Source organism: Vipera ursinii (assembly GCF_947247035.1).
Source record: "Vipera ursinii genome assembly, chromosome: 3".
NCBI lineage: Eukaryota > Metazoa > Chordata > Lepidosauria > Squamata > Viperidae > Vipera > Vipera ursinii.
The window spans coordinates 161,468,584-161,756,941 of record NC_139516.1 but is presented as its reverse complement, the minus strand read 5'-3'; the positions used below and the strand labels follow the sequence as shown (position 1 = coordinate 161,756,941).

At 37.6% G+C, this 288,358-nt stretch overlaps 2 protein-coding genes across 2 annotated transcripts; one reads left to right on the top strand and one right to left on the bottom strand.

The window, feature by feature from the left end:
• The first annotated feature begins 39,056 nt into the window (after window positions 1–39,056).
• Window positions 39,057–51,787, top strand: NAPG (NSF attachment protein gamma). The gene is made up of 12 exons (XM_083357582.1): window positions 39,057–39,145; window positions 41,520–41,587; window positions 43,017–43,101; window positions 43,636–43,653; window positions 43,797–43,827; window positions 45,130–45,239; window positions 45,343–45,409; window positions 46,255–46,325; window positions 46,870–46,948; window positions 48,084–48,163; window positions 49,168–49,297; window positions 50,019–51,787. Exons 1-12 carry the CDS (start codon window positions 39,090–39,092, stop codon window positions 50,166–50,168), a joined length of 945 nt encoding a protein of 314 aa, XP_083213708.1. The 5' UTR covers window positions 39,057–39,089; the 3' UTR covers window positions 50,169–51,787.
• A 14,963-nt stretch (window positions 51,788–66,750) lies between these two features.
• Window positions 66,751–272,468, bottom strand: PIEZO2 (piezo type mechanosensitive ion channel component 2; the record flags this gene model as incomplete). The annotated part of the gene is made up of 54 exons (XM_083360729.1): window positions 66,751–67,712; window positions 70,076–70,256; window positions 72,034–72,113; window positions 73,380–73,505; window positions 74,524–74,696; window positions 75,540–75,632; window positions 75,778–75,966; window positions 80,863–81,010; window positions 81,850–82,008; window positions 82,358–82,572; window positions 82,680–82,827; window positions 84,638–84,770; window positions 88,414–88,663; window positions 89,425–89,607; window positions 96,015–96,273; window positions 96,950–97,345; window positions 98,440–98,610; window positions 99,918–100,072; window positions 100,516–100,682; window positions 101,351–101,413; window positions 102,731–102,830; window positions 106,315–106,418; window positions 110,122–110,193; window positions 111,013–111,143; window positions 111,799–111,888; window positions 112,250–112,409; window positions 113,707–113,803; window positions 114,764–115,007; window positions 116,480–116,645; window positions 118,041–118,142; window positions 118,422–118,626; window positions 119,187–119,387; window positions 120,496–120,612; window positions 121,778–121,954; window positions 122,610–122,770; window positions 125,636–125,871; window positions 126,199–126,231; window positions 135,652–135,825; window positions 137,715–137,863; window positions 138,250–138,542; window positions 139,063–139,186; window positions 141,151–141,387; window positions 143,802–143,968; window positions 144,535–144,673; window positions 150,087–150,125; window positions 150,998–151,123; window positions 152,270–152,438; window positions 160,239–160,452; window positions 161,447–161,654; window positions 170,926–171,088; window positions 187,864–187,906; window positions 200,879–201,004; window positions 229,303–229,398; window positions 272,405–272,468. The coding sequence occupies 54 exons, from the start codon at window positions 272,466–272,468 to the stop codon at window positions 67,460–67,462; spliced, it is 8,469 nt and encodes a 2,822-aa protein (XP_083216855.1). The 3' UTR covers window positions 66,751–67,459.
• Between the last annotated feature and the right edge of the window lie 15,890 nt (window positions 272,469–288,358).

Sequence of the window (288,358 nt, the reverse complement as noted above, 5' to 3'; positions counted from 1 at the left end):
CACATTTGTATCACAAATGCAATTTCCTATCTTCATTTGCTAATTTGACTTGAACTGGTTATCTCTTTATGTGCTTATATGCCTTCTTCCCCCCCCCCCAGTTTTCAGATTTAACATTTATCCACATTTTACCTAAACTACAGTAAATTCTGTAGGCACAACAAGTATAAAGATAACACCTGATGTAGCAGTTTTGCTCCAATGTCTTTTTTAAATAAATAGGTCTTTATTCTTCTGGTGATATTAAGCCATCATTTATTTGTGATTAGTTATATCTTGCCTGAAGCCATGCATTTCTTGTAAAAGCAATATAATAGAAGATTATTAATAACACCAGATAGCTATCTTGCTACACAGGCATTCTCAGCATGACACAAAATATCCAAGGATTTAAATGAAATACATGGCTAGTTTACATTTTCTAACCTATACTCTATAAGGAAAAAAACAAGGCAAAATTCTCTCAAAAGTTAGCAACATTTCCTTTGTAGAATGCACACGATCCATTTATTGGATGGGTGTGTTTCTACACAGAGGAAAGCATATATAAAAGGAAAAGGGTCACAAAACTACATACACTAGGGAAAATTGTACCAAAAGTATGCACAAAGCTCGTATGCATTCCCATGAGGAATTCTAAAGAAAAGCGCTTGCAAATGGTGCAGAAACATGATGGAACTTGCTGGTATTTGGAAAAGCAATCCAAGCAATTATAACAAGCAGAGTAGCCCAGTTTTACATCTGACTTCCTCACATATATCTAAAAGTCTCAATAGTGCCCACACCTGCTTATCCAGTTCCACATGTGCAACTACAAACTCTGCAAAGTTCAGATCCCTCAGTGCTGTGTGCACTACATAGGCTCCTTTGATGAAGGCGTGGAGAATGGCAAAAGGTATTCCCATTCTTTGTTGGGTTTAGTAGTTGAACATGAAGATTCCTATTCATTTATATATAATAAAAATGCTGCAGTGAAAGTATAGCTGCATAACATCCACAAGTTGCTTCTGTCTTATGCTCCTGCCAGCTTGGCTGTGAATTAGCCTAAGAAAATCCTATCAAGGCACTTTGACAACAGCTCACAAAACAGTTCAGACTACAAGCTACCATACCCTGTACTAGCCAGCTCCCCTGGTACTTTATCTTCCCAACTTTACATTCCAGTTCTTCTATGGATGACTGTTTGGGGTGTGTGTGTGTATCTTTGAGTATGTCTTGTCTCTTGGCAACTGCCAGGACAAGTCCCTACATTTTTATTGGCAAGATTCAGGAGTGATTTGCAGGGAGTCTTTGAGTGAAGAAAGGATAAACTGAAAATGGCAGCTGGTGGCTGAATCTGGACTGCTGAAATCTCACCTAAGAAAGGAAAGCTCTTGAGATTACCCATTTATACTCCAGACACCCAATTTTCTTTTATTTCTCTAGAGTAGATGGAAGAAACTTGTCACTAATAACAAACATAACATATTTTTATCGGTCACTTGCAAACTGCTGATACTCAAGGGACTCCACCAAGCTCATAGCTGTCAATGTAGTTTTTATGGACTCAGGTTTGAATGAATCTTACTTCTAAACACTTTGGATTTTACTTTTTTTCTGCTGCTTTTTAAAGATTAATAACCTTCAGAACCACAAGTTTGATTGTATTTACTAGTTGAGCTTTTCTTCAATCCTTTAAGAAATAAGTTTGAATTAGATGTTTAAGGCTTTCCTAAAAACATTTTTTTTGTAATGTACAGCAAAAGGGTGATTACAGTGCTGATTTTAGAAGTTTTAAGCAGATTAAAGTTCAGATAATTAGAATTAGAATTTTGAAATTAATTATAAGAATTATTCTCATGGGAAACTTTCTATGTTTATATCTGGAACTGATAAAATAATTTGAAGGCTGGTCACTAAAGGAACCAAAAGGAAATAAATACTAAATAGGTATGTTAAGAGAGATCTATGCCTATTAGGCTCAGAAAATAATTTTAATGTTATCTGCTATTAGAGAAAAGCTAGATGATATCATTAAAGAGGAACACCAGGAACACCAGGCTCAAGGTTGACTCAGCCTTCCATCCTTCCGAGGTAGGTAAAATGAGGACCCAGATTGTTGGGGACAATTAAGCTGACTTTGTAATAATGCCGCTGGGGTGTGTGTGAAAGCCCTAATAAGCAGGCATATACATAGAATGAAGGCTACTGCTAAGCTTGTAAGCCGCCCTGAGTCTTTGGAGAAGGGCGGGATATAAATGGAATTAAAATAAAAAATAAAAAATAAATAAAGTACCACTGAATAAAACTGAAACCAATTTGAATGTGGATTTAAGAATCTTATAAAAAGATTGAAAAAGAAAAAATAGTTAACACACAATAATACACAAAAATATAAAATATTGGATTTACAAATGAAACCAGCTGATGGTTTAACAAAGACACACAAATACAAACCAGAAGAGTGATGTAGATAATATCTTTATATTGAATTTACAAAAGAGACATTGAAATTGTCAGTGATATTATGAGAAGAGACAGTAATAATATGAACTATGATAATCTTTTTTGTACTGGAATTACAAAGGACAATGATTCTGTGAGAAGAGACAGAGCATGAAAAGAAAGCAGATATTAGGACATTGTCTAAATGAATTAAAGGTTGTTGGATGAAATAGGAAAGAATATAAAATTAGTTTATTTGATCAAGGTTAAAATAAGTGGATTTTTGTTGATTGGGACAGGATGATAATATTGTAAAAGTTTTGTTTATTTGAATACAGGAGATAAGAAGTTTATTTATATAGAAAAGAGATATCAATGAAAAAGAAAGGTTTTAAACTGGGTTTATTAAATAAAGTTTGTAATAGTTATTTTGTTATTTGTGATAATCCCTAATAAACTTTTGCTCATTAAAAAAAGAGATGAAATTCTTTAAAGATTGATTTATAAAGAATGGGGTGAGAAATGGGATGAAGAGATGGCAAATTTTATTTTAAGAGATGGTGATAACCTGTTAATGTTGATTATACTCTCTGGGGATAAAGGGGGAGGGATTTTGGCTTTTTTCTTCTTTTTCTGCATTTTTATTTTTTATTCTTTGTATATATTTTTATACTATATAGATTGTATTAATTTATCTGTACAACATCATCTTTAATAAAAATATTATTAAAATGATTTTGGGAGAGAGAGAGAGAGAGAGAACCAGGAAGACCCAGTTTGGTGTAGTGTTTAAGGTACCAGCCTAGAAACCAGGAGACAGTGAAGACTAGATAGATAGATAGATAGATAGATAGATAGATAGATAGATAGATAGATAGATAGATAGATAGATACTGCATAATACCAGGTCTTATATTAATTTTTGCTCCAAAAGATGCATTTAGGGCTTATTTTCCAGCTAGGTCTTATTTTCAGGAAAATATAGTACTAAATGTGTCTGTCTGGGCTGATGATCTTAACTGGGGCTTAATTTTGGGGTAGGGTTTATATTACAAGCATCCTGCAAAATCATGGTAGTGCTTATTTCCAGTAGAGTCTTATTTTCGGAGAAACAGGGTAGATGATAGGCATATTAAGTTAAGTTAGATGTAGATGTACAAATTTAAAGCATTAAAATGAACATATATGGAGGTATTAGAGAGGTTGTTCTAGAAAAAAGTAAAGATCAGCTAGTAAAAAAAATACAGTACTTTGAAAGTCAAGAAAGAAAATGAAACTTGAAGATACATTTGTGATGGACAGGGGTTAATACAAGGTGACATCATCTGTTCCTCACAAATGATTATTCTCCTGTACTGGTGATACACAATTTGGAAATATGGACAAATGGAGCCATTTAACATTTTTGAAATAACCTTGTTTTTATTTCTTCTATGTTAAAATAGCTTTTTTCTCCCTTATTTATTGCCCATTAAGTGAGTGATCCAGTAAATGAGAGTCCGTGTATAACTGAAAACAGTGAAATAATGGGGATTTTATTTTGACTTTTTTGTTTTATTGCATTTATGGTTTTCTGTCTTGAATTAAAAATATTAATTCATCTAATCATTTCAAAAGTGAATCACATGTCAGATAGAATTGTTTCTATAAATGTGGTCTACATATGTGTTCCTCTTGCTTTATCCGTTAAAAAATATGGTTTAAGAACTTCAGTCATTTGGTATAATGCTTTTAAAATGTTTGTACTATGTGAGTAAACAATTGCACATGTGAGTAAACAATTTACAAATATTCATACAGATGTTCCAAGTGTGTGGCTCCATATACCCTTTTCAACTTAGGTCTACTGATGTTGTGAGCAAAAACTCTATTGTTTGTTGATCTACCAATCTTTTAAACTCAATGGCTTAATTCTTCACATTGTTTTCATGCAAATTCTCTTGGCAAATATCTTTGTAAGCTATTCTTAAAAGTTTGCCCTATAAATATGTTTTAGTTGGTTTATTGGATTTATTTGCAAGGGAAAAAAAAGAATATTTCTCCATTCAAATTGTTTTTACACTGGAAAGTGCATCTTTCTTTGTTTTATCTAAATCTGAAAATAACCAAGTTCCTTTCCTGCTGGCCACAATCATCAACCAAGCTTTAACCAGTATCAGAGAGATTCTGGTAGTCTGCAACTACCGGCATGCCTTTGATAAGAAATGATGGACTGAAAAAATGGTGGACTAAAGAGAACCATGGCAGACTGAAGAACTGGCCCGTAGACCAGCTCTTTAATAATTCCTCTCAAGAGAAGAAGAGGACTTGAGATTGCCCACAAGTGCTCCAGACAGCTGCTCCTTGTGAGGAAACTACAAAACAGCATCTCCAATGGGTTTAGAGCTCTGGGAAAAGAGGAAAGACATCTTGCTCAAACAGCCGCGGTGCCTTTGAAAGGACATTAGGTTCTCATACTTTCTTTTCTAATCACTTTCAGAAATTGCTTTTTAACTGCCTTCCAACTATCAGGAAGGAAATCTGTCCATTACTATCAAATGTCCCTTAAAGCCAGAAGTACATTATTCATCAGGATGCAAATGGTAAGCCAACAATGCAAATTTCATCATTTACAGTAATTTACATATTTTGTGAAATGCCATTTTGCTAATATTTGTTCCAATATTTGCTAATATTGGCACAAATAACAAATGTAAAATAGTAATATATTTTTAAGTGCAGTTTGGTTGTAATGTATTATTTTGACAGAATGTCTAAATGGATATTTTGTCCACTGCACTCACGAGCCAATAAACCAAGGTTTCATTGTAGTTTTGTTTACATCTGGGAAGGTTAATAGTTTCCAAGTTCTCCTGAACTACTATGATAAGCTTTTCCTGGGCACAGTAATTCTTGGCACAGATGAACATCTTGTATATGTCTGAAAAGAAGTTTAATTAGTTTTCTTCTGATTCATCATGTTTTTCCCAGTAATGGGACATAAAAAACAGAGCAGCTGTCCAGTTCCTGGAATACACCTATCAATCATATTTTCCTGTTAATATGTGAACACTGAGTATATCACCCAACTGTTATGTGTTGCTGTTAGTGACAAGGGGCCTTGTCTTCCTGTAGAAGGTCATCAAATGTACTCAAATGTACCAATCAGATGGAAAAGTTCTGCATATGTATAATTGCTGATGCTGTAGTAGCTGCCTTTGAAGTCTAAGCACTAGTTTCCTTTCCTGGCAGCTATGATGGGCATCCTTACAAATTTGCTACATTCATCTCTCTCTCTCTCTCTCTCTCTCTCTCTCTCTCTCTCTCTCTCTCTCTCTCTCTCTCTCTCTCTGTGTGTGTGTGTGTGTGTGTGTGTGTGGTGTGTTATTGGGCATTAATCCACACACACACACACACACACACACACAAATACACACAGAGACACACACACCCCTTAGCATTTCCCTACAGACTGTACTAATCTAGCCTGTGGTTATAGATTGGAGACTCAATCAATGTGTGATAAAGGTCACTTATTTCTATCATTTTCTCCTCTCTTGCATACTTATTTCAGATTTTGGAAGTTGCACCCTCCCATCTGTGAGCTAAGAGAACTCAGCTATTGGGAAAAGTTTTTCTTTTGCTTATGTTGGGAGAACCTGGCTACTTTGTGATTGCCCTGCTAAGACACCAGCACTTCTGAGACAACTGTAGCAATAGCAATAGCTTTTAGACTTATGTACTGCTTCCTAGATCTTTACAGTCCTCACCAAGCGATTTACAGAGTCAGCACATTGTCCCCAACAATCTGGGTTCTCATTCTACCGACCTCAGAAGGATGGAAGGCTGAATCAACCTTGAGATGGTGAGGATCGAACTCCTGGCAATGGCAGAGTTAACCTGCAATACTGCATTCTAACCACTGTGCCACCATGGCTTCTACTTAGAAGGAGGAGGGAATTTTGTGAGCAGATTCCCTAAACTTTTCAGATGTACCCTATATTAACTTCCTGAGATTAGAGAGCATAGAAATCAAGTGAAACCTAGACAGAGAGAGCATTTATTTATTTATTTATTTATTAAACTTATATACCGCCCTTCTCCCGCAGTACCCAGGGCGGTTCACAAGGCAATTAAAACAACATCACAATACAAAAATTAATAACAATTAAAATAGATTAAATTATCCTTAATTAAAATCTAAAACCCCTATAACTCTGATTAAAAACCCAATAACAATAAGTTAAAAATTTTAAAAAAAAATCCTCAGTCCTGGCCGGAAAGCTCAAAGAGCCAGGTCTTCAGGTCCCAGCGGAACGAACAAAAATCAAACCTGTTGCCCTATAGGATCAGAAATATGATTGTACTCCCTAAAAGCTTACGTCATACCATCACAATAATCAGGTGTGTTATATTTTCCAGTAGACTTGGAAATGATTGGTCTCAGACTATAATTCCATATACTGTTGGCATCAGGGTAACAGAACATAATATAATCTCAAAAAAACCCTCCAAACCCTAAGCTCTCTATATAGCACAATTCCTATAATCTGTTTCTGTTCATGTATGTTTTCTGCAAGAAATCTACTTATCAAGCAGTGTCAAGTCTGTGAATTTTCTGCTGTAGGTTATAATTAAAGGTAATTACTAAAGGCTCAGCTGAGTTTGACAACTGCCTAGCATCTACATGAATTGTTATCAGGAACTTTGGAGTAAGGTGCCACTGGCACAAAGAACTGAACAGATCCTTGCTATCCAACTCCAAAAAGAAGTCCAAACTTAAATAATGCTACCATGCAGTCTGAGATACTATTGTTGCAAAGTGTTCAGAAGCTTTAACTGGTGCAAAAGGAACTGGTGCATGATCTAGGTCAGGGGTAGGCAACCCTGGCTCTTTTATGACTTGTGGACTTCAACTCCCAGAATTCCTGAGCCAGCATAGCTCAGTTTTAAAAGAGCCAACGTTGCCTACCCCTGATCTAGGTATTTAAGCCCATATTTTGTAAGCATAAATTTCAAGTAATGTTTTTAATCTTAATCTTAAACCTTAAGTGGCATAGATTCACTAACTTAAAGGCCCCTCTTTGGCACAAAGTGTTTTGAGTACTAACAATTCTTTTAAAAATGCCTGATTTTCCCCCCTCCCCCATCAACATGTGGGAGATGGGCTTCTCCTGCATTGCTCCCAAATGTGGGTTGCACTCCCTAAGGCAGGGGTAGGCAACCTCGGCTCTTTTATGACTCATGGACTTCAACTCCCAGCATAGCTGACTCAGGAATTCTGGGAGTTGAAGTCCATGAATCATAAAAGAGCCGAGGTTGCCTACCCCGCCCTAAGGTAAAGGTAAAGGTTCCCCCGCACATGTGTGCTAGTCGTTTCCGACTCTAGGGGCCAGTGCTCATCTCCGTTTCAAAGCCGAAGAGCCAGCGCTTGTCCGAGGACGTCTCCGTGGTCATGTGGCCGGCATGACTAGACTCCAAAGGCGCACAGAACGCTGTTACCTTCCCACCGTAGTGGTCCCTATTTTTCTACTTGCATTTTTATGTGCTTTCGAACTGCTAGGTTGGCAGAAGCTGGGACGAGTAACAGGCGCTCACTCTGCTACGTGGCACTCGGGATTTGACCCGCCAAACTTCCGACCTTCTGATCGACAAGCTCAGCGTCCTAACCCACTGAACCACCGCGTCCCTTACCCCTGCCCTAAGGGGATGCATTTAGTCCAAACTCTACTTTCAGGAAAGGAATTAAGACCTTCCTCTTCAGAAAGACTTTCCAATTGCCCAAATAATAATGTTAATTGTCTTCTTTCAGTTCTTTCTGGTTTGTATATTACTTATCTATTTTTTAATTGAAAAGAGAAAATGTCCTTCCAGCAGCACTCAACTTTTGTGATGACTTCACAAATATGCCAATGCAATTTTTCTGGCAGCAATACAGAAGTAATTTGCATTTGCTTTCTTCTGATTTTCCCCCCCACTTACCAGCCAGGTTGCATCTCTTGTATTCCCTGCTAATCCCCTACCAAAGTACTCAATGAGGCCCACCCTATTTAATTTTTGTGCCATGTACACATCCCAGTGCTGAGACTTTTTAAAATTAGCATCTTAACAAGTACAGTCAGGCAAGGGTAAGGAGGTTTGAATTCAGTAAAATCTGATGTGAGCCCAGTGTCGATATTTTCTTGGAAAAAATAAAGGACAAACTTGAAAAGAGGGCAAATCCGAAAAAGATTCATAATGGTAAAAACATTTTAATGGTTCATGTTTATAACTTTGTTTTACAAAGGAAAATTCAAGAGCAAAGCCAAGAAAAGCTGTTCCAAAATATATATTGTAATAAAAATAGCTAAAATCAAATAGTCTATGTAAATTTATTTTTAAAAGACAATTCAGTTTTTTCACATGAATGTGAAAGTGTCTGCATTAAGTGGTACCCTTTGTATGATAAAAGTTCAATGACCAAAAGGAAAGACAAAAGTAATTTTTTTAAAAAATCAGTCTAAAGGACACCTTTCTGAAATAAAGAGCTCTCCTTTGTAATAAATATGTTCACTGTACCAAAGATAATAATAATAATTAATAATAATAATAATAATAATAATAATAATAATAATAATAATAATAATAATAATAATAATAATAATAATTTTATTTGTATACCGCCCTTCTCCCGAAGGACTCAGGGCGGTGAACAGGGCAATACATGTTAAAAGACAAGAATACAAAAATTAAAAGAGATTAAACAAGATGCCCAAAAACTATAACAATAAGTTAAAATACATAAAAAGCAATAAAACTCAAACCCATCACCCATCAGGCCAGGCCCGCTTGTTCGAACAGGTAGGTCTTTAGATTGCACCGGAAGGAGCGAAGGTCGGGTGCCATCTGGAGCTCAACCGGAAGATGGCTCCATAAATCCGGCGCGTCCACAGAAAATGCCCTCCCCCTGGGGGCCACCAGTCGACATTCTTTGACCGGTGGCACCCTGAGGCGGCCCTCTCTGTGGGAGCGCACTGGGTGGAAGGAAGTTGATGCCGGCCGCAGGTGTTCCCTGAGGTATTCTGGACCCATGCCATGAAGGGCTTTGTAGGTCATTACCAGCACCTTGAATCTCACATGGAAGACAACTGGGAGCCAATGCAGCTCGCGGAGCAAGGGTGTAACATGGGAGTATCGGGAAACTTCCAACACAAATCTCGCGGCTGCATTCTGTACCAGTTGGAGCCTCCGAGTGGTCCTCAAGGGCAGCCCCATGTAGAGAGCATTGCAGTAGTCCAAATGAGAGGTCACGAGCGCATGAGTGACCATACGCAAGGCATCCCGGTCTAGATAGGGCCGCAACTGGCGCACCAGGCAAATGTGGGCAAAGGCCCCCCCTAGTCACATTTGCTATATGGTCTTCTAAAGAAAGCTGTGAATCTAGGAGGACTCCCAAGTTGCGAGCCCTATCTATGGGGGGTAATAACTCACCCCCCATAGAAAGAGATGGAATATTCTGAATATCCCGAGATGCCAGTACGCACAGCCACTCAGTCTTGTCAGGGTTGAGTCGAAGCCTGTTCCTCCCCATCCAGACCCGAACCGCCTCCAGGCAATGGGACATCATGTCGAGGGCATCACTGGGGTGGTTTGGGGTTGAAATGAAAAGCATACTGATGATACCCAACTCCAAAACCACGAATGATCTCACCCAGCGGCTTCATATAGATGTTGAACAGGAGAGGCGAGAGCACCGACCCCTGAGGAACTCTACAAGCGAGAGGCCTCGAGGTCGACCTCTGTCCCCCTGCCAACACTGACTGTGAACGTCCCAGGAGATAGGAGGAGAACCACTGAAGAACCGTGCCTCCCACTCCCAATCCCCTGAGACACCGCAGCAGGATACCATGGTCGATGGTATCGAAAGCCACTGAGAGGCCTAATAGGACTAGGACAGAGGAATATCCCCTGTCCCGAGCCCTCCAGAGATCATTCACCAGAGCGACCAATGCCGTCTCCGTGCTGTTTGGTACGGGTCTAGATAATCCGCTTCATCCAGAACCAGAGGGAGCTGATGCGCCACCACACCCTCAACAACCTTCGCAAGAAAGCGAAAGTTGGAGACCGGACGAAAGTTATTTAACACAGCTGGGTCCAAGGCAGGCTTCTTGAGGAGAGGTCTCACCACCGCCTCCTTCAAGACGGCGGGGAAACTACCCTCACTCAAAGATGCAGATATCACCGCCTGGAACCAGCCTCGTGTCCCCTCCCGGGCCGCATAAACCAGCCAGGAAGGGCACGGGTCCAATAAACACGTGGTGGAGCTCAGCCTCCCCATAATCCTGTCCACTTCCTCCGGAGTCACAGGATTGAACTCCTCCCAGATAATGCAAACTGAGAGATGAAATAAGGAATTCTTCCTCTTGCAAACTGTCTTTAATGGGATGTGATGGCCCACAACCCCTGCTGGATTCATGCCCAATAACACACACACCACACACACACGCACACACACACACACACACACACACACACACACACACACAGAGAGAGAGAGAGAGAGACCCCAGGGTGGAGATTACTGTAAGAACAAGTATTCTGCACAGAAGAAGAGACACAAGGGGGTTTCTCCCAAAGCTTGTGTGATCTCTCAATCCCTGCTTCTTTCTTTATAGGGGGTTTGATGTTGTTGTGCCAGTAACAAATATGAGTGATTTATGCTCCCCTTAGCAAATTTTATTATTAATCAGCATTTTTGACATTTGCCATACGTGCACTCTCTTTAAAAACCGCATTCAAATCCCATTTCCCTCCCATCATTTCCCTTTTCCCCCACTTCTTAGTGTTGTTGCCTTGTTTGTATTTGCCTTGTCCCATGATACAATGGGGTTACATCTAGGCAAGCATAATATAGTTTTAGAAACCCTCTTGTTCAGCACTTGAATAGTTATCTTAAAATCTGAGCAGAGTAAATTGTTTGGATGGATATAAGAAAGTTCTTTTGGCTTGGAGAGTACAGAAGAGAACAAATCCTCACAGATACACACTTCTGCCTTAAGCTTCATTTAAACATCTGTCATTCAGAGACAATTGCATAGCTGAGTTGCATTTATACTTCTGCAAATGTTAATGTTCTGGCTAAGGGGTGCTCAAACAACAATGTGCCTTGCCTTCTGCCAAACTCCCAACAGGAAGTCAGATCAACCAATCAGCATGCAAAATGTGCATCTCCACACAATGTACAGTTGAGATTTGGAAGTGAGTGCATAAGCTTGTCTGCAAACCTCTGCAACCTATGCTTATCAATCAATCCCTTTCCAGCATAGGTATGTGTCAACACCTATGTGCAGTTGTGGGCAAGCCTAAATCAAACTTTAGCCATTATGATTTGGCCAGGTTGTTGGGGATCCTGTGCTTTATGCTTCTGCCAGTTCCGCATAGACTGCTCTATCAGGAGCATAAATGCTTTCACTGCTTTCTCAGGTTTTTCTATGGCAAAAGAAAGTAGTATAGTAAGCCTAACCTGACAAAAAGTATTCTCAGTTTTTGGAGTCTTAAATGTGAGAGTTTGTGACTTGCAAGTTATTGCTGGCTTTAACAATGGTAATCATTTCATTCTTGAGACATAAATGAGAACTGGCAGAAAGGAAAACTCTGGCTGATCTTTTAATTTTTATAATTCCCAGATGGTTTTGCAATCTCATCTGTGGATGCATAATCACTCTCCTGGCTTACTTCAGTATTGTTTCATTGTTTACTCTGCTTTGTTTACACTGCTCAAAACCATTGCACTGAGCAGAACATCGACTCCTGTTGTGATGAAAGTTAAAAAGAGCAGGGTGGGTGGGGTGGGGGCTATAGTTTACTTGTTTGTAATGTCAAGATGATTCAGGATGAAAGATCATTTCAAACACTCGGGTTGACTGGGTGTTATTGCTTTTAATCGGAAGTCTTTCTAAAGTATAACTGGGAGAAGATAGAAGGCGGACAGAGCAAATTATCATAGTTCTTTATTTTTAAAGGATACTATATACTTTTTATCATTTAGTGAGCTACTTGAAATATTAGTAAAAGGGAATAGGATGCAAAATAATCCATACCTTTAACCAGTGCTTTTTTTGTAAAAGAAAAAGGTGCCAGAACTCACACATGTCATACAATCCACCTTGCCTACCCTACAAGGTTCCATCCAAAAAAGGTGCCGGAACTCCGTTCTGAGCGTTCTATGAGAAAAAAAGCCCTGCCTTTAACCACAGGTGAAAGGTTTACTCAAAAGAAGCTTTGCTTCATCTCTCCTATGTTTTTTTTCTTGCAAAATGGAATTAAAGTGTTCCATTCTGTGTTTTATTTCCTGCTCACTACATTATTAGGCTACATTATTAGGCTTTTATTTCCAGTTGGAAGAAGTCACTTTCAATGTCCACTGAAATTGGTAAAACTAAAATATGTTACAGTAGATCTTTTGCTAGCTTGAAATTGATTGATTGACTTTGCGTTTAGCTGGTAATATATAACTGCAAGAATTTATAAGCAGGATCATAATCAAGGCAAATATATTCAGTGCTAAATGGCAAGAAAAGATGATGTAGGTTGAGATTTATCTTTTATATATTTATTATATACCCCAGGTCTAGATTTTTGTCAGACATCAGGTCAGGAATGATGATAATTCTGTTTTCTTTCAGAAACCTGACTCTGCAATTGGGAACCAGCTAACAGTCATATGCAATATGTTACTTTATCACAGAGAAAAAAGAAATCATAATCACATATATGAAGAAACTGATTTGCAGCAGAATTCAGAAATCATGCTCTCATATGTCAGCTTGAGGGTTAAAATCTTAAGCCTTTTTTCCTATCTTTTTCCATTCCCTGATGGATTGTATCCATTCTTTTTCCAGCCTGGAAACATTTCAGGATTGGAATGCACCTGCTTCATATTTACAGGATAGCTCTCTCTGGTTTAAGCAGCCCTCCCAACTTTACCCATTGCTGTTCTGATCTGATGAAAATACAGCTTGATTCCTCTTTCTACTGCCTCCTTTTTCTTCTAAAACTTTCTCTGTGGTGGGGGCAGACATTTTTGATTGCGAGAACATAAAATACAGTATGCCTAGAAGGTGGGAACATGTAGCTTGACATTCCTAAAGAAATATAACATGACATAATTGTTACACACACGCACGTATATACATACATACATATATATATATGTGTGTGTGTGTGTATATATATATATATATATATATATATATATATATTAACACACACACACATATATACACATACATATATATACACATACATATATACATATATATACATACATATACATATATACATACACACACACACACACACACACACACACACACATGTGTGTGTATATATGAGATACCAAAAGTACATTCCTAATGACTTAGTATGAATAAATGTAAAATCTATAAATATTCTAGGCAGATTTTATCATCTGAGATAAAGCAAAGAATTATCTCTTTGCAGCTCTAAGAAAAATAAAAAAGTACTTTTAATTAATTGTCTAATTAACTCAACTTTGAAAAATATTGGCTACTTATGAAAAATGTGGGTTCCTTGTGAATAATTATGTCTTTAAAATTACTTTAATTTTTATTGCATTAAATTATCTAATTGCAGACATATGATTACAACAAAATTCAAGACAAGATTTTGACCAAATTTCTTTTTTCATTTTAAATGCTAAATTATTTTTCTGTGACTCTAATTTCAATACATTGTTTTGCTTTTTCCCAATATGGTTATTTACTAAAATAAATCTAGCAGTAATTAAATCTACCAACCTACCAATTTATCTATGAATCAATAAACTGAATTAAATTTGCCCATATTCTCTCTCTCTCTCTTGCAGAATGCATATTATTTCTATGGATTCCTAATAGAAGTTTAGTATATAGCTCAATCCTTACATGAAACTGGGTGTGATCCATGTGGTTACTTATAGGAAAGTGTGTTTAGGACTGCAGCCTTGTATAATGTAGTGCTTTTATGTACATAGATTAACACCATCTGTTGTTTGGAGATAAAAGGGAATTAATATTAAATCTTTTAAGCCTGTCATTCTTTAAAGTAGTAGTTCTTTCCCATAAACAAAATCCTGCTCTCAGAGGCCCATGTTAAGATCTGAAGAAAGATTTCAACAGCAAAATAGCCACTTCGAAAGTATGCCGTCATATTATAAGGTATTCATTCTAATTTAGTCCTCATTAGCAACATTGACAGACATTAGGGGCCCTAAGAGGATATTTGCAAATTGGCCCTGTGTTCTTTTTATTAGTGACTTAGATGAAGAAAAGAAAGTGTATAAAATGTTTCCTCACTAAAATGTTTCCAAATTTCTGTAAAAGTTGTTGAATTGTGTAAAACCTGCTAGAATGTCAGTTTCATCTGAGCAGCTTTGCATGGATTTTGATGTGTAAAATTATAGGAAGCTATCGGAAGATACCACTAATTCTGAAAGCCATTGCTACCTCTATAATGAAGCCTAATAGACAGCAGTGCAGTGTTCTTCATTTTTGCTTATCAAAGAAAAATGTTCTCTTGGTGTGCATGTATGTTTCATGAACATATTTTCCCTGCTTTGGCAAGCACTGACCTTCTAGAACTGGAAGAGTGGAAAATTGGAAGAGTGCTCAGAATTGGTACATTCAGACTCCCATAATAAACCTTTTGTGCTGTCTCTTCTCATTAATATTTAGATAAAACTGACTTTGCTCCATACAAATATTGCTTGCTGAGAATAAGCCTTTTGACATTGTCCTATGCTGGTTTTATCATATGATGTTACCAACATGTCTTCATATAAATTTGGCAATTCTGAAACTTAAGAACTATTAAGAAGTATTGCCATAAACAGCATCCACTAGAGATGTGTACTTTACTGTATTCTCCCATTGGAAGAGTTTTATCTTAATTCATTGAATGGGTTTTTATCATCTACACCAGTTTCACTTTTATTTACGTTTACTGAGCAGTCTTTTTTTCCCTGTACTCAGGAGGTTGGGATGGTGAAACAAACTTTGATTATGGCACAGGATTCTGAGCACCGCCAAGCCTGATAGTTTCTTTCAAGAAAGCGAAATTCTGCCCTCAAGTGGAACCTTTGAAAAAGGAGTTTGGTGAGCCTGGTGTCAATTTATTTTTCTTATTGCCGATCTCTTGAGATGCAGCATAGAAGGAACCAAGAAAATGCCATGTGCTGAGCAGTTGAAACAAAAGGAAGGAAAGTGATCACTTTCAATCCACAATCCAAGCAAATATTAATTTCAAATAATTATTTCTCTCTCCCTCTTTAAACCTGAATTTGATTTTTTCCCTCTGTTCTTCAAATATTTTTTTCAAGTGACTTTTAGTTTTTCCAATTTACCGTAGTTGCTTTTCTAATTTACTACTTTAATATTGCAGTATTTAATTGAATCTATATTTGATTAATCAAATTAACCAAATTCAACAGAATTTAAACTGAAGTGAAAAAAAGTTTGATTTTTTTTTCCTACCCCTTCTCAAATTGTCCTGTCTTATCTACACCTCCAAAACATTACTAATGGTATGTCCAAAATTAAGGTAATCTTCAGTGTTGGCTAAGATTCTTCAGTATAAACCTTAGCTTCCATTCTGGAACATGGGAATAACAGTAATGACATATATGACTGTTGTATCAAAACAATGTAGGATAAGCCTATTTATACCAAATGCTATAGTAAAGCTAGATATTGTATTTTATTTTAAAAAAATATTTTAGAAAGTTATAAGGTTGATCAACTCTACAACTCAGGGAGACATTGCTAAGCACATTGGTTTGTGCTTAAATTGTAAGCCGCCCTGAGTCTTCGGAAAAGGGCGGGATATAAATGGGATTAAAATAAAATAAATAAAAATAAAAATAAGGTAAAAAAAATAATCCAATACAATTAAAACAAACAATAGACCAAACATCCTAAGAAAATCAACCATTAAAAGATAAAAGATAAACACAAAAGACTTGCCATTTACTCTAACTCAAGGCCTGGGGTGGCAGGTGGGGGGGAATCAAGTTTTTAGAGCTATTTCGAATATGCCTGTGCAGGGGGGGCTGGATATAACTTGGAGGAGGGAGGGAAAACAGTTACAGAGAACAGATGCTGCAACAAAGAAGGCCAAATACACACAGAGACACACACACACAGACACAGACACAGACACAGACACACATCCTATATAATCTCCAAATGCTGAAATACAATTTTGACAGTGTTGCTTGGTCTGGGATTGAGATGTATTTCAATGTTTTGTAGCTATATATCCTTCACTATACACACTGATTAAGGGGCATTCTGTTCTGGAGGTTGGATTAGGGCTTGGGAGATACACGTCCATTTTGGCTGTGGAATGCACTAGCCCAGCTTATCCCAAAAGGTTGCTCTGAGAAAAATTGAAGAAAGGTGGTAGTATGAATGCTGTATTTAGCTCCTAGAAGAAAAACAACATATATCAAGTGAACAAACATTTCATTTCTATTCCTGGAATATAATATCATGGCATCTGACTTATTAGCCAGTGAAATTCCATGCCATGTGTTTGTCCAACCTTTATTCCTTCCTGTTTTTTTCCCCTAATTCTTTTCATGTCTGGTGATATATTGGATCTGATTTATCACAACAATTAACTTGCTAGTAGAAAACGGATTGCTATATGAACTTTTCTTATTTCTAAAAGTTCAGTTGGGATCTCTAATGTAGGTTCTAAATCAGATTTGATGCACCTGTTCAGTTGGATAATATAATATTGTGGTAGAAGCACATTCTTTTCTGAAGCTAACCAGAGCTAGCTTCATGCCCTGAAGCAAAAGGATCACTAGCTCTTATCTTTTTCATTCAGCCTGGTGTAGCTATAGATACTATTCCTGTTCCCTCTTACAAATCTAATCCTATTTTTAAACTTACAGAATTGTTTGCTTTTCCAATATCCTGTAGCAGGATATTAGCTTGATGTTATTGTCTTTTTGAGCCCTCAGAAACTTGCCAAGCAACCTGAAAAAGCTCAGAGTGAGCAGGAGAGACTCCCTCCTTTATTATTGCCTTAATCACACTTTCATTTTGCTATGGCAAAAGAGGATATTGATTTCATTATTAAAAATCTGGTGATTTTTAAAAATTTACTTTTAGAGAAGCAATCTGGTTTTGCAACTGTGTCAATAAAAAGGCATCAGTGCAAATGCTACTAATAATTGTAGTGGATATATGGCAATATGTTTTCCATCAAAATTGCAGCAAAAATTGTTTTGCATAGCTGTTATGTACATGTGTGACAAGAATTGTTTTTTCAACCTTAGGGATGTAACTTATTGCTCTTACTGTAGAAGCAAAGCATTTAAATACAGCAAACAAACTCATGTAGAACAATTCTAGGTTCCGTCATGGCATGATTAAAAGTTGTTCTATATTTTTTGATCTTACCATTTCAGGAACTTTTATTACCCAAACCAGCAACTTTTAACAAATACAAAAGTAAGGCAGTTCAGTTGATAAGGTTTGGTTCTGTCCTGTGCAGGAACTGCATAGGTAGAAAAGAGGAAAATTGTTCACATTATTTTTTGTATCTGAGCAAGGGATTCTCACGAATCCCAAAGCTCTGGCAAATTAAAAGAAATTAAGGGTATGTTTTATCGAGTCCTAGCAACATCAATTAATGAAATACATGATGATGGATTAATTGATGTGGAGGGTAGCAGGCTTATCTTCTGCATCCTAATCCAAACTAATTTTTATTAAAACAACTGCTTTTGTATTATTATGTTGTACACACAAACACACCCACACATTTAACCAACAGACATAAAGAATTGTCATCTTTATTCCAAAATTATATTTCTGGTCAAAAAAATTAGAACTTAAATAAATCTTATGGCATCGTTGCTTCCAACACATCTGTTTCTAAGTAGAGTTCAGCATTTTATTCAGGTACTGCAAATTCAAAGAAATGAAGACATTTTGCTTAATCTGTATGTGTTATACTCTCAGCTGCCAACTAGTTCAAAGAGTTTCATTTGTAAAGGAAAAAAATTGAGCACAACTACTTGGGTGAAATCTAAACCAAGCTCAGCCAAATAAGTGGTTTTAGAGATGCCAACACTACTTATTGTCAATTCCCTCTTTATCATCTGGGATTCTGGGATCATTAGCCAAGCCACCACTGATGTCATGATCTATGTAGGTTGGGAAGCAGATTCACAGGGGTTGCTTGGTATAGTGTTTAAAATAAATTGCTTCACACGGCAGTATTTTTTAAAGATATGAATATTTTAAAGGATACAAACTGAAGTATTTTTTATTTTTTATTTATTTTAATTTTTTTTTATTTTATATTTTTTATTTTATATTTTTTATTTATTTTATTTTAATTCCATTTATATCCCACCCTTCTCTGAAGACTCAGGGCGGCTTACAAACTTAGCAGTAGCCTTCATTCTATGTATATGCCTGCTTATTAGGGCTTTCACACACACCCCAAGCGGCATTATTACAAAGTCAGCTTAATTGCCCCCAACAATCTGGGTCCTCAGATTGAGATGATAAGTAAACAAGAGAGAAGATAGGAGAGTTACCTTGGCTCTACATCTGTGAATGATGTTCCAAGGATAATTTACTTTGGAAGGAATTCATTACAAATGTTTGATGTGTTGTAATATTTTACTTTGTTTGCAAATAAATACAATCTGAGCATAAGTTTATGCATAGCTGCAACACTATCAGATACCCAAATTCACTGTTGCCAGGTTACTTCCAGATCTCTAAAGCAGATTTTCTCAACCTTGGCAATTTGCAGATGTGTGGACTTCAGCTTTAAGAGCCAGCATGGAGAATTCTGGGAGTTGAAGACCACATAACTTCAAATTGCCAAGGTTGAGAAACACTGCTCTAGAGTATGGTAATTAGAATCCCAGAACCCCAAATTCAAATGTCTTTGAGCCAGTCCACACCAGGTCACAAAGCAATTATTTTTGAACCCTTTGGTTTACCCTGAAATTTTTACCTTTTTCCCCTGTCTTGTAATATGCAGAATTGTGATCATTCCTTAAAATAGATACTTGTCTTCCAAATGATATCGGCAAAGATATATTTAACAGGAGGGTACTGATGTGAAACTTAAGTAGATTATTTCTGGAGAGTACATAGAATTGGAATATCTGACCTCTTCCTAAAATTAGAAAGGATTGAGTGCCAGGCATGTATGTTCAAGGACATTCCACTTCACCTTTTCTATTAACCTTCTACTTTGTTACAAGATACCATTATTTGGGCCCTTTAATTTCCATTCAGTGTTGGGCATTATTTTCTGTTATTTTTCCCCTTATGCTTTTGGGGCCCATACAATCATTACCTGATAGTTAGGTAAAGGTAAAGGTAAAGGTTCCCCTGCACATGTGTGCTAGTCGTTTCCGACTCTAGGGGCCAGTGCTCATCTCCGTTTCAAAGCCGAAGAGCCAGCGCTTGTCTGAGGACATCTCCGTGGTCATGTGGCTGGCATGACTCCACGCCAAAGGCGCATGGAACGCTGTTACCTTCCCACCGTAGTGGTCCCTATTTTTCTACTTGCATTTTTATGTGCTTTCGAACTGCTAGGTTGGCAGAAGCTGGGACGAGTAACAGGCGCTCACTCTGTTATGCGGCACTCGGGATTTGACCCGCCAAACTGCCGACCTTCTGATTGACAAGCTCAGCGTCCTAACCCACTGAGCCACCACGTCCCTTACCTGATAGTTACGGTAAGACTATTGGAAAAAAGAAAGAGGAGGGAGAGAGAGAGAGAGAGAGAGAGAGAGAGAGAGAGAGAGAGAGAGAGAGAGAGAGAGAGAGAGAGAGATGCTATCTTCTCCTGTCCTGGAAAACACATGCACAATGTAACTGTAGCGGATAGAAAAACAAGTTGTCCAGACTTGAAGTACTAAAGAAAATGAGTTCTATGAGCTGCAATGTTCCTTGCCAAGTATATCTAGTCATTGCTTACCTCCCACGCCTTATGTTCTGATTACCTGATAGAAAACTGCCTTTTGCCTAAACTCCTTTTTCCTGGCATTTCTCCTGCAAGGAAACGCCTCCATTGCCAGATAATCAGACATTCCCAGACTTTATTTTAATCACAGAGCAGTCACAGCAGTGGAGATAAATATAAAATATAGCATGAACCATATAGACAAAACACTCTGCTATGATATCAGCAGCACAGGTAAAACTTATCCTTGTAAAAGTTATTTTTTTATTAGTTGCCCTATTGTACTTAGGTGTTTTTACACATTTTTACTATATAAAAATTGTGATCACCACCTAACATGTACCTATGGTCAGATACATTCAAAATATTACATAATGTCATAGCTTCTAGATAACTGTTATGTTCTTTATATCTAACGGGTTTTATAATAGAGGCTTTTAAAGGCAAGGATCAGATTTTTATTTATCCAATTTCTTACTAATATAGTAAAATAGCAGATATATGAATTACCTCTATGAGGACAAGAAAATAAAATCAAGAAGATGCAGGTACATTTTATAGCCATTGGTAGTGTCACACGATACTTTAAAAAGTAAACTATATGATTCCTTGATTACCAATCAGGTCTTATCTTTACCAATTTGTTACAAAAATAACTGAAGCGTGTATTAGCCCTACTTGTTACAGAATGGGCAGCTTCCCACTTGTACATTTTCCTCTCTCGAATTTTGCAAACCAGAGAGTTGTTCAGACTTAGAGCTGGAAATACAAACAAAGGTTGTGGGGCAAATATTAAACAAATAATTTTAAAAATGGCAAGTGATAAAGCACCAGGGTTGGATGGATTCCTAGTTGAATTGTATAAAACATTTATAGGTATTTGGGTGCCAAAGCTTTGTCAATTGTATGATAAGATATTTAATAAAGGGATGTTAATTAAATTAATTAGGCTTATATTACAATCATACCAAAATCAGATAAAATAATGTGCCAATTTCATTGATTAATGTTGATCTTTACAGTAATGCTAGCAAATAGACTACAGCAAGAATGATGAAGTGGGATTTGTAAAAAGTAGGCAAGCAACTGACATTAGGTTAGTTGTAGATTTAATCAACTTGAATAAAAATGAAGACCAATTGGTAACCTTATTGTTGGATTCTGAAAAAGCTTTTGAAAAAACATATACAGTAGGCAGCACATGTTTGCTGTATTACTTAGCTTTGGATTTCCTTTGAAATTCATAAAATGGATCAAGATATTATATGAATTGCTCAAATAAAGGTTAATGGTTTATTTTCTGCTATGTTCACATTATTTAGAGGACTCAGACAAGGGTGTCTACTTTATCTTTGCTTTTTGATATTTGTTTGGAACTCTTGGCTTGTGTTGTTAGACAACAGAGAGATTTACAATGTAGTACATCATTTAGTTGAACATAAACTGGTTTTATTTGCAGATGACATTCTTCTATTTATTTCTTAATCTTGCATTACTTTTCCAACATTGATGAAAATGAAATATGTCTTTAATAAAATAGTAGAATAGACTACTAAGTGATCCAAACTGGAGTCAATACCAATAGGTAAAAATCTAATTATCCATCCATTTAAAGAATATAAATTCTGCATTACTGTATTCTGTCATTAGAATGCAACAAATGTTTAGTAGCTATTATACTATGCTATTTTTTCTTACCTGCATTTTCCCCACTTATTTTTTAATAGCAATAGCAATAACACTTAGACTTATATACCACTTCACAGTGCTTTACAGCCCTCTCTAAGCAGTTTACAGAGTCAGCATATTGCCCCCAACACTTTGGGTCATTTTACCAACCTCAGAAGGATGGAAGGCTGAGTGAACCTTGAGCCGATCAGGATCAAACTCCTGGCTGTGAGCAAAGTAAACCTGCAATACTATATTCTAAGCACTGCACCACCACGGCTCTAAGCACTTGTTATTTAAGTATTTGTCTTTTGTTCCTTTTGCTTTTTTCTCCCTTTTCTGTTATTATTTTAAAAGCATTTAAAATGATATATATAAATGGAAATATAAATGATGCCAGAGGGCACTTGGTGGCATGACTACAATTCTGCCAACTCTCATTGAGAGGGCCAATCTGATTGAATCATGGCTTACCTTAACTTGTGCACCATCTGTTTAAAATAAAACTAGCCAGGCCCTTCTAAGACAAGGCTTTTCAACAGGTACCAACTGTGGTACATTGGCACCTAGCAGGTGGTATGCAACCATCCTAAAAAAATGGTAGCAGGGCAGGGGAATGAGCTGAACCAGTGGTAGCAGCGCACAAGCCTGAGCGAGAGATGGCTAGAGCTGCAGGGCTGTGAGGGCTCAGCGGAAGTGCCAGGATCAACGCCAGGCTCCAGCTGGAGCTTGGCGCTGATCCTGGCGCTTCTGCTGAGCCCAGAAGCACCGATCAGCTGGAATGTTGCAGCATCTTCAGGGTCTTGTGATTTACATTCAGATGCTTGGCAACTGATTCATATTTATGATGTCACAGTGTCCCAGGGTCATGTGAAGTGACCAAAACCTGCTGCAACCACCCAGCAGAGGGGGGGGAAAATAAAAACCAAACACCCCCCCACCCCACCCCCAACAGAAATGCTCACAACAATGAAAACCTTGAACAGGAGGAACAGTGCCACCAGGCGGGCAGGCAGGTGTCTTGCTCGGCTGTGGCTTGGGGGCACTTTTTTCAGTGCCATTGTAACTTCGAACAGTCACTAAGCGAACTGTTGTAAGTTGAGGACTACCTGTACTTCATCACTTTTTTTCCTTTTTCCTTTTTTTTTGGTCATCATGTTTTTGACACTTTGCTAGGCGACTAGTGGTACTTGGATGTTGCCATATCCTAAAAGTGGTTGTTGTTGTTGTTGTTAGCTGCGAAGTCATGTCTGACCCATTGCGACCCCATGGACAATGTTCCTCCAGGCCTTCCTGTCCTCTACCACCTTCTGGAGTCCATTTAAGCTCACACCTACTGCTTCAGTGACTCCATCCAGCCACCTCATTCTCTGTCGTCCCCTTCTTCTCTTGCCCTCAACCTTTCCCAGCATTAGATCCTTCTCCAGTGAGTCCTTCCTTCTCATTAGGTGGCCATTAGGTGGCCTAAAAGTGGTACAATGGGTGAAAAAGTTGAAAAGCCCTTTTCTAAGATAATTGCTTCTATTTCTCGGATGTTTCTTTATTTAACTGGTAAAACCAAGATTTGAAGTCTTACTACAGTAAATAGCAGAAATATCTATTTATTCCTAGAAAGTCCATTTCTGTAGGAGAGGGCAATGCTCATTTTGGATTTTTCTTCTTATTTATATTTTACTTTTCTCCATTTTCTCTATTTTCTTGTAAATGTTAACTTTTTCTAACCATCAATATCTTTATAGCAGACACATTATCTTGCTTTGACAGCATATTTATAAAATGGAATGTTTGAGATTTCTTTTGATCTTTGGTATATAGACACACCAAGCAACTGTAGTTTTAGGCACGATAAACTGAATCTCTCCAGCACCTTTTGACCAATAATAACCTGAGTGCAGCAATTATTAACACAGGTTTGATTGCCATGCATATAAAAGCACAGTATTTTAGAACCAACACTACTCATACACGGTAATTTTCTTTGAGTTTGTTCTTAGGAAAGTTCAGTATGGATGAGGAATACTAAAGCTTCTTTTCCAGAGTGTTAAGTGCTAAAGGATTATAGAGATTATTAAGCATGGAAACATTCCCTGCAGCCCATGTTCTCATCTAGAGTCAGTTGTATACAGTTTGATGGGAAAACATTTGAATTTATTCCAAATTTGGCTTTCCCCTTCTGCTGATTTCTCCTTAATACCCAGGAGAAAGGGCTTCAACTGAGACGTCTGCATATTTGTTAGTACTGCAAGCAGCTAATTTGGAAAAAAAAAAGGAAATCAAGGCAGGGATTAGGGATTCATGGATTCTGGTGAATTCTACTGTCATTTCTCATTAAAAGTACTTCAACTTTCCTTTTTCTTCCAGTTCCTACTTAAAATCACATGGTGGTGGTAGTGGAAATGATGAAAGCAACAAAAATAATGATAATGTAATATTTTAACAATCACTTTTTAAGAGATGGGATTTTAGAGCAGCATTATTATATTCAAACACAAATACAGGAAGTTCAAAATAAATCAGAATAAATTCAAAGTGATCAAATTAATAAAAGCAGAGATATAAGAAATGTAAAAGAGATGAATCTTAAATGATTCTTAAAAAATAGAAGTTTATCTTAAAAAATAAGTAGCATTTGTGTTAGAAATGGTGCATAGTCATGCACAAGAAATGTCAGGACAAGCTGAGTAGGTGTAGAGAAGTAGTAGATAGGATACCATAGAGAGAAATTGCCAAGTCAAAAGAAACATGGAAGGTGAAATTGTGAGACTCCTCATCAAATCACAAATAAGGCAAAATGTGCATAGATTTCTACAAAGTGTTTTTAATGTCAGCATTAAGTACAAAACAGGGAATCTTGTAATAGGAATTTATTAATCAGTTCTTTAAGATGACTTGAATATCTTCGATTGAACTGAATATCTTCACCATTGTTTTGCAGCTTAGCTGAGCTGCCATTTATAAAGTAAAGCTCTAACATGCCCCTCCTTTATCTCTTAGTTATCTATGTCAACATTCCTTCTGTTCCCAACTTTCTTACAGTCTCCTTACAGGAACTTCTCAAAAATAAGATATTGGAAGAACAATTACACGCCATTCCAGGGAAAAGGGGAAAAAAATGGCAGCCAGCTTAGAAAACCATTCTGGATACATACAGAGGTTTTTATTTAAGTTTAAGGTTACAATTTCAAGAAAATAAGGAAAAGATAATACAAATATGCATTTAAAGAATGCAGAAAATAAGGTAAGGATGAAAAAAGAACCAATATAAGTAATAAAATATGGGACTGATAACCAAGAAATCTGAAATCACCTACAAATCTAAAATATCAGGTGGCTAATTTATTCAAATACACCATTAACAACTTAAGAGTATTGTAAGGCATTTTATATATAGCTTCTAGTCAAAATACATCCTTATTGTATATTTGGGTAGCACAATCGAAATCAACAAAAGGAAAAAGAGAACCCATAAGTAATAAACACTACACGGAAAGAATACTATTAAGTAATGTGCAGATATCAAATTCAAGTACAAAGTCTATGTATAGTATTTCAGATATGTTTCTGAATAGCGCGCAAGCAACAGAAGCGGCCTGAAGCACCATGTGGCATCCTGCTGGGAGGCGCGGCAACGGCGCAATGTGCCACATGGCATGCAGCTGCATGGGAGGCCTGGCTGTGGTGGTTCTACCAGTAAGCTAAGTGGGTAGGAAGCGTGTGGGGCAGCTTCACCTCCCCTACTCCTGCCCTACCTTGATTTTTAGGGGTGTGCCTCACCCCCAAATTAGTTTTGGAGTAGGGCTTATATTAGGCCCACCCCAAAAATCAAGCTAGGGCTTACTATCGGGCTGGGTCTAACGTTCGGGGAAACATGGTAGTTGATTCCTCAGCTGGCCAGCAGATTAAATGAATGATCTGCAAGGATACTTCCAATCCTTCCATTCTGTGATTTTGTGACCTTTTGGGAGAACTTGCAGAGATTATTTAAGCTTCATATAAAGACGGCAGGGAGGAAGAGTTGAAGGAAAAAAACCTGCTTAAACATTATTGATGAGAAAGATACAGTTTGCATGATGCAAGATACATTGTTAGTGACCTTTTCTCTACCCTTCGTAGACCCAACAACCAGGCTAGGGAGGCACAGAATAAGTTCTATGTACAATTATTCTGTTGTAGAATAAAGAATAACAGAAGCAAGTGCTAAGAGTAGGATACATTTCCAGGATTGAAGCAAAACACTTTCCTCTCATAATTGATAGGTCTTTTACCACCCCTGTGTGTATTGTTGAAATGCCACACCAGAGGAGAGGCTTGGGTTCATAATAAAAAAAATTCAGAAAACTTTCACTCATCACAGAATTTTGGCACCTGGAGAAAACAATTAAGTCATATGTCAGGAGATATGAGTGGGGAAGGGACTAAAAGATAGTATCAGAAATATATCCCGTGTGTTGCTTTTCTTAAATATAACGGAACAAAGGCATTTTCATCTGAGTGTACAACTGAAAGACTGTGGCCTTTAATGTAAAGCATAAATATAAGCATTTTTGCTAACCACAAAATGAAAACCAAATGTATACTCTTTAGGGTTTAGGGGTTTTTTGGCCATGTGGGCTGATCTTTATATATAAATTGTTGCCCATGGCATATAATCAAGCATATACAATGCTGAGAAACTTTCATTAATACCAGAAGGAAATAAATTACCATACGGGGCATTTTCAGTGATGACACACATCTTTTTTCTGTTCTGCTTTCATGCTTTCATTCATAAAATCTGCAACTCTCTCAGTTTCTTTCCTTCCATTGATGAAACTGAGATTTATCAACACTAATTATTCTGAGTTGCTGAGTATATAGTAACTTGCAGGACTATAGGTTAAAGAAAAGAAAAACCACAAATCAACAAGAAAAATGCTATAAGACAAGTTCTCATTAACACGTGTTCATGAACAACCTGTGTAATGTTCTCCAATAATTCAGTTATAGGACATGTTTACATTATTATTATTATTGCATTATTTAATCATCAAATGCCTAAAGAAATTCTATTGCAACTATGCGTGCCTTCTTATATCCAAGAGCAACATCCGGACATTTTGTTTATATGTAAGGAATGTTCTTTTAGAACTTTTGTTTTGGAAAATTACTAAAACATGAAGACTATGAAGAGACAATTCTCTTTTTCACCAAGGGTTTCCTGTATGTTTTATGCATTTAATTATCCCTAGAGAACCCACAACTGAAATAAACAAAATTGGAACCTTGGAGACAGTAGTGAAAGAAAGCAGGGAAAAATAGTAGACTTTTTCAAATGTATTTTGTCTACTTCTGCATCGCATCAAAATGTTCATCATTATCTATATATTTTAAAAAAAAACAGGCTTCCTGATGCTTTCTAATTCTGTGGTTCATGCCCTGCAAATTATAGGGTATTCTGTTATGCAATCAGTCCTATGTAAAGCTCTACAGCATCCTCAACAGACTGCTATTCAGCCTGTTTAAACACCTTACCAAAGCAAAATCCATTACCTTTTGAGGCAGTATATTCCACTGGGAATAGTTCTGGCCTTTAGGAAATTGTTCCTGAGTTGAAATCTGCCCTCCTATAATATTTTACAGTATTTATTTTATTTATTTTAATCCCATTTATATCCCGCCCTTCTCCGAAGACTCAGGGCGGCTTACAATTTAAGCACAAACCAATGTGCTTAGCAATAGCCTTCATTCTATGTATATGCCTGCTTATTAGGGCTTTCGCCCCCCCCCAAAGCGGCATTATTACAATGTCAGCTTATTGCCCCCAACAATCTGGGTCCTCATTTTACCTACCTCGGAAGGATGGAAGGCTGAGTCAACCTTGAGCCTGGTGGGATGCGAACCTGCACTAATTGCAGGCAGCTGGTGTTACTTAAGGAGGCATTAGCCCACTGCTCCACCAAGGCTCCATATAAATGCATTGTTTCTTATTCTATCTCCCGGAACATCTTTGAATAATACTGACCCATCACAGACATACTTTATCATGAGAAAGACTGTTGCTTCAACTATTTTGATTTTTGTTGTCATAGCAATATTCTTATCCTTCATGATCTTGGTTAAGTTTACCATTGCCTTTCTCCCTAGAATTCATCACTTCTCCAATCTTTTGCCCATTCTTCACTATTCTTGAGCCTAAGAAGAATAAACTATCTACTATCTTATTTTTTTTTGCTGTCCTAGTGAGTGTAGTTGACCTTACCAGTTGACCTTTACTGTAAGGTCATCAAACATGCAAATTGACATTACTTTTCTCTTCCTAATATTTAATCAAGATTATCCATTTTTTTCTTTCACAATGAGCTTCCATAAGAATTTCTTACTTTAATAAAATGATGTAATTTGCATATCTCAGATTGTTAGCATTTGGGCTTCTTGATTGAAGGCAGCTGCTGTCATATTGTCATACTTTTTGGTCCTGCCATTAAACAGATACAGGTAGTCCCTTGACTTATGACTGGTTGCTTAATGATTGTTCAAAATTGTGATGGAGCCCCCTAAAAGGGACCTACGACCTGGTTTCAAAGTTCTGATCTTGGCCACAAACACACCTTTGCAGTCAAGTGACTGCATTTTGGGTGCTCAGCAACTGAACTGCATTTATGGCCATTTGGATTGTCCCAGTCATGTGATGTGGGGCATTTACTTCCAGTTTCCAGCAAAAACCAGCTCATAATGAACCAAGGATGGTGTTTGCTTGATGACCTTCACAAAAAATGGTGTAAAATTGGATCTGGTCATGTGGTATGACCATCACAATCTACAACTATAATTGCCACGCTTAATTACAATTATAACTCAAGAACTACCTATATGGGGCAATGTTTACCCTTGTCTATTCCCTTTCCTTTTCTGAACCAGTGTGTTTCTCCAAGGTTAGTTTTTATAACAGCTTCTAATTCTTCATAAACGTTTCTCAAAAGAATAATCAGGTGTTCGGTCATGCGCTTTAACTTTAATATATTCCACATTTTGGCATGATCTATGTAATTAAAGACCTTGCTATATTTAATAAAGTAAAATCCAATGTTTGTTTATTCTATTGCTCTCTGTATTGTCCATTTCATGTTAGATATTTGATCTTGTCTTCCTTTGCTTCTTATGAAACCTGTTCATTTGGCATGTGTGGATCTATTCTTTTTTGTAAGATATTAAATACTGCTTGTATGAGGAATCAGGGTAACAGTTCAGTAATTTACACATTCTCTTGCTTCCTTTTCATATTTGACAGCTGGTCTGTTTCTTACTCCATTCCTTTATTAAGTCTCATGCTCCAAATTTTATTGAATTACACAGATACCACACACACACACACACACACACACACACACACACACACTCTTATAACTTCTTCTGATTTAAAATGATCTATACTAGTGTAACCAAATTCACTGCTGAAATATCCAATTAATGTATTAATAGTTTTCTATTTTGACAATTTCAGGTTTTCTGTTGTTCATGTTTCTCACATTCTAATTAAACTTCCCTATAAAACAAGGGACTCTTCTTTAACACTGGCACAAACTAGCAGCAACAATAGCCAATATCAACACTTCCAGATTACTTCAGAAAATCCAAGTCTCCATGTTCCTTTAGATGTGATTCAGGATTCCTTCTGTTGGATGGGTTGGCTTCCCTTATGCCTGCATAGCCCCACTTGCTCTAATTCCTATGGTGGTTCATTCTTATGTCATCACTTCCCTTTTGAACTTTATCTGCAAAGGAGATCCTATCAGGAACTTCCATTACCATTTATGTTACTATCAGAGTTAATAAAATTTCAGATAAATTACATTTACAAGGAGTCTTTGCAAAACATAATGAAAGATGATATTTTCATATTCCCCTTAAAAAAAATAACTTAGCTTTCATCTTACCTTGTTACATTCTTAACAGCATATGCCATTTTGACTGCTTTATTAGTAATTGTTGGGTTGGGTTGGGTTGATCTAGTATAGACGTTGTTGGATTTCTTTTTACATCCAGCTCCAAATAACATTGGTATTAATAGCTGATATTTATTTATTTATTTATTTATTTATTTATTTGACTTGTATACCGCCCTATTCCCATAGGACTAAGGGTGGTTTACAGGGCAATTAAAACCATACAATACAAAAGTTAAAATAAATTTAAAACAATTAATTAAATTTAAGCCCAATAGTTAAAACTTTAAAACCCAATTAAAAACCCCTCAGTCTAGGCCAGACAGCTCAAAGAGCCAGGTTTTTAGGTCCTGGCGAAATGAATGGAGGTTGGGGGCAGTCCTAAGTTCCATAGGAAGTCGGTTCCAAAGGGCAGGCGCACCCACAGAGAAGGCCCTCTCTCTGGGAGTCAACCGCCGGCAATCCTTACCCTAAGAAGGCCCTACATGTGGGAGCACACAGGACGATGGGGAGTTAATGTCAGCAGCAGGTGTTCCCTCAGATAATCTGGACCCAAACCATTTAGGGCTTTATAGGACATCACCAGCACCTTGAATCTCACCCGGAGGGCAACTGGAAGCCAATGCAGCTCACGGAGAAGAGGTGTTACACGGGAGTATCGGGGAACTCCCATCACAACTCGTGCAGCTGCATTCTGCACCAGCTGAAGCCTCCGAGTGGTCCTCAAGGGCAGCCCCATGTAGAGAACATTGCAGTAGTCTAGCCAGGAGGTCACGAGCGCATGAGTGACTGTGCGTAGGGCATCTCGGTCCAGATAGGGCCGCAACTAGCACACCAGGCGAACCTGGGCAAAAGCCCCCCTGGCCACGGCCCCTATATGATCTTCAAAACTGAGCCGTGCATCCAGGAGGATGCCCAAGTTGCGAGCCCTGTCAACGGGGGGTAACATCTCACCCCCCAACATTAACGATGGAGCAAACTGGTTAACCCGAGATGCTGGTATGTACAGCCACTCAGTCTTGGCAGGATTGAGACAAAGCCTGTTTCTCCCCATCCAAACCTGGACTGCCTCCAGGCAACAGGACATCACGTCGAGGGCATCACTGGGTTGGATCGGGGTGGAAAGAAAAAGTTGGGTATCATCAGCATACTGATGATACCCCACCCTGAAACCATGAATGAGCTCACCCAGCGGCTTCATATAGTTGTTGAACAAGAGGAGAGAGAGGACCGACCCCTGAGGGACTCCACAAACGAGAGACTGTGGGGCGGACCTCTGCCCTCCCATCAACACCGACTGTGAACGGCCCAGGAGATAGGAGGAGAACCACCGTAAAACAGTGCCTCCCACTCCCAGCCCCCTGAGACGCCGCAGTAGGATACCATGGTCGATGGTATCAAAAGCCGCTGAGAGGTCTAATAGGACTAGGACAGAGGAACATCCCCTGTCCCGAGCCTGCCAGAGATCATTCACCAGCGCGACCAATGCCATCTCCGTGCTGTACCCGGGCCTGAAGCCCAATTGGTATGGGGCAAGATAATCAGTTTCCTCCAGGAACAGAGGAAGCTTATGCGCCACCACACTCTCAACAACCTTCGCCAAAAAGCGAAGGTTGGAGACTGGACGATAGTTGTTCAAAATCACCGGGTCCAGGACAGGCTTCTTGAGAAGGGGCCTCACCACCGCCTCCTTCAAGGCGGCGGGGAATACACCCTCCCTCAAAGAAGCAGATATTACTGCCTGGAACCAGCCTCGTGTCTCCTCCCGGGCCGCATAAACCAGCCAGGAGGGGCACAGGTCTAGTAAACAAGTGGTGGAGCTCAGTCTCCTCATGATCCTGTCTACGTCATCGGGGGTCACAGGATCGAACTCAGTCCAGATAACATGCTCAAGACCGCTCGATTCCTCCACGTCAGACTCTGCCCAGTCAGAGTCCAAACCGGCTCGGATCTGAGCGATTTTGTCTGCCAGATGATGACTAAACTCCTCAGCCCGCCCCTGTAAGGGCTCCTCCCTCATCTCCTGATTGGAGAGTGAGTCACCCTAAACAGGGCAGCCGGGCAATTATCTGCGGATGCGATGAGGGCAACGAAGTAATTAGACTTCGCCGTCCTCATTGCCGCGAGATAAGACCTTGTAAAGGTTCTTAGTTGCAATTGGTCCGATTCGGACCGGGTGGACCTCCAACCGCTCTTTAGACCCCATCTCCAACGCTTCATCTCCCGGAGCTCCACAGAAAACCATGGGGCCCAACGGGATCTGTGCCGGGTCAGGGGTCACAAGGGTACAACACGGTCGAGTGCCTTGGTGGCCGCCCTTTCCCAGGCATCCACCAAGGCATTGGACAGGCTGTGAGTGAGGGAGATAGGTAAAGACCCAAGCGCCATCTGGAACCGTTCCGGGTCCATTAGGCGCCTGGGGTGGAACCACCTGGTCGGCTCCGCAGCCCAGTGGTGGGGGGTGGCATAGCGGAAGACCAGCTGCAGGAGATAGTGATTGGACCATGACAGGGGGACAATAGTTGGCAAACCCCCTCCCAGATCATCCAACCACTGTCCAGATAAGAAAACCAGGTTGAGAGTGTGACCCCCCCATGAGTTGGACCCTGAATTACTTGGGTCAGGTCCATGGCCGTCATGGAAGCCATGAACTCCTGAGCTAACTCTGACGACCCTCCCAGGGAAGGCAGGTTGAAGTCACCCAGAACTATGAGCCTGGGAAACTGCACCGTCAACCCTGAGAGGGTGTTGAGCAGCCCGGGCAGGGCCATTGCCACACAGCTGGGCACCAGGTATGTTAGCAACAGGCCCAACTGAACCCAGGGGCCGCACCTCAGAAGGAGGGACTCACTCCCGCCTATCTGCACAACGGTGGTCTCCCGCGGACATAGGCTCTCCCGTATAACCACCACCACCCCACCGCCCCTACCCTGAGCCCATGGCCAGTGTAGCACACAGAAACCTAGAGGGCATAACTCAGTCAGAGGGACCCCTCCCTTCGAGCCCAACCAGGTTTCTGTAATGCATGCCAGATCCGCATGTTCCTCCTCGATCAAATCCCGGATGAGGGGAGCCTTGTTTACAACGGATCTGGCATTAAAATACACTAGCCTGAGCTCAGGGGCCTGATCCCCCTCACCCCCGGACAAAAGGGTGCCAACCGGAGGGTCACAGCACACCACCGCTCGAAGACAGCAGGGGCGCAATCCCAGATGTTGATATGGCCCTCCGAGCAGACACCTGCTGCCATTCCCAATCCTCATGGGGATTTGCAACCCCAGCCCAGTACTAAAGGAACCGGAAGCCCCAAACCCCGACCCCATCCTACCGGAGACCATCACAGGCCCAGACTGACATTCGGTTGATATACACCCCAATTCCCTCCCAACCCTACCCTTACCCCCCCTCCCCAACCCTTTAAAATAACCGGCTAAAAAACATACCAGGGACTTCTTAATACATTTCCACCAGAGGCCCCTGTCTAAGCCCAACCACCTCTCAGGGTCCCTACAATTGGGCCTGTCCTTAAGGGAAGCAAAGGACATAGTGGCAGGTCGTACCCAGGAGAGAGGAGCCCCCCTGAGAGCATACAAATCAGTGCTTGAGTAATGCAGACAGGTCATATTAAAATCCACACGGGTCATATTAAAATCCACACAGACAACGTTGCATTGTCTCTAGGGATTAGACTGTTTGGAGAAAGAAAAAAAAATCCTTTCTGATACAAATAGTTTATACAGGACAGTGTAATTCTGAGCAGAATTGATGGGCTTTTGCCTCAAACAACACAAAATCTTAATGAAAGGAAACAGACACAGTTGTTTTAAGCATTTCCAAAGGATTCTGCAAGAAAGAATGGAAGGTTCTGTATAAAAGCTACGTGTCATTGAGATGTTCTGATATTTCTTTATTTGCCTGCTGCATGCAAAGTAGGAAATTATGCCTATCGCCAAAGATCTTCCATATCACGGCAACAGCAATCCAAAAGTTTTAAATATCTTGGCAGCAAAACTCACCGTTCCTCCAAATGTACTTGATTTTCTTAAACAAGCTGCATAGAGTAGGAAAACCCCAAAAGCAAGCAGACAAGATTATTAAACTCTGTTTACACAGGGCTTTATTATTATTTATGTAATAATAATAGCCAACTTTAATAAGAACACTATAGTGTATTGACCAATAAGTAAGGTATCATTTAGTAATCCCTATTGCAGATGTTCCGACATTGCGAGCTACATTGGTTACCAGTTGTCTTCCGGGTGAGGTTCAAGGTTTTGGTTATGATCTTTAAGTCCTTACATGGCATGGGTCCGGGATACCTCGGGGACCACCTGCTGCCGGCGTCAACTCCCCTCCGCCCTGTGCGTGCCCACAGAGAGGGCCTCCTTAGGGTGCCTCCGGTCAGGGAATGTCGACTGGTGGCCCCCAGGGGGAGGGCCTTCTCTGTGGGCACTCCGGCGTTATGGAACCAACTTCCGGTTGAGCTCTGGATGGCATCGGACCTTTGCTCCTTCCAGCGCGGGCTGAAGACCCACTTATTTGAACTAGCTGGTCTGATGGGGTTAGGGCACAGGTCTGCAACCCGCGGCTCCGGAGCCACATGCGGCTCTTTCAGCCATCTCCTGTGGCTCCCAGTCCTCTGCCATGTGCAGCCTCCCCAAAAAAAAGTGGGACTAAAAGTGGGACTAAAAAAGTTCAACCAATCAATTCAAATATGCAGGGTAGGTGCATATCTCGCCTTGGCTCCACTCTTCAAACCCTGTTCTGCGCATGCGCGCATATACGCGCATGTGCGCACATTTTTTTGCGGCTCCCAGTTTTTCCTTTTGTGAGGGAACCGGTTCCGAGTGGCTCTTTCACTGTTTCAGGTTGCTGACCCCTGGGTTAGGGTTTTTTATTGGGTTTTTTACTGTTTTTATTGTTATTGTATTTTAATTGGGCATTGTTTAATTTCTTTTTAACTTTTGTATTGTTATTTATATATTCCCTGTTAACCGCCCTGAGTCCTTCGGGAGAAGGGCGGTATAGAAATTGAATAAATAATAATAATAATAATAATAATAATAATAATAATAATAATAATAATAATAATAATAATAATAATAATGACCCTTTAAGAATGTCTTTATGCCAGTGATCCCCAACCCCCAGTCTGTGGCCTGGTACTGGGCTGTGGCCTATTGAAAACTGCGCCATGCAAATGGTGGGTGAGTGTGCGAAACCATCTCCTCTTCCCCCACCACCACCACTGTTGCCAGTCCAGAGCTGGAATGGTTGGGGACCACTGCTGTAGGCTACTTTTTTTGCCAGAAATATAGACCAGAATATTTGATGCCACTTACAACTAAAGTCCTAAGAATAGTTCTGTTGGAACAGGCCACACACATAATATCCCCACATTTCCTCATTTTATCTAGCTTCTCTCAGAGGTGGGTTTTTGTTTTGTTTTTTGCAATTAGTTCAATGGCAAAGTTGTGTAGACAGCAAAGTGATGTGGTTGGTTCCAGAATATTTCTTTAGAGGAGGAAAAAAAGGACTTGCAGACATATGTTTTGAGACATACAAATTTTCTTCCATGCTGACTTCTTTATGAATAATATATTTTCATTTCTGGATTGTCTTTTTAATGAATTAATACAGTGGTTCAGAAGTGCTGGCTTTCTTTTCACAGTCTTCTTATGTCTTTTCTTACAACATTGGTCAAATTTTGTGGAACATCCTCCCATTTAATTTGTTATTTGAAAGGACAGACTAGGATGCTCAGGGCTAGATTTAGGAATAGATAATGAGTCAGAGAAATGCCCAGGATGCTAGTCTCAAAAGAATATTTATTATAATACATAACCTATTTAGTCAACTATTCAGTAAAGCACTAAACAAATAGCAAACTCAGTTTATTTTCATAGATAAAGCTGATAGGAACATGAAATCTTATCCCCATATTCCAAAAGTGGGCTCCCCCCCCAATATCTGTTAAAGCAACTAGACACTTGCTTGTGCTTTAAAGCATAATAACTCTAAACATACTATTCTTTTTGCACTTCAATTTACTGATGCCTTCTTCTGAAGCATCTGTAAGCAATTTTGTCAATTCATTGTTTGTAAATGTGTTGCACAACGGGATGAGCTCTCATTACTTGCCCAGCTTTTGCCAACCTTCAAAAGCATGCAAATGCTAGTAGATAAATAGGCACCACTTTGTGGAAAGCTAACAGGGATCAGTGTACCTCAGCAGCCACATGACCACAGAAGTGTTTTTGAACAATGCTGGCTCCCTCAGCTAAGAAACGGAGATGAACACCGCCCCCTAGAGTTGGATATGACTGGACAGGGAAAACCTTTAACTTTTAATTAGGGCATTTTACGACCTCTGGGTTTTCTGGTACCCAGGCTTCACAAAACAGAAATTAAGTTAATATTGCTGGGCTTTTATATATTTTACATATCGTAATAGATATAACTGGCATATCTATTTTTTGCGGACCCAAAGTTTGCAGAGAATGTCTGTTAGCAAAAAAAGAAAATTGTTGTGCAAAGTGCTTCCTGAGTTATCAAGAACCTGCAAAGGTAAAAGCGTACTGAGAATAGTAAGAGTCACACAGTAACCACACAGATACACTGAGTTGTGATAAACAGAAAAATACTTTACTATTAGGTGTAAAAACAAAAAACCACAATCCGAATAAACAGATCAGGTCATACAACAGATAAGCAACAGCAACAGTCCAGGGAGTATCCAAAATACAATGTCTTCTTACCGGTCTGAAGGTCAAGTACACAGTTCCTAAGGTTTAACACAGTAGTAAACCAAAAGCAAAAACAATGAGAGCAAAGAGAGAGAGAGAAGCCACGTTCCTAGCTCCCTCTTGTGGCCGTTGAAAAAACTTAACACACCCATTGGCCAATTAGCACCTTAAGGTTATAACATCATGGTTTATATATTTCCAACCCGACCAGGTAGGCTATAACCATATGCCTAACAATGTCAATAAATCTGTGCTCGTCCTTTCTGCCTACAAGCTGAACAATTGTTGGATTGCTAAATGCACTGTCCTTTGAGCTTTCCCAGATCATACATGCACAAGCCCACCCCACCCCCACCCCCCACAGTAGAACTGTCCTTGAAAAACATTGGGAAGTTTAACTGGTGCAGAATGTGATGGCACAAATAGTAAAAGGCGCTGGTTACTTGGTGCACATGATACCAATACTCTATGACCTGCAATGGCTTCCAATTTGCTTCTGGGTACAATTCAAGATGTTGGGAGCCACCATTAAAAGTCCCATTATGACATCCAGTAGCTCTGAGCTGGAGTACTTATGGGTCCTCTCTCCCCCATTTTTCTTCCCATCCTATCTATCATATTCTTGTTCTCCTGTGGAATTTGCCCAGAATAGAGGGAGATGTTGCTCAGAAGAAATAACAACCACAAGATGAATGTTATTGCATAAAAGTATTTTGACCCAGGTTCGTTACACAGAATATGGATTTAGAGGTCAAAGGAATGTACATATAAGCTGCATCCTATTTGAATCTTATCCAGTCAATTTTGCTTCTGTTTCTCTTTGGAGTATATTTTTCTATTTTAACTGAAATGTTCCAGTTAACAATAGATCATGCTCTTCGCATTTGCACAATAGTTTTGTTTGCACACAGATATCAAACCTATACTTGTTCAGCAGTGCGTTTCACTTTTTCAGTCTTTCAAAGATGTTCTTGTTGACCTTTCTAATATTAACTTTCCACAAAACTGTGTACAATTTATTTCTGTTCCTAAACTACAACTAGTGCTTAAAGACAAGAGGCAGTCACTCATTTCACTTGCTTGCTGTTCAGGTTTCATCCACAAACTGATTTTTTTATTGCCCTACCAAAGTCTTTTTCTTAAAATCGAAGTCTTCCCCCATGCCTTTGTTGAGTGCTGACAATTCCTTTGTAGGAATACTGTCTGGGTGAGATCTTGGTTTTATTGTTTCCAGATGTTTTCTATTTTTGCCTTATCGTTGTTAATTTGTTTTTAATATTGTATCCCACTCAAGAGTCTCTATGGAGCAGGGCAGCCTTACAAATGGATTAAATGAATTGTACCTCTTCACCTGTCAGGTGCTTCTGTGTGAGGAGTGGGGGATGTCAGCAGTGTGAAAAGGATGTGTATAATCAAGTGACCAAAGGCCCAGCCCTTAGGGCAGTTGCCCAGTCATGCTCATCATTTGACACCATTGACCCCTTTCTGTGGACGCTGTTGTACCCAAAAATGTTTTCTAGCTTTCTGCAACGTCACCCAGGGCTTCACCTGCTGCACTTTCATTTCATTTCTACTCGACTGGATACTCTGCCCACTGGAAGGAATATCCCCTCTCATCACTGATCTCTACCGTTCAGTCAGTTTTTAGAGCGGCTTTGGAAGATGGGGGATTCTGGGAGCTGAAGGACACACATCTGAAGGGCACTCGTGTTAGGTGGGGATGCAACATGCTGAAATACGCTTGGCTGGATTGTCTTGGCTTAATTCAGTAAACCATATTTCACTTCACCTTGGGTTTCCCTGCAAGCACATTTTCCGCCAGGCATGAAAAAGAGTTTCGGGTAGGACGGTTAAGTTCTTTCGAATCTTAAGCCTTCTGAATTCTAAGAATTTGAGGGTTATAGTTCTTTCAATGCAAAAATAATGTAGAGCCTTTCATCTGAGGACTGCATTACAATTTATTTATCAGCCACGAAATCGTTACGCTGTCCGTCCGTTGCCCTCTTCGTAGTCCAGGGCTCTTCAAACTTGGCCCTTTTATGACTTGTGGACTTCAACTCCCAGAATTCCTCAGCCAGCAAGCTGAGGAATTCTGGGAGTTGAAGTCCACAAGTCATAAAAGGGCCAGGTTTGAAGACCCCTGGACTAGTCCTCCTCAAGGGAATTCCGTTAAAAACGGCCGCTCCCAGGCATTCCCTCCGTTATACTAACTAAAACCGATCCAGCAGCTTAAGGAAAGAACTCTTCTCGCTGCGCAGGCGCATCTTGGAAGCCGGACTCCGCCTTTTGCATCGTTTGGACGAAGCGGCTTTCCTTATTCCGCTGACGTCGACTCTTTGAATCGCCGCGACTCCGGCTGGCTGATATGGCTGCTCAGAAGATCAACGAAGGCTTGGAGCACATCGCTAAAGCGGAGAAATAGTGAGCGGAGCTGCAGGAACGGGTGGGCGGGAGGCAGAGCGGAAAGGCGCCCCCTCTTCCCCACCCCCCTTGCGGCTGGGCAGGACGAGGAGAGGCTCTTCCGCCTCTCTTTGACCCCGCCCATTTCCAGAGGGGGGGGCTCCCAAAAAGGGTCCCGAGGCGGCTGGTTTGACAGGAAGCTTTGCTGGGACAAAATCTACAGCCTGGGAAGAGGAGGGGGAGGCTTAGCGTCACGAGATGGGTTGGTAGACCGGGTGGGTCCGCCTGTTAAAGATGCCCGAAGGAGTGGAGGGTTCATTTTCAGGCTCCGGCTGGGCAGGCTTGGTGTTTGTTTGGCTTTTCGTGTCCAGGTCCACTTTCCGTTTTAGAAAAGAAGCAAATGGCTTCGTATTTGGCACCTCTGATCCTATTTATATACAGGCTTAAGTCCTCGACTTAAGACCGCAGTCGAGCCCAACATTTACGTTGTTCAGTGAGAAGTGTGCAAAGTGAGTTTGGCCCCATTTTATGACTTTTCTTGCCACGAAGTGAATCACTGCCCTTGCTAAATTAATAAGACGGTTGTGAAGTGGAATCTGGCTTTTCCGTTGACTTTGCTTGTCAGAAGGTCATAAAAGGTGATCACATGAATTTGAATTTGAATTTTATTGAATTTATATACCGCCCTTTCCCGTAGGACTCAGGGCAGTTTACAGGATACTTAAAACAACGATAGGTAAAGGTAAAGGTTCCCCCGCACATGTGTGCTAGTCGTTTCCGACTCTAGGGGCCGGTGCTCATCTCCGTTTCAAAGCCGAAGCGCCAGCGCTTGTCCGAGGATGTCTCTGTGGTCATGTGGCCGGCATGACTAGGCGCCAAAGGCGCACGGAACGCTGTTACCTTCCCACCAGAGTGGTCCCTATTTTTCTACTTGCATTTTTACATGCTTTCGAACTGCTAGGGTGGCAGAAGCTGGGACGAGTAACAGACACTCACTCTGTTACGCAGCACTCGGGATCCGACCCGCCAAAGTGCCAACCTTCTGATCGACAAGCTCAGCGTCCTAACCCACTGAGCCACCGCGTCCCTATAAAACAACGATACAAAAATTAAAAACAATTTAAAAAGATTAAATTAAATCCCTGAAGAAATATAAAAACCCCAGTTAAAACACTCAGCCTGGGCCAGAAAGCTCGAAGAGCCAGGTCTTCAGGTCTTGGCGAAATGAACGAAGGTCGGGGGCACACAGCAAACGTCATAATTATGAACCAGTTGTCAAGCATCTGAACGTAAATCACATGACCACGGGGATGCTGCAATGATCATAAGGATGAAAAAATGGTCATGGGTTAATTTTTTTTAGTGCTGTTGTAACTTCACTGGAGAAGAGCCTAATGCTGGGAAAGATTGAGGGCAATAGAAGAATGGGACGACAGAGAATGAGGTGGCTGGATGGAGTGACTGAAGCAGTAGGCGTGAGCTTAAATGAACTCCAGAAGATGGTAGAGGACAGGAAGGCCTGGAGGAACGTTGTCCATAGGGTCGCGATGAGTCGGACACGACTTTGCAGCTAACAACAAACTTCAAATGGTCAAATGAAGTGTACGTTGAGGACTACCAGTAGTACAAAACCGTATAGGTTTTACATTTACATTTTACATTTACATTTACATTAAGCAGACTGCTCCGTGGTCCCACTGTTTTTCATGGGCTGATTGTCTCTTCAGTTTGCAGCTCTGTAATTGATTGACTTTGATTATGTTCTTTCCGATTGGTGTTGATTCTTAAGGAGTACATGAGTGGGTTTTAGCCATGGTGGTCTGTCCCTAGCCTGATGCTTCAGGTCTTCCAACTCATTGCCACTGAAATTGAATTCATCCACCTTGCTGCTTGCTGGTCATCCTCTTCTTTTTTCTTTCTCCTTTTGCAGCATCAGGGCCTTCCCCAGAGAGCTTGGTCTTTGCATAATGTGTCAAAAATCTTCTGTAATTGAGCACAGTATCATTTATGTCGTATTACAGCTGCCTATTTCTCCTTTTCTTCAAAGACATGTGCTGCCTGAAATAATAATATTAGTGCTTCATCTGGTCCTGGCCTTCCTTGGTTGAGATCCTTTAAATTATGACAGACAGGGATAGGGGTTGAAATGAGAAGCAGATGCTGTGCCACATCTGAGCACAGTGATAAAATATGGGCTCCGAAACACAGCGTGTGTAATTAGACTTGACTATTTTTTTTATAGCTTTGACCATCCGAAAGGTGAACCTGATATTGGGATCAGGTTTCTGCTATAATGAACTGAAATTAGTGGTATGAAAGATGGCATGAAAAGCTGACTCCTTCATCCCCTGCTTCATTGTGAACAATATTAATGGCTTCACATTTTGATTTTCAGCTTGAAAACTGGATTATTAAAATGGAAACCAGACTATGACAGTGCAGCTACAGAATATTCCAAGGCAGGTATGTCTTGTAAAATAAAGGGTTGGTTTTTAAATCTTAATTTCTTCTGCAGAATAATGGTTAATTCAGCTCTGGGAACAGGACTTGATGTCCAGAATAACTTCACATTTCAAAAGCAAATCTGACATTGAATTTAATTAAATTTGGAAATAATTTCCCAAATTATAAATCCCTCTGTAGGCTTGTACCACATCCAAAATTTGGGTTTCTCTTAACATGAAGTATCCATTGTCTTGGATATAAAACTGTAATTCCTAATCTCATTTTATGATTATAGTATACTGATGATTGATCTTGTGTGTGTGTGTGTGCAATCTTAACAATTATTTTTTCTTTTCTAAAAATGTTTAATAAAGGTAAAAATTAAATGTATTTCATAGTCATTGTGGTATATGCAATAACAATGGTTTTCCCAAACCCATTTTTATGAATATAATTTATTGCTGAACCCTAATTTAAATATTTATCATACTTATTCCACCCATAGGCTGTTGATAAAAAATAGTATGCTTTGGTTTAGTAACAAATTGCATTACTTTTATCCTGTATAGTTGGATTGCATTTATGAATAGTCCATGTATTTTTTTTAAATAGTTGCAGTGTGCTGCCCTTTGCGTTTTTACAAAACTTTACCTATGTTATTATCTAGTAACTAAAGATCTGCATGTTGTCTAGTCTCTCGCTTGCATCAGGTATATGTCCCGTTGTATTTTGGATAACCCATTTCTTTTTTTTAATCTGGAATTAATTCCTATTGTATTCATACTGGAATTATATTGAGAAGATCACATATACTTTGATTTTAAGCTTACAAGAAGTTTGTGAAAAGAGATAGGAGAAAACTGTTAGATTGGTTAGCTTCCCTAAGAACCTGTAGACCAGGAGTCACCAGCTCATTTGGAAGCCTGTAGGAACACTCAAAAAATGGCTTTTAATAATAGATGTAGCTATTAGAAATACATATTACTAAAAAGCTCCACAGGCCTTAATTGACTATTATATTTCTTAGAGTAAGTAAGTGAACTTTAACTTTATTTCTTTATTTACAGCACAGGGCTATAGGAATCTGTAAATTTCATTTTCTATGACTGATTAATTTTTTTATTTTATTTTAATCACATTTATATCCCGCCCTTCTCCGAAGACTCAGGGCGGCTTACACTCTAAGCACAAATCAATGTGCTTAGCAATAGATAGGGATAGAAGAATACTCTTCTAAATAAAGGTAATGCTTAAAGTTAAAGTTTTACTTTGAATACCTAAAAGTGCATTCAGTAGGGGCAGCAGCAGGACAAGCACTCATACAAGTCCCAACTTTGGCTAAAATGCTGGATAAAAACAGTTTTAAATCAATAAATTATGTCTTTTAAAAAATTGCTAATGTTATTTCCAAAAAGCAATAATGTTCTTTTTTATTATCTTTTTGCAGCTGTTGCTTTTAAAAATGCCAAACAATTTGAACAAGCAAAAGAAGCATATTTTAAAGAAGGTCTATGCCATGAAAATAATAAAGCGTATCTTTTCATCATTTCTGTTTCTGCCTTACGTAATTGAAAATCATGTTGGGTTTATATTAATGTATGTCTACTAGTGATAACAAATGTCCCCCTTTCCCCTGCAGTCTTTCTACTTCCAAATATGATTGGGAATGTTGAGAAGTCTTCAAGAGTAAATCGGAGGAACTTGGGATATTATGGAGAAAAGGGGAAAAAGAGAAAAATATGTTGCAGTGTGAAGTCCTTTTGCACAATTTTGGATATGATCAAACTTTGAAATCTCTGAGTTTAGGAAACCATAGTCATAGTATTGAAAACTAAAGTACTTAAGAAAAAAAAAAGTTGATTCTGAAGCAGGCATGAGGGCTTACTGATACATTTTATGTTTTATCAGGTTTCTTTTCATCAGACTTCTGTTGTAAAGAGAACATTTAATTAATGTATGATTATGAATTTTTGAAATTCCTAAACAGTTGGATTTATCCAGAAAGATTTTATATACATAGTACATGTGTACATATTTATCCTTGACTTGAAATAACATAAATCCAGCTTGTTCCATGCTGCAAAGTACGTATGAATATTTGTCAAATTTCATAATGTATGTGAAATACAATTTATATTGACAGTACATAAGTATATTGAAACTATCCTACACTAACATGAGATATTTACTTAATTTGCTCAGGTATACTTTTAATTTCTCTTTTCAGGGCTTATGAACAAGCAGGGATGATGTTAAAGGTATGACAGGTGTTTTTTTATGAAGACCTTTAGTTAAAACTAAATATTAGAATGACCTGTGCAATATTCAGGTTGCAGTTTATAAACCTGTTTGGGGATCCATGATTCATAGTTCTTACAAACTAATTGATAGACTTACAAACTTATTTTTTTAATTGAATTCTATTTAAATATGCATTTTCTTTGTAGAATTGTTAAATCACATTTTTCTGCGATGTATCCTGTGTTATCTGATTAGATATTTGGGGTCCTTCCTTCCTTCCTTCCTTCCTTCCTTCCTTCCTTCCTTCCTTCCTTCCTTCCTTCCTTCTATCTAGTTTTCTTAGAAAATGAATTCATAACTTTAACTTTGGCATACATTATAGATAATGTATTTTTGAAACAGTTGAAACAGTTTGAAACAGTTATTGTTGTAAAATGATGGGAATTTTCTAAGAACAGTTCATTGGTAGAGCAAAAGAACAGTTTTTTTGCTTTTCTCACTCACACATTTATGCATCACTTGATGTTTATGACATTTGGAAAGACTTCACACATCAATCACAGATAAAATTTTCTTAGGCTTTCAAAGTATTTTTCAACCAAACTGCCATTGTACTGTCTCAATCAATTGCCTCTGGGCAGTCCGATATAAAAGACACACTAACAAAATGTAATAATAGTATTTGTCTTCAAGAAATAAATGAAACAATGCATATATATGCACGCATGTGCGGGGGAACCTTTACCTTTACCGAGAGATAGAGAGATAGATAGATAGATAGATAGATAGATAGATAGATAGATAGATAGATAGATAGATAGATAGCACGCATGTGCGGGGGAACCTTTACCTATATATAGAGATATAGAGATATAGATATAGATAGATATAGACAGGGCTTTTTTTCTCATAGAACGCTGAGAACGGAGTTCCGGCATCTTTTTTGGATGGAACCTTGTAGGGTAGGCAAGGCAGGTTGTATAACATGTGTGAGTTCCGGCACCTTTTTCTTTTACAAAAAAAGCACTGGATATAGATATAGATATAAGATAGATATAGAGATAGAGATATAGATATATATGGATATATATGGATATATGTATATGTATGTTCTTTTCAGACATTGTATTTTGGGGATTTCTGATGCAGTATTTTTTTTAAATCAGTTGACTATTTCCCTCTATCAGAAAATGTTCACTGTGACTCAAGAGAGATTTAGCAAAATATGTGATGATTTAAAATAAATAACATTTTATTAGACTAAAAGCAACTTATTTTATACATCCTGAGAAATCTGGCTCTTTTTCTTTCATTTTCAGGAGATGCAAAAGCACCATGATGCAGTAGAACTGATTCAGAAAGCCAGTATGATGTACCTGGAGAATGGAACCCCTGACACAGCTGCCATTGCACTTGATCGGGCTGGAAAGTAAGTTTGAAATCTCAAGCTGTTAGTTTTTTATTTGGAAAAGAAGGCAGATTTCTCTAGTCCTTTGAGTAACTGAGTAACAATATTGAATCTTTTATTTTAGGGTCATAGAAAACATAAATCCAGACAAAGCCATACAGCTATATCAGCAAACAGCTTCAGTATTTGAAGTAAGTCCTCTGAAAGTACAAAATAAAGTACTTTTTAACTAAAGAATGGTGAAACATAAACTGGCTAGGTCAATGGGACCAAATCTGGCCATAAGCTGTCTTTCTGCACCTCATCAACAGATTTCTCAGTAGTTTTCTAAAAATGCAGTATCTCATGCAACTCAGAGCAGCCTAGAGTAGGCCGCAGAGTGCTGTCAACAGAAAGAAAATACCACCCGAAAGTAAGCGGGGTGTCACAGAGCCTGGGGAACACTGGGCCACTCCATTCCCCAAGGCTCACATGCCTTGAGTGGCAATGGTGGCAGTAGGAGTGAAAGGACTTGGCCTAAACTTCAGGTCCAGCTTCAGCGCTGCCACTGAGTACCACTGTTCAGGGTGCCCTAGATGTTTGGGGGTGGGGGACACACAGAATTGCTTCTTTTTCTGGGATGTGTGTGACATGCCAGTAGAGTCACTGTCTGAATTTTTGACCTGTTGAGTCAAAAAGGTTTGCCATCAGTGGTCTAGCTTCATGATTTCTCTATTCTGACAAATGATGATACGTCTGAGATATTTTTAAAAGAAAGCATTTTGAGAAATCGAAAAGTAATTTAGCTATGTAGGACAGGGAAGTGTGTAGTGCTGCATATTAACATGATGTAATCATAGGTTGTATTGCCTAGTTCATAAAATTGTATTTAATTAACAACCTGGTCAAGCTTTACCTAATTCAAGAGAAATGCATTTGGGGAATGGTATGTATTTCAATCTGAGTTAGCTCCAATAATTCAGAAAATTTGCATTAAAATCAGCCACTTAAACATTGCTTATGCCTATGCTTTTGCTTTTGTTTTTGTTTTATTCAGAATGAAGAGCGTTTAAGGCAAGCAGTTGAAATGTATGGAAAGGCTTCAAGGCTTTTAGTCAGAGGCCGTAGGTGTGCATCATAACAGTTCTGTTTTCAAATATCAAATATCATTCTAGCTTATTTGAAAAATTCATTGTGATAATACAGATATTAGTGGGTTATGACATTACAAGTATCAGTTGTTACGCTGTGCAACATAATTCATGTTTTAACTTTTTTTTAAAAAAAAATAGCTCAACCAATGAATCTGGCTTTGAGAAGAAAACCTTTTGCTTTTGGTCCTTAATAGGGATTACCATAACTACAAAAATAATTTTTCTTCCTTAAAAGCTTACTCTTTATGTAAACATAGAGGCACTCTTAATATATTTTAACACAATATATCATCCTTGTGCATAAAAGTAAGGCCTGAATATTTATTTCTGAAGGAGTTTGTATTGATAACTTGTAACTGTAGTTTTAATATGGGCTCAGTTTTAATATGCTCAGACAAGAAGGATATTCTTGTTTTTCCTCTTGAAATAGTACATTTATATTTGGGAAATTGGCTAATTTTGACCTTCTGATTCCTGCATATTTAAATAACCCTTTCTTGCTCATTTTTGTTTTGCAGACTAGATGAGGCTGCACTATCTCTTCAGAAAGAAAAGAGTATTTATAAAGATATTGAAAACTATCCAACGTGTTACAAAGTATACAGCTACACATTTCTTGTTTTTGCAAGGAAGGGGGGATTGTGCTTTATCTTTTGAATTATTTTAACTTGGGGGTTTCATGTCTAATTATACAGCATAATCTGGATTCTTTCCGTTGATTTTAAAAGAGTTGCATGGAGAGGCCTTTATAAAATCTATATATTTGTGTATTTACTGTAATTTGATCACGGGGATGAATTTTCTCCCACAGTGCTGAAAAGATATTAATGCTACTCTTAATATGATTTTGGCATTCTTCAGTCCTGATTAGGCTTCAGTTGCTAGGAGATATTTTGGTTTCATAGTTCTTGTGGAAATTGTGTTGTCTGAGCTTTTGACATTAGCTGTAATAATAAAAACAGAAAATCTGTGCAAATAATACAGTAATACAAACTGATCTACAAATATTTTGGTTACTATTAATATAAGTAAGGGCTTAGCTCACAATTCAATCTTTCCAGTTCTTTTGAGTCAGTAGCCTGAGGATAAAAAGCAATATTCTGCCTATTTTCCTGATAGTTTATTTAGCTTATGTCACTATGAAAACTACATGGGATCATTAATAACACATCGATTTACCAATCCCCATAAAACATGCATTTTTAAAACAGAATGAGAAGAAAACTGGATTTCTCATTGTGATTACATGAAAAGTTAATATTTAATAATTCTGATGTAATCTCAGTTGTGTGCCCTATGACAATAGTACTTTTAGTTGCATTCAATGAAAAATGTTCATTAAGTGCCTAAAATTCTACTGTGATTTCATTCACAAACCCTTTCTACAAACTGTTGTGATCAGTAAATACAAAACCACTAACCTTCATTTGGAATAGTTTTAACAAAGAACTGACAGAATGAGCTAGCAGTCAAAATGAATCACATTTTTACATTCTTCTGTAGTTTTCAAATCCCAGATTTATTTTTCTAAAGGGGTGATTATCCTTAACCCTATAATCCTCTCTACCAAGGCTGGTGTGATCCTTTAAAAGAATCTCTGTTCATAGAAGAAAACTGCCTTTGTTTTGCTACTACATTATATACCTTCCTTTCAATAGAAATTATTTTTTGGTGTAGTTTGGTTAAAGTGAGAAAAATACTGGTTTTCTTTATAAATACTCTTTTTTTTTAGAAAACTATTGCCCAGGTCTTAGTACATCTACATAGAAATGACTATGTTGCTGCAGAAAAATGTGTCAGGGAGAGTTATAGGTGAGTTGCTTGATTGCTTGATTTAGTTTTAATTTAAATTGTGTTTGAGAGGGCATCTATTTACACACTTGCCATTTTATCTCATTATTAAGGATTGAGAATTCAGGCTTTCCCAATATACATGTAGTCCTCAACTTACAACTGAGCCCAAAATTTATGTTGATAAGTGAAAAATTTGTTGAGTTTTGGCCCATTTTACAAATTTTCTTGCCACATTTGTTAAGTGAATCACTGCAGCTGTGTTAAATTAGTAACACAGTTAAATGAATCTGACTTCCCCATTGAGTTTGCTTTTCAGATGGTTGCAAAAGGTGATCACATGACCCTGGGACACTTCAACCGTCATAAATATGAGTCAGTTGTCAAGCGTCTGAATGTAAATCACATGACCCTGGGGATACTGCAATAGTCAGTCATAAGTGTGAAAAATGGTCATAACTCACTTTTTTCAGCGATGTTGTCACTTTGAATGGTCACTAAGGGCGGTATATAAATCCAATAAACATAAACATAAACAAACATAAACTAAGTGAACTATTGTAAATCGAGGACTACCTGTATTACCATTTAGGTATCTCTCTAATTTATTAACATTGTTTTCTGCCATAGAAATTAAACAATTTGGTTTTTTTAAATGTATTTCTTTGAAGTGCTTGGGAAGCCAGCTGGCAATTAAGCTATCTAGTTAGTGTGCAGTAATTACACCTCAACAGTATCATAACCAACAGTATTGTACTTGTTGCATGGAATAAATTAACCCAGTGATAAAATCCAGCAGAGAAAGTTAAGATTGGTACTCAATGTAATTGGCATTTTGTGCTTGAAGGCCTGCTGTGCACAGGGACAGTACAGGTAATGAAGTACACCTTAAAGAAGGCGTTCCACAGACCAAAAGGCATTCTGATCTTCACCCAAAATATTCATTTAAGAAAATCTGTGCTTATTTGTATATAAGTTTTCTCATTTTTTAAAAATAACCTCAAATAAATACCTAATTGCTTCAGCATACCAGGCTTCACAGAAAGCGAAGACTATGCAGCCCTGGAGCAGCTCCTGGAAGGGTATGATCAACAAGATCAGGACCAAGTATCAGATGTTTGCAATTCTCCACTCTTTAAGTATATGGACAATGATGTAAGTTGCTGCTTTTATTTACTGAACAGAGTACAAGTGGCTTTTTATTGAAAAATACCGATGATGTAAATCAGTTGGACCACTGATGAACAACGTGTGTTACTGATAAATTAGTATAATATATCCAGCATTTAAAAGTGAATATTTCTAAGTTACTGCGTTCTCTTTACACACTTTTGTGACATTATGATACCTAAATTAAAGTGCATCAGCACTTTGAATGGTACGGATCATGTGAAAACAGCATTAGAATAAACCATTTGTTTTCTTTTCTTCTGATGTCTTACTCTGGATTTAATAGTGTTTTGGGAGACATTTTCCTGTCTGAAAAAGAATGATTGCTGTAATTTATTTGTTGCGGAGATCAACCTTTCCTGAGCATATGTATAAGTATTTGATAGCTTTGCTTTCTTGGCTGCTTCATTTATGTTTTTAGTAATAAATATTTTGTTCTCATATAGCAATGAGATGCATATTAGCTTACAGTCTGTTTTCCTTAAGTTAGTTTATTTGTACAAGATGGTATTTGATAATTGGGTGTTTTACCGTTAGAGTAAATTGGGATTCTCCAGCCATTTTCTTAGGAAAAAATACTCTTCATAAGTCCTCGCTATATTAGATAGAGCTTAATACAACAAGGTTGTCTAGTGTTTTGATAAATAATTGTGATGTGCTTTTAAAATGCAGGCATCTTATTATTATTTTTTTTTACATTTGCCAGTATGCAAAGCTTGGCCTTTCGCTTGGTGTCCCAGGAGGAGGTGTAAAGAAGAAATCTCCAGTTACTCAACAAAATAAAGGAAGTGGACCAGCTATATCAGCTTCTCGTGGAAATGAGGAAGATGATGAATATGCAGGTGGATTGTGCTAATTCTAACTCTGTTCTCAAATACCATGTTAGCTGTTTGCCCAGTGAACAAATTCCAGGGGCAATTAAAATGGCATCATTGCAATCATGAAATTGGAAGGAAAATAATATTGGCTTTGGGATGTTTGTATACAAAGCATGACTATGCACCTTGAAGTATTTCTGGATTACAGTTAACCATAATTCTTTACAATGTGTTGGTTTTAATGCAGTACTTGAGTACAGTAAGTCCTTCAAAGAGGAGAGAGATTGGAAGGAAATATTTATATTGGATTTTTCTCTCTAAACATTTGTAAGCTGGGAATCTGTTTCATGGCTCATTGTCAACAGTCCTGCTAGTCATACTGTTTCTGTTTTTGAATAATACCATTAAATTATTTCAAAACACCTAAAATTGTGATAGATTTCCTTTTACTTCTTTGAATATATTTAATGACATGTTTGCCTATAATTTGAACAGGAATTCATAGGAGTTTCTTTGCCAGGAAAACACAGGTTATTACAGGCAGGAATTGTGATAACCATTGGGTTCTTTCTAAGTATAATTGTCATGGGTTAGAAAACTCAATGCTCCTAGTTCTTGAATCAGTAATGCGCAATGCACAAATAATGTACTTTAGGTACTTTGTAGATAAATCAAAAAAGAAATTTAGCTTAAAAAGTGTTCAATTTGAAATCGCAGACAACTAGAACCATTTAACATTTATATGCTTTATTTCTTGAATATTCTTTGGTATTGTAGAGCTCACATTTTCAGCCTTTATATTTCAGATTTTGCTGAAATAATTTGAATTTCCATAGACATTTGTACATTAGTTCCTGCTACCTTCCACTAAACTCAACAGTTCTTCTATTCAAGGGAATTTAGGCAAATACCAACTAGCTTGTGGATAGCTGTAATAACTGTTCAAAATAGTATATTATGTGACAAAGGAGAAATAACAGACAAATGCTCCTCTGTGTTTATTCAGAAAAGCTGTATGCTTTTGATTTCCTGAATCCAAGAATCAGAGAGTTTTTCTTAAAAAAATAGTGCATAAGAATGTTGAATTTAGAGCCAAATTAAAAACACTGTTACATTGAAACTTCAACATGGAATGGCTGTCAATGGAAATAAAATTTTAATTCTAGATTTAATTATGTTTTCAAGATTGGAATTTGTGACAGTGGATTTATTTAATACATTCAGTGTCTAGCTTTGAATATTTAACGTACTTTTCAATATTATAGCGAATAAAAAGTAATGGATTTGCGTTTTCCCTTGTCTAATGCAAATTATCTTTGCTTTCCAAATAATTAGTAAAAGTATACACACTTCTTTTAATTGGATCAAAAATGTAGCAGGGAGGACAGTTTTGGAAGTAATTGCTAGCTCTTAGTGAGCAACATTGCAACATTTGGTTTGCATGAGTATGCTAAAATATAATCCAAAAGTAACCATTCAGAGTGACTTGTTTGTATATCCAGATGCTTTATAAAATGACTTTTTGCTATGTGAACCTTGTACTTAATCGTGCCATTCTTATCTGTAAATGCAATAGAGTATGGAAAATGTCACAATTGCCCTGCTGCTCTAGCCTAAGAAACTCTGTAGTTCACCCGTACAAAATAAAAATGGTAAACTCTAACGGTTGATTTGTGAACTTTATTACAATAAGGATCATCATGTAGAAGCAATAAACTGTCAATCTTCAGAAAATGAGGACAGGGGTTCCTTAATTACATAACTACTTACTGGTATACCCAGGGCTTTTTTTCTCATAGAACGCTCAGAACGGAGTTCCGGCACCTTTTTTGGATGGAACCTTGTAGGGTAGGCAAGGCGGGTTGTATGACATGTGTGAGTTCCGGCACCTTTTTCTTTTACAAAAAAAGCACTGGGTATACCATTGCACTTTAATTGTACAGAGAGGTGCAACTCAGAATAATGGAAGACAATTTCAGGGTGATGATTACAGTAATTGTAGACCATTTGAAGTCGTCTCTGGTTTGTGACAGTGCCATATGTGGCAATGTTTAATAGCTAAAAAGGACAGTATCTTTGGCAGAAGAAAGTAGTGCGTCCCTCATTTGACATTTGTACCGCAATCCAGCAATTTTCCTTAGCTTTACCTTTTCAGTGAAATATATAACTATTGCCACTAGGTGGTGCTGTGACTACTGTTCAGCCCAATTTTAGCCACTAAAAAGTACTCTTGGTATTTTTGGAATTTTCATACCTTCAGGAGGTGGTATATGTGTTTGTATCTAACATAGCGAATAGATTGTGGTAAGACCGCCAACACATATCCAGCCGAGTGGCTTTCTGCTGGTCAACAGCAAAAGTTACAAGTTCCTTGTGATATGAAAAAAACAACCACTAAATGAGTAGCAAAAAATGAGACACAACTCCCTTGTGAAGAGTAATCTGATTGCTGTTAAGTGAAGTCAGTCATGAGCCATTAAAATACAATTACACTATTCAATCATATTGATTGTTGCTATGACTTAATAGCAATCATGTTCTGGGAATTTCACTTAACTGTATAATTCAGTAGTTTTCAAGGAACAGAAATAAGCAACACAATCGCCCGATATGTCAACATTTTACAAATAATGTTTTATTCATTTGATCAATATATTAACTGCTTCAGTCAATGAAGCAACTGTAAGTGAACTATAAGGAACAGAAAGTAAAAGGAAAAAAAACGCAGTACAGTAATTTAAAGCAGCAGGGATGCCAGACAGGAGATATTGCTGTAAAAAGAGTTGCCAAGAATCAAAGTGCCTCTACAGCTCTTCCAGAGTCAGGAAGTCAGACCTGTATGGACTACATAAACAATGCATAAGCATAAAGTAATTCAAACGCAAGACTATCAACTGTAAAAACAAAAGCTAACCTTGTAAATGTTACAAAAGACATCAAGCGTTCCTGCCCGTACGGATTCCTAACACCAATCTGAATTTCATCTTTATTCCAATAAGCACCAGAGCAATTAAAATCATAACATAAATCCCAAATTACGACAGAGCATGAGTACATCTAATGGTACATTTCACCTAACTTTTCACTACAAACCCTAAGAAAGCCAAACCCCAATTCTAACGCCGTCACACCAATAAAATATGTACATGAGTATTTAACCTAAACCATTATCTCAAATTCAAACTACTGTAAATCATAAAACCTCTCCCTAATGCTAACTTTCACATTAAAATTTCATAACGAAACTTGAAAAATCCGAAATATTTATTTCTATATTTTCTCAGAAACATAAGGGACACTAATCATTAGCTCATCACTCAGTCAAACTGTAACATAAACTTCTGACAATACTAAATAGAAATATTTATATTAATCTTTAGCACAGTAGTCAATCCTGTTATCATAATTCCCAAAGAAATGTTGACAATAAAAACCTGCCCTATTAGTAACAAATTTTACCACCAAAACAGACTTTTGGGAAAGTAACACACACTGAAGGTGGCTCTGTAAAAGCAGAGCCAACAGCTAAGCAGAAAAAAGAGATGGTGAAGAGTCTGGCTTCTTTTTTAATTTAATTTAATTTAATTTAATAACATTTATATACCGCCCTTCTCCCTGAGGACTCAGGGCGGTTCACAGGGCAGAATAAAATAGCAAATACAAACATTAAAAAAAAGATTAAACAATTGCCCTAGTTAAAAACAATATAAATACAACGCTAAAAACCCCCAGAAAAATTAAAAAACGAAAGATAAAACAACCCCAACACTCCCCCTCAGGCTAGGCCGGCTTGTACAAACAGAAATGTCTTGAGATCGCGACGAAAGGAGCGAAGATCGGGCGCCGTCCGGAGCTCTACCGGTAGCTGATTCCACAGCTCCGGAGCGCCCACAGAGAAGGATCTCCCCCTGGGGGCCACCAATCGACATTCTCTGATCGGTGGCACCCTGAGGAGACCCTCTCTGTGGGAACGCACAGGGCGCAGGGAGCTTGATGCCGGCAGCAGATGTTCCCTGAGGTACTCCGGCCCCATGCCATGGAGTGCTTTGAATACCGTTACCAGTACCTTGAATCTCACCCGGAAGACAACTGGCAACCAATGTAGCTCACGGAGCAGAGGTGTAACGTGGGAGTATCGGGAGACTCCCAACACCACTCTCGCGGCTGCATTCTGTACCAGTTGGAGCTTCCGAGTGGTCCTCAAGGGCAGCCCCATGTAGAGAGCGTTGCAGTAGTCCAGACGAGAGGACACGAGCGCATGAGTGACCGTGCATAGATCATCCCGGCTAAGATAGGGCCGCAACTGACGCACCAGGCGAACCTGTGCGAAGGCCCCCCTAGTCACGGCTCCTATATGATCTTCCAAGGTGAGCCGTGAATCTAGGAGGACCCCCAAGTTGCGAGCCCTATCTACGGGGGGTAATAATTCACCCCCCATAGCTAGAGGTGGAATGTCCGAATAAACCCGGGATGAAGGTATGCAAAGCCACTCAGTCTTGTCGGGGTTGAGTTGGAGTCTGTTCCTCCCCATCCAGACCCGAACCGCCTCCAGGCAACGGGACATCACGTTGAGGGCATCACTGGGGTGGTTTGGGGTCGAAAAGAAAAGTTGGGTATCATCAGCGTACTGATGATACCCAACTCCAAAGCCACGAATGATCTCACCCAGCGGCTTCATGTAGATGTTGAACAGGAGAGGCGAGAGGACCGACCCCTGAGGAACTCCACAAATGAGAGACCTCGCGGTCGACCTCTGCCCCCCTGCCAACACCGACTGCGAACGTCCCAAGAGATAGGAGGAGAACCACTGTAAAACTGTGCCTCCCACTCCCAATCCCCTGAGACGCCGCAGCAAGATACCATGGTCGATGGTATCGAAAGCCGCCGAGAGGTCTAATAGGACTAGGACAGAGGAATGCCCCCTGTCCCGAGCCCTCCAGAGATCATTCACCAGCGCGACCAATGCCGTCTCCGTGCTGTGCCCGGGCCTGAAACCCGATTGGTACGGGTCTAGATAATCCGCTTCATCCAGGACCAGAGGGAGCTGATGCGCCACCACACTCTCAACAACCTTCGCAAGAAAGCGAAGGTTGGAGACAGGACGAAAGTTGTTCAATACAGCCGGGTCCAGGGCAGGCTTCTTGAGGAGAGGCCTCACCACCGCCTCCTTCAAGACGGCGGGGAAGATACCCTCACTCAAAGAAGCCGATATAACTGCCTGGAACCAGCTGCGTGTCCTCTCCCGGGCTGCATAAACCAGCCAGGAAGGGCACGGGTCCAGTAAACATGTGGTGGTGCTCAGCCTCCCCATGATCCTGTCCACTTCCTCCGGAGTCACAGAATCAAACTCCTCCCAGATGATATCGACAAGACCACCCGTGTCCTGATCGTCAGACTCTGCCCAGTCAGAGTCCAAACCGGTCCGAATCCGAGCGATTTTGTCTGACAGATGTTGGTTAAACTCCTCGGCACGTCCCTGCAAGGGATCCTCCCTCACCTCCTGATTTAGGAGGGAGCGAGTCACCCTAAACAGGGCAGCCGGGCGATTATCTGCGGACGCAATAAGGGTGGCGAAGTGGTTAGACCTCGCCTCCCTAATTGCAGCGAGATAAGACCTAATATAGGCTCTTAGTCGCAATCGGTCGGGTTCGGATCGGCTGGACCTCCAACCGCTCTCTAGGCCCCGTCTCCGACGCTTCATCTCCCGGAGCTCCGCAGAAAACCATGGAGCCCGGCGGGATCTGCACCGGGTCAGGGGCCGCAAGGGTACAACTCGGTCAAGGGCCTCAGTGGCCGTCCTTTCCCAGGCTTCCACTAAGGCCTCGGCCGAGCTGTGAGCGAGGGAGGCAGGTGGGGACCCCAGCGCCGCCTGGAACCTCTGGGGATCCATTAAGCGTCTGGGGCGGTACCATTTGAGTGGTTCCAAACACCCACGGCGGGGGGTGGCAAAACGGAAGACCAGCCGCAGGAGATGATGATCGGTCCATGACAGGGGCATAATAATTGGAGAGCCCCCACCAAGATCATCTAACCACCGTCCAGACAAGAAAACAAGGTCAAGGGTGTGGCCTCCTTCATGAGTCGGTCCCGTAATTACTTGCGTCAGGTCCATGGCCGTCATGGAAGCCATGAACTCCCGAGCCAACTCAGATGATCCTCCCAGCGATGGTAGGTTGAAGTCCCCCAAAACTATAAGTTTCGGGAACTCAACCACCAGCCCAGAGAGGACATCGAGCAGCTCAGGCAGGGCTGCTGCTGCGTGACTAGGCGAAAGGTACACCAGCAGCAAGCCCAACTGCGCACCAGGGCCGCATCTCAAAAAGAGAGACTCACACCCGACTGTCTGGGGAACGGTGGCCTCCCGCGGACACAAGGTCTCCCTCACAACAACAGCCACTCCCCCACCCCTACCCTGAGCCCGAGGCCGGTGCAGCACCCGGAAACCTGGTGGGCAAAGATCAACCAGAGGAACACCGCCCTCTGGGCCCAACCAGGTCTCCGTGACAGTATAACCTTCTTGAACTAGATACCAAGTTTTCTCCATACAGCTCCCCATAAAAGAATTTATAAAATAAAAACTTTGAATGGGTTTTGGAGCTCTGGGAGCCGAGGGGAAAATCATCTCCCCTAAACCAGGGGTAGGCAACCTCGGCTCTTTTATGACTCATGGACTTCAACTCCCAGAATTCCTGAGTCAGCACTCAGGAATTCTGGGAGTTGAAGTCCATGAGTCATAAAAGAGCTGAGGTTGCCTACCCCTGCCCTAAACCGTCATTCAGCCCCTTCAATTGACACTGGGTTTGCCTTTTTTTCTTAACCACCTTAGGAAATTGCTTGTCACTGCTCTTTTTTTATGTTAACAACCTTCAGAAGAGCAAGGTGTTTTTTTATTTATTTATGCTGGGACAGTATAACCTTGATTAAAGAAGTTACATGTAAGTTTAAGAATTTAAAAGAAAAATTCACTGTTGGAAAACAGCAAGAGGGTCTAGAATACCGGCGTCAAACTCGATCGCGTCATGTGACGTATCATGACGTATCGCAATGATTTATTATTATTTTTGCCTTTGCAGAGCTGGGGTGGGCATGGCCTGCGTGTGACACATCCAGCCCATGGGCTGCCAGTTTGACATCCCTGTCTAGAAAGTTGATTTGGAAAAGTTAAGGGGTTTCCTGTTAAGGGGTTGTTTAAATTTTTAGAAATGATATTCAAAGGTTTTAAAATTAACTGTAAGAAATTCTCCCATGGGAAAGCTTTGTTGGTTGGAAAATAAGCCTATGAGGAGAGGGGACTTTGAAGGTTGACTAAAGGGAACCGGAGAGTACTAAATAATTATAATTAAAGGAGTGGCCCACTAATACAATTGAGCTATCTTATTTGACTGTTGATCGATTGTTGAAAATAATGTACCTAGAAATTACTCTTAAGATTGTGGCTACTATGACTGGTTCTAAGAATTCTGGGAGTCCTAGCAGCCTGTGGTCATATGATTGCAATCTGGTGCTTGGCAATCTATTTGCATTTATACTGGTTGTAGTGCCCCACAATCCCTGGTGGCTTCCCCAGAAAGCCAGTAGGAAAGGTTGCAAGTTTCTGGCGTGATTGTCTACCCACCTACCCACTCTCTTCCAGCCCCTCTGCATTCATGCCATATTGGCCATCCGTGTATTCTTGTTCACCGTCCCTTAGCTGTCAGATTATGGATCACTGGTTATATATTTGAGTGGTTTCAACTTGAAATTCTGCTGACAATGAGGTATTTAAATTCATTAGCTATGTGCTTCCCCAAGAAATGTTTTTCCTTGATTGAGTAATACTCAATATTAACTGCAAATGGCAACACGTGAATAGTTGTTGTATTGGTGCCTGGAGGTTTCTACAGATCTTCCAAATAATTTCTAGCAGTGTCTAAATCAAATCAAATCATCTGGAACCAACAGCAAATTATTACAAAGATAAACAACTACTTATATTGAAACCAGTGGAGCTCCTAACAGTTACAACTGAACGCAACTTGATTTGATAAAAAATTTGGTCTGTGCCCCCAGGTTCACTTGCAAGGGTAAGTTAGAATTTGACACTGATCAGTTAGCTACATGAAAGTTTCCACCCCCAAATGTGCTTCCCCAAGAAATGTTTTTCCTTGATTGAGTAATACTCAATATTAACTGCAAATGGCAACATGTGAATAGTTGTTGTATTGGTGCCTGGAGGTTTCTACAGATCTTCCAAATAATTTCTAGCAGTGTCTAAAGCAAAGCAAATCATCTGGAACCAACAGCAAATTATTACAAAGATAAACAACTACTTATATTGAAACCAGTGGAGCTCCTAACAGTTACAACTGAACGCAACTTGATTTGATAAAAAATTTGGTCTGTGCCCCCAGGTTCACTTGCAAGGGTAAGTTAGAATTTGACACTGATCAGTTAGGTACACGAAAGTTTCCACCCCCAAATCCAGTGCACCTGCTTTATAAATAGAGCTAATTTATCCTCAGGATGTTTGGAAAGCAGAACAAAAGTCAATTGCTTTTATTGCTTCCTTGCGCCTCAGGTGCTATTTCACTTTTTTGACTTTATCCCATAAAGCCTTGATTTTGGCTGGTAGATAAATTTTATAAAGCTGTGAAACTCTCAACCAATATTGTATGAACCTCAGTCTAATTATGCTTGCTACTGATCTGGCACTGAGAATACATAATTGGCATTCGAGAAAGAAACCCAAACTTGCCAGATCTGAGTAATGTCTATACAGGAACAACCACAAAGTAGCCCCAGGCCAATAATGAAACCTTCACAAATTTATTTATTTATTTATTTATTTAAATTTTTATACCGCCCTTCTCCCGAAGGACTCAGGGCGGTGAACAGGGCATATCATAAAACTACAAAAATACAAAAGTTAAAAAAGAATTAAATTATTGCCCACAGTAAAAACAATAAAAATATATATAAATATTAAAACCCTAAGTAATTCCCCATCAGGCCAGGCCAGCTTGTTCAAATAAATGGGTCTTTAACCCGCGCCGGAAGGAGCGGAGATCCGGTGCCATCCGGAGCTCAACCGGCAGCTGATTCCACAAAGCCGGAGCGCCCACAGAGAAGGCCCTCCCCCTGGGGGCCACCAGCCGACATTCTCTGACTGGAGGCACCCTGAGGAGGCCCTCTCTGTGAGAACGCACAGGGCGGAGGGGAGTTGACGCCGGCAGCAGGTGGTCCCCGAGGTATTCCGGACCCATGCCATGTAAGGACTTAAAAACCATCACTAAGACCTTGAACCTCACCCGGAAGACAACTGGTAACCAATGCAGCTCGCGGAGCAAAGGTGTAACATGGGAGTACTGGGAAACTCCCAAGACAACTCTCGCGGCCGCATTCTGTACCAGTTGGAGCCTCCGAGTGGTCTTCAAGGGAAGCCCCATGTAGAGAGCATTGCAATAGTCAAGACGAGAGGTCACGAGCGCATGAGTGACCATACACAGGGCATCCCGGTCCAGATAGGGCCGCAACTGCCGCACCAGGCGAACCTGTGCGAAAGCCCCCCTAGTCACGGCTACTACATGATCTTCTAAGGTAAGCCGTGCATCTAGGAGGACTCCCAAGTTGCGAGCCCTATCTACGGGGGGTAAAGACTCACCCCCCATAGAAAGTGATGGAACATTTTGAATGTCCCGGGATGCCGGAATGTACAGCCACTCAGTCTTGTCAGGGTTGAGTTGAAGTCTGTTCCTCCCCATCCAGACCCGAACCGCCTCCAGGCAACGGGACATCACAGCGAGGGCATCACTGGGGTGGTTTGGGGTCGAAATGAAAAGTTGGGTATCATCAGCATATTGATGATACCCAACTCCAAAACCACGAATGATCTCACCCAGCGGTTTCATGTAGATGTTGAACAGGAGAGGCGAGAGAACCGAACCCTGAGGAACTCCACAAACGAGAGACCTAGGGGCCGATCTCTGCCCCCCTGCCAACACCGACTGCGAACGTCCCAGGAGATAGGAGGAGAACCACCGAAGAACTGTGCCTCCCACTCCCAATCCCCTGAGACGCCGCAGCAGGATACCATGGTTGATGGTATCAAAAGCCGCCAAGAGGTCTAATAGGACTAGGACTAGGACAGAGGAATATCCCCTATCCCGGGCCCTCCAGAGATCATTCACCAGAGCGACCAATGCCGTCTCCGTGCTGTACCCGGGCCTGAAACCCGATTGGTACGGGTCCAGATAATCCGCTTCATCCAGGACCAGAGGGAGCTGATGCGCCACCACACTCTCAACAACCTTCACAAGAAAGCGAAGGTTGGAGACTGGACGAAAGTTGTTCAAGACAGCTGGGTCCAAGGCAGGCTTCTTGAGGAGAGGTCTCACCACCGCCTCCTTCAAGACGGTGGGGAAATTACCCTCACTCAAAGAAGCAGATATCACCGCCTGGAACCAGCCTCGTGTCCTCTCCCTGGCTGCATAAACCAGCCAGGAAGGGCACGGATCCAATAAACATGTGGTGGAGCTCAACCTCCCCATAATCCTGTCCACTTCATCAGGGGTCACAGAATCAAACTCCTCCCAGATAACATTGACAAGACCGCCCGTGTCCTGATCGTCAGACTCTGCCCAGCTGGAGTCCAAACCGGTCCGAATCCGAGCGATTTTATCCGACAGATGTTGACCAAACTCCTCGGCACGACCCTGCAAGGGATCCTCCCTCACCTCCTGATTAAGGAGGGAGCGAGTCACCCTAAACAGGGCGGCCGGGCGATTATCTGCGGACGCGATGAGGGCAGAGAAGTAATTGCACCTCGCTGCCCTCATCGCTGCGAGATAAGACCAAATGTTTTACAAAGCAAAAACAAAAACAAAAACAAAAAAAACTAATCAATAAAAAAAAAGTTTGGCAGCATGTGTGCTTGATGCTGTTATTAGGTGGTTATTTCCTGTGGTCTCTAACAATTTTCTGGGGTTCAGAACCCAAGATATGTGTGCCTAGTAAAGCTGCTGGTTCCAGAAGTTCTTTCAAGAATTTGGGGTAGCTTTACATGAATTCCATCTGCAAGTTCTCCCTCCTACCTTCAGATGGGTACAAATTGCAATTATGGGTGGCGTTCAAAAATCTTCCCAAAAAATCTTACTGCTTCTGCAGAACTTGAAGCACTTGCAGAACATAAGCACATATAACCAAGCCTAGAGAACACATATTTATTACAATGTTAAAAATACCAAGAAATCAGAGAATAGAGAATTCAAATGGATATATTTCTTCTCCATCATTTACAAAAGAAGAGAATTAGGTGGCTTCATTTTTTCTGTATTTCTGTACATTTAAGATATTATAAAACACTTTAAATATATTTCAAGAATTATTTATTTCTTTTTAAACTATGATTGTTTTGATTGGTTGGAATACAAATATATTGACTTATTTAGCCATACAAAATTTAGGGGACAAACTAGGTCCTTGTGGTTTGAATCGTGGCTGTGTTAGTTGTGGTATTTACATGTTTCACCCTTATTTCTTTACCTAATTCTATGTGTAAAAGGAAAAGCGTAAGCTTCTCTTTTTTTCTGTCCATGAGCAGAATTAACCTGAAAAAAAGGATACTGGTAGCATCATATGGAAGTTGTTAAGATAGCATCTTTTCCAAAAAAAAAAATGCTATGGGAAAAACATACTTTGCAGAATAGAACAAACAAGTTAATTCTGAGGTTCATTTATGCTATTTTTGTCTCAGAGTATATAGACCCAAACTATCTCCATATGTATTTCGGAGCCTTGATAAACTCAAGGGTGATGCATGTCTTAAGTGACAAACAAAGAATTAATTGTTCACCCTGATGTCCATATAACATAGCACTATGGTTATTGTCTGCTATAAAGGAATTGTACTAAGAACATTATGCATTTTTTAAAATGGTCTGGCGTGGTCTTTGATCTATTTTCAACAAATACACAATATGGTTTTAATTAGGAAAGGGTGTGGAGTCCCTATTTGTATTGGAATTTGAGCTTCATGGATTCTCAGAAGACCCTCTCTTACCCCTCCTTTCTAGAGGCTGAAGCAGAATCCTGATGAAAATAATTTTTAGTTGGTTATCAAAGCCAACCAAAATTTTAGGGAGCCGTAAACATTTCACTCCAAAGACATCAGAACCACAGAACAAAAATTAAATAAATTTAGAGTCATGGCTGTGGTTAAACAAAAAAACAAAAAAAAATCCTAATACTGTCTGGGGAGGGAAGTAACTAGTAAGAAACAGTGGCTTTCAAACATAAGTTTATAGGTCATAGAGGTGAGAGAGGAACTTACAATGAAGAGAGAATAAGAATAAAAAATGTTCAGAAAGGCTGTGTTGGGCATAGCTTGGGATGAGTGGAAAAGCCAATTCTTCTGCTTTCGATACCAGTTCCTCCAAAAGACAACCATGAGCGCTACAGTGAGAACTCACCCTTGAAAACTCCTCCCCAGTATCACGTTCCAGCATCATCTGACTCCAACATAACTAGTTACATAGACAAATATGTAAACAAAAAGCCGTGGTGACGCACTGGTTAGAATGCAGTATTGCAGGCTGATTCTGCTGACTGCCAGCAGTTTGATTCTCACCGACTCAAGGTTGACTCAGCCTTCCATCCTTCTGAGGTCAGGAAAATGAAGACCAGGTTGTTGGGGGCCTTATGCTGACTCTGTAAACCGCATAAGAGTGGGCTGTAAAGCACTGTGATGTGATATATAAGTGTAAGTGTTATTGCTATTACTACAAATCACCTATTGTGTTGCAGTTGGCCAATCATTTAACTATCCCGTTCAGTTCTTTGGTTGTCTTTCATTCTATGGAGGTAAAAAAGTGCCTCCTTTTTTCCCCATTCTCACCCCCCCTTGTGCTAAAAATCTTTTTCTTTAGCTGCTCATATTTTACATTGTTGGTATTATTTCGCTAGACAAGAGACTTCTGAGCATGTCCAGTGAATGAGCCTCGTGATAGTCCCCCACAACACTTTCCTCTAAAATGTATTATTATGAGGGTGGAAAAAGCAGATAAAGACCATATTTTGCTCTAGTCAGATGCCCAGATCAGCTCCTGACTCTCTTGTGTCCAGAACAGTCTATTACTAGGACATAATAACAATCATACTAAACAGCTAAAAAAATTCTAATCCACAGCTTAAAACATTGATGGCAACACTACATTGACTTTCATACACGCAGCTCTTTGGTGCACACTCTAAAGAAAACATATTACCCAGAAGGCCAGAACATACAGTCATGCATGATTCCTGCACTGAAGACATCTAGGGTGGAAGAATAGCAGCAGATAAATTTTATTGTTAAAAGAAACTTTAATCAAGAAGAGAATTTTTTATAGTAATTACAATGATTAAGAATATTAATAGCATATTTTTTGCATCACATTGCCACTGTGTTTTCCTGTTATTATTAAAACGAAACACTAAGTTGTAATCTTTCTTGAAACAGTGCATTTGTTGCTTTGAAATATATTTATAGAAAAGATACTGCAATCTGGAGGGGCCAATCACACTGATTTCTCTCTATGAAAAGCTTAGCTTGTATAACGCTCTTTCTCATACAATGTGAACTTCAAGATTCATGGCAATACATGTATTCTGCAATACTTAGCACTGCAGAAAAAAAACATTACTTTTCCTTGCTGGTTCAAAAATACAATGCTTGGAGTTTATCGTTGCCTTGAAGAGGAAAGCCATTCTTTTTGCCTGCATTTCACAAATTCCTTCTCTATATAATCATAATTGTTTACAACAATTTTTAAAGACCCACCGGGACTTTGGATGCTGTACAATCTGCATTAGAATCATGCTCTTAATTTTAGCTGTGTCTGGGTAGCTGTGTTTATTCAGTGGCAAGAGGAATGCATTCTATCCATTTTTCCTGTTGAAGGCTATGGTTCTTGAACAGACTAAAGCTCATTTCTAAATGAAATGTATCAACATGTACTTTAAAAAGATTCACACTTTTTTCTTTATTTTTTTTAAAGTATGCTATATACATGTGCATTCAAAAAAGTACTTAGAAGCACATTGTTCCTTCAGTACACATGCAATTGGGATTCCATGTAAGAATTGAATATGCTTTGGTGGTGTAGCAGATAAATTGCTAACTCTGTGAATCAGAAAAAATCAGAGATTTATAGTGCACACTGCACTTTTATAGAGTACATCACGTTAAAAGGCCAAGGCATACATGGAGGCTTTATACTTTTTAGTACACAGTATTTTATAAGCAACATGGATTTCTTGTTTTTGACTCACTGTTTAATATTGTCTTTTAAATAAAATGAGTACTAGTTGCAAAAAATAACACAAATATTGGCAAAATAGTATTGAAGAATATCGATCAAATAATCAAATTATGGACTGCATTAGTAGAATCTTATTGCAACACAAATACAACTTCAATGGCATGTTTTAGTAACTGGACCATGTTTCTTAAAGGTGTCATTGTACAAGAAAAAGGAGGGGAGGTTGGAATAGCTTGTAAAACGTAGTACTACATAGATGAAAAAGTAGCAATAGAACTTGGGGAGTGGCCGTGGTGGTGGTAGTCATTAAGGTAATCGTATTACCAGTACGTTCTGGCCAAAAAACACTTACAAAAGCTACTTTGTGATAGCCGAGTTTCTAGATTATGTTAAGAAGGGATTTAATTTTAAATGGAGACGTAGCCCTAATTTCAGTCATAGCTAATTGGAGCTTCCAAGGGCAGAACCTTCACTGTAACTTTTGTTATAGTTACTGTTGGGCAAATAAAAGGTTGCCACAGACATTTCAGAGATGTCGGCTTCCTAGTCACTATGAGGAAATTGGATACCAGGTGCAAAGGTTTTTTTGTTTCAGTATTAACAGGAGAATCTATTTGTTTAATAAAAATATAAGAAAGAAAAATGCATATGATGCCTACAAGGTAAAATTTTTTCATTGGTGCCTGTTTAATGGACTTCGTCTTATTTTGTGAGATACGACGACTGTTTTCTCAAATGGTTGCACAGAATAATTAAAAAAGAAATTGAATTACAAAGGTCATTGGGTCAGTTTTCTATACAGAATCCATGTATGCAAATGAAACATCTGTTAATATTTCATTTATAAATTTGATAGTCTTTAAGGTACCTAAGTTGTTTATTCTGATTTGATTAGTCACTGTAATCCTTTTCTTTTTATTGGAAAACTATAAAAGCCTATAAAAAGGTAACATTTTTGTTAGGCCAACTGAAGATACACAAAATAGTTTCAAGTTGTTTTTTTCCCCTCATAGTGAACATATCCATTATTGGTTCTGTTCATTTTCATTATAGTTTCTTTGGAAATTAGAATATGTTTGAGTGGCAGTCAGGGTGCATTTTATTATTGCAATATGTTAAAATGGTTTATTTCAGTATATCTTTCATAGTGTCAAAAATGTGCCATTTTTCAGAGTAAAGTACCAGCAATATTTTCACGGAAGCAGTCAACTCTAAGCATCACCACCATATTACATTTTGTTTAACAAACTAATGTGCAAGCAATTTTACTCTCACGTTGTGTATGCCATTACAATTTCATATATTTTTTGAAATTTACTATATCATCATATATAGTAAATAGTTTAGATCATTTTAATGATAATTGACACATTCACAATTTTCACATATTTAATTTATACAAAGAGAATTTCATTCAGTGTAAACAAGCATAGGAAAAATACTTTTAAGATAGTCTTTGCAACAAGAACGTTGTTTGAAATTGGTATGGGATGAAAACTAGTTATTCCATCCTTCTCCAACTTGGCTCCCTGCAGCTGTTTTGAGCTTACAATCCCCAACATGTCCAGCTAACATGATGCTCTGGGAATAGCACTTCCATTACCTTTGAACGGCATTATATTTGGGAATGATGGCATAATCTCTTACCATATTGTAATTATAATTAATTAATGTTAAGAAATAGTGTGTTTTAAATCATCAAATGAAAGCTACTTTTCAGCACTAAGTATTCATGTAAGGTAAAGGATCCCCCGCACATGCGTGCTAGTCGTTTCCAACTCTAGGGTGCTCATCTCCGTTTCAAAGCCAAAGAGCCAGCGCTTGTCCGAGGACGTCTCCGTGGTCATGTGGCCGGCATGACTAGACGCCAAAGGCGCACAGAACGCTGTTACCTTCCCACCGTAGTGGTCCCTATTTTCCTACTTGCCTTTTTACGTGCTTTCGAACTGCTAGGTTGGCAGAAGTAGTATTCATGCTACAGTGCCTTTTGCTAAACAGCCTGTGTCACTTTCAAGATATATATATATATATATACATATATATATGTATATATATATATACACACACACATACAAACACACACACACACACACATATACACACACACACACACACACACACACACACACACACACACACACACATATATATATATATATATATATATATATATATATATATATATATATATATATATATATATATGCATACTTTCTCATGACTGGGAATTTTAAAAAGACATCTTGGACATAAAAATGGGTATTGGAATATGTAAATCTGAAACACTGGAAGGAAATGCTAAATATATGTCATATCATTACATTAAAATGTCAAAATAGGGGAAAGCACATTGTAGTGATTGAAGAAAAAGATTAGCCCACAAAGGCTATTCATGATTCAACTGTCTTCTTTATTTTTCTTTTTAATATCTATCTTGTCAGATGGAGAAAATGGCCCCAGCAAAAACATCACAATATTTCCCTATAACTATCCATTAGTTGAAGATTGACAGTTTATTTTCCTGAGTAAAGTCACTGATGTTTTCAATATCTTCTTTAATTGTTCAAATAAAATAAGGCATTTAATGATTATATCACTTGATCTTTTCCCCTCCAAAACTGTATGACTGTTTAGTCTTTAACAGAACTGTTTTCCTAGAAATGCAAACAATAAAATTGCCTTCAGCACCAACTGTGATTAATTGCCTTGGACTTCCTAGAAGGGCAACTTGGGTCATAGTAGTAGATCCTTGAGAATTGTTGATGTTAAACAGCAAATTGCACAGTTCAAGATTTCTTTTTAGACAAAAGATCTCATATTCTGTTTTGATATCTTTTTTCTCCTTAGAATTAACTTAGACGTAGTTGCAGATAATGCTGTTCACTAAACTGAAAAGAAAGTCTCTGATGTTAATAATAGTTGCATCTGAAAAAAAATCTTTTTAAGGAAGCAGGCAAATTCCATGAACAAAAAAATTGCTTCCCAATTATAAAAGTGAATTTTGTGCTTCTTTTTTTCCAAAGAAATTCCAAATTTTGTGAACTCCAATTAGATTACTTCGTTTTTTCTCTAGTCCATTTGATCATAGTCTCTGGTGAACGGTACAGGAATATTAGTTTAGCATATAAATCTTCCTCTAGTTCCAATTCACCAGTCTCCCGCACTAAGAAGATATCTGTACACAGCTTTAGGATACGATCCACGTTAGGAAGCTCTTCAAACATAATAGAGTGGGAGATTCCACTGAAGAATTCACGGACAAATTTTCCTATTACCAGCACAACTGAAGCATATAAACCCATGATTCTGCAAAAGAAGAAAAATATTAACCTTTTAAAATGTGTAATAGTTTGAAAAGAGACAGACAGACGTAGTGCAGAGATGCAGCATGGTTAGATAAGGGGCACAGGATGCCTCAGGGAACTGGTAAGGTATGGACAGGGTGGCTTGGCGCAGGCTGTGTGCAAGTGTCTGTCCTCTGAGCAGCTGGAAGGATTTCGCCAGGGATTTTCAGCCCCAAAGCTCAAGGACTTGTCCATAGCAACCCCCAACTCACACCTGACCTTGGTCTCTTTCCCCCCCCCCACGGCATCTTGCACTCCTTATCTGGGACTCTTTCCATTTAATAATCCACAAGATTAATCCACAAAATTGCTTAATAACTGCAACTGAGAGTGCTGTGATCGCAGCTGTTAAATAAAGTGGTCATGTGACATCTTTCTTAAAGACTGCTTCACTCAGTGACCAAGATTCCGGGTCCATTTATGGTTATAAGTCAAGGACTATATGTAGAACTTAAAATCAGCAACTGCCAACTATAAGTCTCAAGCTTGATTAAAAGTTTGCATCTCTTTTTTCCCATTTGAGTGCCCCAATGGTCTGAATAATGTTTTTTTTCTGAAAGGGGGGGAGTTGACTTTTGAATACTGTTATTGCCTGCTTTCAAGCTCTTCTAGCCTTCACACTCACTAATGTTGAAAAGAGTGTGGGCTGTATTATACTCTGTTGCCCATATTTTAACCCTATTCAAACTGGTGGGATAAATTATCTATGGGAGCCTTCAGCCCCAATAAATTGTTCAATTAAAATGTAACTAATCTGGATTCAGTCCAATTTCTGATTCTGTTTTATTAATGGTAAAACATTACCATTAATGTTCTCATCCAATTACAGGAGCTTTATGGTCATAAGGATAAAAGTGATGTGATAAGAATTCATAACAATCAGCTTTTTAAATTTATGAAAGCAAACACACCCATGCCCAAACATGTTATCAGATATGATAGTAGTTGCTACCAAAAACTAGCAGTTTGAACTATAATTTGGAGACCAATTTTAAATGGCTTGGAGCTCTTTGAGTATATGTTCCAAAATGGATCCTAAACTGCTAAACAGTGCCAGGTCTGGTTAGAAGCATGAGATCCAATGCACAGCAATGATAAATCAAATAGTCAGAATCTAAACACTTTCTTTCTTATTCCTTCAGAATCTACTGAAATCAATATAAGGTATGAGAGGATCTACTTTACAGTTTCCTGCATTGGATGAGGAGAGCACATCTCTCTCCTTCTGTCCTGGCTGCTTTTTACAGAGGCATGATTGAGAGCATTTTAACAAACTGCATCACTGTCTGGTTTGGTGGCAGACGTGCCTCAGATAGAAAGTCCATAGAGAAATTGGTAAGGACAGTCGAGAAGATCATACGAAGCTCGCTCCCTGGTATTCAGGATGCTGCTTGCAAGCGCTATGTGCTTAGAGCTCAAAGCATTGTTAGAGACCCCACACACCCACTTTACGGTCTGTTTCTGTTGCTCCCTCTGGGAGGAGGTTTAGAAGTATTTCTAGCAGGACTACCCAATTCTGTAATAGCTTTGTTCCCTATGCCATCCGTCTGGTAAACTTGCAAGATTTGTTTTCCTCGCCATGCACATGTATACATAGCCTGAACTAGACTATTGTTTCTCTGTGTCATATAATATATGTGGGTATATGCATAATTATGTATGTATGTATGTATTTATTTATTTATTTATTTATTTATGTCATATTTATGAAGTGTATATTGGAGGCGGTGACCCTTGAGAGCTGTATGCAACGAATTTTCATTTTAATGTATGCCGATTAGTGTACAAAATGACAATAAAGTTATTATTCTATTCTATTCTGTTCTGTTTTGTTCCATTCCATTCTACTCTACTCTATTAATTTGTATTGTATGATCAGAGCTCTACTCCATTTTTTATACATATTTCATTTTAAAAAGAGTCAAGGCTTTGATTACATAGTTGAGGATTATATTCCCTTTTGTGTTTCTCCCCTGACACCATTTGAACATCAAATATTATGACAGATCTTTGTTTCCATTCCATTCCATTCATCTGAATAGATGCCCATATTATATGTACGACAGTTGCAGGAAATAGTTATGACAGACTCTTTTGGATATATTTTATCATCTAGAGTTTTCAATTAACTTATAGCCATTAAAATTGATCTTTTCAGCCTTTCATAATATCTTGATAATTTGGACATGGTCTTCAGAGATAATGGCATTGAAACTAATCTCCTTCAGGTGAACACATGTGAGGAAAGTTTGCTTTAATACAATGTAAATATAAACAGTAATGCTCCAAAAACATAAACAATGTTAACATGAAATATTTGCTTACCCATAACCTGCCAAAAATCCAAGACTGGGAGGACTGACTTTGTCACTGAACACAATTAGTTCCAATCTAGTTTTATCTGGCTCCAAAAATTTGTTCTTCTGATTTAAAACCCACCATTCATGAAGTTCACCAGACACATTAATATTGGATAGTGAAACAGTGATATCTTTAAACTTCCCACCTACAAAAAAGAAGAGAAGGAACACCCTCTTTATTAGCTATTCCAGAGGTGTCCAGCCTGTGGCCTATGGGCCACATGCAGCCCTGGACAGCTAGTAATGTAGCCCCACATGATCATAAACTTTAAACATTATGTTTATATACATTGATTATATTATATATTTTATATGTGGCCTAAGATAATTCTTCTTCACTTGATGTGGCCCAGGCAAGCCAAAAGGTCGGATACCTATGAGCTAATTAGAGAAGCAGGAAAATACTTTTTCAATTTCCCACCAAAAAAATATGGAATCAATGACCTCACACCATACAAATGTTTCAGAATTGTAATTTATGTTAGAGATAAGTTCATCATTGCATCTGTTCTCAGAGAAGAATTAACTTAATGTCAAAATACACTTCTGTATCTCTGTAGATTAGTGTCTAGAAAAGAGAATACCTTCCGAAAACTTAGAACTAGCCATCCTTCTTTTAAGCCTTCAGATTGTCTGATCAAGGCCTGTATCAGTATGTCTGAAAATAAAAGGAAGCAAATGAAATCCTTCTGCCTTATCCTAACACGCTACCTTCTACTGCAGTAACAGGAGTGCTGTAGCTGAACAAGATCACTTGCTTGATTGTAAGCAATACTGCATAAGCAAAACTGTTTCAATCTACAAGGCCTTAAAATTGGTAGGCAGTCTTTGCTTAATGACCATTTGTTTAGTGACCATTCAAAGTTATGATGATGTACTGTCGGCTAGTCCTCCAAAGTACAGCCATTGCAGCACCCCTGTGATCGTGTGATAAACATTTGGTGCTTGGAAAGCTGCCTGCATTTATGACTGCCAGCATGTACTTCAACTTTCCCTACCTGCCTATCTCCCTCCCCTCCCTGCCCTGTCTGCCCTTTTGGCTGCCTTTCACTCTGCTGCCACTGCCTACCCTTTTGCCCTCTGCTGACTTTTGCCATCTTCTTCCTGCTGATGAGGTGTGTCCAGCAGAAGCAGCTGCTGACACATTTGGAATGCTGCACAAGACATTCATGTGGCCTCACAAGGTCTCCCCATTGCTTTGCAAGGCCACAAGAAGGCCTCGCAAAGGGCCAGGAACTGTCTCAGTCAGGCACACCGTGTCAGCAGGGGAAGAAGATAAGGGAAGTCAGGTAGGTCTGACAGGGTGGTGGTGGTGGTGGTAGGCAGGAGTAGGTAGTGGTGATGAAGTGCAGGGCAGCCAAAAGGGAAGAGACAGGAGACAGCCAGGTGGGGGGAATTGAAGCAGAGTCTTACATGACATGGCAAGAAAAGTGTGAGGTTCTGGCTTAATGACCATAACTGGGAACCACAGGTGCTGTCACTAAAAGATGCAGTCATCTGGTAATTCACTTTATGACAATTTTGCTTAGTGATGGAAATTCTGGTCCCAAGTAGGGTCATTAAGTGAGGACTACCTGTAATGCAAGTTGTGATAAAATAAAAAAAGAAGAAGATACTTTCCTCCCTAAATATAAGGAAAACCTGGTTCCATGAAGGATGCATTTAATACTATCTCAAAGTCATGAAAACCCTCTTATTATCTTTTAATCAAGGCCACCGGAGATAAATCATTAAAAGATTGTAAAATGCAAGAAAATACACATTACAGCAGCACTTTCTGTTATTCTTCGAGGCACCACAAAATGAAACATTTCATTTGATTTTTTTTCTGTTTCTAAATATGATTCATCCCCACCCCTTGGTCTGCAACATGGGAGACTCATAAATTACAAAACAATATTTTATCACGCTAAAAATTCATACCTTCCAAAAGTTGTTTTATAGGTTTTGCGGCATTATCGCTAGGTGCTTTGACATAATGTGGATATACTCCAGCAAGTGCCCTAGGTAAGGAATAGCATGGTTGAAGGATATTTAATGGAAATTTATTTACAATGTTTTGTAGTCATAGTTGATCTTCCTTATCTCATACAGTGACTGACTAAAGTCATTCCAGCACCATAAGTGACTTATGATTTTAACATGTCTCCCTGGTTTCAGTCCAAAACTCTATTTGATCCAGTACATTGGCTCACTATTATAATTACAAATATTTTTTGTGTCATCCCCAGGTCACAAATTCCACATTCATTTTCTTTTTAAATTTATCACTCTTCAATACTTTGAAAATTTGAGGGCAGCTAGCCCATCATCAAAATATTCTCAATTTTGGTATCAGAAGGATAACATTTTTTCTATTAAAACAAACTCTAGAACAGTTAACTATTCATCTAATTTTTAAATGATTTTCTATGATCCAAGTACAGCAAAAACTATGCAGAAAGAGATTTTCATATTTATACAACTTAGAACCACAATTGAGTCTAAAATAAGCAAGACAGTTGTTAAATGAGTTTTGCCCCATTTTACGACCTTTTTTGCCACAATTGTTAAGTGAATTGCTGCAGTTATTAAATTGGTAACATGGTTGTTAAGTAAATCTGCCTTCCTCATTAACTTTGCTTGTCAGAAGTTTGCGAAAGGTAATCACATGACCGTGGGACACTGCAACTGTCATAACTGTCAGCCCTAAATAAATTGTTGTAAGTTGAGGACTACCTGTACATGTTTCTGCTTTCTTGATAGTATTATACAATAAAAACAACCAAATCTACATGCAAGTGCATGTATTGTTGAATACATGTAGCACATATTATCAGTTCAAAAACATGAATGACTACAAGGGTGTAAAGACAACAGCCACGATCTTTTTCCCATTCTTTATATGCAGTTCCAGATGTACTATATTTCTGTTTGAAATTGGGTATTCGTTCCTCTTAAAAGTCCTTGCAGATAATTGATATGCATTTACATAAATGAAGAATCCTATCCAGAAGATTATAATTCTGTAATTAGTTCAATTTAGGGACCAAGATATAAGGAATTAATGTCAACTTGAAGGTGGAATAATACATTCTTTCTACTGATGAAGGAAGAAGGAAGGAAGGAAGGAAGGAAGGAAGGAAGGAAGGAAGGAAGGAAGGAAGGAAAAGTATGGCACCTGTATAGTGTTAAATATTTACAAATGTAATGCAATCATGATCTTTTTCTACTTTTCTATGTAAGAAATAAAATCTCTTGTATTTTAGAATATATCCAAAAATACTTACACAAAGTGGTTTGCATGTAGAGTTGGATTTTCCATCATTGCTGCAATTTTTTTTCTTGTATCAGCTGGTAGGTTGTGAGATATTTTATCTGTTACTGTTTCTGCTTTTGCTCCAAGAGAGGCATTTCTTTATAATAAATATTTTATAAAAATGTATTATTTAATCATTCAATAACATATATTACAAACTACTGTATTTCTCTAATTGTTATATTCTACATAATCACTAGATAGATTTTGAAATACTAATTTGACTGTACTATGAATGTTTGCAATGATGATGATGATGATTATTGTTAGATTTATTTGACGCCTAGCTTATCATAAGGCTACTCTAGGCTGCGGCTTGTATTCTCACAGATAAATTATGGCTGGCATTCTCACAGATAAAACAAAACTTCAGATTTGTTCCCTGCTGCCACAATACTGTTAGAAAATTGATGCTAATAATTTTCCAGGAACTAAGATTCTGTGTTAAGCCTGCCATTTCATGTCTTAACAGAGATGCATAGTAGCATACTTTTATTGGGAATGTAAAATATTTAAACTGGGCTCATAGTTCAAATAACGTTCACACTAATTGTTCCATAAACAATTATGACATCCATAAGAGTGTAGAAATCTTACAACAGTATTCACTAGCAGTAAAACTAAGGTTAAATTGGTGGTTAAACAAGATGGCACATTGACAGATAGACAGTAGAATGAATACAATAATATAAATATTTAGGAATAATTTTTCATATTTCAGGATTGTGGAGTATGCAATGATCATAGATGCTCAAAATGCATCATCATCATTTTATCTCAGACAGCTGATGGGTTCCACATTTTCTCAGTGTTAATTATTTTAATGCTGAATTTTGCCACTTTTGCTATATGTCTGAGGTCCAGGCCTATGATTATTGCTATTCTTTATATAAAAGAAATTATTCAAATCAAATTCTTTTGAGTGTTCTTTACTGCTATAGGATGTATCCCAAGGACAATCCTTTGTTTTGGAACAGGCTAGGTTTCTGGGTACACTAAAGTCAAATTATGGCATTCTGTAAAATGCTTAAAGTATCTTTTTACCATATTTTACTTCTAACCACTTTCACACCCAGACAAAAAAGTGATAAGCCTATATACTATCAATGATATACCTTTGAATGTTCCATGAAATAACCAAAGAAAAATCAGGAGTATCTTCCTTGAGCTCCTTTATCATATTTTTTCTGCTAGGAGGGCTGATGGTCCATAAAGAATTTGAACTGCCTTCTAGCTGAGCCACTGTTATATCTTCTATAGCATAGTTTTCTAGAAACTGTAAAGCACCCTTTAAAAAAATAAAAGAAAAATTATCTCTATTTGTCGTCTGTAGAACTATTCATCAAAGGTTTCATTATTCAAAGAAGGAGGGAGAGACAAGCTGTGGAAAAGATGTATAGCCGTGACTAGTGGATGAATGAACAGGCATAAACAGCACACATAATGGCAGAAAGAAACATTGTTATGCTAATTAACTGAATGGTCAGAGCACTTCAAACCACAACACTCCACATTCTGTGAAGGAAATCCACTACTAGAGAATCATGAGACCAGCTAGCTGAGCCAAATTTTCTTTTACTTTCTCCCTTTCTCTCAAAAGTATGAGAACATCATAAATGTAACTGATTAATTAGTTGGCAGAAAATGAGTGAAATATTTTTCAGTTTATGAAAAGTTCAGCATTTCCATTTTACAACAGGGCAGCTACTTAAATAGACAAGCATTACTAAATGATTGATTTAAAATGGCCATTGCAGATATGCCCTTGTGTGTAATATTTGAAACGTGTGTTTACATATTTGTGCTAGTACAAGTACTAAATTATTGTACACGTTTGTCCTTGGTGTGCTTGTTGGTCTCTAGTTGTACACAGAAAGGTGCAGATGCTGGGGTATAGCACACCTCCAAATACACATTAATATAAATTTAGTGCTTCCTTCTTTACATGTTATTAAGCACTGAGATTAACTGTATTTACAGATTAATGCATGGATATGCTCTGAATGGCAGTACAAATGGAATATTAAATAAATAACATAGTCATAATGGTAATTTGAAGAATATTGAATGCTTCCACAATTGCTTGCCATTAGTAATATTATTTTTATAGTACTATTAAAGAAATACTTACAGTATCCTTCTTAAATGCATTGTGGAGGTCTTTATATTGTCTATTTGTCATATTTTTTAGTTGACTTTGCTGGGCACTCATTGTAAAAATAGGCTGGAAAATAACATAAAAGTTGCTGTACACACTATGGATACCTTTAAGTAAATATACATCAATGATTTCTTTTGCTGTAATTTAAGTCTATAATAAATGTTAGCATATGAAAGAAAATAACACATGACATTTTAACAGGTTGTACCTGATAACCTCCTAAAGTTATTGTGATGGATACATCAAGAGGTTTATTTGTGACACCTGCAACAGATTTAATTAGAGACATGAAGAGCAGCGGGAACCACACTATGCATATCAGCAAGACAATAATCATGCCACCCATTCCATACTTCACAACTTTCTTTTTCTTCTGGCCCCTTGGTTGGGGATATCGCTACAAAAAGAGAAAAATAAATAAATAAATAAATACATGTGTTTTTCTTTCCTCTGAAAAGAGTTAAAACCTATTAATTTTTTAAGTTACATTTTTCATGCATTTGAACTTTAAGCTGTGTTCATATGTCCTTATCATATTGAGATTCCACAGTTTCTTGTCAGACCACACATGTTCTAAATAATTAATATTATCCAAATGACTATAACTGAGACAGTCCAGCATCATGTGCAGGAAAAGTGAATTCAATAGTAAAGGTCATTGTCTAAAACCACAGGCTCTAAACTTTTGTTTTCAATAAAACTTTAGAATAGCAAGCAGACATTGACAATTAAATCCACATTCCCAGGTAGGCTGAACTGATTTCATAAGCTAGAGGTAGCAAAGTATATTTCTTAATTCATCATGCAAGATCTGCCATAACAGCAACACTGCAATTCAAGCAGCTCTTAGTATTTGGGGTCAGCTAACACAGGAGAACTCTGACCCATAAAGCTTATATTGCAAAATGCTGTTTTGTATAAAGTGCCAAAGGAGTCTTATATCAGAATCTTGTAATTCTGCAAGACCTTGTAATCAGGTCTTGTAATTCAGGGACTCAACATATACATAACCTCTGGATTTTGATTGTATATGCTGTCTATCGTCATTTCCCTTCATGGATTACTGCCTTGTCGTGGCGAAGGGGCTTGTGTAATTCAATGAAGCTATGAGCTATGCCGTGCAGGGCCACCCAAAATGGACAGGTCATAGCAGAGAGTTCTGACAAAACGTGATCCACTGGAGAAGGAAATGGCAACCCACTCCAGTATCTTTGCCATGAAAACCCTATGGACAGTACCAAAAGGCAAAACAATATGATGCTGGAAGATGAGCCCCTCAGGTTGAAAGGCATCCAATATGCTACTGGGGAAGAGCAGAGGGCTAGTACTAGTAGCGCCAGAAAGAATGAAGCGACTGGGCCAAAGCTGAAAGGACGCTCAACTGTGGATGTGTCTGGTGGTGAAAGGAAAGTCCGATGCTGTAAAGATTTTTTCTCCATAGGAACCTGGAATGTAAGATCCATGAATCAAGGAAAGCTGGACGTGGTCAAACAAGAGATGACAAGACTGAACATCGACATCTTAGGTATCAGCAAACTAAAATGGACAGGAAGGGGTGAATTTAATTCAGAGGACCATCAGGTATACTACTGCGGGCAAGAATCCCTCAGAAGAAATGGAGTAGCCTTCATAGTCAATAAAAGAGTAGGAAAAGCTATACTGGGATACAATCCTCAAAATGACAGAATGATCTCAGTTTGAATCCAAGGCAAACCATTCAATATCACAGTGGTCCAAGTCTATGCCCCAACCACCAGTGCTGAAGAGGATGAAATTGACCGGTTCTATGAAGCCCTACAGCACCTTATAGAACTAACACCCAAAAACGATGTCCTTATCATCATGGGGGATTGGAATGCTAAAGTAGGAAGCCAAAAGATAAGCGGAATAACAGGCAAGTTTGGCCTTGGAGTACAAAATGAAGCAGGGCACAGGTTGATAGAATTTTGTCAAGAGAATACGATGGTCATAGCAAACACTCTTTTCCAACAACCCAAGAGACGGCTCTACACATGGACATCACCAGACGGTCAACACAGAAATCAGATTGACTATGTGCTCTGCAGCCAAAGATGGAGAAGCTCTATACAGTCAGTAAAAACAAGATCAGGAGCTGACTGTGGCTCAGACCATGAGCTTCTCATTGCAAAGTTTAGCCTTAAACTGAAGAAAGTAGGGAAAAGCACTAGGCCACTCAGGTATGAATTAAATCATATCCCGGTTGAATATACAGTAGAGGTGACAAATAGATTTAAGGAATTAGATTTGATAGACAGAGTGCCTGAAGAACTATGGACAGAGGTTCGCAACATTGTACAACAGGTAGCATCCAAAACCATCCCAAAGAAAAAGAAATGCAAGAAAGCAAAATGGCTGTCTGAGGAAGCTTTGCAAATAGTTGAGGAAAGGAGGAAAGTGAAAGGCAAGGGAGAAAAAGAAAGATACTCCCAAATGAATGCAGAATTCCAGAGAATAGCTAGAAGAGATAAGAATGACTTCTTAAATGAACAGTGCAAAGAAATAGAAGAAAACAATAGAATAGGGAGGACCAGAGATCTTTTCAAGAAAATTGGAGAGATGAAGGGAACGTTTAATGCAAAAATGGGCATGTGAAAGGACCAAAATGGCAGGGACCTAACAGAGGCAGAAGAGATTAAGAAGAGGTGGAAAAATTACACAGAAGAACTATACAAGAATGAGCTTAACGTCCCTGATAATCACAATGAGGTGGTCACTGACCTCGAGCCAGACATCCTAGAATGTGAAGTGAAGTGGGCCTTAGAAAAGCTGAGCAACAACAAAGCAAGTGGAGGTGACAGTATTCCAGCTGAGCTGTTCAAAATCTTAAAAGACAATGCAGTAAAAGTGCTACACTCAATTTGCCAGCAAATTTGGAAAACTCAACAGTGGCCACAGGATTGGAAAAGATCAGTTTACATTCCAATTCCAAAGAAAGGCAGTGCCAAAGAATGTTCAAACTATCGCACCATTGCACTCATTTCTCATGCTAGTAAAGTTATGCTTAAAATCCTACAAGCTAGACTCCAGCAGTATGTGGATCGAGAACTACCAGAAGTACAGGCAGGATTTCGAAGAGGCAGAGGAACTAGAGATCAAATTGCCAACATACGCTGGATCATGGAAAAAGCTAGAGAGTTCCAGAAAAACATCTACTTCTGCTTCATTGACTATGCTAAAGCCTTTGATTGTGTGGATCATAACAAACTGTGGCAAGTTCTTAAAGAGATGGGCGTACCAGACCATCTTATTTGTCTCTTGAGAAACCTATATGTGGGCCAAGAAGCAACAGTGAGAACTGGACACGGAAGCACTGATTGGTTCAAAATTGGGAAAGGAGTCCGGCAAGGCTGTATACTGTCGCCCTGCCTATTTAACTTATATGCAGAGCACATCATGAGAAAGGCAGGGCTAGATGAATCAAAAGTTGGAATTAAGATTGCTGGAAGAAATATCAACAACTTAAGATATGCAGATGATACCACTCTAATGGCAGAAAGTGAAGAAGAACTAAAGAGCCTCTTGTTGCGGGTGAAGAAGGAGAGTGCAAAAGTTGGTTTGAAACTAAACATTAAGAAAACTAAGATCATGGCATCCGGCCCTCTCAATTCCTGGCAAATAGATGGGGAAGAAATGGAGGTAGTGACAGATTTTATTTTCCTGGGCTCCAAGATCACTACAGATGGAGACTGTAGCCAAGAAATTAAAAGATGCTTGCTTCTCGGGAGGAAAGCCATGACACTAAAAAGCAGAGACATCACCCTGTCAACAAAAGTGCGTATAGTCAAGGCTATGGTCTTCCCAGTTGCAATGTATGGCAGTGAAAGTTGGACCATAAGAAAGGCTGAGCGCCAAAGAATTGAGGCCTTTGAACTATGGTGCTGGAGAAGACTCCTGCGAGTCCCTTGGACTGCAAGGCGATCAAACCGGTCAGTCCTAGAGGAGATCAACCCTGACTGCTCTTTAGAAGGCCAGATCCTGAAGTTGAAACTCAAATACTTTGGCCACCTAATGAGAAGGAAGGACTCACTGAAGAAGAGTCTAATGCTGGGAAAGATTGAGGGCAAGAGAAGAAGGGGATGACAGAGAATGAGGTGGCTGGATGGAGTCACTGAAGCAGTAGGTGTGAGCTTAACTGGACTCCAGAAGATGGTAGAGGAGAGGAAGGCCTGGAGGAACATTGTCCATAGGGTCGCGATGGGTCGGACACAACTTTGCAGCTAACAACAACAACAACAATCATCATTGTTCGGAAGTAGATGAAAAGGCTTGTTTGAAACTTTGGAAAAGTAAACTAAACAAAGTATGAAAAAGAACAATCTTTTTCATACTATGCTTCTTAGAAAAATGTGAATTTAGAATGAATAGCTTGTCTAAAGAACATTCCAATGAAAAGCATTATTTCATAGTTGCTACAGATTTCAGATCCATAGGAATGAAATAAAATTATAGGAGCTGAAAAGTCTAATTCTTATTTTCCCTTCTGTTTTCAAATAACTGATTATAATTGTACTAAAGGACACTTACTGAGGGAAAATAAATTTCTGCTCAGATTAATAGTACATGTTTGTAGCAGTAATAGATGTACTTTTAATGTATCTATTCTGTGGTACATAACTTAGCAGCTTGGCTGTTATCGTAACCCATACTTCTGCACTATATACTGCTTTCCTAATGGAAAAAAAATTAAAATTGTCAATTAAAAAACCTAACAGAATCTAAGTGCTGCATACAAAGCCCTAATAGTTTTAGTTCTGATCATTATATTGGGTCTTCCAAGGGAATGTCTCACTGAAAAGAGTTCTAAAATACTCTAAATTGGATACCACAGTGGTACATCCAGAAATTATTTCTGAGAAAGGTATGAAGTTATGTTGAACAGGCTCATTTTCAGTTATAACTCTTTTTTCCATGGATTAAATAAAGCTTGAGTTTTCTTTGGACAATTACATATTTATTATATACTGATTACATATAATAAATTATATATAATAAATTACATATAATAAATATTTACGTAGTCTATCAGTTCTGCTTTTTTAAAAGTATCATTCTTTCTTATGCTCTTGAACCTGCATACAGGTATACAGAAATACATAGAAATATACTGATATAAAAATACACAAAAACAAGTGCCTTTGAATGGAAGTAAAAAATTAATCTAATATGGATAAATGAAAAATATGATCACATTTCTTTTTGACACTGTACAAGGTAAACCTTCTTTTCCTGATTATAAGGTTGCAAAGAAAAAAATAAACACTTAATTTCTCACTTTTTCTGACTCTCGCCAGCACTTTAAAATGAATATATGAGCATAAATATCTTCAACACAGATCCAACTGGAAAGACTTAATGTGGTATCTGTCCAAACCCAGTCCATAACTGCCCTCAATTCAGTCAAGAAAGGGACTAGGCGGAACCTGTCAAAGAAAAAGAATCAGTTTTAGCCTGGGATATTCTGTGGCACAGACAGATAAGAGGTTTTCATTGCCATGAGCCAAATGCAATCCACGCCCTCCATTTTGTGGCTTCCAGAGAACCCCCAGATCACCACTACCACTTTTGGAAGCATAATTTCCCTAATTTATTGCAATAAAAACATAATCCTCCAGAAAAAAAGAGATAGATTAATTTAAACATTTAGAACTGTTTTATGTAAATATAGGATAACACCGTTCCGTGTGCCTTTGGCGTCTAGTCATGCCGGCCACATGACCACGGAGACGTCCTTGGACAAGTGCTGCTCTTCGGCTTTGAAACGGAGATGAGCACTGGCCCCTAGAGTTGGAAATGACTAGCAAGCATGTGCGGGGGAACCTTTACCTTATTAGGATGACCTAGAATTTAATTCTAACATCATTCATGTACCAGGATGAAGACTAGCTAAAATATTCCATTTGCCTATAATTTTCTAAAACCTTCTATATAAGAAAAGCGTGATGCCCCAAATTTCCCTTCTCTTCTATAAGAAATTAGATTTTGTCCAAAAATGTTTCCTTTTCACTCCTGAGTAGAAGTGTATAGTCAAGGGTTATAATTGGTCTGTTTATGAATTAAAATTGATTTCATGATCAAGTGTAAATTTAATGGTGTCCATCTAATTCATATTACCATAGCATTTCCAAATTAAAGAAAACATTAAGGTGACATGATCATTTTACTTTATTATGAATAAGTGTTGGCGGAGTGCAATCTATAATTATTAAGCAAGAATAAATAAAAAGAAAAAAGACATATTATACCAGACTCAAAGACTTACCCTTGGAATAAAAAGAGATTTACGTAATTATAACTTTTTGTAAGGAAATTGCCAAGTACGCGGGTTGGATAGCCACAACGTATCTGGTATGCCGATAATCCAAAATAAACACATTTCACAAAATACCAAAGCTGGGCAACTATGTTTTGACTAAATTTCCTATAACACAAAACACATAAAAAAATTGCATTTTATATACCTTTCATAAAATGAATACTTTCTATATTATTTAAATATGGCAAAGCTAACCCATTTCTTTTCACAGTATCATTATCTTTTTTACTTATTCAGTACAATCATTCATAAGAGATGAATTTTATCATTATGTAGATCAGGGGTGTCCAACTGCCATCCCGTGGGCCGGATGCATCATCCAGAAGCCACACCCACCCCATTGCCGGCAATGGCAAAACCATCCTGATATGTCTAATGTAGTTGAACAGGTCACTTTTAAAAAGCAATAAATAAAAAAGTAAGAAATAAAATCATTTAAATACAATGCACTTACCTCTCTGTAACTATGGGCAAGATAAAGAACATCCAAAAGTGTATGCCGAAAACAAGGATAACCTGAAAGATGACTTTCCCCATGACTGTCTTTCTCAAGTACAGTGCCCGATCTACTACCATGGTTCCAAACTGAATTAGTACCATCACTAAGAAGGCCTCTGGGACTTGGTCTTCTGATAATGAAGACGTAATATCTGCTGCTGCAGAATGTTTCTGTGGAAAAAAGAGAAAGAAAACAAAAGAAGTAAAGTTATTTCTTATAAAAGTAATATTAATAAAAATAACTACTTACTCAAGCACAGCAATTCTTATTAACATACCCCAAAAGCCCAGAATCCAAAGACAATTATAATGAAGTCCACAGTATCAGCTAGGAACATCAAGACATAAACATCTGTCACAGCACTGTATTCCGGATGGATAAGATTGTAGAAAAACTGTCTGATGGGCAGATATATTTGAAGTGCCCTGAAATAATACAAAAGTCACTGTCATTGTTACAAATGACAAAATTATTTGTGGAGAAATGCACATGCTTAGAATTTCACTTGTTGCCTCACAGATACTATATGAAGCCCAATATGGAGGCCTTCATTGTCTTCATCTTTGATCTATTCCTGTCTCCAATGGTAGAGACAACTACAGTATATAATAGAATTCGTTTCAGTAAAAAACATGCAAATGTGGGCTTAAAATGTTTTTTCTCTTGATCTGATCCTAATCAATGTATAGATAACCCTCAGTTACCAACCATTCAATCAGCAACCTTTCAAAGTTTACAACCATTTACAATCTTCGGAGCCATGTGATTCCCATTACAGTCAGTAAGCGTTGTCTTGTCCCTGACCTGTGTTTTTTTCCCCTTGCAAAGCAAAGAGATTGGAGAGGAAGAGATTGCAAATAATGGGGAATTTCCAGACTGTTTGTATAGAGCACTGGTGGCTGCTGGAGCCAGCACATTCTTTCAATGCACATTCCCCACTTTGTTCCTGTTTACTTTCTTGTAATCTCTTCTTTTCCAAATAATGTAAATACAAACATTATTTCCCTTTTTGTTAACTATTCCCATGCAGGAGTGGAGGGATAGTGGAGTGATAGGAAGCAAACCAAAACCCAAGAGTATGAAATTGATTAGTTTCAAGCCAGAAAGCACATTTGTAATAGCATGATTTCCCACTAAGTGATTGCTTCACTTAGTAATGGAAGGCCGATCTTAACTGTAGTCACTAAATGACAATTGCCTGTAATTGATTCCTCCAAGGAAAGAGTAGGACTCCTTTCAAAATGTCTCAGGTCAAAATTCCCATGGGAGTTGTATCTCCAGATATCTAAATTATCAACTAACAGATTAGCTTCCTTTGTTTTAGGATATTTAATTTCTTCCAGCACATATAATTTAAAACAAGAAAAGAACTGCAAGGCTTGATTTGGAAGAGGGATGTTAGAAACGTGACACCCCTATGGATGCCTTATAGCAGGGGTGTCAAACTCAATTTCATTGAGGGCTGCATGAGCATTGTGGTTGCCCTCAGGGGGCTGGGTGGGTGTGGCCTGGGTGGGTGTGGCCTACTGGGTGGGCGTGGCTAAAGTGCGTATGGCCTACTGGGTATGGCCAGCTCTACATCGTTCGCATCAAGGGTGCCTATGGGGGCCCGGGCAAGAGTGGGACAGATCTGAGGATCTCTGGCAGGAGGAGGGTCTCTGGGCCAGGGCCAAGGCAGCGGGGGCCGTTCCCTCACTGTTTCCAGGATGGCTTCACAGGCCGCATGAAACCACTTCACGGGCCAGATCTGGCCCCTGGGCCTTGTGTTTGACATATCTGGCTTACAGATTCTTCGCATATGCAGAAAATGATTTATTAATCTTTTAGAAACAAGATAACCTTAAAATAATAGTTTGGTGGGGGACTGTTTGTATTTACTGCTGGAAGGAAGGAAGGAAGGAAGGAAGGAAGGAAGGAAGGAAGGAAGGAAGGAAGGAAGGAAGGAAGGAAGGAAGGAAACAGTAATTGTGGTCTTAGTGATTTAGTATTGGAATGTGTCCCTAATACACTGAATGGAAAAATCTGTTTCCCATTTTCCTGAAATCTTTTCTTGCTACCTGGCAATCAAGTATATAGGTCTGCCTTAGCAATCAGTGATGGACTGGAGTTCATTAGTGACATAAAATGGATACAGATTTCCTTCTGGCCCCTTCTTCAATCCTAAAACATTTTGAACACATTCTGGATTCAGCATTCATTTCAATAAATTTGATATGTGTAATTACGGGTACTCACTTTTTAATGGTAAATGCCTTTGCAATGATAAATTGTTCTCTCAGTTTTTCCATCAGAAGTTCTTTTCTTGACTTCCTTTTTATGCTTGACACACTGCTTCCTTTTTGACTACTGTTGCGTGTGCTGGTACTTCCTGAAAATACAAGTGGAGAAAGAATTATTGCACTTTTAAGGAAAAGCTCAAAAGAAAAGGAAAAAAACAACAACAACCCTGGATCTGCATATCCTTTTTCTTTTTCCACACTTGGAAAAATAGAATCCTTTAAACTACAGTTAATAACAAAAAGCAAGAATCAAAATGTGAAACAAAAGATTAATTCCTTTTTAACAAACAAAACAAACAGACAATCTTTCTCAGGTTATTACTCCTGTGCCTGGGATCATTTTAAGTGTAAAGGTAAAGGTTCCTCCGCACATGTGTGCTAGTCGTTTCCAACTCTAGGGGCCGGTGCTCATCTCCATTTCAAAGCCGAAGAGCCAGCGCTTGTCTGAGGACGTCTCCATGGTCATGTGGCCGGCATGACTAGACGCCAAAGGTGCACAGAACGCTGTTACCTTCCCACCGTAGTGGTCCCTATTTTTCTACTTGCATTTTTTACGTGCTTTCGAACTGCTAGGTTGGCAGAAGCTGGGACGAGTAACAGGCGCTCCCTCTGTTACACGGCACTCAGGATTAGACCTGCCAAACTGTCGACCTTCTGATCGACAAGCTCAGCCTTCTAACCCACTGAGCCACCGCGTCCCTATTTTAAGTGTAGTGAGGACCAAAATGGCAAAAACATGCTGATGCATTCTTTTCTCTTGAAAATCCACTTTTCACTCACATTATTCAGCAACTAGGGAACTGAAAACTTTTAATTTTAAAATGACCCTGGTAGCTCAGTAGTTAGAATGCAGTATTGCAGGCTAACTCTGCCTGTAGTCTGGAGTTTGATCCGGATGGGGCTCAAGGTTGACTCAGGCTCCCATCCTTCCAAGGTCAATAAAATGAGAAACCAGATTGCTGAGGGTAAGATGATGATATTGTAAACTGCCCAGAGAATGCTGCAAAGCACTATGGAATGGTATATACAGTCATGGCCGAAATTGTTGGCACCCCAGAAATTTTTCCAGAAAATCAAGTATTTCTCACAGAAAAGTATTGCAGGAACACATGTTTTGCTATACATAGGTTTATTCCCTTTGTGTGTATTGGAACACAACAAAAAAAGGGAGGAAAAAAAGCAAATTGGACATAATGTCAAACAAAACTCCAAAAATGGGCCGGACAAAATTATTGGCACCCTTTCAAAATTGTGGGTAAACAAGATTGTTTCAAGCATGTGATGCTCCTTTAAACTCACCTGGGGCAAGTAACAGGTGTGGGCAATATAAAAATCACACCTGAAAGCAGATAAAAAGGAGAGAAGTTCACTTAGTCTTTGCATTGTGTGTCTGTGTGTGCCACGCTAAGCATGGACAACAGAAAGAGGAGAAGAGAACTGTCTGAGGACTTGAGAACCAAAATTGTGGACAAATATCAACAATTTCAAGGTTACAAGTCCATCTCCAGAGATCTAGATTTGCCTTTGTCCACAATGCGCAACATTATCAAGAAGTTTGCAACCCATGGCACTGTAGCGAATCTCCCTGGTCGTGGACAGAAGAGAAAAATTGATGACAGGTTGCAACACAGGATAGTCCGGATGGTGGATAAGCAGCCCCAAACAAGTTCCAAAGGAATGCAAGCTGTCCTGCAGGCTCAGGGAGCATCAGTGTCAATGCAAACTATCCGTCGACATTTAAATGAAATGAAACGCTATGGCAGGAGACCCAGGAGGACCCCACTGCTGACACAGAGACATAAAAAAGCAAGATTACAGTTTGCCAAAATGTACTTGAGTAAGCCAAAATCCTTCTGGGAAAACGTCTTGTGGACAGATGAGACCAAGATAGAGCTTTTTGGTAAAGCACATCATTCTACTGTTTGCCGAAAACAAAATGAGGCCTACAAAGAAAAGAACACAGTACCTACAGTGAAATGTGGTGGAGGTTCAATGATGTTTTGGGGTTGTTTTGCTGCCTCTGGCACTGGGTGCCTTGAATGTGTGCAAGGCATCATGAAATCTGAGGATTACCAAAGGATTTTGGGTCACACTGTAGAGCCCAGTGTCAGAAAGCTGGGTTTGCGTCCGAGATCTTGGGTCTTCCAGCAGGACAATGACCCCAAAGATACATCAAAAAGCACCCAGAAATGAATGGCAAGAAAGCGCTGGAGAGTTCTGAAGTGGCCAGCAATGAGTCCAGATCTGAATCCCATTGAACACCTGTGGAGAGATCTTAAAATTGCTGTTGGGAAAAGGCGCCCTTCCAATAAGAGAGACCTGGAGCAGTTTGCAAAGGAAGAGTGGTCCAAAATTCTGGGTGAGAGGTGTAAGAAGCTTATTGATGGTTATAGGAAGCGACTGATTTCAGTTATTTTTTCCAAAGGGTGTGCAACCAAATATTAAGTTAAGGATGCCAATAATTTTGTCCGGCCCATTTTTGGAGTTTTGTTTGACATTATGTCCAATTTGCTTTTTTCCCTCCCTTTTTTTGTTGTGTTCCAATACACACAAAGGGAATAAACCTGTGTATAGCAAAACATGTGTTCCTGCAATACTTTTCTGTGAGAAATACTTGATTTTCTGGAAAAATTTCTGGGGTGCCAACAATTTCGGCCATGACTGTAAGTCTAATTGCTATTGCTATTAGATATGACTTGATTGGATAATGAAATATTGGCAAATAACAACCAAGCTCAGAAAGCATCAGAGCTTCATATTTTAATTCTAAAGTTATTTCATATTATTTCAAACTGACTTTTTTTAGATAACACAAAGCAGCAAATTTATCTAATATTCCTTCCTCCTCCTATTACGTCCCAACAACAACCCTGTGAGATGGGTTAGGTTGCCCAAAGTCACCCACAGGTTTTTCATGCCTAAAAAGGGACTAGAATTCAGTCATCTGGATTCTTAGTTTGGTGATTTAACCACTATACCAAATTGGCTCTCTTCTATACATTTATATAAATATATAAACTATAAACTGTAAATTTATATACATAATTTTATAACATAATATACTTTAAAAATATTGTCAGCGAAATAAAACTTATTTTGAGACAGGGAGTTCTGCATTAATGAGATTGTTAAAACTCCTAGATTATCTTTTAAGATATAACTCAGGCATCTTATGAATTTTAAAACACCTTAAAACCCTTAAAAATATAAATGCTAAATCATAAGTTAAAGCTATTAAAATATATTCTTAACAAGAAATCTCTATTTTGCATTCTGACATTGCAATGTTTTTATTATTTGCCTAAAATAATTTAAGTTTGTGGCATTAATAGGATAGGGAGAAAATAATTCTTCGAAGAAAATAAGGTTAACATAAACTTGGCTCTTCGAGCTGTCTGGCCCAGACTGAGGGGTTTTAATTTTAATTGGGTTTTAGTTTTAAATTTTGGGGACTTGAATTAATTAATTGTTTTAACTTATTTTAATTTTTGTATGTTATGCTTTTAATTTTCCCTGTAAACCGCCCTGAGTCCTATGGGAATAGGGCGGTATATAAATTTAATAAAATAAATAAATAAATAAATAATAACTATCTAAGCTTAGCTTTCCTTAATATAAGGGTCATTGTTATCTATGATTTAATGGTTATTCTTTGCTACTTTCTTTCTTGTAAGAAAAGCTTAGGCAAATATTAAACAGACCAGTTTAGAGACCTGATGTCACCAGTCATACCTCTTTTTGAACGGTGAGAGGAGAAGCTGGATCTCTGTGATAAATGTGAGCCACTGCTTGAACTTTTCCTGCGGATGGCAGTTTGCTGTTCTGGGAAATGGACATGTATGGATTCAACAGATGCTGCCAAATTGACTGACATCAAAGAGTCAGCAGAATCTCTTCTGTATGATTCAGCCAACTCGTCATCTGAGTCATATTTATTACTCCCATTGTCTCCTCCATCTTCTTCATCCCATAATCCATGACACTAAAAAGAACAACATTAAAGTATCTTCAGAATTACTGATATTAATTGTTATAATTAAATATTGAGTGTTTTGGATTATTTCACTTTAAACAAAGCTTTGGCTTTAGTGTTGTCATCTAATCTCTGATAACATCATTACAAAAAGTAATAATTAGTTTTTATTTTCAGAAATGCTGTTTAGTTTTCCTGGATTTCAGAGCCTTGTATGTGGGATGAGTATAGTTGAAATGGTGTGCCATGACCTTTAGAGTAGGGTTAGACAATTACCAGGGGACTGAAGGATGACTTTTCCCTGGCCTCAAGGATCTGTTGTCCTCATACATTTTTGCACAGTCATTCATATACATACCATATGCACACAAAGACACATGTACAAATATTTTCTCAGCTGAGTGACACATTCTTCTTGCCCAACCAATAGAGCTGCTTTTTACAACACTAGGAGTGGATAAAATGCTTATCTTGAGAGATTTCTTTAGTACTTGAGAAAGGCAAAGGGCTTAATTATGAAAATTTGAGAATATAAATCCTTTCCATAGATTCAGCACTGAGATTGTGAGAGATAAATTGAACATGAAACTTCTGAGTGATTCAAGGATTCTTGCAGAGTTGCTTTCCAATGCTTTTGAATCAGTAAGTAAGAATTCTTTTTTTGGTTTAGTGGAGCACTATTTTATTTTTTAAAAAAATAAAGAATGGAAGTTCAGGTATATATGCTGACAGTTTTACTATTTTCCCCCAAAACAAAATAAAAAAAATACCTTTAAAATGGACCGATGAAAAAACAAAGCGAGTAGTTGCACAAGGTCGTAGTGCACATAACCCTCTTTCTTCTCAATACCAATAATATTAGGAGCAAAATAAGGCCTATCTTTTTTTAGTTCTAATTGTTTATTCCAAGGAAAGAATCCAAACTGGAAAAAATACTTTATCACTATTGTAACCTATTGGAGAGAAAGAAAAAAATTAAGATAACATTTTCATATTAAACAGAAAAATTAACAAAATCAACCTTCTTAAAAATTGTTGTGCTCGAGGCTCATAAAGAATGGGATCAAGATCTAAAGTAGATCTATAATACTTAAGGAAGTTGAAATCCAATATGCCTCTTAACAATTCACAAGGAAAACTTGATTTCCTGCTTCAGTGTTACTAGGCAATCTCTTGCCTTGTTTCTTCATTGTTGCTGACATCACTGGATTTCTTAACAGATTTCTCAAAGGCAGACTGACAATATTATTATTTTCTAGCCCTTATTAAAATAAGCCTAACATGTGGAACAAGATGCCACGTGCAGTAGTCAATTCTCTTTGCTAGAGGTTTCAGAGAGAGAATGGATAGATGCCTATTGGAGGCTGGGCACGGGTAGGGGCCTTCGACGGAAACCCAATAGGAGGCCCCTGATTAGTTTTCTTTCTAAATTTTTTAGGGGGCTAGGGAGGGGGGAGGGTACTCTTTTTGGTTGTCTGGACAAGGGGGGCAGTCCAACAACCTCTGTTCAGGCCAGTGCCAAGGTAGTTCGTGGGGGGGAGGAGTGGGGGCCGGTTGCCTCCGGGGCTCCAGGGCTGGTCGTGGGAATACCTATTCCCACGACGTTAGGGAATGGCAGCAGGTGCAGGAGCAGAGGGCCGTATCGTCCTCAGGGAAGGCCTCTCCGCTGCTTAAAAGCGGTGGGGCACTCCGACCCTCTGGCTCCGCCCCAGGGCTCTGGGAGTGAGGATGTGCAGCCTCCTGAGCTCCGGCTGGTGTACTTGAATGCCAGGTCTGTCGCTAATAAAGCTCCTCTCGTCCGTGATTTGGTCGAGGGTGAGCAGGAGGACCTGGCTTGCATCACGGAGACTTGGTTGGGCCCAGAGGGAGGGATTCCTCTGGTTGACCTTTGCCCACCAGGTTTCCGGGTGCTACACCGGCCTCGGGCTCAGGGTAGGGGTGGGGGTGTGGCTGTTGTTATGAGGGAGACCTTATGTCCGCGGGAGGCCACCGTTCCCCAGATAGTCGGGTGTGTCTCTCTTTTTGAGATGCAGCCCTGGTGCGCAGTTGGGCTTGCTGCTGGTGTACCTTTCGCCTAGTCACATAGCAGCAGCCCTGCCTGAGCTTCTCGATGTCCTCTCTGGGTTGGTGATTGAGTTCCCGAAACTTATAGTTTTGGGGGACTTCAATCTACCATCGCTGGGAGGATCATCTGAGTTGGCTCGGGAGTTCATGGCTTCCATGACGGCCATGGACCTGACGCAAGTAATTTCGGGACCGACTCATGAGGGAGGCCACACTCTTGACTTAGTTTTCTTATCTGGACGGTGGTTAGATGATCTTGGTGGGGGCTCCCCAATTGTTATGCCCCTGTCATGGACCGATCATCATCTCCTGCGGCTGGTCTTCCATTTTGCCACCCCCCGCCGTGGGTGTGTGGAACCAATTAAATGGTACCGCCCCAGACGCTTAATGGATCCCCAGAGGTTCCAGGCGGCGCTGGGGTCCCCACCTGCCTCCCTTGCTCACAGCTCGGCAGACGCCTTAGTGGAAGCCTGGGAAAGGGCAGCCACTGAGGCTCTTGACCGAGTTGTACCCCTGTGGCCCCTGACCCGGTGCAGATCCCGTCGAGCTCCATGGTTCTCCGCGGCGCTCCGGGAGATGAAGTGTCGGAGACGGGGCCTAGAGAGCGGTTGGAGATCCAGCCGATCCGAATCCGACCGATTGCGACTAAGAACCTATACTAGGTCTTATCTCGCTGCGATAAGGGAGGCGAGGTCTAACCACTTCGCCACCCTTATCGCGTCCGCAGATAATCGCCCGGCCGCCCTGTTTAGGGTGACTCGCTCCCTCCTGAATCAGGAGGTGAGGGAGGAACCCTTGCAGGGTCATGCCGAGGAGTTTAACCAGCATCTGTCGGACAAAATCGCTCGGATTCGGACCGGTCTGGACTCTGACTGGGCAGAGTCTGTCGAGCAGGACGCGGGCGGTCTTGTCGATATCACCTGGGAGGAATTTGATTCTGTGACTCCGGAGGAAGTGGACAGGATCATGGGGAGGCTGAGCACCACCACATGTTTATAGGACCCGTGCCCTTCCTGGCTGGTCTATGCAGCCCGGGAGAGGACACGCAGCTGGTTCCAGGCAGTTATATTGGCTTCTCTGAGTGAGGGTAGCTTCCCCGCTGTCTTGAAAGAGGCGGTGGTGAGGCCTCTCCTCAAGAAGCCTGCCTTGGACCCAGCTGTATTGAACAACTTTCGTCCTGTCTCCAACCTTCGCTTTCTTGCGAAGGTTGTTGAGAGTGTGGTGGCACATCAGCTCCCTCTGGTCCTGGATGAAGCGGATTATCTAGACCCGTACCAATCGGGTTTCAGGCCTGGGTACAGCACGGAGACGGCATTGGTCGTGCTGGTGAATGATCTCTGGAGGGCTCGGGACAGAGGGCATTCCTTTGTTCTGGTCCTGTTAGACCTCTCAGCGGCTTTCGATACCATCGACCATGGTATCTTGCTGCGGCGTCTCAGGGGATTGGGAGTGGGAGGCACGGTTTTACAGTGGTTCTCCTCCTATCTCCAGGGACGTTCGCAGTCGCTGTTGGCAGGAGGGCAGAGGTCGACCGCGAGGTCTCTCATTTGTGGAGTTCCTCAGGGGTCGGTCCTCTCACCTCTCCTGTTCAACATCTATATGAAACCGCTGGGTGAGATCATTCGTGGTTTTGGAGTTGGGTATCATCAGCATACTGATGATACCCAGCTTTTCCTTTCGACCCCAAACCACCCCAGTGATGCCCTCAACGTGATGTCCCGTTGCCTGGAGGCGGTTCGGGTCTCAATGGGGAGGAACAGACTTCAACTCAACCCCGACAAGACCGAGTGGCTCTGCATACCTTCATCCCGGGTTTATTCGGACATTCCACCTCTCACTATGGGGGGTGAACTATTACCCCCCGTAGATAGGGCTCGCAACTTGGGAGTCCTCCTAGATTCACGGCTCACCCTGGAAAATCATATAGGAGCTGTGACTAGGGGGGCTTTCGCCCAGGTTCGCCTGGTGCGCCAGTTGTGGCCCTATCTAAGCCGGGATGATCTATGCACGGTCACTCATGCGCTCGTGACCTCTCGACTAGACTACTGCAACGCTCTCTACATGGGGCTGCCCTTGAGGACCACCCAGAAGCTCCAACTGGTACAGAATGTAGCTGCGAGAGTTGTGTTGGGAGTCTCCCGATACTCCCACGTTACACCTCTGCTCCGTGAGCTGCATTGGTTGCCAGTTGCCTTCTGGGTGAGATTCAAGGTATTAGTAATGGTATTCAAAGCCCTACATGGCAGGGGTCCAGAGTACCTGAGGGAACACCTGCTGCCGGCATCGACTTCCCTCCGCCCTGTGCGTTCCCACAGAGAGGGCCTCCTCAGGGTGCCACCAGTCAGAGAATGTCGACTGGTGGCCCCCAGGGGGAGATCCTTCTCTGTGGGCACCCTGGAGCTATGGAACCAGCTACCGGTTGAGCTCCGGACGGCGCCCGACCTTCGCTCCTTTCGCCGCGAGCTAAAAACATACTTTTTTGAACAAGCTGGCCTGGCCTGATGAGGGGATTGGGGGGGGGGTTGCTATTGTTATTTATTGGTTTTAAGATGTATTTTAGTATGTGGGCATTTATTTAATCTAGTTTTAACTTTTGTAATTTGTATTTTTATTCTTGCCCTGTTCACCGCCCTGAGTCCTTCGGGAGAAGGGCGGTATAGAAATATTATTAAATAAATAAATAAATAAATAAATAAATAAATAAATAAATTCCACCAGTGGATGCCATGCTGAGTGGGTATGGGTATGACTGGATGATTTCTATAGTGTAAAGCGAAATTTGCACTGTCTGTCTGTACTTCCAGTTTCAAAACTGTCTTTGGTTCTGTGCTATCAATTTGGAACCAAAGAGGTTTCCACATTCTGAAGCACTACTATGAAACAAAATAATATAAACAAAAGAGGACCCAACATGTGCCTCTACAGGATTGGGAATTTCAGATGAGGGAAAAGAAAAAAGAGAAATGGGAATGGGAAGCTGGCACAACTTTTTGCCATTTTTATGACCCTGGGAAGAAAGGGGGTGCTGGACTGAAGACAAAAATAAGCATTTGCCATGCCCCTGTGTAGATGGGGAGCTTTGCTAGTATTTTTGTTTATACTGAATCTTTGTAAGGCTTTTAGTAATCCTCTCAATTGTTTTAGACTAGGTTTAAAGTCATTGGCACTGAAAATAACAAAAGTTTTTGCAATGGCAAAGAATGGCAAAGGATTTAGCAGCCTCCCTTAAAAACATTTGTGCCTACATATTTGTGTGTGTGTGTGTCTGTGTGTACACATATAGGTACACACACATACATATCCACATATACAAACATTTTTAAGGGAAATGCTAAATCCTTTGCCATTCTTTGCAACTGCCCTTGTATGTGTGTCTCTTCAGCAAGGAGGATGGACTTATTCTATCGGTGTGTAGGTGCCTAGTAGAACTGATAGGGTTTCTGGGGAGAGCTTGGGGTTGTTCCTGAGTGTGTGGCTGAAGCCTTATTTGCCTCTTGGAATGAACGCCCAGTCGGGGCTTTAGATTAGTTTGTGTTTACACCGCTTCTCTCTTCCTGTGGATCCAGGGGCTCTTGGTGATTTAAAGAGGAGGTTAAATGAAGGAAGAGATGCCTAGAATGCTGCTAGGGGATAACATAAGGTGAATCCAGTTCAGCATAACCTAGAGCAGCTAGTAAGTCCTACCTCATGGCAGTAAAGGTGGCAAAGCATAATTGCTTTTCTACCCTTAATACATTTGCAGATAATTTCTTGGTGATCTTGTTTCGAGGATCACAGGCAACTATTTATCTTGAGGAAGTTGGGGCTGGACACCCATGTGCAAGGCAGATTTGGTGGTAAATGTTTTCTTAAGTAGCGATAGCACTTAGGCTTATAGACTACCCCATAGCACTTTACTCTTTGGGATGTTTACAGTATAAAAGCATGATATGCACGCTGCCCCCAACAATCTGGGTACTCCTTTAACCAATCATGAAAGGATGGGAAGCTGAGTCAACCTTGAGCACTGTCAGGATTAAATTCCAGGCTGTGGCCAGAGTTTTCCTGCAATATTGCATTCTAATCACTGCGCCACCAGGGCAGTGTTAGCTTGTCCTGCTCAAGAAGCCCTCATTAGACCCAGTCATTTTGGGCCATTCAAAGAATATTTAGGTGGTCAGGCTACAGTTTCAGAGGACCCTGGGAGAAGTGAAATGTATGGATTCCTTTTGTCCAATTACTAAATTACTTTTAGTGATATTTTATTGACATAAGTACTCTCACACAGAGAAGGCCTCCTCAGGGTACCGTCGGCTAGACAACGTCGGCTGGCGACCCCCAGGGGGAGAGCCTTCTCTGTGGGAGCGCCAACCCTATGGAACCAGCTCCCCCCTGAGCTTCGGATGACCCCAGATCTCCAGTCCTTTCGCCGCGGCCTCAAAACACTCCTTTTCCACCTGGCTGACCTGGACTGACAGGGATTTTAATTATGTTTTTAATTTTTAACTCTAATTTTTAATTTATTTTAATTTTAATTTTAATTTATTCTACAGGGGCCATTAATTTAATTTTTATTTTAACTTCTGTATTATTGCATGTTATTGTTGTTAGCCGCCCTGAGTCCTTCAGGAGATAGGGCGGCATATAAGTCCCAATAATAAATAATAAATAAATAAATAAGTTGATTTAAGTAAAATAATCATTCTGAGTGTGATGACTGCAACTGTCCTAGGAATACCATCTCTGACTGGGTGATATTCTTAAGAAAAATCTCTGGTTTGAATGAACTGGCTAGGTAACAGCCTGGTGAAAAGCCTTTAATACAGTATAAGAAATGTGTGGAACTTAGGTCTAACAACGTGAACAGATAGATTGTAGCTCACGCACTTTACATATTATGGATTTTTTTGTGCATAAAGCAGTCTGTTGTGGTTTAGACACTATGGTAATTTAGCATTAAGCAAGATGATTTGAACTTGAGTACCCCCTTTTTCTCCCTCCTCCATCAGGGTCACAATAAACACTGCATCTGCTTTCTACAATAACTACCCAAAGCATACATCTAACCATGAATTATATTAGGTGACAATACTGGTTACTAAAAAAAGTCAAAATTCAAAGCCATGATACTTTAAACAAATTACAGCTTGCTCAAACTTATATTTAAGCTTGAGCAAGCTGTAATTTGTTTAAAGTATGGTTGAAATTAGTTTAAACCAGAAAGCAGATGTTTCCAGTCGCTTTCTAAACCAGAAATGAAGACAAAGTTCTTGTAATGTTGAAAGGGTTATTCAACAGCTATTGAATAATGACACACCTCAGTATAGATTATAGCTGTCATCCAAAAACGTTTGCTAGGCCTCGGAACAGATAGCATTGCCCAAAGGAAGATGAGGATAGGAAGCACAAGGGTAATTGTGGAGGCAGAGACCATATGATTAAGAATGATCACAAAATAGCACACCATTTCTGAGCGGGCTACAAGTGTATTATATAGAGCATAAATAAGAAGCAAATGTCGAGGTTGACCAGCGTAGAATTTCTCAGACTCATCTAGTTCCTCATCATGAAACATTCTGCAGGAATAAAATTAGATGCCATGATTTTATAAGCTAACTATATGTAAATATTTTAAATTAAAACATAGAACATAGAATAATAGAGTTGGAAGGGAACTTGGAGATTTTCTAGTCCCAATCCCTACTTATGGCAGGAAATCCTATTCTAGAGAATAATCTGTAAGTAATAGCAATAGGAAAAGCACTTAGATTTACAGTGATTTACAATGTCAGCATGCCCCCAAAAATCTGGATCCTCATTTTACCAACCTCAGAAGGGTAGAAGGCTGAATCAACCTGGAGCTGGTCAGGATCAAACTCCAGGTTGTGGATACACCTAGCCTGCAATTCTCCATTCTAACCACTGCGCCACCACAGCTCTTGTTAAATAATAGCAATGCTTCTACATAACAGAGTATTGCTCAAGAGCTATGTAACTAATTTCACAGATCAAGTTATAAACTATACCTTAGCTTGTTTATTTTCCAAATCAAGACAAAAAGTTGGTACTACATAAATCAATTACATTTAAAGGAATCTAGTTAAATCAGGGCATTTGAAAAGATAAGTGAATGTCAAGTGAATTCAGCCTGTTAAATAAACTGCAAAAATCCCCAACTGCCAAATGTTTTCACAAAGAATTTTCATCACCACTGTACCCAATTTGCATGCTTAATTAATCATGGATATTTACTTGTTAAGTAGTAATTCACTTGCAGTCAGTTCATGTGTCAAAGGTGGAAGAATAGAATCTTCTGGTTTTTCAGGCTGATTTTCATCTGGGCTCACTAACATTTGGTTTCTACTAGATGAATCATCCTGGGAACTATCTAAGGGGAAAAGTTCCAAGCTCACAGCTTTGCTATATGAAGGAGGGGGTTCAGCAATGCCATCTAAACCAGAATAGGATGGCATATCTGTATCAGAAATATATGCAGCTCCTTCAGAATCCATACAATAATCTTCCATTTCATGTTCCTCTATGGGTTCAGATTTCGCCTCTTCTCCTTCATAGTCTTCCCCTTCAACCTCTTCAATAGTTTCTGCCGTCCCCTGACGGGAATATAGCATAGTGACTTGGGTAGCCTCACTGTCAAGATAAGGAGAAAGAATATTTTTGTCAATTTCTTACTTTACAAATAATATTTATTCTCTTTTCTAAAAAAAATTAAAATTGAGTGGTTGATTCTACATTGGATTTTCACTGTTAAATCAGTGTGTACTTGACAACATAAGTTTTGGGAATTTTCACATTTTCCAAATATTTTCATGTTGAAAAAGTTTTGATTTGCTTCAGCATTTTAGAAGTTATGATTCTGTTCATTAATCAAGAACCATCATTGGGATTGCATAATTATGTTGTATGCCATGAAATGTTTTATTTTAATGCACTTTAAGGTACTTTTAAAATTTATGTTACATATTACCTGCATATGAAGAGCAGGTTCATGATATATGTTTTATAATGCATAAATGAATTAGGATCATACAATCAATGGTCTATCCTTGTGGTGGTGAACCTTTGGCATGCGTGACACAGGTGGCACGCAGAGCCCTCTCTATGGGAACGTGCGCCGTTGCCCCAGTCCTAGGCCTTCAGCTGGGTTTTATAAAACCTTTTCGCTTTAGGCCTCCACTTAAATTGATTTTAGTCCCACCCACTTTGCTGTTACCACTGCAGCCATGCCCACCCAATGAGCCACGCCTGCCCAATTGGCCACACCCACCCAATGGGCCACCCCCACCCAGCACTCGACGATATATAAGTGGGTTTTGGCTTTCAGTTTGGGCACTCGGTCTCTAAAAGGTTCGTCTATCCTCTCTGCTTTAAAAAGATCCCTTGTGCCTTGGCCATAGTTAAACATTTTTGTGAGCAATAATGTTAACTGAAGAGAACCAGAATCATAAATTAGCATCTGAATGCAGCATTCCAAACTCTCAGTTTAACTAAAAAGCAAAACTATAAACAAGCATATAATTAAGAATCCTGAGAGCAAAAATATAAGGATTAAAGTGAAGGTATGAAAACGACATAAGTACACGATATATTACTATCGTCAAAACAAGACACAGCTGCTTCAAATGAGTATGCAAACAGTTTTACTTACAAAAATGCAAGCATCATTTTACATTGCCAAAATATAGTTGGGATAATTGAGTGAAAAGCATGCAAGGATTAAGCACCTTGATACTATACTGCCACTGTCAGCGGATGAGGAGGACATATCCATGCTGTATGTTTTACGAAGCCTAGGTCGTGCACGTTCACTTGTTTTAGGAATAGGGTCTGGACCATCTAAATCATCAAGGGTAGATTGCCTGGACAACAACAGTGTAGTTGCTTCCGTGCAGCAGCTATCAGTGCAAACAATTACAAAGAGAATGTTATATACCAATGGCATCCTGATGTGACTCAATAGTGAACGTGCAGATTGGCCAAGCAAAATACCAATGGAGACATAGACAAAAAGGATTTAATGGAAGATAACAAGCTTTTTGGTGCCAAAGTATACTATTCTTATTCTGATAACCACACAAGATCAGTAAAAACAAAATGTGAAGCTAGGAGAAAGTAGGATGTAAACTTATTTATGGTGTAAGACTAATGGAATCCATGCATTCTAGTAAGATTGATAAAATGCATCATTTTTAGCTTCTTTAATATATCAGTAGCTAAAAATGTTGCAGTTGAGAAACTTATAGGTACATTAGGCGCTACAAATCGATATTTTAAAAAGATATAGCCAAATATATTAAAGTTATTGTAAATAGCCTATACTAAAACTAAAAGGATGCTATATTATTTTAAGTTCCAAATATTGATTTTTTTAAAAAAAATAATACAATTGTCTTTATCCCAGCATAGCCACAACCATTTGGAAAGGTTTTAATTGTATTTTTCTCCAGCTTAGAAATGAACATACCTGAGAGAAATGAAACAAATCAGATATAAATAATGTGTAAGCAGCAGGTTTGTGGAATAGATAGTAGATATCCACTTTTCATGATACTAGTTAAGACAGTTTTTGAAGAAAAATGTTTTTCTCTAAAATGAATTAAGAACATTTTGCACAAAATCTGACCATAGGACACTAGGGTAATATGAACGTATTCTGTCCGCCTGATCCAGCCCTAAAAATGGAAATTTTATGCACAGAATAACAAATATAGAAGTTCCTTCAAATGAGAAGTACTCATAGGGTCAGAGTCAGTTCTCAGATGAAACAGATCTCTGCAGCAATAACCTTTTGTAATGCTGCAAAAATAAATGATATAAGAATCAGTTTTACTATAGGTCACTGTGTTTAGGAATCTGCTATTTGAGAATAATTTGTGGACTCTCGTGTTCTTTTAATTCACAGGGCTATTATGTATTAAAAGTGTGAACTTTCTGATACTCCATTTATTGAAAGAATGTCACATCAAAAATAATGCTTTATTAGATAAAAACACTGCTGCTTTTATATACTCTTAACATAAGAAAATTGAAGAATTAATTATATGTTGGCTATCATCTTTTAAATTTTAAATAGGATAGTGCAAGATTCTATGCTACTTTAGCATCAACTATACAAGCTATGCCTCATTACTAGGTGTTTATATATTTATGAAGATCATCTCTATATACTTAGAGAATTATTGTGCTCATTGTAAGAGAATACCTGGATTCACTGTCACGAGAAGCTGCTGATTCTAAACTTGCAGTCCTCTCAGCCTGTCCAGGCTCATAAATTTCATCCAATCCTGATTCCCTAGAAAGTTTCATTATATGGTTCTGGTAATACATATGGATACTCTCTCGAGTTGGAACATTTCCCTGGGAAGGAAAATGTGAAATTTAGGAAATTAAGCAGGCTAACATTTAGGAGACAAGTCAGGGCAGTAGAAAAAAGACTTTATTGTCAAATGTTTTGTGAGATCTTTTTTTTTTTAAAAAAAGAAATAAGCTGCAAGTTAGAGTTGTAAACTCTATTAAAAATCCTGCAGTCTCATGAATATGAGATGCATGAGTACTGTATTGTTTTCTTTATATGTCACTCCTAAAACCTTCCTCCATACTTTATGACAGCAAAAAAAGAGAATAAAAAAAAAAACTAAAATCAAAATTATTCCTTTTAGCATGTCAGGAAAGAAGAAAATACAATGAAGCTGCTATTTACAAGATTCTAACCGCCCTCCAACAGGTAAATCAAATTAAACCTGAGATCACACATATCTGTTTTTCACCATTATGAAAAATAAATGAATATGTTGTAGTACCTTTTTTATTTCTCTAGTTAGCATGCATCTCTCAATTCTTAATACTGTGGAGATATCAATGTGCTCTCTTGAAATTGAATTTAGCCAAGCTGTAAAACTGTCTATTGTTGCCAGAAAAAGAACCCAGGTAAACTTCAAAATGTTATATATTCTTTTAAAGATATTATCTGAGAAAGAAACAAGAAAACACGCTTTACAAAATGATATTCAAGACAATCAACATTTATGAATGTTATAACAAAAATCAGAACCAAGAACGATTATCTGAGGGTCCAACAAACTCAGGAAAACATACTTTTCATTTGATGTGCACACGATGACACTGTTTTCTATGGAATTTCTATCTCCAAGGGTTAGTGATTAGCAAAACTTCAGGATTAAACTTATTTCATTTTCATATCTATTAGTATAATTGTTAGATCATGCTATTGACTTTGCTTTGCTTATACAAAAATGTTTATTGCCAGAATGTTTCTTAAATTTTGCATTTTGCTTTAATATCACTTTGTAGTCAATCAACATCTTCTACCCAATGTACTATTTGCACTCTCAGCAGTGTTTTTTCTGTTCAAAAAGTAGTGATTGATATGAAAAATGATGATGACTGCAATACCTTTTAACTGAAAATGGTACCTGAACAACTTGCCAGACTACAACTAATGTTTGGAAGTTAGCTTGAATTATATAACGTTTAACATTTAAAGTGACTTTCAAGAAAAAAATATCAGTAAATTCTGCAGTATATAAACATTATTATCTTTATTTTAGAGATAATAGAGCTGCACATTCAGCTACTATTATTTAAAATGAAAACTTAGCTTGCTTCTTTGCTTACCAGGGCCATCAGATTTACTTTTGACAGGTTCATCTCTTTCTGCACCCTCCATATCTATTTCAACTGACAAATCAAAATGAAAGAAGTGAGCAAAATTAGACTTATTGACTTCAATTACCTTTTAATTTTTTTACTGAACACATAATTACATATATTTATTGAACACAAAATGAAGCTTTTTTAATGATGCTACACTGCTGAATTAATACTTTGCACTGATTGCCTGACCAACATTAACTTTTTGTTCCAAACCAAAACCAACAGTCCAGTTGTCCCAAAGCTGCTTTTTCAAGAGCTCTGACTGGATGGTGGGCAATGGAAGGATTTACAGTATATTCCTTGCAGACAGCTAGTCATTTGTATTTGAGGCCACTTGGAGGTTCATCTGTGTCTTCAGGGTCACCTGAGTAGTGCAAATGAATGTGGAGCCTTCTTGGAAGTGTGAAAGGACTGTGTAGTCATTGAGAAGTCAGAGCTCTGCTTTCTGCAGGGTATTTTCTGCTCTGTGTCCCTTCACTGCTGAACACAGGTGCAGGCTGTTGGGGATGGATCTGTGTTGTCTGCATCTCAAACTGAAGTGCAAAAGGTTCTTGTAGTCTGCAATTTTTCTGGAAATCTATTAATATCGGTACTCCCGCACCATTTGAAGGGTGTTCATCCCATTATTCATCCTGCAGAAAGCACAGCTCCATTTTCTCAATGACCACATAGTCCTTTCAGCAGTTCCAAGAAGGCTCCACATCCATTTGCACTTCTCAGGTGACCCTGAAGACACAGATAAACCTCCAAGTGGTCTCAAGAATGCAAATGACCAGCTATATGCAAGAAATATAAATCCTTCCATTCCTCATCACCCAGTCAGAGCCGAAGAAGCTACTTGCATAAGAAGTGAAATGTCTTCAAAGAAAAAACAAGAAAGTCCAGTTGTCCCTTGAAAAAGCACTTTTGGGACAACCATGACCTGGATAAGTAAGAATCTCCATAGACTCTAGTTGTTATTCTCCAGTAGCCATCTAACAGTAGTATTAGTTAGTCTATATAATGCCCATGATGAGTACTGATAAACTAGCAAACAAAGATTAATTTGACTGGCAGAAAATCTTGAATTTCCTTATTCTGTTTCCTTTTTTTTTATTCCGGTGGACTTTATTTCAATATTTTTTTTTGCTGCCTAGACTCCATGAGACTAAACTGAAGAACCACATCGTGACTGATAAGTTCCATGAAATCCTAATTTCCTGAGAATCCAACTAGAGATCTCAGTAAAACTATAGAAGCTACCTGTGAATTTCTGAATGCAAACTGGTTCTTCTACAATCAGAATGGAAAATGCTATTTGTATAGTTAACAGAGATAGCTGAAAATATTTCTGAAGCATACCTTCATCGGATACTTTCCGCCTTTTTTTATTCTTTTTCTTCTCTTTGCGTCTCTGTCGTAGGGCAGTTTTAGGATCAGTAATCCAGGCCTGATAAAGAAACTAGAGGGGAAAAAACAATTTATTCATATTCTCTAGTAAGTAAATGTTAAGCAGATAACAAAAAGCATATAAATTTGGAAAATGTATTTAGTATTGGGAGAATATGGAAACATAAACCATTGAGGAAATATTCATTCAAGATGAAATATTTCAAATATTTGTGACTTTGATAAACCAAAACATTTGAGCAGCACTGTGGATTCTTATGAATTTGGTATGAATCTGTAACAATTGTGATCAATAATCTAAAAATGAAGCAATAATTTACCTACAGACTCATTTCATGTTATTATTCCCTAATCCAATCCATAACTCATATGATTAATAAAAATATTTTTGCGATAACAAATCTTTTACTAGCTAGCACTATATTACTAATGACACTTATTAGCTATAGCCAACACAAACATATAGATGCATGCAAAGGAAAGCAGATGAGAAAATAAACAGAAGATTGTTTATTGGCAAGATAAGCATGCTTAGAAAGGTGGAATATGCCATCATTAGATAAATCACTAATATTACTTCTGTTTTAGACACACACACTTTGGTGTCTATTAATATATGTATTTTAAAAAAATATTCCAATATATATATAATGTTCCATATTAGCAACGTTTGACTGAACAAATTCAGAGATGTTTTAGGTAAGCTGTTCTTACATACAGACTCCCAAATTTTGTTTTGCATTCTTGTGCAGTCTTCCTGACAAATATTATCATATAGAGCAAAATCCTATAATTAATTTATCCAGTACCTATAAATGCATGCCATTTGATGGAATCTGCTTAATACAGTTTAGACAAAAAGTCTAGGATTATGCCATGATTTGGCTCTGCATTTTCTTTCTGATATTAATAATTATAGCTAAATTGAGATATCTCATCATCAAGTTTGTAAACTGAAAATGTAAGTCAAATCCTTGGTTGTCCCAAAACCTCCTCAAACTCATATTAAGATGAAAAATGCAGTAAAGGGATATTCTGCCAGAATACAATGGGAACAAGATATTATTCTACATGGTATAGAATATCAAATACCTTTGCAGCTCTGATTAAATATTGAAGAATAGTTTTGGGCAGTTTAATAACAGACTTTGGCAAGGCTAAAATGGCTGAAGCAAATTTCACAATAGCTCTCTATGAAGAAGGATAAAGCAAGACAAATTAGTGAAAATGTAAAGGCTAATATTTTAAGAAACACACTGTACAATTCTATTAGCAATAGGATCGATATTAAGTTAAACCAGACTTATACAATGTTAACTGAGCATTCAATTTAACAGTGCATTAGATTTAGTTACAGGACAGTGCATAAAAGTTATTTAGTTACACGAGTAACAATTATATATTAGTAATCTGGATTAGAAAAGCACATTCTAAATGAATCTTCAGTATTTCACAGATATAGTTACACCTCCTTGTCTCTGCCTCTAATATCTTTATGAATGGAGAAAAAATTCATGACAGACATATACACATACTGTACCATTCTATAATTTCTCAGATTAAAAACCCCAATTCATCTACTGCAAAATAAATACGAAGGGTACAATAAAAATCAGAACAGTTTAGGATAAAGCAATATAAACTCAGGATATTTATATAATTTTTGAAACCATAATACAGAAAATTACTTTCAACTCATGAACAATAAACTAGTATGTCTGATAAAACTAGAAAATACTGCCTGAGTTTCAAATGAACAATACATCTTTTGTAATTGATACTTACCATATACATTAATATAAATTAATAAATATATTCAATCGTTAAAAAGTAAGCTAAAATTGTTAAAACTCGTTAAAAAGTAAGCTAAAAATCGTTAAAAATCGTAAGCTAAAAATTGCTAAGCACATTGATTTGTGCTTCTTAGATTGTAAGCTGCCCTGAGTCTTCGGAGAAGGGCAGGATATAAATGGGATAAAAAAAAATCAATGTGTCCTATAAAGGATAGCATGAGAAGCTGGTATTACAATTCAGTTAAATTAACTACTAATGCAAGACTCTATGTATGAGCTGCAGCTGATAGAAAATGCAGCAGCCAGACTAATGGAAGGACAATCCTAACAATGGAGAACAGCCACTATTTTATAGCCACTACTGGTTTACCAGCAAGCTTCCAGACCAAAATCAAAATGTTTAATTTATTCAGTGGGTTATTTTGAATAACCTCTTGTTTGAATTTAATTTGTTCATTGGTCTGGACTTCTAGAGAGGTACAAAACCAATGAGGTATGGACAAGAATTCCGGCCTCTCTATGGTATCCCTGTTTGTGGAGTGCTCTCTCCTCATAAAAAAAGTGGCCCATACTGATTATAGGCACCATCACAATATAGGCTTAGATATGATAAGAATGGATTGTTTTTAACTGAATTGATTAATTTATGCATGTTGCTGTTGCTGTCTGCCTAAAGTCTCTTTGGAATGGGATAGTTAGAAAAAGAAGTCAAACTAACAAACAAAAAAAATAATACTTAGGCAAAATGCAAAGTATACAGAGTGAATCTGCCCTCTGAATTGAATCCAATTAGATGACACTTTATAGAATGTAGCATGCTCAATTTACCACAAGCTCCTAAGTAAACAATCCCAATCTTCATTTTAAAAACTTCTATCATCTTACTGAGAGTCAGCTGTACAATTATGGATGCAGATGTGATAGGATCACATGTATGCAGACTATGATATAATTTTCCATGCTGATTTACCTCTATGGTCTCTTTAAAGAATTTAGCCCATGGAATACACCTAATACCAGATTGCCCTACTTTATGAACATACATATAGGGTTGTCCATGGGTGTGAAGGTATGTTCAAAACATTCAGAGGACAGCTCTGGTTGTGGATCCATCTTATTTGTTTTTGCCCCTTTGATGTCTAGATGAATGTTCTGAATCTGAATATGCATAAATTAATCAGGTTGCTGGAGTCTGTTATATCAAAAAGTATTGGCTTACTTTTCTCTAATCTAAATACATTTATTTTCAATATATTGTTGGCCTCTTATTTGTAATTAGAACTTTGTAAAAATCTATGCTTACAAAAGTTTATCTTCAAACCTGCAGTCGTTTTACCAAAGCCAAAAGGCTTCTAAACAATATCAAGTAATGGAAGCTGAGAGGTTTTTTTTTTTATAACTTCTCTCTGATACATTAAAGAATAGATTTAAGGACATGAAGCCTTATTGAAAAATAACCATGCTACATGCATAATTGAATGGAAATCCATCTCCAATACCATTGTCGCATTGCAGAACTATAACAACTATGATGTACATAAGAATCAATTAAACAGAATCAATATGCATCATCATTCTTTCACCGCAATTTAGACTAATCAAGTCTTTTTAGGAAATGTATGGAGAAAAAGTCAAGATGGCAATGCACATAAAAAAATAGGCATAGATATTGTTGTGGCCACCATTTTGAGCACATCCGGTAGACACTCTTTTGTAGGAATACCATGCAAGTGAAAACAGTACCTGGAAAGCAGATCTTTTGGGAGGCTCTTCCTCTTCCTTTCCTTCCTCCTCCTCCTCTTCTTCACTGTCCGACTCAAACAAATAATAATCTCCACTTCTGACCACTAAGCAAAATAAAATATTCTTTTTATTTCTCGTAAGGAAACAATTCTCATAAGGTCTATCCTGAGCCATGACTCAAAGACTCAGAGAAGTAGGCCTGATTATAGGAATCAGTGGCAGGATGTACAAAAGTGGAAAAAAGACAAGCAAGGCACAGAGATCACTTGGGATGTTTGTCACCACAAAAAAGAAACCTCAGTAATAGGAACCTTATAGAATGATCAGAAGAAAAGTTGACAAAAAAGTTGGAATATGTTAATGAAAGTTTGCAACATTCATAACTTCCAAAAATTGTTTTCTTTATTTGTGAGAGGTTGAGAATTTTTTAATTCCAGAGGAGCATATTAAATTAATATGTGCTCCCTTCCCCCTCCCAAAAAGAACAACTACAAAAAGGTAATACTGCTAAAAGTCTGCTAGCATTTGGAAACATTCTTCTCTTTTGCTATAGTCTTTAAGCTTAATATTAAGAAAAATATAAATACATTCTTGTAGATAATACGTTTTGCTTGTAAATTGTGAAATGGATGCCTCCATATCTTCAACTTGAAAGATAATATGAACTGGGCCTTATATCCTTGAACAGAAGCTCATTTTATAAACATTAAATAAGCTAATAGGTCCAAATGGATCAAAAAAGAAAAAATAAATTAAAAATAAAATATTAAGCAAGAGATAAAATTAAAATAACAGCATTACATTTGCCTATTAAGACAATGTTTTCAAACAAAGTATAATATTTTAATATATTGATTATTACAATAAGAAACACAGATAGAATGACTTTTGAGATTATATTTGACCCTCATTATATAGCTTTCTGAACCATAAAAAATAAATTATTCAATCATACCTTATCCTCTATTTTATCTAAAGCATGTATTAAATAATGTATCCTAGATCAAAGATAAATTGATAAACTGTGCCCTGACTAGTCTGTAGAAAAATTTTCTTTAGCTTGAAGGTTAAAGAGAAGTAGAAAGCAACTGAGAGATGTATACAGAACAATGAAAAGCTAGAAAATTGAACAGTGAAGTAAGTGTAGTCAGAGAATTAACTAAAATGAGGAACAAAAAGCTTGACTATAATAGAAGAAACTGTAGTGGTGCAGTGGTTAGAATGCACTATTGCAGGCTAACTCTGCCCACAAGAGTTCGATCCTGACTGGCTCATCCTTCCATCCTTCTGAAGTCGATAAAATATAATAAAATATATTGTTGGGAGCAATATACTGATATTGTAAACTGCTCAGAGAATGCTGTAAAGCATTATGGAGCAGTACATAAATCTAAGTGTTATTGCTATTGCTGTACACAATTACAGTTTTGATCACATCTTCCTGATTTATGAACTACACAAAATTAATCCATAGTATAATGTTTTTTTTACAGAAAACTTTCTTACTTGAAATTTACTTTAGAAATTTTATAATTAAAATTATAATTATAAAATCATAATTAAAATTACTTAGCTGCAAATTGGACTTAATTTTAGACTCAGTTATTCTGATGTCATATCCAATACATATTTTGTAAATTATACTATGTAATCTAGGGTGTATGTGTAGTTGGTATCTCCTAAAAGTATGAGTAGTTGTTTGCATAAATATGGCTGCTAAACATGTAAATCTACTTGTAAAAAAATCACATTGGTTGTAAAATATGTATAGTGACAGTTGCAGAAAGAATAGAGCTATACTAGCCCAGGGAACACTATGAACCTCCTCGGCAGTGGTGGGATTCATATACCATAACAACCAGTTCTCTGCATAGATGCGACTTTCTGGAGGACCATTGTGAGCCGGGGAGGCCTTCCCGGCTCAGAACAGCCCACTGGAAGTGGTGTCCATGCACTTCCAGTGGTCCATTCTGGGCCTTGCAAAAAAAAGGGCTAGGGCATCAGCTGGTTCGCCAAAGTCAACAAAAAATTAGCTACCAGTTCTATCAAACCAGTGCGAACCGGCTGAATCCCACCACTGCTCCCCAGTAACAATGCGTTCCATACATGCAATATGAGTATATATGACATCTTATGTGAACAATGATTCTAAATTATATAGCTGTTCACAGTGGGATCCAATTAGGAAAAGTTATCAGTTTCTTTCCTCAAAATGCATTTATCTAAACTTTTGTTCTTTTATGACTATAAGTATTAAAATAATTCATCCATTTCTTACTAGTAAGTGAACTGAAAAATAAATTATAATAATCTTTAATAATTTAACTTATTCTCTTATTATAATTATTTTTCCCCAATGTCCTTAACAGAAGTCATTAGTAAGCCTTATATAATTCAACTGCACATTGCAGTGACTATATCTGATTAATGTAAGTTGATATATCTGTAGAAGGATGGTATGATTAAACTGCAATAATGCACTCTTGCAGGCATTAATTAATGTGGTAAAGAAATATGATTCAACTGAAAATTGCAGCTTAATTTTCAATAAGATCATACCTCTCTACTTAGAAACCATTTCTTCACACATCGGTTGTAACTGATCATTTAAATAGATGATGTTACAGCGAGTAACCAAGTGAAACAATATTATTTTCTTCTCCACAGATTGATTTTGCAAATGTTTTGGAGAGAGAGAGAGCAACAGGTGTGTGAAAACATGTTTTTCATGCCATGCAGAAGAAAAGCCCTGAGAATTCTATGTTAGCACAGAAGGCATAAGATAATGGACACTTTCTGTTGAGATACAACAGTACTCTTCAAATATTATATTTAAATATTTAGAAATGATCTTGGCTTACCAAATATGGAATTACTGTTCTGACTTGTGGATAATTATTTTAAAAGGGCATACAATGTTAGTGGATAGTATTCATTTTCAGGGCTTGGCCACAGATTGCTGTTAACAAGTATATGCATTATTGCAATAATATGGATTCTATAGTGGTTTCCTAAAACATGTAATGAGGGTAAAATGAATCAAAAAGAATGAAATGAACTGGAATAATTTAACAAGTTTATGTATGGATGCAGGTCACTTTCACAGAGTAGACTATTAAGAGAAAGCAGGGTAAGTATACTAATTCACTCCACTTTCTGCCTGGAATAAAATCTACTGCAAAAGATAACCTTGGATCCCTATAGTCTTTGAGTCATTCTTATTATCTGAATTTCAACCATTTTTCTGTAGCAGCAAGACTAATGAGGATTAACAGAGACCATATCCTGGTCCTTTTGGAAAAGCTACAGATTCAAAACACATTACTTGCAATGATTTATTTTTCTGAAAAGTAAAACAACAGCTGGGTCTTCAAGAACTGTCTGAAAATACTGTAGGATAGGTCTCTATAAATTTTCATCATGCTCTTTAGAAATATAAATATATGTACATATATATATATGTATATATGCATAGGCACAGTTTACTTGTGACTTGACATAAACAAAAATCTGGAATATTTGTTAAACAATTGCATAGGTATTTTTGCTACAGCAGAAATAGTTGCAAAATATTTACTATATTTTTCTTCCACAAGGTGAATATTTGCTTAAGGAGCTAACTGGAACTTGCATCAAGATATGGTTGCCTAAAAGAAACACGATTTTTCCTCTGTGAAATCTTTTGAGTCCACATGACTACCAAGTCACAAGTATAAAACCATGCATAAAACAAATAGGTCTTGGGAATGCCTCCATTCTGGTCAAGGATATAAATTCATGTACTTTAAAGATGATTGAGAAACCTACTGGAAGCATGATCAACCCAAGGCCGCCACCACTGCTTTTTTTTGCCCTTGGTTTTTTCTTTGTCTGCTTCTCCTAAAATGAAATATGTCCAAGCATTAATTTTACAAAGTGAAAAACATATTACGCCTTATATTTTTTTCCATTTTTTGCAATCTGTGTAAGAGCAGACCCAATTCAAATACTTTCAAGAGACAAAACACAAAAAGCATTTGCTTACTATTATTATAGTTACTCTATTCATAGAACCTGGCTAATCTGATATAGAGATAAAATAGAATTTGACTTCAAATTTCTCTATATTTAAGGAATTGTTAAAAATGCTTATTTATTATAAATTAAAACTAAGCTGCAGCAAATTAAAATCCATTATATAAAAACCAAAACAACTGAAACCCAAAGTATTTATTTGCATTCATAAAACACATTTCTTGACTCAATTTTTGTTTCAAATAAAAAAAATCTGTTAAGATAAAAAATGTGTTTGCTATTCTGAAATTGTTTAGGTATCATACAGAAAACAAGTTCAAATTCCAATATGAACTGTGCTCTACATATCAACCCTTAAAAGGTCTGAAAGTTTGTTATATTCTACAATTTTATGTTATATTTTAGCATTCCAGCCCCAACCCATTCTTCAGAGAAAGGGACAACATATTTTTGTAGATAACCAAATATTATTCTTCCAGTGCAGTGAGAAGGAAGGGTAAGAAAGGGATATTATAGGAAGAAGGTAGGATTTATACCCAAATAAATATGCAGAGGAGCAGATTGTGAATCCCCCCCAACAAATGTCTGGATGAGGTATTATACTTTCCTATATATATATTCATGTTAATAATACTAAGGTCCAAACAATAAATACCAACGTCAGATATAGTGAAGGAATAGTACCATCATCATCATCTTCTTCTTCTTCAGGAATCTTCTGAATTGCTTGCTCATCTGAGGCTTCTTGACTCAAGCTCATCACCCTTTCTTTACCCTTTTTATACTTCTGTTGTCTGGCTTTGATATGATCCATCCTGTCAAAAGAGAATTTGCACTCTCAGAATTAAATCATTATCTTTGTAGACCTAAAGAGGACAAAATTTTAAAAGTATTATATGATATTCTTAATATATTATCAAATGACATTACTTGCTTATATCAGAATAAACCTTTGCATAGAAAAAATTACACAATGTTGTATATAACACTAAATGAGAATGCCTGATTTTTTTTCTAAATTATAAATTGCAGAAGAACTGTAATATCTCCACTTATGTTTCAATCAACTTTTTTTTGGGGGGGGGCGGTGTACAACAGAATCTCAGTACTCATAGGTATGTGAGCTGATATAAAACTTACATTCAGCATTGTACAGTAAATTGTCTTTGAAAGTATGGCTTAACCAAGTTACAGATGTTTGAGCTGAACTAATATGTACATTATATAGGGTTGTAATCACCACTAGATGTATTGGGGGTTCCTATCTTACTTGACTTTCATTTGTCATTAGTTATGTCTTATTTGATGGAACTATAATATTCATGAGCTGCTCTCAAAATTCCAAAGGTTCTCACTGCCTTCTATAGCAACAATGATAAGTTAATGAGTAAATACTTTTGTTCAGATTAATGTGGTGGTGTTATGTACCAGCATCCAGAAAAGAATTTTTAAGGGAAAAGAAAAGCATACTGTCTCTTCAATTGATCCATTGATTTTTTCTCTTCCTCAAGTCTTGCTTTTACAGCTTTCACAATTGTGGCCTGGAAAAGTTCAGCACCTCTGAAAAATAAATACATATTATTATTATTGTTGTTGTTGTTGCTGTGGTTGTTGTTGTTATAGATAAAAACAATGCAACACAAACACATAGGATGACAGTCACAATTGTAGTTTTGCCACCAAGATGGAAATTGATTCAACAGATTTGTTGAAACAGTGAGAATAAGGAAAATATTCTGAAATGTATTCATAAGGTTGACTTTCCTAATATATGAATTTTCAAATTTGTGATAAAAGCTTCCCTTGATTAATTTATACAAATTATATATTTCATTTCACATTTATAGTTTGTAAAATATTTAATCAAAACACATGTCTCCATGGATCTATACATTTATTAAAATACAATGCTTCACTTTACCTGGATGCCAGAATCTGTGAAGCTTTAATATCAGCAATAACATGAAGGAAGTAGTAACTCATGAAAACTCTTCTTTGGAGCAACAGAAAAGCAAAGCAAATGCTGTCCCAGATTATTCCTGCCTCTCCGCTTGGCAATTTACACTCTGGATCATCCAAAGCTGACAAAAACAAACATCAAGGATAAGTATCAAAATATTACAAGATTTCTTTGGATCTGACCAAAGAGAACAAAAAGGTTTAGGAACTTTCAATCCATGTCTGCAAGATTTAAACATCACACGGTAGGGCAGGAGAAGAATTATCTATTTGTGACTCTACTTGTACAGTATGTACATTTTTCCTGTGTCCCAACTCAAATTCTAATCTGGGAAACAACTGGAAGATAAATGGAGAAGACCATCTCCTTTAGTGGAACATCTCAGAGGGCCAAGAATTGAAGATGTCACAATGGGAAGGTCCTTATTTCTCTTCTTCTTTATTGTTGTAGTCTTTATGCTAAACAACTCACTTATATACAGGTTCCTCATTCTATACCAAAGTGACATGAATCACAACAGGGTTATAATACAAGAAGCTTTCCTGTGATAGTTAAAAGCCAAAAAGCTAACTATAATAACTGCAAGAACATAAACTCTGAAATTAATCAGCAGTTTTTAAATAGGAAAGACATGAAAAATAAGAAAAAAATTTGAAAATGCAGAATAGTATTTGTAGTAATTAGGTCCAAAGTCTATATAAATAACAAAATACAACCTGCAAATAAAAACAAACTGATGACACTATCAGATACAATATCTGGTTAGAGTGTGCTTCATATATGCTGTTACTTCAAAATTTATAAAAAAAATCCCTCTGCCTGTCTTGGATAAAATATATAAAAATGGTGCTAAATTCTCAGAGAAAAATGTTTTTCCACCAACTATTTATTTACCAATCTGAATTTATTTTTATTATTTGTTATAAAAATAACAAAATAATTTTCAATTTCAGAAAGAGAAACAAGTATGCTTATTGTTTTTTAAATGATGGGTATCTGAAAGACTTTCATGGAATTTTAAAAAGAATTAGACAAAGAACTTTATAGGCCTATACCAGGGGTGTCAAACTCAATTTCATTGAGGGCCACATCAGCATTGCGGTTGCCCTCAAGGGGCCGGGTGGGTGTGGCCTGGGTGGGCGTGGCCTACTGGGTGGGCGTGGCTAAAGTGTGTATGGCCTACTGGGTGGGCATGGCCAGCTCTACATTGTTTGCATCAAGGGTGCCTATGGGGGCCCGGGCAGGAATGGGACAGATCTGAGGGTCTCTGGCAGGAGGAGGGTCTCTGGGCCAGGGTCAAGGCAGTGGGGGCCGTTCCCTCACTGTTTCCAGGATGGCTTCGCGGGCCACATGAAACCACTTTGCGGGCCGGATCCGGCCCCCGGGCCTTGTGTTTGACATGTCTGGCCTATACTTACGAATGTCATAACCTTTAACTGTACAAGCCAGACTGAATGCTTGAATCACCCAACAGCTATTGTTGATCAATGACTTGATGTAGCCGCATGCTCCTATCTGGAATTAAATAGAAATTGATATGACAAAAGGAATTAAAATAAAAGCCTGTCAATACTACAATACTACAGTTATACAAGGTATAACTGTTTACACAAAAATGCAAAAAAGAAAAATTGAATTTTTCTTTTCTTTAATGTTTGTAACTAAACTGCATATACTTTAGTGCAGTAATTTCTTCTATAATTTTTAACTAGACAAGCAAATAAATAAATATTGTAATAAAATAAAAGCTTGTTAATACTACTAGATACAACTGTTTACACAAAGATAAAAAAGAGAAACTGAATTATTCTTTTCTTCGGTGTTTGTTACACTTCAACTGAATATGCTCAATGCAGTACTTTTTAAATAGTGTTATTCTCTTTTGACTTCTTTCATGTCATAAATACCATAAAACAAGAATTGCTTTGTAAATAATCCAGTATCTATCAATACTGCAAAATTCCCCTTATTTTTTATTTCAATTTGTGACCATATCAGATACAAAGAAGGCCATCAACTCTATGGTAGATATCTCAGAACAAAGAGGGAACTTGCAGCTAAAGCTGCAATGATAAACATTAATTAATGTTTCTGTTTAGATCTCCAAGCAATCTGGAACAAGTAATACTGAATGGAGCTTGAAGAAGCCTCAAAGGCAAGGAAAGAATGGAAATAAATATTTTCAATATTCAGCCACCTATCCTCAGTACTGTATATCAGTGTTTCTTGACCTTGGCAACTTTACAATGTGTGTATATCAACTCCCAAAATAGGAATTAATGTTCGTATATCTTAAAGTTGCTAAGGTTGAAAAACACTGTTATTTGATGTCAAGAGTTGAATGGTTTCTAGAGAGCAAGAAAAAGATGAATTAGGGTGGTGGGACTCTTTGCACTATTAAAATAAGTAAAATAACAACTATAATTTATTTTCAGAAACATTTAATAATCATTTCAAAAACAGGAAGATACTTACCGATAATATATTTTTCATTGTAATCACAAAGACATTATAAGCAATCAGCCAGTCCCAATATCGAAGGATGCTCCTGATTGGTTTTAGTAACAGATCTCCTCCAAAAAGTAGAAAATAAAAACAGGCTACCAAGTAACCCATACAAAATATACTGATCCGAGTCGTTCCCGTTATAAAGATGATAGTGAGAACAAACCAGAAGAGATAACTGAACACAACCACTTTACTCATGTCTAGATAAGATCTGTTACAAAACAAAGTAGGAATGAGAGTTATTAAATTTATGTTCAGGTCATATACATTTTAATGTACAATAAAATGATTTTTCTTAACAAGTATTCAGCATATGATACATATTGATGATTATGGGTTTACAAGAAAATATTATCCCTTACACAGGGGTTTTTCAAACTCTGAGATGCAGAGAGCTCCTAAATGGTAAACGAATGTACAACAGATTCCACTATTACTGATGAATTAAAAAAAACTAATTATTGCATTGAGGTTATATTTGGCAAGAATACACACACACACACACACACACACACACACACACACACACACACACCACTGGAATTTAAGCACCACAGTGCTTCTCAAATTTTGTGACACAGCAATTGTTTGCTATCAGTTTGCTCAGGGAAAATAAGGAATAAAATTCTGAACATTTGACACAATACCCACTTTCCCTCTGCATGTTTGATGAGGTTATGTTTTAATTGCAACATGCAAGTTGCTTACTTTTGAGAGGAAAATGACTCGGAGCATTCATACTTTATGCTAAAATAACAAATTTAAAATTTTTATATTTTTATAATTATAGATAGCTATTGTAATTATTGTTTTGATAGCATTGTTTTCAACTGTTCACTTTTTTATTTGTTTCATTCATAATCTTTGGGTAATTTATTTATGGTAAATTTAAAGGAATTTATCAAAACATTGGTGTGTAAATTCTAGAATTTGTAATAGAGAAATGGAAAGGTTGCACTATCTTTTTGAGGTGGCCAATGATTTCCTTCCTTCTTTCAATGAAAAAGCAATGATTCTTTGAAAGTATAGAAGAAAGGTGATTTTTTTTCACTTCTATAAACTTTTATTTTGGAGCCGAAAAGTAAAATAGTAACATTTATAATAATGTAATTTATCACCAAACCGATAAATTCAGAGACCTGACTACAGGAAATTGAGCTCTTGCAATTTCTTTTGATTTGGGACTATCCAATGTACTTAAGAACATAGCATGTAATCAATGCTACATAAATTTATTATGCAACAAGACTTCCTCTATCTTTATCTCTGCCAGAAATCTGCTCCTAACTACCATAAACCCTTGGAGTAGGTATTAAAGATAAAGAGCTGAAGAGAAAAAGAGAATTTATTCTGTTACAGGTGCTTCTTCTAATTGCAGGACAATCAGATAGAAATTATGTAACATCTTATACTTCCTTTTATTGATCAATTTTATATGTTACATAATTTATCTGATTGTCCTACAATTTTATATATTCTTATATAAAGAACAAAATTCTGTTATTTGATAATCTTATCCCACCTTAGAAAATAGCAACACAAGACAACATGTGTGAAGGACAACTGCAGTAAAGTTGCAGAAATTCAATTCTGAACCTTGCCAATTCAATGCTCACAAAGAGGAACTGATTTCTGGGAAGAAGTAATAAAAGCCTATCTCAATAGTCATTATCCAGATCTTACCGGCAATGAATAAAATCAGGAACAGGATTGTGCTGACTAAATGAAGCTGCTTCAAGGTTCATGCAGATTTCTACATTGTCTCCAGCCATGATGCGTACTGCAGCCTTATTCTCATCTTCAAATGTCTGCCTTTGTAAGGATGCACATAGTAGTAACATGAAATCATCTGATGGAAGAAGACGTTGAATTGAATATAGATGTGGTGGACATCTCACATGTTTTTCATATAAAGAGGAAGACTAAGGGCCCAGTATGACCCTAGCATTAGAATGGAGGCAGAACCAAATTGCTCCTTGTGACCTCTAATCTTAATCCACAAACTGAACTAGGAATATCCATGTTGTGATACACAAAGAGCAAAGAAGTAAATGAGCAGCAATATTCAGAAAATAATTTTCTCTGGAAGAGTGGCTTACTTAAAAATAGGTTGGTACCCCTCAGTAGCTTAGTTTCTACAGTTAAGTCCAAGGTTTGAGCCAAATTTAGAAGGCTGTGAGGCTACAAAGCAGAAATATTTCCACTTTACATTTTCCTGGCTCTGATGATCCTTTGCTACTTTATCTTTTGAATTTTGACTATTCATTCAAAACTTTTGATGTCTTTAATGCTGGACTGTACTGCGACGCACTTTTCTCTAACAATTTACTGTATCATGAAAATTTGTAGGAATATCAGTCTTGGACTGTTTGACTACTGTGTTAACTGAGAATGAATTATATTCTGTGACAACTGTTTTCAAATCTAAATTGGCATATACAAATTAATATTCTTACCTTAAACTAAAATAATACAGGAATTGGATGGCAAAGCAGATAGCAAAAGGAAAAGTGTTAAACTAGAGAGATCAGCCTAATGCCTTACAAACTGCTAGTATTGCATCACACAATTTTCACTCAGTATAACCACTGATAAGGGATGATGACAACTGTACTTGAAAACACCAGCTGCCTGCAATTAGTGCAGGTTCGCATCCCACCAGGCTCAAGGTTGACTTAGCCTTCCATCCTTCCGAGGTAGGTAAAATGAGGACCCAGATTGTTGGGGGCAATAAGCTGACTTTGTAATAATGCCGCTTGGGGTGTGTGTGAAAGCCCTAATAAGCAGGCATATACATAGAATGAAGGCTATTGCTAAGCACATTTGATTTGTGCTTAGATTGTAAGACGCCCTGAGTCTTCGGAGAAGGGCGGGATATAAATGGGATTAAAAAAAAAACTTCTAGAGAACACCACTTAGCCTATTCCTGATAAAAAGGATGTGTATTGTTTCCCCATTTTAAGTTTTTAATTCAGGTTCCATGTAGGTGTTGTTAAATAGCTATAATCTTTTCTTCTTTATTGCAATGATGAGAAGCAAGCAGTGCTGTTTTTTTAAGAATATAACTTTTTGCTGATGTTGGGTTTTAAGTCTTACATGTATATAGGTAAAGCTAAAAATTACAATCTAGCAATAGTATCTTCGTATCTGTTGCATGTCTAGAAATGTACTTTAGAAATGTATTACAATATCCTCTGGGAGTGAAATAAATGATAAGTTTGTTTAAGGGATGAAAATTACTTACACACCAGAAAGACTGGATTTGGTCTAACAATAAAATCTGGAAAGTATAACCATTTGATGATATTAGAGTTGAAATTGGCATTTGGACTTCTCCATGGGTAATCTGTAATGACAGAGGCAAGAATGCTTACAACAAGCCATTAAAAGTACTTGTTTAATTACTTCTTAGCAGGTACTAACATACAGTAATTATTGAAGAAAAAAATGGAAGAACTGTTTGAGGCAGGGATCTTCAAACTTGGCCCTTTTATGACTTGTGGACTTCAACGCCCAGAATTCCTCAGTCAGGCACGCTGACTTAAGAATTCTGGGAGTTGAAGTCTACAACTCATAAAAGGGCCAAGTCTGAAGACCCCTGGTTTGAGGCAAAAAGGACACTTACCCTTACAAGGTGCAGGTGGGATGCCAATACATATGAAGTACTGGAATGTAATAATGCATGACAGAAAACAGCAGTACTTTGGCCATATTTCTGCAATAGCTTTTCTTCTCCGCCGATACAAAACAGCAATTAAAGCAAAGGCATGGATCATTGCATAGAAATCCATTCGCTGACCAATTACATTTACAGACAAGAGGAAGCAACTCTGTGATAACAAAGCAAAGGTACAAAATGTATATATCATCTGGAGTGGTCCATGATAAATAGAACATTAGCTTCATCCTTTGAAACTCCATGAGACTTTATTTATCAGTTTAAAAGAAATCTTTTTTTTCTTTTGCCTTTAGTCCACCTTATTAATACTGACTACCTTATCCCTATTGACTGGGTAAACCTTCTATTTGAAAAGTAAAGAGATATTAGAAACAATGTTAAAAGTATTTGGCAAAAATATCTTGATATATTATAAAAACATTTGCAAAAACAAGATTACAATATCCTAAGCCTCACCCAAGAACCTCCAAGATGATTTTCTAGCTTTCCCTGCAGCTGTGAAATTCTCTCCTTAGGGAGAATGCTAGTATCTACTGAAACATTTCAAAGTTTCTTTTTTTTAGGTTGATTGTGGGTGAGAGTATGTTTTAATATATATTATACATTTAACTTATTGCCAGATTTTTCACTTGGTGACTGAATGCCAGTCCCAATTGTGATCACTAAATAATGACTATCAGTCTTGCTTTAACCATACTGGTATAAATTTACCTCCAGACCAAATTTGTAGAAGAAGTAGTTTATAAAATACTTAAGACAATTGACTATGCCATCATCCAAATGTAATCTGGTAATATCATGAAAAATAGTTTTGGTTTCTGGGGCAGTGAGATTATTATGACATCGGTAGTATTCTTGGTGTCGGTAAACAGTAACTTCAAAGGCCAGAATTGCCAGCATCAGCAAGTTATTCTGTAAGAGAACAAAACTGTGTAAATATTTTGGATCCAAGAATGGCCTTGATTCTACTACTTACAGCAGAACTCACTCAATGTACACTTTGACATAATAGTAGTTAAGTGATTTTCTAATGTGTTTATATTAATTATAAAGATAATGGGTTTAAAATGTATACAAACATTTTCCCAACCTTAGGACTTTTCCATATAAAGCTGAAAAGCTGATTTGTTTTCCTATGCTACTAGTTGAGCACTGTAGGAACAAAATGTTAATTGATAACACATTTATTGTAAAAATGCCTAATCCCATTTGTGGTTATATATGGGTTATTTTACAGCATATGAACATCTGTAAGACACCCAAAGCCACAAATAGGGGAGTGGATCACAATCAGACAAGCAAATAAACTTTTGCAGCACAATTGTTCTGACAGATGATGAGGCAGAAGAAAATAGCCTGTGGTGGAAGCTGTGTGGCTCTAAGGGTGATCTAATGTTATGAGTTTTCCAGAATGATGTAGTGAGATTTTCATGAAAAAAAAACATGATTGCCCATTCATCTCTATCTCTGGCTTAGTTCTGACACAGAAATAACAAAATATAACAAAGATGCAGCTGTTTTTTTTAAAAAAAATCCTTTACGAATAATGCATATGTTATCTTATTAATAATTGGAAAGACAAATAAATTATTCACATAAACTAATTCTAAAAATTAGTGTATTACAATTTAAATTTAATTACTGTTTATCAGTTTTGCTGTTTATTAACAATAGATGAAATTACAGGTAATTCTAAGTATATTATTTCCTTAAACATGCTGTGCAAATACATTTTAAAAAGCAGTTATTTTGCTATAAGAACTGAAAATTAAGGGAGGGATGGAGATGCTTAAAATAGACCACCACTTTTTCATTTCATGAACCAGGCTATCAGGGCTGTAATGAACTACACTTCATTTTTGTAATTTCCTTTTTCATCCCATGCCTTCATAATCTTTGAGGAAGGATTCCAAAGAGAACAGCTCTACTTCTAAGGATTATACAATACTGAGCTCTCATTTCACCTCGACTAAAAGAATGCAAGAACTGAATATGTTGAATAGAGAACAATTATAATTACCCTCAAGTACACAAGCAGTGGATAGGACTTTCTTAATCCAACCCACTCAGCTGGATCAATGGGTTTTTTGTAGAGAAGTGATTCATTCAGGCTTTCCTGATATTCAGTAGTATTAGGCTAAAATAATAAAAACAAAGTTAGTTCTGATTTCTTTAGAGAGTCTGTGTCATAATAAAGCTAGTATTGTATCTATAGCTAAATAATTCAGTTGTTTCTCATTAACAAAGTGCTTGATAAATTCCCTTTCAGGGACCTACTATTAAGAATAAAGATTTTAAAAAATTCTTGCTATGAAAAAAATATAAAACTGTACCAGCTTTGTCATTTTTTATCCCACACAAAATACCTCAAACCTCACATCCTGCTTAAATGGAAGGAATCTTGCAGCACAAGTTGACAATCTAAGAAGGATAGGATGAACCCTAATCCAGGGGTAGGCAACCTTGGCTCTTTTATGACTCGTGGACTTCAACTTCCAGAATTCCTGAGCCAGTTGCTGGCTCAGGAATTCTGGAAGTTGAAGTCCATGAGTCATAAAAGAGCCAAGGTTGCCTACACCTGACCTAATCAAATTAAGAAGGCAAAATTATGGGAGAGAACTGAAGATAGTGGGCACAATCCACATTAATATTTTTTTATTTTTTTTATTTTAATTCCATTTATATCCTGCCCTTCTCCGAAGGCTCAGGGTGGCTTACAAGCTTAGCAGTAGCCTTCATTCTATGTATATGCCTGCTTATTAGGGCTTTCATACACCCCTCAAGCAGCATTATTACAAAGTCAGCTTAATTGCCCCCAACAATCTGGGTCCTCATTTTACCCACCTCGGAAGGATGGAAGGCTGAGTCAACCTTGAGCCTGGTGGGATGCGAACCTGCACTAATTGCAGGCAGCTGGTGTTACTTAAGGAGGCATTAGCCCACTGCTCCATTAATAGACTTAATGTAAGGTGTTTTCTGAAGGAGACCAAGCAGCAGAGAATTCCTCTCTATTCTGGTGCAAGGCAGATCCAAAAAGAAAAATAAATTTGAGATCCCTTTCTAAAAAAAAAAATACCCTACCAGCTATTTACTTATTAAAAAAAACATAAAGTAACTAACGTCTCAACATGGTTAGGAAAAAAAAAGATGTATACTACAGAATAATATCCTGATTTTGGAGATAACTGCTAGGATAATTTCTGAGTCATTTTGCCATCCCTCTAATTCATAAGTCCCTCCAGTTTGAAAAAAAAATTAGTTAAAGCGTCTATAATTAATTAAACAAACTAAATGAAATATACCATTGGACAACTGATAGAAAATGATGCAACGTTAATAGATTCAAGCTGGTAGAACATTTTACAGATAATAATCACACAGGTCCAAACTGTGCAGACACCGGATGCCAATGGGCGGAACTGAGAATATGGCAGAGCAAAAGCCCAGGCAATCACAAACACATAGTTAATGAGAGAAACCTACAAGGACAAAACAGAAAAGATAACATATAGATTTAATGACAAATTGGAGAATTCTTTACTATACTACCTCACGTATTTATTTATTACTGAAAATAATGGAAAACATGGAAAGATTAATTTCCTTGGCTTCATTTGGAATTAAACTCAACCAAATGGAAAGAAAGATGTGGGGTACACTAAAACAATTCAATGAATGGACTATTACTAAACAAAACTTTGTTTTCAACGTGCAACCAAATCTTCAAACTATACAGTACACATTTTACAATGGATACCATTCACATTTTGAGATCTGATATGATTTACAAGGACTCCTCTTATGGACAAGCATTATATCTTACACATTTGGTAGCCAGGAAGGATTCAAGTTTAAAAACGAAATGCATAAATTATAATAAAAACAAGTTCATTTGTTTTAAAATTCAAACTCAAAATATATCGTTAAACTATGGAATCCTAAGAGAATTCATTGTAAGTTACACATTTTTCAAGGGTACTCCTTTATGCTGGCAGCTTTAAATTAGCTGGAAACGTCAATCCCACATGAGTCATGCAAAACCTCAGATTCATATATTCAAGGAGATAAAGTAATTTGTATTCTACTGTAATACTGATACTACAAGAGAAAGTGGGTTATCCATTATATACTTGCCTCTTTTACTGTTACCCATATAATATATGATGACACAATTTTGATTATGTGTAGTTCCAAAAGCCACCATACAAAAACTTGAAGCTTATGAAAGCATTCCAGGAACTTCAGGAAAAGTACAGTTAGACGATCAATTACCAAATGCCATTTGTTCCTTAAATCTAAAAGACAAATAAAATGTAGTAAAACACTTTTCCACTGCTGTGAAAAAAAGTTGTTATTTTCACCTAGAAATACACTTTTTAATACATACATATAAAATGTTATACACATATACACATGTGTCTTTAAAGTAAAAAAAGTATTAGATTAAGCTTATTTTAAAATTTTATTTTTCATGCTTAACCAATTAAATAACACAATATTTATCTTAAAGTCAAAGTTTAAAAAATTTTAAAAACTAAAACACAAGCTAAATCTATCTTATGTCTTTGGAGATTCTCAATCATTCAGGTCATGATTGTCTCAAAGGTTCTTTTCTAAAAGGCAATTGGAATTTCTTGGTTTTTTTGTTGAAAATATTTCATTTTCCATCCAAAAAGCTTCTTCAGTTCTAACTGAAAGGTAGGAACTGGAAGGATTTATATTCTTTGCAGTCATCTAGTCGTTGAAACATTTTCAAGGAAAAAAACCCCAAGAAAGTCCAGTTGCCTTTTGGAAAAGCACTTTGGGGACAAACCTATCTTATATCTTGCTGCGGCGTCTCAGGGGATTGGGAGTGGGAGGCACGGTCTTACAGTGGTTCTCCTCCTATCTCCAGGGACGTTCGCAGTCGGTGTTGGCAGGAGGGCAGAGGTCAACCGCAAGGTCTCTCGTTTGTGGAGTTCCTCAGGGGTCGGTCCTCTCGCCTCTCCTGTTCAACATCTATATGAAACCGCTGGGTGAGATCTGAGGGAACACCTGCTGCCGGCATCAAACGCCCTTCGCCCAGTGCGCTCCCACAGGGAGGGTCTGCTCAGGGTGCCGCCGGTGAGAGATTGCCGGCGGGTGACACCCAGGGATAGGGCCTTCTCTGTGGGAGCGCCTGCCCTCTGGAACCAGCTGCCGGTGGAGCTGAGGACTGCCCCCGACCTCCGATCATTCCGCCGGGGCCTGAAGACCTGGCTCTTTGAGCTCTCAGGCCCAGGCTGAGGAGAAATTTTTAATTCGGGTTTTAATGTATACAGGGTAATTTAATATTTTTTAATTGGTTTTTTAACTTTTGTATGGTGGATTTTTAACTCCCTGTAAACCGCCCTGAGTCCTCAGGGAATAGGGCGGTATATAAATGTAACTAAATAAATAAATAAATAAAAATAAATTTGTGGTTTTGGAGTTGGGTATCATCAGTATGCGGATGATACCCAGCTTTTCCTTTCGACCCCAAACCACCCCAGTGATGCCCTCAACGTGATGTCCCGCTGCCTGGAGGCGGTTCGGGTCTGGATGGGGAGGAACAGACTTCAACTCAACCCCGACAAGACTGAGTGGCTTTGCATACCTTCATCCCGGGTTTATTCGAATATTCCACCTCTTGCTATGGGGGGTGAACTATTACCCCCCGTAGATAGGGCTCGCAACTTGGGAGTCCTCCTAGACTCACGGCTCACCTTGGAAGACCACATAGGAGCTGTGACTAGGGGGGCTTTTGCCCAGGTTCGCCTGGTGCGCCAGTTGCAGCCCTATCTAAGCCGGGATGATCTATGCACGGTCACTCACGCGCTCGTGACCTCTCGACTAGACTACTGCAACGCTCTCTACATGGGGCTGCCCTTGAGGACCACCCGGAAGCTCCAACTGGTACAGAATGCAGCTGCGAGAGTTGTGTTGGGAGTCTCCCGATACTCCCACGTTACACCTCTGCTCCGTGAGCTGCATTGGTTACCAGTTGCATTCCGGGTGAGATTCAAGGTACTAGTAATGGTGCTCAAAGCCCTACATGGCAGGGGTCCGGAGTACCTTAGGGAACACCTGCTGCCGGCATCAACTTCCCTCCGCCCTGTGCGTTCCCACAGAGAGGGCCTCCTCAGGGTGCCACCGGTCAGAGAATGTCGACTGGTGGCCCCCAGGGGGAGATCCTTCTCTGTGGGTGCCCCGGAGCTATGGAATCAGCTACCGGTTGAGCTCCGGACGGCGCCCAATCTTCGCTCCTTTTGCCGCGAGCTAAAAACATACTTTTTTGAGCAAGCTGGCCTGGCCTGATGAGGGGATTGGGGGGGTTGTTATTGTCATTTTATTGGGGTTTTATGATGTATTTTTAGTATATGGGCATGTATTTAATCATTTTTTTAACTTTTGTAACCCTGTATTTTTATTCTTGCCCTGTTCACCGCCCTGAGTCCTTCGGGAGAAGGGCGGTATAGAAATATTATTAAATTAAATTAAATTAAATTAAATTAAATTAAATTAAAATTAAATATTTTGTATATGAAATAGAAATTATAAAATAACCTATATTTACTAATGAATTTACTACTATAGTATTAACAGTACAAAATATTATGGTAAGGTGTCAGAAAATCTCTGCCATAGTGACAAATATTCTTTGATTAGTAAAAACAGATACACTTTTTATTTTTGTTTGACATTATATGTGATCATGATTCAAATGAAACCAGGCCACTTCTATCATCAAACACATTTATTCCCTACAAAATGAAGAGTTAATCAATGCAACATCTCTCCCTCTCCCTCTCCTTCTCTTCTCTCTCTTATACACATAACTCCCAAATAAGCAAACTACTTCTTTAATTCAGTCACTGTTAACAATGTAGTTGCACTGCATTTTATAACTTCTGTAATATTTACCACATTGTTGCACTCCAGGTCCAACATCATACAATCCCAATCCAATATGCCCTTCATTACCTGCATTAATTCATTGCTGAATATATTTTTTATATTTTTATGTACTGTATATAATTTTTATTAATTTCTTTTTAAAGAAAATTTGATAAGATATTAGATGCTGTCAGAAAAATCTACATTTATTCCAGGCTAATCATCCAAATAGTAAAATAAAATTGATCATCCATCCACAAATCTACCTGATATTTCTTCTGTCTCCGATTCATCCTCATCTTCACCTTCACCTTCTTCATCCAATTCTTCTTCCTTTTTTTCATTATCATCTACTTCATTTTCACTTTCTCTTCTTTCCACTACATTTTCTTCCTGCAACATTTTTTCTTGATCTTGCAACATCTTTTCCTCTTCCTGTTCAGTGTTGGGATTCAAATTCATCATTGTGAGATCAGGCAAGCTTTCATCTTGATGCACCAGTCTATTGGTACAGAAATGGTCATGTCAACAAACTGAACAGCTGTAATTCTGAAAACACTAAATTTTGTTATTTTGTAAATTAAAATAAACTGGAAATGCATGAATACATGAGTCACACACTGTTCAAAAAATGAAAATGCCACACGGATTGCACCACAGTAGCAATCATTTGTTATTTTGATGCTAATATTCACATCAGTAATCAGTGATACTGTCACCTAAACTTGACATTTCCCCACCAAGGGAAAAAAATGGTCAAAGTTTAAGTTGTAGAAGCATGAAATGACATGTAACAGCAAGCATTTCATGACTTCACATGGGGACTTACTCATTTTGATGGATTGGTAATTTTTTCTTGATGCTGCTCAAATAATTGAAACAGAAAGAAAAAAGGAAACGAGAAGAGGAAGATCAGAGATAAGATATGATGCTATATGACTCATTAGCATTACCCATCTGTGGCAGCTTTCAAAAACATATTGTCTTAGTCTTAACAGAATGCAATGCATTTGCTTTAGCAAAAGTAAAAAGTACAGTTCCAGAATTTTTGATTACTCTTTCTATGTATGAATATGAGAGTATGAATCCTGTCAATTTAAAGAAATCATATCCTATATATATATATATATATATATATATATATATATATATATATATATATATATATATATATATATATATATATATATATATATTTATATTTCTAAAACTGTTGATTTTTTTTAGATTCCTTGGCATATTTTCCTAATTGAGGATAAGCGCAGAAATTCTATGAACACTTTTGGAAGAGGATAATATGTAACATGCTGTGAATTATCCTATTTTTCCAGTTACGCTTTCAAGAATTATGTAGCTAAGTTTAATATAAAATATACAAGATACAATGTACATTGCTTATATCAATGTAAAAAACTGAAGTGATTAAAATATGTATTCTAGAATTTTGATTATTATTTTATTAAGTTACATTATTTGTTTTGTCTCCTTTGAAAACAGATAGTACAGCACCAAGGTTACATGAAACTCAGAAAAAACATTTCACTTTTATTTACCCATGATAAGCAAAACTCTCAGGATGCAGCATTAGTTTCTCTTTGTAAAACATTGAGACTGAAGAGTGAAGCTTCAGATTCAGCACTAATATAAATCTGTTCAACATTAAATATGTTTGCCTCGACTTAAAGATTTCATTTCATGTCTACAATTACAAGACTTACTAGACAACTAAGTGCTACGAATTCTTGAAAGGACTGGACTGCATTAAAGGAATATATATGCCATTACATTATAGCGCATGCAGACTCAGGCAAATAATTGGATACTACATTAATAGATATGCAGGGATAAATTGCTGGCTATACCAAATTCTCAAAACATTTTTCAATGAAAACAGTGGTAAGGCCTGGAAGCTTATATGTAATTGATAGGAATGGAGATATTGAGTCTCAAATCAATTGTTGGCTGGCAAATATATAAACAAACAAATAACAATGGTTCTTGCCTCAAAATATTATCTAAATGAATATCCAGGAGGAATGGATACTCTACATGAATGTTTTGGTGATAAAAATGGGCCATCTGTTTTAGTTATTTAAAGATGGTATAAAACAAAAACAAAAATCAAATAATTAAGAACTAGAACAAAATCCTCAGTCACTAACATGGTTGGTTTTTCCCCTCCCACTATTGATACTGTTAAGGTTCCTGAAGGTTATACTTTGACGATGCTATTATACTGAAATAAATAAACTGATTTAATTGTAATTTCTTTCTATGTATGAAGAATCATAGCCATAAAGCGATGAGTGCAAATGTCTTATTTGAAGAGGTATCATACATAGATTAGCCCAAAATACAGTCACGTAAGTATTATTGTAAGGCTTTGATACTGATCCAATATGTCTTACATAACTACAGCTATTATTAATTCCAATCAGTGATGCTTGGAGTTTATCCAATTTAAGATGCTCATTTTAAATCATAGCCATGTTGTCAATGTTGACTTGGATGAGTCAAAGTAAAACAGTAGCACTAACCACTGAATTTCACTTCAGTTTGTACTTTGAGCCTAATGATAACAACCAATCCTCCTCCCAAAGCCCACATTTTGAAATCCTAAAAATCCTAAATCAGTCCACCTCGTGGCTGATTTTTGAACTTAATGAAAAAAGTATCCTTTTCTTCAGTGCTATATCTGCTCACCATCGCTGATGATATTCCCGTATAAAGACAATGGACAAACAATAGAAGAGATAGTATTAAGCCAGAATTATGCCTTTGAAGAATTTGTTTTCTGTTTTATTTTTATTTATTTATTATTTATTTTAATTCCATTTATATCCCGCCCTTCTCCGAAGACTCAGGGCGGCTTACAAGCTTAGCAGTAGCCTTCATTCTATGTATATGCCTGCTTATTAGGGCTTTCACACACACACACACCCCAAGCGGCATTATTAAAAAGTCAGCTTAATTGCCCCCAACAATCTGGGTCCTCATTTTACCTACCTCGGAAGGATGGAAGGCTGAGTCAACCTTGAGCCTGGTGGGACTCGAACCTGCACTAATTGCAGGCAGCTGGTGTTACTTAAGGAAGCATTAGCCCACTGCTCCACCAAGGCTCTTTTAACTCAATTAACAACCAACCCTTTTCAAACCCGTTGTTTCTTCTCTCAGAATTTGGCTGCTCTTACTTTATGAGTAGAAATAAACTCCTTATCTGTGAGCCATAGGCTTCATGCATCTCCCTGACTTATACCTCCAGATTCTATGTCCCATATGCTTGCCAAGGTTAGATAGTTAGTTTTTTTTTGCCAATTCTTCATTTTTAAAACCATATGTTTTTTTTATTAAAGAGTTTTACAAAAACAAATTTTTACAATATGTCCCCAAATCCCTCCCACCCCAAACCCACCCACTTCCCAGAGCTAAATACAGGATTATAGTTACAATAATCATATTCTAAATAAAAATTATGCATAATATACAATTAACCAAATTCATAGTGTGCTTTAACTCCCCTTTAACATAACTACAAACAAAATACCAATAACAATATCCCACTAAAATCTACTCATAAGCTAAATGGTATTTTTAAAACCATATGTTGAACTGAAAGATACAGTTTTGTCAGTATAAAAATGTCTTGATATATCTTCCTAACTGTTGAGCTGCGGTAGGAAAACAGTGTGAAACTTAATTTAGGAGTATTGAAATAATGGATTTCTGATATGATTGATTAAATGTATGTACAATGTACATCATTTGTGTGATTATTTGATAACAATTGATTGAAATGATGTAATCTATACAAATTACACAGATAAAAACTACTGCCATAACATACTTTCTTATTTAATGGACATCTACTCCACCAGTTGGTCCATTCATCTGTAATTTATTGGTATTACTGCATCTTTGCTTATGAATTCAGAATGGAAATAAAAATAATATGATTGGGAAAATAATTTCTGAAAATCTAATGAAATATGAATAGTGCCAAAATTGCAATGGAATTACAGTTTTCAAAACACGTTAATCCACTTTTATGGCTCAGAGAAATAAGTGAAACTTTATGTCTGTTATTAAGTGCCCCACTTTAATTTAATCATAGATATCTTTCTCTTACATTGATAAATGCATTTGTTTATAGTTACAAACAAAAACATTTTATTTAATTTTTAGGGTACAATTTATTGCTATTCAGATGACTCCACCAATAGGACTATTTATACAGCTTGCTCACTGCCTACAGTAGTGAAAAGATTATTTCCTTTCACATAGAAGTTTGTGAAGCTCACAAATTTTACTTTAGAATGAACCAGGTATGTCCAAGTTAATTTTCATAACTGGGTAGATCCAACCTGGGGAACATTTTCATGATACCCCCCACTCATCTACTAGTTCTCTTTTTTAATTCTGGTGGGTCATGGTAGAGATGAGGGAGAAATTGAACTTTACAAAAATCAATTTTCAAGTTCTTTAAAATTCAAATACCTATGAACATGCCCAAATAATTCACTAAGTGCACGAACTGGAAAGTGTTTTTAATTACTCCAAGAAATAAATCAAGACAAATTATGGACAAAATATCAGAGTATAAGTGAACAATATTCAGTATCAAGTGGGAACACTCAAAGAAATGCTTTTCCTTAATTTGGGAACACATTAAAAAATCCTGCTGATCAATAAGTGAAGAAGAAAACAACAACTGCAACACACCTTGTCCTTTCAAAAACTCATGTAAGAAAAGAGTAACTTAGAAGCTTTATTTTGCATAACAGTAAATTCTTCAGAATAAAAAACAGGAAAGGGGAAAGAGAGAGACTGTAGGTGACAAAAAGGCAACTTTTGCAAACCAAGGTAAAATTCAGAGGGGTATGTTTAACTGAACAGTCCTCCTAAAAATGTTCTCCATTCCTAGGGTAAGTTTAACATGCTGCAGTTTTGTTGTACAGGTAATCCTCAACTTAAAATCACAGTTGAGCTTTTTCTGACAAGCAAAGTAAATGGGGAAGTCAGATTTACGGTTAAGTGAATCTGGCTTCCACCGTTGGCTTTGTTTGTCAGAAGGTCGCAAAGGAAGATGCAGAGGTGACCCTGGGACACTGCAACTATCATAAATATGAACCGGTTGCTAAGTGTCTGAATTTTGATCATGTAACCAAAGGGATGTTGCAACAGTCATAAGTGTGAAAAACGATCATAAGTAACTTCTTTCAGTGCTGTTGTAACTTCGAATGATTGCTAAATGAATGGTTTTAAATCAAGGATTACTTGTTAATCCAGGTTAGTTATATTTTGAATATAATATATTCAACATTTGAACAAGAATAAAAATAATTTATGAAAACAAACATTTTAAAAACAATTTTTTCTCTAGATTTATACTTCTGTTCTACTAATAAGCAATGTAAGTTACATTGTCCATCAACCATTCCTGAATCCTGGAATATAAACCAAGATTATCATGAACAAAATATACATGTTGGTTTTTTTTTAAAAAAATGGCTAACAGTGCCTAGCATGATGCAATAAGTGAGCGAGGAAGAATGTGTGTGAAAAATCAAAAGGATCCAACATGAGCAAGATGCATCAGAACCAGAGCACGAATTGTTCCTCTTGCACTGCTCTATTTCTTAGCCATATTTTCCACTACTATCCAGCCAGATTGTAATATAGTCTTACTATATACTATGAAGCTGCATAGCCTCAACCATACTGAATATAAAGAGGTATCGTAATAAGCAAGCCATAAGAGTGCTTCAGTAAAGGCCCAAACAGAACAGTCATTAACAAGAAGCCACAGTCATCATTGCCAACTTTAGAGTTACAGCAGCCAGCCACCTGTAATCAATATTATGCTGTGCAGAGCCCCTCAGAATGCAGATATAGAAAATTAAGATACAGATGCAAAAACCAGAAAGAGAAATGTTCAGTTACAGGGAGGCACTGAAGAGTAACAAGTCTATTCAGGAATAATTATTTGGGCCTAGTCCCTGATAAAACAGTCACTGCAACAGATGGAGTCTAAAGCTATCAAAACTTTAAAAAGAGCAGAACAGTATTACAGTAATAGCTGATAAGAGAGAATAGATAGATTAATACATAGATAGCTCAACATTGAACTGTGGCTGTTTAATATTCTCTGAGCTTAGTTATTTTCCTGCAGACATTTCATTACCAGGCTAAACAAGATTGTAAGTGCATTGGGGAGTGGAGTTTGCTGGATGTTTATATATGTTGGCTGGCTTTGTCACTCTTGAGGTGTGGTTTCTTCCTTGATGGTTGCTTGATTAGCATATTGTTTCTTTCTTGGTTGTTGTCTGGTGCTGTTTTCAGTCTATCTGGGTGTTGCTGGCTAGGAAGGATATGCTCTGGGCTATTTGTTTCCTTCCTTCATGTTTGGTTATATCTTTTAAATGGTATGTAGATAAAGGTTTACCTTTATGTGTCTATAGATGGCTGATTTGTATGAATACTCAATATCCAGGATTTTCCTAGGCTTTTTAGAGTTCCTTGGTAGGGCAAGATACCCCTACTAAACTTGACTCTGCTATGCACTAATAATGTATCTAGTCTGATAACAAAACATCTGCAGGAAAATAACCAAACTCAGAGAACATCCACAGTAACTGGTCATTTGGTATTAGGCTCACCCATTCTGCTACCTCTGGGATACCTTTTTGTGTTACCTTCTAGATGCTCTCAGTTGTAGCTTTTTAGAATATGGCATGGGATTAATTTGCTTCACTTCAGCTCTTTTCTACTTACTAACCTTTAGATAATTGCTAAACCTATCATTAAAGTCACAGTGGTTATCTAACATGGTAAATAATAAGGCATTCATAATATAGCTTTCATCTTTCTATATTCTGAAATAGAAGTGTCAAAAGCTTTAAGTTGGTAGTCATAATAGAGTGATTATCAACTTCTGCTTTCTTGTGTATTAGAACAATTAATCAGTGGAATGACTTGCCTCCAGAAGTTGTGGGTGCTCCAACCTTGGAGGTTCTAAGAAGAGATTGGACAACCATTTGTCTGAAATGTTATAGGGTTTCCTGCTTGAGGAGGGGTTTGTATTAGAAGACCTCCAAGATCCCTTCCAACTCTCTTATTCTGTTATTCTGCATGCATTAGGTGCACACTGTGGCCACAATCTTGACTTTTTTGATCACACCTTGTAGATATCCTTGCTGTGGAATCTATTTTTTAAAATTATTTTAATATGTTAGTGCCTTCGTGTTTTCTTTGCTACTTTATATATCCTACCTTTCTATTTACTTGATAAAACAATGGCTTAACATCTGGTAGAAAATAAAACAAAACTGAATGTATTAATTGCAAGTCATTTTTTTTAAAGAAGAGCCTCAATTAAAGCAAAGGGAATATCATATCATATCATAATATCAAAACACATACTGAAGCTCCAAAGCCTGAAATCCAAACAATTAGAATGTAGTTGATTTAAATATTAAAATCTAACTAATTTACATACACAAATGTATGCACATGTATGACAATATATTGATGCCAGCATATTTCCAGAGGAAACATTTACTGTATGTCTAACTAATTTAAAGAGGCTGAACATTTTCTGAATTCTGCTCAGCTTTAAAATTAACCAATATATTCTTAGCTTTTAAAAGTAGACCATTAAGATTCCACTGCATTAACAAAAGAACTGTAGTACTGAGAAGATGTGTTATCTGAGTACCATTATGTTCTCTGAGTATCATGAATAGCCTTATTGTTTTTATTTTAAAGATTGAATGTACAACTAAATAAACACTAATTTTTTAAATAAAAAAGGAATCATTAAAATACCCACCTATTTATTATAAGATAAACACGACCATTGACTTTGGCATGGCTTTGGTAACAGATGAAAGTGTGAGAATGCATAAGGTGGCAGCAGAAAAATTAGAGAAAGAGAAAGAGAAGAATACTGTTAAACAGGATTAAAGATAGATATATTTTCTCAGGAAGCACACACAAGGAAAAAAGCTGCAATGATGCAGTATGCATAATGAAAAAACATCACAACCCCTGCAGAAAGAAGAACTTATAAACTTCTATATACCCATGATTTTGTTACCCTGGCAGGAACTAGAAGGAGGAAAACAGATGAATTGTTCATTTTGTTGTCTCTTTCTTTTTTGGCTTGTTTTTCTGTTCCCATTTATTAAATGTGGAAGTTAGTAAATAAAATAAAATAATATACATAGATACACATCTATACATATATAAGAGCCAGTGTGGTGTGGAGGTTAAAGTGTTGGGTTAGAAACCAGGAGACTGAGTTCCTACTTTAGGCATGGAAGCCAGATGGGTGACTTTAGGCCAGTAACATATCAGCTCACCTCATCTCATCTCAGAGGTTTGTTGTTGTGGGGAAACAGGTGGATAAAGGAGTACTGTATTAGGTATGGTTGCCACTTTAAGTTGCCCAAGATATACAAAAGGTAGGATAAATATTTTATTTTATTTATTTGTTTTATTTTAATTCCATTTATATCCCGCCCTTCTCCGAAGACTCAGGGCGGCTTACAAGCTTAGCAGTAGCCTTCATTCTATGTATATGCCTGCTTATTAGGGCTTTCATACACCCCCCCAAGCGGCATTATTACAAAGTCAGCTTATTGCCCCCAACAATCTGGGTCCTCATTTTACCTACCTCGGAAGGATGGAAGGCTGAGTCAACCTTGAGCCTGGTGGGATGCGAACCTGCACTAATTGCAGGCAGCTGGTGTTACTTAAGGAGGCATTAGCCCACTGCTCCACCAAGGCTCTTTTATCTACTGTAAATATCTACATTTATATATGTGTATCTATATATCATCTATAACTGTTTAACAATAGTTACAGATATTCCCCACAGAGAGAGAACTCAATTATAATTTCAGCCATTTGGCTACTAAAGATGAAAAGCTTATCAGGAGAGAGAGCTTCCTCATTTCAGTTCAACAAATATAGTTTTTATTTTTTTCACATTGGGATGTTTAAAATTTCAAATAATTGCCTATACCATTTGTGAAGAAAAGAAAAATAAATGAACACCCACCTGTCTCTTCCTAACTACACTGACACCAAAATTATATATTCATCATGATGTCATGCTGAGAGGTATATCCTTTTGTTTCTTGCATCACAGTGTTATTTCCAAGTACTTAAGGAGTAGAGTTTATATTATGATGTATATATTGCCATTTGCAATCTACTTGCAGACCCCTATGTATGTAAACTGTATAGGAGACTGAGGATGTAAATAATATAATTGATCCATATTTGCTAATTTTTCATATACATTTTTGTTTGTGCTTTTAATTTCCCAAACATAATGGTCTTTTATATAAATTACATCATTATTGCATATAGGAAGACATACAGTCTCATCAATTCTTTGTCAAGTTTGGATGCAGTTATTCTTAATTTTGGGGGGAATAGAAATTTAAACAATATGTTAATTCTGCCTTTGTTTCACTTCTATGAAAGTAGCTATTTTTTAATTCTCTAAGTCCGCTTTTGTCCTTAAATAGCATTTCTACATAGAATCAGAAATGAATATAGCAGTGACTCTTTTGTTATACAATATCCTTATCCTGGGTAGTTTAGTTTCAAAAAGATTTCCAAATTTGAGCATTATGACATTTTTTTCTCTCTGCAGGAGAACCATATTGCTAATAAGCATCAACATGATTTATTTTGACTGTAGGAAAGAAGCTGCATTTCTTTGTCTCTTGCTTTTCCATTTTTAAATTTATCTCTGTAAAACTTGTTAAGATAAAATATTTAATTAAAATAATAACATATTAAATCATTGGAGGTTTTCAAAAATAGATTGAACAATCATTTGACCGGGACGATACAACATCTCCTGCCTGAGGGGGAGATTGAACTAGAAGAAACAAGAAAATTCTATGTTAAAAGTATTTACATATAACCAAGTTCCTCTCCAAATTATAAGTAATGCAACAACCCTGAATATATTTGGTAGGGAATAAATCTCACTAAATTCTGTCTGGTACTGGGAAAACCATATATAAAGAATTCAGACCAAAATAGCATTTTTGTGGTTGCAGTGAAGGTTTATAGATCATGAGATTTCTAAGTGGTATTATTCAGTCACTGAGAATAGACCATCTTTCTCTAATTACGCTCTTTTTCTTCAAAATCTAGAATTACTGGACTATAAGGTGATAGAGAAAATTTAACCAACCAACCACACAATTCAAACCTTGGGGGCAATACTGTAAAATGAAGGAAAATTTTCTGTTTTGTTTACCTGTAAATGGCACTGTCTTGTTTGCTGACTATGGCTTTTAAATCTGTGAGTTGGAGGAAACGGTCGTGGAAGTAATGCAAGTGCAGTATGCACACCAGTAGAAAGGAGGTTGGGATAAAAATGCGAGTGAATAATTCTGCTGTAGAATACTGTTCTAAACCAAGATCCTTTAGCCTGAAACATAAAATAATTCAAATTATAGCTATATAACTTGTAAGTAACTATCACAATCTTTTAGACTTGTCAGTAACCACAAGGAAAAGCTAAAACATTTTTATTTTTACAAATAGTAAGCAATTCTGAAAATTATAAAAACCAACAAAACCGTAATAGCTACCCTGATGGGATCCAGAGATGGATCCAGAAAAGACTTGGAAGAAATGCTTCTAAAAATATTTCTGAATGTTCTTTCTTATCTTTATCTATTCCTTAACCTAAAAATCTAAATTTAGCTACTGTATATTCCATTACCCAATATTGATCTGGTACAGCACCAAGATTTTACAGCAAATGAATTAAATTCAAAAATCTAAAAAATATTAGATTCATAATATATTAAAAATCTTAGGAAAATAAAAAGATGGTTGCCTATTGTTTCAAGCTCATAAAAATTAGCTTGTGCATTTTGCCAATCCAAGACTGCAATTGTCTTGTTCAGTATAATGGATAGGCTGCCTTTACTGCAGATACACACTCAGCAGAACTCTCTGAATCTAGCAACATTGTGAAATTTGGAATTATTTCTGGTCTTTTACTTTATAAGTCTGATAAATTTCTCGTTTCTCATTTTCTTTTGTGACTATATCAAAATTCACTTATAAGTAAACAAAGGCTAACTGAAAAATATTCTTTCACTAAACAGCTTTGTTTAAAAAAAAACAACCATCCTGTAATCTCTGGTCCCAAAACAGAAATTAGTGGAAAAGTCTTTTTGTTTTTTGCAAAACTATAGTGGCAATTTCCTCCCCCCCCCAACATGTTTGGCTACTAAACGAGAGATATAAAAGAATGGTCAACTGCAGAAGTGAAAGCATGAAATCTGATCAAGGATATACAGGTAGGCATCAACTTACAATCACAATTGGGCCTGGAATTTTCATTGCTAAGTGAGTCAGCATATGATTAGACCTTAGTTTACAACCATTTTTACTGTGGTTCTTGAGCAAATCAGGCAGTTTTTAAGTGAATCTTCTGGTCATTAAGTAAATATGGCTTCCCCCATTGACTTTGTTTATCAGAAGATGGCTGAGAAACTGGCAAATTGACTAGAAGACACTGCAACCATCATGAATGTAAGCTGGTTGCCAAGAGCCCAAATTGTGATCATGTGACTGGGGGCAGGAATGTTTGTGTGTGACAGTCATAACTTTGAGAAGGATCACTTTTTTTAGCACTATCATAACCTGGAATCATCATTAAACAAATGGACCCATACTTCAAAAGGTGTTTTTTAATGTATGAATTCAGCAACATCTGAAGGGAAAGTTAAGGGCGAGAATGTTAAAAGCAGTCTCACATTATTATGACACAAACGTTTCTGATTTTGAATGTATACTGTGACATCAAATTTAAGGGTAGACCTAGTGGCATAAGTGTGCAATGCTGCTTTTATTATTTTGATGAAACCATGAAGAACATGTCATGTGTTTGAACTAATAGAAGTAAATGCTAAGTCAGAAGCTTTGACACCTGAAAACTATGCACAATGGTGCACAAACTATGCACAAATTAATTTCTCCAATTTAACTGGGAATGCTTTCTAGAATGAAAGCAACTTCTTTAACTATTGGCCTCCCAATGGTCTCATATCTGATTTCTGAAGGGATTGAGTTAAAATTGAAGGTACATGAAAAATTGTGTTGGTTAACAGTTGAAGAGATAGGACAATATGTATGTGTACTGATTTTCGAATGAGAAACTGAATATTTGTTTTTCCTAAAGAAAGATATTTCCAAAGTATAGTCACTTATAAAACATAAGGTATCTAGAATAATATTAGTGTTTCATAATACATCATCCAAATAACCATAATTTTAACAAATGGAGTAACAAATAATACTTACTGATCATCATTCATGTTTGTCATGTTTTTCCAAAAGCCAGGGAATGCTTTAAATTGATATGTGTAAATGAAAACAAGCACTAACATAGTGTAAACCACAACTGACATCCAAAAGTATTTCAGAATTCGTCGCCACCATTCATAGTGAACCTAGCAAATAAGAAATTAAGTTTACATAATGTTCATCATTTACAGTCATTAATTCAGTGATCATCATTTCAGAAATTTCTTCTAAGGCCGTTTGATACATTTAAATGCCAAGCTGCATTAAACTGAACTTAATTGTTGCTGGTAGTCTTGTTCTCTTTCTGTTCTCCCCTTCCTTTGGCCCTATCAATAACCTGTCTTGATTTTGATTGACTCACACTTGTGTTTTTTTTAATTATGGTTTTATATAATTGATTTTGTCTTTTAAGTCATTTTTAATCTACAGTAATGACTCCTTATGCTTTGTAAAAACAGCATATTTAATAAAAATAAAAAGAGAAAGAAACAGAATGGCAATGTTCTTAAAAACTATGATTTGTACTACCTACCTGATATAGGACTACACAAAACAAGAAGAGCATCATATAGATGATTTTGTACATGACAATTTTCCCCTCAAAGCTGACAAAGAAGAACATTCCTCCACAGACGTAAATCCAGTACTTAACAAACATCGCCATCACCATGTTCCCTAGGACTTTCATGACATCTTCTTCTTCTTCTTCTTCCTCCTCCTCCTCCTCCTCCTCCTGCTCTTCCTTCTCCTCTAGTTCCCCCACTTCTTCTTCTTCTTTCTCTTCTTCTTTGGGGGATTCTTCTTCTTCTTTTTGGGATTCCTCATCTGTAATTGTAAAATGTAACATTAGAATACATGTCATTAAATACGTTATTTCACAATGTTATAATTATTGATAAAAAGTTCAACTGCACTGGCCACATTGGCTGATACATAATACTGTCTTACTGTAAAACAAAGACACATCACATCAGTCAACAATAGAGTACATTTAATAAAAAAATAAAAAAATCAATATACAAATACACAAATACATAATTTGGTAGGAAAAGATGGAATAAGGAAAGACATAGATTCTTTGCTTCACATCTTGAGAATCTGGGTACAAATTTTAATGCCACCTTTTTTATGGCAAGTTAATACAAAACTTAAATTGATTGGAAAAAATCAGAAGCAGAATAAAACTAAAACTAAAGTTAATTCTTAATTTTTCCCTATTAGTTTTATAAGTACTTATATACGGTATTTGAATCTAAGGGAATTATTTCCTAGCTCATGGTGTACTTCTCTATTGACATCACTATTATGAAACTACCTTGTATATTGACTTGAAATGCATATTCACCTTTTTCTTCACTCTCTTCCTCTCCAATTTTGACCTCTGACAAAACAGTTTCATTTAATTGCAAAGTCTTTCGCTCAGTGAGGTGTTGTCTCAACAGCAGCCAAAAAGTAAGTCCAAAAAGTATCTGTCAGCAGAAATTGAAACCAAAGAGGAGACACACTATTGAATAAGTTATTAAATTTCCATGATCCACAGTATGGTGATAGAACATTTAAGATAAACTGAATGATATTGCCAAACATCTTCCATATATCTTGACCTCAAATTAAGCCATGTTGTAGAAATTAATGTCTTCAAGGAGTATCTTTGGCTTTTCATCATAGCTATACATGAATATATATCACAGTATACAACATAACCTGTTGCTTTCCAAATGTATATTGGATTACAAATGCTGAAAACATGTTAGCCAGTGCTAATGTATCTGGAAGGACAAAAGTTGGGAAATGCTGTCATATATAATGGAGAGGCCTAAATGATCATTAGAACCAATGATCTTACTCTTATTGTGCTTTGGCTTGCAGACTAGTTTCTCTGGAATTTGATAAATTAAGCTAATTGTAAAATTAGGGATTAGCTAAATACCCATCTTTACACATGTGTCTTTTTTTCTTTCGTTCCTCAATTTTATTTAGATATTATTTATTAAATTTATTTGCTGCCCATCTTGTTTCGAAGCAACTCTGGGCAGCTTACAGCATTAAAATCATAAACATGAAATATTTCTTAAAAATTCTAATAAAAATGGAAATTACAATCAAAAATAGAATTATTGTTGAAAGATGGGGAGGGAGCAGAATGCACAGGGGGAGGTGGGATTGCCTATTAATTCCTCAACCACCTCTTGTGTGATTCTCCCCATTGGGGCCCTAAGCCATTTGACAGAGCCAAGTCTCCAGGGCCTTATGGAAGTCAGAAGGGATGGAGCCACCACAGGAAGTAAGACATTCCAAAGGTCAGGAGCCACAGCAGAGAAGGTCGCAGAGCCACAGATTTGCAGGAAGTTGCAAATCTAAGACCACAAGGCAAGTCAGTGGCTGTAGTTAGATGGGGGAAGGATTGAAATGATGACACAATTGAAACAATGACCCAACAGATCATGGGTTGTCTAGTACTCCTTAAAAGAATCACCTGGTTTCTTCAAGGATAGAGCAATTCTTTCTTTGCCAAGAGAAACACTCATAGAGGTAATTATTATGACTGGCTTTGATTTTTCTTTGTTGCTTCCTTTTCTGTTTTAATGCTTACATAATGTATCTACTTTACTTCTGCTTCAAAATCTCCTGAGAGAGCAAACTTTTCTGCAAAGCAGATGATGCTTATATTTTTTTAAAGTAAGCACATTTTGAAAAGATAGTAGGCAGAATTATAGTGCAGAATTATATTCAATTTATAAGCCTTTTCTAATGAAGGAAAAACTGTTTAAATACAGAGCATAATTTATCCTGTATACAGTATCCAGAAAACATTCCTATATTATTAAGGTATAGGATTGTTTCTTTTTTATTCACAATATAATCTTTTATAATAGCCAAAAGGTTTAGATAGGACATTTTATAAAGTACCTAATTAATGACAAAATTGATAGTTAGATTCTAAAACATGTAAATCCTTTGAGAGAAATTCATTTCAGGCATATCCAATAGAATATCTGGATCATCTAAAAACAATACTATCTTTAGGAGTTGATAATATGTTTTTTATTCATTTTAACTTGAATTATTAATTAGAAAGTATCCAGCAGAGAATAAAAGGACTAGAATTACCGAGCGCAAGGCAGGGGAAATAGTAACTATAAGTTATTTTAGGAATCTATGAAGAAAGTATTTTTCATTCAGGAAAAAATAATTAATGGACCCAAATAACTTGTGTTCCTAAAGCTGTTCCTTAAATATGGAAAGACATTTGCTACAGTCAAAATAAAATATAAAAAGTATTTTAGATATATATTTTCAGATACCAATCACAGTTATTATGTTGTACTTTTGAAAAATCTTTTCTTAGAAGTTATTCATTACTGATATAAATGCATGAACCTTATAAAATAAGTATATGTGCCAACCATATAGGTTTGTGTGCAATTATTACCTTTGATCCTAATTCAGGAGGTGCTTTCCTTTCTAGAAATCCAGAAACTTGAGGAAGTTCATTATCATTCAGCTCAAAACTCCATATATATTGAAATGTTAATAATAAGTTTCCATAAACCACCATAAAAGGTGAACTTATCATTGCATATTTCCTTCGGTCACGAAGCATCCAAAGTATACAAGACCATATCAATAATATAAATGTTAACCAACTGTGGTAAGTAATACTCCAGGCCTTGAAGAAAAGAAATAAATATATTCTCATCAGTTCAACACTCAATGTATTTGAACTTTAGAATCATAGAATTGGAAGGGGCACTTCAGGCCATAAGTTCAGAACTTTGCTCAGAGTAGGAGTGTAAAATAGAGATTTCAAATCAGATGGACTCCTACTCTCCATTCCAATGAAAGGAAGCCAACCACTTTTGTAGGCCACTGATTCCACCATTCTGACTGCTAAGAATGGTCTACATTCAGCATGTTTCAGGAAACGCCCTTCCTGAAACTCATCCTGCAATCTGAAACTGGAAAGAACAGTTTTTGACCTTTACTAGGTGACATCATTTCGGGTATTGCAGCAGTACAGTGGAATTCCCAGTGACGGCTACCCAAATTCAACTCTTTCAGTCTGTCAAGATTGGACTTAGCTTACTGATTCATTAATTTAGTTGACTGTTCTAAATTGCCAATTTGATCTAAATCCTATTTCAACTCTACATCTTTATTCTGACCAAAGAAAAATATAGTGGATGATTTGGAAATGATGATCTTGTTGTATTGCCTTACTTTTTGGAAAGAAACTATATAAATAAGATCAAGACACTGTGTGTCTGTCTCTCCCCTGTATCAGCAAGATAATGCTCCAAAAACTGAACAGAACAGGATCAAATTTGGTTCATGCATCAAGTTAAAAGTCAGCTGGATATGGCTAAAGGCTACAAACAAAAGTATTTCAGGGGAAAAAAATCCCCAATACAAATGCTGCAGACTTTTCTGCTTTCATCTTCTCTCCCTTCTCTGTCCTGTTCATGGACTCACAATGCAGTATATACCCTTCACTCTGTGCTTCTCAATATACATACACATAAACATATACGGATCTTAGGGGTGATATGATAGCAATGTTCCAATATCTAAGAGGCTGCCACAAAGAAGAGGGGGTCAACCTATTCTCCAAAGCACCTAAAGGCAGAACAAGAAGCAACGGATGAAAACTAATCAAGGAGAGAACCAACCTAGAACTAAGGAAATTTTTCCTGACAATGAAAACAATAAACCAGTGGAACGGCTTGCCTCCAGAAGTTGTGGATGCTCCAACACTGTAGGTTTTTAAGAAGAGATTGGGCAACCATTTATTTGGATACAGGGTCTCCTGCTTGAGCAGGGGGTTGGACTAGAAGAAAGCAGCCAACCCAATGATATGATTACAAACAATTTAGGGAAATCAGATCTTTTCCAACACTGTTATTCTGTTCTCTTCTGAACAAAGGTGAAAGCAAAAGAAATATTTAAGTCCTATGCAAGGAGAAAACATGTGTCTGTAGAATATGCATATAGATAAAACATATTACTTTTCTACTCATAAGAAAAAACAGATCCCTGTATGATTTCTCTAATTGCCTGATTTCCCTAAATTATTTGTAATCATATCACAGTGTTGACTGATGTGCCATTTGAATCAACTACCACTTCAAATTCTTTTTCACAAGTATTTTTTAACCTAAATATCCATTATGTATTTCTTATGCGTTTGATGTTTCTTTTGTAAATGAAGAATCCTGCACTTTTCTCTGTTCAATTTCATTTGATTATTTTCAGCCCATTTTAAAATTTATGTCTATCTTCTAGGGGGGTATTACAAGATGCAAATTTGATATAAGCATTCGCTCCATCTCTTCATCTGGTCATTGAACTAAATCATTGATTTTTTTTAAAAAAATAAACATCCAGACTGAATATTTTGGCTCCTGCTGCTATTTTCCTTCTATTTCATAGGAATTTATCAACTTGCACTTTTAAACTACAGGTCTTAAGACAGTTAGCTACCCAGTTCAGGCAAAACTAACCTGATGATAATTTAACATTAAATGAACTAAATGTAGCCTTTCACTTGCAGTAGAAATCAAATTAAAGGAAAATGCAAAGCTTAGCAGTAGAAGCCAAACATTACATAGGCATGCTTGCTTCATCAATATATGAGATTTATACAAAATTCTATGTTACAAGTCACCCAAACAAACAATACAGTACATGTAGGAGAGAAGAATAATACCCAACATGTGGAGTCCTTGGAGTCTAAAGCCATTGCTAAAATAAACAAATAATAGCATAAACATATGTGTGTTTTTTCTAATGCATTTTAATGCATTCTTTACTACCTGAGCACTAAGCAGAATTGAGTATAATAAGTTATAAACCACATAAAATATATTGTCCCAGGCTCAAGTCCACAATCCTGTGCTATAAAGTTTTCAAGCTTCAAGATCAGAATGTAAGGTGAAGACGCTCTTTCATTAATTCAAGCAGACTTGCAGTGATAAATGATCAGAAATAACAAGTTTAAACATCACTAATCATAAAATGTATCCTGGATCACAACATCATCTCAATTTCAAGGTGGACCAGGAGCCAAAAGACAACATAACTTACCATCATGGCGATCAAAGCACAGACATAACTCTGTTTCATGATAAAATGGAAAACTGTGACCATTGCATGAACTTTGGAGTTTTTGTCTTCCTCTGAATTTTCTTCTTCATCCTCCTCTTCATCCTCCTCCCCTTCCTCCTCCCCTTCCTCCTCCTCTTCTTTCTTTTCTGAGAAATAAAAAAAACTGTATGAATTGCAAATAATGTTTATGTGATATAGATTCAGAAACCAATTTAGGTAATCTGATAATTGAAAGTTATAAACAAAATGACAGACTATGGAAGGAATGTGCAATCATTTCTTGCACACTGATGTTGTGGATACATAATCAGACCTGTGTAGCATAACCAAGGTTGTTAAGACACCAGGAAAGCCACATGACCTAACTTACTAAGAAATTTAGATCACTGGGTTTCCACTGTTATTAAACAAAGGTCCGCTACTTTTTTTTGCTGTGCTAGCAGTATTCTGCCAATCCATTTAAAGACAGCCCATGGAAAGTACACATTATCATTATAAAATAGTAACGTCTCCAGCAAGATACGTATCCAACAGACCCCAATTTAATTGCAGACACCATAGGGAGATATGTATTGGGATGCCAAAATGGATGATCCAGGTGATTTATAGGATGGCACACTGTCCTCCCTTGGTAAAATGAAAAAAATGTAGATAAATATACATCTAAACAATTAAACCATACAACCATTTTTTCTCACATTTTGATGACTACCTAGATCATTAGCCGAAGGATCCCACTTATATTGTGGTCTTGAGTACATATCTGTCTTGGCAGGTCCATTTTCTATAGGGCGCAAAGGGTGTATGCTTTGGTAATCAACAGGTGTACCATTCAGTGTCACAAGCAGAACCTGTTGAATGAGAATCAGAGGAATCGTTTGAAAACAGGCAACATGTTAAAGCAATTACTTGTATTAGTTTTCTTGATATAAATTCAATGCTGCTTTAATTTTTTAAAAAAACCATATGGATTAAATACAAAACAGGATACACTCAGACATTCAGAAGATTAAATAATGCTTGCATATGGTACACATACAAACATCTAATACCCAAATCAATTGCTTCTTAAAGAACACTTATACAGAGGTATACTCAACTTAATTTGATGAACTCTATTTTCAAATAACTTTGCTCATGAACTGTCCAAAATGTCAATAGTAGTTTGGTATACAACAGTAAAATATATTTCTGTTTCTTATATGGTATATAATAATAGCTATAGTATACCTATCAGCTTGAGAGACTAGACCAGACTAAGAAACCAATGTCATACAGGTCCAAAGTTATTTTTATTAGAACAGCTTTACATTGTGTGACCCCTTCATGGATTACTGCCTTGTCGTGGCGAAGGGGCTTGTGTAATTCAATGAAGCTATGAGCTATGCCGTGCAGGGCCACCCAAGACGGAAAGGTCATAGCAGAGAGTTCTGACAAAACGTGATCCACTGGAGAAGGAAATGGCAAACCACTCCAGTATCTTTGCCATGAAAACCCTATGGACAGTACCAAAAGGCAAAACGATATGACGCTGGAAGATGAGCCCCTCAGGTCGGAAGGCGTCCAATATGCTACTGGGGAAGAGCAGAGGGCTAGTACTAGTAGCGCCAGAAAGAATGAAGCGACTGGGCCAAAGCCGAAAGGACGCTCAGCTGTGGATATGTCTGGTGGTGAAAGGAAAGTCCGATGCTGTAAAGATTTTTTCTCCATAGGAACCTGGAATGTAAGATCCATGAATCAAGGCAAGCTGGACGTGGTCAAACAAGAGATGACAAGACTGAACATCGACATCTTAGGTATCAGCGAACTAAAATGGACAGGAATGGGTGAATTTAATTCAGATGACCATCAGGTATACTACTGCGGGCAAGAATCCCTCAGAAGAAATGGAGTAGCCTTCATAGTCAATAAAAGAGTAGGAAAAGCAATACTGGGATACAATCCTCAAAATGACAGAATGATCTCAGTTCGAATCCAAGGCAAACCATTCAATATCACAGTAGTCCAAGTCTATGCCCCAACCACCGGTGCTGAAGAGGATGAAATTGACCGGTTCTATGAAGCCCTACAGCACCTTATAGAACTAACACCCAGAAATGATGTCCTTATCATCATGGGGGATTGGAATGCTAAAGTAGGAAGCCAAAAGATAACTGGAATAACAGGCAAGTTTGGCCTTGGAGTACAAAATGAAGCAGGGCACAGGCTGATAGAATTTTGTCAAGAGAATACGATGGTCATAGCAAACACTCTTTTCCAACAACCCAAGAGACGGCTCTACACATGGACATCACCAGACGGTCAACACAGAAATCAGATTGACTATATGCTCTGCAGCCAAAGATGGAGAAGCTCTATACAGTCAGTAAAAACAAGACCAGGAGCTGACTGTGGCTCAGACCATGAGCTTCTTGTTGCAAAGTTTAGGCTTAAACTGAAGAAAGTAGGGAAAAGCACCAGGCCAGTCAGGTATGAATTAAATCATATCCCCGTTGAATATACAGTAGAGGTGACAAATAGATTTAAGGAATTAGATCTGATAGACAGGGTGCCTGAAGAACTATGGACAGAGGTTCGCAACATTGTACAAGAGGTAGCAACTAAAACCATCCCAAAGAAAAAGAAATGCAAGAAAGCAAAATGGCTGTCTGAGGAAGCTTTGCAAATAGCTGAGGAAAGGAGGGAAGCAAAAGGCAAGGGAGAAAAAGAAAGATACGCCCAATTGAATGCAGAATTCCAGAGAATAGCTAGAAGAGATAAGAATGCCTTCTTAAATGAACAGTGCAAAGAAATAGAAGAAAACAATAGAATAGGGAGGACCAGAGATCTTTTCAAGAAAATTGGAGAAATGAAGGGAACGTTCAATGCAAAAATGGGCATGATAAAGGACCAAAATGGCAGGGACCTAACAGAGGCAGAAGAGATTAAGAAGAGATGGCAAAATTACACAGAAGAACTATACAAGAATGAGCTTAACGTCCCTGATAATCACAATGAGGTGGTCACTGACCTCGAGCCAGACATCCTAGAATGTGAAGTGAAGTGGGCCTTAGAAAAGCTGAGCAACAACAAAGCTAGTGGAGGTGACAGTATTCCAGCTGAGCTATTCAAAATCTTAAAAGACGATGCAGTAAAAATACTACACTCAATTTGCCAGCAAATTTGGAAAACTCAACAGTGGCCACAGGATTGGAAAAGATCAGTTTACATTCCAATTCCAAAGAAAGGCAGTGCCAAAGAATGTTCAAACTATCGCACCATTGCACTCATTTCTCATGCTAGTAAAGTTATGCTTAAAATCCTACAAGCTAGACTCCAGCAGTATGTGGATCGAGAACTACCAGAAGTACAGGCAGGATTTCGAAGAGGCAGAGGAACTAGAGATCAAATTGCCAACATACGCTGGATCATGGAGAAAGCTAGGGAGTTCCAGAAAAACATCTACTTCTGCTTCATTGACTATGCTAAAGCCTTTGATTGTGTGGATCATAACAAACTGTGGCAAGTTCTTAAAGAGATGGGAGTACCAGAACATCTTATTTGTCTCTTGAGAAACCTATATGCGGGCCAAGAAGCAACAGTGAGAACTGGACACGGAACCACTGATTGGTTCCAAATTGGGAAAGGTGTCCGGCAAGGCTGTATACTGTCGCCTTGCCTATTTAACTTATATGCAGAGCACATCATGAGAAAGGCAGGGCTAGAGGAGTCAAAAATTGGAATTAAGATTGCTGGAAGAAATATCAACAACCTAAGATATGCAGATGATACCACTCTAATGGCAGAAAGTGAAGAGGAACTGAAGAGTCTCTTGTTGCGAGTGAAGAAGGAGAGTGCAAAAGTTGGGTTGAAACTAAACATTAAGAAAACCAAGATCATGGCATCCGGCCCTCTCAATTCCTGGCAAATAGATGGGGAAGAAATGGAGGTAGTGACAGATTTTATTTTCCTGGGCTCCAAGATCACTGCAGATGGGGACTGTAGTCAAGAAATTAAAAGACGCTTGCTCCTGGGGAGGAAAGCCATGGCAAATCTAGACAGCACACTAAAAAGCAGAGACATCACCCTGTCAACAAAAGTGCGTATAGTCAAGGCTATGGTCTTCCCAGTTGCAATGTATGGCAGTGAAAGTTGGACCATAAGAAAGGCTGAGCGCCAAAAAATTGAGGCCTTTGAACTCTGGTGCTGGAGAAGACTCCTGCGAGTCCCTTGGACTGCAAGGCGATCAAACCGGTCAGTCCTAGAGGAGATCAACCCTGACTGCTCTTTAGAAGGCCAGATCCTGAAGCTAAAACTCAAATACTTTGGCCACCTAATGAGGAGAAAGGACTCACTGGAGAAGAGCCTAATGCTGGGAAAGATTGAGGGCAATAGAAGAAGGGGACGACAGAGAATGAGGTGGCTGGATGGAGTCACTGAAGCAGTAGGCGTGAGCTTAAATGGACTCCAGAAGATGGTAGAGGACAGGAAAGCCTGGAGGAACATTGTCCATAGGGTCGCGATGGGTCGGACACGACTTCGCAACTAACAACAACAACACATTGTGTGAATTAGGGAAGGATCAATCTGAAGCATTTTCTCAAGTTAGTTTCTTGGAATGGACATAAGATACACTTATCTGATCATTTTTAGGCCTTCTACATCATTTCCAGAATCACAATAGTTCCAAATACAGGTCATTATTACCATAATATCCTGCCTGTATTTGACTACATTAAGGAAACAGGATGCTGGAATATTTTTTTATCTATTCCAAAATGACTGCATTTGTATTTTCATAAGACTGCAATTATTACATTATCTTAATAAATAAGGAAATATTAAATAAAATAAAAAAATAATAAAATGTGGGCTATGTAGAACTATTTTTATATCAGAACTATGCTTTAATACATTAGGAAATACATGTTCTTAGGAAACACTCTAAATGGCCATGATCTGAAGGGTCCTAGGTGCTCTCTGAGCTTGGTTGTTTTCATGCAGACATTTCATTAACCAAACTAGGTAACATCATCAGTGCTAATAGGGAGTAGGTTTGCTCTCAGGTAATATTCTAGTGACTTGGCCTGTCAGTATTGGTGGGAGTAGTCTTGATAGTTCCTTAATTGGGCTGTTTACTGATAGCTTGTTTGGCAGTTCCTTGATTGGGACATTATTTATTTCTTGATTGTTGCTCAAGTAAACAATACCCCAATCAAGGAACTGCCAAACAAGCTAACAGTAAACACCCAAAGAAATGTCTGCAAGAAAACAACCAAGCTCAAAGAGAACCAAGGACCCCTCATCTCAACCCTGAACTACAAATATTCTCATTTATCTTGAGTGTGATCTTTGTTATAGATCTCCATTTCAATACTCAGAGAACAGCAGATCCTTCCAGCCATGTCCATTCACTGTGCATGCTTAGACACAAGTGACAAGTCTATGTGGCCTATGCAGAAAATATACAGGCAGTCCTTGTTTAGTGACCACACTTGGGACTGGCAACTTGGTTGTCAAATGAAGTAGTTACTAAGTGAAACTGCAACTGTGCTTATAGTCTTATTTCAGTTTTCCTTTGCTTTACAGCAGAGTTTCCCAACCTTTCTGGCTTTGTGGACAAGCCAGGGGAAGGGGGGAGAGGGGATGGTTCCACATGAGTGGTGGGTGAGTGCACGCGCACAGCTTTATTTGTGCAAGGAGCAGGCATGGACACCTACCACTCACACAAATAGAGTGCCATTGCCTCTGCTTGCCCGCTGCTCGCACAAGTGGGGATGCATGCTTGCCTGCCATTTCCATGGCTTAGTTCTGAAGATCCAGTAGTGGGCTGTGGCCCGGGGGTTGGGGACCCCTGCCTTACGCTCTTGCAAAAGTTGTAAATGTGAGGTTGGTCATAGAGTTACTTTTTCATCATCATCATCATAACTGTGAATAGTCACTAAGTGAGGCAGTCACTAATTCAGGACTACATATATATATTCTTTGATATTGGAAATGTTACTGAAAAGCAAGGAGACTGATGGTTAGACAGATGTAATTTGGTTAGCCCTGGGCAGGCAGAAACTGCTAACAAAAGGAGGCTTGGTTGCATGGTCAGAAAGGAATCCTAGATGCAGGAGACAACAGCAGGAAGCCAGACATCTAAACTGATTGAACATACTGTAGTTAATTTGGATCAACTTCTACTCAACCCAGTCCTTGAATCCCTACATAAAAAAACTGTCACAAACAGCAACAAATTTATTGTGCAAATTGTCTGCAATTTTGAAACCATGTACTAACATCAGATGGCTTGTGTTCATCCTGAGTCATTGACAAAAGCTGCAAAAGCAAAGCAAGAATAACTTGTTAGTTCAAAAGGTGATAGGATGCAATAGTAATAATAACAATAAATCTTAAGAATGATAGATCTTAGCTTTAGAATGATTGCATGCTTAGTAGTCATCTGAAAATCTATATTGAACTATATATGATGGAGTGTAATTTTATTCTGAAAAGTGTACAACAGCAACATACAGGTAAGTCTTGGTTTATGACAATTGGGACCAGAATTTTGATTGCTAAGCAATGCTGTCTTTAAGTGAATAACCACATCACCAGACTCGCTTTTAAGGCCATTTTTACTGGAATCATTAAGTGAATCACCCTGTTCATTAAGCAAATTACATGGTTGTTAACTGGATTCCACAATTGGGTTTCTTTGTCAGAAACTGCCTGGAAAGGTTGTAAATTGCAATCATGTAGCTGCAAAATCCCCAATCATTGTAAATATGAGCTGGTTGCCAAGCATTCAAATTGCAACCATGTGATTGTGGGAACATTGAGGATAGGTCATAAATAATTTTGTCTCAGGCTGTTGTAACTTTGAACCATTGTTAAACAGTTGTAAGCCAAGGGCTACCTGTAACTGCTCAAAGATGGACAAATGCATGGTTAAAGTTACTGCTGATAATCTCAAATTAGCAAATGACTCCAGCTGAGAAGTGAACCTGTACACTCAGTTCTTGCTAAACTAGGCATGACAAACTTGCGAAGTCACGTGACTTTGTGCGATGTATCGTGACTTTTTCCCCATTGCCAGGTGGGCGCGGTTTCAGTATGATGCATCCAGCCCGTGGGCCGGCAGTTAGACATGCCTGTGCTAAACAATCTAAGGAATACAAATTAGATGAACTGATTCCTTTAGACTTTACTTTTCTCTCATCAGTTGTGTAGTGACTGGTATACCACAAGCTGCGTCTTCTGTCTGCAGTTATTTGAATTGGAGTGCATTCCATTTCTTCCTTATTTATATCTGATTTGTCATCATCAGGCATCTGCTAAATGACAAAGAAAAAAGAAAAAAAGATTAACTCTGGAATGATTTTGAGAATAAAAGTTAACCTAAAAATATTGACTTTTGAAATAAAAATTCATTTTACCATTATCTAAAAAATCTAAGCAATAAATCTAGAATAAATGTAATTTATATGCAGTTCGAATTGCTTTTCACTCTAATCCTCGCAAATTAAGAATTTACTGGATCAGGTGCAGTATCTTCTCCGTGAACAAGTTTAAATAATAGACAAACATCAGTGGGCAACAGTAACTACATATTGCCAAACAGGATCCATATTTTATAGATCTTTCTGCCTAGTTGTATATTATCTTAAGCAGTTGGAAATACAGTCATAATAAAATAAGTGGCATTTCTCCTAAACATTTTCTACCATGTCAGCTTTCATGCTATCACAAGCTGTGTCAAATAAAACAAGATGCTGTTTTTTCCCTCAGGATATACGAACATTAGATTGTATATAATATATATAAGTTCATACAAATATATATAATTATTTTATGTAGAACTATATACAGTGTTTGTGCATTTAACCATAGATAGAAGCATCATCCCAGCTTGAAAATTTACTGTGATTATTTATTCATCTCCTCCAAAATATTTGGAAAGAAATTTATGCTAGCCATTATACTTGCAATAAAATATTGTAATTATGGATTACAATTAAAAATGTAATATTTTAAAAATTTATTTTTTATGAAATTTCTAAATTATTTTCATGAATTTCAGTCAATGAAAACCATTTATGTGACAGAAAACAATTATAAAACATGTTTCTAAATACTACAGAGCTTTAAGTTAGTCACTTTATGTCAAGGAGGGACAAAAAGAGCCTCAGGTAGCTCTATTTTGTGGTTCTTGAAGTTCTGTCAGATTGTAATCGTTCAATCCTGGCACTACAGTTTCTTGATTTTTTTGAGATAGGTAACATTAGAAAAATAAAAAACTGTTATGGCATATCACAGACAAATGTTAGATATTAATAATATTTTGGAGGAGGGAAGGAGATTAATTTATAATGCAAAGGTAATGCCTTTTTATGCACAAAGGCCAGAAGCAATTTGAACAGATTTGTAGGCTTTTGCTATAAAGATTTTTTTTTAAAAAAAAATAAAGATAATTGTTTCACCTGTACAATAGGTTCATTTAACCAAAGTCGAATCAGAGTTGCTAGGGTATAATACAAGAGTAGCAGCAAGATAGGGTTGGTATGGTGGTACCAATTCAAATTTTGGTTGGTTATGAGTTTCCAGGTGCTTGAGCAGTTGGTCTGAATAACTGGAGTGATACCAAACAACCTGTAAAAATAGGGCATTATATAAACACAACATTTTATCTAAGCCATCCTTCCACAATCTTTTGCGTTCAATAAGGACTTCAACTTCCCTAATTCCCAACTATCTTAATAAACTGTATTCACTGTTTTCAACATAGAGAACTGAAAGTTGCTGAAAAATTCATGAATTGTTTCAGACTGTTTTATTCTCAATATTCAGATTAATAAAAGTTATACCACAGATAACTTATTCTGTTTTCAAAATCTTCATAAAATTAACAGCAGAATTAAGCAGTGATATTTTCCTGTGCTTGAAAGCCAAGCAGAAGAAAAATGTTTTAATAACTTGGTAAATACTGAAGAAAGAACAAACCAATTTAACACCAAGATACTCTGTCCTAATTGCTTTAATCAAGGACCTGCCCTACCTTCCCATTCCCCTTGATACTGGAATACATTGAGAGATTCCAAAGCAAATTTGTAACTACAGGAAGAAATTTATACAGGAAGCAGCGGATTTTCAGATAACTTAAGAGTTATTACATGCTTCTGAAGTATAGGATAATGGCAGTCAAAAACACCTTATTATTTGTTCATTTATTAAATTTATGTCCACCAATCTCACCCTCAAGTGACTGTGAGCAGCTTACGTCATCATAAAAACAGAGATAGAAACATTAAAACATTAAACACTTTAATCTAGCAAAATGCATTTTATAAGAAATAAGGGGCAAGTGAGGGGCTATCATACACCGATGAGGAAAAGTTATTTGTAGAAAATGGGGATTTGCAGAATCTGATTAGAATACGTGTCTAAGCAAACACTGTATACTGACTGGATGCATACTTTCTTGGTATGCATGAAAGCGGTCCGGGAATGGATGGGGAGAAACAGGCTTCAACTGAACCCGGACAAGACTGAATGGCTGTACGTACCGGCAAGCCAGGAGATTCAGAACGTCCCACTGCTTAACATTGGGGACAAGTTACTTCCCCCTGCTGATAGGGCCCGCAACCTGGGTGTCCTCCTAGACTCGCAGCTCTCCCTGGAAGACCACATTGGAGCTGTGACCAAGGGGGCCTTCTCCCGGGTTCGACTAGTTCGCCAACTACGGCCTTATCTAGACCTGGATTCCTTACGTACAGTCACCCATGCCCTTGTGACATCTCGCCTAGACTATTGTAACGCTCTCTACATGGGGCTGCCCTTGAGATCCACTCGGAAGCTTCAACTGGTGCAAAGTGCGGCGGCACGGACACTCTTGGGAGCTTCCCGATACTCCCATATCACACCTCTCCTCCGTGCGCTGCACTGGCTTCCGGTTGCCTTCCGTGTGAAGTTCAAGGTGCTAACAATGACATTCAAAGCCCTACATGGCATGGGTCCGGACTACCTACGGGAGCACCTTCTGCCGATGTCAGCACCCCACCGTCCTGTGCGCTCCCACAGAGAGGGCCTCCTCAGGGTGCCACCGCTCAAGGAATGTCGGCTGGTGGCCCCCAGGGGGAGGGCATTCTCAGTGGGTGCGCCAGCCCTCTGGAACACCTTACCTACCGAAATCCGGATGGCCCCTGACCTCCGTACCTTCCGTCGCGACTTAAAAACTTTTTTGTTCCAGCAGGCTGGCCTGGCATGATAGCGTTAATTGGGGTCCCAGTTTGTGTTCATTAGTGTTTCTTATTATTTTATTGTTCGGTCTGTATTCTTCGTCCTTCCTCTGTACACCGCCCCGAGTCCCTCGGGAGAAGGGCGGTTTATAAAAACTAATAAATAAATAAATAAATAAATAATTGCTGCCTCCCATTGCTTGCTCATACGTGAGCAGAGGTGATCCTCTAGAACTTCAAGATTTTTCTCACACTAACTACAAACAAGCTACTGTAAGTTTCCAAATGCACACTTATACATTTGATTATTCCTATCAACATACATAAAATACCAAGATGACAATATACAAGTCCAATGCAGTTTTGATCTGCATTAACATACAGATATATATGATAACAGTTCCTCCTGTACTGTATGGTGGTTGGACCACGTTTCATGTATTGTGACCAGTTCTGGAACAGATTCAAAAGAGAATTACCAGGATTATAAAGCACTGGAAATCAAGCCTCATGAGAATGGTAAAAGAAGCCTGGCATGTTTGTTTGTTTGTTTGTTTGTTTTTTGCAAAAAAGAAGACAGGGGAAATAAGACAGCAATTTACAAACATCTGAAAGGTTAACATGGAAAAGGAAGATCTGTTCTCGGTTAAAACTGAGAGCATGACAAACAGATTGACATTAAAAAGAAGAAGGAATGAAATATTGGAAGGAATTTCCTGATAGTAAGAATTGTTTAACAAGGGCAGAATCTACCAATAAAAGTCTGGAGGTTTTCACATAAAAGCTGAATGGCCACCTGTTGGGGATAATTTTCACCAAGATAGGGTTGAATTGAATGACTTCTAAGGTCATGTAATTTATGCTCTCTGTTTCTAGGAATTAAATGCAGGCCTTTCCTTCCTTGTTTTCATGAGAAAAGGAGTTTTATTTGAATCTACATTCATTTTTATTTTATTTGAATCTACATTCAAGTTTTATTTGAATCTACATTCATAAAACTTCCTGCTTTTACAGTTCTTTTTCACTGATTTATACTGACTTTTAAACTGATTAATTTTTATTATGTCTTTGAAAAAATTGCTTTATATATTGTACTGTAAAAATAATATCCTTTGAAAGAAATGTATAACTTTTTAAAATCAAATTAATGTCTATAAACAGAGAAAAGGAAGTATGAATTTAAATTTTCTAATGACAATTTTGATGAAGTATATTTCATTAAAATGGGTAATCTAGAAAAGAACATTAATGTTCTATGGATGCCAAAAGAATGTTATGACTTTTTAAAATAACGTTACACAATGTACTGTAAAAGTAAATGTAGCAGATGGCTGTATCAGCGTTCCTCTGTAAATGTATTTTCTCAGCAAAAGCTTAGTAAATTAATATAAGCATATCTCTATGTATATGCACTTTGATCTGCTTTTCCTGACACATTTGCAACCTGTGACCTTAATAAAAATGCATGATACTGATGCAACATTAAGGTTCATGATGACGTCAAGGGAGAAATATTGCTGCTTTCCAAAAACAGGAAAACAACTTTTATTCTTGTTTCACTAAGCAGAATAATTGATTACCAAAAAACCCCCCTATCACACACACAAACAAGGATTTATTACCTACACTTTTCCTTGATGCACTTAACTTCCTAACATTTTTCCTCCCTTGTTTGAAAGAAATATCTGTATATCTGGTTGCTGCTTCTACCCAGAAATTCTTCATTTTAAAATTTGATTTTAAGGAGTTTTTGAATTCATGTAAATGTTTATATTTAGATTCTATGGATGAAAATTCACATATAGGTAATCCTGCTGCAGATACTCCTATGTATTTATTCTCAAATAAGACATACCTTTCATAGATTTATCTGGATGCATATAAATATGCAAGATAAATTTAAAGTATACATATCAAATTGTCAACAATGTGTAATAATGTTACACTATGATCAAATTCTATCATCTCTTCTGTCCATAAAAGCTGGAGTTCACACATGTAATAATTAATAACTGAATTTTCTATATACCAAGTAAACTATACTTACATATATTTACTTCCCAAAGTATAAACTGGGCGAATAATATACCTGCAATAAATATACAATCCATACGTACTAAGGTTGGATTATTACTGTTACTACTGTACTATAGCATCGGGGCAATATTTCTAAATTTTTATACACATTTTTCCTAGCGAGTTTTGGCTACTATTATTGACCACATCAAAACTTTTCTATTATTTATTTAAGAATTTTTGGCAATGCCAATGCCTCTAATTTTCTGCACTCCGTTGCTATTTCTGCCAACACTTTGGCCTATTAATTGAAATCTTCCACCACTTCCCAGAAAGTTATATCTCGATTTAATGAAATTTGTCCTTTGTTTTAAGAAGATATGTTGACTCAAATTTTATACATTGCATATATTAAGTTGACTGTATGTGATAAGTTAAATTAGTGTCATTAACTCATAGCAAGCTGTAGAAAGCATACCAGGGTGGCAGTATCTACTGACTCTGAAGGATGACAGATCTCATTAGTTCTTCAATGGGAGAATAGCAAGAAACACCTAAAATTCAGATAGGAAATTTAAAAAGTCCCAGAAGACAATACTAAATTATTTTAATTTTTTTTTGTTGTGACTCAAATATTACTGAAAGTTGTTTCTGAAGAAGAAAAAGAGTGCTACCCTGCACATATTATAGTGCAATATAGGATTTTACTTTTTTAAAAAAATCTATTAAAAAAGTATGATAGTTTGTTCTCAAACATGATACAATGGAACACCTCTACCAATTCTTCTTTTTTCTTTAATTTATATAATAATTTGTAATTTAGGATATATTGAGTAATATTTTTAAAAGCACAAATCTAATTCAAAGCAGTTGATTGGTTATAAAACAACACCTACTTCTTAAGACTTCTATTGTAACTAAGAGATGTTAATCACCTCACCCAAAGATTTTCTAGTTAGGTCCTGTAAAGCATTAATCCAGCATTAAGGCAATGAGTTAAAGGACAGGGTTGACCCACAGAGAAACCACTATTGAAAATGCACCTCCTCCCAGTTCTTCTTATGTACTGTGAAATTCCAATATGAGATGTTAGTTTTCCATCTTAGCAGAAGTGGAATAAACACAGAAAAAGGCAAACCTATTTTCATAAACATTAAAGAAGAGTAGGGTTATAAAACAAACTGCTCTGAGTTCTGATTTTAACCTTACTTTTTATATTTTTGTAATGCAGAACGAATAGATAGGGCCACAGAAAAAATAAATACTGTAGGTAGGTGGTTTCTGCTACCCAGGGCTTTTTTTCTCATAGAACACTCAGAACGGAGTTCCGGCACCTTTTTTGGATGGAACCTTGTAGGGTAGGCAAGGCGGGTTGTATGACATGTGTGAGTTCTGGCACCTTTTTCTTTTACAAAAAAAGCACTGCTGCTACCAACAGAAAGGAAGATGTCTGTATTCTCAGTTAACTGTTTGCCTCAGCTGTTTAGGGATAATGGTGCCTGCCTCTTGGATAAGAGTACATAAGTGAGTATCTTGTTACTTAGTGAAGAAAGGGAAACTAAGCACAGAAATGTCCTTCTCTTGTGGCAGGTTCAGTGCAGTTCAAGGGACTGTAAATTACATTGCCAATTTTCCATCCATTAACATAAATTAAAATTCTTCAGATGTTTCCTTTTAAAGGCCAGAGAAAAAGGAAATAGCTTTTGTATTTCCAATTTCTATGTTTCATCCCTGGAAAGCTTCAAGACCTGGCTTTATATGCAGATCATAAGGCAGGCACTGATTGTTACAGTATTTTTAAATCCTCAGGAAATAAAATGAAAAGAATAGCTAACTGGCTTGCAACCAAAGAAATTTCCATAAAAATATACAGAAGGAAGAATGTTCGTTTACCTCAGAGGTCCCCAACCTTTTGGGCACCAGGGATCGGTTCGGTAGAGAGAGGTTTTTCCGTGGACCAATGGGTGTGGGGTTTTGTGTGCAGCCTACATCTTGTGAATGTGGCTTTGCTTGTTGTGCGGACTGGTTGATGGCATGCTGTGGCCCGGTACTGGTCCACGGACCGGGGGTTAGGGACCTCTACCTCATTTTAAGAGGGCTCCTTCATTAGAGCATAGGGAAAATTGATTTTTCTAGGACTGTTCCCCATTAAAGACTTGTAGCTAAATATGCAGTAAATCTCAAATATGTATCTCATCACTTTTTACATTTCACTCATGGATGGTCTTAGCAAATCCTTCTTGCTTTCTTATTAAAATTGTAAAAGGATATCATTCCAAAAATTCCTCAGGAAAAAGCAGTGCTTATATGGGCATTTCTAGGGTTATATGTGTTTGTATATGTGTGTATGACAAAAATAATCTGCTGGGAATTAACTTTATATTGCTAGAAGAATTGAATTCAATAATTTTAACAATTTCTAGGTACTGATGAGTGCCTAATAATGATTATTTTCTCTTTTGGGATTGAAACATTGTTATACTTCTCTCTCTCTCTCTCTCTCTCCTCTCTCTCTCTCTCTCTCTCTCTCTCTCTCTCTCTCTCTCTCTCTCTCTCTCTCTCACACACACACACACACACACACACACACACACAAATCCACACAAATAAAAAACACAGTGGATTACGTGTACTTGAGCAAGATACAAGAGGTCTAGCAATATTATTTTTGCCCCAAACTACTAGTCTATTTTAAATTTAGTGATTAGAATCATAAACTGATTCTAATCATTTTTTAAAAAATCCATTTTTAAAAATACAGTAAATACATCCTATGTCAGAAGATTTGAAAATACTATCTGAAAGAGTAGTAAATTAGCAATAAAGAGAATTTGCTGCATACATTTTTGCACTTTCAAATAATGAAATATAAATGATTCTTTAAGAATTTCTTTAATGGCCCCCCTTTAACTTTTTTTTCTATTCTGGCCTGGCCTGACCTGACCTGTAGATGGCAGAAGAAAGCTTGCATTTTCACACATATTAAGTCATACAGCAAGGCAGGTAGCACTGTTATGCAGAATAAAATAACAATAATTAGTTAAAGCTTGTGTCTATTAGAAGCTCAACCTGTAACAGATTACTGTCTTGTCACCCCCCCCCCCCAAAACAAACAAACAATACAGATATTAAGGCTCTCTCTTTTTCCCCAAGCCCAATAGGAAAAGGTTTAGGCAATCTGAACAGAAACCACAATTTTTTCTTAAAAGAAATCTTTATATAACAATACACTTACAGGATTGATTCCTATATTAAAAATATGAAGCAAAAATGCTTAACAAAGTAAACAAAAACGTTATCCATCCAAATGTAATTAATTTTGGGTTTGTGTTATTTTTTTCTTGACTTACTGGGAGATAGAGATATTGCATTCCAAAAATCATCTACGGTATGTTTTCAACTTCATAGTCTTTGTATCTACATTTGAAATTCATTGTATTATTTTATTCTGTGAACAACATTTTTTATCCTAAAATTTCCATTAAAAAAAATGATGTTCCTCCAATCTGCATCTTTTTACCTACTGAATGTATCAGTTCCGTATCAATCCTACAGAGGTTCCATAAGTTCGGGAGCCAATACACATAATATCTGCCACACCTATGATTTTGCCGTTCAAACCCTTTTCTCTTTAAACAACATGCCTCTTTTTTTCTCCAAATCAACATGTATCCACCGGCAGAAGGGGCATCCTGCAGAGCCTATTAGCCAAGGAATTTCAGCCAGTGGGCGTCTAGTAGAGCTTTCTTTGGAATGTCTTGTTGCCAGAGGTGAGATCTGCCTGCATCATTCTGGCCTTCCAGAAGGGCCTTAAAATATGGCTATGCCATTTAGCATAGGGCCCTGACGGGGATGTGTTGTGCTGGAGATGGTTAGTTGAGTGAAAAATAGAAGCCTATGCCCCCATCATCTAATTATCTTGGTTTTTTAGCCTTTACTTAATTCTTGTTAATTGCAATGTTTTTATATTTATGTTTTTATGGCATTGTAAGCTGCCCAAAGTCACTATGGGTAATGATGTAGGTGGCATATAAATTTAATAAAATTTCTTTAAAATGTATTAATTTTACACTATGACATGTATTTTACATTTCTCTGAATATATTCCATCTTTATCTTTTATCATCTATTCCAATACCCAGCAGTTCTACTTTGCTACAATCCCATTTATTTAAAAAATGCTGATAAAGCTTCTTACCTGGCATAAAAGTCACCAGGTGGAATGATTTCCTGAAAAAACTGTAATTGATATAGATAAAGTGCAATTAAATGGCCTCCACTGAATATTGCCATTAACACACAAAGGCAGCTGAAGATCAGAGGATCAAATGCTCGACAACAGGACCACCAAGTGCACAAACCCAAGAATAAAAAGAAATATACAGCTGAAGTCAGGGAAGGCAACATCATTCCTATAAAAAATTAATGGAAGGTAAATATTCTATACTCATAATATATGAATTAAGCATGATGTTTAAAAGTATTGTAGCAGAAATAATCACAATAGCATTTTAATATTCTGTATTGCACAAAGTTGAACTTATTTATAGACCATCCTGAGTGACTTGATATAATTTTCAGCACATAAAATACTATTAAAATATACTTTGAGAAAAAAGCATCAGGAAATGTACTTCAAAAAGTAGTATATTCTAGAATGCACATTAAAACTTGTCCTTTTTTTAAGAATATAACAAAATGTAACTGAAAGTGACACATTTATATATTCTAAAGGTAAAGGTAAAGGTTCCCCTGCACATGCGTGCTAGTCGTTTCTGACTCTAGGGGCTGGTGCTCATCTCCGTTTCAAAGACGAAGAGCCAGCGCTTGTCTGAGGATGTCTCCGTGGTCATGTGGCCGGCATGACTAGACGCCAAAGGCACACGGAACGCTGTTACCTTCCCACCGTAGTGGTCCCTATTTTTATACTTGCATTTTTACGTGCTTTCGAACTGCTAGGTTGGCAAAAGCTGGGACGAGTAACAGGCGCTCACTCTGTTACGCGGCACTCGGGATTCGACCCGCCAAACTGCCAACCTTCTGATCGACAAGCTCAGTGTCCTAACCCACTGAGCCACCGCGTCCCTTCTTATAAATTCTAAAAGAACACAAACCAGAAATAATTTTTTCCATCTACAAATTTGATCATCTACATTATTTGAACCAGTCTAACACAGCTATTCATTTGTTCTTATGATAATATAGTTACCTGTTTGTGTATCTTGCCATTTGTAGGCTGGATGCCATTTTAGGGATAATAAATGTATGCAAAAGCAATGAAATTTGACATAAAACAGATCACTATATATTTATTTATCAAAAACTCTGTTCAAGTGTGTTAAAAGTATTAAAAGCAATCATAACTGTTACCATTATTGAGGAACGTGGCAAAGGAAGAGAGCCCACCTGTTGTACCAAGTAGAATTGTAACAACAACTTTTCCAGCTGTGGTTATAAGGTTACCAATAATTTCCTTCACTTTGGAAGCTATGGAGGCAATTCTGCGTAGTATTTTTAATTTTGTCGTTTCTTCAAATTCTTCCTCTCCACATTCTGCATCATCTAGATCTTCACATATTAATGCATCTTCTGCCTCTATTCTCTCAATTTCATTCTACAAATAGAAAATTACAAAAATATATAATGAATCTACTTAACACAAATCACCAAAAATACTGATTATGAGTCCAAAGGCAAGTGTTTCCTAAATTAACGCTAACTATTCTCTGTTTCTTTGTGGATAAACAGTTTATTCTTATTTTTTCTCTCCTACATGTTGCCTAAACAATTACTGTCTATCTATTTCTATTCTACTCTATTCTGTAATTGGATATTCCCATAATCTTGACTATTTGGTCATCTGTTGTTCCAATAACTGTAAATATTTCCTATCTTGTTTTCCATCCATGACATTCTTTTTTGCCTAATCATCTCAATCCAATAACTTTCCCTATAAAAACTTCTCTACTATTATTTCAACTGCTTATCCACACTGCTCACCCACAAGAGATGGGAGCATAGTCTATCTATATAGATCAGGCATGTCAAACTGCCGGCCCGTGGGCCGGATGCATCACAACGAAACCGCGCCCTCCCCGTTGACGGCAATGTGGGAAAAGTCGCAATACGTCACACGACCTCACATGACGTCGCGGGTTTGACATGCCTGATAAAGATGCTGTCCACACAGTCTTTTATTGTTGCTGTTCCTGTGGAATGGAATATGGCTTGCTTTCCTTGCAACACTTGGTGAATTTCCAGCTGTCCTTTCTTCGACTCAGCATTATCTACTAGTGGGAAACCCAAGCACAAGCATTGTCCTGAAAGTGTGGTAGGGAGGGCTTCAGACTTTTAACATTGTCTTTCCCTACATCATTTTCCAGGTGGTTTGTTTCAATGCTACCGGGACCAATATATTTGGCACTGTTCTGTAGCTCTCTATTAAATGTAAAAAGGAACTGCTTGTTTCCTTTTCCCCTTCTCTTCTTTCTGAGGCATTTCTTTTTCAAAACTGTTTCCCTTCAAGCTATTGTTCCTCTTGTAAAGAGGGGAAACACACATTCACATACAGACACACATAGCCTTTTAAATAGAACTTTACCTGTTTATTCAGGAGTGATAAATTACTCCAGGCAATGCTTGGTCCTTTATCCATCATACCACTTACGCTCTAGTCTAAAAGGTCACTTGTAACACTTTCCAGTTTATTAGGCTTTTGGTTTATCATTTATACTTCTATAACAGCCTGGTTTGGCATAGCAACTAAACAAGACAGGTACAGACTTCAACAGATAGTTAGGACTGCAGAAGAAACAATTGCAACTAGCCTCCTTTCCCCTGAGGACCTGTATGCTGCACGAGTCAGAAAGAGGGCTGAGGAAATATCTACAGATCCCTCACATACTGGGCATGTTTCAACTCAAGATGCCCACTATAGGGCATTGCATGCTAAAACAACTAGACACAAATACAGGTTTTTTTCTCTCATTCCATCACTCTGCTAACACCTATTCCCACAGCACTGTCTTACGCCTATTAGATATTTACCTATGTAGTAGGGCTGTATTGCTGTTATCTTTTTCATATTTCCTATTACCTTCTTCTATTGATATCTTACAAACTTTGTTACTTGTATCTTATCATTTATGACTGTATCTTATGATTTACAATTTGTGATTTATACACTATGTTGTTATGTACTCTGAGAGCTTAAGCACCGGAGACAAATTCCTTGTGTGTCCAATCACACTTGACCAGGGCTTTTTTTCTAAAAAAAAAAAAAAGGTGCCGGAACTCTCATCTTGTTAATCTTTTTTTTATATATTTTTTATATATTTATTTATATAATTAAACAATTATATATTCAATTCTTAATATACATTTAATTTATTGTATTTAAGGCAAGTGTTCAAAGAAAATTCCAAACTTTTGTCCAATTCTCGTCTGGCAAATCTTCTTGACTCCTTTCCTTGCTCTTTGTCCGAATGTCATCTTCTCAGTAACCACAGATCAACGTACTTTGAAGGATCGAAAAGTCTGAGAGGTGGTCCGACAAGTTTGATGAACAAAAGTGCTGAAATTGTCTTAGTCTTTAACGAAGCTCTTGTTGGGGTGGCAATTAGATTCATCTGTGAAAACCCACGTTCACATTGACTTGAAGAAATAGGAATGGTATTCAAAGTCCGTATCAAATGCAACTGTTTTTCTGGATATGTCTTTTTGAGAATGTATTCACGGAATCCACGAATCATTTCTCTTTCATTTAGTTGCAGTCTGATTGATAAGTTTCTAATTTCCACTTCTCCAAATGTCAGTTGAGTATAAACATCTTCAGGCCAATGTTTTTGATCAAGTACGCGAGACCAATATGCCAACTCATTTTCTTTGCTATCAAGTAATCTTTTTTCAATTGACTCTTTTAATTTTGTATAAAATATACTTGGGTAAATGGGAGGATCATGTTTTGAATCTCTTTTGTGAAGTAAAACTCCACAAAAGTGAAGATCACTTACAGCAGCAACGGCACATTTATAATAGGGCCCAAAGTTCTGTCTTCTTTCTTCAAAAACTTGTACCAGCATTTTTATTTTCTTATTTGCCTTATACAAGTCGATGTTGGGGTCCTGTAGATCCAAACTTAAATCTGACAATTCTTGGAGAGCGTCACACATCAATTCTGGTCCAATAAAAATTCTGTATATGTTATTTTTCTTTTCAAGCCATCATAACTGCATTTATCATTTTTATCTCTTGTAGGATCATGCATTGCTTGTTCAAAATGATACACAAAGGATTTGAAATTATTCCATACAGCCAAAACTGTAGCCTTGGTGGAGCAGTGGGCTAATGCCTCCTTAAGTAACACCAGCTGCCTGCAATTAGTGCAGGTTTGCATCCCACCAGGCTCAAGGTTGACTCAGCCTTCCATCCTTCCGAGGTAGGTATAATGAGGACCCAGATTGTTGGGGGCAATAAGCTGACTTTGTAATAATGTCGCTTGGGGGGGGGGCGAAAGCCCTAATAAGCAGGCATATACATAGGATGAAGGCTATTGCTAAGCACGTTGATTTGTGCTTTAAATTGTAAGCCACCCTGAGTCTTCAGAGAATGGCGGGATATAAATGGGATTTAAAAAAAAACCTGTATGCAAACTAGATGACACCCATCGGGTACTTAAAATTCTTCCAATTTTCAGCAGCTCAGTCCCCAGTAATTCTGCACATGAATGCAACTCTCTGCTATTCTTTGTTGAAGCACCCTTCGGAGAAGGGCGGGATATAAATGGAATTAAAATAAAAAAATAAAAATAAAATAAATATGACATATAGTTTATCAATAAATGATTGGAATCTATTCCTGAAGTTTCCTTGGCAGCATCACCTACTGATAATTCTAGTCTGTGATTAGCACAATGCCAAACTATAATAGAAGGAAAACGTTCTGACAGCAATTTTTTCACTCCACTTTTACATCCCATCATCACAGCGGCGCCATCGCGTGCCAGAGAAATCAAATATTTTTTCAAATAATCTTCTGTCATCCCATAAGAGTAAAGACATTGGAGTAATATTCCTTCTGGTGTTACTTTTTCAAGTTCTACCAAGTCCAAAAACAAATTTACTGGTGAATTCATTCCCATACCTTCAATACAGCATCGAACAAATACTATGAGGGTAGTTTTTTTGCTTATTGTGGTTGATTCATCAATTATCAATGAAATTTTATTATTGGATCAAATTTCTTTAACCACAGTTTTCCTCATTTCTTCACTTATATGATTAACAATATATAATCTTTTTTATTGAAAAGTTTTACAAAATTTTAATAATCCCCCCCATCAACCCTCCCCCCTTCCCTCCCCAACAATATATAAACTTAAAGGGCTTGCCATTGTGATAGAAGATTGCTACCACTGCTCCACGGTTTGGCTAACTTAAATATGCATAGCATAATTGGATTTATTATTGCTGCTAAAGCTATGGATTACAGATTCACATTTCCCATTGATTGCCTTCTGTCCATGGGAGGGAAGCTTGGTAGATTCTAAATTTCATAATTTTAGTTATTCCTTTTTGGCAGGGTATATATGAGAACAAGCTGCAAAGGTCTTTAAAAACATGTTTCTCACATTTTTGAATCATAAATATTAAATCTTTTTTCTTTCCAATGATCCAAACTAATGCTTTAGAAATATAATTTCCAGTTTTATCTACAGTAAACAAGCAAATTACACTAAAGCTAAATTCAATGTTACTTATTAAAGATATTTACTATATTTCAGAATTAGTATTCTTTCAGTCACATTATTCCTATTCAATTTGGCTGATTTTAAAATGTGATATAAAATCATAAGCACATAAAAAGAAAACAGCAGAAACAGCTGCAAATTAACTCAACAGTTCTATGCTTAGCAACATTTCCATTTAATCAAAGTCCTTGCTCTTTCCAAATCTATTTCAGGGTTTACTTTCTATATACACAAACAATGGAAAATGAGTTTCTGGGCTGGTTCAAATTTTTTACACATTCCAAAAATTTCAGACAATGTATCTGTTCCATATAAATATAAAAGCATGATAGGCTCTGTATTTGCACAATGGCCGATTATCTCAGTGTGCAGAAACATGGATAACTACAAACAGAAGTTGCAAGCCCTCTCCTTGACTTCAGAGTCATCCTGGTGAGATAGTCAGCATATAAATTTAATAAATAACTTTTTTTTTCAAATGCCCCTATCAGGAATTGAATTTGAATGAAGTTTCAGAAAAGCAAATGTTCTGTGCTGGTGGTACTAAGCTCCCAAAGATCTAGCATGGGATAAATGAATTCTTCCTAATAAAAATAACTTCCTGCCTTTTTCTAATCATCACTTCTTCCCTACAGCAATTTGAAAAGTAAAACAAAGTGAAACAAACCACTACTCCCTCCATGCAGGGAAAATTTCCTTGTGTCATACTTGGATATCCTATTGGCAAATAATATCTTACTTACCTAGTTGAGATGGTGTAGTTGGGGAGCAGGGATAAGTGCAAAATTCCTGCCTTCGCTGCAACTTGCCTGTGCAACATTTGCCTGCCGGGTCTTTTGGCAACTCAGCAGCAATTCCTATTGGCTTCCAAAAGCCAATGGCATGGCTGACTCAGGAATTCTGGGAGTTGAAGTCCATGAGTCATAAAAGAGCAAAGCCTGCAATAGGCTTAAGCCAATAGCAGCACAGCTTGTGCAAAAGCTTTTTTTTTTTTGCAAAAAAAGGTGCCCAAACGCCGTTCTGAGCGTTCTATGAGGAAAAAAGCCCTGCACTTGACCAATAAAGAATATTCTATTCAAGCATTCAGCATTTGACAATTTAACATCTGTTTGAATTCTTTTTCACTGCACATTATGACACAAAATATTGTATTGAGCAACATTTGAAGAATAGTATTTTTTGTAGTTATTTGGCAAGATCCCCCCAAAATTATCAATGTTAATGCTATGTATATAATACATGACAAACAAGTCACGGAAATTTTAAAGATGTTGACATTGGGCACCCTTTAAGAAATGACTATTTGAAAAGAAATCTCACTGAGCAACTTGGGTCATGGAAAAGATTTTGTTTTGTTTTTACTCATAAAAAGCTTATTATAAATGTAATTAACTTTGTGGAACTTTATTCAATCACATAAACAAATTTCAAAGGACATAGTATTTGCTGAATAATAACAATGCAGAACTGGGGCATGTGATAATTATCTAATTTGATCCATGTCTATTCAGAAGTCCAAAAGGATTTCAGGCTGCCATAGCTTTAAGACTGCCATTTTAATGCTTTGGGTTTTTTTTACTAGGTCATTTAGGTTAAGTCTCAAAGCCCATCACTCAACATCATTTTTTTTAAACTGTCAAATTCAGATAAAGTCCAGGCCGGAAGCATCACAGCTACCACAGCAGCTGTGACTGCTACTACTATATTTTGAGCCAGAATGTCCATTAGTTACATTTTAGTGTGATTTATTAACATTCAGCTTTTAAATATTTCCTCTGTGAGACATACACACATACACAAACACACAAATGCACGATTGTGCTAAAACAATAGCGTACTATAGATCTTATTGACACATACATCAACAGGGGGTTCCCAGTCAGAATCAAAATCCATTCTTGTAATTTGTAAAGTATTACAAATTGTTCATGCACAAACATATTCCAAAATAATGACTGGAACTTATAACAGTCTTGCTCTTATAGTGTATTTTATAGTGTACTGTAATTATTAACCATTTTTGCCTTTATTGAATAACACTTATATAAAAAAACCTAAAGTATCATATGTTATATTAATGTCACAATATTGGTAAGCTTCTATACAATGTCTTTATGAGGATGGAAGAGAAATTGTCTGCTTTAAAAAATCTAAACAGATTCTTTGCAGGAGGAACATGAACTGAATCTTTAAAAACCCTGGTTTATAATTATTTGCTTTAGATTTTAGGTGTTGTTGTTTTTTTTACAAAAATCATATTTAATTTTAAAAGAATTATTTTATTACTATTTACCTAACCAGAATGCACAAGGTCTGTGAACAAAGCTTTGTACAAATGCAGACTGACAGGTTCACTGAAAACTGATTGCGGGGGGGGGGGGTTGAATAAATGAAACCTAGTGAGGTGTTGGTCAAGGGCCAATAAAAATGCACCCTTAGCCTTGAGAGTTTGTTGTGTGATTTTGGATCACCAAGTCTTTTCAGTCCAATTCCTGAATAGAATTCTGCAGTGCAGCAATGATTGACATTCAGACACCACAATGATATGCTATGATGACATTTTTCAACACTTTACCAACACTGGGTATTTACATCAATTTCTTACATAGCTAGAAGGTTAAGTGAAAATATTTGAAAAGCATGAAAAGTATGTTATATAGGCACATTAATTAGGCATTTAAGCTGAGTGTCTAATCTTGAGAATTTGGGAGTCTCTCTCTTCCCATTGAGTTTTGAGCAAAGCACACTGTTTTTCAGTTTATGCTCCCTCCCTATGGAATAACCTATCCCCCAGATATATGAATGGCTGATGACATTTAGGAAGGCAGCCATAATGGAGATCTTCAGCAGAATGACCAATTTTGTTTTTCAGGGGTTTTTATATTGTTTTGCTTATTGGTATACCAGGATACGTTAGCCCTGCATTGCTTTTAGATATGTTGTGTGTATACTTATAAACTGCTGAAAGTCTGTACCGAGTCAGCAATAGATAAATAATGAAAATGTCATTCATTGTTCAACAGTTCTCTTTTAACATTCAGAATTGTCAGCTGATGTTGGTTTTTTATACAATTAGATGGGCATTGCCCTTAGAGTGCATGAATACAGAGAAGTGATTATCAACTTCTTCCTGAAAAAGGATCTTTGACTCTGTGAATATATCCAAGAGAAGCCTGTGTTTCACTTTCCTTTACATTGTATTCTGAAATAATACAGAAAGAAAATGAATATGATCTTTCTGAAACAGCTTGAAGACACCTATTAGATCCAGCTCTGTTTGCAGATTCTCACCTGCCTTCCCAAATTTAGAAGCAGTGTTGTAAATCACAAATGAAGGAAGAGTTTCCCAAACAGTACTGCATTAGCAGCCTTTAATGCATGTTCATTTCAGAACCCAAAATCAATTAAGGCCAACCATAGGATGCAGGGCATACATTAATGCCAAACCAAAATGCAATATTTATCAGTTCCACATCCTTACCTAGTGGAACAGCTTCTGAAGGGCAAACTGAAACAAAACACTGCTTTGTGATTATTAACAAGCTTTTTAGAAATAAGGAAATTCTATTATAGAAATATTTCTGCATTGGATCTGAGTGGCTATATTGTATAGGGCGGCTGTACTACTAAGACACCTAGCCAGATAATTGAATAGTTTTGTGCTCAGAAAGAACAATGCCTATACATGCTCATCATTCGCTCTGTAACAGACAGCAGAAGCAAAAGGATGAACAATATGAAGGCTTTATTCTCTGTACATACGTTATTTGATTACTGCTGTCTAAATTCATGTCTTAGGCAAATTGCATCCTGGAGGGAATAGGGATGAAGGTGGTAAAGTACTTTAAACTGTAGTATGAGAAATTGAAAAAGGCACTAAAAATTTTCTATTTGCTTCTCACCTATTGTCCTCTTTTTTGTGGGGGGGTGGAAATCTCAGAATCTGAGGCATGAAATAATCCTTGGGAGAATAAGCAAATAAACATACCAGGAAAATAAGGAAAAGCTCTGTGTTAGATTTTTACCAGAAGTCTAGATAATTTACATATTTATTTCTTTAACTGAATTTTTTTAGCATGAATTTTTTATATTTCTGACAATATAAATAGGAGATATAAAACTGAACATGTGCCAGATTATTGGATTGGTATTTATAATGTTTCTGAAATCCATGTGAGTAAAATAAGGTACATATACGGGAAATGTTAATGTTTTTATAGTTTTTCCATGCATTTCTTCATAGAAACAATTCCACTAAATCCTGTATTTCTATGAAAATACATATACAACTATGATTTTGAATGAACTAGACAATGGATAAGCTACATTGCATAATTTTATAGTCCAACTTTACCAGATTCTAAAATTAAGGTTTCAAGTATAAGGCATCTGCATATCATAGGATATGTCTCAGCAACATCTGTCTCAACATTTTTATAACTGACCTGTACAGATGATAAGACCAAATTTCATGTTAGCAGATTGTTTGGAAATTCTGACAACTTGGAGATGCTGCAAATACAAGTAGTCCTTTCTTACTGTCTGGCTGACATGCTAAAGTTATGATGGTGTAAAAAAAACCAAAACCAACCGCTTTGTAAGCGATCATATAGTCACTCTTCTGGCTTTGTATCCAAGGCAGGACTAGAACTCAGACTTTCCTGGTTTCTAAGGTGGGGCTTTAATCACTACACAAATTGGTCCATTTGACATGGTTTGCATACTTGCATCAAATGTCATTATGTGACTTACATAAAATATATAATCATACCATCTGCACAATAATAGGTTGACTACATTGTGGTTTTTTTTTTACATAACTGTGACTCCTGTGTAACAAACTCCTATGGTTTATATTTCTAAATAAAAGAATGGTAGGATGCTTTATTTTTAAAAGGAATTTCCTTTGAGAAATACTAAAGAGATAGCAAAAAATGAAAGCTATCTGCAGCACAATGTATTCCCACATTTATGGGAAAGTACACAGTTGGGAGTTGTTATGTATTTCAGTTAGTGTAAAATTAATAATAAAGCATTTCCCCTTCATCTGAAAAAGTAAATTGCAAAGCCCATCCCTAGTGTCAGGCACACCAGAAACCCCCCCCCGAATAATTAAAGAGTAAATATACACACATACCATGTCTTCATTTTCAAACTGGGCATTGTATTCTCCCAAATTTTCTTGTACTTGCTTTTGAACAATGTTTCTGCACACAAGCCATGTGGCCAGGCTAGCAATAAACATGAGAATATCAGGAACAAAAATTCGGATACCATTGCCAGCATCTGACCCTTTGACACTGTATAAAATTGAAAGAGACAAAGAAGGTTGGTTCTTATTTAATTATTCAAACGAGTTTGACAACAACTACAGGAAACATATTTTTAAAAAATATTTTATATTTTGCAGCTGTATTTTGGATTTCATTGGTTTTTTTTAACGAACATAAATACGGCTGAAGACTAAACTTCTGGATGAAGAAATAGCAGACTACATCATTGCTGAAGGAGTGGAGATGGCACTGATGGACCAATGATAAGCCTGATCCAACAGAGAATCCCCAGATAAGGAGAGGATAAGAGAATTTCCATCATGAGCAGACTGTAGAAAAGTGGTCAATTCATGAATTGGAGCACCATTTGAGGAGGGAACAACATCAAAAATCAGCCACAGTGGAGCCCATATCGATATTGGGTTTCTCAAATCTTACTTTATAAAATCCCTTAAAAATATAATTATTTTAAAGCTAACAGAGATCATCTGATCTTTATTAGTTATGACACATTTAATAATTTAAGTTAGAATATCTTAAATTTCACCCATCAAAATATGGATATACAACAGATCTATGCTTAATAATAATAAAAAGCCTTAAGTACAAATGCATACAAAGTCAGAATTGAGAAGACAGCAACAAATAGCAAGTGCCACCTGTGTAAAGAAGCTGAAGAAACAGTGGACCACCTGTTTAGCTGCTTCAAAAAGATTGCACAGACTTACTACAAACAGTGGTATGACAAAATAGCAACAATGGTGAATTGGAAGATCTGCAAGAAATACCATTTGCTTGCAAGCAAGAACTTGCAGAGAAAATCACAGAGAATGAAGAAGCTAAAGTACTCTGGAATTTTAGATTACAATCAGGCAAGCATCTGCTGCATAACACACCAGACTTAACAATTATCAATAAGAAAGACAAAAAAGTCTGGATAGTGGATGTGGCAGTACTCACGCAAATTGAGCTGCATGTGCACTCTCTGGCCAACTGCAGACCCAGAGGTTGGAGATCCCTGAACTAGAGCACCACTTGAACACCATCAGCATTGACAAATTCATTATCAGTCAATTGCAAAAGGCAGCTTTACTCAGAACATCATTCTGTGATGATATCTGTAACACCATATACCTTTCTGCCTATCCCAGGTCCTTGGGAATGGCTTGATAGGTGGACAAAAATGCCAAATCCAGTCTGAACATCTGGTTGTGTGACAGAAAAATAATAATAATAATAATAATAATAATAACATTTCCAGGCTTCCTGAATGTCTCTTGCTGGGCTTCAGGCCTAATCCAGCAGACCTTTTACAGCAGACATGTCAAACTCCCAACGTCACGTGACATCGTGTGATGTATTACGATTTTTTCCCCATTGCTGGCAATGGGGTTGGCGCGGTTTTGGCATGACGCATCTGGCCCACATACCTGTTTTACAGTATTACGATCTTTTGATGCCAGCATCTGATTGTGTATAATTTGTGCTTTACTTGACAGTATGTACAAAAAGCCTAATTTTAAGCATTTCCAATAAATATCTGCATTTCTCCCTTACTACCGTATATACTTGAGTATAAGCCGAATTTTTCAGCCCACTTTTTGGGCTGAAAAATTCCACTTCGGCTTATACTCCAGTCAACAAAAAAACTTACCGAGGACTTGTGCGCGGCCGAGGCTTTGGAGCTTCCGGGATCGCGCTCACCTCTCCCAAGCCACCGCCGTCCGGAGACCTGCCGAAGTTTGGGGAGGTTTGGGGAGGTGCGCGCGCACCTCCCCAAACCTCCCCAAACGAAGCCGGGTCTCCGTTCCTCTGCGCCCTGCCTGCCTGCTTCTTTCCACAGCGGAAAGAAGCAGGCAGGCAGGGCTCGGAGGAACGGAGACCCGGCGACGTTTGGGGAGGTTTGGGCGCCTCCCCAAACGTCGCCGGGTCTCCGTTCCTCTGCGCCCTGCCTGCCTGCTTCTTTCCACAGCGGAAAGAAGCAGGCAGGCAGGGCTCGGAGGAACGGAGACCCGGCGACGTTTGGGGAGGTTTGGGCGCCTCCCCAAACGTCGCCGGGTCTCCGTTCCTCTGCGCCCTGCCTGCCTGCTTCTTTCCACAGCGGAAAGAAGCAGGTAGGCAGGGGGCGGAGGAACGGAGACCCGGCGACGTTTGGGGAGGTTTGGGCGCCTCTCCAAATATCCCCAAACGTCGCCGGGTCTCCGTTCCTCTGTGCCCTGCCTGCCTGCTTCTTTCCACAGCGGAAAGAAGCAGGCAGGCAGGGGGCGGAGGAACGGAGACCCGGCGACGTTTGGGGAGGTTTGGGCGCCTCTCCAAATATCCCCAAAAGTCGCCGGGTCTCCGTTCCTCTGTGCCCTGCCTGCCTGCTTCTTTCCACAGCGGAAAGAAGCAGGCAGGCAGGGGGCGGAGGAACGGAGACCCGGCGACGTTTGGGGAGGTTTGGGCGCCTCTCCAAATATCCCCAAACGTCGCCGGGTCTCCGTTCCTCTGTGCCCTGCCTGCCTGCTTCTTTCCACAGCGGAAAGAAGCAGGCAGGCAGGGGGCGGAGGAACGGAGACCCGGCGACGTTTGGGGAGGTTTGGGCGCCTCTCCAAATATCCCCAAACGTCGCCGGGTCTCCGTTCCTCTGTGCCCTGCCTGCCTGCTTCTTTCCACAGCGGAAAGAAGCAGGCAGGCAGGGGGCGGAGGAACGGAGACCCGGCGACGTTTGGGGAGGTTTGGGCGCCTCTCCAAATATCCCCAAACGTCGCCGGGTCTCCGTTCCTCTGTGCCCTGCCTGCCTGCTTCTTTCCACAGCGGAAAGAAGCAGGCAGGCAGGGGGCGGAGGAACGGAGACCCGGCGACGTTTGGGGATATTTGGAGAGGCGCCCAAACCTCCCCAAACGTCGCCGGGTCTCCGTTCCTCCGCCCCCTGCCTGCCTGCTTCTTTCCGCTGTGGAAAGAAGCAGGCAGGCAGGGCACAGAGGAACGGAGACCCGGCGACGTTTGGGGATATTTGGAGAGGCGCCCAAACCTCCCCAAACGTCGCCGGGTCTCCGTTCCTCCGCCCCCTGCCTGCCTGCTTCTTTCCGCTGTGGAACGAAGCAGCCTGAACGAAGCAGGCTGCTTCTTTCCACTGCGGAACGAAGCAGCCTGCCTGCTTCTTTCCGCTGCGGAACGAAGCAGCCGGCGGCGGAGGCTTGCAGAACGGCTGATCGGCTTATACTCAAGTCACCAACTTTTTCCAGTTTTTGGGGGTGAAATTGGGGGTCTCGGCTTATACTCGAGTCGGCTTATACTCAAGTATATACAGTAATTTGTTTTCAAATACAGTATGTTATTTATTCTACTCAAGGACTGTAAGATAACCAGCTGTCTCCTCAACACTCCTTGTTAATTATCTGGAGGGGAAAATGATTTCTTCCTAGCAAAATAAATATAATAGATTCTTGATATTTCAATCAAGAAAGTTTCATCTGCTGAAGCAAATTGTAGAAAAATATCATAGTATACGAGGCATAACATCAAAATTACTTGGCATAGGTAAGCAAACATATGTTAGCAAACATAAAATTTCAAGTGTCTTGAAGAATATGTAAAGCCTTAATAATCACATATCTAATTTATTTATTTTTGGCAGTTACACTGTACAGGAGAAAAAACAGTTTGGCAAAATGTTCACCAACATATCAACATTTGCCAAATGTCTGCTTTCCAAATAGCATCATGAAGAATGCTGCTATTTAATGACATGCCAAAGTTAGTAGGCTCATTACTGACATAAAGCATGCAACATTTATGGTTCAATGCTGCAAATGAAAACCAAACTTGGGCCAAATTTAAAACTAGACGCTCCCCTCCATGTTGTTTCTTAGGCCTCATTTATTTTCTAAACAAGCCAAATTATGTTTTCAATGCATTGCCCATGAATAAAAAAAAATGTGCACCTCATGCTGAGCATCGATTGCTCTAAAACAATACACAAGACTTAGTATCAATCCTATGTTCAGTGGACCATCTCTAGCTATGCGCATAGTTCTGTGTTTATTTAATTTTAATAGGCCAGAAGAATGGCTGGAATAGTTAAAAAAAACAATACAGCAGTAAAAACAAACCCTGTTAGATAAGATTTGCATAAGATCATTAGCTCAGGAAAAAGGTCAGAAAATATGAAGATGGATAAGATAGATGGTAAAATAATATACGGTATATTTATAGTATATCTAATTATTAGATCACTGGATATTTTGGTGAATATTGGTGAAATCTCATATCAGAGACACTTTTCTTCTTTTTCCATTTCTTCTTTTCTCAGCAAAAAGCACTATTTCTCATATGAGATCTAGAAACAGATATTGAAACAGAACTACTAATGGAAATGTCTTGAAAACATTTTCAAGACAAAGGGGGGGAGGGGGAATGCCAAAGCTTAAATTCCAAAAGAATGCACCACCCTTACTATTTCCTAAGAAGGTTTCCGAATGAGAGGGACAGCAGGTTGGCCAAGTCATAGGGGAGATCATTGAAATCATGGGTGTCAAATTTGCCACGTCACGTGACGTGTTGCGACGTAGCGCGACTCTTTTTGTATTTCTGGCAATGGGGTGGGTGCAGCTTCAGTATGATGAAACTGGCCCGCGGGCCGGCAGCTTGACACCCTTGATTTAAATGGACAACTATTTCAGCTAAAACAACCCCTATCAACCTGATGCCATCCAGATATGTTAAGAGTACAATAATTGTCATTCTTAGCCAACATGACTAATGTGTATATTAGAAAGAATTTAAAAAACACAAATAAATTTTGTCTTTATACGTGCTAGAAAGTCCAAGGCTTGCATGCAACAAACCACATGCTAAATCAGATTATGGCAGATTAGATATTCCAATTTATAAAACTTCAAGCTGAAAAATATTATGGATATAGGATGTCATTCAGAACTTGCATCATCAATTTCCATAAAATCCATGGCAATTTTTAAAAAAGAATTAAAAGCTTAGATTCCTGTGCTGATTACATTAAAAAAACAGTTCTAATGCTAAATGTTTTTGAAGAAACTTGGCATCCTCATGCACATCCTATCACCACTTTTATTAGCTGTAGACTGTTATTTTGTACTGAAATATTTCAAAAGCATGAAAAGACCAAGGACAATTGAATTAAAATGCTAGCTATGTAGCATAACTATTGTAGTTCCCACTGAGAAAATAAAATTTTTCAGAAGTCAATCCTATCTGATTTAATTTTCCATAGATGAGTTTCCTTTTTTCCTCTCAATACAATATCCAAGCTATTAAAGTCAACTTATTAAACTTGGAACATTAATTCAAGCTATCAAAAGTTCAGCAAAAGGTTAACATCTAAACTATATGCTATTTCATTAGAACATAAAATCTGTCCTTCAGGATAGGAAAATCACATTATTTTTGACTAAGGGGATAAGCATTAGTTTGAGATTTCTACAGGGAGTGCAGAATTATTAGGCAAGTTGTATTTTTGAGGATTAATTTTATTATTGAACAACAACCATGTTCTCAATGAACCCAAAAAACTCATTAATATCAAAGCTGAATATTTTTGGAAGTAGTTTTTAGTTTGTTTTTAGTTATAGCTATTTTAGGGGGATATCTGTGTGTGCAGGTGACTATTACTGTGCATAATTATTAGGCAACTTAACAAAAAACAAATATATACCCATTTCAATTATTTATTTTTACCAGTGAAACCAATATAACATCTCAACATTCACAAATATACATTTCTGACATTCAAAAACATAACAAAAACAAATCAGTGACCAATATAGCCACCTTTCTTTGCAAGGACACTCAAAAGCCTGCCATCCATGGATTCTGTCAGTGTTTTGATCTGTTCACCATCAACATTGCGTGCAGCAGCAACCACAGCCTCCCAGACACTGTTCAGAGAGGTGTACTGTTTTCCCTCCTTGTAAATCTCACATTTGATGATGGACCACAGGTTCTCAATGGGGTTCAGATCAGGTGAACAAGGAGGCCATGTCATTAGATTTCCTGCTTTTATACCCTTTCTTGCCAGCCACGCTGTGGAGTACTTGGACGCGTGTGATGGAGCATTGTCCTGCATGAAAATCATGTTTTTCTTGAAGGATGCAGACTTCTTCCTGTACCACTGCTTGAAGAAGGTGTCTTCCAGAAACTGGCAGTAGGACTGGGAGTTAAGCTTGACTCCATCCTCAACCCGAAAAGGCCCCACAAGCTCATCTTTGATGATACCAGCCCAAACCAGTACTCCACCTCCACCTTGCTGGCGTCTGAGTCGGACTGGAGCTCTCTGACCTTTACCAATCCAGCCACGGGCCCATCCATCTGGCCCATCAAGACTCACTCTCATTTCATCAGTCCATAAAACCTTAGAAAAATCAGTCTTGAGATATTTCTTGGCCCAGTCTTGACGTTTCAGCTTGTGTGTCTTGTTCAGTGGTGGTCGTCTTTCAGCCTTTCTTACCTTGGCCATGTCTCTGAGTATTGCACACCTTGTGCTTTTGGGCACTCCAGTGATGTTGCAGCTCTGAAATATGGCCAAACTGGTGGCAAGTGGCATCTTGGCAGCTGCACGCTTGACTTTTCTCAGTTCATGGGCAGTTATTTTGCGCCTTGGTTTCTCCACACGCTTCTTGCGACCCTGTTGACTATTTTGAATGAAACGCTTGATTGTTCGATGATCACGCTTCAGAAGCTTTGCAATTTTAAGAGTGCTGCATCCCTCTGCAAGATATCTCACTATTTTTGACTTTTCTGAGCCTGTCAAGTCCTTCTTTTGACCCATTTTGCCAAAGGAAAGGAAGTTGCCTAATAATTATGCACACCTGATACAGGGTGTTGATGTCATTAGACCACACCCCTTCTCATTACAGAAATGCACATCACCTAATATGCTTAATTGGTAGTAGGCTTTTGAGCCTATACAGCTTGGAGTAAGACAACATGCATAAAGAGGATGATGTGGTCAAAATACTCATTTGCCTAATAATTCTGCACTCCCTGTAGACTTATATTCTTTGCCAAAATTTTTAAAAAAAACAAAATAATTTATAGATAGTACAGGGAGGGAGGGAGGGAGGGAGGGAGGGAGGGAGGAAGGAAGGAAGGAAGGAAGGAAGGAAGGAAGGAAGGAAGGAAGGAAAGAAGGAAGGAGAAGATTAACAAAGTCATATGTTTTTAACTATAATGGATATGTCCAAGGATTCAAAAGCTCTCGAATTTAATGTTTATAAAAATGGGCAAAGTAAACCATTAGGAAATTAAAGTGGACCTCAGGTTTGTTGTGTATGTTCACTGAATATAACAATTACATAAAACTTAAAAAACTAATGATTTATATGTTGATACTGTCATACTGGCAAAAATGTGATGCCTTGGAGAGACAATTTATTGACACATAGACATTAACAACATCTATAGACTATGCAAAAGTGACAATCAACCAGCCCAAAAGAGAAAAAGACTCCAGCACCTCTCCACTCAGGTCAGCATAGATTAATTCCAAGGTCAACTTCAGACCAATAATCAAGTTAGCAATACCCCAATCAAGAAACTGCCAAAGAGCCATTGGTAAACAGCCCAACCAAAGAACCCACCCAGATGGGCAAGACATCAGAATATAAACTGATAGCAAACAGCACTCCTTACTAGCACTGATGGTGTTACCTAGTTACGGTAATGAAACTTCTGCAAGAAAACAAGCAAGCTCAACGAGCACCAAGGACCCCTCAGACAATTTATTCTCAAACGAATGGTATAATAAAATTTGGGGTTCAAGGACCGCAGAAAAAAATAACCCTTTTGTTATACTTTCAAACAGGTTCATTCAAACCATATTTCTTTTTTAAAGCATGACAAGATTTTATATTTTTCATCAATCAAATAACATATGGTAAATAACTGCCTACTTATTACACTCAGGTATATTAGGTTGTGTATTATTTATAAACATTTTCAGAGTTGGTAAATTACAGTTGAGAAAAGTAATGTTTAAGTAGGTCTTGAAACTGACATAAAACTTGACTTTTTTATATGATACAAAATCATTTCACATTATTTTTATACTTTTTATGAAAAGGAATAACGAAAAAAGTACAGTTAGGTGATGTATAAATATAATTATCAGCTTCCTCTCATATATAAGCTTTCAAAAGGGAAAGAGGTACACAGGAACTCACATCTGTGTAAGGCCAATAATATCTGGGTGAGCAGTTTTTAAATCAAAGCACTAAGTACTGGAGTCAGGTAATTCTGCTTTCCCTCTTTTGTGGACATAATAGCATTTCCTTTAAAAAAAAACCTGCCCAGGGGTACCATTGTACTGAGTGCATCATCTATATACAGCAGGACTTTGATCCTGGATGAAATAGAGGCCTAGGGGCGGTGGCAGCTGAGCTGAGCTGGCTGAAGTATGCAAAGGATCATGCCTGCTTGGAGAATGGCAAAGCAACCTTGGTAAGAAAGTTTGGTAGGGTGATTGAGGCTTTGCAAAATGGTTCTGGAGTGGTGGAGTCTCCTTCCCAGAATTCTGGTCACTCAATGATCCGTGATTCAAATTTAATGACTGCAACTGGGAAGGCCAGGATTCCAATCATTGAGTGAAACAATCATGCAATATCACATTTAACAAAGGCTTCATTCAACAACCAAGATTCCCATCTCAATTATGGTTGTAAGTTGAGAACAGCTTGAACATCTCTGCAGAACACATTCATATACTTTCTGCAAAACATTTTTAAAGTTAAACTGCATGGGAGAAATTACCTTCTATTTCTGGCATTTGGCAGAAAAAAAACCTTTTAACTCAGCCATTTAGTAATTATAAGATCTTATTTGATACCAGGCCTAGATTGGAATTAGAAAGCAACTAGTCAGGCATGAAAGACCAGGAACACATGTTAAGTTACAATTAAACTGATTTATTGCTCATGCCTACGCACAGGAATTTAGTCAACTAATGGTTAGCACTATTTTGGTGCCAGATAAGGTTTAGTGGAATTCAAGAGGGGTTGGACTCTAGGTTGTACAGATTCTAGGCTGATTCCTGTTTTGATTCCATCTCCAGGCTCTGCCACTCCTTGTCCTACACAGCTGGATACACAGCCTAATTTCTATCATTGTTAAATGTTTGGAGAAATTGCTTTATAGAAAATCATAGACAGATGAATCCATCGTAAATCCATCATTACTGCAGTAATTGGATTTTTAATCTGGAAAAATGTATTTAATATATTGTTTTTGCACAAAATGCATTTTTCTAAATGTATACTAAGTGCATTTTAAAGCTATTTTGAGCCAAACACTGCAGCAAACAATGTACAGCAAATAAATTCTGATTGGTATGTTCACCAGAGAGATGCAAAAAAAAAATCAGGTTTTTTTAATCAGAATTCAGAAGACTTATTAAATTCATTAGATTATTTTGCTGGTCCCCAAATATTGGACAGAAACCTCAACACTCTAGAAACATTAAGCCCAAATATGGATATGCAATGTATGGCTGTGAAAGTTGGACCATAAGAAAGGCTGAGTGCCAAAGAATTGAAGCCTTTGAACTATGGTGTTGGAGAAGACTCCTGTGAGTCCCTTGGACTGCAAGGCGATCAAACTGGTCAGTCCTAGAGGAGATCAACCCTGATTGCTCTTTAGAAGGTCAGATCCTGAAGTTGAAAGTTAAATACTTTGGCCACCTAATGAGAAGGAAGGACTCACTGGAGAAGAGCCTAATGTTGGGAAAGGTTGAGGGCAAGAGAAGGGATGACAGAGAATGACGTGGCTGGATGGAGTCACTAAAGCAGTAGGCGTGAGCCTAAATGGACTCCAGAAGATGGTAGAGGACAGGAAGGCCTGGAGGAACATTGTCCATGGAATCGCGATGGGTCGGACACAACTTCGCAACTAACAACAATGGATATGCTGTTAACAATTTTTTCTAGGGAAGCAAATATAGGAATCTGTTGGCAATACAATTAATGTAAAGGGCATGAGGTTCAGAGATAATCCACTGAGGTTATATTTTTGAGGCATAAATGCAATATGAATTATTTCAAGAACATTACAATACACATGTCTAATAATAATGCTTCCCCAAGCATTTATATACCTTTTTATCAGAAGCCTTGGGTATATTGTGTAACAATCTCAGTATACAAATATATAGTACCACTGTTTATTTTTTATGCTCTGTTGTCTCTTTATTATTTATTAATTAACTAAAGTATTTAGAGTTTTTTTTTAATTCCAGCCCAATCTGGAGATTCTGGGTAGTGTGCAAAACAGTAAAAATATCAAATAATATTAAGAAACAAACAAACAAACCTCTTCCTAAGTAAGATGCCATAAACCATTTACCTAACTTTGAATTATTTACCTCTGGTTTTTAAAGTGCAGCAAATGAACATTTTTAACCATGTTCACTGGAGCACAAAAAATTCCCCAATCCCAAATTATAATGATACAAATACAGAATATCTATCTTTATTTTTTAATTCTTGTATTAAACTATAAACTCAGTAAACCGTTTCCTTTATCGTTTAGAAATTAAATTGTAAATAAAAAATTACCACTGGAGTAAAAACTCACTGGAGAAAAGCCTAATGCTGGGAAAGATTGAGGGCAATAGAAGAAGGGGACGACAGAGAATGAGGTGGCTGGATGGAGTCACTGAAGCAGTAGGCATGAGCCTAAATGGACTCCAGAAGATGGTAGAGGACAGGAAGGCCTGGAGGAACATTGTCCATGGGGTTGCGATGGGTCGGACTTGACTTTGCAACTAACAACAAAAACTATAGCTGCTGCCCTTGCCCAACACTGATATGAGAAGACATTATGAATTCAGATACATGATGATGAGGAAAAGAAAAGATAAGCAATATGTTCTTGCCTAAGTATTGTTTTACCAAAACCAATTAAGAAACAATCAATTTGTGGACAGTAATATTTCACTGAACTTTAATGAGTGGCTCTATTTTTAAAAATCATAATTTTTAACATGAATTGAAATTGAGATGATAGATTATTCTGACACATATACCGTAGTTGTATAGAACCAGGGCAGAGAGCTTTTTTTGTGTCATTTAAGTTTACAGGCATATTAGGTGTATCAACATTCTGTACTTGCTTCTAATGGTACTGAAGTGCTTCATTCTTTGTACTATTTTTGCAAAACTACAGGAAAAAAAGTATTTGTAAACTGAGCACCATATTCTGCTTTGCTAAAACTGACTTCATTTTTTTCCCTTTGATAAACTTCCTGTTTATATTCCTATAATCCCACTTGCTATACACATTTTCCCATGCAGAATTTTTTCCTACTTGCTTTTGAATACATTCTGTCTACATAGTTGCTTCACATCTTTTTTAATTATCCTATGATTGTACAAAATCTCTAATACTAATGTCTCTTGACTCATTTAGACATAAGCTTTCCAGCACACTATAAAATCAGTTTTATACAAAGGAATGTTGAATTCAAATCTACATTGAATAGGCTATGGACTCAACACTAAAAAGTGGAGACTTGCTGAATTCTTCAAAATAAAGAGATACATTTATTATCCATACTTCATTTAGAATATGATACCATATGCCTCTGGTGATCTTCTTTTGCTTAAGCTAAGCCAGGTATTATATTATGCTTCAGCCATAAGTAGTTAGATGGATATAATATGCTTTCAAGAAACATAGAAGTCCTGGTGAAATAATTATTTTAATCTATAAAAAATAAATGGTTATATTATGTATAAATGTAATATTAGCCGGGATGATTTGTGCACGGTCACTCATGCGCTCGTGTCCTCTCGTCTAGACTACTGCAACGCTCTCTACATGGGGCTGCCCTTGAGGACCACCCGGAAGCTCCAACTGGTACAGAATGCAGCCGCGAGAGTTGTGTTGGGAGTCTCCCGATACTCCCACGTTTCACCGCTGCTCCGTGAGCTGCATTGGTTGCCAGTTGTCTTCCGGGTGAGATTCAAGGTACTGGTAACAGTGTTTAAAGCCCTTCATGGCATGGGGCTGGAGTACCTTAGGGAACATCTGCTGCCGGCATCAAGCTCCCTGCGCCCTGTGCGTTCCCACAGAGAGGGCCTCCTCAGGGTGCCACCGATCAGAGAATGTCGATTGGTGGTCCCCAGGGGGAGATCCTTCTCTGTGGGCGCTCTGGAGCTGTGGAATCAGCTACCGGTAGAGCTCCAGATGGCGCCCGATCTTCGCTCCTTTCGTCGCGATCTCAAGACGTTTCTGTTTGTTCAAGCCGGCCTAGCCTGATGGGGATTGGTGGGGTTTTTATTCTTGTGTTTTAATTTTAATTTGGTGTTTTAGAACTTGATTCCAACTGTTTTAATATGGGCAATTATTTAATCTTGTTTTAACGTTTGTATTTAGTATTTTATTCTGCCCTGTGAACCGCCCTGAGTCCTCAGGGAGAAGGGCAGTATATAAATATTTTTAAATTAAATTAAATTAAATTAAATTAAAATTAAATTAAATTAAATATTAGATACACAACTGATACCATAGATGTTTCAGAAAAATATACAGTCATGGGGTTTAGTACAAAAAAAACATATATGTGTGTGTGTGTGTGTCTGCGTGTGTGTCTCTGTGTGTGTGTGTGTGTGTGTGTGTGTGTAATCTGAATTCTGAAGCATTAATCTATATAGAATATTTAAGGAACCTTGATCAGTCTAGGCTTGAAAAGGAATATTAGGAATTCATTAAATAGGCCATAAAAGTGATGTTGTTAATCTCAAGATTGTATCTTTCAGAGAACTGATTAAGGAAGATTGAACTATTAAAAGGAAGATTAAAGTAACAATATCAACAACAGCAAATAATTTACTTTTAAAGAAAGAACTCATACAGGATGATTGATGATGATGATGATGATTTATGTAGAGTGGTACTAGGCAGCTAATACAATAAAAACATCAATTACAATAACAAAATGGAATAAAGAAAACACATCAGAAAACAAAATGAAAATGGCCACTGAGAATAAACCAGTCAGCAACTAATTGGATTCAATCATTTCTGATTCCCCTGCCTCACAAAGGGCTTTACAAAAGGCCAGCAGAGTTGGGGCTAATCTGATTTGGGAGAAATGCTGTTCCAAAGAGCAGGCATTCCCACAGAAAATAAATGCTTCTTGGGTCTTTTCGGCTGGCACTCTTTAATTGATGAGACCTGGACGAATGTGGTGGGTAAAGACAATCAGAGAAAAACAGCTTGGCCTCATACCATGAAGGGATTTAGTAGAGATGACAACCAGTACCTTGAATTGTACCCAGAAACCTGTTGGAAACAAATTCAGCAAATAAAGCAAAACGTAACGTGGGTGTACTGAAGTATGATCATAACTACTTGCACAGCCACATTCTACATCAACTGCAACTTCTGGATGTTCTTCAAGGGCAGTCCCATGTAGAATGCATTGCAGCTATACACTTGGGAGGTTACCAAAGTGATTATGCACAGCTTTCCCTGATCAAGAAAAGGGCATTATTGGTATACAACGTGAAGTTGTGCAAAAAAAATCCTCTGGCCATGGCTAAATCCTGCTCCTCAAAGGGTGGGGAATAGAATAAATTAACATAATTTTTTTGCCTAAGGAAAAAAACAGAATTTTAAATGTAGATTTCAGCTCTCTAAATTAATCTGAAGCTATATTTATGTTTTTGACGAACAGACTGATACAGATATTCATCGCATCCAAATAACCAGAGACTCTAATGTTAAGATTAATAGTAAGATGATTTGTGGATGATTAATTTGAGAACAGCTATCAAAGTTCTTTTGTAAAATTCTATACCCTCTCAATAATTTATAATAAATCCTGAAAGAAATTTGAATATTTCTGGCAATTGTAAAACACTACAAATAACTCTATATGCAGGTTATGATAATAGCAATGATAATGAACAGCATTCTGTGTGTTCTGGCTCATTGTACAACCCTACCGTTCTAGCTACTAAATTTAAATAACAATTTGTATGGCAAGAGAAGAAAATAGGGTTAAACATAAAAATACTTCAAGATACAAAGAAATGAAAAGGAGTCTACCAGACTGGAAATTCAATTTTCCACTTATTGCTTAGTCAGGATAAGTGGATTTGACTCAAAGGCAAGAGAATTTTAGAGCATGATCTAGGGTTAGGCCTATTTTCTATGGTATGATAATACAATTTTAAGAATCATTATATTAGAAGTGCCATATTGAAAAAATGGAACCAAATGTGCCTAAAAATTCCTCTGGGTGTCTCAGCCCAAAAAATCATGTTATCAAGCTACTTCCAGATGTCCAAACACATACACTAGAAACAATTAATCCTTGGTGCCTTTGCTACAAAGGCTTCCTTTCTTAAAAAAAAAGAAATGCATATTAAGTATACACATTAAATTAAATGTGTAAGTATACAGGGAATAATGCTATTTTTAGGACCAGGAACATGAGTAAATCAATGGAGGATAGCAATAGCAAATATAGCAAGAAGCAAAAGAGGACCAACCAACGTTGAGAGTAAATATAGAGGCTTATAAAAAAATCCCTTTCCCTTTCATTATTTCTTTTAAACACATTTGTGAAACATTTAAAAAAAGGCCTGAATTATTGAAATCTGGATCTGAATGAGTTCTCATTTGCAAGCTCTCCTTAAGCAGGGACTATCATGCAAGTCTGCTGAAATGGAAAATAATTCCTACAGTATTTTTTTGCCCAGTCTTTTCAAAATATCTTATCATGTACACAATTCTTTCTGGATACATATACCATTACTGTATGTGAAAAAAATCCACGTATAGGCAATGCATATTTGAGTTTACCTACTTCTTTTTAAGAATTTCTTTGTTTTAGTCTATTTGATTTTTCCTTACAAAATGAAGAAAAAACATATTTAGCATTCTGTTCTGTCGTGCCATTTACTTGACTATAACAGTCTTACCCTTGTATTTTGAATTTGGACTGACTCTTAAAAGTTGAATCCTAGCAACGGTCCCTAGTTTTACAATATTTACATAATTGTTTTCATGGTAATTGAGAAATAGTTGCATCATCTAAATGAAGCAAATAAATGTGTAAATATCACTATTTAAATGATAGCATCATATGATGAGGACATTTAGTAACAGATGAAAGTAGCTGAAGGAAATCAAAATAGTCTTAAGGAGCTCAAAATGAAAAAAGATAAATTGAAGCTGAAATGTTACATACTTAGTTGCAAATAAGATTCATTAAACAAAATGGGATTTGCTTCTAATATACTTGTATAAAATAGTGCTCCATTTTATTTTGTAAAAAATATTCTGAGAATAGTCCAGCATTTGGTCTCTAACCTCACATTATTTCTAGGCTATGGAAATTATTTAAAAGATTCCCCCCTCTTTATTATTATTATTTTTATAAATAATGTAGAAAACATATTTAATACATCTTCCTCCTCCTATTTTCTCCACAACAATCCTGTGAGTGACTGGACTAAAATCACCCAAACTTTCATACCTAAGTTAGGACTAAACTCTTCAGTTAAAAATACTTTCACTTATTATATTATATATGACAATTCACAACCACTCCTCTAGGATTTTTTTTAAAGGAATTCTACTACCATGTTTCCCAGAAAATAAGACTGGTCTTATTTTTTTTAAAAAAAATTTGCCTCCATAAGAGGCACCAGGTCTTATTTTGAAGGGATGTCTTTTTCCAAGGTCTCACCTCACCGTGGCGATACTGACAGCCCCTCCCAGATGACCCACTTCTTCTGCAGCTGAAGGTAATGCCTGGGCAGCCGAGAATGGATTGAGTCCGTAGCTCGGTTCTCAGCTGTAGAGGCATTTCCTTTGGCCACAGAAGAAGTGAGCCACCGAGGCAAGGCATGGGATTCATGGGAGGCCTGGCTGCAACAGTTAGTGATTGCGGGGTGCATGGGGTAGCTCCACCCACCCCATCCCTTAGGAATGTGCCTCGCCCCAAAACTAGGGCTTATATTAGGCCTATCCCCCAAAATCAAGCTAGGGCTTATTTTGGGGGTAGGTCTTACTTTCAGGAAAAACATGGTATTCAAAGATCTTTTGGAGGAATTTTCAAATATATACCTGGCTTACAAAATTGCATCCTTTATATTATACACTAGTAATTCTAAATTTGGCTCTACCAAATTCAACCATCCAACCATATTTTGAAAGATTAGAGCCTAGACTTTTAGATTAAATTTAAGATATAACTCTCCTAATATTTTTTCCTATGTATTTCAGATAAAACTTTGGATAAAACTCTCATTCTCATCACTTCCAGCATGATTTTTAAGATCATTCAGTAGTGAACAACTGCAGATGGCAAGTGCTAAAAAGAGGTAGTGCAATCATGCAATGAGATACACTATCTTGACTATTTTAAGCCCCCTTGGGTTTCCCTGTTGCAGAACATATTCTTCAGAAGTTATGCAGAACAGTGGTGGGATTCAAATATGTGAACAAGGGGTTCTCTGTGTGGATGCTGCCTCCAGAAGTCCATTCTGGACCTGGGCAACAAAAAATTAGCTACCGGTTCTGCTGAATAGGTGCAAACCGGCTGAATCCCATCACTGATGTAGAACCATTTAGAAGTAACATCGATTCTCCATTGTTTTCCTTATTTATTTTCTTCTTATTTTAAAATGTGAAGTAATGTCATTTTTAAATTTTAAATATATTACATGTACATACCAATATTATTTAAGTAGCAAAACACATAGTATGGCAATAAAAATCAACCTGAGTCGCAAAATTCAATTTCCTCTTTTGTAAGACAAACATCTGATGCTCACCTTTCAAATCCAATCTGTCTTAGTGCTTTTTCCCATGTCAAACCTGCAGAAAGAAAGACATATTAAATTTCTTTTAGATAGTTTTCATTTTTCAATGAAGTAAAGAGAACAACTGACTGCACAAAGACATAGTTTTCAATGGTTTTCATATGCTTATTTAAAAGAAAGATTTAATATCGGTAAAAAATAATTGGAATTTAAAAACACAAAATTGAAGTTGACATAATTATGTAAAACAGTGAACACATAATAACAGAAATGTATAGACTTCTGTTAAGATTTGAAACAACAAGTTAAAGATGACATGACAAAATGACATGACAAAATTTAATAAACAGAAACATGTGAGAGTGTGGGTAAATGGTATGAAATTCACATTGTGCCATAACTAAAGCGAAAACCTTTATAAAATTATCTATTGGTGGTGTATGAGACCAAACAAACCATCAAAAGTGTAGAAAATTATTTCAAAACAATTTTAGAAACTTCCTGACAGTTAGAACAATTAACCAGTGGAACAACCTGCCTCCAGAAGTGTTGAATGCTCCAACACTGGAAGTTTTTAAGAAGAGACTGGCCAGCTATTTGTCTGAAATGGTATAGGGTTTCCTGCCTGAGCAGGGGTTGGACTAGATGACCTCCAATGTCCCTTCCAACTTATTATTATTATTATTAAACCTCACCATGTGGATTGCATACAAATATTATATAATTGGTAAATAAAGGTAGAACATATGTTAAATATACATCAAATGATAATATGCTTCCCTACAAAGTCAATTCTTGCTCAATGAGAGACCAAGGAGTTAACTCGGAAAGGCAAGAGGAAAATCTAGAAGAGATCTGTGCAACTTGTAGTGCAACACTGTAGTGCAACACTGATAAATTAAAAATCTTTGTGGTCTGCAAAGGAATGCTGGTGGGCTAATCAATGATTTGGTGACTAGAGGAGCATCTACGGTGTTGGAGCTTGTGGTCATGGTAAGCCATGGAGGCACTAGGCAACATGACTTTCAGGGCAGTGGTGGTGATTTTATTACTTTTTTTTTAAGTCTGTGCTCTGTCCAAGGGTGCTTGGTAGGCTGCATGTACAGGCCTGGTCTAGAATTTATTTTGGAGCATTCAACTATCAAGAGCAGGCATGTCAAACTCATTTTGTTTGAGGCAACTTCTTATGAAAGAATTGCCGTTAATTTGTTTTAATAAAATAATTTAAATCAATTTTTCACTTGATTTCAAATTAAATGAATTATATTGGTTGAGAATGAGATTTTTTTTAGTACAATTGCCAAATACAATAAACTGGTTTTAGGTATATGTTACTGGAAGGAAAAAGCAATCCCTGCTGCATTACTGATCCCAGAGAAGCATTTGCATGTATGCAGGTATCCTTAGGGTGCCATAGTTATGGATGAGAAATATTGGTTGCAAAGTTGGCATTTCTGAATGTAATACAGATATTTTGGACTTATTTTTGTTTCTTTGCATGTTTGATATTTTTTTTATAAATGAATCTTTATTTACATTTCGTGTTAAAAACACACCATACACCAACAAAGAGAAAAAAAACATTTACAATATACAAAAAACGAAGTAGTGTTTGATATTTTTAAAAGGGCATATGCTACTGACTACACTTATGCACATATGTAACATCTTTTGCTAGGATACATGATCACTGCTTGTCCAAAGTTTTAATATACAGATAATATCACCAGAAATTATTTTAGCCTTTTTAATAAATGTTGTTATTGATGTTTAGCTCACCAGGGAAAACATCATATATTGTTATGTATATACTAGGTTAATTATTTAAAGACTGAAGTGCAACATAACTAGATTCTAAATAATCTATTTTTCAAAACACACAACAGTCTAAACAGTAAAAGTAAAGTCCAAATTAAGAATATTTCATTCTTAAAACTTTTTTAGATTCAAAATAGTTTTCAAGAGTGTACAAAAGATACTATGTTTTTTCTAGAATCAGCTAAATTAAACACATTACATTGAGAAAAATGTTTCTCATTTCTTTCCTGTTAACTTTGATTTCATTGCAGAGATGTTAACATAAGAAATAGATTATTTTGTTATCTAATTTTACCTTCCAAAAGACAAAAGCAGATGAAAAATGTGAGGTTCTTTCCTGTTGGCTTTTTTTAATTAGCTGTTACGTTTAGTTCCTAAAGAAGTAATCCTGTAAATAATTTTAATGTCCTCTAGTGCAAGCTCTTTTATGACTCAAGGACTTCAACTCCCAGAATTCCTGAGCCAGCATGGCTCAGCTTGGAAACCTCTCCCTTTCCCTTCAGCATGGCTGGCTCAGGATTTCTGAGAGTTGAAGTCCACGAGTCATAAAAAAGAGCCAAGATTGCTAGCCCTGCAATAGGCTTAGGAAAGCCAATAAGGGAACTGGGGTTTTTTTTTCCCCTGCAAAAAAAAAAAAGGTCCCGGAACGCCGTTCTGAGCGTTCTATGAGAAAAAAAATCCCTGAGCACAGGAATGATAGCCACGTAAAAACACAAACAGCATTGGGGCAGTATAAAAAGGTTCTTTCAGCAACTGCTGGAAATATATTTTCAAGATGCCAGTTTATAACTCTAACAAGTAGAAATCAGAATACTTTTTAAAAAATTATATTTGTTCTTTTCAGTTGTCATAATAGAGAGCCACCCAAATCCAGATGTCCTCTTTTGTTCCAGGCTACTTTTTTAATATATCAATCTATCCATGTTCGTGTCTAGTTTCAAAATCTATATATTACTAAAACTCATTCCTGTAACTTTTAACTGGGCAAAACGGTGCATAGGGCAACAATTTCTGAACCAAGCTATCTCAAATCGGCTAACTTACAGAATATGTCCAAAATCTGGGACCCAGGCTTCCTATGGAAATGAAACTGGCAAATTTTATAAATCATTTTATGACATAAAAATCATGAACAGTTTATGACATAATACAAAATGTCATTGTTAAGGATGTGCAGAGTACCTCTTGAGCTAACAAGAGCTTGCACAGAAAAAGAGGATACTGAGAGTAGTCAAGTTTACGCAGCAAGCACACAGATACACTGAGGTGTGTAAAAAAGTTTTACTTGTGGAATAATACAATAGCACAGTCCAAGAAAAAATCAGTCCAGGTCATACATGAGTAAAGAGATGATAGCAAATAACAATAGTCCAAGGATGATCCAATACAGAGTCTTCTTACCAGTCCATAAGTCAAAACACAGTTCTTCAGGTTTAGCAAACAGTAGCAAACCCACAAACCACAATAATCAGCAAGTAACAGCAAACGTAACAGAGAGAATTTATTATTATTATTATTAATTTAATTTCTTAATTTAATTTCTATACCGCCCTTCTCCCGAAGGACTCAGGGCGGTGTACAGGGCAGAATAACAGAGAGAGAGAAGCTATGTCTCTAGCTCCCTCTTCTGGCCGTTGGAAAAACAGCGTTGGCCAATCATCACACATTTAAAGTGATACAATAGAGTTTCTATTACAACAATACAATCATAGTTTATATATATTGCCAACCCAACCAGTTAGGCCATAGTCATCTACCTAACAGTCATAAAACATTTCTTGTGCTATACAATTCAACATGGACTATTTAAGGCAGATACATCTCTAAATGTATCCCAACTTTTCCAATGAAGGTAGTAATTTGAAGTATTGTCATTGTTGAAAGGCACTGAGGCATCTGGTAAAGAAATATCAAAGATATCAAAAGATGACCCAAAAGTTCATGAGTTGTCTAGCTGTTCACTAAAAGCCTAGGAATTTTAGTATAGATCCAGACGGTGTTTGACTTTCTTGTTTAGTACTAAAACAAACTATATGTTTAAATTTAATTTTTCCTTTATATTGGTAATGCTCTCCAGAAAGAAAAAGAAAAATAATTTGGCTATAAAAAATGGAAAGACATTTCAATGTCCATAATAGAAACCCTATTGTTTTTGTGTGAAGTATCTGTTCATCCCTTAAGTTTATTTCTCTTATGTCTCTTCTCCCACTTTCCCCCTTTTTAGTATCTTTTTGTTTACTAACTTATTTGGCTCTTATAAGATAAGGGTATTTTTTCCAAAAAATAGGAAAACTTTGACCAGGTTCTTCCATAAATAATGCATAATCAGCTGCATTCATAGGTTATATTAAGCCAAAATGAAATATGCTAATGATTTGCTGTGATGTCTGATTCCAGTCTTTGAATTCAAATGTGAAAGTTTAAAAGGTCTAGGTAACTTAAGTCTTTGCAGTTGTAATACATTAAAATCCTCTGAAGATGTCCTGTTTTTAAAACATTCTGCTTAAAACATTCTCTTTCAAAATGTGCTTTAAGTTGGCCTACTGTGTTTAAGCCTAATTCTTTCCAACTAAATAAAGACAGTCCTCAACTTAGAATAGTTCACTTAGTGATGATTTGAAGTTACAACTGCACTGAAAAAAGTGGCTTATGACTGTTTTTCACACTTACAACCATTGCAACATCCCCACATTCACATGATCAAAATTCAGATGCTTGGCAATTGACTTGATCATGTGATCACCTTTTGCGACCTACTTATAAGGAAAGTCAATAGCAAAGACAGATTCACTTAACAACCAGGTTACTAACTTAACAACTGAAATGGTTCACTTAATACCAGTGGCAAGAAAGATCATAAAATGGGGCAAACTCGCTTAACAAATGTCTTGCTTAACAACAGAAATTTTGGACTTAATTGCGATTATAAGTTGAGGACTATCTGTACAATAAGGCTATTCTATTGTTTTAACTAATACTAACTCTTGAACGGCTGAGTTTTGTTTGTTTTTGAAGGCAGCTATTTCTTTATGCATATTTTTTTATAAGTACCTCACAATATGTCCCTCAGTAGGTCTTAATTCAAAAAAGATATCTTCTGGTAAGATGGCTTCTAGATTTAAATTTAAAATATAATTTAATAACAAAAGCAATAGTAATTTGAAATATCCATATAACATAAAAATCTCTGAAATATCACAATGTACTCTTTTCTTTCTGGGCTATATTCCATATTTCTCAAGATGAAAAGCAGTAGAAAATAATTATTGCTGCATTATGTTTTCTTCTTTAACAATACAGTAAATATCTTACTAAAAGCAAAATGTCTGCTAGCATTCGTGCAATGACCTCTTTCTGAGGAAGGATTATAATGATAACAATGTAAACAGACTGATAACCAATTAAACTAAAGAACTCAGTCTAAAATCTAATTGGTTAAATAAATTTACATTATTTTACTTTTTGAACAGCTTTTAATTCTTTGAAACTCAGCTGAATCTACAAATTCTAGTCTTTCAATGGTCATTAATAAGATTAAGAATATACATTTTGATTTAGAAGAGAGATTATTACTATTACTAGCTCATATAAACTATATGAGATGAGGCCTCCTAAATTTAGGTCATAAAGGATTTTAATGTAGAGATATTAAAACACATTGGACACATTCTTATATTTTAGCAAAAATCTTAAAACAATATTCAATAGACATTTAAAGCAAAACAAACTACTAATTCAACAGCTCTTGCAAAGTTTGCAATTCTACCAAGTGAACTACAGCTTTAAAAAGATAAAAACACTTTTCAAAGATGGAATAATCTAGAAAAATAAAAAATATATTGCATTTAAAATGTGATCAGTGGCTGAAAGTCATTTCCAATTGTCAATTGTTTCTGGAAAAAACGGTTATAATAATGTATTTATTCAAACATGAAAATTGTTCAGTAGCTATTTCAGATTTTCAATCAGTAGTTCAGATGTTGAATAATGAATACCTAATTTTTGCTCTTCAAGTTTTAATACTTAATGCATTCAGCAATTTGCTTGCTATATTCTGATTCAATTTGGATCGGAATTACTGAAGCATTTCATTACAAGTAGTCCTCGCTTAACTACAGGTCACTTAGTGACCACTTGAAGTTACAATGGAAACCACCACCACCACCACCTAAAATGTTCTTACAACCTGGTTCTGGACATCCAAGGGCCGCACTCCCCAGGTCACATGACTGCATTTTGGAACTAGGCAACCTGCTCACATTTATGGCTGTGAGCAGTGTCCTGCAGTCACATGACTGCAATTTTCAGGGGGTTTTGCTGGTTCCTATTTCCAGCAAAAAACATCCACTGGGTATAATAGATTCGTTTAATGACCATGGTGTTCATTTAACATCACAGTGTTTGCTTAATGACCACCACAAAAAAGATTGTAAAATCGGGAATGGTCACATGACGACCTACTTAATGACTGCCACAACATATGACCATAATTCCAGGCTCAATTACAGTTGTAGGTCAAGAACTATCTGTACATTATGATTTTTTAAATTGTAATTTTTTTTATACTGACTTGCTGAAGCTAGTTATGATGTTAAAGAAAGACCCAGATCTTACCAAAGCAACATGTGTTTATATAAAAATGGCTTGTGCACTCTTCTTTGGCCATATGGGAAGGAAGCATGGTAGCCAAAGGCTCACTAAGGCTAATGCATACTAAATTATGATTTGCATGGCATATAAATGCAGTCACAGGGTCATGGGCAATTATGCTGCAGCATTATTATGCTACGCATAGGCACTCTACACAGCCTGCTTTTTATATAGATCTAGTCCTTACTTAGAGGGACGCGGTGGCTCAGTGGGTTAGGATGCTGAGCTTGTCGATCAGAAGGTCGGCGGTTTGGCGGGTCAAATCCCGAGTGCCGTGTAACAGAGTGAGCGCCTGTTACTCGTCCCAGCTTCTGCCAACCTAGCAGTTCGAAAGCACGTAAAAATGCAAGTAGAAACATAGGGACCACTACGGTGGGAAGGTAACAGTGTTCTGTTCGCCTTTGGCGTCTAGTCATGCCGGCCACATGACCACGGAGATGTCCTCGGACAAGCGCTGGCTCTTTGGCTTTGAAACGGAGATGAGCACCGGCCCCTAGAGTCGGAAACGACTAGCACGCATGTGCGGGGGAACCTTTACCTTTAGTCCTTACTTAACAATCATTTGAAGTTATGATAAACTCAGAAAAAAAATCTTATGAACTATCCTCAAAGTTATGATTGTCGCACAAACACCCATAGTTATGAGATCACATTCCAGATAGACAACCTGCTCACATTTGCAACCAGTTGCAGCATCCATGGTCACGTGACTACAATTTGCAGTATTTTTTTTGCCATTTTTCAGAAGAAAACTGCAAAAAAAACAAACCATAGGCTGGATTCATTTCCCACGTGGTTTGTTTAATGACCATGTAATTTGCTTAACTGCCATGGACTTGCTTAAAATTATCATAAAATCAAGTCAGGTCACATGGCTAACCTGCTTAACAACCACAATCATTTATGATCAAAATCCCAGGCCTAATTGTGATTGTTAAGTGAAGACTATCTGTAATATAGAAAGGCACAAACTTACACACACACACATTTTCCTCAAAGAAAGAAGTGTAGTAAAATGGAGAATTAACTGCAGAGTTCTTTTCCTAGCATTGGCAGCAATACTATAATAAATTCTATAAGCTAGCCGGACTCATATTCCACCATAAATGACTGTTACTGTATATTATAATAATTTCTGCTATAGTAGTAAATCTATATACCGTTACCTAGAAAATAAAATAAAACTGCTTATTTGTTACCGTATTGTCTAATGACAGCCCCCAGTCCTTCCTGCATCCTAGTCTATTTTCCTGACAAGCACTGAGATGAGTAATATCACATTACATTTTCATTAACCTTCATGTGTAAGAAAAATTGGCTAAACCTCTAATCTCTGAAAGATATCTAAGTAAGGAAGTAAATCATATTTACATGTATATAAAACAAAGCCAAAATACCAAATTAGTTCTTCCACCATCTGGTAACTGTCAAAGATATATCTGCAGATATATTATGTGTCATTATAGATAACAATATAATGACATCACATATCCTTTTCACAACTTCCTTCTGTTCCTGCTATATTAATATTTTCTTTTACATTTTTTTAAAAAAATATACAAACTTGAAACAGGTAACACAAACACACACACACACGCACACACAAAAGTATATAAAGTATGAAACATTGTAAATGCATACTGTAAAAGTTAATGATTAATTAAACTGGATCCAAGTAATACTATTGTATAATATGCAACTTTATATGTGTGAGGAAATGAAATGTTAAGCATACATTATATTATTTTAAGAGGTAATATCAGACTGACTTTTTGTTGTTTTTTAGTACTCAAAACAGAAAATATATCAAGTAAAGAACACAAGGAAAACTTAAAACACAACAGTGAGGATTACATTGATCTAATCCAATAATGGAACAAATGGGATTATAAAATTTAACATCTCCCCCAAATACAGTTTGTTACATTCAGGAGAAAGGGATCTCCATTCAACAAAGTTGACTATTATTTATCTATAAGAATTGTTTAGCAAAATTTCTTGTAGCTTTAGGACTACTCCTTTGATATATATTTTTCTTTTCCTTTTCTCACTAAGGGAGAGTTCAGGACTGTGCTGGACCTCAAAATATGCTGTTCTTATAGTTTCTCTTCAGTGACAACCAGCACCAATTCAGAAAGCAGGTTTTATCCCTCTCTCCTTGTAACAACTTGTTCCCATTATCTGTCCAGTTACTAAAAAATACTTTATGTGTGGATTGTGTAACAGACCTGTCTATAAACTCACCATGCTCCAAAAGCGTGGATGGAGTCTATAATAATATCTGACAGGTTTGAAAGCAACTGTAGTAGGCCTTGAAAAGGAGACTCTAGATTAGTGCAGGTTTTTTTATTTAAAAAAACGATACACAAAAAATGACAAGTACAATTGGAAATCCTTTCACAGTTTTATGTTTGGAACACCTGAGCCTGTGAGATTCATGGGTGAGTCAAGACAGGTAAAATGGTAGACAATCTAAGAGTCCTCCTCTTTTGAATCTTTGCCAGTATAGAACTGGCCCTAATCTTTCAGACTTTCAAAAATGTAGTGAAGACCTAGCTCTTTTCCCAGGCCTTTGGGTTGATACGAGCAGAGTTCCTAATTGGATGACTTGGTATATTTTAGTTCTGGCTTACCATGTCATTGTTTTGATTGATTTTTAATGCTATGATTGGGGGGGCATTTTTCATTTGTTATTAATTATTTTGGTACACCGCCCAGATGATCTTGTCTGAGTTGAGTGGATATATAAATGCTTTACATAAATAAAAAAACATGATATATATACATTCAAAGGGGCAGGGCTTCAATTGCATTCCACAACTGCCACCTTCCCCGTTTTTTTAGCCCCCCCCAAACTTGGCGCATATCACTGAGTTGAACCACAAATCAGTTTTTTAAAAAAATATGTGTTCTGGAGTACTCCTGCAGGAAAAAAATTGAAGAAACCTGAGACTGCTCCTGTGGTTCTTCGGAACAGCTTATATTACATATGGAAATGGAAATTATTTTAAAACAGGGATGACATTTTATGACATTATATAAAATATGCCTATAAACCAGGGCTCCCCAACCCTCAGTCCGTGAACCAGTACTGGGCCATGGTATGCCAGCAACAGGTCCGCACAAACAAGCAAAGCCCCATCCGCGAGATGCAGGCAGCACACAAAACCACGCACTCTCAGGTCTGTGGAAAAACCTTTCTCTACGGAATTGGTCCCTGTTGCCCAAAAGGTTGGGGACCTCTGCAATAAACAACTACAGATAGCAGAAAATAATGCAACTCAACCCACAAGAAAAGTAAAATATTTTCTAGAGAAAGAAGGTAAAATTTTACATGGACAGAGTAATAGTTAACAGAAAAAAAATCCTGCACACTACTAGGTTATGGTTCATGAAAAAAGGCCATTATTATTTCAAGAATATAAATATAGTGAATACTCCCTTTGAACTATTATGAAGTTATAGTTGGCATGAAATTAAACAGAATCTTTTATACATACCTGAAAAACATTTTAAACGTATCTGTTTCCTCAGACATAATTTTAAAAGCTTGCTATAGTGATATCATGATGCAACTTAATTGAAACAAAAGGGATTTTCAATCAAGATAATATTTGCTGCCAAAGTTGCTATAATTAAAATTTAAATATAAAAATTAGTATATCTAGAAAGACTGCCAAAAGTTTCAAGAAACCATAAAACTTTATGCATTCATAGACATTCTATTTTCCACTGGAAATCAACTAACAGAATTAAAAATAAGATATCAATGCCTTTCATCAACTAATAAAAATGCCAACACGATAACAAATCTACTATAATAAAATTTTGGAGTACATACTTATTTATCCAATCTCCCTGGTTTTCTCAACATGGTCACAGATTAGATCTGGAAACAACCCTCAGGTCTACCTGGGCCACTTGGATAAAACATTTTCATGCTTAACAAATTTTGAATAATTTAACAGTCTCCTTTAACTTAACTCTTTAAATCTTCACACTGATTATTCAGCTTTCAAATTATATAAAAATATTGCAGAGAACATTGTGCCCCTTTCCAATTTAACATCAGAAAAAAGTACTCATTACACTTTGAGAAGCATATCAATTCAAATTCTGCAACTATATCATCATAACTGAACTACATCCCAAAATAAATCCCAAAGGAATTGTAAACATCTAATGCCCTAAATCAAGAAAGAAAGAAAAAACCTGTCTTCTGCTGCTTTACGCTTCTCGATTAAGATGCAATTTAAATCATTTTCATCTTCAGCAGCATTACATGAGATCTAGAATCGTACAGTGAGAAGGGACTGTTTAGGCCAGGGGTGGGGAACCATGGCCCTTTTATGTCTTGTGGACTTCAACTCCCAGAATTTCTGAGCCAGAATGGTCATAAAGTCTGCAAGTCATAGAAGGGCCATGGTTCCTCAGCCCTGGTTTAGGCTATTCTGAAAATCCAGTAACATTTCAATAACAGTTGAAATTAAAACCTGCTCAATAAACAACTGCTTGAATCATGTTCCTCATGTTAAGACATTTTTCCTAATACATGTCCTTCCTACAAGTTAAATATATTGTTCTGTATCATGTCCTCTGAAATGATAGATAACAGATCTTATATGCAGATGTAATAAAACATATTGAATATAATAATAAAATCAATTTTCCCTTTGATTTTTGTATTTTTCTTATCCTTCTCATTTGATTGTTGTTATCATCAATTTCAATTGGAATGATTGGTGACAGAATCCACCTATTTATCTACTCAAATTTGCATGCTTTCAAACTGCTAAGTTGGCAGGAGCTGGGACAAGGACAGGAATTCACCCCGGCATATTTTCCTTGGGTCTCGAACCTGGGCTGTAGGCTTTCAGGCCAACAAGCCCAGCATCTTAACCATGCTTCCCTCTATGTTGTCTTCACTTTCTTGAATTTTGCAGTTTATAAACTGAATATCTTTTATAATAAATTTAATATATTCTTTAATAAGTTTAAAAAGGTTTTAATCTTTGTAAAACTAGATCCACATACAGAAGACAGTTCCAGAAGTGAAAAACTGACAAGAATCAAAAACATCTTTTTTAAAAGGTATTTATCTTTCTTCATTTTAAAACATTTTTTCTTCAACAGACAAGTTTTGGGTATTACAGTTTTTCATGAGTTATTGTACGACTCGGGAATGGATAAACTTTGGATGAGCAAAGGTTGCATGTAGGCTATGAACTAAGTGAAGCAATTTTACATATATAGGTGGGGGTCGTGGTTTCAGCGTAACTTGGTTGAAATTTCTTTATTATTCTAATTGCAGTATGACTATGATTAGGACTTGAAATATAGCATAGTATTTCTGTGTCTTATTTCAAATTGGTTTGTTGATTGATGACCAGATGGGATCCAGGGGTGATAAAAAGGGACCAGTTTTGAAGACTGCATATTGCCCACTGATGCAAAATCAATATTTTTTATATTATTATGACTGGAAAACTCACAGTAGGGAGATAATTTTGTGAATGGTAGTATACAAAATTATTTTCACATTGTGAATGGTACTTGTTGATTAACTGGATAACACAATTTCTATATTAGGAAATATTATGATCCATCTAATGTTTATTTTGAATTCATGAAATTCCTAAAGCTGGTTCAGTTACTTAGCCCCACAACAACAAAAGCCATTCATTTCCAAAACATGCTTTATTAACAAAATATCTGAAATTTCTTGTTTCAGCATTCTGCCCTTTCTCCATAATTAATTTTGAGACTTAGTCCTTTTGTAAGCCAGACACTTACTGAAATTGCTCTTCTCTTATTTATTTTTTCTCCTCTGACTTTCTGGTTGTCATCTTTGTAAATTCTGGATTAATAAGCAAAGTATTACACAAGCAATAGCATCAACAATACATATTTCACTCTAAACATTAAGAAGAGACCTGTATATACAGAAAAGAATTGTGCATATTTTCTTTGGTACAAGAAATTGCTACTAAAATTTAGCCCTAATGCCACAACTGAAATTAAATCAAACTCAGACTATGTATAATTTTAGCTGGGATTTGTTGCACTAATTTTCCACAATGCAACATTTACAACAGTTTCTACTAAGAAAACTAGACTGGTTAAGTCAGAGGCTGGTAACACATTTGCATTGTCCAAAACATATTAATATTTGTAGGGTATGGTTAATATAAATCATGATGGCAGCCACAACTGTCCGCCTAAATATCTTGTGACGCATGTGCTGAAATACCTCCAGACTTGTAGAATCACTCAAAAAAAAATATGTAGCATGAAGGAAAACTTGCATTACATGTTTTATTAGTACAGTTTTATATTCAAAATTAGGTTAGGGGATATTGTATAGAAAAACTTTACAAACTAGGGAAAGAGATTCTTTTTTAAAAAAAACATAACTTTAAAATTATGACAAACCAAAATACTATTACTAAACTGGAAAGTAAAACTATCCAGTTTTAAATTGATTCACACATTCATATTCCAGTATGATTCCCACATACGCTATGCAGAATACTAGAAGATTAAAAAGAATTATACTCACAGTTATAATTAGGTTGAATAGTTTTTGCAGCTTCAAGGCTGGCTATTGTGATTTGAAAGATGATGTGCACAAGCAGAAATGTTAAACTCATGAAACACAAGGATTTTAATAACCGCCCTGTATGCCCTGAAAGATATAAAACACAATTTGAAATAATTTAACATGATAAAAGGCCTGATGTAGACAAGATTGCAACATTAACTGTATTATGTGTCAGATTCTCTTGATTGTGGTTTTGTTTTTAATCTACATTTACTATTTTAATTGTTTTTGTAATATGTTTTATTTCTAGGTGTTATTGCATCCTGCCCAGAATCAATTTGTTTGAGATGGGCAACCATATTAATTTGACAAATACATCTGAAAAATAAATAAATTAACACATACTGGTGTAAATTGTATTAAAAAGCACACAATAAAATCATAGACATTACAATGCATGCTAAAATGCATTGCCAGACTTCATGATAAAGAAATTTAGAGATAAAGGGGAAAAAGTTCACAACCACATGTCAAATTCCAAATAAAAATATATTAAAAGAATAGAATACAAATTAAAATGACTTAAGAAACTATTTTGTTAACACAAACAAATATTAGCTTTTATTTATTGTTCACACTATTCAAAATACATTTAAACAATTTATTACTTATCTACATATTTCACTGGAAATCAACCAAGCATATAAATTAAATATTTAGTAGGACTGGTGATCTCTAGATGACCTTGTTCAATGAATTCATCTGAATACCATAGGTGACATAGGGATACATTTTATATAAATATTATAATGATGAATATATAAATAAATTTAAAACAAAGAAATATTTTGCCTACTGCCACAGTGTTATTCATAAATACTCTTCCTGAAGAGATTCTAGGAAATCTCTGTAGCAATTTCATATACAGGTAGTTCCTACTTAATAACTACCTCATTTGGTGACCATCTGAACTTACAATGGTGTAAAAGCAGCTTTGCAACCTATCCTCACATTAACAACCATAAAAGTCATGTGATTGCCACTTGGGTGCTTCTCAGCCAGCCCACATTTACTACTGTTGCAGCGCTCCCGCTCATGTGATCCCAATTTGCATGCTTCCCAAATGGATTCCGACAACAGAGTTACTAGAAGAGACGGAAGTAAAATTGTAAGTCATGGCCACATGATGTCTTACTTAACAACCACAGTGATTGTTTAACAAACAGGAAGTGATATAATATGTCCATTGCAATTATGTTATTATTATTATTATTATTTTTGCTTAGCAATCATGGAGCTTAGTGACAGTTGCTGATCTCAATTTTGGTTGCTAAGTGAGAACTATCTGTGCAGCTTACAACTACCTTTCTTGATTTAAAGCAGGGGTGTCAAACTCAATTTCATTGAGGGCCGCATCAGCATTGCGGTTGCCCTCAGGGGGCCGGGTGGGCGTGGCCTACTGGGTGGGCGTGGCTAAAGTGCATATGGCCTACTGGGTAGGCGTGGCCAGCTCTACATCATTCGCATCAAGGGTGCCTATGGGGGCCTGGGCAGGAGTGGGACAGATCTGAGGGTGTCTGGCAGGAGGAGGGTCTCTGGGCCAGGGCCAAGGCAGCGGGGGCCGTTCCCTCACTGTTTCCAGGATGGCTTTGTGGGCCGCATGAAACCACTTCGCGGGCCGGATCCGGCCCCCGGGCCTTGTGTTTGACATGTCTGATTTAAAGCAAGAAATAGCAACTAAATGCAAAATATTCAGGTGCATTAAATGAGGAATTCTATCTGAATTATATACTATAGGCAACAACAACCATTGTTAACAACACACAATGAACCAACAAGTTTGTACTGTTTGGGGACCGGGAACAGTTTTTTTTCCCCTCTAACCAAGCTGCATATTTATAAAGTGATATTTACAAAATCCCTACATATTCAAAACAATGTTTGTTATCTAGAGTTTCACCATTTTTTTCTCCACACCTATGTAACAAGTAGAGATAGATAAGTGGCATAAAACGTAATAAATAAATAAATAATGGATAATTATTTATCCATTCCATTAAATGGAATGATCAACAGTGGGACCAGAGCAGACAGGAAATATTTTAAGCTCACAATAGAAACCCAGATAGACCAGCATGCTAAATAACAAAATAATATGCGCAACCTGATCTCTACAAGTATAAAATCCATCATGCTATGGAAAATGGTGTGGAAAAAATATATAAAAATGAATTGATATAATGACTTCAAGTTAGCACCCATGTTTTTTTATTTAAATATTAGTCAGCATTATGAATAGAAAATGAAAAATCAAAGGAAAGGAGTCTGTTCTGTCAAAGCAGCAAGCAAAAAAGTAACGGATTTTTACAGGCTGCAGTCCTATACAAACAGAAATGGACATTCAGTATTTGATTTGTTTCCAAGATAATCTGAATATGATCAAGTTGCAATTTACCCATAGAAATAGGAGATTCTCTGTGTCAAATAGCCCGGCATCTCCAACTTAAGCCAGCATAAATCAGTTTCAACACAATTTTGTGTGCACATTTTTAAAATCTTGTGAATGAATGAATGTATGATTGAACGCATGACAAATTTCCATGGAGCTGTCCATCTCTAAGAAGAGACATAACGGGGTGGGAAATAGGATTTAGAGAACAAATGAAATAAAGAAGATCCTTACTTGGGTAGATAGAAGGGAGAACTGTACCTTCACCTGAGGCAACTAAAATTGCGACTGTCTTCACAGTTGGCAAGGTGGTATTAAAAAAATGAGCTTCCTCCAACTGAAAATCCTTAAGGTTTTATTCTAGAGTTAAATTTCTTTGTGGTCTTTTGGCTAGAGAAGTAACGAAGTGAACTCAAATGTTTTACGTTTCTAGAAGAGACAAAATGAAGCTTAACAATGAGTGAATAATCTCTAGTAACCTGGAGAACAATGGTTAGGTCCTTAACATCTGGAAAGGGCTGGTACATTGCATTAATGAATGGTCTTATGGAGGAAATTTTCCAGCTTTTTTTTAGTATGCTTAAATTATTTGTTCACCAACACACAGTATGTTTGCTTCAGGGTTTACTCTATAGTTGTCATGTGTTCTATAACCAAATCACAACATAGATCTTGAGCAGTCATGATCAGAAGAGAACCATGAATATCAGAGAAATGAACGTGGCACAAGTTGGCCATGTTGGTATGAAGAAATGTTCAACAGCATATTTACAGCTATGTACAGTGAAGTCTACAATTGGTTCCACACCTAATTATGCAACCAAAATTAATCACATAATCACTACAGATATAAGCATTACACACTGAGGTATAACTATACCTTAAGCTAAACCTAACTATTCTGAATTTTATTCCTATTTTTCATTAACTTTTAGGGTTGCTTCATCTTGGAAAATACTAGATATCTAACTGATAAGCATTTTGAAGTGTTTTACATCAAGCCCTTTGCTATTTAAATTCTAGCATTTAGAAGATTTACCAAATAAATCCTTCAAACTCACAGTATAGTTCTTTGAGCTTTGGAGAAGGGAAAAAATAATATTCAGTACAAATGAAGTTGTAACCATTTCAGAGAAGTTGAGCAATGAGATGCAGTTGCTCTTCTTTCCTTCCTGTGGTGGAATGTAGTCTGGTTTCCCAGGGTGGAAGGGCTGCTTCCCGAAAAGAAAAGAAGCAGTGGAGTATGGGATCTCTGGTAGGCAGGAAGAAAGCTAACATGCCCCCTCCCCAGCAGTTCACACAGTATAGCTATAGTTACGTAGATAGTTGCTTTAGTCTGGCAAGATTCTGTCAATAGGTAAACAACAATAAAGACACTATTCAGAAGTAACACCACCTGTTATTCTTTGTTCTTTGGACTTAATGGTTCTGGAGGTTCAAGGATGAGCATGTGATGGCTTTGATTTATACTGCCTGGAGTTATGTGTGCTGAATAGGGTACCTTAATTAATCAATGGCTCATTCTCCTTGACTATATCAGACTAGTTATAATAATTACTTGAATATTGCAGGTAGGCAATAGGAGAAGCAGTGGCCATAGTTTTGATGTTAGAAATATGTGGCTGCACATCAAAGCGTGAAGTAGATAATGATGTTGTTAGCTAGGGATATTCCATTTTCCTCAAAAACTTTAAGAAATGCCACAAAGCAATTAAAGGGTGTGGGGATAGGCAGACATATGGGGGATAGACAGAAGCTGTGGGCATGAAAAGTAAATAGGATTTGCAGATTTAATAGATTAATAAGGATCTCAAAGAAGTGTCCCTTGTGAAATATTTTCTGCATCTTCCCAAGAACGTCAAACATAAATCACCGAATAATGATTACACTGGAATCAAACTGGAACCAAACGAAGTAAGATAGTGATACAGGCAGGGTATAGTATGCAGAAGTGCAGAATATATTTTAAAAATAAAAAACCCTCTTTTTCTCATCTAAAAAATTAAAACCCAAAATTCTATCAACGAGCAAATCCAGAATAAAGAAAAGAAAAATAAATTTGCTTATTTAGCTCTTCACAGTTCACCAAATTTCTTGGTGTTCACTTGGCGGAGAATCTTACTTGGTCCCTCAACACCTGTTCCATAACAAGGAAGGCCCACCAGCATCTTTACTTTCTGAGGAAACTGAGGAAGTCACAGCTTCCACCACACATCCTCACAATCTTCTACAGAGGGACTATTGAGAGCACCCTGAGCAGTTGTATTACTGCCTGGTTTGGAAACTGCACTGTTTCGGATCGCAAAACCCTACAGCGAATAGTGAGGATGGCAGAGAAGATCATTGGGGTTGCTCTTCCTTCTGTCATGGATATTTACATCACACGTTGCATCTGTAAAGCCAGAAACATTGTGGCTGATTACACACACCTCTCATACACACTTTTTACTCTTTTGCCATCTGGAAAGAGGTACAGGAGCATTCAGGCTCGGACATCCAGATTGTGTAACAGTTTCTTCCTACAGGCCATGAGAATTCTCAATACGAAGAAACTGGAACTATACATACTTGTATTTGTAGTTTTTTAAAAAGTTTTTAGTTTAGAGTTATGTGTAGTTTGTGTTCTGTTCTTTTTTGATTGGTGTCATCTGATGTAGCACCTTGGTCCTGGGAAACTTTGTTTCGTTTCACTGTGTACTGTACTGTATATTGTTGAAATGACAATAAAGTCTACCACTACTACTACTACTTCAGAGCATACTGCAAAGGCCAAAGTTCTGTACATAAATTGACAACTGCAGATACTAGTGGGGGATTAATTAACTTTGCAAAGATTTTGTTGTAAATGCCTCTTGTATGTTAAAACAATGTTGTATTAATTAAAAAAAGGATTTGAATGACAATCTGTAGTCAGTGCATTGCTATAATTATTCAGTATACCTGACATATATTTGTAAAATCATATTAAGAAATCATATGTAATGCTTTTGGATTATACGTATTAAATATAATGTCTGAAGACTGACATAGAACTTATCTAAATATAGTCACTTAATTGCAATCTGAATAATTCTATTTCATAGATAAAATGATGCCATAGGCAATCAATTGTTTCATTAAAAGCTAACAAGGAGGTAATGCATGGAAGAATAAACAAAACCTGCATTATATTTTCAGTTTCAAAAAAAGAGGTTATATATGTTTTGCGCTTGTTTCTGCCGCTATAAATAAATAGGCGAAGAAGCATCCACTAATTATACGAAATGTTTCATGGGGGCTTTGGAAAATGCTGACAGTTCTATAGATTGGTTCAATTGAGTTTGACTACTCTCATTCAAGAATCAGTTCCCCGATAACAATTTCCTCTTCAGAAGCACAAGTAGCCTCCCATTGAAAAAATGGGAGTGACATATCCTGTCCCCAGGGGATATGAGATTCTAAAGAATTGTACAGTCAACAGAGTGACAAGCCAAAATATTTTCAGCATTTATGCCATGTGCTACCAAAAAAAGTTCAAAATTGAGGTAACATACCACTTAAAATGTAGGCCAGAATAGTTGTAAAGACTATAGGAAAGTAATCTATTACCATGAAGGAAAGAATCTGTAAAACATTCTGATGTATTTTCGCAACCACAGATAATGACATATATACCCAGGCTCTACATGTGGCCATCACAGCAGTCCAGAAACATAGACTGTCTTTTCCATTTATTCAAATAAAAACAAGGCAAGTATTATTTGAAGCAATTATTTTCCCTATATGTAAGCAAGTGAGGATCTATGGCTTCTAGCCTCTTGGACAGAAACAGGAACTGGCGAAAGTACTATATAATGACAAACTATGCTAGTCATATCCCTGGATATCTTTGGAAATCATTGTCACATATTCATGCCTCAATTTCATGAGCAAATAATGATATGTTCAGAATTTGATTAGCAACCACTTACAAAATTATCTTAATGATAGGAAGTTTCAATTTTCTTTGATAATAGATTTAGTTTTCAATGTAAACTTTGTCAGAAATAGATGTATTAAGTATACTAATGTCATACTTGTGTACTACATGCTACAGGGCCAAGCAATTTTTATGTGTCTGTGGGTAAGCAAAGTCCTTCAGTTATTTCAGAATGCCAAGTGAACAAGTCATATCCCATTAATTACTTTCTACAATACGGCCTTTATAACCACAGCAGTCTTCTTGTGGGTCAGAAAATTGCAGTATTTATAGTAGTTTGCTTACTAAAAGATTACCATTTCTTTCATTTTTCTCAGAAGTATGCAAAATGTTTCAGCAAACCTCTCCTTCACCAGGCAACCGCATGGAATAACTGCAATCTGATTAGCTTTGATGATGCTTTCAATTTGAGACTGAAATTTCATTTCATGGTTAGATAACACGGACACGATTATCAACATTTTGAATCACCAAACATTTACTTACTGTAAGTAATTCCAGGGCTTTTTTTCTCATAGAACGCTCAGAATGGCATTCCGGCACCTTTTTTTTTTTTTGCAAAAGAAGAAGAAGAAGAAGAAGAAGAAGAAGAAGAAGAAGAAGAAGAAGAAGAAGAAGAAGAAGAAGAAGAAGAAGAAGAAGAAGCTCCCTCTATTGGCTTTCCTAAGCCTATTGCATGGCTAGGCAATCTTGGCTCTTTTTTATGACTCGTGGACTTCAACTCCCAGAAATACTGAGCCAGCCAGGCTGAGGGGAAAGGGAGAGGTTTCCAAGCTGAGCCATGCTGGCTCAAGAATTCTGGGAGTTGAAGTCCATGAGTCATAAAAGAGCCAAGGTTGCTTACCCCTGCACTAGAGGAGGACATTAAAATTATTTACAGGGTTACTTCTTTAAGAACTAAACATTTAGAATCTAAAGCAGCTAATTCAAAAAAGCCAACAGGAAAGAACCTCAGATTTTTCATCTGCTTCTGTCTTTTGGAAGGTAAAATTAGATAACAAAATAATCTATTTCCTATGTTAACATCTCTGCAATGATGATTTCATAAAGTTAACAGGAAAGAAATGAGAAACATTTTTCTCAATTTAATATGTCTAATTTAGCTGATGCTAGAAAAAAAGATAGTATCTTTTGTACTATTTTGTACTATTGAAAACTATTTTGAATCTAACCATCTATTACAACTAAACCACTTTAAATTAAACAATTCTTAAGAATGAAACATTCTTAATTTGGACTTTACTTTTACTGTTTGGACTGTTGTGTGTTTTGAAAAATAGATTATTTAGAATCTAGATATATTGCACTTCAGTCTTTAAATAATTAACCTAGTATATACATAACAATATATGATGTGTTCCATGATGAGCTTAACATCAATAACAACATTTATTAAAAAGGCTAAAATAATTTCTGGTGGTATTATCCGTACATTAAAATTTTGTCTAGTACAATCTTTTACTTTTCACATTCTGGAAAAGCAGTGGTCATGTATTCTAGCAAAAGATGTTACATATGTGCATAAGCATAGTCAGTAGCATATGCCTTTTTAAAAATATCAAACATGCAAAGAAACATAAATAAGTCCAAAATATCTGTATTACATCCAGAAATGCCAACTTTGCAACCAATATTTCTCATCCATAACTATGGCACCCTAAGGATACCTGCATACATTCAAATGCTTCTCTGGGATCAGTAACACAGCAGGGATTGCTTTTTCCTTCCAGTAACATATACTTAAAACCAGTTTATTGCATTTGGCAATTGTACTAAAAAAATCTCATTGTCAACCAATATAATTCATTTAATTTGAAACCAAAGTAAAAAATTGATTTAAATTATTTTAAATCAATTATTTTATTAAAACAAATTAATGGCAATTCTTTTATAAGAAGTTGCCTCAAAGAAAATGAGTTTGACATGCCTGCTCTAGATAGTTGAATGCTCCAAAATAAATTCTAGACCAGGTCTGTACATGCAGCCTGCCAAGCACCCTTGGACAGAGCACAGACTTTTTTTTTAAAAAAAAAGTAATAAAATCACCACCACTGCCCTAAAAATCATGTTGCCTAGTGTCTCCATGGCTTACCATGACCACGAGCTCCAACACTGTAGATGCTCCGCTAGTCACCAAATATTGATTAGCCCACCACCATTCCTTTGCAGACCACAAAGATTTTTAATTTATCAGTGTGGGCCTTTCCCTTCTACAAGTTGCACAGACCTCTTCTAGATTTTCCTCTTGCCTTTCCAAGTTAACTCCTTGGTCTGTCATTGAGCAAGAATTGACTTTGTAGGGAAGCATATTATCATTTGATGTATATTTAGCATATGTTCTACCTTTATTTACCGATTATATAATATTTGTATGCAATCCACAGGGCGAGGTTTGGGGCAACTTACAATAGAAAAAAATATATTTTTAAAATCATAAGATTAAAACATAAAAGCAGGGCTTTTTTTCTCATTGAACACTCTATATGGTGTTCCGGCACCTTTTTTTTTGCACACACACACAAAAAAAGCTTTTGCACAAGCTATGTTACTCCCTCCCTCCCACAAGCTATGCTACTCGAAAGCCAATAGGAATTGCTGCTGAGAGCGCCAAAAGACCCGGCCGGCAAACATTGCACCGGCAAGTTGTCTGCAGAGAAGGTGAGTTGGCAGGAAGTTTGCATCCCTCCCTGCTGCCCAACTACACCATCTCAACTAGGTAAGTAAGAGAGGACAAGGAGTGGGAGGTGGGTTCTGCGGAATCCATGTACACTCCTTCCTTGTGCTAGGCCGTGTCAGCCAGGCTGGTGGCCTACCCAGTGCTGGACCTGTGCCACTGTCGCCTCGCCCTGCGTGCCTAAGTGGCCGCCCTGCATCACCTGGCCCACCACGCCTCCGCTGCCCACCCCATGCAGCCCTGCCGTATAGAGCGGGCCGCGCTGCTCCCACTGCACCAGCTGCACCGGCTCCAGCCCCGGGGGACAGCCTGCCGCCAACACCCCTCACACCCATGACCGCAGCAGCACCGCCCCCCTGCCCCCCCGCCTCCTGCGCCTGCCAAGATGAGAGTTCTGGCACCTTTTTTTTTTAGAAAAAAAGCCCTGAGTAATTCTGTGCTACTTGTTAGATTACTTATGGAGTACAGTTTAAGACACAATCTCTTAAAAGAATAATATATTTGGACACATAATACGCTTAAATAAAATAAATAATATTTTATTTACACTGTTGTGTCTAAAACCTATTTACATTTACCCAGGAATACGTCTTACTGCATTCACTGAGGCTGAATTGAAATAATTCAAGCTATTTTTAAGAGAAAAATATTTTTACGTACTTTTACATTCCTTGAAAGCAAGAAGACATTCCATATTCTTATTGATTTCATCTTAAGATAACCTTTATACAATCCCCTGAAACTGACAATTATGGGGTATTTTAAAATAGAGGGCAACAGCTCACAAAGCAAATAAAATGAGTTGTACGGTTTGTATGCCCTCAAGAAACTGATGGAAATTTTTGCCTCCCAGGATAACTTTAGTGAGACAGTCTTTTTTTCCTCACTTCTATCCCAATTCTTGGCATATAACAAGATGGAAGGATAAACAGAGATTTTGAGCAAACAGCAAGGCTTTAAACTATGTGTCAAATGTCAAGAAGATGCAGCATTTGCTCTGCCAATCATGAGGACCTGAAGTTGGAGGGCTATCCTAAGACATCCAATTTTAAGTATTGAGAAGCTGAAACATTTATTCTACCTGACCAGAGAACAAAAATACAGAGACGGATTGGAGTCAATAAGGGTCATGGAACCAGGGTCTTTGAAGTGACTGGGACTTCAAGGAAATGAAGTCCATGTTCTACCAGATTGACAGAGGGACTTTAATCTAATTTCATGACACACATCTACCTTATCACAGACTTTACTTTTTTTTCCATTTTCTACTTTGCATTTTCAAGCCAAGGCTACCAGTCATCGAATGAAGAGTGGATTGGTCATCCAGCTCTTATGTCTGCATCTTAAGATATACAGGGATTCCTCGACTTACAACAGTTCATTTAGTAACTGTTCAAAGTTACAATGGCACTGAAAAATGATGACCATTTTTCACAGGACCTTTGAATGATCCCCATGATCATGTGATTAAAATTCAGATACTTTGCAACTGGTTAATACTTATGACCATTGCTGTGTCTCAAGGTCATGTGATCACCTTTTACAAACTTCTAACAAGCAAAGTCAATGGGGAAGCCAGATTCACTTAACAACCAGGTTACTAACTTACCAACTGCAGTGATTCACTTAACAACTGCAACAAGGAAGATCATAAAATGGGACAAAACTCACTTAACAAATGTCTCTTAACAACAAATTTGGGGCTCAATTGTGGTTGCAAGCCGAGGACTACCTGTAGTCTTGAACATACTTCTGTTTATTACGAATCTTATACAATATATATTGTATGTAAATCTGAGCAGAAAATCAGTAAGAAATTATTTCCTTGCATTTTATCATACAGATACAGCAAGAGGCCTTCCATATAGAGTAGCTATATTATCTGTTAAAACTGAAACTATAAGGCATGCAATTAGCCTTCCATCAACAGAATAACCAGAGATAAGGGATTGCAGATTTCATCCCTGTGGTTCAGTGGCTAAGGTGCCAGACTAGGAGCAAGGAGACCAAGATCCTACATTTACTTTACACTTAGCCACAAAAACTGTGTAATCACTTACAAATCTGGCAGACTACATGCTTATTTTCCATTTCTCTCTCTCAACTTTAACTGATAGAGACCTACAGTTTTTTTCATGTTATTTTATCTCTGATTCCTCAAATATTTTAAATGGCTTTTGAGCAATTGTTCAAATAAGGTCAGAAAGTGAAATGTTGAAAACTGATTTTCTGAAGAAATTCCAAATCTCCTTGAGGATGAAGTTATAAAAAAATAACAACTCTATTCCATAGATCAAAAATATAAAAAGAAATCTGCTTGGTTTTATGCAATGAATTACTGCAGAAAGTTGCATATTTTTTAATTTAGTTAGGTGGTTTGCAAACTGAAAGAATGCTATATGCTAAGCTAATAATTAAACTAAAAGTAATACTGTATTTATTGTACAGTCTTTGTGCTCTTTGAGTAAAATGCTGCAATACTTTTCTTCTTTGCCACATATGTATTAGGGAAAATATTGCATTAATTCTTCTTGTGCTTTGACCTCATTATTCTTAATGCAGCATTCTATGATATTTGCAATTTTTTAATTGAGTATTTACATGGTGCTGTTCAAAAAGACATCCCTTATATTAACAAAGCAAAGCAACCAAAATGACACTACCATGTTTCCCTGAAAATAAGACCCAGTCTTATTTTTTTGCCTCCACAAGAGGCACTAGGTCTTACTTTGGGGGGATGTCTTATCTTACCTTTGTCTTACCTTAGGACAACCACAGCCAGGCCTCCCACACCCCGACACCTGTTGTGCCGCTGCTTGACTTCTTCTGCTGCCACTTGCCACCACTTGCGGCTGGACACCATGTGGCACATTGAGCCGTTGCCACTACTCATGGCAGGAGGCCTCATGGTGCTTCATGCCATTGCTGCTGCTCGTGGCAAGAAGCCGCACAGTGCTTTGGGCCGTTTCTGCTGCTTACAGCAGGACGCCGCATGGTGCTTTGTGCTGTTGCTGTTGCTCATGGCAAGAAGCTATGCGGCTGTTCGGGCCATTGCTGTCGCTTGTGGCAGGATGCCACACGGCGTCCTGCCATGAGCAGCAGAAACGACCCAAAGAGCCATGTAGCATCCTGGTGTAAGCAGCAGAAACAGCCCGAAGTGCCATGTGGCTTCTTGCTGCAAGGAGCGGAAGCAGCCCAAAGAATCACGTAGCATCCTGCTGCAAGCAGTGGAAACAGCCCAAAGAGTCATGCAGCGTCCTGCCACAAGCAACGGAAATGGCCCAAAGCGTCGTGCGGCTTCTTGCCATGAGCAGCAGAAACGGCATAAACCACCATGTGGCATCCTGCTGTGAGCAGCAGAAACAGCCCGAAGTGCCATGTGGCTTCTTGCTGCAAGGAGCGGAAGCAGCCCAAAGAATCATGTAGCATCCTGCTGCAAGCAGCGGAAACAGCCCAAAGAGTCACGCAGCGTCCTGCCACAAGCAAAGGAAATGGCCCAAAGCGTCGTGCGGCTTCTTGCTGCAAGCAGCAGAAACGGCATAAACCACCATGTGGCATCCTGCTGTGAGCAGCAGCAACAGCCCGAAGCACTGTATAACCTTCTGCCGCGAGCGGCAGCACTGGCGTGACAAGCCACATGGCTTGAAAAGTGTTGGGGCATGGGAGGCCTGGTTGGGCAGTCCTACTGGTAAGGTAAGTGGGTGCAGGGCACGTGGGGCAGCTTCACCCCCCTACCCCAGCTTGATTTTTAACCATGCACCTTGCCCACTAGGGCTTTTGGGGGGGGTAGGGCTTATATTAGGCCCATCCCCAAAAATCAAGCTCGGATTTATTTTTGGGCTGGTTCTTACTTTTGGGGGAAACACGGTATGTTAAATAGATATTGTATTACTGCTCTTAAAATTCCAAATAAGAAATGTTAATTTCCAAAAGGAATGAAGTTGGCCAAGATTTTAAAAGTTCAGAAAAGAAATTTTGAGGATCGTGAACATAAGCCAGACATCTGACTTTACTATGATAAGAAGCCAAGATGGATGTATAGAGCTCAAGAAATTTTATTTGTTTTTCTGTCTGCATCAATATGGCATTATTCCAGTTAAGAGGTTATTTATTTAACAATGTATTTATCTGAAGATGAGATCAGTTTTTTTCCAGACTGAATCATCATGTGAACACAATAAAACATACATATCTTTTTTTTAAAGGAAGAAAAAGTGCCAGTAAAAAACAAATCACTGGGATCATTGAATGCCTGGTATGGCCTGACTGAATAAGTTATTTATGTTTGTGATATAAACTTTGAAATATCAATAAAACAACAAACTATTTACAAAGAACACCAAATGTAATATTTCAGCATATTCATTGTCATTCAAAAAAGAAAACCCAATTCTCATATTTCCTTAAAAGTTGTCTTACAGGGAAAAAACTGAAGATATAACCCATACTTTTAAAATAATGCCTCATTTGCTTATAAAGGTAGTCCTCACTTAATGACAATAGGGACCAGAATTTCCATAGATAAGCAACATGGTTATAAAGCGTGATATCATATGATCTTGTAGCTTAGCCAGAACAGTCCTGGCATTTCCTGTTGCTCTTGTTAAGTAAATCCCGATGACATATGCTCACCATTCATGACCTCTTCCTGGCTTCCCCATAGACATTTCTTGTTAAAAGCCAGCTAGATCACAAATGGTGAACATGTAACCACAGGATACTGTAATGTTGTGATCATGAGCCAAGTGCCAGAATTGTGATCATACTCACTGCATAAGTCCCTCTTATTCAGCCCCATCATAAATTTGAATGGTTGCTGAACAAGTGATTATTAAGTGTGGATCACTACAGAAATAGGTCTTCTGTCATTTATTTTCACACAATTTCTATAACCTTACAATTCCTATAACCTTACCAAGGAGCCGTGATGGTGCATTGGTTAGAATGCAGTATTGCAGGCTAACTCTGCCAACTGCCAAAAGCTCAATCCTCACCAGCTCAAGGTTGACTCAGCCTTCCACCCTTTGGAAGTCAGTAAAATGAGGACCCAGAGTGCTGGGGACAATATGCTGACTCTGTAAACCTTTTAGAGAAGCTGTAAAGCACTATGAAGCAGTATATAAGTCTAAATGCTATTGCTATTGCCATTTTTCCATGAAACTTGGGACTATGTAATTATTTTTATCTTTGCTATATAAAGAAGGTATACATACAACTGTCCCTATTTCAGACTATTTCAGATTTTATCCTAAAGTACTTCTAAATGGTTTAACAGGATTAGGAAATGGGCAGGACAAAGGGCCTTACAAATTTTGACATCTTCTCTAGCAGTCTCACATGAGTGGAAGTTCTTCCTCATTTGTTAATCATCTTCTTTATTACCCTGTACATCCAGTTTTCTTTGAGAGTCAATGCACAATAATATACTTCAAACTGCGCTCCTGAACATCTTAGTAATATATACTTGCACTATATTAAAACCTATTCAAAAAATAATAGTTAAAATCTCTCCAGATATAGTTGTGGGTAAGCTTCAGATTTCCACAAATTGTTCAGTCCTGAAAGATAATACAGGTAGTCCTTTGTTTAGCAACCACAGTTGGGACTGGTAATTCATTTATTAAACAAAGAAGTCACTAGGTGAAACTGCAAGTGTGCTTTTAATCTTATTTTCACTTTCTTTTACAGCCCTATGAAGGTCATAAATGCAAAGATTTGTCATAAAGTTTTTTTTTCATCACTGTCATAACTGCAAATGGTTGCTGCCTGAGGCAGTTGCCAAACGAGAAATAACCTGTATGTCAAGATGTGTATGCTAGTATCTCTGATCTTTTATCATAAATTTTAGAAAAGGGTGTGTGTGTGTGTGTGTGTGTGTGTGTGTGTGTGTGTATACATGTGCATGCATGCAGGAGGGAGGGAAGACATTCATATATTATAAGAAATTATACAACTCCAACCAGAAAGGAGGCATAAACAGTAAACCCAGACAAAGCCAGACTTCCATGTCAATATAATAAAAATCAAGTTATAGGAATAAATGATTGCAGAAAATGCATTATTTATTAAGCTTTAACAACAAAGTAGTTTTACAAAGTTTACATTCCCCCCAACACTTAAATTGGCATTTAACTCATTAAAGGAAGCCAAAAGTGACAAAAAATAATAAATACTTTGTCAAAACAAAATGTCTTAACTTTAACCACATCCAAAATAAACTTCTGCCAGCACAGAGCATTCTTGTACAAAATAACCCAAGTCTTTTGCCAGCAATAACTTATATACTGATGTGGCATTAAAAGAAACTTGGATGCTTAAGTTAGGAGGCAAACTGTCAAACAACCACTAATTGGATTCTATGATATGAGTCACAGTTTAGCAATGTCTTAGGAATTAATCACACTGTACCCCCAAAAAATAATAATTAAAAAGCAGCCCAAATTTTTGCTTGGTGCCCTATTGAATAGGACAAAATCACCACAGAATATGCTGCAAATATGCTGCTTTTTATTTTTATATGAGAATAATATAACATATCTCTTCATTTTACTTCTGTCTCAGACACACTCCTTTATTGCTCAGACTAGCAGCAATGTCCCCCCAGCAACTGAGGTGGTGAGTTTCCCTCAGGGCTTTATTCCCCAATAGCTATATAGAAAGCTGCTCGCATCTGCCCCACAACCATCCTGGCTGGCAGTCAGGTTAGTTCATCAGCCCTTGTGACAGGACAGGACAGCTGTGCCTTGGTGGAGCAGTGGGCTAATGCCTCCTTAAGTAACACCAGCTGCCTGCAATTAGTGTAGGTTCGCATCCCACCAGGCTCAAGGTTGACTCAGCCTTCCATCCTTCCGAGGTAGGTAAAATGAGGACCCAGATTGTTGGGGGCAATTAAGCTGACTTTGTAATAATGCTGCTTGGGGTGTGTGTGAAAGCCCTAATAAGCAGGCATATACATAGAATGAAGGCTACTGCTAAGCTTGTAAGCCGCCCTGAGTCTTCGGAGAAGGGCGGGATATAAATGGAATTAAAATAAAATAAAAAATAAAATAAGGTCCTACTGGAACTTCTTCTCCCCATTATTCTCACCCCTTCTACTGACTCACACCTGTACCACAACAGCCAGGCCAGGCCACTAAAATCCATATGACACAGTGATTAAAAAAACAACACCACCATAGCTTTTATTCATTAGTCTAACGTCCTGGATTTGTGGAGCTCACAGGAACCAGTCCAAGGATTGAAAGCCAAAGATCAGTTCACAAAAGGATGCAGCTTAGAGAGCAAGAGAGTTATTTCCAAGGAAAAGGCCAGAGGATGCTGTAATATAGCAAGAGCCTCTGACATTAATTAGTCAAGTTGACGTTCTTTCTATTGAAAGTTTTAGAAAAGCTGACATCTGCTTCTGAGCTCTTTTTAACTGTCCTCTTGTCTCAGATTTTGGCACTTGGCCAAGCCCTTGTCTTAGGTCTTGGCATGGATCTAATTTTCCGTTATCAGAGTCTGCACCCACTTGTGCCAAGCTCATTTATTGATAATGGGGCCTCCCTCAGGTGGTTGAAGCCCACAAACCAACACAGATCTGCTCTTGAGTTTCAGAATCCAGGAAGTCCATAAGACCATGTTATCTCTGGACAGGGTCACACTTTCCCTGGAGGAGCAAATCCTGTTGGTTCCTGATCAGGTAGCAAATGAAAACCATGACTATGCAAGTCTAAATTTGTTTATTGTACTAGTTGCAGTCTTTTTGAAATGAGAAACCTTGTGACAGTGATAGTGGTCTCATCACTTCTAAATTACGGTAAACTACGACAGCATACTTTATCTGAAACTCTTTGAAGATTCCACAAAAACTACATTTGGCACAGTTTTTCAGGAAGAAATGGTAAACAAAGACAGCTCCACAAAAAAGAGGTGACTACTGCAATGGAATGAAGAACTAGAGAGTAGACAGATTTTTTGTAATTCCTCTCTGAACAAGGAGAGGACTTGAGATTGCCCACAAATGCCCTAGACAGCTGCTTCTTACAAGGAGACCAAAAGACAATGGTCTCTGGTGGGGCAAAAGAATAGCCATATTGTTAAACTGCAGTCATCTCCTTACAAGAACATTGTGTTTCCATACATCCTTTCTTAATCTCTTATGAAACTTGCTTTCTAACCATTTTTCAGATAGGAGCATTTGGAATGACAACTTATACAGCACTAAGTGACTTTCTTCAATATTTAGTAAAAAAAAATTAATATAAATTTAAGGACTTTTTTCTGGAATAAACAGGTGATTAAAACTTCGATTTGTGAAAGTTACAAATGTATTAGGGTTTCATATGGATTTGAAATAAGATTTTGGAATTAATGATAAAGAATTCTTCCTATAGGAAAATGATTTTCTTTTAAATTCTTAAAAAACATAGCAAGATAAAACTTTTTAAAAAATGAACATTGGAGGGAAATAGAAAGAATTAAAGATTATAATTAAAGAACATTCAAACTTGATTATTAATACAGAACGCAGCAAAGTATTTTAACATTGGATATGTTAAAGGATATTTTTCAACAGTGACACACAAATTAATTTTAAGAATGTCTGCCATTAGAGATAGACTGTGTTTAAAAGATGCTATGGAAGAAGAACAAGTCATAGCCATGATTTGGGATTTGGATCATATGCCTATTTGTGGTATGATAAATGAATGCAGATTTTAAGAATAATTTCTAAGAGTTTGGATTAAAGATAGAACAAGGGTTTTCTCCTAACTTCTCTCTGGTGGTCATCCCAAGAAGCTTTTTTTAAGGAAAGCAATAACAGCAAGATCAATCTGGTGGACCAATGGTGAGTTATTAGGATTTATTCAAGGTGAACCTAAATTGAACTTGAAAGAAGAATTGAAATTGGAAGGGCGAATTTGTCATTGGTTCACATATTTACAATTAAGAGAAAGATTTCACTTACCGTTTTGAATATACAAAAATGAGTTTGAAACTGCATTCTGTACCAGTCATAAACATGTTATTGCTAAGAATGATAAATTGCTGTTGATTGATGGATTGAAATTTACAATGAATAATAATTTGAAAGAAATGTTTTCTAAGATGATGTACCGTTGGTATTTAGCCCCTAAAAATAGAAATATATAAGGGAGTTTCAAATATATGTTAGAAATGTAACTAAAAAGAGGGTACTTGTCAGAATAACAGAAGTGGAAGAGACCTTGGAGGTCTTCCAGTCCAACCTCTTACTGAAGCATGCCATGCCATGTCAGACAAGTGGCTATCCAATCTGTCCAATATTTTAAAGAAAAGGACAGTGTAATGAAATATGAGGATGGTGACCTTGGGGAAAGAGAAGAAGAGATGCTGCTTAGGAAACAATCAGACGAAAGAGGCAGGAGACTCCAGAGGCTTAGCGATCAGAGAAAAAGACTTAGGAAGGACCCACCCTAATAGTTAATATAAATACTAACTAATTTTAATGCAGTTAAAAGGGGCAGTGGGAATTTTGCAGTTTCAGACTTGCAAGATTCTATTAATATGGCCATACAATAAAGCAGAATTAGTTCATCTAGCTAGATGGCAGTTTAATTTCCTCCTTTTCATTACTATTACACATTCTACTCTCTTTGCATCATTTTTGGGCATTTCTGCTACAAGGATGTAGAACCGTACTGAATCTTTCTCCTCACCACACATAGCTAATGTGACAGATATGAATAGTCAGCAATAAAGATGAACAGAAAGTAGCAGGAGACGAATGAATTAAAAGAATTCCCAGAATCTAGGATTTTATTCAGAAAGAACAGCAGACAGCAATTTAGCAGTTAACAAAAAAAAATTACTCTAAAGATAGGTAGAAACTTCCCAGACACCCAATATAGCAAGGCTAGATAAGCATTTTATTACATACTAGGAGGAAGCCACTGTAAACAATGGATTGCTGTCCATCAACATGAGAGTCTATATACATTCTGCTGTAGTTTAGATCCAGTGTTTCTTTTCATACCTTCCCCATAGCTAAAGCAATTTCTTACACTGTGTTGTATAGCCATGGAGGTATGGAATTGTTGACATAGCCAATCACCCTATTCCACAAAACTCTGGCTGTCAATAAAGGAGAAGAGGTGGAAAATGGAGGCGGTTCAGGTCTGGATGGGGAGGAACAGACTTCAACTCAACCCCGACAAGACCGAGTGGCTTTGCATACCTTCATCCCGGGTTTATTCGGACATTCCACCTCTCACTATGGGGGGTGAATTATTACCCCCCGTCGATAGGGCTCGCAACTTGGGAGTCCTCCTAGATTCACGGCTCACCCTGGAAGACCATATAGGAGCTGTGACTAGGGGGGCTTTCGCCCAGGTTCGCCTGGTGCGCCAGTTGTGGCCCTATCTAGGCTGGGATGATCTATGCACGGTCACTCATGCGCTCGTGACCTCTCGACTAGACTACTGCAACGCTCTCTACATGGGGCTGCCCTTGAGGACCACCCGGAAGCTCCAACTGGTACAGAATGCAGCCGCGAGAGTTGTGTTGGGAGTCTCCCGATACTCCCATGTTACACCTCTGCTCCGTGAGCTGCATTGGTTACCAGTTGCCTTCCGGGTGAGATTCAAGGTACTAGTAATGGTATTCAAAGCCCTACATGGCAGGGGTCCGGAGTACCTGAGGGAACACCTGCTGCCGGCATCGACTTCCCTCCGCCCTGTGCGTTCCCACAGAGAGGGCCTCCTCAGGGTGCCACCGGTCAGAGAATGTCGACTGGTGGCCCCAGGGGGAGATCCTTCTCTGTGGGCGCCCCAGAGCTATGGAACCAGCTACCGGTTGAGCTCCGGACGGCGCCCGACCTTCGCTCCTTTCGCCGCGAGCTAAAAACATACTTTTTTGAACAAGCTGGCCTGGCCTGATGAGGGGATTGGGGGGGGGGTTGCTATTGTCATTTATTGGTTTTAAGATGTATTTTAGTATGTGGGCATTTATTTAATCTAGTTTTAACTTTTGTAATTTGTATTTTTATTCTTGCCCTGTTCACCGCCCTGAGTCCTTCGGGAGAAGGGCGGTATAGAAATATTATTAAATAAATAAATAAATAAATAAAATGACAGGGTGAATTAGTGGTAGGTCAAGAGTCTATGTGAGTAGCCAGGGGGAAAAAGAGAACTTCAGCAGAAAACTGGAAAGCTGGCAGAACAAGAGGCAAATAATGAGGGGGTTGTTGTTTTTCAGTAAGTAAAATTTGGGGGGTATCTTGTCTTTGTTTTAATGTCCAGATAGACTTAAAAAGTGGTGGCCTTTCTTCAGCCATAGTAAAACTTTAGTAGGTGAAATTCATTGCAAACATGAGCTTCCTGTACTAAGAATACAGAGATTCAGAGACACAAATCAAGGGAATGGGGAGACATACACTGATGGAGTCCCAATAGGGCCATGTTCTTGACCAAACTGCCACTCTCTTTTGCAAGAAAGCAAAATAATACTTGAGTTCCAGCTCCTTCAGAAAAATGCAAGTCAGATTAATCCATATTTTAATGCAAAATAATGTTCCTGTTCTATGCTCAATATACATGAAGAGATGTAAGCAAATAATGTGAACTTTTAGCACCATAATGCAATTATATTACAAATATATAAGCAATACCATATACCCCAAACCAATCAACTGCTACATATAGCTACTGGCTTTTATTTACAGTTAAGAAAAACTACTTCCAGACCAACTTCCATATAATCTGTGATTTTAAAAAAAAGTGTGAGGAAGTGCATATATTAAGAGAAAATATGCCCCAATGTAATTCATTAATAAAATAACATAAATTATACTAGGCAAGTTTAATATCCATATTAGAAACATGTGGATGAAACATGTGAATGAAATGCATGATTTTCTTTTACTTTTTAAAGAAAAAATTCACAATTGATATACATAGAAATAACCACATTGCAAAATTTGAAAGAGTATTTGACTCATGTAAAAAGAAGCATTTCTTTAATTCATGAAATTGCATATTTTGAGTATCCATGTTGATTTGAACCATCTTTATGTCTGATATTAAGAATGTATATTCAAAATAAAAAATGACCACACAGGAAGCCTCTGTCTCAGGGTCCAACAGTGACCTCTGTGATCTAATGCAACTTCCTCAAACAAGTGAAGGGCGGAAATCATGCTAGGCTGGAAGAAAAACATAATCTTGAATTCTGTAGTGAACAATCACAGCAGGGGAAGCAGCTTATTTAACCTTCAAAGAGTTCTGCAACAGAACAATGACTTCTATTTTCAAAGAGTGTTGAGGTGGTTTCAGATCTGAGGCCCAATCATGTTACCAATGCAATACAAGTTATATATTGACATTTAGTTTGAATTTCAAATATCTATTCAAGTGAGCCTTGTTTAGATGATTGATAATTCTAAACAAAAGTGAGAGAGCTGTGGCACCCTCTCCCTCCCTAAGATTCTAGCTTCCATCTGGTAGGGATAGTTCTCCTAACTAGGAATAATTGTGGTTACTGGCTACTGTGAAAATATTAAAGGAATTTTGAAAAGGACAAGGAGAATATCAACCATACTATGTACAAATGATCTCTAAAGGAGTGTTCTGTATCCTGCTGCCCTGCAGATGTGATGGATACAAACCAACCATATTATTCAGCCCCATGTACTCATGAGAGAAAGTTGCTTATGTGATATACTCTCTGGAATCTATTTAGATAGCACATTGTATTTAAATATTGTGCACCTTTTATAACTATAAAAAAGGAAGACATTTTGCATCAAGACATATCTGCATGAATTTTGATTCACCAAGGCAACTGCTATCAGCATTGCATTGTCCACTAAACCATTTATTTGTGTTGCTTTCTTTGGACTCTAAAAATAAGACGATCTATTATTCACTTTCTACTATCTTACAATTCAACAAGCCATTCTTTCAAAAACTGAGGAACATCAAACTATCTGTAATGGTTGAAGTTCCTTGAAAGGTATTCCAGTTTAATTGACAACTTAAAACTAGCTACCAAGAAACATAACATGTTCAAAAACAAATTCAGTGCAGCTCAATTCTTTCATTACCTTTTTTTCCCAAAGCAAAAAATAAAGGATTGTGCCTGGTTGATAATTCTAATTATAATACCACGTCTTAAGTACAGAGAATGAAAGAAACATTTGAGAATTATAAAAGTGTGACAGTCAACCTTTTTCTCCATTGACCATTTATGATGTGGAATAAAATTAAGAGCAGTTCAAACAGCAGAAACAAGATGTGAATAAATACTGTATATTTATTTAATTAAAAGCAACGTGTCTACTGCAGCAGAGAAAGTTTTGCCTACTATGAGGCAGATACTCTAAAGGTGAACTGATTTATGATACTGACAGCATGGCAACTATCAGTGGCACACTTACATTCAGTCTGCTTGCCAGTACTATACTGAACCATTTTTAAGAGCTCACTAATACATGTTTCTGAATAATTACAGTACTGTCTATAGAATAAATTCTTTTTGGGAGGAAAAAGAAGCACACACAAACTAACAGACACTTACCCTCAATATAATTTGTATGTATTGGAATGGATCTGCCCTTTATATATTCAGCCAAACTAATAAAAAACACATAGCTAACACTCTGGTGAATCCTTTCCCCATTTTTACAGTGGCCTAATAAAACACCTAGCATGAGTCCTTCTTTCTTTTTTTCTCCACCCTCATTGGCCCATGTTTTAATGCAACATGAATAACTGAATCATACCTGTGCTCCATTATAAGTAGAGGCTGTGGCACTTTGCTGTCTATGTTGGGAGGGGAGATTGCAGTTGTGTGGAGAGCAGGAGAAGATAAAGTTGCAAATGAGAAAAGAAAAAAATGGCAGGAAAAATTCGGTAAGTACAACCCTTTAATATTTAATTTTCCCTTTCCTCCTACAATGCCTGGTGAAAGAGAAGGATCTAAATATTTCAGGATTCCCAAGCTTAACAGAAGGATGTAACAGAATCTATTTTGTAATGTTCAAATGGGTTGCAGATGAAGGAAGGAAAAAGGAAGATGGCACATCTAATTATAGGTTTAACTAGAAAGTGCATTTACAGAGCTTCCTATTCAAAGTGTCTGATTGAGTTAAGGATACTGTGATGTATCAGCATGATAACTAGATATTCCTGCCAATAAAAGTTTAACCAATATCTCTATGACCTAAAGAAAAAAATTGAGAGAGTTATAGGCACATTTAGGAAAAATGTGATTAAAACCAGAAATATAAAGAAAAATATCTTGGATGAAATCATGCTAGAACAATTTGTCCAAATATTGCTATATTTTATGAGGTTATCGGTCCAAGGTCATCATACAAAAATAGGGCTAAAGGTATACCCTTAACACAAGAATACTTGGCCATAAGTTGGAGAGGTTATAGAAAAGGTAAAAGCTGAGAAAGAAATCTAGAACGGCAAAATCAACATTAATGGGTGATAAGAAAGCAAAAATTACAAAAATAAAAAGACACGAGATCTTCGTCAATAAGGAAGAAATAAGAAATAAAGTGTCAAGTCTCATAACTGTGGTTGTTAGAGAATGTAGCCAAGGACTGTCAACATCTTCAAAAGATCCTAATACAACAGTTCCTAAAAGCCCTATAAAAAAAGAAATGAGAATATCTAAAAAAAGGTGACAAGCAGATGGCCTAAACATGGAACCAGGAGGATGCTTGAACACCTCCAAGATATAGGAGTTCAAATGACTTTGGTTTTGACTTTAGTTGATTCATTTTTGTTCAAGTAAGGTCTATAAGAACCTGGTTCTGGGTGGCAAAGTGAGGAATAAACCTCATACAATATTCTACAGAATTTAGCAATTATTTCATTTGCTTCTTTGTTTGAAGTCTTACAGTGTTGTCACCATTTGCTTGATTGATTTCACTTCCTGCTCCCAATTACATATTCTTGATAGATAATTCCTTTATATATTGTTGTCTTTTTGGTTAATAGCCAAGGCAGCTTCTTTTAGACTGGACTGGTCCCAACTTTCCCTACATGTTTTAAATACTCCTCTCAACTTCCTTTTAAAACATCTCAGGAAAAAGTTATGACAGACTGAGCCACCTCATACTATTTGACCTACTTCAGGAGAATCAGCTCCACTAACCTTTGAAAGGTTGCTTCAAGCATTCTGAAAAGCATTTGAGTGAACTGGTACAACTTTTGTGGGATGGTGTTGTGATTCAGGGTCAGCCTGTGGGTTCGGCAGTTGGGTCGGACAACTCAGAGGAGGAGGAGGGGGGTGTTGAAGAGCTTGCTGATGATGGCTTTGAGGCTCCGCAGAGCCCTCAGCCAGGCCCCTCCCACCTGGTCACGACGGAGACCCAGCTGTGTGAGCCTGACAGCGTGGATGAAGATGACCCACAGCTGGCCCTGTTCAAGGACACCCGACGCAGGAGGCAGTCAATCAGGAGTAAACAGAGGAAGGCAATGGGGCACCTCGGAAGGAGGCAGAGAGAGGCCACGCCCTGAACTGTATTTAAGGGGAATGTGTGGGAGGGCTGGTTTGCTGAAGGCAACCGCTTGGATAGTTCCTGTTTCATAGCTCCTGTTTCATGGTTGGTGTCTTGTCTTGCTCTGTTTTATGTTAATAAATTTGGCAGGCTTTATTCCAGCCTCTTGCCGTTTGTAAAGGGGTTGTCCCTGCTTTTGCTGCAGGGCCGGTAGCAGGCTGGTACAGAACAGATGGCAAATTCAGGTTTGTTTCCGTCTTAAATTGCATTTCAAGGGCTGAGAAATATTTGGCATTACTTGACTCCTCTAGGAGAAGCCCTGGGTAACTATCAAATTTAGCTATCTTATTCACTTGCGACATATAAATAGAAAATTTAACTTCCTTGTTTGGTTTAGGGCAGTAAGACTCTTAGGAAGTTACATGATGGCTTTATCGCCCCTATTTCATATTTTATCTGTTTCTTCCCCAAAAAACAATTGTGAATTTTTCAGGGGTTGGGGGGAGAGCTTTGGGGTTTTGTACAGGGGTTTGTGCTTCTATAAACTGCCTAGAGTCACCATGAGTGAGTTGGTAGCCATATACCTTTTCAAAATAATAATGTAACAACCCCCCCCCCCCAAATAAGCAAGCATGTTCTCATAGTGGCAGCTGGGAAAAAAAACAGAGAAGATTCAGTATGACCTATCCCAGGGGTAGGCAACCTTGGCACTTTTATGACTCGTGGACTTCAACTCCTAGTCACACCAGATGCTGATTCATATCATACTTTCCATGGACTACTGTCCTGAAGACACAAACAATGGTTAATTTTCAAATCATGGTTTGGAATCACTTACTGTTATTACACATTTTTTTCCATCTTGAGCTGAAGAAGAAAATAAATTTAGATCTGCTCCCATTTGGAGATAATGCAAAAAAAGGGGTATATAGCTGAGCCCAATTTGTCAAAGAGTTGTGAGATGATGTCCTTAAATCTGTAAAATATGAGAATAGCTAGAAAATTCTGGGTGATCTGATCTAATCTTAATTTGATTTTCCATATTTTACCTTACCAAAAAAAAGGCTTTGTCTCCCAAATCCTGTGACTGCCAGAAAATTTTGCAATGATACAAAGTAAACATTGTGGAAGATACTTTGACTCATCACAATGAATTTTCCCTAATAGTAATTTGTATACTTTAGTAGATTAGATATGACATTATATCCAAAAAAAGGCTAAATGTCAATATAATCAGTTACAATGATTTAAGATAAAGACAAACTGCAACAATACAACAATATAGTTTAGATTTAATTTTTTTTGGACTTTTTTGAAAAATGAGTAGATTTTAGATTCAAGTCAAAACCTTATAAAAGCTTCTGGAAGCTTGCCCTTAAAACAATTACCTCAACAATTCAAGCTTATTTAGCAGATTTTTTTTTTACAGAGATTGGTTATCCTCCCCCAAAGATGCATTTTAAGGATATTTGACAGGAGTGAAAAACACATAGCACTGCTACATTGTGACATGCAGACAATCAGTGCTTTCCATCAGTCAGGGAGGCAACACAAAGTATATTAACATGATTCACTCTATCGTTACAGCCAATCCCTATTTGTCTTAGTAACTGGGCCAATAAGTGAGGCTGCCCAGACAGATTTTACAGGGAAAATTAAAGTGCAGTATTTGTTGAAATTCCTGCTGGTAGGAAAATATCCACCAATCACTCTCCCAGTAAGAGGTGAAGGTTGAGGAGAAGGCAAATATTGACATATGACCTATGGCTTTAGCTGTCTGTCAGAACTTGATCCCACAGAACCGATTGAATTTTGGGGCCTTTTTTTTTCCATCAGGAAGCTTTCGCTCACCACCTGGACCATGTATAGCAGCAATGCTCTCCACACCCTTTTTTCCAGAAAGATTTTACTCTCTCTGCAAATAATCCCTGGATTATCACTCATTCACTCCATCTGTTATTTGTATTTGTCTTCACTCTATCCCAGACATGTCAAATAATAAGCAGGCATATACATAGAATGAAGGCTATTGCTAAGCACATTGATTGTGCTTAGATTGTAAGCCGCCCTGAGTCTTCAGAGAAGGGCAGGATATAAATGGGATTAAAAAAAAAACACACACACAAGGCCCGGGACCCAGATCTGGCCCACAAAGTGGTTTTATGTGGCCCCCGAAGCCATTCTGGAAACAGTGAGGGAACGGTCCCCGCTGCCTTGGCCCTGGCCCAGAGACCCTCCTTCTGTGAGAGACCCCCAGATCTGTCCCACTCCTGCCCAGGCCCCCATAGGCACCCTTGATGCCAATGATGTAGAGCTGGCCATGACCACCCAGTAGGCCATACGCACTCCAGCTGCGCCCACCCAGTAGGCCGTGCCCACCCTGGTCATACTCACCCGGCCCCCCGAGGGCAACCACAATGCTGATGTGGCCCTCAATGAAATTGAGTTTGACACCCCTGCTCTATCCTTATTCTTCCATTTGCTCTCCCAATACTGCTTGTGTGTATTTCTCACTCATTTGTTTGATTCTCTTACTTAGACAGTCAAGCAAGAGAGACAAATAAATGATGGAGAAATACACACAAACAGTATTGGGAGAGAAAGCGACAGTTTTTCTCACTTTGTGAAGCTCCAGTGACGCATTATATTAGCAGTTGTACAAGGAACCTAATCATCCAATCAAATCATCATGGAGGGGAAAGGGCATGCCTACAGCAGCAAAAATGGCCAAAAGAAGCTGAATAAATGCCAGCCATATCACACACTGTGGATATTATCATCATATACATCTGATGTTAAGCAGATTCAGCTATGGGGTGGGGGTGAGAGAAAGGCTGCAACTTGAAGAAATATCCTTAAAGAATGATTAACAAGATATGTTCAAAGTAAAGTAAGAGAGAGATGTAAATATATTATAAATGTAAGTTCCCAATAGCTAAATTCACAGAAATTTAGCCTGGGAAACTTATTATGGATGAATGGAATGGTGTTTTACATGAAGGAATAGTTTTCCTTTCATCTGACTGAAATGATATTAAGTTTTATAAAACTTGTTTTTATTAAAACATTTTTCTGTTTAACAGAATTTAAAATTTAAGCCAGGTCTATTGTTTATAAATAAATTAACTATTGAAGACTAAGTCCCATTACTATTACTAGTATTATTACAACTAAGAGATAAGGAAGGCAAGAAAATATGCACACTAACATTCAACACACATAAGAAATCCAGACAGAATGGAAAATAGGTGAAGCATCTCTTGCCAGTAGAATAAATGGAACTGGAACGGAGGGAAAGAAAGAGAAAGATTCAGATTCTGCATTAGAAATAACTAAGAGAAGAGTCAAATGAAGCACATTACCTGGAGGCTTGTTATACAATTAAGCCAATATAGCATTGTCGAAAAATAAAACAGAAGTATATAGTAATAAAGGAAAAGAATTTAGGAATGCCCAAAATAATAGGAAGGAAAAACCTGGGCTGTTCCATACCTTCTTCTTCCAAAACTTCATGTAATAAATACTAGATAACCTGTGATCTGTTGAGTCATTGTTTCAACTGTGTCATCATTTCAGAGATATTTACTTACCTAAATAGAGCCCTCAATACTTCAATAAACTATGAAGCTCTTACCAAGTTTTGAGGAATTGATTGTCAAGAAATAGGTAGGAATGCGGGTATTATTTATTTATTTAATAAAATTTCTATGCTGCCCATCTCCCCCATAAGGCAACCCTGTATATATTATAAATATATTTACATTTTTCTTTCTTACTGTGGTGTCTTTCTGAGATTTATTTTAAAAAGGTCCTAGGAACAATTTCATTGTAACAGTGATTGCATCTATCTTAGTTTAAATACATCTGCCTGGAACATAATGCTTACCTTGCATTGTTATTTTCGTAGGTTCAGAAAACAGCGGAATGAGTAAGAGGTAGATGAGGTAGACAAATGAGATCCCATTGTAGCGGAATGCACATGCTGTAGAGAGAAGAGAGAAAGACAGATGAATATAGGTAACATTAGGGTAATATGATAGCACACTCTATGTTTGTGTGTGTGTGTGTGTGTGTGTGTGTATCATAGTCGCTACCAAATCTTCATATACTGTATAAATGAATGCATTTCTCTCTCTCTCTCTCTCTCTCTCTCTCTCTCTCTCTCTCTCTCTGTGTGTGTGTGTGTGTGTGTGTATGTATGTGTGTGCGTATGCGAGTGTGTGTGCATGTGTGTGCATAGTAAATAACTTTTGGGAGCCGGTGAACATATTTGGAATTCTAAAAACATGTCAGAACCTTTAGTAGAGCATTTGATTCATATAAAGGTTATCACAGGAAACATGGCCTCTGAGAGAACACCCACGACAAGAAGGCATTGCTCTACCTCCTGAAGATTCAACCTATCAGCCTAGTCAAACTTTGTCACTGGGCTGTAGCCAACCATCTTTTTATTACTTAAACATATCTAATATTTTTTGGGATATGGCAGAAAAATTAAAGATTATACTAGGAGCCTGTTAGGTTTAAATTTAAAATACTCCTTAAAACAGCAGTCCCCAACCTTTCCAGTTTGGCAGCCCGGTACAGGGGAAGGGAGGGAAAGAGGGGACGGTTCTCTGTGAGTGGTGCCATGTATAAGTGCCCACCACTTACGCAAGTGGAGCTTCATGAGGATGAGCACCCTGCATTCATGTGAGTGAAGCTTTGCACACAAGCGCAAGCGCCCAGTGTTTGCACAAGTAGAAATGCACGTGAGTGCAAGCGCCCGCCACTTGCGCAGCCCAGTTCCAAATGGACCAAGGCACAGGAGAGGGCTGTGGCCCAGGGGTTGGGGACCCCTGCTTTAAAGAATAAAAGTAGAGTGGGTTTATGATTCAGCCAAAAGATGATTTAGCTCACTTTTATGATTTAGCTCAGTTTGATGCTAGAAGTCTTCTATTATAGTTCTAGATTTTTCTCATCAAAAAAACCGGAAGAAAAAAATGAAATTAATTCATTAGTTCATTAATTCAATTTCTATAGCCATCCATCTCAGACAATGACTCCGGGTGGCTTATAATTCAAGAAAAATATTACAATTAAGACACCAAAATCATTTTAAAACAATAAAAAAATTAAAAAATGCAAACATCCAAAATAAACATACATAAAAGCTGAGATATTTGACCAGTTAACAATACAGCCAGGAAATGGGACTCTTGACACATTCAGCATCCCAAGCTCAGGAACAGTCAGGATTTAAGGCCTTACAAAAGGCTAATAGGGTTGGGGGCCATTCTAATCTCTGAGGGGAGGATATTCCATACAGCAGGGCCCATCTTCTAGTCCCTGCCAGCTGACACTCTTTGGCTGATGGGATCTGCAGCATGCCCATTCTGCTAGATTGAGTTGGACAGGTAGAAACTCTTGGGAAAAGGTGATTCCCTCAGGTAACCCAATCCCTGGCCATGTAGGGCTTTAAAGGTGACAACCAGCACCTTGAATTGCAACCAGAAACCAATGCAGCTCATATAAAAGTGGTGTTATGTGTGACATATATCTGGCACCATTTACTACCCGCACAGCCACATTCTGCACCAGCTGAAATTTCTGAATGCTCTTCAAGGGCAACCCCAATTATATTACCTATCCAAGAAATTTAATGAAGTATTATGCTCAAGCCACTGTTTGTGGAACAGTTAAACACCATTTTGAACAAATCTGTTCATTAATACACACATTTTCAAACATTATTTATATGTATAAGTTCTTGTCCTTGAATATTTTCTTTTCACTGGCTACAGTATAATACTTGTTGAGGTAAAGCATGCCTATCCAGTGGGTCTGCAAGACAGGGGTCTCCAACCATGGCAACTTTACGACTTGTGGACTTCAACTCCCAGAATTCCTCAGCCAGCTGAAGTCCACAAGTCGTAAAGTTGTCAAGGTTGAGACCCCTGTTCTAAAACAAGGTTTCGTTAAATATCTGAGGATCACAACCTGGAGATGAGAAATCAACATTCAAAACCTTTATTATTTATAAAACATGATTCTGACATTCCAGTTGTTTTTATTCTTTTTTGCAAGCATCAGTAAAAAGCTTTGTAAAGATTCTTTATACACCTTTCTATTTAATAGCAACCTTTATTGTTTAAGAATCAGATAAAGTTTAATGACTTTTACAGAAGTGTATAAAAAGACACCATTTTGAAAAGTGAAGGAAAAAAGCTAATTTAATCCAACCATACTAACAAATAATGAGATCCACCATATTCAGCCTTTTCACATGAGATAAACTAATTGCAGGATTGTCAGCACAGGACTAGAGATTTTTATTTACTTGCCAAAAAAAAAAGAAAGCCATCCAATCAAATTTAAAAATATGTTAGTAGCTACAACTTTTCTTTGAAATTATTTATGACCAGAAAGTACTGTAGAGGTATCAAGTGAAAGCTTTAATCTTGTAAAAACCCATATTACAAGTTCACTTATCTCTTTCTTCTAATGAACCCTTTTTTTAAGAAAAGAAGAAGAATATAAGCAATTTTAATTGCTTTGTAAACCACTAGCTCTAAGGCCACAATGAACAACTTCTGTCCCTGCCAAACATCAAAATTGTGGACCTAAAGGAAGAATCGGGAATTACAGTATGGTCTTTTTAAACATTATCTAATTATATAGGAGCTATTTTATATGAGTTCCTCTCATGCAGCTGGGATTCCATTCCAATTAGACACGAATGGGCGCTATCACATATATTCCTAAAGCAGAATGACTCCTTGTCAAGGCGGTAGTCAATACCATTAAAAGAGTGCACATAATTTGGTCACAGTAACATTTGGAACATTTCAATTAGCAGCACACAATTGGAACCCCTCCCCGTCCAAATCCTTAACAAAAATCCCAGGAGATCTTCAAAGGTTACATTAAACCTTTATAATTTTTAATATGAGGGAAGGGAAAAAATATAACATACAGTATATCTCATGAGATAATATTTATTGAAATAATAACAGTATGATTTACATTAACTCCAATTTAGTTCTTGTTCTAGTCATGCCCATATGCTTATCCTAGTGCTATCTAATTTTGGGGATGGAGTTGCTGGCATAAGTTCAAAACCCTAAGGCAGTCATCAACCTAAAAAATTGTACCCCTCCAATTTGAATGAATATTTGACCCAGGCAGAAGCCATTTACAAAAAGCTACTCCATCTGATAACAATATTTTGAAAGACATCTTTGTAACAAAGACAGATGGCAACTTAGCTGTCTATCTGTATTAGCCTAAGCAGCCAAGAGAGCCCATTTATTCCTGATCAAATGTCTATTCTCCTTTCCCATGGGAATTTTCCTCAAATTGGCCAATTGAAACACAGAGACAGACTATGTTCTTCTAGGAAATCTTGTAAGAAGCAAGAACTTTAGCTATATATGTAAAACTTTCTCTACATATAAGCTAAATTATTCTTGTTCATGAAATTATTTTATCCAACAAGTCTAACAGCTGTTGCATACTTTTTATTAAGGTAGTCCTCAACTAAGAACTATTTGTTCAGTGACCATTTGAAATTACAATGGTGCTGAATGAAGGGACTTACAGTCCCTACCTGAAATTCTGACCATTGCAATGCCCTCACACTCATATGATCAAAATTTGGGAACTTGGCAGTGTGCCCACCTTTATGACTGCAATTCCTCCCACCTTTGGCTGGGAAGCCACAGCCAGCTAGGCCAACTGGTGTTAAAATCTACTGAGGACTGAGAGGCCTCTGCCAGCTAGTCCCAGCAGTGTTCAGGCCTTCCCCCTCACACTCTGAGCCTGGCCTTCTCCCTGCCCCACCATCCTCAGAAGGATCAGCTGGCTAGGTGCAGCAATGTACAGACTTCCTCTTCTCCCCAGTCCAAAAGGCTTGGCCTTCTCCCTGATCTACCATGTTTAGAAGGCCTCAGCCTGCTGGCCTAACGACATGTGGACCTCCTCCTCACCACTTCAGAGAAGCCTAGTCTTCTCCCTGGCCTACCTTGTCCAGGTCCACTTCCCTTTCCCTTTTTCCTGCAGTTGCTGACTGCAACAATGTGACGCCCAACAATGTGAGACTCAGCTAGAAATCTAGCAAAGACAATCTTCCTCAAGGCTAAAGAGGCAATTGTTCTCTAGGCTGGCCAGGAGCAGGAAGGCTTGTTTTCATATGGGTATCTTGTTTAACAACCACAATGACTAACAACCAAAATTCCAAGATCAGTTGTGGTCATAAGTCAAAGATTACTGTATTCTACATCATGTCCAACCGTCTAAACCAGGCATGTTTGGTTTGCCTGGGCTCCACCGAGTGAAGAGGAATGGTTTTGGGCCGCATATAAAATATATAATACAGTTGAGATGTGATCTTGCAGTGGAGGATATTGTTATCAATCCATTGCCTTTGGCAGATCACTCTCTGGTTGTCTTCTGGTTGTATGATCTCTCCCAAAAGAAAGATAGAAACTGTTTAATAGCCCTCTCGCCTTCAGGTACTTAATGTTCCCCTAGAGGCCCAGTGCGCTCCCTCAGGGAGGGTCTGCTCAGGGTTCCGCCGGTGAGAGATTGCCGGCGGGTGACACCCAGGGATAGGGCCTTCTCAGTGGGAGCGCCTGCCCTCTGGAACCAGCTGCCGGTGGAGCTGAGGACTGCCCCTGACCTCCGATCATTCCGCCGGGGCCTGAAGACCTGGCTCTTTGAGCTCCCGGGCCCAGGCTGAGGAGAAAATTTTAACTGGGGTTTTTAAGTGTACAGGGTGAATTTAATATTTTTTAACGGGTTTTTAACTTTTGTATGTTTTGACTTTTAATTCCCTGTAAACCGCCCTGAGTCCTCAGGGAAAGGGCGGTATATAAATGTAATAAAATAAATAAATAAATAAAAATAAAGAGAGCCTGGCGTTTTTTCCTAAGGGTTTGGTGGGTGGTCCAGCTGAGGCCTTAATTGCTGCCTGAAAAAGGGAAGGCTGTGGGACTTTGGATTGTATTGCCTCTTTGCAGCTTCTCCTGTGTACTGACCCTGGGGTGCAGCCATCTGATAAATGCTGTGAAGAATTTTTCCTTTCCTAGCCACAGCTGCCATGAGTTTAAAAAGATTTCCAGATTGTATACTGCTCTTGACTTCTAAAGTACTATATCCTCACATCTAGATAGCCCAAATACCCATGTCTATTCAGTCTTTGTAAGTATAGACACATCATGGCATCTGAACATCTTTTCCAAGGCATTCATGACTACTCTACTAAATCAGTCTGGTCTTCTTTACACATATTTTAGTCCCTTTTTTCCCACTGTGCTCCTTGACTCAGCAATCCTATGCATTTTTACCTATGAGAGTATTGTATCTGCATAATGCAGTTATTGATGTTCCTTGCTCCAATTTTAAAACCACACTCATTTTCTTCCAATTCTGATTTCCTTAATATACAATATATTCAGTATATAAGTTGAATAAATAATAAGAGGCGGTGGTGGTACATGCAGCCTTGTCCCACTCGTTTTCCAAACTGGGCCAGTCTATTTCATCATATTCTGTACTGTAGCTTTCTGTATCTAAGTTTCCTATGAGGACAGTGCCATGTTTGGGGCATCTCATGTCTTAATGATTTGTTTTTATATTCTTTGGCTTTCTCAATTATCCAGTGCAATAATGTCTTATGTTTGCATGCCTTTTCTAAAACCAGCTTGAATACCTGGCACCACTTTTTCCATGTACTGTAGGACTCTAATCTGCTTTGAGTGATTCTAAGCATTATTTTGCTAGCCTATGAAAATAAAAGTACCATGAATGTGCAGAAAAGCAGAAGTCCATAGGTTTATTGCAAATTGAAGCTCCCTACTAGAATCTGAACTACTCATGGTCAAAGAAAACTGGTGGTAGATTAGAGTCAACAGAATTCAAGGTGGGCTGGACTTAGATCTTCTGTGAATGCAAAGGGACTTGAGACTGATGATGCATTTGACCCCTCCCTTGCTTTAGTTTAGATTTCCATCCTTCTGAGATTGATAAAATGAGGACACAAAGTATTGGGGGTAGTATGCCAACATTGTAAAACTCTCAGAGAGGGCTGTAAAGCACTATGGAGGGGTACGTAAGTCTAAGTGCTATTGCTATTTACTTCTAGTTTCCTGCAAAAGACATCCATTGAAGACAATGGATTCACTTAACAACCATAAAAAAGACTTTTCACTTGGAACAACCATTGCAAAAAAAATGACTTTTTAAAACAATGCTTTTTTTTTCTTTTTACAACCTTGTAGTCCAGACATGTCAAATACAAGGCCTGGGGGCTGGATCCGGCCCATGAAGTGGTTTCATGTGGCCCACGAAGCCATCCTGGAAAGAGTGAGGGAATGGCCCCCACTGCCTTGGCCCTGGCCCAGAGACCCTCCTTCTGCCAGAGACACTCAGATCTGTCCCACTCCTGCCCAGGACCCATAGGCACCCTTGATGCGAACGATGTAGAGCTGGCCATGCCCACCCAGTAGGCCACACACACTCTAGCCACACCCACCCAGTAGGCCACACCCACCCTGGCCATACCCACCTGGCCCCTTGAGGGCAACTGCAATGCTGATGCGGCCCTCAATGAAATTGAGTTTGACACCCCTGCTGTAGTCCCTTAATTTAGGGTAGTTGGGATGACTGGATGGAGTTGAGCATTTACTGGCCAGATGCCTTTCCTGATGCCTACATGGAGTTCACAGATTTTTTTTTCTTTGTGCCCTAAGAGAGAAACATCTGCTACTACCTAGGATTTAACTCTCAACCTCCCAGGTGGGAGGGGAGTATCTTTACCATTAGGCCACCATGCCATTCCAATGCAATTAAATATCAAGGCATTAAAATAATGTCTGGGAGTAGGTAGCAAAAGGGAATAGGATGAAACAAAGTCATGAACCTAAAATTATGTATAAAAATCAATTTTATAAAAATGCAAATTTTAATTTGCATAAAACCTTGGTTTCTACAGTATATACTGTATGTAATTTCTTATAGTGAACAGATCCTGAGAAAGAGCAAAATAATGCATATCTTTGAAGTTTCTGATATGGAGATATGAATTCATCTATTAATGAAAAATAGAAGAATCTTTCCCTTTCCCATGATTAAGTATTGTGTCCAATAGCAAACTAAATACCATCCCTGGTGGTCATACTCCAGCAATACAACCAAATATTATTTTGAGATTACTCATATTTATATTATGAAAAGAGTCCAATTATGGCTAAGATTTACTTGGGATGTTTAATCAAGACTTGTTCATTCTCAGTTCAGCACTCTGGTGCAAAATCTCAGAAACCCTAGGTGGCAGTGTTTAACTATATCAGGATATATGGGCTTGTCCCAGAAAAATGAAACTGGCTCATTGCTTGCTATTTTAGAAAAGATTTCCATCTCTAAATATTATTATGGACTATTTCTTCATGCAGTGCACAAGTTATTGACTTTTCCAACAGAGCTGTGATTCCCTCCAGCTTAGACAGCTTTAAAAAATGAGATGGATCTATCATGATGACTATCTAGGTTCACAGGCTGGATGCCAGTTTGCTAGAGAGCAGCAGCAACAGAAGTTTTGCTCTTTGGCTGCCTTGCTTACAGATTCCAGTAGATATGTGGTTGGTTCTGGTGTGAAACAGAATCCCGAGTTATACAGGACTTCAATATGATCCAACAGTAATTTTCTTATAAACAAAAATAAGAAAGAATTTTCAGCATGGAACAGTATACAGGTAATTTTACATTTACTATTAAAACTGTTTGGTAAAGTCAGATGAATGAAAAATGCCTGTTGAGCAAGAACACATTTTCGCCGTTTGATCATGGTATAAATTCTCATCATTTTACTGGGCAAGCATAATTCAAGTTGAATTCATAAAACCGGATAACCAGTTTTAACATTTTAAAGCAGACTTCTGGGGCATCAGCAGCAGTATAAATCAGATTCCTCAGTGCCAAGATAAATGTACAGATATATAGATTTATAAATCTACAGATATCAGCCAATCCTGAAGTTTTGACATTTTCAATTTTCTGAACTTGCTTAGTACGTTTCACTATGAAGAATTCCATTGGTTTATTCAAATTCACAATTCCAAAACTGGCTTTTGAGCAGAATTTTTCAACACAGTTCATTCTAATAATACATTTAAACTGTCAAATATTCAGTGGGAAAAAATCCTGAGAATTTAAAACATTCTTTTACTAATGTACTCCATTCACCTATGAGGAATTCAGAGATGCAGTAACTGTAGATTATTTTAATTGTAATTGTAATTATAAGGCAGTAATTGTAGGCAAGAAAGTTTAATTTATGTTTATTATGTTAAACTTAATATAATTTATGTATGCAATATTTATGCCATTTTTTTCCTTCTGTTCAATCATGTTTTCTGAAACTGCCTAGGCATATAGTTTTCTTGACAAGATTTTTCAGTAGTGATTTGCCATTGTGTCTCTCCTAGGACTGAGAGAAAGTAACTACCTCAAGATCACCCAGCTGGGTTTGTGTTTACAGCAGAATTAGAACTCATAGTCTCTGGGTTTCTAGCCTAATGCCTTAACCATTACACCAAAATGGCTCTCCAATTATGTTAAGGGTTAAAGAATCTTACTGTGAGACAATGGATATGTACATAAAAGAAAGAAGAATGTGAATAAATCAATTTTTTTATTTCTTGTTACTGGAATTAATGTGGCTCAGATGTTAATTTAGCATATATATATATTTTTAATCTATTGTTGATTGATATCAGTTTTGCAGTTCTTATTATACTACCAAGTACCATTGTAAAAAAAAATCCCTCATATGAGATTTAAAATTAGGGCCTATAGGTCACAACCCAACCTATCCCAATGAGGTCCTCATATAACAATTGCATTTACATGTAACTATAAACTATAATTTGTGAAAAAAAATTGCTTATTGTTTGTAACCAACAATTAAGTAAGGTTCCTTTGAGAGAGCTCTCTACTTTTTTCTGTGTTATTATATTTCCCTGATAATTTGTTATGTTTCAAAACAAAGTGTCAAATTATCACTCAACTAAAATATTTATGAGCTTGATACAATTTATATTTGCACTCACAAGCAAAATAACAGAATGTAATTGCAGTACATGAGCTTATTGATTCAAGGAACAAGAGAAATACAACACCAACACCTCAATAACACCTATTAATCATAAAAACCAAGTAATAAATGAAGCAGTAAAAGTTATTACAAATGATAGTTCTTGGTTAATTAATTTCCACCAAGCAGGCTTTCTCTCAAAACATTTGCCTCTTTAGTAACATTAAAAAATAAAAAGAAGAAAGATTTCAAAGATTTTCTTTGCTGAAGTGTTCATGTAAGTCACTCAAAATGAACTTAAAAAAAACCAGGAACCATATCTAGAACCTAAAATACACAAAAGAAACAAACTCCCACTACTACTGCAAGTCAATTCCAAACTCAGTCCTCTAACACTAAGTTATAGAAATACACAAAGAATACTAGGAGATATTGAATTAGTTCATTTGTTCAATTATAGTTTGTATATTCACTCTGACTCTGCACTTATCTCTTCCAAAGACATAGCAAAATTTGAGCCCCTCATGTCTGAGTAAAAAAGTTGCAATCATGAAAAATGTCAGTTCAACTTTGATTAAAAAAAGAATGAAAGCCAATGAAAGCAAGATCAACTTTACTACAGTTCTACTGATGTTCATTTGGAAGCTTGAGTATATTTACAAATATTATGCCAACAAAGTTTACTGAATAGTGAAAACTGTACTGAGGAGAGTCAATGGCCATGGCAACCACAAAGCAAAACATACGGTATCTGCTGTATCTAAATTAAGGTATTTAAATTAGAAAATTGAACTGGTCTTAATAACAGCATAGACATGCATACACATATTACAATAATTTGATATTGGCAGCATGATTATTTCTACACAAAGCTAAAATGTGTTTATTTGAATAGTTCACTAAATCTACTGAAATGCAAATATTTATTATTTACTAAAATCAGTATGTGAATCATTCTCCATAAACTAGCAGTAGATAATTCTATATTTTATATTTTATAAAGGTAGTCCTCAATGTACAACCAGAACGGACTCCAAAATTTATGTTATTAAGTCAGTGGTGGGATTCAGCCAGTTCATACCACTTCAGCAGAACCGGTAGCTAATTTTTTGTTGGCCAGGCCCAGAATGGACTTCCGGAAGTGGCATCTACACAGAGAACCGGTTGTTCACATATTTGAATCCCACCACTGTATTAAGTGAAAAGTTTGTTAAGTGAGTTTTGCCTCATTTTACAACTTTTCTTGCCACTTTTGTTAAATGAATCACTGCACTGGTTAAATTAGTAAAATGGTTGTTACGTGAATCTGTTTTTCCCATTGACTTTGCTAGGGGATCACATGACTCTGGGACACTGCAACTAGCATAAATGTGAGTCAGTTGTCAAGCATCTGAATGTAAATAATGTGACCATGGGGAATGCTACAATGGTCATAAGAGTGAAAAATGATCATAAGTCAATTTTTCAGTGCAGTTGTAATTCCAGTGCAGTTATAAAAGAACTATTGTAAGTCAAGGACTACCTGTATTAGCCCAAATTTATTGGCATATATTGCTTATTTATTTCATTTATACTCTGAGTTAATCCCAAAGACTCTTGATAAGTTTCAGAAGAATAAAGCCATGATACAATAAGATCCACAAACCCTTAAACACACAATCCAGAAAACTCAGAAATCCAATCCAGAAAAACAGATCTTTCTGTTGACTTCCAAATGTCTTCTGGAAAAGTCCATCTTCAATTTCTTCTGAGAGGCAGATAAAGGCAGTAATCTGATTTCCAGTGGGGGCCATTCCAGATGGCCTGGGCTGGTATAGAAAACAATACCTCCATGCTTTGTCTCTCCAAACTTACACCAAGTAGGAAGCAACCACTACCTTTTCCTGGCTTTGCCAAGCAGTAAAAACTGACATTAGCACTTTAAATTGCACAAAGAAGCTTTTGGGAAGCCAATGCAGGGTCCATAGCACAGGGGTAAACTTCACTTTTTTAAAAAATAAAGAACATTGAAGACCAGATGACAGTTATCTGAAATCTTTAGATACAGCTTCTTGAGGAGTACTAAAGATTCCTTCAAAACTGCCGGCAACACTTTCTTCCACAAAGAGGTGTTGATTGTCTCCAAAATTCAGAGAATAATTCCATCCTACAGAATACTGTATGACGGGGTATCAAACTCGCAACATCACGTGACGTGTTGCAACGTATCATGACTTTTTTGCCATTGCTGGCAATGGGGTGGGAGTGGTTTCACTATGATGTATCCGGCCCAAGGGCCTACAGTTTTGACACCCCTGCTGTATGAGAAGAGGGACATAATACAGATCCACAAGTTGCAAAAGACAGCATCATTTCTCATTCCTTAATGCTTAAAAGCCAAACCAAAAAAAATCAGATTGTCTAGCAACATATTGTCTCAGCGATTGCTCTAAACCAGGGGTGTCAAACTGCCGGCCCACAGACCAGTTGCATCATACGGAGGTCGCACTCATCCCAGCTCCGGCAATGCGAAAAAAGTTGCAAAACATTGCAACACATCACATGATGCAGCAAGTTTGACACCCGTGCTCTAGATTCTGCCAAAGTTGAATCAAGACTGCATCAGAAAAGGAAATTAGCCACCTGCATAGAGCCATTAGAAGACAGTTCACCAAATACAATGAGAGAACTAGGAATGTTTTGACTCTCTTATCAATGCTAACACTACTGCACAGTCATCCTTCACCCAACATATACAATGCTTTGGCAATTTGGTGAACTGCTCAGCTGACCTCCTAATCAAACATTACCCACATCCCACTGAACAAATTCCAACCCCTAACAATCTTCAAAAATTCTACTTCTTGCTACACGATAGAGAGTTAGATATAGTGCACAGAGTCTCCCCCACTGGTGCTGGATATCACCTCTCCACCTGCCCTCTACTCTCTCACGGTGCATCAGCAATAAGAAATATCTGCTGCAAACTCTGAATAGGCATCAGGAAGGGCATCCAATCAGTAAATTTTCAACTCCATCCATTTACCCCAACTACCCCAAATGAAAGGACTATAGGGTTGTAAAAAGAAAAAAAAGTGCATTGTTTTAAAAAAACCATTTTTCCTTAAAATCTTTCTTACCCAAGATTGCACGTCTTGTAGTTACTTTGGGGGTTTATAGGATGTTGTCAAACATGGGAAATCAAGAATGACACCTGTAAATGCTCAAAGCAGCTTCCTTATTGCTGTTCACCTGAACAGAGAGAATCTTGGCAGACTGAACTGAAGAAGCTTCTTGGATGAGAAGTGAAACATTTTCAAGGAAAAAAAAAACCCTTAAAAAGTCCAGTTAGCTTTTGAAAAGCACCTTTGGGACAACTATGACCTGGATGATTAAGAATCTCCAAGACATTTTGCCAAACTAAAGCACACTCTGCATAACTATCTGATAAATGCTGTGAAGAATTAGGGAACATAACAACAATTCGAGACTGATGTTTTTGTTTACTTTTCTCTCCCCTAACTCAGGGCCAGATTCCACCACAAATGTGTCTTCTAGGCTATGTGTAGGTAAATTCAAAATGCATTACAGGTAGTCCTTGATGTATGACCATAATTGAGCCTGGAATTAGAGTTCTAGATCATGCCACTTGTTAAGGAAGTCGTCACATGACTGACCTGATTTTACTTTTTTTTGTGATGTTTGTTAAGTGAACCCATTGTCTGCAACAGATGTCTTTTGCAGGAAATTAGAAGTTAAAGCAATAGCAATAGTACTTAGACTCATATTCCGCTTCATAGTGCTTTGCAGTCCTCTCTAAACCTTTACAGAATCAGCATATTGCACCCAACAATCTGGATCCTCGTTTTACTGACCTTGGAATGATTGAAGGCTGAGTCAACCTTGAGCTGGTCAGGATCAAACTCCTGGCAGTGAACAGAGTTAGTCTGCAATACTGCATTCTACCCACTGCACCACCACAGAGAGTAGCAACAGACTACTATTGCTCCCTTCCACTCTCACTCAAGGGGCCAGCACACTGCCGATTGAGAACAACCCCTCCACTTAGGCATTTGCACAATGCCATAAACAGATACATCTAAGGCACAGGGATAATAAGAACCATACCCCACATCACCAAACCCTGCAATAGTGGGCCACCACTAGGTCTGATTCCTTCTCCCCAAATACCTCATAGTCCATTTCTCTAGCATCTCCGTAGCTGCTTACAAGTGCCATTCTAAGTCCCACAAAACACCACTTTCCCTGGCTCAAGTACCACTCTATCAGTCTTCATCATTATTGGTGGTGACCTGAAAGATGGGAATATCACACAAATATTCCAGTTCCACTACTGTTGCCACTGACACTCCAAATCCAGTTTCTGGTCCTTGGATGTGGATGCCTTATTTTGGTGCTCACCAGTTCCACTTCAGAGCCATCTAGTCCCATCAGATCTGCTTAGCAAGTAAGTTCAGTAATGGTGGCAATAAGAACCACCATGGATGCTATCAGCATCATTGTTGCTGATCCTGCTCCAGCCACAGACACACACCAACAGCATGGGTTGGCACACTTCATCCCACAACAGTATAACTGTTGTCATCACTGCTCAGCTCCACTCTTCAATCACACTTTTTTCCCATCTGCCCAGTGTTTTGACTATCCACAGATTGCGCAACTGCCTTGCCTTGCCACACTGGTTTTTCTCTAAAGCCTCTAAACCAGAGGTCCCCAACCTTTTCGGCACCAGGGACCAGATCCACAGAGAAAGGTTTTTCTATGGATCGAAGAATGCGTGGTTTTGTGTGCTGCCTGCATCCCACGGATGGGGCTTTGCTTGTTAGTGCAGACCAGTTGCTGGCATGCTATGTGTACCGGTCTACAGACTAGGGGTTGGGGACCCGTTCTAAACCACATCTCCCCCTTATTAACATCCACATGCAAACTAAGTCACCAAACAAATTTGTCCTTTTAATTCACCATATCCCTATCCCTATGTGAGATTCACACCATACTGTACCTCCCTGATGTCACCTTGGAAAAAAATGGTATCCTCTCCTTTTCTCCACTTTAATTGAAGGATTGCTGCACATGGCCAGGTTCTTCTGACCAGGATGATAACTGGTGCAATATGGTTAACCACTTTCATCATAGGCACCCACTATAAGTTGTGAAGCTCACCAGTCTTTGTGTCCAATTCAATTTATCTATTTGCTGGTTCAATTCTTATTGATTCAGCTAAGAATCATAACACATTAGTTTTCTGTTATACATCAGAAAACCGGTATTTACTGTGTTAGCAAATGGATAGTTTGTTACCCATTTATTATCAGAATATTGGTATTCTGCTTTGTGGTAAAACACTCATACTGCAAGGTAGCTTTTTTGAATTGTTTAAAGCTATATAAAAGGATTCTAAGAGCATGCTGCACTATTAACATTTAGTCAAAGAATATTGACAGAAAGGTCATAGAAAATAGCAGCTTCTAGGGTTCTATTTTTATTCTCTTGGATATAAATACCAAATGCCACAGCATTCTATTTAATAATCTTCATGCCTACAAAAGAAACCAAACCATTGTTGTATGGTTCCATTATTGTTGCTGAATTAGCTATTCTGCTACTAAGCAGCACAGATAAGTAAATATATGTTGAGGTGGACCTTGATGAAGAACATAGATTTCCAACCAGTATACCCTTACCCAAACACATTTCTTCTTTATAGAACAGAATAAAACCATGTGCTTTTTAAGTGTGTATTTTTTATATGAAAAGCACATCATCAAATCTATAAATAGAGAAAAATCAATTTTGTCACTTCAATATTTCCAGGAATGTGCTATAAGAACAATCCTTTCTAAAGTCATAAATTCTGGAACAGTAATTTTGAAAACATTAATAGATAACACAGAGGCTGCAGTCTTATCAGCAGTTATTTGGCAATCGCATTAGATTTTTGTGAAATATTAGTATTCATTTAAACACTTTTCTTTCAAACTATTTTTTTTCCATTTTTGCAAAAGAAAACTTGACAATAAAAAAAATCATAATCTACTGCCAAATTATATTTTGACCATAATGGGCAAATTCTTCTTTTACAAATAGGAAGTGCAGAAGTTAACTGGAACTATGCCATGAAAGGAAGAGGACTTTAGTTCTTTTCCACTGCTGTGGACCATGTAAGATTTGAAAAGGAAGCAATCTCTCAGTGGAAATGATGGGGTATACTTCATGCATGAAAATTTCACGTACTCTGTGGACTCCAGAAGCAGAAAGAGATTATGCCCCTATACCAAACTCTCATGTACATGGTGTCACATACTTTGAGCCCAAGAAGCAATTAGAACAGTTGAGTTTATTAAAGTCAACATCCGAACCCTACATGCCAACACCCAGGTGTATCAAGACAATTAAACACTGAGCAAGGTCCAAGCATTTTAGGACTCAAACACATCAACCAACACAGAATGTTCTTTTAATGAACCAGTCCAAGGCAAAATGAAGAATGCCCTTGTTTGTTTTGAACAAAAACCTAAAACTAAAACTAGTTTTAACTTGTTTTATTTCCCTTTTGCTTCACTGCATTTTCAGTTAACTTAATATGTATATATTTAAAACAAGAGTGGCAGTCCTCTATGTACCTAAGAAGTAAATATTTACGAACATATTTTGGACTCCTAAATCATACTAGGAAGTCCTACTACACCAGGGATAATATTCTACTTGGATTATTTATTTATTTATTTATTTATTTATTTATTTATTTATTTATTTATTTATTTATTTATTTATTTATTTAATTTCTATACCGCCCTTCTCCCGAAGGACTCAGACCGGTGTACAGGGCAATACAATAAAAATACAATATACAAAAGTTAAAAAAAAAATTAAATACTGCAGCCCAAATCCAATAAATTAGTACAATAATATTTAAAATACCCCATCCGGAGCTCAACCAGTAAACGGTTCCAAAGGTCTGGCGTGCCCACAGAGAATGCCCTCCCCCTGGGGGCCGCCAGTCGACACTCTTTGACCGACGTCACCCTAAGGAGGCCCTCTCTGTGGGAGCGCACTGGACGAAGGGAAGTTGATGCCGGCAGCAGGTGCTCCTGTAAGTAACCCGGACCCATGCCATTTAGGGCTTTATAGGTCATTACCAGCACCTTGAATCTTACCTGGAGGGCAACCGGAAGCCAATGCAGCTCGCAGAGTAGAGGTGTTACATGGGAGTATCGGGAAACCCCCACCACCACTCGCGCGGCTGCATTCTCCACCAGCTGAAGCCTCCAAGTAGTCCTCAAGGGCAGTTTTCCTCTCCCACCAACAGCCTTTCCCTCACCCATAACTTTAGCATACAGTATATAATTTTTTAGAAAAATATCACATAGACAAAATTCTCTGTCTTGTGACTCCTAACATTTTTTAATCTACAGAAAGACCTAGTCTCATTTTATGCTGGTAATCCTAAACCTATGACTAGTCACTTAGGAACCATTTGAAGCTACTTATGACCCAGTTTCAAAGATATCATTTCTAATATTGCTATTATTTCCAGCAAACCTCCCAAGATCTAGACAACAAATACGTAGACCACTTTCTATGAGTCTCAACATTTTATCTTAATTGAGCCTACTACTGAAGTGAACTGGCATGTCTCACAGAAACTTCAAGTTCAGCACTTCAAGTGTGTTATGTGGTACTAATTCTAGGGCATTGTAGTAAAATAAAGTAGGCACAGGTCCCACTCTTCTTGTGGGTATAGGACAACCTGATGCGGCCAGTTCGACACTGCCAGCTCACTACCACCAGCTTGCCACTGCCAAGTCACCTCTGCCAACCGCCGCCACAAAGTTCCTGCAGGACAAATCACATGGGCAACTTGCCATGGGGATAATTCATGTGGTTGGTCAGAGGGAGAGTCGGGCAGGGGGGCAAGTGGACAGGCAGAGTGCAGAATGGCAGTGGTAGCCAGGATCATCCCATTTTTACACACATCCTGCTGCCGCAACACTGTGCCAAGCTCCAGGCCAAAGAGGCTGGGGATGTGGCGGGGACCAGGAATGTGTGAAAATGGGATACCCCTGGCCGCCACCACCTCCCCACCACCCATCCTGTCCACTGCCCCTGTTATCCCTTGCCTCTCTGGCCCAGAGATTGGCAATAATGGTGGTGGGTGTGAAAATGGGAAGCCTGCAGCCACCACCACTGTTCTATGCTCTGCCCATCCGCTTGGCTCTCCATCCAGTTGCCTGAGGCAAGTTGTCCCTGCAGCGAGTTGGCTGTGTGGAGTTGTCTTGCAGTGACTTGGTGGCAGTGAGTTGGCAGTGGTGAGTGGCAGCAGTGAGCTGTCCACACCAAGCTGGCCAATCTGAGTTGTCCCATTCGGTCCTGTTGCTACAAGATAACACTGAAACAGCCAATGACAACTGCATAATCCACAGATATTTTTCCCCAATATCTTCTAAAAATTAAGAGCTGGTTCCCAGCAAAAAAACAAGTATTGGACCCACTAATTAAGTATAAATATAAAACTTTGTTTATTGTGGAAAAAACATACGGCTATAGGGAGAGAAAGCAGTCTCCAAAGGCATTTATACCCTTGCTTATCAAAAATAAAAAGAAAATACATTAAAGAAAATACAACTGACTCCAGTCAAATGGCAATCTTACCACATAACTTCAGTATCTTGGGATGGTACCAAATAGATCTAGGTTTCAAGCTTCTAGCTGTGAAAGTGAAAGGCCTCATATGTTCTTGTAGAAGAACAGAAAAGCATTTTAATGTACCCCAATCAACTCTCTCTACATTTCCCCATTTTCTGCAATTCCTTTTAAATAGATTTTCCTTTAGTAAAAAGAACCCTGTTTGTTCAAGAATAAATACATTTAGCATACAAAACAGCAGGAAATCAAAACACACAATGGATATTACAGAGCAAATAAGCACTGAGGTGAAATAAGAGACACAAAATATAGATTATTGCTAACAACATCCTGACAGCTAGATCGACATCCCATTCCCCAAGGCTTTTATACTGAGACAAGACAGAAAATGTACACAGAAAATGTACACTAGAGAAAGAAATAAGTCTTTCATCAGCAGAAACAACAGCCTGAATTATCCGAGAGATTTTTGCCTATTCTTTGACTGCTTTACATCTGCTATAAGTTCTAAAAGAAAAATTATGGTCTGCCATGGATTCAGAGACTGAAACGTCAGCATGTCATTTTGATGGATGTGGTAAATTCTATCAGTCAATCAATAATGTTTCATTGGCAGCTACTGAAATCTAGAAATCATAGGCCCTAAATAATTTATCATTGGTTTAGCTGATCTATCTTAAATGATGGTTCAGTAAACTACATCAAAAGAAACAGCCTAACCTCTTAATGGAATTTAAGCAGTTTTCACTGAATTACAACAGCCAGCAACACAGTACAGGGATTTTTTGTGGAAGATTCCATATATAGCAATGAGAATATCAGAATATCAGAATAACAGAATTGGAAGGAACCTTAGATGTTTTCTAGTTCAATCACTTGCTCAGCCAGGAAACCCTATACCAGTGATGGGGAACCTTTTAGAGACTGAGTGCCCAAAGTGCAACCCAAAACCCACTTACTGTCAGGTGGACGTGGCTGTGGTGGTCATGGCAGATTGGGTGGGTGTGGCCAAGGTGGTGTGGTCACCTCAATGTTGCTCATGGGGAGGAATGCCTGTGGGGGGGCAGGGTTGGGGGAGATCCAGGGGGTCTCTGGCAGGTGGGGCGGTAGGCAGGAGGCTCCTCCTGTGGGGTGCGGTGAGGCAGGGCAGGGGTGCCATTGCCATGGGGCAAGGCAAGGGCTGGGGCGGCTGCTGCCTGACACCATCAACCCCCGCACACAGAGGCCAGTGAGCGCATGGGGGCCTACGGTGTCTGTCAGAAGCCACAGCCTGCTGGCCCCTCAACCGGCACACTCTGGGGCTCCGCAACCCACCGCCAGCAGTTCAAAGAAGCCGCCTCTGAGCTGGATGGCCGGCTGACAGCTGAGGAGGGGATGCAGTGGGTCGTGCCTGGGAAAAAGAGAGCATGCAAGGCCAGGAGGGATGGGACGGAGGGCAGAAGAAATCAGCCATGCCGGGATGCATCCGGCCACATGGGGCCTCGGCGAGTTAGCAGGCAGCTGGTTGAAGAGGGACAGTTGCCATCTCCGGGGCATGGTGTATGTGCCCACAGAAAGGCTCTGAGTGCCGCCTCTGGCACATGTGCCATAGGTTCGCCACCACTGCCCTATACCATTTCAGACAAATGGTTGTCCAATCTCTTCATCAGCTCTAAGAACTGTCTTCTTTGCTTGCCTCTAACTCTCCAAGAGAGTTTCCTCAGCATGATGCCCTCCAAAAATGCTGGGACTATAATGTATATTTCAAATTTCCAGGTAAGGAAATCGAGGAATTGTAGTTGAATCATGCCTATCAAATGCAAAGCTAAGGAAGGCTGGCCCAATCAGTATCTCTTCCATAAATATTAATGATTTAGTGATTTGATACTGAGGACTTTTTGAAGACCTTAAACCATAATAAGATATTGTCTTTGGGCTACTAAAAGGAGAATGGTATACTTTCTATAAACAGAATCTCTGTAATCAGAAAACAAATGCATGTCCAGAGAAACAGGGGGAAAAAATCAGACGTTACTACAGAAAATAAATTGAAGGGCTCTAGTAGACAGATGTTCAAGCAAAAGCTGAAGACTGTTACTTGAGTAACTGTTATATTGTCCACAGAAAACCCCAGATGAAGAGCATAATAAAAAGGAAGCATAATTTTAAAAATAACTAAGTTAACATGAACATGTTAATGAATTAACATTTTGTCATCACATTCTAATTTGACCATAGCAAGATTTATTACAGTAAAAATCTATGACTGTAAAATGTGTGACTCACGGTCAAGAACATATGCAATATCTCAGCTTTGTAAAATCAGATGTAGCCTTGTTATTTTGTACATTGTTTTATGAGAGTTTATTATGTACATAGAAATAGTATTCTAATTACCAAGAATCAAATATACCAAATGCAATGCAAACAAGAAAAAGAAGCTCTGAAGAACTACGGTGACAACCATCTGCATTTATGGAATTCACACCATTTTATAGTGATTTTCCTGGCCTAAATGCAAAAAAGAAGCTTTGCTTCCCCTTGTAGTTATACAAATACAAAAATTATCTGAATACTAAAAATTATTTTAAAACAAAACAGATTTCATATAAGTATTATATAATCTATCCCTTCTAAAAAATTCTTCTCCATACATTCAATAGCAATTGCTTTCACCATAGATATGATTCTGATATAGAAGTCCAGGTTCAAACTTTAACTGTGATGCTCACTATGTGAGTTTGGAAACCCTGGATGACTGAACCAATTCATAAAGCAACAAATTGTAAATCAATTCTGGAAATTAATTAATAAGATAGGAGACAAGCTGATGAAAAGTATCTCCTATATTCAAAGGCAGCAAGAATCTACAGCTTAAGAGTGTAGAGCAGTAGTAAAATAATTTTGAAGAAGAAATGTAAGAACAATCAGATAAATATATACTTACCCCTGGAAAGAAAGAGAAGATGAGAAAGAAATTCAAGCGACCCCTTCTCTGAGTCTCCTTAATATAAGAGAGATCATATGGAAATTCTGTCAAGCTTTCAACCCGTTATTATATTCTACATCAACAGAGTTCCAGTAGTCCATGTCTTTTTTTTTACCTGACCTGAACAGCTGCTTGGATTGACTGGACATCTCATAAAAAGCAAAGTCAAGTTCAGCTCTTTTAAATTAACCTCAATCCCTGTAACTTCATAAACATATCCATATGCTTTCTTTTAGCAACAATAAAGAACTCATTTGCCATTGCCACCTTTTGAGATATTTTACAGCCCTGTAATTCCTAGATGATCCATTCTAAGTACAAATGAGAACTGCATTTGCAAAGCCTTTTTTTCAAGATAAGCCACCATCAACCAGATGTTATCATCTGTCTCTTAATGAAGGCTAACTAATTATTGCTGGATAGATTTTACAACCAACAGAACATTAAAATGTAGTGTACCTTGCCCCAGTCCTTTTGTTGTGACAAAGTAATCTGGATTTGGTGATCCCTTTTCATTTATGGTTCATGGCTTGATATTGTAGGAATAATACCAGCAACTAGGTTCAGCTGATACCATTTAAATCAGTTTCAGCATCTACAATGAGCAGAGTTTGTATTTATTTCTCACAAAGATTATGTGTGGGGTCCATTTCCTTAGCAGGTTTGGTTATATTCTTTTTCACAAAGCTTTAAATTATTTAATCAACAACAGTGGCTTCCGGTTTGCACGGGCAGTGCTTTCGAACGCACAGGGAGAGCTCCCTCCCTGCCGTCCGATCTTTCTTCATTGGAGAACCCTGAAAAGGGTCAAAAGTCACCCTGGAGGGGCGACCACCACGGCCGATCATTAAGCTGTTCCCTGCCGAAAGCCGAAAGCACCATCTAGCACAACGAAGCAATCTGGAGGACTTGGGTGAGACCTTTCCTTTCTTATCCCCCTAACTACCTGCCTGTGGGACTTTTCTGAAAATTTTCTTCCCCCCCCCCTTTTTGAATAAACAGCTTTTGTATACTTGGGGGAATAACATTTTAAGCCTTAAAGCGAAGGAAGAAAAAAACACCATCTGATTAAACAAAGAAACTTAGTAATCTCATTCCTACCTATTAAAAAGTTCATATTTTTGTGAGGATCTACTACCCTATTTTCTGTTTAAGATGTGAACTAAGGGGAAAAATGGACTAATTATATAAAAACTTTATATTAATTTGAAAAAAAAAGAATTTTACAAGTTATTCTATATGCTGATGACATCCTGTGGCTAAACCTGGAATTGCAAGTAAATCTTTTGCTTATTCTGACAGCTGACTGAATAACAGACTTGTCCTTGATATTATCTTCAAAGACTAGTGTGGGAACACCTGGCACTGAAAACAACTTTTAGGAGCATTGGAGGTGGAAAACATTGAAATAAGAGACTTCAAAGAGCAACAAACGCAGCCTACAGAGAACTTTGAAGTCCAAACTCCAACTTTAACTACAAAACTTACAGTTCAAAAAACAACACCTGAAGAAAGCAACATTAAGAGCGAAGATATCAAAGGCCTTCAAATACAGTATGTTGAGGATTCAGCTAATCAAACGATAACATTAGTTACTATGTTCTACCTAATCCAGATGGAAATGGAACAAGAATTACATCAAACATCAAAAACTGAGCTATTAAAGCAATATTTCAATGATTATAAAGGGGATACCAGCTTGGCAAAACTGTCTTTTGGATGGTCTCCGTGGATGCAAATAAGAGGTGGAGGAAAAAAGAGAGACGCATTTGAGAATTTAAAGACACTAAGATGGAAGCCTGATTGGCACAAAAGGAAGGCGAGAGTTAGATTTAAAGATTTAGACTTGTCTCTTTTTTTGGGATTTGTAAGGACAAAACTTAAAAAATCTTTTTTGATGGACCAAGGGGAATCTTAAAAAAAAATACGGTAAACTGATTTCATATTTAGATTTTAGATTTTTAAAGGAAAACAAAATTAAGCTTTTAGAATAAAAATTTGAATTATACTATAGAATTTAGAATCTTATAATATAAAATAGTATTTTAATAAGTGTTGAATGGTTAAGACAAAAAATCTTTTCTAACAATTGGTGATTTGTTAAGATGAAAACTAGAATTTACTGTTAAATCATAAGAATGATTTTTAATGAACAATGTAAGTTTTGTAGACAAGAGAATAATTCTTTACTGAAATAGGGAATTGTAGGTTACCCAAAAAGTAAGCTTTCTTCTGTATATTATAGGCCACTTTAGAGTATTTTATTGCAATTAAGTAAAACTTAAAAACAGGATTTTGATATTTATTAGTCTAATTACATTGAAAACTTTCTTAATTGATTAGGTCATATCTAGAAATGTATTAACTTGATCACTTTGACTATGTGAAAACTAAGGGAATCAGAGAGGGAATCTTTACTGATGCAACCTGAACTATTTACAAACAACTTGTTATTTGTTACTTTTCACTACCCAACCACCATATTGTTTCACCAATACACATGTATGTAAATATTGAAAAACCGATAAAACTTGAATAAAAAAAACAATAGCCAGGTACTGTTCATAAAACATTCAGCATTTTCTTTGTATCTTGTGCCAAATGACTTGCTAAGTCTTCAATCACAAATTACAGACCTTATAAAATGTTGCTATTTAAAACAAATGTAAATATGCTCTTAAGTATTATATTTGGGGTCTAATACCCACCACCCAAAATGCTACACTTTCTGTATGCCAGACGTTTGTTCACTGTACAAAATTCTTTCAAATAACCTACCATTTAATCTTTGTGGTATTTATTATATCTCTTATTTGAAGAAATTTAAGAAAGTCTTTCAAGACATTTATTTTATTGAACATAGAATTTCTTTAAAGCACTAACTTTATTAATTCCTATAATTGTTTTATCCTCTACATTGTTTCCTAACTTCATAAATATTATTTTATCCTGCAGTTACCAACCAAATGTGCACTTATATACAATAAAAGAAACAGAGGTCTTTTGCTGCTAACAATAATAGTAAAACAGCATCAATAATCAGTATGACAATTTAAAGGTTTGCCCTTACAGATTTGATTTATTGAATTATTCAAATAATTTTATTTTAAATAGTTACATCTATATATGAGATACATATTAAAATAAAGAGAAGACCTAGGACAGGGGTAGGCAACCTTGGTTCTTTTATGACTTGTGGACTTCAGCTCCCAGAATTCCTGAGCCAGCACAGTTGAAGTCCACAAGTCATAAAAGAACCAATGTTGCCTACCCCTGACCTAGGAGTTTGGCAAAGTTACCCAATATAATATAATGTATTCCAATAATTGAACAGTCCTTTGTGCTGTAGTTGAAAGAGTCTGCACTTGATTATATTTTCATATTTGAAGCAAAATCTGAACATTCCGGCTTGAATAGATGCAAAATCTGTCTTTGTTTTATTCTCTGACAATCTGTCAACCAAGCAATGCTTCAAAAGGCTGTGGCTGAAAAATAAATATTATTTTTGCATTATTAGAAACTGTAAACCTCACAGTTCTGCTCATGACTGTTACTTAGCAGATATGCAACCATGTATTTTATCGGAATATTTGAGTGTTACCATGATAAATTTAAGGAGAGAGAGAGAGAGAGAGAGAGAGAGAGAGAGAGAGAGAGAGAGAGAGAGAGAGAGAGAGAGAGAGAGAACAGAATTTCTCTGGTGAAAAGACCACAGAGAGAGAACTAAATAGGCCATGGCTTAGAAAACGAAGAGAGAATAAAAATCACTTGGAGGCACTTTAAGGCACTTACATTTTTACTCCATCGATAGAGCAATCTCTCAGCTTTCAAAACAGAAACAAAACCAACCTAAAAAAGCCATCTATAGCCAGATATGAAATCATAGCTGTTCCTGAGCTTGTCCGTTTGTCCTTGTCCTTAAAAGAAGAGTATATAGCACGAGATCAGCATGTAACGTAAGGATCCATAGAGAAAGACAAACTCCCTTTGAAGCAAATGCTCGTTTACTGGACATAGCTACTGTATTGCTACATTAAATGTTTTGAGTTTTAGGTTTATTCCGTACATTTTCGAGGGCAAAAGAAACCCCACATCTTAAATTAAACAAAACGTTCCACTGGAACTGTATGCATTCATAAAACATACAACTTACATTTTACATACCTGTTTTTAAGCTGAAAACTGTATCACAAATCTCAGAGAAGTCTGTTATCAAAGTATAAATGTCTGTCTAACTTCAGAATGTGTGAATTGGTTTTTAAAAAGGACTACCTGAAACTCTCCTTCACACTTAGAACACCTCTTACGTATCTTTTCAATGCATCGTTTGCTGGGGGAAAAAAGATCAGAGTGCCTCTGAGCATATGCAGTCAAATTACTGAATAATTACGGATACTTCAACCTTTGGTTCAAAATTTTGGCTTTGATGGCCTTTTGTTTTCTTTTGGTATTGAGTTTGGAAATCCATCAATGGTAGATTAGTGCAAAAAAAAAAGTAAAGTTCACAGAAATGAATGCAACGTTTTTGTTTTGTTTTTGCTACAATTCCAAAACCAGAATAGACTTCATAATCATCCAGCATACAGGTACTCTAAAAAGTACCAAATTGTTTTCCTGTCAGCAGCATAATTTAAGGCAGTGATAGGACTTTGGGTTTGGCAACTGGGGTTCAGAAATTCTTGTTGATCTAACAGTGGTTCTTAAACATTTGATCTGAGGGACTCCTATACAATCTTAAAAATGACTGAGAGCCCCAAAGACCCCAAGACCTTTGATGTACGTAGCTTATACCTACTGATATTTACTGTACTAGAGATTAAAACTAAACATTTTAAAACATTTGTTTGCTTGCTTGCTTGCTTGACTTCAAAAAACCCCTAAAAGGATTTTAGGGACTTCCATGCGTCCCCAGACCATACTCGGCTGAGCTAACATATCCAGAGATAAACTAGTGCAGGGGTCAGCAACCTGAAACAATGAAAGAGCCACTCGGAACCGGTTCCCTCACAAAAGGAAAAACTGGGAGCCGCAAAAAATGTGTGCACATGCGCGTACATGCGTGCATGCGCAGAACAGGGTTTGACTGAAGAGTGGAGCCAAGGCGAGATATGCGCCTACCCTGCATATTTGAATTGATTGGTTGAACTTTTTTAGTCCCACTTTTTTTTGGGGGGGACTGCACATGGCAGAGGACTGGGAGCCGCAGGAGACGGCTGAAAGAGCTGCATGCGGCTCCGGAGCCGCGGGTTGCAGACCTGTGAATTAGTGGATCTGTATCTACCTTCTGTCCATTCCTGGACTACAGAATCTCTTGTGTATACGGAGAAAAGATTCCAAACCAGAAGATCTTGCTTTTAGAATGGCAAATCACATAAATTTTAGGGGGAAAATCATCATGGCTAAATTAAAGTGATATGTGCCATCAACTCAATTTTGCCTCTTGGTGCCCAAACAGATAATTTCCAAGATAATCTTTCCTTGACCTGATTCTTCAGTCTTCCAACAGTGCACCCACTCCCAACTGAGTCTATCCTTACTGGCCATCCTCTTCTCTTTCCTTCTACTAATAGATGTGCATGTAAGGTGCATTCCAGCTCCATTCAATCACATCTGAAGTTTTCCCGCTTATTCCTGAATACTCAATTTAAAATAAATTTACAATAGATACTTCTCTCATTTACTAAATGTTGATAGTATTAGTGATATTCCTGCTGACTCCAATAGAATAACTACTGTGGAACCCAAAGTACTGTCACAAAAACAGTACCAAACCTTCCCTTTCTAAAATACAAAATACACAAAGCACAAGATATACGTGGTCTTCACTTAACGACCGGTAATTCTATGACCATTCAAAATTGCATGGCACTGAATAAGTGGTAGTTATGGCCGGTCCTTGGAGCTTTGGCCATTGCAGATGGCTGCCCTTTGTAATTTTCTTTGCTGGTTCTGAGTAAGCAAAGTTAACAGGGGAACCAGGAGGAAGTTGCACTATGACCACGTGGCATTCTTGCTTCATAACCCCTGGTGATTTTCTTAATGATGGCAACCAGGAATATTGGAATTCCCATTGCTAAATGGTGTGATCACGTGACATCATTTTACAATTGTGTCACTCAGCGATGGCAATTCTGGGCAATTGCTGTTATTAACCAATGACAACATTCCTCCTATTAGAGCAAACTCTAGCAAATCCACACAAAAATCATGTTAGCTTAAAACATAACTTTTTTTAACCAAATAGCTTAATACAACAATACATTGTTATGGTTTAAGATGCAGTAAAATATTTATACTTCTTCCTTGAAATAGTTGTCACCTTTCTGTTGGATCAAACAAAAATTGGAAAGTAGAAAACGGAAGACCTTATTTTGTAGCTTGTGCTCAGAACAGTTTAGTAGTGAAGCTGTGAAAAGACAAGCCATTGGGCCAGATAGAGAAGCATATTATTAGATCCTAGTGATTGGAACTTCTACAAACATATCCACAACAACACCAACTGAATCTTTTCATTTGTAATGTTATTTGTAGCTTCTGGCTATTTTCGTATTATGAACTAATCCCACCAATCAGTTTTAAATTAAGCTGTTACTTAAATGAGCATCTCTTCCAAGAAAAAATGGTAGCTAAAAATAAATAAAACTCTTTCATTTCCACTTGGCAAAATATAAATAATTTGGCTGTACTTAATCTATAACTTGCTATGTTAACATGTTATCTTTCACAGAAGTATCTAACACATGGATGGTAGAGACCTGAAACAATTAGCATTTCCCCAATATTCAATACATCATTTGCAAAACAGATCTATAATAAGTGTACTGTTCTATGTGCAAAGGATTCTCAAAATAAAATAACCTGAATATTTCAATTTGGAAAGTCTATATTTAGAAAGTAGTATATACATAGGGGCTTTTCATACACTGAATACAAAGATATCTAAAGTGAGACAAATAATATTGATTAGAAAGGGTTACATGAACATTATCATACGTAAGAGATGTCTTTCATATGCTCTGATTATATCACACATATATATTGGGAAGAACTAATGACATATACAATCCAGATTGTCTGTCTCTACAGAGATGTATTCCATGACACATGGATATGGCGAACATTTTTAATCAATCCATTCATTTCTAATTATATATGTTATCATTTCTTAAAGTTTACTTCATCAAGAGAGTTGTTACTAAGCTATCAAAAATGTGTTTATTTATTCAGGAAAATATGTGTTCACTTCTACACCAGGAACAAAACTGAGTTTAGAATTTTAAATTCTATAAGACAGCATAAAGCCGTCTCGTTACTGCAGAATGTTATCAATATTTTTGATTGCAGAGTTTCCTGGCAGTTCATTCATTTTTCATAGCTGCTTGTTAATATATATTCTGTTTCCAAGAGAGCTAGTTGAAGGGATGCAGTTAGCTGTAAACAGTATATTTAGTCTTAGTTTTAAATATGATTTTAAAAAATACAGCATTTAGGATTATTTTTACCAAGATGCCTAACTACATTTATAATTTTTTAAAAAGCAGTAATAATGTCCTTTATACAGTACAGAACATCTTCCACCATATATTTTCAATGGTTATACTGTAATTATACTGTAATACTTATGCATTTTCTAATGCCTATAAATCCAACAGCATAATATATGTTAGAATTGTAACAAAGGCACATTTAAAAAGGATAACAAATCCTTCCCTTCCCCTCTCTCACATTTTCTTTCTTTCTTTCTTTCTTTCTTTCTTTCTTTCTTTATTTATTTATTTATTTATTTATTTATTTATTTATTTTTCCTTCCTTCCTTCCTTCCTTCCTTCCCTCCCTCCCTCCCTCCCTCCCTCCCTCCCTCTAATCCCTGCTAGGTTCCCCATTCACTTTGCTTGTGGTAAGTTTGCAAGGAGAAAGTCAGTGGGAAAGCCAGCAAGAAGTTGCAGGTTCAAGGCATGCTGGCTGAGGAATTCTGGGAGATGTAGTCCATGAGTCAGAAAAGGGCTGAGTTTGAAGATCCCTGAAATGATGTAACTGCTTATGTTATCATAACTACCACCCACAGGATATTTCCTGACAATTTCCAAATGGCATGTGGTAACTGGATCACCTCATCAAGAAACGTGTACATACAGCGTATCCTCACTGCAACCTTATCAGAGTTATGAAAGGATTTCCATACCTTCAGCCACTTGTGGAAAAATCACATATGAGACTACAACGAAGTTTTTCAACCAGCCATATCTCATTCCAGGTTAAGTCTTTCCATTCACCCTTCAACTTGGTTCTCTATTCCTTCTCTTGTTCAGTCAACATCTTGATAACAATGAGAACACATCTGGAATTCCCACTGTGTAACACACAATTCCCATTCTCTAATTCATCATTAGCCTGTTTGGAGCAAATCTGAGCACTGTTTCCACTTTTGCTAACATCCAAGCACAATGGACAGGGAATATGATGAGCCTAAGACAAGCACTGGGAGCAAGATGTTAAAGGTTGCTGTGGATGTGGTTGGGAAACTAGCCTTCAATATCTTCTTACCCACGCCTCACAAAATGGGGAAAAATGCCTGTACCTTCTACAAAGAGAAACTGATGGGGTTTTTTGTTTTTTGTTTGTTTTTTGTGTTTTTTAAAAAAAAGCTTAAACAGGACCTTGATTTTTTTTTTCTTTCGCTTTTATCAGCAATATGTAAGTATTGCATTTCTGTGCATGTGGGAATTTATGCCGTCCCTCGATGTCACAGCTGTGTTTCTTTGTGTGTATGTTTATCCTGGGAAGCCCAGTATTGGCTGCATACACGCGACTTAGAAGAAGGAGAAAGAGAGCTTAGAAAGGAGCAGTCCTCAACATTTCAAGCCAAGTGTCTCTCCCAATGGGATGCACTGGGACACTTTTTTCTATGTTCTTCCTGGCCAACTCATGTCCATTTTCAAAGCTGATCTTCCTTTTTCTCCTGACACACCAAATCTAAATGTCTTCTATTCAGATTTCAGAGAATTACCCTGTTAGCAGGCAGACAGATGGGCAAAGACCCAAGGTCTTTTGCACTTATTTTTTTCCCCTAACATTCCACTGAGTTGGAAAGAATAAAAAAGCCAAGCCGCTTGGTATCCCCTGCTAAGGGAAGGAGAAAACAAAACCCTTGTTGATTTCCCTCCAGCTCTCTCTGAGTGCCAAATCATTGCAGGGATCTGCAAAAAGTCAAAACAGTGAAATCAGCAGGGTGCTCTGCATTTGTCTGACCATGGGGGGGGGGTCAGGAAAGCAACCTGTGTTGTTTTTTCTTTTTCTTTTCCGGTCTCTGTGCTTACAGTCCTTTTAAGGACTGTAAGCAAAATTTATTAAGGTCAGATGAGAGAAGATTGTCCCCAATGGGGAAAAAAAACAGAAGCCCCAAAGACCTTCAGTACCACAAACAAAGAAAAGGTAAGATTTGGAAATATCGGATATACCATAACTGAAGTAGAGATAAATATGTGCAAAGAGAGAGCTATGGAGTAGTGCAAAGACCCCATATGGGAGTACCATGCTATTCTGGTTTATTTTGCCCTTGCGACACTCATACACAGCTGAAAACTCAAAATCTACCCAGGGTACCAATTTCTACCTACTAGCCATGCCACATGGTACAAATATATCCTGTAGTAGAATAGTTATACCATATACTGCGTGAATATTTTATTTAACCCTAAAGTTGCCACCTAGACCAGTGGGTTCCAACCTTGAAACTTCTCTAGGTATATAAACTTCATCTCGAGGATTCTGAGCAGCAGCTATGATTTCAGGAATGGAAGCCCTCAAATTATGCAAATGCCTGTTGGTTTATATTTCTCAATGGTCCAACCATCTGTACAAAATCGTGCAACTTGTTTCTATCTATAAACGTTTACAAAAACATTTAACTTCCAGAAAGGGATGAATTTCTTCAAAAGTGTGGAAACCTTATGTGCTATACAGGCAGTTCACAAATAATTCTGAAGTTTCCTACCATGGTTAAAAGAACAGCATTCTCTGGAGATGGACTGCTTTTGTGCTTTAATCCATACAGCTGACTACATCTTGCATGTGGTCTCCAAGAGAGCAGACAAATAGATTGAAGTAATGAATTATTCATACTCAATCATCAAAACAAGAGGTACATTGAACAACATATCAGCATGAGAGGGTTTTTTTTAAAAGCACAGTGTAGAGGTCAAAGGGAAGACGTGGAAAACGTAAAATTGATTATCAAAACTATGCATCAGCAAATGTGTATTCACAAACCACAGTTAAATTTACTATGTAAAATTATAAAAACTCACTGACCTTTGTGATTGTTTCCTGCATTTAATCAAATGAAACCAAACACAAAACTAAAAGCTATTTACACTGCTCCTTTCAATAATAACCCAAACCTCTAATTTTTAACAAAGCACATCACTTGCTTTCCAACAGCTTCATCTATGGTACCTTATTATTCATCTGTATTTTATTCTCTCCTGCTCAACTACCAAACTCTTATTCTGAGATCATTCAGGACAGACTCAAAGAGTACAAATCTGTCTACAAATCTGTCAAGAGAATGTCATCCATTATCTTGAGGGAAGTTTGTTGTTGTTGTTAGTTGCGAAGTCGTGTCCGACCCATCGCGACCCTATGGACAATGTTCCTCCAGGCTTTCCTGTCCTCTACCATCTTCTGGAGTCCATTTAAGCTCACGCCTACTGCTTCAGTGACTCCATCCAGCCACCTCATTCTCTGTCGTCCCCTTCTTCTCTTGCCCTCAATCTTTCCCAGCATGAGGCTCTTCTCCAGTGAGTCCTTCCTCCTCATTAGGTGGCCAAAGTATTTGAGTTTTAGCTTCAGGATCTGGCCTTCTAAAGAGCAGTCAGGGTTGATCTCCTCTAGGACTGACCGGTTTGATCGCCTTGCAGTCCAAGGGACTCGCAGGAGTCTTCTCCAGCACCAGAGTTCAAAGGACTCAATTCTTTTGCGCTCAGCCTTTCTTATGGTCCAACTTTCACTGCCATACATTGCAACTGGGAAGACCATAGCCTTGACTATACGCACTTTTGTTGACAGGGTGATGTCTCTGCTTTTTAGTGTGCTGTCTAGATTTGCCATGGCTTTCCTCCCCAGGAGCAAGCGTCTTTTAATTTCTTGGCTGCAGTCCCCATCTGCAGTGATCTTGGAGCCCAGGAAAATAAAATCTGTCACTACCTCCATTTCTTCCCCATCTATTTGCCAGGAATTGAGAGGGCCGGATGCCATGATCTTGGTTTTCTTAATGTTTAGTTTCAACCCAACTTTTGCACTCTCCTTCTTCACTCGCAACAAGAGACTCTTCAGTTCCTCTTCACTTTCTGCCATTAGAGTGGTATCATCTGCCATTAGAGTGGTATCATCTGAGGGAAGTTAGGGATTGCATATTATTGCAACATGCCCAATGTGGAGCTGCTCTTGAAGACTATCTGGAAGCCAGTGTTGGTCCAAAAAGCAGTGGTGTAAGCAGTTAAAGGTGTACTTAGGTCACCCATTTTACAGCTTTGCTCCATGAGCTGCACTGGCTTCCATAGGGTTTCCAGGTGGGATTAAAGATACATCTATTATAGGTTTTGGTGCTGGAGAAGACTCCTGTGAGTCCCTTGGACTGCAAGGCGATCAAACCGGTCAGTCCTAGAGGAGATCAACCCTGACTACTCTTTAGAAGGCCAGATCCTGAAGCTAAAACTCAAATACTTTGGCCACCTAATGAGAAGGAAGGACTCACTGGAGAAGAGCCTAATGCTGGGAAAGTTTGAGGGCAATAGAAGAAGGGGACGACAGAGAATGAGGTGGCTGGATGGAGTCACTGAAGCAGTAGGCGTGAGCTTAAATGGACTCCAGAAGATGGTAGAGGACAGGAAGGCCTGGAGGAACGTTGTCCATAGGGTCGCGATGGGTCGAACACGACTTCGCAGCTAACAACAACAACATTATAGGTTTTTATCTTTTATCAATATTCAGTGTAAATTTCATCCTTTCCTCCACATATTCTCCCACTGATCCATTTTTTTGCTCTTTTTATCTTACATTTATTTATCTATACATACAGAGTGATTGGTGTGGGTTCAATAACAAAAGCACAACTGTTCAGCAAAGGCTGTGATGAAGTCATTTCTTAAAAGACTTTCTGAGACTGATGTACATCATCAATTTGCAAAATGTACAATTTAGAGCAAAAAATCCGAATATGTATTGATGGCTCAACTATGGAGAATCCTGCATTGTACACATGAAGTTTGTTTTAATCCAGATAAAACCTCAGAATTACAGTGTTTATTAATTACCCTATTAAGCAACCCAACAACAAGAACTGGGCAGTAGAACTGTATCATCAGAAGGACTGTATCTCTTAGTGGCTTTCATTTTTTGCTCATAATTTGATAGTGTGATACTAGAGTTATCACTTTATAGTTCTAGAAATTATTTGTTGCAAGAATGTTTGATAACCATATTTTCTTTTACACACACACACCCATTGATGCACTGAGTGACGAGAAGTTTTTGTTGTTAAATCTCTTTTGTTGCCTTCATTTTATCCTTTCTCAGGAAAGTGTCTCTTTGAGAGTACCCCTAATCTACACTGTTGTACTACACAACTGCAATTTACAGAGTCAGGCACTAAGACACTCTGAAAACAATTAATGAAGTATTTTAGTTTTATATTTTAAAACATAAATCTATCTAAGACAAAAATCCTGAAAGCTGGATGGCAGTTGCAGAACAGAAAACTGAGAGAGATCATATTGGAAACAGATCAAGAGACAGAAAGAAAAGCGAAAAGCAGTGATATTGAGGTAAAGCTCCTTCTTAACATTATACTGATAGATAAAGTAAACACTCCTGGTTCTATTTTTGTCACACTGTAATGAAAAAATTAAAAAAAAAATACCTGAAAAAGACTCTGAAAGGATATCTGCCTTTCATTTCTTCATAACCTGTCATTAAAAGTACCTTAGAGTAACTAATTCTATCAATGTATCTCTGCTCATTGTTTTAACCAAAACATGAGGAGAGGTTGCTTCCACTTTAAATGATAGCCTTTCTGGCATGGAGCCTGGATAGAAAACACAATAGGCCTGTCATGTCCCAATTTGTTTGCCATTATTAGCCAGTCACACAGTATAATAGGAGAAAACAAGTGATGACTGATGCAAGATTGCAAATTCACACATTCAAATTAATGAACTTTGATGTACCGTATAATGCCCAGTAGTTTTCTTACTGCTTCAAGTAAAAAATGGAAAATAACTTCTATATAACTTAACTTTCCAAATTTAGGTTTTAATTTCCAAAATTCAACTATGCTGTCTGAGAACCAGGTTGAAGAAGTCTGAAGTAATCAGCCATTTGTATTGTATGAATCCTGTGTGGGATTAAATTTAAAAAGAACAATATTGAAATCAACATGTACAATACTCCTGCAGGTTCCATTTTTGTTAATCTAGCCAATACAGTCATGGATATAACTCTGTTATGCAGAAACACTTGCATTCACATTTCCATGCAGACAAGATAAATCATCCAATCCCCAGAGATTTAAATCATTTGAAACAGTTTTAAAAGGCTTCTTATTACCCCAATGAGTTTGTATTTTGTTGATGAAAAAGGTCTTCAGTCTTTTAAACAATAAAGAGCAATACTTCCAACAATAAACATAAAAGAAATAAAAAAGAGCAGCATAGCACCATAATTTTGAAAAACAACTAATGTGTTTCACATATCAAAACATTTCAGGACTAAAGTTTTCTTCTTGATGTACTGTAAGTAGTTTAGACCTCAGCAACAGCTTAATACATTTAATTGTTACTAAAAGTTAAGTCTTAACTAGGGTTCCTCTCTCACCTTCCATTTGTTTGCATTTCCAAATATTATATTTATTGGCTATGCTATATCACTACAGATACCCCTCAACCTATGTACATAAATGAGCCTGTATTGTATCATAAATCACGCTAGTCATTAAGTGAATCACCATATAACCATATCTGATTTTACAATCTTTTTCCCAGCAGACATTTAAGCAAATGCAATGGTCATAAAATAAATCCTGCAGCCATTAAGCAAACATCACAGCTGTTTGGTTCACAATGTGTTCACAATGGGCATTTTTTTTGCTGGAAACCAGAAATAAAGCCTGGTTTCCAGCAAAACAGTCATAAATTGTAGTCATGTGAACATGGGATGCTGCAAATTGCCATAAATGTGTGCTAGCTGCCAAGCACCCAAAATATAATCTTGTGAGCATGGGGGCTGCTAGCCATCATAACTTCAAATTCAGTCTCAAGTCGAAGACTATCTATACATGCTAAGAAAGGTTAGTCTGGCCATTAATAAATTTGCACTTACTGTAAGCAGTGCTTCCCAAACTTTTTCCTTCATTTACCCAAAACCACTTATCCAAAAGTCCTTTTTACCTCATATAGCTAAAACACCTTGTTAATTTAAATGTCCCAGTTGCTATTAAGTAATGACACACAAACCCATTACCCAAAGGAAAAAAAAACATTTATACCCAATTTTAGATAATTTACCTGGTCTTCAAGAATATGTATTTCTGTAGATCAATTTTTCTTAAGAATGAAGACAAATTCTTGTAGGCAGTACTTCCAAGATGGGGTAAATTATCTAAAATTGGGTACTCTTCATGTTGACTGGGGAACCCTGGGAGTTGAAGTCCACACATCTTAAAATTGTCAAGGTTAAGAAACACTGCTGTAGCAATTCTTTCTAATTTGGTCCCCATGTACATGAAATTAAAGCTACACATAACAAATAAACTACCACCAACGAATTCTAATTGTGGATTCTCAAAAGTAACATACCTAACATTCTACTTTCTTGGCCATGATACCTATACCAAAAAAACCCATGTTTTTTTGCTTCTTGGAGTTTGGGAAAACACTTTTTTCCATTTAAAACAGAATCTCCCCCCTTAATCTTCCCCATCAGTCATACTGGGAGCATGAAGGCTGATTTGACTGGTTAATTATATGCCATCAAGTAATGTGAATTCTTAGCAACCATAGAGACAAATGTTATCCCTGATGATCTCTCCCAACCCCGTAGTTTGGTCTTCCAATGATGCATCCATCACTACTGTAACTAAATTCATTTGCTTTGCTGCTAGCTGTCCTCTTCTTCTCTTTCGCTTTCCCAGTATTAGTGCCTTGTCTAGAGAGCTAGATTTTGGCATAATATGTCCAATGTACAATAATTTGAGTGCAGTCATTTGTATGTTGCGAGAACTCTGGGCTGATTTTCTTCAATGTTCTATTCATTTGTTTTCTTGTCCGCCCATGGTATTCTGAGTTTTCTTCCATACGACATTTCAAAAGCATCAATGCCTTTTCTGTTCTGCTTCTTCAAAGTCCAGGGAGCATTAAGGCATTCCCCAATTACAAGTAAGAAAACACTATCTGAACAAGCTCTCTATCTCTAAAAGACACTCAGTGCCAATACTATGCCACATAATTTACTCTCAGATTTGCCCAAATAATAAATAAGCACAGATCTATATGTATAACACCGCTGAACTCTGAAGTGCTAGATTTCAAAGAAATGCAGACTAAAAAAGGATCCAATATTACATCAGAGCTTTCAGCAAATTTGAAGAAACAATTTCAGGATTGTGGAATAAACAAGTACCCCATTTACTTGCTAGATATTTCTGCGATTTTCTTAAATTAAGGGTTAGGAGGAGTTTATTTAATTTACACCCCTGCTTTACCACCCAAGAATGGCACTACAGGAAGTTTGTGTTCTTTCCTTATAGTGAACTAAGTTGTAAAATTACGAAGAGATATTGCTTTGAACAGAAATTACATCCAGCAGATTTTTCAGGACACAGTGCTGAAACTAGCCAAGAACTCAAAATATAAGATATTCAAAAATGTATTTAATGGTAATTTGCAAGCATAGCATCTATCTCAAGATTATCTCATTATTTGTTGCCATCCAAAGAAACATCAATTAAAACAGGATAGTTTTGAAGCTTATGCTTGCTGGGTTTTGTAATCTTTTTGAGGGTGCTAGTTTTAACAAAAAGAGAAGTTATAATTAAAATCAACACTTAGCCCCCTTTTTTTCTTTTAGTTTAAAAATCTAAATCTTTGGACATTTTCTGAAAGCCTGAACAGAAAAAAAATTCTGCAAACTTCTAATAATAGAATTCCAAAGTTTTAATACCAAATTGTCATTCAAACCAAATTATTTGTTTACACAGATATGCCACATTATGGTGAATTAACTCAAAATTTGATTTTTTAAATTAGTATGAATTAATTTATCTTAATTGTGTGGCCATCTTCACACTGCATTAGAATAAAAGCATGTGCCATTTTCCTCTGAAAATCTCCACAACATTCATAATTTGCCATAATGACACATGATACAACCTAAATTGGATGGATAGTTGGCTCACAATCCAATTAAAGCTTATTCATTTTAAATCCCTTTGGGACTTCATCCCAAGAAAAGATGTTAGGCTTTTTTTCTCCTTATATAGAAACCATACAATGTGTGTAACTTTGGCTGATAGGCATACCAGCTACGATTCTCATTAGCAATTTCTAGTTTCTACTTTAACTAGGTTGCACACACAGAGGGTCAAACTTTAATTCATTAGATCTTTCTCCTATGAAGATCTTCCTGAAATTAATTTATTAAGATATATGCCATTTTATTTTACATCGGAAGCAAGAAGTTAAATCAGCTAGTATTTCTTCAACACAAAGCAGATGCCAAAATGGCATGTTGTTATGTATTTCATGTACTGAATAAGAATGTGCCAAACATATCTGAAAGAGACCCAGATGGAGAAAGGCTGATCTAAGCAAATCATTCTGAGGCTCAAAAAGTATGTCGACTACGTCCAAATATTGTGTCTTTGCTTCTAAAATGTTCTTTATATTTGTGCCATAAGATGATGCAACCAATAATTAGTACGCATCCCTGCTCACATAATACATAAATTAAGCAAAAGGCTGACAACGATTTATGTTGTTCATGTAGGGTTGTTTAAAATACTAATTCAGATCAGTTCGTCTTGGATCAAATACACAGATAGCATAACCAAAATGTTTAAACACTGATTTAAACTTAATATACACATTTGGCATTGATATGGAACTGGCTTTTATCACTGGATTTTTAGTGTTGTGGATTTTTTTGTCATGATATTCATAATGTGATCCACATCTGAAAAAATGAGTCTTTAAGGTTATTTTCTAAGCCAAACTAATTTATATATTCAAAATCATCACAGACACGTTGTACAGAGTGACCACAAAATCATTACAAAATTAATAACGTTAAGCTGATGAAAAGAAATTCCAAATATGCAGAGAACAGTAACTAAATGAGTTAACATTTCATTTTTACCAGACCTGCTTCAACAGGGATGTTCTACAGCAGGATGTCATTATGTCAAGATGATGTTGACTTTATCAAAATAAATTAACACAATTGAAGCTACCTTGTCATTCATACACACACACACACACATACATATGTGTGTGTATATATATATAACATACACACACACACACACACACAAACATCTATTCATTAACCAATAATGCTAAGTTGAATTAATAAATCAGTAACCTTTTTCACAACATACATTCATGGCTGAAATTTAAATCTTACTTCCTAATGTAACATTTATAACTTCGTACACCAGATCAGAAGGAGTGGTTTTTTATTTGTTTTTTTCCAGTTAGGCTTCCATTTGGGTGACTGCCTGGGCTAGTTTTTGCAGTTTTCTTCACAAGATTTGTTTTTGCCATTGGCTTCTCCTTACGGCTAAGAGAGAATGACTGGCCCAACGATACCCACCTGGATACCCACTCACCTAGACTGTGAGGTTTCTAGCCTGATGTTTTAACCACTACACCGAACTGGCTCTCAGGTCAGAAAATACATGCTTGTAAAATGATCATAAGAATGAAACTGCATTTATAGGGAATGTCAATTCACTTTCTTTAAAAAAACAACAACTTAAAAACGCAATTCCGAATCTTATGGAGCAACTTAAGTATTGTTATACTGCAACAAGCCTTAATATATGGCATTTTCCATGATGATAATTGGATTAATTTATTATAACATATAATGTTGGCCTAGTTTAGGATGCAGATTGAATTGCCATATATTTGAAATTCAGCTCTAAAACTAAATATCATTTACAATTTGATGCATAAATACAATTGAAATTAAAATGTTGTGGTGCATTGTCATTGTGCAGAATAGACAGCTGCCTCTAATTATCATGTGAAAAAGCCACTCATCTCTTTCTCATTAAGGTAAAAGCCAACTATGCAATAGCATATCAAAGTTGTTTGTATGCATTAAGAAAAAGCAACGTTAATCAACAGGATTCTTGTCCGAACAGATTTAGAGACTCTTGGGAACCTTTTGAGAAGAAATTTTCTCTACGAACGTCTCCACCAACAATCTGACCATATTTATCACAGTGCAGAAGTCCAGAAATAAATTTGCATTTTCAAAAATAATTTTCTATTTATCCCTCCTGATTTACTCAAAAAGCCTGCTTAAACTGAACACTTGCTCTGAGCAGACAAGTAGATGTAAATCATCTCTTGAAATATCCTGCATGCTGGAATGCATAGTAGAAAACAACAATATACTTACCTGAAAAGAATTATTATTTCCAGTCTTCCCACCCCACCCTCAAGCATGTGTAACTACAAGGCTAAGTTAAGAACTAGATACCATAGTCACGAGGGCATCAATAAGTTACACAAGGAGAAAACACTTCCTGGACCGCCCAAAGTTTATAGGTTCAGGTTTTATTTTACAATAACATGTATATCTATCTATAAAATTCACAGTGGGCTACATTTCATAGTAGCCAGGCACTAGGGAAACAAAATTGTTCATCACTAGCCCAGTTCAAAGATACCAGAAATTGTACTGATTTATTTGCAAGTGAAACATAACAATTCGGTATTTTTTTTAAAAAAAATGATGGAAAGTGTCAAAAAGGAAGACGAAAGGGTCATTTTGAGGTTATTGAAAGTGTTACAATGTTACAAATCTTCTATGATAAAGGAAATCACATAGGAGGTAAGCTGCTTTTTTCAAGGTGAATGAATTCTGTGGGGCTTCAGCTATAATATTTCCCACATAATAAATAAAGCAACCATTATAATTAAGACCAATCCTTTAAGCAGGCAGCTCCAGGCAGCTTCCAATTCTTATGAGTTACGAGATATACTTGTAGAGCATAAAAGCACTGCAACCTGGGCATCAGCCTTGACAAGCTCATCCAGCTGCTTAAAACGCTGAAAGCCCTTAATATATGGGATGAGTTCCATAAGTGAACAGAGTTAGGAAAGTTGCAACGAAATCCAGAATATCAAGGTTTGCAATCTCTTAATCTGAAACAGAAGAGGATTGTAATGGTGCTGCACAGGCAGATTACTTTTATGTTAGACAGAGATCCTGAGCTCTCTGAAGATCAGACTGCATGCTAGTTCATTTTCTCACTGCACAGAAAGCTGAGAGACAAAGATCTTGTATTCATCTAGTGTTCAGTTGCTTAATTGCTACTGTGCCTGGGTAATACTGAAGGTGGACAAGAACCAAATTACCCTCTTAACCAGCGTTTCACTCACTGTACTATGATTTATTTAATTATAATTAGTTCAACAATCTACAGTAACCCAGTTTATGCATAACTGCTATTTGTGGTTCCCAAATTTTAATAGCTGGCTTCATAAAATAAGCAAAACTGCAACTATCAAGTAAGTACAACACTGTGGCTTAAAGTGATGTAGGAACTCAGTTACTGACCAAACTATACTAGGAAAGCAGAAGACTGAGGTTTGAATTATTAAGTCATCTTTGCACTAAAGTTTTCAACATTGTAATGAAAACGGTGAACCAAGTGGTTTTCAGTATAGTCCTCACTGTCCTGTCCTGTTTTAAGATTCTCAAATAATGAAAAATAGATATGTGGTGCCAGTTCCAAACTCTAACCTTATCTGCCCAGGAAGTTTAACCTCCACTTTGTGACACCATGTAGAATAAAACCATTGTATGACACCCAAAGTCACTTGCTTGTGAGATGGGCGGCTACATAAATAAATAATAAAATAAAATAAATAATAAAATAAAATAAAAAAGATTTTGAGGATGCTGAAATGAAAATGCTAGAATAATTTATCTTGATACATAAATTTAGATCATCCACTGGGGGGGAAAAATCATTATGAAGTTCAATCGTAGTCCCACAATTGTTACAAAGGTGATCTTGGGATGAGTGAAAAGTGTTTGTGTGTGTTCCATAAGAAATATGTTTCTTCAGCTCGCAGAATACAATTCAGGGAGTTGTATAGATTTCCCAACCAACAAAATTTCTTAGTATTGCCTCTTAATCATATGGTCCATCTATCTAGTACACTAGTATTTTGTTGGCAGAGAATTTGTGCCATAACCTTTTCTGTATAGGATTTAGGTACTCTGTTTTGTTTCACAGTAATTTAGTACTGTCTTCAAATCATGTAGGCAATATATCTAAGGCACCAACACTTCAAAACAGAACAGAGAACCTAAACTGGATTTATAATTACAAGTTCGAAGTTTGTGGAATGTACCCACACAGCTTTTAAGACAAGCCACTAGTAAGCCTACAGATATCTTGAAACATAAACTATAAATAAAAACCAAAAATAAGAAACTGATTTCAACCTAATTTCTAATAAACACAAGGATTCCAACTTTGAAGCTGTAGCTGAATGTGAAGCTATACCTGAAAAAGGCGACTTTTCAATTTAACTTAAGTTAGTCCAAATCAACTAGATAAAATAAACACTTCCAATTATTTTATAAATTAATCTAATATCTGGATCCAACAGACTGATTTATGTGCCAGAATCTCTTGAACATAGGGTTCATAGTTCAGCATACATTATATAGTAATCCTAAAAATATTTATTGCAAAGGATTGAATTTAATAGGATTATTGCATATCAAGTGTGCTGCAACCTAAAAATCTAAAACTATTCATTCATTCCATTTCCTGTTTCTCTAAGTTCAGACACAAAATACTGTCATCCACAATTAATGACCTATTAGTTAAAATAATTGCCACTTATCATACAAATTAATGGAAATAGGAAAAACATATTTCATTCTCTAATATATGTCTAGTTTTTTAAAAGTAGACTAAATTTTCAATTAAACAAAATAAAACATTTAAATATTTATTCCATGTAAGAATATTTTCTCAGTTGAAATCATTAAACAATTATGTCCTGTTTGAATCAATGGGAGATATTATCCTACAAATGTATTTACAGGCTTCTTCCATGCCTGGTTCATTAGAAACTGCCTAGATATACTTACACTGCAGCAGAAGTCAACAAATAATGTGTAATCTTTATGCAGATTTAGGTTAAAATCTCCTATCTACTCATCTGGGCTAATACACTCATTATATACACTTATAATGAACTTACCACTGAATAAATATGTACGTGACTGTACTGTCAATGTCTTTGCTCATGGATACAGTGCCAATAACGGCAATTTTAAGACTATAATCTTTACCTACTTACCTGAGCCTGTACTATTTAACAATATTTTACTTCTCAGCAGAGGAACGTTAAACTAAAATGATACGAATTCTGAATGTGAATTAAATTTCCATTTAATTCCACGTACATCAGATAAGTTAAGATTATTTGGACAGTCATAATTCATGTAAGAATTAAGATTTATATGAAGTTGATACTCTATTGCAGCGTTTCCCAACCTTAGGAACTTGAAGATGCGTGGACTTCAACTCCCAGAATTCTGGGAGTTGAAGTCCACGCATCTTCAAGTTCCTAAGGTTGGGAAACGCTGCTCTATTGCACCAAAGGCAGTCCGAAGTCAATGCCTCTCCCTTACCTCACTTCTCTACTCCCCTTTCCCTTCCCCATCTTTTCCGCTATTCGCTTTTGTATTTCCACTGTATCGTATATTATAAAGTAACAAAACAACTTTCTAAAATAAGAATTAAGGCTACATACGAAGCTATTCTCTCAGTACAATATACCCACAATCTCTTGGGGGAGGAGGTGGGGGGAGGAATACAGTATATCCCATTCTTCAGTAGAAAGGAAAAGGTGCCCTAACTGGACAGAAAACCAATTCCAAATTACACAACGTGTCATAGTTGTATAGCAAGGAAACGCAAGACCCTTATTTCTAGAAAGAACAAGTCCACTGACACTAGTCATGCCACGCAAGTCAAACTTCACCTACCAGTGACGAGACAGATGGGAAGGAGCAATCTGAAGATTAGTCCACACACCACTTCTGTGGCCATCGCTATGAGATCGGACCAAGAGGAGCCTTAGAGAAACAAAGGACAGCCGTCCGCTTGCACCGTCTTATAGGCACCGGCAACTTTCTCGGGTCCGCTCTCCTTCAGGGCTGGCTAGAGCAAAGAAGCCCGTCCCTCGGGCTTCGGCTTAAAAAAACCCCTCAATAGGGCGAGTCAAAACCCACAACGACTGCCGAACGTCAAGACCAATCGAAGTTTCAATCGAGGCGCTTCCTTTCTTGCCGCAAAGAAGAGAGCTTTTCTTTTCTTTTCTTGTCTGGTCTTTTTTAAGAAAAAAAGTTCCTTCACTTGACAACCATTTTGCCCTGCCCGGCATGGGAGCGGGTGTGTGTGTGTGTGTGTGTGTGTGTGTGTGTGTGTGCGTGTGTGTGTGTGTGTGTGCGCCGAGGGCTGCCTTTCTGGTGCTATTCAAGCCGTCTGAACGGGCGCATGGTAGCCGGCCGCGTCGACGACCTGGATGGATCCCCCAGAGTTTAAAAACGACCGAGATGCCCGGCCGTAAACAAGAGCCGCCTAGTCGGGGAACAGAACTCGGGACGCAGCCGCGCTCTCCAGGCGAGGAGTCAGCCGGTCTTCCCAAAAACTAGGGAGGAGGCATCGCGGGAAGCGTCCGGAGCTGCCGAGCGGCGAGCGCACCCTGCGCCACCCCCGCGGCCAGAAGAGCGGCGCGCCAGCTCGCCTTGCTCGCTGCGAAGCTCCCGCCCGACGCCGCTGCTACTTTTCTCCACCTCAATGAAATTTAGCGCGGCCCCGCCTCGCTCGAGTGGGCGGCCCGGACGGGCTCGTCTGGCTTATCCTGACCAATAGGAAGAGAAGGACGAAAAAGTCTGGGAGTTCTCCTGCGCCGGAGTTGGAGGCGACGGGACTTCACCTCCCGTCCGAGCCAGTTCTGTCTCGGTGCTGAGCGACTCACTGGAGGTTCGGGCTGGGACCAAAGGCTGGAGATGATAGATAGATAGATAGATAGATAGATAGATAGATAGATAGATAGATAGATAGATAGATAGATAGATAGATAGATAGATAGATAGATAGATAGATAGATAGATAGATAGATAGATAGATAGATAGATAGATAGATAGATAGATTAGATAGATAGATAGATAGATAGATAGATAGATAGATAGATAGATAGATAGATAGATAGATAGATGATAGATAGATAGATAGATGATAGATTAGATAGATGATAGATAGATAGATAGATAGATAGATGATAGATAGATAGATAGATAGATAGATTGATAGATAGATAGATAGATAGATAGATAGATATTCTGGCGGGAACTAGCCGCAGGTCAAGTGCTGCGGTTCCTTTAGCCAAGTTCCCTGTCAATCCTTGAACCGTCCACGTTCTCCATCGGCATCATCTCCCACCTCTGTAGGGTCTACTAAGAGAAAAAACGGCGGTAGAGGCGTGGAAGGAGGACTGGCCCAATGGCCTACCAGGGACGCCACCCAGGTGTGCAAGGGAGCAGAGGCCAAAGCTGCCACGTTGTCTCCCCTTCTTTCTTCGGGAAGGGCGCCACCGGAAAATCGAGTGCCGGGAACGTGTGTTATACTCCTGCGCCTTACTGGGAGAGCCGGAACCGAGGATGGCTGCTGCTTCTCGGTCGCTGTGGGCAGCAGAGTCGGGCCAGGCGGAGCGGCTCCTGGCAGCCTCCTGCCATATTGTCGAGAGGGGGAATAAGCAAGAGGAAATCGCTGTCGGGGGAGCTAGTGATAAAGCTCCCTAGACTAGAGCTGGATTCCAAGTTCTTGCCCACAATTCTGACTTAGTTGGCCTTAGCTTTCTTCCAGGATGTTTTCCGACTTTCCAGCCCAAGCTAAGGACCTGGTCTTTTTCCAGAAGAATCCCATCCAAGTACTGTATTACCCAAGTTTGTCTCTGCTTAGCCCAAGGAGAGTCCCCCAAGTGCTTTCTCTTGGTCAGGGGTCTCCAAACATAGCCCTTTTATGACTTGTGGACACTTCAACTCCTGCTGGCTCAGGAGTTCTGGAAGCTGAAGTCCACAAGTCATAAGTTACTTAGACTGAGTAACTTAGTAGTAACTTAGACTGAGCCAGGACCCTTCTTTTCAGGGAAGGCAGGGAAAGCACAGGTAGATGAGTATTCCCAAGGCCTCAGTTGCAGGGGCAAGTTGGCAACCGAACTGTAGAAGCAAGAAGAGTCAAACAATGTTTTAAAAACCATAAGAAAAAGCAAAGAAATCAATTAAACACCAAAGCCAGTATTTCCTGCCCCTTGTCACGGTAAATTTGCTCAAGGAAGAAAACAATGGCAAATGGAGATGAAAGCATCTGAAAGAGCTGGGAGGATCTTGTGTCAGATGAAAAGATGAGCCGCACGCAGAACAGCGTTCATTACATGAACAAATTATTTGGGCGTTTATGTATTTATATACATGAACAATGTTTACTTCTAAACTGCTCCCAGAAATCATTGCAGCATACACTTGGAGCCATATTTTTTTTTAAATTGTCTGAACAGGCCCAACATTTCTTCGTTAGATTGTGTAGTAACCTGCACAAAGGGGACCCTCTTGCTGACTAATAAAGAACCTGGGCTGGATCAGCCAACAAGTGTTGCAATTGATTATTGCCTACAAGACAATAATATTTTAGTTAGCCCACAAATTAGTAAATTATCAAGAATTAATATTCTATCCAAATGCCCCTTGTACTCAATTTATCAGATGAGCTTATGTTGACTCTTCAAAACAGAATACAGGTAGTCCTCGACTTACGACCAATTTCTTAGTACTCATTCAAAGTTACGATGGAATTTCCCGGGGATACTTATGACCCAGTTCTGAAGCTTTGACAGATCCCTGCAGTCACATGATATTACAGGCACTTGGTAACCAGCCTGCATTGACGGCTATTTGCAGTGTTACATGAATGCATTTTATGATATTTTTGCCAAAACCCAATATTTACTTCCAGTTTTTGGCAAAGCCAGCCTATACTGAACAATGGATTCACTTACAACTGTAGCAGTCACGTTACGACCACTGCAAAAATGGTTGTAAAACTGGGTTGGTCATGTGGATGATCCATTTTATGACTGTTACAATTTACAACCTTAATGAACAGGCTCTATTATAGCTGTAAGTCAAGGACAACTTGTAAACAGCCTTACTGTAAAAGCATTTTTAGTCTTAAAGGAGAACAAGAAGCTTGGTAGTTATATGATCATCATAGAATCATAGTTTTGGAAAGGATTATGGAGGTAATTTAATCCAATGTTCTGTCCGTTGCAGGAAGGCCCATAACATCTCAGACAAATTCCTGCTCAATTATCCTTGAAAACTTCGTCGTAGCTTCAGACTATTTAATAATGTTCACAATGATGAAATTCCTCATTTCAAGTTTGGATCACTCTCTTAAGCTTCCACCCACTGATTCTTGTCTTATCCTTAGGTGTTTTAGAAAATAAATCCATATCCTCTGCCTTTTGACATTCTTTCATATATTGGAAGACAGTTAAATTGTCTCCTATTACCCTTCTCTTCTTTAGATTAAACATAACAAATTCCTTCGGTAGCTCTTCATAGGATTTAGTTCCAACTCCTTATCCTCCTTATCACTCTTCTCGGCAGTACTTCCTTTTCCTCGGTCTGCGTTTTCTGTATTGTGATAGCCAGAACTGGGCACAGTACTCTGGATAAGTCTGAGAATAGCAAAAAAAGTAACCTTTACACTACACTTTGCATTGGATCTCTAGGCAGCCATGGCTCATTACTGGCTCATATTTAATCTGTGGCTCAACAAGGCTCCCAGATCCTTTTTACTGATAAGGTAGGTGCCACCTACAGCACTTTGCACCTGTGCATCTTGTTTTTCCTGCCTAAACGCATGGCCTTGAATAACATTTTGTTGGATAGGGCCAATGTTTAAGATTATTAAAATCCTTTTGAACCTTGAGTCTTCTTCTGGGACACTAACAATCCCCCACTTGCCCACCTCCAGCTTTCTGTCATCTGCATGTTTTATGAGCATCCTTTCTGTTCTCTCATCTAAGTCATTTATGAAAGTGTTGAAGAATACTGGGCCCAGTGCAGAACTCCGAGGTGTCAAGTGCCTCCCTTCACGTGGACATAGACCCACCTGGTACCATCCATCCCACGTTATTCTAGTTTATCAAGATGAATAATATCTACTTTATCAAATGCCTTAATAATATCTGAGTACATTATATCTGTAGAATTCTTTTGGTCCACTAATTTTGTCACATTGTCTAAGAAGTGTATTAGATTTGTCTGGCATGACTTCTTTTTAATAAATACAAGCTAGCTTCTGGCAATAAACCTTTTTATTATTAAATGCTCACATGCCAACTGCTTATGTTTTCTAGCATTTTCTATTGAATTCAATTTTATTGGTCTACATTTTCCCATTTTTAAATATTGGAATATCACAGGCTTTTCTCCGTCTTCTGGCACATCTCCAGTGCACCAGGGTTTCTCAAAAAAGATTTCATTGGAAGATTTAGAGAAAATCTAAATTGTCTATCCATGCATTTTGGATGATAATTAAGTAAAATGGATACTCGAGGAAATTGGTATTCATTTAATGTTCTGTTACAAAATAACATTTTATAACAGGTCATTGATTTACCAATTTTGGTGGCAGGATTTGGGAACTACCGGTGGTGGTGGTAAGGTGTCAAAACAGCATTGGTGGCAATCATGGCATCATGATCAAAGCCCCATCATGCTTCTATGTGCAATATCATATGAATGTTCAAAGAGCTGAAGTTCAGTCCTGGTACTGTGACTGCTGTTTATTAACTTTGAACCCTGAACCATCCATGTTAGCAACAACTATCTTCCATAATTCTCTAGTGAAGCATGGCAACAATATATTAAACCTGATTTACTCCTATTATTTCAGATCCAATTAATATCACAACTATATGTTTATTTACTTAAGTATATATTTTCTTATCTTCATTATTTGGATTATTCCCAAATAAATAAAACAAAAAATAGACTTGGATCCAAACATGGCTTCTATGTACCAGGAATGCCCAAAGTGAGTTTTGCTGGCATATCAGCTCCCTCTGGTGGCGCATCAGCTCCCTCTGGTTCTGGATGAAGCGGATTATCTAGACCCGTACCAATCGGGTTTCAGGCCCGGGTACAGCACGGAGACGGCATTGGTCGCTCTGGTGAATGATCTCTGGAGGGCTCAGGACAGGGGATATTCCTCTGTCCTAGTCCTATTAGACCTCTCAGCGGCTTTCGATACCATCGACCATGGTATCTTGCTGTGGCGTCTCAGGGGATTGGGAGTGGGAGGCACGGTCCTTCGTGGTTCTCCTCCTATCTCCTGGGACGCTCGCAGTCGGTGTTGGCAGGGGGGCAGAGGTCGACCTCGAGGCCTCTCGCTTGTGGAATCCCTCAGGGGTCAGTCCTCTCGCCTCTCCTGTTCAACATCTACATGAAACCGCTGGGTGAGATCATTCGTGGTTTTGGAGTTGGGTTTCATCAGTATGCTGATGATACCCAGCTTTTCATTTTGACCCCAAACCACCCCATTGATGCCCTTGACGTGATGTCCCACTGCCTGGAGGCGGTTCGGGTCTGGATGGGGAGGAACAGGCTTCGACTCAACCCTGACAAGACCGAGTGGCTGTGCGTACCGGCATCTCGGGATATTCAGGATATCCCATCTCTCTCTATGGGGGGTGAGTTATTACCCCCCGTAGATAGGGCTCACAACTTGGGAGTCCTCCTAGATTCACAGCTTTCTCTAGAAGACCATATAGTAGCTGTGACTAGGGGGGCCTTTACCCAGGTTCGCCTGGTGCGCCAGTTGCGGCCCTATCTAGACCGGGATGCCTTACATACGGTCACTCACGCCCTCGTGACCTCTCGTCTGGACTACTGCAACGCTCTCTACATGGGGCTACCCTTGAAGACCACTCAGAGGCTCCAGCTGGTACAGAATGCAGCCGTGAGAGTTGTGTTGGGAGTTTCCCGACACTCCCATGTTACACCTCTGCTCTGCGAGCTGCATTGGCTTCCAGTTGTCTTCTGGGTGAGGTTCAAGGTGTTGGTAATGACCTACAAAGCCCTACATGGCGTGGGTCTGGAATACCTTGGGGAGCACCTGCGGCCGGCGTCAACTTCCCTCCGCCCAGTACGCTCCCACAGAGAGGGCCTCCTCAGGGTGCCACCGGTCAAAGAATGTCGACTGGTGGCCCCCAGGGCGAGGGCATTCTCTGTGGGCATGCCGGATTTATGGAACCATCTTCTGGTCGAGCTCCGGATGGCGCCTGACCTCCGCTCCTTCCGGCGCGATCTCAAAACCTACCTTTTCGAACAAGCTGGCCTGGCCTGATGGGATGGGGTTGGGTTTTATTAATTTGTTTTAATCTATTTTTAATGTGTTTTAACTTATTCATGGGCATTTGTTTAATCGTTTTTAATTTTTGTATCTTGTTTTTTAATATGTATTGCCCTGTTCACCGCCCTGAGTCCTTTGGGAGAAGGGCGGTATACAAATAAAATTAATAATAATAATAATAATAATAATAATAATAATAATAATAATAATAATAATAATAATAATAATAATAATATCTTTTATGGCCACAAGGGTAGATGGGGCCATTTTTTCCCCAGCCTTTTATTTTTTGTACACATTTATTTATTGGGGTAGTTTGGGGAATATTAAATGTTGAAGGCATATAATTGATTCTTTAGATTTAGAAGCTCCCGAATATTCTTAAAATAAAGTCTTCTTGGCTCTACCCATTTGTAAAGTATAGTCCTTAAATTGCACTAGTTTGGTACACTCATTAAGGTGTCACCAAAAGAACCTCCAGCAGTACAAACCTGAAGTGCATGAGAAAATAGACTTCAAATCTTGAAACGTTCTGTACATAGTGAATATATACATACATCTCTGGCTTAGGTACCATGTTTCTTATTATACTACTTACTGTCTTAAGAAAACCTCCGCAGTTTTGCCTGGAGTTTCCCAGAACACTTTCCCTTCTCATTCATAATGTTTGGAGCCAAGCTTTTATTTCTTTGGCAGCACAGACCAATCTCCTTATCTGGTGTAAAGAACAGCAGACTACTCTCAACCCAAATAGGATTTCTTGTCTCTTAATATTTTTCAAAATCAACCAACATCAAAAATACATCAGTTTGGATCTGGACTAATCACAATCAGGGCAGACCTATTGGAAGTAATGGAACCTTACTCATGACTCATGTAACTCATTGATTTTAATAAGTATGGCTAAGTTTAGATCCAATCCATTACACTTATGGATTGCATCTAACAATGTCAGTCTATCTATGAAAGAACATCTGATAGCAGAATGGATTCCTTCCCCTCTCTACTTGTCCTCTCCCTGCTCATATATGCTCTGAAAGACTCTCTGTAAGAAGGTTCATGGGCATAGTAGTTAGTAGTAGTTCCCTTGGGAGGATAGAAGTTTGCTTGCTCAATAGGGATAGGAAAAAAAACATAATCCCTGTTTTAATAATGTAAATGCATCTAAGAACACAAGAATAAACTGTTAAGTCCAGGTACAGTTCAAACCTTAGTCCAAAATGTATACCCTGGACCTTTGTCCTGTTGTCACTGATCTTTAAAAACACTTTCTTGGAATTATTATAGTATTAGAGGATCCATTGATTTTGCATCAAGAAAATGAGGTTTTAAATTCACGATAAACGCATATCACCAAGGCACCCCTGGAGAAATGGGGGGAGAGAGATTAACCATGTTCCAATACAAACTATGTGACTTACAGAATTGCATCATGCCAGATTGTATATATAAAAGGTGCAGGTTGTATTATAATGTACATTCTATCATTTTCACATCATTGCCAGAGGTGTTATGGTGGAGAAAAAGCAGGTTACCATGCTTAGAAGTATGTGCCAAATAAAAATACTACTACTAATACCTCAAATTATATCAGGCATTAATGGATAACATTCACATATATTTTAGAGCTACAAATGACTGAATTCATTATGTAATTCAATTATGTAATGGATCCAGCCTATCTGAAGAACTGTCTCATCCCACCCATGATGGCAGAAGGGGCACGCTGTGGGCCCATTAGTCAAGGAATTTTGGCTGGTAAGGTCCAGAAGAAGAGCCTTTTCTGCCATGGGTCCTGCCCTTTTGAACATTGTAACTCCCAAAGTGAGATCCACACGTATCCCCCTGACCTTGTGTAAGGGTCTGAAAACCTGGCTCTGCCAGTTGGCTTGGGGCCCCAACAGAAGTACACTATTCTTGAGCATTGTATTAAGAAAAGCCTCCACCTCTTTCCATGTAGGTTGTGCTCCCCTCCTTCCCAACTTTTAATCGGGCTTATTATTATTATTTATTGTTTTATTATTTTAAAGTCTACCAATATTAATGTTTGTAAGCTGCCCAGCGGTGCCTCTAAATGAGATGAGTGGCACATAAATCACATACATACATACGAACATAAGTTTCACCAATCTATTTCTGATTCTAATATAATCATTTTCTCTGACACAGCCATTCTTAAGATAGCTGCCTTTACTGAGCTAAGCTAGTCTTTTCTAGATGGGAGACCATTTGTTAAATATTCCATTTTGGGAAGGTTAGTACTTCATGTTATGAAAAAAAGAAGTTAACTAATAATAAGGTGGGTGGATTCAATTACACCAGTGATAGGTACAGGTTAGGGACAGATCATCCAGAAGGAAGACTATGTACTTGCTAAGAATTGACAGTGATTTTATGGCACATCAATCAATAAACTAGCACAAGTAATAAACCACGGTTTGCAAAACAAGGTGGCTATAATCAGACAGTATACCAACCCCAAACAAAATAGATATTATGGATTATCACATTTGACGAATGCAGCTGGTATGTCTTAGACTTTAAAAAAAAGGTAGAATAAGAAATTTGTTGCTCTAAATGATATGGAATTACTTAACCAAATGCGCTACATACTTCTTATCCATTCCTATGAATGCTTATTTGGTTTTGGTACTTTCAGAGTAAAGGTTTAATTGAAATATTCAAAAAAGGCAACTTAACTTCTTATGAAATTTTGAAGTGCAGCTTCCATAATTTTTAATCATTGGGCAAGTTGTTTAGAGGTTTATGGGAGATGTCTAAAACTCTGTAAGTTAACAGGTTACCTAATACTGATCTAGAAAAACAGGCCAAACAGACAATGTGGAATTAAGTTCCATGTAAGTTCAGGTCATCTCAGAACAAAATTATAAGTCACAGAATGAATGAACTCATAATTAACACTTAAATATTAGTGTGTGGGGATGTATTTTAAAATTTAAATTAAAACTGAGTGGCTTACACCATGTGCATAAGCAATACATTATATGATTTGTTTGCAAATCATATTAAAAGGACATTCTTCAATTTAAAAATGAGTAATTTGGAATGTTTGGCTATACAAAATTGCTAGACTGTTGGGCAGTGGCCTTCACTTAAATTATTATTATTACACATGTGCTAGAGATGAAGCTTCAGTAAATTACTTCTTATTAGAGATTTCCCAGTACTAAAAATAAATTAAGGTTATAATAGCCCGCAAGTCCATACATCTCAAAATTCATAAGGCTGATAAATACTAATCTATTTCTTTTAATTACTCTATCTGCTGGAAATTTCAGTCTTCAGTTTTTAAGTTTTAGGTACAAAAAGTTGCTAATCCAATAATCAGATACATTGGAATAATTACACGGCCTTAGCAATCAAATTGTTTAAAGCCAAAGTTTTACTTTATGTTGTACGGTGCACAGCATTGTTTGAGGAAATCAGCACTCAATCTACATGTCTGAGTTCAACATTCAGTTGCAAATCTTCTTCAGTTAGAACTTGCATAGTCTTTGTAGAGGCCTATTTGAGGTTTTGCCTCAAATAAATATAAGAGGGTAGGCATTTTGCCCAGCTGAAAGAAAAAAAACACCTCTCTGACTCACTGTGGGTTTATCCCAATCCTTATCTATGCTGAATCTAGAAGAAGTCTGGGAATGAGGTCAAGCAGAGAACCTTAGATCTTAATGTACAGATGGATAGGGCAGATACCTCAGCCCTCTGCTGTAATAAACTAGTGTACCTGCCACTGACTACTTCCATAATCTTCTCCTACATTCTTGTTCTGTGACACTGTCAGGGCTTACATGAGGAAATTCAGCAACCAGTAACAAAGTTCAGATGGGAGTATGGAACTATCACTTCAATCCTTCCTTTCTTGTATCTTTCAGAACATAGTGGCAAACAGTAATCTGCAAGCCCCGTTACTGCCAACTGTTGGCTGGAACCTGGATTCAGAATCAGCATTTACTGGAGGAAAGATGGCTACCTGATCTTACAGCCAGAGGAAATTCCCCCAACTCTTCTCATTAAGGAGAGAAGACTGACTTTGGCTTTTCAAATTGAGGGAAGAAATAATACACCAAGTCTAGAAAAAACAGCAAGGGACGTTGCTCTTAAGCTTTTATTTATGATCTTCCCAGTTGTAATGTATGGCTGTGAAAGTTGGACCATAAGAAAGGCTGAGCGCCAAAGAATTGAGGCCTTTGAACTATGGTGCTGGAGAAGACACCTGCGAGTCCCTTGGACTGCAAGGCGATCAAACTGGTCAGTCCTAGAGGAGATCAACCCTGACTGCTCTTTAGAAGGCCAGATCCTGAAGTTGAAACTCAAATACTTTGGCCATCTAATGAGAAGGAAGGACTCACCGGAGAAGAGCCTAATACTGGGAAAGATTGAGGGCAAGAGAAGAAGGGAACGACAGAGAACGAGGTGGCTGGATGGTGTCACTGAAGCAGTAGGTGTGAACTTAAATGGACTCCAGAAGATGGTAGAGGACAGGAAGGCCTGGAGGAACGTTGTCCATGGGGTCACAATGAGTCAGACATGACTTCGCAACTAACAACAACAACTATTTTTTATTTATTTAAGCATTAAGCAAAGCTGTTTAAAAAGCTGATAGTGGGAGGCAGTGGTAACTATCAAACAAATACGTACCTATATACCAAGACAAGAATATGGAACACATCTTGGAAAGAAAGGTTAAACTCCATCTTTCATGTTAGGGCTTCAGCCTTGCTGCTACAAATATTCTTACATATTACCTATAAATTAGGAAAATAAGTTGCATGAATATGCACAAAGACAAAAGATAATACAGAAATTCATCAGAAAATTCAGCAGCTTTTAATTTGGACTGACCATAATCCCCAAATACACAATTCTCTACATAAAGCATAAAGCACAGATCACCATCCAGTTAATTATTGATGCCATGGACATCCATTTCCATTGATATTGTCTCTGAATGTGGAACCTCTCATATACAGTTCAGTCTGATTCTTGTTTATTATCACTTGCTTAAGAATTCACAGCTCAATGTATTATATTTTTGGTTTCTTTAAACACAGGCAATTATAGACAGTTCATTTGAATTGTTAAAGAAAAAATATGTTCCAGCTTTAGTTCCACACAAAGAAACTGAATAATACATCTGTTACTAGGTGTTGGGAATGAATGTGCAATTCATATCTCAGAGAGAACAATACCTTCAAAATAATACTGTGTGGAGAAGCTATAATCTCAAATGACAACATATATGATTAGATAGTTCTCAATTCTCCTTATAGCTAGATGGATATTTTCATGAATGTGACATCAACCATTATTTATATGTTTCTTCATTCTAGAAACCATTGGGTGAGTCCCCAGGTATAACCTGGAAACATTTCAACACTCATCAAAGTCTGAACCTATATTTCATTCAACCTGGATTTAAATGCAGACTCATGATTTAAATATGAAGTTTACCTCCTAAAGATATTGTTTTAATATGGGTTTTGTAATAGTTGCATAAGTTTCCTGTTGTATATCAATTCTTTTAAGTAGGTCATTGTTAAAGACTGAAAGTATTCTTTCTTTTTTTCTGGAAAACTTTGAAATTAGAAAGTGCATATAATTAAAAAAAAAACCTAGATAGTTTACATGAATAGGATAAAGTTAGCTAGAACACAATATAAATGCAAATGCAAAACTGCTGAAGTCTAAAATACAAAAAAGCAATGGTATTTCATTGTAAATCTTCTAACTTTATGAAATATGAAATAGTGCATAGGATATTAAATTCTAGATTAAGTCTAACTGAAATAAAATTCAAATATAATTATTAAAAAAGCAAAAGCCTAAAATCCTAAAAAGCTAAATTATTTTATTACTAAATCTGATAAGTATATAAGAAATTACAATCAAGAAAACTAGTAATATTGAACTGCAAACCTGTGAACCTCTAATTAGCAAACGAATAAATGACAATTTAAATTAGGTTTACTCAAACGTTTCTAATGGGTGACTAAGAAAAGGAAAGAAAAGAAAAAGAAAAATAATGATAAATGTATAAGCATGCATATTTTTATACATTTGGAATACCAACGTGCTAAATTTGGGGTACTAGTCTCTTTCCATGGTGGAGCTATGGATATCCTAGCTGCTACAAACATATTTATTTATATTTTCATTTTCTCCCCTTGAACATTTATAAGAAACATAATTCTGTAGTTTCTATAGAACAAAGACTTTCTAAAACTGCTGGATTTTTGGACAATTCCACTAAATGGCCTGGTAAGTTCCAATATTTCCATATCCAATAGATCTTAGATAGACTTTAAAGTTTCGCTTAAAAATAGGATTATAATATCATTGGTGTATTAGTTTCAGTGAGCCAAGCAAATCCTTCTAGGGACAGATCTTAACAATTTCCAACTCCTTAGAACACTTTGTTTTAGGTTGCTAATCTTTCATTCCAAGCTCTAATTCCCATAAATGCATTAGAGTTTCTATTCCAGAATTTTTTTAATGAGAGACAACAGATTTTTTTTAAATACTGTTCTTTTGGATTTTTATTCTGCTTCAAGTATTTTTTTTTCAAAGTCAATGAGATGATATAACTGTTGGGGGTTTTTGAGGAATGGTGAGACATATTCATGTTATAGCTGATTTGACTCTAAAAACTTAAATCTTAGATTTGTCTCCATGCTAGATATCATTCTTCTATTTAACTAATACCTTTTTAAAGTGCATTCATTTACATATTTCCACATCTTAATCATTAATCACTTTTAATTCCCTACAAAAGATTGGTGTTCTATAATACAAGAAAGGTTAAAAGGGAAAAGTGATGTGCTAATTATTGGGGTCACTTTTATCAGATTTTGGTTGTTCACTCGAAGAAAGTATTTTATATATTCTTTTCTACTTGTTGATATCCATTTTCTCAGTAAACAAGATTGTTTCCAGATCTTGAGTATGTAAATATAATCCACTAAGATACAGTATTGTATATATGTAACTTTATGTTTCACTTTTGGCCACAAAATTAGTTTTCCTTAAAAGTGGCAGCATCTAAATGTAATATATTGAGGTGTATAATAATAAGTATAGATGTAATTTTCTCTGGTATTAATGAATAGTTTAAGGTAGTGTCAATGGAATCCAGCATTTTAGTTCTTTGATTTTTTTTTCATTAGCAAATTATACTTTAGTGTACCCATTTCAGATACAGTTTGAGGAATTAAAATTCCAAAGTATTTTATGTTTGTAACAAATCTTGGAAGTAGAGAGCTCATCTGTTGTTTGGGACCAGTTTTGATGAACAGAGGCTTGATCTTTTAAACATTTACTGCCCTCCTTATTTAAGTATTTTCTCAATCATTAAATGGAAATTCTTATTTCACATTTATGTCATCTGCAAAGGCTCCCACAATTTTCCTACTTATTTGGCTACTGCTGCCACCCAAATTGAATTATTCTTTAATTTCAGTAAGAGACAAAAATGACTTCCCAATTGTTCAAGTTAACCAAACTAATGCATTTAAATAAATATCTTCATCTATTTGAAAGGAATTAATATGGAGTTATAGCTAAACCTCCTCTTTTTTTGTCTAAGTGGAATAGCTGTGTGCAGCTGTTTCAGGCATGGCAGGGTGCACACACAAAGCATATGATCCCTGCATACTATCTGATGAGAATAAACAACCTGGGATTCAGTTCAGATGCATCTAAAGCAGACTGGATGTTCTTGCAGTGCCATCTTTTGGCTGAAATGCCTTTTCTTCCTTCTTTTTTCATACTTCTGCAACAGAACGTCATAAAAAAACTGTTCATCCAAACATTTCCTATTCCCACAGACTATTGGTAGGACACTGGTTCCTGTGGTTTCTCTGTCTGTGTTCGGATTCTACAACGAGCAATGAAATATTTTAAAAGTAGCAAGACAGCCATGAAGGAAATCGTAAGACATCAAAAATTGTAACAGAAGGAAGCACATAAACCATATATTATTTTGCCTACCCATTCACCAGGAAGTAAAATATAACATGTATAAACTTTCAGTAGAAAGTATTTAGATAGTTTGGATCTTTCAACTAAGAAAATCTCTAGGAAATCTGTTAAATGCATGGAAAAATGTCTTCTTTTAAAGAATAAATTCATTCCATATCTAGCACTTTCACAATCATGCAACAACTTTTTTTTCTGATGCAGTGTCCAAAATTCTGTTGGGGAAGGAAGACATAAACAAGAATTAGAGGAAAAACATATGGCAGACATGTGTGGGGAGGCAGGAAATGAAGAACATAGATATGTTCATCTATTATCTTTTTCTAATCATGCTCTGTCCAATATTAGTTTGCAACTATTTAATGCAGACCAATTTCAAATTTGAAACACCACTGTATATCTAATTCACCAGAGTAATTCAATTTCATCTGTATTCAGGAATGCTTTGTCAAAAAAAAAAGCAGAGTCTACTTTTGTTTTATTTATTTTTTTATTATACATTGGTAATTCTGTATCTATGATTGTAGTCAATGTGAGCAAGTGGGTAGCAAAGCCTGAAGTAGAAAGATCAGAAAAAGCAGCTTTTTCCCCAGCTTGGGGAAATGGAAAATTTAAACCCTCTATTTATTTTTTCTCTGGTTTTGGGACATATAATGGCTTTGGGCAGCTTTCCAGATATAGCTTGGGCAGATTAGAATCTCTGATATAAATAACAGTGAAGTCACATACAACACTTGATTGTTTTACTGCTAATGAGATAAATAAATGACTCTATAGGCTTGAGATATAATGGACACTTAATGTGATGCTTGGTTCGCCTTGAAATTCGGTGGTTGTATGTATGCCTTCTATGTTACATCTATGACAGGCTTCTCACTCTTAGCAACTTGAAGATACGTGAACTTTAAATGCTGCCTGGGGAATTCTGGAAGTTGCAGTCCCTTGGGAAACAATATTCCATACAGTATAGGGATGGAAACGTTGGTCATTAAGTGATGTGGCTGTTAAGCAAGTAATCATGTGACTGTATCCAATTTCATGACCATTTGTAGTGCAGTCATTAAGTGAATCACCACAGCTGTTAAGTGAATCTGACTTTCCCCTTTCACTTTGTTGGAGTCTGGCTGAGAAGGCTGCAAATTGTGATCAGATGACTGCAGCATGATGTAACCATTGTAAATGCAAGTTGGTTGCATCATGTGACCATGGGGTGGTGTGATGATAATTCCAAGTATGGGTTGTCACTTTTTTCCGCACTGCTGTAATTCCAAGCCATTATTAAACAAATGGCCATATGTTTAGGACTTACCTGTACACATACGTTAGAACTGATCTAGTTTGTACACAGTGGCTTGTATCACATTGAAAATAGTTCAGAAATAATGCCAGATTTATGTGTGAGTGTCTTGTCCCATTTTATGGCTCTGCATTGCTCTGTTTTCTTTCCCCATTTAGTGGAAATCTGTCATTTTAAGCTCTTAGAATCTATTAAGCTAATTGGTCTCCTTATTTCCTTTAAATT

Coding starts and splice junctions, on each gene's coding strand:
- NAPG (XM_083357582.1), top strand. CDS start 39,090: ATGGCTGCTCAGAAGATCAACGAAGGCTTGGAGCACATCGCTAAAGCG. Junction 41,588..43,016: donor TACAGAATATTCCAAGGCAG/GTATGTCTTGTA, acceptor ATCTTTTTGCAG/CTGTTGCTTTTAAAAATGCC. Junction 46,326..46,869: donor CTTTTAGTCAGAGGCCGTAG/GTGTGCATCATA, acceptor TTTGTTTTGCAG/ACTAGATGAGGCTGCACTAT.